The sequence below is a fragment of the Oryctolagus cuniculus genome, chromosome 14 (assembly GCF_964237555.1).
Source record: "Oryctolagus cuniculus chromosome 14, mOryCun1.1, whole genome shotgun sequence".
In the NCBI taxonomy this organism is placed as follows: domain Eukaryota; kingdom Metazoa; phylum Chordata; class Mammalia; order Lagomorpha; family Leporidae; genus Oryctolagus; species Oryctolagus cuniculus.
The window spans coordinates 90078830-90362175 of NC_091445.1; the positions used below are offsets into that span (position 1 = coordinate 90078830).

The following is a 283346-nucleotide window of genomic DNA, read 5'->3' on the forward strand; positions in this document are numbered from 1 at the left end:
TTCTACGCCACAGTGCCAGCCCCAACTCTGCCTTTCAACTAAAAAATTAAATAAATAAATATTTTTTAAAAAATACTGCTGCGTGTCTGCTACTTCCATCATGGGCTGCATGGTGGAGGAGACAGAAGAGGAGTGTGAAAGACTCTTCATCCCTCCCCTGCTACTAATCTATCAGACAAATAAAGAAGATCATCTGTGTTAAGGAAGAGCATAGTACCGGGAGAACATGCAGCAGGCATAGCTGATCCACACAGAGGACTTCAGGAAGACGTCCTGAGAAGAATCAAAAGGCTGGTGAATGCTTTAACATGGGACCAGCAATGCGTGGAGCCAGATCATCCTGCCTCGTGAGGGCAGTTCAAGGAATTTTCATACAGATTTTTTAAACTAATTAATCAATTTGAAAGGCAGACAGACACAAATGTCCCACCCACTAGTTCACTCCCCAGATGACTTGTTCAACAACCACAGATGGGCCAGGCCAAAGCCAGCAGCCAGGAACTCTATCTGGGTCTCCCATATGGGTGGCAGGGACAAGTACCTGAGCCATCACCGGCTACCTCCCAGGATGTGCACTACCAGAAAACTGAAATCAAGAGTGGTGGGGGATGTGGGCATCCTAAGTGGTATTTCAGCTGCTATGCCCAATGCCCACCCCTTGAGACAGGGGTTACTGTTTTATTATTTATTTTAATATTTATCTGAAAAGCAGAGACTCAAGGCTTGCAATTGTCAGAGCTGGATCAGGCCAAAGCCAGGAGCCCAGAACTCAATCTGAGTCTCCCAAGTGGGTGGCGAGGACACAAGAACCTGAGCTCTTATCTGCTGCCTCCAAGGGTCTGCATGTACACGAATCTGCATCAGGAGCAGAGCACCAGGGACCTGACCTCTGATAAGGAATGTGACCATCCCAGGAAGCATTTTTTTTTTTTTTGACAGGCAGAGTGGACAGTGAGAGAGAGAGACAGAGAGAAAGGTCCTCCCTTGCCATTGGTTCACCCTCCAATGGCCGCCGCGGCCGGAGCACTGTGGCACCGCGCTGATCCGATGGCAGGAGCCAGGAGCCAGGTGCTTCTCCTGGTCTCCCATGGGGTGCAGGGCCCAAGTACTTGGGCCATCCTCCACTGCACTCCCTGGCCACAGCAGAGAGCTGGCCTGGAAGAGGGGCAACCGGGACAGAATCCGGTGCCCCGAGCGGGACTAGAACCCTGTGTGCTGGCGCCACAAGGCGGAGGATTAGTCTAGTGAGCCGCGGCGCCGGCCGCCAGGAAGCATCTTAACCACTGCACCAAATGCCTGCCCCCTGAGATAGTTAAAAAAAAAAAAAAAAGTATCCATTTATTTGAGAGGCAGAGTTACAGAGAGAGGGAGAAATAGACAAAGACCTTCCATCCATTGGTTCACTCCCCAAATGGCTGCAAAGGCCAGAGCTGGGCCAATCCGAAGCCAGGAGCTGGGAGCTTCTTCCAGGTCTCCCACATGGGTACAGGGGCCCAAGCACTTGGGCCATCTTCTACTGCTTTCCCAGGCTATAGCAGGGAGCTGGATCAGAAGAGGAACAGCCTGGACATGAAGTGGCACCTATGTGGGATGCCAGTGCCTCAGGTAGGGGCTTAATATATTACACCACAGCACCGGCCTCAAGATAGGTTTTCTTACTTTATTTATTCATTTTTTCCTAAGATTTATTTGAAGGGCAGGGTTACAGAGAGAGAGAAAGAAACAAGGAAAGAGAGAGATCTTCCATCTGTGGGTTCACTCCCCAAATGACCACAATAGCTGGTGCTGGTCCAGACCAAATCCAGGAGCCTAGAACTCCATACAAGAGCTGCAGGGGCCCATGTACTACTTAAGCCATCCTCCATCGCTTTCCAGGTGCATGAGCAAGGAGCTGGATTGGAAGTGGAGCAGCCAGGACTCAAATCGGTGTTCACAGGGGATGCCAGCATCACAGGCAGCAGCTTACTGCACTGCAGCACAATGCTGGCCCTGAGGCAGGTCTTAAGCAGCCATTATTAGCTGTTAAATTACAGAAGCTTGTGCTGGTCCCAGCCTGAAGCGCCAGCATCTCACATGGAGGCCTATTCCAGTGCTAAGGAGCCTGGGACAGCAGGGGAGGATGGCCCAAGTCCTTAGGCCCCTGTACCCACGTGGTGGGCCAGTGTTGCAGTTGATTTCTCAACAATGTTGCAGTGGATTCCTTTCTGAGAGGAGGAGCGTGGTGGGGGCAACAGGCGGGGAGTCACCACACAGACCCCAGGAGTCGGGTGAAAGCAGGCCTGAGGCGAGCAGCCCGCAGACTCGTTTATTTCAGTTAGTACAACAGCTTATATAGCCAAGACCAGCCAATCCGGTCAAGGGGCGGTCTATGTCCCAACCAATCATAGGCTGTTGCCAGGCACTTTCTAAAGCCATCCAATCACAGCCTGTTGCCAGGCAGGCTCCATTGCCAGGTGGGATTCAAAGCCATCCAATCACAGCCTGTTGCCAGGAAGGCTCTTGTTGCCAGGCAGTTTCTGAAACCATCCAATCATGGCCTGCTGTCAGTCAGGCTCTGTTGTCATGTGGTTTCCGAAGCCATCCAATCACGACCTCTTGCCAGGCAGTTTCTGTTGTCAGCAGCCATCTTGGCATGACCTTGTCACCTCAGTGGCCATCTTGGCATGACCTTTTCACCTCATTCCACCACAGGCCAGGAAGGAGCTCCTGGCTGCAGATTGGTGCAGCTCCGGCCTTTGCAGCCATTTAGGGAATGAACCAGCAGATGGAGGACCTCTCTCTCTCTTCACCTCTCTGTAATTCTGTCTTTCAAATAAAAGATTTATTTTATTTTTAAAAAAATTATCAGGCTGGCGCCGCAGCTCACTAGGCTAATCCTCTGCCTTGCGGCGCCGGCACACAGGGTTCTAGTCCCGCTCGGGGCACCGGATTCTGTCCGGTTGCCCCTCTTCCAGGCCAGCTCTCTGCTGTGGCCAGGGAGTGCAGTGGAGGATGGCCCAGGTGCTTGGGCCCTGCACCCCATGGGAGACCAGGAGGAAGCACCTGGCTCCTGGCTTTGGATCAGCGTGGTGCGCCGGCCGCAGCGGCCATTGGAGGGTGAATCAACGGCAAAAAGGAAGACCTTTCTCTCTGTCTCTCTCTCTCTCACTATCCACTCTGCCTGTCAAAAAAAAAAAATTATCAATGTGGCCAGCGCCGCGACTCACTAGGCTAATCCTCTGCCTTGCGGCGCCGGCACACCGGTCCTAGTCCCTGTCGGGGTGCTGGATTCTGTCCCGGTTGCCCCTCTTCCAGGCCAGCTCTCTGCTGTGGCCCAGGAAGGCAGTGGAGGATGGCCCAAGTGCTTGGGCCCTGCACCCGCATGGGAGACCAGGAGAAGCACCTGGCTCCTGCCTTCGGATCAGCGCGGTGCCGCAGTGCTCCAGCCACAGTGGCCATTGGAGGGTGAACCAATGGAAAAGGAAGACCTTTCTCTCTGTCTCTCTCTCTCACTGTCTACTCTGCCTGTCCAAAAAAAAAAAAAATATATATATATATATATATATCAAAGCTTGTGATTGAATTATTTTAAAACCAAAGGTGCTGGATAGTCAAAAATCATGTCCTGATTGTTTTGTGCTGCACTTTATTATGATCTATGCCCTTGAGGTTTTCTACTGCACATTTTTTCCCAACTCCATATTCAAAGATGTCACATTGGCAGCTAGAAAAGGCCATGGTGGGCGTATTTACACCCTAGAAACTGCCAAAGACTATTAACCCAGGCTTCCTCTCCCAAGAGCTGGATAGTAAACATTTACCAGCCTGCTACTGTGCACAGCCCAGCTTCTCTGCCAAGGAGACTCATTGTGCTGCTGGGAGAGCTGTCACTGGACTATCATCAGAGTCAGTCCCCTTAGGGATTACAGAATCATTCTTCTAAGGGTGAGGCACACCCCATGACTGATTGAGATAGGAGTATAAAAGCCTGGCCATTGGGGGCGCTGTGGCACAACTGGTTAAAGCCCTGGCCATTTGGGTGCCGGTTCTAGTCCCAGCTGCTCCTCTTCCGATCCAGCTCTCTGCTATGGCTTGGGAAGGCAGTAGAGGATGGCCCATGTCCTTAGTCCCCTGCACCCATGTGGAAATCATGGAAGAAGCTCCTGGCTTCGAATCGGTGCAGCTCTGGCTGTTGCAGCCATCTGGGGAGTGAACCAGCGATGGAAGACCTCTCTGTCTCTATCTCTGCCTCTCTCTGTAACTCTGTCTTTCAAATAAATAAAATAAATCTTAAAAAAAAAAAAAAAAAAGCCTGGCTATTTGAACCAGCTGTAAGGCATCAATCGAGGATCATTTTAGCACCAAAGGTCTCCACGGGGGGGAGGGGAGGTGGCGGGGGGGGGGCAGTAGAAGCAGGTAAAGCCGCCACCTATGCCATATGGGAACTGATTTGAGTCCTGGCTGCTCTATTTCTTTCTTTCTCTCTCTCTCTCTCTCTCTCTCTCTCTCTCTCTCTCTCTTTCTTTCTTTCTTTCTTTCATTCTTTCTTTCCAGGCAGAGTGGACAGTGAGAGAGAGAGAGACAGAGAGAAAGGTCTTCCTTTGCCGTTGGTTCACCCTCCAATGGCCGCTGCAGCCCACACACCGCGCTGATCTGATGGCAGGAGCCAGGTACTTATCCTGATCTCCCATGGGGTGCAGGGCCCAAGCACTTGAGCCATCCTCCACTGCACTCCCTGGCCACAGCAGAGAGCTGGCCTGGAAGAGGGGCAACCAGGACAGAATCCGGTGTCCCGACCGGGACTAGAACCCGGTGTGCCGGCGCCGCAAGGCGGAGGATTAACATCGGATCAGCGCGGTGCGCCGGCCGTGGCGGCCATTGGAGGGTGAACCAATGGCAAAAGGAGGACCTTTCTCTCTGTCTCTCTCTCTCACTGTCCACTCTGCCTGTCAAAAAAAAAAAAATGAAAGGAAACTCACATCTCATGCCTAGGTTCAAGTCTCAGCTCGACTTCCAATTCCACCTTCCTATTAGTGTGCACCCTGGGAGGCAGCGGGTGATGGCTCAAATACTTGGGTCCTGCTATTCTCATGGGAGACCTGGATCGAATTCCTGGCTCCTGGCTTTGACCTGATCCAGTCCTGGCTGTTGCAGGCATTTGGGGAGTGAACCAGTGGCTGGAAAAAAAAAAAAAAATTCTTCCTACCTATCTCCCTGTCTCTTACTCTCTCTTGCTCTCTACTTAAAAAAATAATAATAAAATAAAAAAATTTATTCTAAAAAAACAAATAAATTTTAAAAAGTTCATCATCTTCAAATCCTCAACCCCAAATTTCCCTATGAATAGTAACAGTTCACAGTGGTTAAGATGCTATTTGGGACACCCACATGTACAGTTAACATGTATTAATTATATATAGCATTCATTGTTGAAGATACTTTTCACAAATTAACACATACAATCCCCCTAAAAATCCTATATTACTATTACTATTTTACAGATATGAAAACCGAGGTACAGAAAGGCCAAGCGACTGACCCAAAGTCTCGCAATTACTGAGTGGGAGAGTTGGGGGATTCAAACCAAGACAATCCCAGGAGCCCACAATCCTGATTTTTTAGCAACAGAAAAACAACACAAAGGTCTGTTGCTATGTGGCTTTGTCAGGGGGTGGCTGTGCCCAGGTTCTTGTCTGCAATACAAGAAAAAGATTCAAGAATGAAACACAGCAGGGTCATTGATGTGACACAAGTGTTAAGCCTCTGCCTGTGATGCTGTCATCCCATTTGAGCTGCTCCACTTCCAATCCACCTCCCTGCTAATGCACCTGGGAAAGCAGCAGATGATAACCAAAGTGCTTGGGCCCCTGCCACCCAAGTGGGAGACCCAGATGGTGTTCCAGGTTCCTGGCTTTGGCTGTGTCCCCGCCCCAGTCATTTTAGCCATTTGGGGAGTGAACCAACAGAAGGAATTTCTTTCTCTCTCTCTCTCTCTCTCTCTCCCCTCCCACTCCATGTAACTCTGCCTTTTGAATAAATAAATAAACCTTTTTAAAAAATATTTTATTTATGTATTTATTTGAGAGGTAGAGTTACAGACAGTAAAGAAGACCTTCCTTCCGTTGGTTCACTCCCCAAATGGCCGCAATAGCCGGAGCTGCGCTGATCCGAAGCCAGGAGCCAGGAGCTTCTTCCTGGTCTCTCCGGTGGGTGCAGAGGCCCAACTACTTGGGCCTCTGCTGCTTTCCCAGACCATAGCCGAGAGCTGGATCAGAAGTGGAGCAGCCAGGGCCAGAACCGGCATCCATATGGGATGCCGGCGCCTCAGGTGGAGGATGAACCCAGTGCGCCACTGCACCGGCCCCATAAACCTTTTTTTTTTTAAATAAAAGAACCAAGCAGGCAGAGATCAACAGCTAAGCCAGATTTATTCCCATGCAAAGTGAAAATTCGTTCTCAGGAAGCAATCTGGGCATGCTCAAGGGCGAGGTGAACTCAAGTGATTCTGGGCCACTCCTGGAGGCAGAGGGGGTGGTGGTGAGGTCTGGGAGAACTGAATATTCATAAGGAGTGGAGTTTGGGGCAGGGCTTGGGTACCACCCATTTCCGGGCCCTAAGGTATATGATGGAGCAGGAGTGTCAGTCATGGTTATTACCTTATGATGACCTTTTAACGAGCTAAAGGCCATAGCAGGAATGCAGTCAACAGCCATGGTGGTTGCATTTACAGACGGGGAGAAAAGGAGAGGGGGCTTGGACCTGCACCTCCCTGCCTACGGCAGCTGGATTTCACAGATGTGCCTGCATTAAGCAGCACAGTGTTACAGTCAAATGTAAAGAAACTCCGTTCTGTACTTTCCAAAATAGGGGGAAAACATAGTGTACAGCAGCACTTTGAAAAAATCCCTTTCTTCTCCCATGTCCTGTCCTCACACACGTCCGCAATCCCAAGGCCTCCGTCTGGCTGTCACTCCTGCCCCAAATAAAAAACAAAACCAAAGCACCACGAAAGCACCCCCCCACACACACACTTCCCCGAGATACAGACGGGCCGGCCTCCCCGCCCGCAGACGCCGTCCTTGAGGAAGCTGCACGTCGAGGTGCAGGGGTGGAAGAAAGGCCGCGAGGCTCACGCTGGGTCTCTCCTAGCGACTCGCGCTACGGGAAGAACCACTTACACAGAGGCTGAGACGACTGCGCTCCGGTTTTCCGGGTTTTGGTTCATAACCATTTATTTCTATTTAACTGAAAGGCAGAGTTGGTTCACTCCCAAATCCCAGGACACCCTCCAGGTCTCCCACACCTGGGGATGACAGCCCCGTCCAAACAGGATTGGGAGCGGAGGCGGGACTCAATCCCAGCAACTCCCACACGGAATGTGGACCTACCGAGCGGCGGCCTGGCCCCTGGTCCACAGCGCCCACCCCTACTACCCCCTGCAGCTCTATGCTCAATTCCTCCGCGCTACAGGAACCCGCCGAACCCCGAGGGGCCCTCCGAAGGCGCCCCAGCCACGTGGAGCGGAGAGGCGGGCGGGGGCGGGGCCTCGAGCCGTCACGCCGCAGTGGGAGGAGCCAAAACGGGCGAGGACCAGCAAGCGCTTCGTTGTGCGCAGGCGCAGAGTTAGACACGCCCCCGGGAGTGAGGGCTGCTGGGCCGGATGACGTGGCCCGGTCGCGTCCCCGCCGGTGCGGCCTCCCGGGAACCCGGCGCTCCCGGAACTGCCCGGGGCCTAGTCCCGTCGCGCGTGTGCCTGTGAGCGGGAGCAGGGGACTCGGCGGCCCGGCGTGCGGGGCCCGGGCGGGGCCGCCGCCATGGGGGAGTGACGCGCCTGCGCCCGCCGTTCCGCGGCAGCAGCGAGACATGAGGAGACCCCGCGGCCGGGGCAGCGGCGGCGGCTCGTGAGCCCGGGATGGAGGACAGATACGGCGGGGACGTGCTGGCCGGCCCGGGCGGCGGCGGCGGCGGCGGCCTCGGGCCGGTGGACGTGCCCAGCGCTCGGTAAGGACCGGTCGGGACTCGCTCGCTGCGGGCGCGGGCAGCTTTCCGCGGGCCCCTGTCGGACCGGGGGAGGCCGCTGCAGAGTCCACGCAGCCCCCGCCGAGCCCGCGGGGCTGCGGGCGGACGGTCCGGCGAGCTGCCCGGTGAGCGCCTGCTTCACCTGATGACATCTGCCTGGGGGCGGCGGCGGCGCCCAGGGCAGCCCAGCGCACCGAGGAGCCAGCCTCGTCACCCGGCGTTCTTTCCTTCCCGTGTCCGTTACTCAGTGAGAAATGTGCACTTGTCAGAAGATGCAGACATTCCTAGAGTAAAAAGTGACCGTTCCCCGTGACCCCAAGATGAGGGACCGAGAGGTCCAGGACCGACCTCTCCCTGCCCTGCCCTGGCTGCCGAGGTGGCCTGGCGGGGCCGGAGAGGCCGGCAGGTTGCTTGGCTGATACCTGTTGCCTCTGCTTGTCGTGAGGCTTCGTTCCTGTTGAGGTGTAAAGATTGTTGTGATCAGTTCCTTAGGACCATAGTAGCCGCGTTATCCGCACGACTCGTTTTTGTGCAAAGAACACTGCTTAATGCTGGAACAGAGCTTAAACCACCTGCGTCTTTGTAGCATTGATTTCCCAGTCTGTTTTGAGGAACCTGTTTTGTGAATAGCAGCAGATCCGATACTAATTATTGAGTCGTGGCAACCCAATGCAGTAAGCGATTCTGGGCTGGATATGGTTGGCAGTAGAATGGGAAAATGCTGTAGAAGACATCACTAGGTCAACTGACAGGATTGGACTACGGACCATCGATTAAAGTGTCATCACGGATAGGTTTCCTGAAGTTGATAATCACTCCAGGCTTTATAGGAAGACATCCGTGTCCTTAGAAAATACAAGTATTTAAAGGTAAAAGAGTGTATATGCAACTTACTGGCAAAAAGTCCGGGGGAAAACATGTTTTGTGTATATTGAGAGAGAGCAAGAAAGCCAATGGGACAGCATTGTGCTAAATTCCCAGCACAGGGGATTCAATGACCAGCTTTGTGGTATTAGCAGGTTGTCCCCACCTGTGACTCCAACATCCCATATGGACCCTGATTCTTGTCCCAGCTGCTCCACTTATGATCCAGCTCCCTGTTAATGTGCCTGGGAAAGCAGAAGATGGCCCAAGTGCTTGGGCCCCTGCCACCCATGTGGGAGACCCAGATGTTGAGTTCCAGGCTCTTGGCTTTGGCCTGGCCCAGTCCCAGACATTTTGACCATCTGAAGAAAGAACCAATAAATGGAAGATCTCTTTCTCCTTCTCTTCTGTAGTGTGGCCTTTCAAATAAGTAAGTCTTTAAAAAAACAGAAGTAGGGAATTTAGATAAAATGTACTATTCTTGCAACTTCTGTGCAAACTTCAAATAACTTTTTGAGTAGTTGAAAAGGATTGTTTTTAAGTACTGTGCTCATTGTTTTAGGTAACTATGGTAAATAACCCTTTGCCATCTAATTTGCATTATTTGCTTTGCAGATTTACTCTTTTAATGTAGTTGTTTACAGACTCAAATTCAACTCAGGACTGGTTGAATTTTGATGGATTGCAGATTATAAGAGTTTTGCTTTTCATAAACTAATTGACAGATCGTTCAGTTGTGGGTATTTTTATACCAGAATCCACAGCTATGGATTGTCTTAGTTATATGACCTTAGGCAACTTACTTAACTTTCATACACTCTCTGTCTCTGGATGTGTAAAGCAAGGATATAACTCCGTCTGTGGGATTGTTCTAACGAGTAAGTGACATACCCCAAGCATTTGGAACACACGAGGTGCTCAACAACTGTGGGCTGGCACTCTCTAATCTTCAGGGCAGATTAATTAACAGATGAGCTGCGGGGTCTAGATTCTTTCAGTCCCTGCTAGTAGTGCCTACTACATAGCAGACACTTGAGTATTCATTGAATGAATTGGATCTGAATTACATCCTGATTTGTGTGTGTGTGTGCCAGTGAACTGTGAGCTACTGCAGTGAGCAGAGCCCAGGAGGCAGGTGTGAACCCGAATCCAGATTTCAGTATTTCCAGGTTTAGACAACCAAAGAGTTTTCTAACCTTTCACAGAAAAGAGCTCTGCAGAGATAGTGGCAAATAATGGTTGATAGCTTGGGGAGGTGAATTGGATCCTTCTGTGTTGCTAGGAGGGTGGATGGCTCAGGGCCACTTTCCTCTCCCTCCCCAAATCTTAATAAATGAAGCTGTTTTTTCCCTGATTAATATAAACTTAGACTATCTGCTGATATGATGGCTTGTGGTTTCTTTGCCATAGCTAGTGTTTTTCATCCTCAGCCCAACAGGAAGACTTTGCTAATTGGAACTTTAAAAATCAAAGAGCACAAGTTTTAACTAAAATGTTAAAATAGTTCTCCTAATTTAACAATGTTAGCAAAAGATCTTCAATATATATTATGTGAAAAGTGATACAGCAGTATCACAGTATGTGTACAGTTATGAATGAATGTAAAGTGATATGTGTGTGCACACATGGAAATGCAAAGGAAAAGGTTTGGGGGTATACCAACTTGGTTACCTTGGAGGAGGAAATTGGGAATGATTTTATTTAAAATTTTACAACCCACTACTTATAAATTTTATAATTAGAATTTTTATTTGTTTTCATTTCTTACTTGGAAGGCAGATAGAGAAGGAGCTTCCATCCACGTGTTCACTCTCCAAATGTCTGCAACAGCCAGGGCTGGGCCAAGCCAAAGCCAGGAACTCTGTCTAGGTCTCTACATGGATGGCAGAGGCCCAAGCATCTCAGCTACCATCTGCTGCCTCCAGGGCACATTAGCAGGGAGCTGAAATTGGAAGTGGAGCCAGAACTTGAACCCAGGGACTCCTATATGGATGCAGGCATCCCAAGTAGTATCTTAACTGCTGGGCCAAACACCCACTTCTACTCCTGTAATTTAAAATGGGAATAAAGAAAGCTAGTATCAGATCATGATAGTATTACATTATCAAGAAATGTTTTGTTGGGAAGCCAGTGTTGTGGCACAACAGGCTAAGCTGTCACCTGTGATGCCTCCATCCCATATGGGAGCCGGTTTGAGTCCCAGCTGCTCCACTTCCTGCTAATGCACCTGGGAAAGTAGAAGATGGCCCAAATACTTGGACTCCTGCAGCCCACTTGGGAGACCTGGATGGAGTTCCATACTGGCTTCAGCTTGGCCCAGTCCTGCCATTGTGGCTGTTTGGGAAGTGAACTAGTAGTTGGAAGACTGATCAATCTCTCTCCTCCTTTGTCTGTCCCCCTCTCTCTGTAACTCTGCCTTTCATATAGATAAGTAAATCTTATTACTGTTCCATAAGACTATCTTGGCACTGAAGTATCAGACCTTTTAAATTTTGTTCATACTTCAGAAAAGTGTTACCCCCACCTTAGAACAAGAATATTAAATATAACTTAGTTTTCTTTGATGATTTTTGGTGACCCTAAGCATCATCTAGTGAACTAAGCCTGCGTACAGTAACATCCTCAGGGTTTTGTCCCAGTGCTAGTATTTTGTATAGCTGTTCTCTGTATTTTCAAAGATGCTGTCCCTTATTTGGTAACTCCCACTTAGTTTTCAGTACAGACTTAAACATCTCAAACTCTTTAAAGATGTCCTTTACTTTCCCATTTAGCAAGTGTCTTCCACATCAGTTCTTTTAGACGTCTCTGTTAAGCTGCTTGGGCTACATAAATTCTCTGTTAGCCTACCTGTCTCTCCTAGTAAACTCCCAGGTCCTTCAGGGTGGGGTGTGTGGTACACATTGATTGCCTTGGTTAGCACCTAGAATGTGTTTACTTATAAGTAACCAGAGCTACCACCTGTGATGCCAGTATCCTGTCTCAGAGCACACACTCAAGTCCCAGCTTCTCTGCTTCCAATCCAGCGCCCTGCTGACATTCCAGGAAAGCAACAGAAGATGATCCAAGTGTATGGGCTCCCACCACCCAGATAGGAAATCTGTCATGATAGAGTTCCAGCCTCCTGGTTTTGCCCTGGCCCAGCCCAGATATTACAGCCATTTGAGAGTGAACCAGCAGATGGAAGACCTGTCTCTCTGCCTTTTAAATGAATGAATTTTTTTTTTTAAAGGGAAGAAGAAGGTTGTAATTCTGAGGCCGGCACTGTGGCACAGTGGGTTAAGGTGCCACTTGTGACTTCAGCATCCCATATCAGAAAGCTCAGGATAGTCCTGTCTGCTCTGCTTCTAGTCCAACTTTCTGCTAAAGCTCCTGTGAAGAAGTGGATGATGGCCCCTGCCCCTGCCCCCCACTTGGGAGACTACGATGGAGTTCCTGACTCCTGGCTTCAGCCTGGCCCACCCCTGGCTGTTGCAGCCATTTGGGCAATGAACCAGCAAATGGAAGATCTCTGTCTGTCTCTTTCTGTCATTCTGTCTTTCAAATAAACAAATCATTTTTTTTTATTTGACAGAAGGAGTTAGACAGTGAGAGAGAGCGACAAAGAGAAAGATCTTCCTTCCGTTGGTTTACCCCCGCAAATGGCTACTCCAGCCAGAGCTATGTTGATCCAAAGCCAAGAGCCAGGTGCTTCCTCCTGGTCTCCCATGCGGGTGCAGGCGCCCAAGTGCTTGGGCCATTCTCCACTGCCTTCCCGGGCCACAGCAGAGAGCTGGACTGGAAGAGGAGCAACCGGGACTAGACACAACGCCCATATGGGATGCCAGCGCTGCAGGCAGAGGATTAGCCAAGTGAACCACGGGTGCAGGGGCCCAAGGACTTGGGCACCATCTTCCACTGCTTTCCCAGGCCATAGCAGAAAAGTGGATCGGAAGAGGAGCAGCTGGGACATGAATGGGCGCCCATATGGGATGACAGCACCGCAAGGGGTGGCTTAGCCTACTCTGCCACAGCGCCCACCCCTGTTTCTGTCTTTCTGCTCTGCCATCATTAGTGTGTGAGCTTCCCATATTCAGGCTTATTATAAAATGGATGTGGCAGCTTTAGATAAAAAATATTTTAGATTAAAATCCTCCTTTAGGGGCCGGTGCACATGGGCGAATCACAAGAAGCCCCTGGCTCCTAGCTTCAATCTGGCCCAGCCCCGTCTGTTGCTGCCATTTGGGGAGTAAACCAGCAGATGGAAACTCACTCTTTCTCCCCCACCAACACCTTCTTTCTCTGTATTTCTGCCTTCAAATAAATCTTTAAAATCCTCCTTTAAAGCAAGAAGAAAGTGGAAGGAGGAGTTGCAGGTACATCTTGCCCCTATTATCAGTAAGAGGGAAAGATTAAGCCCCCGCCTGTCAAACTTCCCTAAGACTCCTTGGCTGTATATGGCATCTGGCACATAGAAAGTGGGCAAGGAGTGTTTGAAGGACGGCTAAATAGCCCTATGAGGAATGTACAAGAGTCCCGGCAGACATCGAGAATTCCTGGGCTGCTATGATTTTTAATGTAACTCCATCTGTTTTTACTGGTCTTTGTTTTTTCCCCATCCTGTCTTGCTGATCATATTGTTCTTTGTGAGCTTGCTGCTTTTCTGCTGCCTTATTTCCACACCTAGTTAAGCCTTTAAGGAGCAAAGCGTGGGTGGTTTTAAGCTTCCCTCTCCACTTTCTTTCTTTTCTTATTTTGAATTTTGGCTGGGTTGCTAATAGTTTAAATTGCCAGAGTTTAACTACCACCTATGTAGTATATTACTGTATGTGGGTGTTACTTTTCTAGGTATCACTGTCACACTAGTGTGTTGTTGAAGCAGCTTTCTTTCCTACCATGTATTACACAAGCTCAGCTATTAGTTTTGTGAGCTAAGTATGAACTGCTGCCACAAGCCAGATAATTAGGATTAATATAGTTAATGTACTTAAATCTATGAATTTTTCTCTAGTTTAAGCAAGTCAAAGTCCAAATTAATCTTAGGCTTTAATATGCATTGTGTTTTTTATTTTAAAGATGATTTTAGGGAGCAGGTATTTGGCTTAACGGGTTGTCTGATCCCACATCAGAGTGTATCGGCTCAATCCTCCTGCTGATGCAGACTCTGAGAGGCCGTGGTGATGGCTCAGATGACTGGGTTCCTGCCACCATGTGGAAGACCTGGACTGAGTTCCCCGCTCCTGGTTCCCGCTCGGCCCAACCACAGCAGCTCTCTGCACTGGGGAGTGAGCCTGCAGATAGGGCATTCGCAGGGGACAGCTGAGAAGATGAGAACCGTTAAGAGACACAGCTTCACCCTCCCTGGCTCTCTGGGCTCTAACTTCCCAGTCTTCAGTTTGGGAGAAATTGAGCTAGAGAATTTCCATGGTGTTTTCCACCTGCTATGTGCTAGTGTCCTATTCTTTTTTTCCTAGTACATATACATTTACTTTCATACCTAGATAACTGCTAGGGATTTGATGGGCTTTCCAGAAGGGTTCTCCTGCTGGAAGGTTAAAACCCAGCTGTTGTTAGCATTTTGGAGTTCAGTGAGACAAGAGGAGGACAGGCTAAGACGATAAGCTCCTTTTTCATCTCCGGGTTTCCTGTCCCATGCCTTATGCTTTCTTTGCCCTGTGTCTAGAACTCAGCAGAGGCTAAGCCTTGAGCTCCCGCAGTGGCTGAGGGGAGAGAGGTGGTTGCCTGCCTGTGCTGGGCGGGAACCTGGGGACCTGATTACTTAGGAGCCTTCTGAAGGATCCTTCTGAGGTGCTTCCAGTTCCTGGGCCTTTTCAGAACTCTGCAGTTCCCTCCGCTGCTTTCCCCACAGCCCTTGCTGCAGTCACTCACCAAGGCAGACAAGGGGCAGTCCTGTTTCCATTCCTCTGTTCCGCGTTGTCAGCTTCTGGTTTCATCACAGATAGAATTAAGTTTCGACAGCGCCACCGCTCACTAGGCTAATCCTCTGCCTTGCGGCGCCGGCACCCGGGTTCTAGTCCCGGTCGGGGAGCCGGATTCTGTCCCGGTTGCCCCTCTTCCAGGCCAGCTCTCTGCTGTAGCCAGGGAGTGCAGTGGAGGATGGCCCAAGTGCTTGGGCCCTGCACCCCATGAGAGACCAGGAGAAGCACCTGGCTCCTGCCATCGGATCAGCGCCGTGCGCCGGCCGCAGCGCGCCAGCCACGGCGGCCATTGGAGGGTGAACCAATGGCAAAGGAAGACCTTTCTCTCTGTCTCTCTCTCTCACTGTCCACTCTGCCTGTCAAAAAATAAAAAATAAAAAAAATAAATTGCCGAATAGTTCAGACAATTCAGTTAACCAAGAATTTTTTTTTAAGATTTATTTATTTATTTGAGAGGTAATATATCAGACAGAGAGAAAGGTCTTTCATCCACTGGTTTAGTCTTCCCAATGGCCACATGGCCAGAGCTGGGCAAATCCAAAGCCAGAGGCCAGGAGCTTTTTCCATTCTCCCATGTGGGTGCAGGGGCACAAGCACTTGGGCCATCTTCTACTAGTTTCCCAGGCACATTATCTGAGAGCTGGATTGGAAGTAACGCAGCCAGGACTCAAACCAGTGCCCATATGGGATGCCGGCACCCCAGGTTACCGGCTATACCATGGCTCCAGTCCCAACCAAGAATATTTTTATCTTTAGTTTGGCACTTTAAGATATACAGCTACAAAGACAGATACTCCCACCATCCTCTGGTTCACTCCTTAAATGGCCTGCGGTAGCCAATCTGTACCTGGGCAACATGAGGAACCAGGAACTCAACTTGGTTTCCCACATGAGTGGCAGGGGCCCAAGGACATGTGCTGTTTTGTGTTGTTTTAAGATTTATCTATTGTGGGGCAGCACTGTGGCATGATAGGCTAAGCCTCCGCCTGCAGCACTGGCATCCCATATGGGCGTCGGTTTGTGTTCCGGCTGCTCCTCCTCTGATGCACCTCTCTGCTATGGCCTGGGAAATCTCACGCCCCTAAACCTGCATGGGAGACCCAGAAGAAACTCCTGGCTCCCGATCAGCCCAGCTCCAGCCATTGTGGCCATCTGGGGAGTGAACCAGCGGATGGAAGACCTTTCTCTCGGTAATTCCACCTCTCAAATAAATAGATTTATCTTTAAATCTTTTTTTTTAAAGGTGTATCTATTTATTTGAAAGAGCAAAGGAGGAGAGAAAGTGTTAATATCCATTGGGAAAAAAAACACAAAATATATACTACAAGGTTGTTGGTAGTGAGCACATGGTGGTAAGTTGTTTGGGGGTGTGTGTGTGTGTGTGTATGTTGGTTTTCCTTTATAGTATTTCTGTGGTTTCTAAAATGACCTCTGCTGTATAAAAATAAAAAACCAATGCTCACAGAATACCTTATGATTTCAAAGATAAAAAATTTGTTTCTGCTTTTGTTTTTCAGATTAACGAAATACATTGTGTTACTGTGTTTCACTAAATGTTTGAAGGCTGTCGGACTTTTTGAATCATATGATCTCCTGAAAGTAGTTCACATTGTTCAGTTCATTTTTATATTAAAACTTGGGTGAGTGTTTGCAGGTTTCTTCTTAATGTTTTCTATTTCTTTGAAAATCTTGCTTTAACTGAGTGTCTTTAGGAAACTTTATATAGAATGTTTTGTGCAATTTATGGCTCCTTAAAAGTACTTGATTTTTTTTAAATGGAAGAATACCTAAGGTTAAAGGTAAAGGAGAAAGATAAGAAAAGGAGAATGTTGTGCTCTGATCACTTACCTAACAGGTTTTTGCTGTAGTTTGTGTTCGTGAGATTTTTGCCAGGTTCTTTTAATATTTGTGCTGATAACTGTTTAAGCTTTCATTCTGTCGCACTACCTCCGTCATGTAATTTCTGACAGACTCCAGTGGACTTGCTGAGAGAACAAGAGTGAAAAGAGCAAATAATGTCTCGGTATTTTTATAAAGATAGTTTTGGGCCTGCAGACTCCCTGGAAGGGTCTTGGAGACCCTGGCAGCTCCCAGAACAATCCCACTTAGGTAGCCCGGTCTTCAAGCAGGCTTATCTTAGCCCAGATCTTCCTTATTTTCTGAGTTAAACTCTACTGGCCTGAGTTTCCTATTCCTTTAGTATAAACTTTGTATTATTTATTATTCTACGTATAGTAAGGAATCCTTTTAAAGATTGCTAGACCTTGAGATTGATAGTGACCACTCTCCATGTTAATAAGAATTACTAGAATTGAGAGTGTAATTTTGGTAATTTGGGGGATTATGGGCTAGGAACTTTAAGGCTCCAGTTGTGTGCATTTTTATATAGCTATTTTAGTTAGTAATGTGGAAGATATATAATTAGTACTTTCTTCATTTCTATTGGTTCAAGTTTTGTTATCACTGAATTTTAGAGAGGACAGGAATTATTTTCTATGGTATTTTATGTCACGAATAAATACTGAGACTCCTTTACTTTTGTGACTTGTGAACTAGTATTGAAAACAGTTCTAAAAAAAGGAGTTGTTAAAGTGTTGCAGTGGGTGCCTTAAAATAAGTACGGTTCTCCACTATGATTTCTGTAGAGAATAGAATACCTTTCAAGTTCTAATGTAGTTAAAACTAATATATTAAAACTGTACCTTATATTTTATATTGATTTGTACAAATATGTGTTTCTATTTTTACAGGACTGCATTTTTTATGGTTTTGTTTCAAAAGCCATTTTCTTCTGGGAAAACTATTACCAAACACCAGGTAAGGTTTTTTTCAAGAATTGCTTATTCCTAGAAACTTCCCTTTCAGTGGTACAGGGTACAGTGCTTGTATTTTTAAAAAAAACTTTTTTTAATTTTCTTGCACTTAAAAGGCAAAATGACAGAGACAGGGAAAAAGAGAGAGAGCGAGATCTGTTTACTAGTTCACTCTCCAAATGCCCACAGTAGCCAAGGCTGGGTCAGGCTGAAGCCAAGTGCCCAGAACTCCATCTGGGTCTCCCACGTGGGTGGCAGGGGCTCAAGCACTTGCACCATCATCTACTGCCTCCCGGGATGCATTAATAGGAAGCCGGATCAGATGCAGAGCAGCCAGGACTCAAGCCAGTGCTCCAGGACAGGATGCGGGCATCCCAGATAGCAGCTTAACCTGCTGTGCCACAGCGGCCTTGCCACGGTGCTTATATTTGGTCAGCGAGAATTATTTAAATTCACAGCAGAACATTCCCGAGCCAACTTGTTCTTCACTCTTGATTTGCCTTTTCCAAATGGAGGCTTCAAGAGTAAACTATAAAGGACCAAGGTAATGAAATGTGTAAAAATGTGGAAGAGGGTAGAATTATAAAAGCATTTATGTGATTGTGTTCTTTAACACTGGCTCCTTATTCTGAAAGATTTGCAGATCAGACATGGAGGCATGCCCAGGCACCTGGTAGAAATGTCACTGGCAGGCTGCCGAAGCATAGAGGTTAAGAATTAGACATTCATAGTCTGTCTGTCTTGCTTATTAGCTCTTAACTTTGGGCAAGTTATTTAATTTCTCTCTCATTTGCTCACCTGTAAAATGGAATTAGTAATAACTTCCTAATGGAGCTGTGGGGATCAATTAATTTATGTAAAATTCTTAGCATGCTGTGCCTGGCATGTACATATGCCATATTTATTAGGGTGCATTATATCACTCTCATCTTCGTTGTCCTTATTCCCTTTATGCAGCTGAGGTTCAAGCTTCACGCCAGAAATGTCCTACGTCCTGCATAGTCATCCATACGATCGCCTCTTTAGAGAGAAGTTACAGCATACTGCATGCCTGCTGTATGCTGCAGCTTACAAGACCAGTGCCAGAACTGGGATGACAAATTCAAGTACTTCTGGTTTAGATACCTAGAACATTTTTAAAATAGGATAAATATTTGAAACTGCATATTAACATTTTTCTCTCTTTTCAAATAATTGGGGCACTAAAAATTCCTGAAGGAAAAGAATATAAAGACTAAAATTAAAATTAGAGAGGTGTTAATCCCCTGCTTGAGACACCTGCATCCCATACCAGAGTGCCTGGTTCAGTCCCATTCTTCCAATCTAGCTTTCTGCTAACATACTTGGGAGGCAAATGATGAAGACCAAAATATTTGAGTTCCTACCACCCACATAGGAGGGGTGTTTATGGCTGCTGGCTTTGGCTTAGCCTAACCCTGGCTGTTGAGGGCATTTAGAAAGAGAACCAGTGGATAGAAAATGTCTCTCTGTCTCCCCTACTCTCCATCTCTCTGCCTTTCAAATAAATCTTTAAAGAGAGTCTGAAACAGTAGATGTTCCTAGGAAACCAGTGAGAAACGGAGAAAACAGAAAATTGCACTCTGTAAAAGATTTCAGGATCTAAACAGACAGAATGTAGCTAATGGGAAACAATATTATCTTGTAAATCTAGCTATTCAAGGGGTCTTAACATTTTCTGGTCTCAAAATATGTAGCTATTTCATCTTTAAAATATTTGTGTTATTATCTTTCCCTGTGTGTTTGATTTAAGATTGAGATTTTTAGCAAAACATATATAACTGATATTTTGGATTTTTGGTTTCTATTTATAGTGGATCACAATATTTAAACATGCAGTTGCCGGGTGTATCATTTCACTCTTGTGGTTTTTTGGCCTTACCCTTTGTGGACCACTAAGGTAAATAAAAATGCTCTTTTTTAATAATCTATGTTTCTTCATTTTGAATAGTAGTTTTGTTACCCTATTATTTATGTCAAATATTTATTTGTAAAAAATCCTTCTATCACTTTGATAGCATTGGGTAAAATTCAACAAAATAAGTAAGAGAGAGCAAGAAAGCCTACTTAGTTGTAGACTGGCTCTTTATCAAATACCATTAGTGTATGTGTTCATGATCTGTTGCAGGTATTTTACTAATTGAAATCCAAAGAAGAGTTTCAGAAAGTTCTGGCATGAGTGGCTTTTTTATTGTTCATTAGTGATCCCTTTTAGCAGCTAATTTAGAAGTAACAAGATTTGAAATAGTAAAATCAACCAATAAGGAGAGCGAAATCTTTTTTATTTATCTGAAAGGTGGAGTAACAGAGACAAAGAGAGATGGAGGGAGAAAGATCTTCCATCTGCCATTTAATTCTTCAGATGGCTGCAATGTCCAGTGCTGAGCCAGGCTGAAAACCAGGAACCGAGAGGTTCTTCCAGGTCTCCCGTGTTGTTGGCGGTGACCCAAGCACTTGGGCCATCTTCTGCTGCTTTCCCAGGTACATTAGCAGGGAGCTGGATCAGAAGCTGAGCAGCTAGGACTTGAACTGCTGCTCCAGTATAGGATGCTGGTGTCCAAAGCAGTGGGTAAACCCACTGTGTCAAAGCATTGGCCCTAGGAGAGCAAAATGTTTAAAAACACTCATTTTTTTATTTTTTCTTTTTGGACAAGTCTGCAAATACCCTTGTAAGCAAGCATTTGGGGAATAATAGTGTGACTGTCATCAAACTAAAAGAATAGTGGGTTAAGACTGCTCTCATTTCATATTCCCCTAGAGGTATAGAGTGATCTTTTTATTTGTGCAAATAAGCCAGTTTCAGAAAGAAGTGTTTAAGGGCCACTTACTAGGAATCATATGGGCAGATCAGTGGAACATCCATTAAGCTGCCACTTGGGACACCCCTATCCTGTATCAGAGTGCCTGGGATTGAGTCCCAGCTGCACTTGATTCAGCCTCTGCTAATGTGTATTCTGGGGGGCAGCAGTGATGGCTTAAGTTCTTGGGCCCCTGCCACCCACATGGGAAACCCAGTTGAGTTACTGACTTCTAGCTTCAGCCTGGCCCAGTCCCAGCTGTTGTAGGCATTTGGGGAGTGAACCAGTGGATGGAAGATCTCTCTTTCTCTGTTGCTCTGCCTTCAAATAAGTAAAAAGAAATTAAAAAAAAAAATTTTTTTAATAGGAACCCTAACATGTAAACTGTGCATAAGGATTTTTTAGTATTTCTCTATCTCTGAAGGGTTTTACCTAGTAAGTATAAGAAAAAGTACCTTGTCATTGATGAGGGAATAAGAGCATGAGAGGAAAGGACTAAAATAAAAGATGTTCTGGGGCTGTCCCTGTGGCATCGTAGGCTAGGCTCCCGCCTGAGCTCAGCGCCGCCATCCCATGGGTACCAGTTCATGTCCCGGCTGCTCCTCTTCTGATCCTGCTCCCTGCTTGTGGCCTGGTAAAGCAGTAGAAGATGGCCCAAGTCCTTGGACCCCTTCACCATCGTGGGAGACCCAAAGAAGCTCCAGGCTCCTGGCTTTGAATCTGCCCAGCTCCAGCCATTGTGGACATTTGGGGAGTAAACCAGCATATGGAGGAGCTTTCTCTGTCTCTCCCTCTCTCTGTCTGTAACTCTGCCTCTGAAATAAATAAAATCTTTAAAGAAAAAAAATTTTAAAAGATGTTCTGAAGGATCTCAGGTAGAACAGTGGGGTAGACAGAACAGAAAGTGATGACTAGAGATGCTTTGCAAAAAGTTCATTCCTCTCTCGTGGCTAATAAAACAGCGTCTAGGTTGGAGTCTCCGGGGCTTGTGTGCCCCGTACTTTGTCAGATGCAAAGTGCACATAATTCCAAATACCACAGCCCCGTGTACTAGGGAGCAGCAGCATCCTGGAGGGGTGGGAGAGCTAGCTGAACTTCTCATCAGGGGAACAGAGTTTTCTGTTTATGTTGAGTGTGGCTGAGTGGTGCTGTTGTATATCATCTACAGTATTTTTAATTATTTATAAAATTACCTTTTGGTGGGGCTGGCGCCGTGGCTCACTGGGTTGATCCTCTGCCTGCGACGCCAGCATCCTGTGTGGGCACTGGGTTCTGGTCCCGGTTGCTCCTCTTCCAGTCCGGCTCTCTGCTGTGGCCTGGGAGGGTGGTGGAGGATGGCCCAGGTGCTTGGGCGCCTGTGCCCACATGGGAGACTGGGGGGAGGCGCCTGGCTCCTGGCTTTGGATCAGTGTAGCACTGGCCATGGCGGCGGTTTGGGGAGTGGGCCAGCGGAGGGAGGACCTTTCTCTCTGTCTCTCTCTTTCTCACTGTCTGACTCTATCTGTCAAATAAATAAAAATTATCTGTTGGTTCATATGTTAAGTCACTGTCCCTATCAATGTATTAGGATAGGATAGGAGGGGAAAATACATTCTTCCTTGGCTCCGTACATGGCCATGTGCTTCCCGCCTTTACAACCCATTACCACCAGCAGCACTGCCTCTCTCCATTACTAAAACCATTATGGCAATTTCTCAATCAGGAAACTACTTTGATCAATTTGCTAGTCTCATTTTGGGTTAGTGTTATTTTTTTTGGTACATTTACTTTTTTTTTAATTACTATCTTCCAAATGGTAATAGCAGTAAAGTTTCCACTGATGTATTCATTACAAATTTTTGAATAAAGAAAAGAAAAAAAATTTCATTTAACAAGCAGCTAAAAACCTGGTACCATTTAGATCCTATAAGCCTCCTTTTGGCTCGTGATGTTTTTAACGTTTTTTAAAGATGTGCATATGAAAGTAAATGTAAATATGCTTAAAGAATAATGAAATGAATATCTATCATATGTTGTCTGCTACTATATCCAGAACTCAACCCCCAGATAAAACCCTGTCAGTGGCCGGCACCGCGCCTCACTAAGCTAATCCTCCGCCTTGCGGCGCCGGCACACCAGGTTCCAGCCCCAGTCGGGGTGCCGGATTCTGTCCCAGTTGCCCTTCTTCCAGGCCAGCTCTCTGCTGTGGCCCGGGAATGCAGTGGAAGATGGCCCAAGTGCTTGGGCCCTGCACCCCATGGGAGACCAGGAGAAGCACCTGGCTCCTGCCATCGGATCAGCGCGGTGCACCGGCTGCAGCAGCCATTGGAGGATGAACCAACGGCAAAGGAAGACCTTTCTCTCTGTCTCTCTCTCTCACTGTCCACTCTGCCTGACAAAAAAAAAAAAAACCTGTCAGTAACTTGGAGGCCTTTGTGCATCTCCTCATTACATCCCCCTCTCCCCCTGCCTAAGCTTTTTGTTGTTGTCATTGTTTTTCTTTTTTTTTTTTTTTTTTTTTTTTTTTTTTTTTTTTTTGACAGGCAGAGTGGACAGTGAGAGAGAGACAGAGAGAAAGGTCTTCCTTTTGCCGTTGGTTCACCCTCCAATGGCCGCAGTGGCCGGCGCACCACACTGATCCGATGGCAGGAGCCAGGTACTTATCCTGGTCTGCCATGGGGTGCAGGGCCCAAGCAGTTGGGCCATCCTCCACTGCACTCCCGGGCCACAGCAGAGAGCTGGCCTGGAAGAGGGGCAACCGGGACAGAATCCGGCGCCCTGACCAGGACTAGAACCCGGTGTGCCGGTGCCGCTAGGTGGAGGATTAGCCTATTGAGCCGCGGCGCAGGCTTGTTGTCATTGTTTTTCATTCCTTTGGTTTCTCTAAGTTTTGTCACCTATTTCTCTTTTTTTATGTTTAACTTTGCAAACTTTTTGCTTTATATAAATGCAGATATATTGCATGGATTTTTTTCTGCAACATGCTATATCCATTCAGTGTTACATTTGAGGTTTGCCTATTTGATACATATATAATTCATTTTTATAGTAGTTTTTAAATATAATTCATGCATCTTAAGATTTACCTTTTAAATCATATATTTCAGTATTTTTTGGTATATTCATAACATTTCATTTATTCTTATTTGCTGTATGATAGTTCACTGAATGGAAAGACTTTTTTATCCAGTCTGTTATTAGTGTGTATATAAGTTGTTTCCAGTTTGGTCTACTGCACATAATGCTGATATGAGCAACCTTGTGTTTCCTGGAACATATTTTCTTTTTTTCTTTTTTTTTTTTTTTTTTTTTTTAACAGGCAGAGTGGATAGTGAGAGAGAGAGATGCAGAGAGAAAGGTCTTCCTTTGCCGTTGGTTCACCCTCCAATGGCCGCCGCTGCAGCCGGCGCACCGCGCTGATCCTGGCAGGAGCCAGGAGCCAGGTGCTTTTCCTGGTCTCCCATGGGGTGCAGGGCCCAAGCACCTGGGCCATCCTCCACTGCACTCCCTGGCCATAGCAGAGAGCTGGCCTGGAAGAGGGGCAACCGGGACAGAATCCGGCGCCCCAACCGGGACTAGAACCCGGTGTGCCGGCGCCGCAAGGTGGAGGATTAGCCTATTGAGCCACGGCGCCGGCCTCCTGGAACATATTTTCAAGAAGCCCTTATAATAATATAATCTTAGGAATGCTAATGTTGGGTATTTGTAGCTTCTACCTTTCTTAGATAGACAATGTCAAAATATTTCCACACAGTTGTACCTATATCTCATGTTGCCTTCTGAAGTCAGGGGGATTATTTCTTTTCTTCTCTTACCTTTGGTTGAATTTGTGCTTCCTGATAAAGATCAGATAAAGTTCATGAATGACAGTGTTTTATTTTTGTAGGACTTTGCTGCTGTTTGAACACAGTGAAATTGTTGTCATCTCGCTCCTCAGTGTTTTGTTCACCAGTTCTGGAGGAGGACCAGCAAAGGTAGAATGCTTCCTTATCAGTTATTTGGAAAGTGAAAGTATAGTGTAAAACATTATCCAAAGCATTAAAATCGTGTCTTTTACCATTTATAAGAATGCAGGGAGGTTTTTTCTTTTTTACTTTATATTTTGAAATGATTATAGAGCCGTAGGAAGTTGTAAAAATAGTACAGAGAGGTCCATATAACCTTCACTCAATTTCCCACAAAAGTAACTTCTTACCCAACTTAAGTACACTGTCTGAATCAAGGAGCTGACATTGGTACAACCCATATACTTTATTCAGATTTTACCAATTTTATTTAACTTGTGTTTATGTGTGTGTGTAGGTCTATGAAATCTTATACGCTAAGATTTCTATAATCACCACCAAACCAAAACACAGAACTGGCACATCACCTCAAAGGTCTCCATGTTATACTCCTCCACTGACTTTATTCTTTGCCTTTGTCAACAATTTTGGGAAATAGCTAGGAACTTGTTACATATAATATGAAAATAAATAATTATACGCACACACGTATAAAATATCTGATGAAAATTTGTCCAACATTTTCTTAAGTGATTCTGGTATTATAGTCTTATAGTAAATGAGTTTCCAATCTGTAGTACCAAGCTGTTAGAGCTATAATGTTTCTGTTTTACCAAATTAAATGATTCCTGAAGTAGGGTGGGTCGCCAGTAGCCCTACTGAAGCAACCTGGAAAAATGTAGGCAGGGTTCTCGCTGTGGCCGTGTCTACTTGGAACCGCACTGTCTGAGTCAGAAATCTGACCCAGCCTGTGCTGCCAGTGCTTTTGTCAGCATGAGAAGGATACAGGCTTCATTTAAGTCAGGCGCACTGGTCTTCTGGAATGGATTATCCAAAGTGTCCACCTGATGAAAAAACATAAAATTTTATAATACTCTATAAAAAAAAACACACCCAAAAGGACTCCTGTGCGTGGCGCAGTGTCCTAGACAGAAGGGAAAGGAGAAACAAAGATACGTAAGGTATAACAGTCCCTGTTCTGAAAGGGGATTTCAGGGCAAGCATAGAGGGACACGAATAAAATAATAGGATGAAGAAAGTAACCCGCCTGGTGGAGTAGAGTGAGAGAATACATACTGTGGATTTCAAATTGAGTCACCGTTATGCCTTAAACTTATGAGTAAGGAAAATTGAGTCGTTGTTACTTAAGCAGTAAGCTACTATTTAATGCTTCCCTCTGATGTATAGAATATTCCAAAATAAATTTCAAGTGGATTAAAGACTTTTGTGGGCTTAAAGAAAGGTATCTTAACATAGATTAATACAAAGGCAAAAACGAATTTTGTAAAAGCAGTGGAAAAAACTCAAAGGGAAAATTCACCACATTTGACTTTGTAATGGTTAGAAACTTCTGTATAATGGAAAACATCATGTAAACAAGAAATTAACAACAGCAGGCCGGCGCCTCAGCTCACTTGGCTAATACTCCAACTGTGGCGCCGGCACCCCGAGTTCTAGTCCCGGTTGGGGCGCTAGTTCTGTCCTGGTTGCCCCTCTTCCAGGCCAGCTCTCTGCTATGGCCCGGGAGTGCAGTGGAGGATGGCCCAAGTGCTTGGGCTCTGCACCTGCATGGGAGACCAGAAAGAAGCACCTGGCTCCTGGCTTCGGATTGGCGCAGCGCGCCAGCTGTAGCGGCCAATTTGGGAGTGAACCAATGAAAGGAAGACCTTTCTCTCTGTCTGTCTCTCTCTCACTGTCTAACTCTGCCTGTCAAAAAAAAAATTTTAACAACAGCAAAAATTATGAGTTAAAGTTTCTCATTTCTTCTAAGATATAAAATGTACATGTCACTAAATAAAACACTTACAGATCTTCAACAGAAATGAGCAAAGGATAAGAAAAGACAATTCACAAAAGAAATACAAATAACTATAAAACATTTTTTAAAATAAAGGTTTGGCCCGCGCTGCCATAGCTCAATAGGCTAATCCTCTGCCTGCGGCGCTGGCACCCCGGGTTCTAGTCCCGGTCGGGGCACCGGATTCTGTCCAGGTTGCTCCTCTTCCAGTCCAGCTCTCTGCTGTGGCCAGGGAGTGCAGTGGAGGATGGCCCAGGTCCTTGGGCCCTGCACCCGCATGGGAGACCAGGAGAAGCACCTGGCTCCTGCCTTCGGATCAGTGTGGTGCGCCGGCCGCTGCGGCCATTGGAGGGTGAACCAACGGCAAAAGGAAGACCTTTCTCTCTGTCTCTCTCTCTCACTGTCCACTCTGTCAAAAAAAAAAAAAAAAAAAAAAAAGATAAAATAAAGGTTTCGCTGCATCAATAATCAGAAATGAGAGTACTTGTTTAGTTCGTACATATCCTCTCATTAGTTTCAGCAAGAATCAGAACACCTGTGCAGAACTTAGTGTTTGTTTTTTTTTTCTGTTAATTCTCTGAAGCACAGCAAAATTTTTGGTGTTCCACTTTGTTAGTAAAAGTTGAAATTATATACTCTGTATTTGAATGTTGCTAATATTAGCATATCCTAACTCAATGAAAATTTTAAAAATTTAAAATTGTATGATGTTTTAGTGTATGCTGACTTTTGTCATAATACCTACCATGCAGAGTTTTTCAAGGGTGGCTATAATCATATAACACATGGAATAGTATCCTTACTTTTCATTTTAACCTTTTATTTAATATGCTTATTATATGTATATGGAATATAACTAAATATTCATATAATATTACCTATGTCATAAAAATCCATACTATGCAGGAAGTATTATACCTTTAAGTTTGTAAATACTGAATATATACTGTTATTTAGATTGTTTTTATAGTTAAAATTCTGAAACATTTGTACAAATGAGGCTGAAGGGTTCGTTCTGTAATTTTCTTTTAGAGTCCTTTCCTTAGAATGAGAACATAAATTTTAAAAGTTTATTTAGCTTTTTAATTACTTTACACTTTTATTAGCTCTTGGAAATGACTGTGGTAATTTTATTAACATGCCTTAGTTGTGTTTCCTACAGGAGTAACTAGAATGTTATCTATCCCTTTCATGTTGTAGAGTAAAGTAAGTCCCTATTAATTATTCTTTAGCTACTTGGGCTTTTCTGCCAAAACTAAAGTAACATTTAGGGAAGTTAATTCTGTAAGTAATAACAAATCTTTAACTGTTTATTTGAAAAAAATGTTTTTCTTTAGCATTTATACAGTTACTTTAAAGTCCACCCTTGAAAACTCCATCCTTTATAATATTTTCTTCATTTTTCAGACAAGAGGGGCTGCTTTTTTCATCATTGCTGTGATCTGTTTATTGCTTTTTGACAATGATGATCTCATGGCTAAAATGGCAGAACACCGTATCCTTTCGCAATACATTGAAATCATTTAAAGTCTTGCAGAAAGGTAGAAGATTGGCCTAATGGGAAAAGGAGTGAATAAATTAAACTGATCAATCAATAACACTTTCATAGCTTAATGTAGATATCCTAAATCAATATTCAAGTAATGAATATTTTATGGCTTCTCAGTATCTTTTGTAATATCAGAAGTTTTCAGAAAGTTGGGACATTGAAGGAAGATTTAGACTGTCCTGGTGCCTTTTAAAAAATGGATGAGGGGCCAGCATTGTGGCACAGTGGAGTGTTAGTTCTGTTCAAGAACCAGCTGTTCCACTTCCCATCCAGCTTCCTGCCAATGGGCTTAAGAAGGCAGCACATGATGGCCCAAGTGCTTGGGCCCCTGGCAGCCATGTGGGAGACCCAGGTAGAATTTGGCTTTGGCTTGGCCCAGCTGTGGCAGTTAGGGACATTTGAAAAGTGCATCAGCAGATAAAAGATCCCCCCTGCCTCTCTCCTTCTCCTTCTCCCTCTTTCCTTCCCTTCCTACCCCATCTCTGTCACTCTGCCTTTCAAATATTTTTTTGAAAAATGTATGATTTTCCACTTGGCATAATCAGTCTAATTGCTCCCTTATAATTTAACAATTTAAATGATCATTTTATTAGTGGCAGTTATTAAATATAAACCTTTTTTGAGATTAAGTGAAAAATCTCCAGCATCCTCTTGTGTGGAAGAAAAACTTCAAATTCCCTTGCTTGGTATCTACTCTCTTTCTTTAAATTCTAATTTCCACCTCAGCCCCCGCTCTTCTCTTACACAAATCCAAGTTTTCAGTCAAATGGCCACTCATTTTACTCTACAGACATGCCTTAGTCTTTCCTACCCATAGGCCTTTGCCCACTTCATTCAGGAGAACTTAAAGTACCAGTTTTGGTTCTTCTGGCTACTGATGCTCATAACCCTAAAACTCACTAGTAAACTGATAATTACTTGTTGTAATGAGTGAGGGGCCATTACCTTGAAAAGCCTCTGGGTTGCAATGCTCTTCCCACCCACCCTCTCCTGCTTGCTGCTGACTACTCTTCTGGGGCTTATGTGGTCAGTGACTTAGAAAGATTCAGGACTGGTGGCCCTTAAAAAGGCAACTTTTAATTCTGAAGTGGTCCAAGGAGAGTCCTTGTTCTTGTCCCTTTATTGACGTATAGTATGTAAGTGAATGTATTTTGGAGATTAAGTATTAAAATTACCAACTATATCTTGAGTACTCTTAAAATTGTCTTGCAGACAACAAAAGAAATACAGTCCAATCCAATTTATAAGTTGTTTCCCAGAATTAGATTTTGAATTGTTTTGTTTTTAAGAGAAGCACGTTATTGAGGGTGGTCAGGTTCAGAGCCCTCAGACTAGTCTATCTTCAACCCAAAAGGTTTTAAAGATTTAACATTTGGAATGTTTTCCTTTACTCCACCCCACTCAGCTGAAGGACATCATGACAGTGCTCTAACTCACATGCTTTACACAGCCATTGCCTTCTTAGGTGTGGCAGATCACAAGGTATGTTCTTTTCTTTTTGCTAATGTGACCAAACGATTTTAAAAGGTTACAGCAGCTCTAACTTTAATATGCATTTTTTAACTTTTATTTAATAAATATAAATTTCCAAAGTACAACTTTTGGATTATAGCGGCTTTTTCCCCCCATAACCTCCCTCCCACCCACAACCATCCCCATCTCCCACTCCCTCTCCTATCCCATTCTCCATCAAGATTCATTTTCAATTATCTTTATATACAGAAGATCTACTTAGTATTTACCAAGTAAAGATTTCAACAGTTTGCACTCACACAGACACACAAAGTATAGAGTACTGTTCTTGTAGTAGTTTACCGTTAATTCACATAGTACAACACATTAAGGACAGAGATCTTACATGGGGAGTAAGTGCACAGTGACTCCTGTTGTTGATTTAACAATTGACACCCTTATTTCTGATGTCAGTAATCACCTGAGGCTCTTGTCATGAGCTACCAAGTCTATGGAAGCCTCTTGAGTTCACCAACTCCGATCTTAGTTAGACAAGGCCATAGTCAAAGTGGGAGTTCTCTCCTCCCTTGGGAGAAAGGTATGTCCTTCTTTGATGGCCCGTTCTTTCCCCTGGGATCTCACAGAGATCTTTCATTTAGGTTTTCTTTTTTTGTTTTTTGTTTGTTTGTTTGTTTGTTTTTGCCACAGTGTCTTGGTTTTCCATGCCTGAAATACTCTCATGGGCTTTTAGCCAGATTCAAATGTCTTAAGGGCTGATTCTGAGGCCAGAGTGCTGTTTAGGACATCTGCCATTCTATGAGTCTGCTATGTATCCCACTTCCCATGTTGGATCGTTCTCTCCTTTTTAATTCTATCAGTTAGTATTAGCAGACACTAGTCTGTTTATGTGATCCCTTTGACATTTAATCCTATCATTATGATCAGTTATGAACTGAAACTGATCACTTTGACTAGTGAGATGGCATTGGTACATGACATCTTGATGGGATTGAATTGGAATCCCCTGGCACGTTTCTAACTCTACCATTAGGGGTAAGTCCGAGTGAGCATGTGTCAAACTGTACATCTCCTCCCTCTCTTATTCCCACTTTATATTTAACAGAGATCACTTTTCAGTTAAATATAAATATGCATTTAAATTCTCAGAGGTGGGCTTTTTGGCGTAGCAGTTAAGACACTTCTTGGGCTGCTTTCATCACCATCAGAGTGCCTGGGTTCAAGTTCCAGAGTCCTGCCTCCACTCTAGATTCCACCTTCCTGCTAATGCTTACCCTAAAGGAAGGCAGCAGGTGATAGCACAAGTGGTTGGATCACTTGCCACCCACACAGGATACCGTGACTAAGCTCCCCAGCTCCTGACTTCCCATACAGGCATTTGTGGAGTAAAGCAGCAGATGGGAGCTCTGTCTCATCCTCTATTTCTCTACCTCTCAAATAAATAAAAATTAGTAAACAAATAAATGTTAAGTAATTAAGGACATGGAAAAACATGCTAGTTCCATTCCTTCAAATATCATGTATTTAAGGATTAAGTATTGAACTGTGTATGTTTCTAATGAAATTTTGCAATTTTATTCATAGGGTGGAGTATTGTTGCTAGTACTGGCTTTGTGTTGTAAAGTTGGTTTTCACACAGCTTCCAGAAAACTCTCTATAGATGTTGGGGGAGCCAAACGTCTTCAAGCTTTATCCCATCTTGTTTCTGTGCTTCTCTTGTGCCCATGGGTCATTGTTCTTTCTATGACAACTGAGGTAAGAGCAAGCATTTATTGGTAATAAGTAAAATGAATTGATATCACTTATAAATTTCAGTTCAGTACTTTGTATTTTATTTTGATTTTAGTTTAAAAATTGCCTACATTATTCTTTTTCTTAATAGTTTTAAAATGTTGGGGAGGGGATTCATTTAATTTTTATAGAAAATGCAAACAAAATACTGTTCCGTTTACGTAGCACTTAGATTCATGTGACCCACAGAAGTCAGTGGGAGAAACAACCATTAAACACCATGTGTTAGACTCAAGGATTGTGAGTTGCCTAATATTTATAAAACTGTCGAACAATGATGGGTTTTTTTCCTGTTACTTGGGAGAATACTGCAAATATGCTGGTATCATGCAGCTCTTATATGTTGGCATTTTAGGAATTATATTGAATCATGAAAATATTTGTTTATATATAAAAGGATTAACAAAAATGTCTAAGTGAACATTTTATCCATGTGGTATTGACAATTTGTTTTGTTTTTTAATTTCTAGAGTAAAGTTGAGTCTTGGTTTTCTCTCATTATGCCTTTCACGATGGTTATTTTTTTTGTCATGATCCTGGATTTCTACGTGGATTCCATTTGTTCAGTCAAAATGGAAGTTTCCAAATGTGCCCGCTATGGATCCTTGCCCATTTTTATTAGTGCTCTCCTTTTTGGAAATTTCTGGACCCACCCCATAACTGACCAGCTTCGGGCAATGAGCAGAGCAGCACACCAGGGGAGCACGGAACACGTTCTGTCTGGAGGAGTGGTCGTGAGCGCAGTGTTCTTCATCTTGTGTAAGCATGTCCCGCTTGTCCGTGTTTGGCCACATCTCTTCTCAGGGGTCTGATGACCCAGTCATTAATTTGGGAAATCGGCCAGTGCTTGCACTTAGTGCCGACAGCTTCTGTGTTGGTTTTTGGTCGCGTACAGTTTTAAAACGTTTGTGATATTCCTTGTTTTTTCCTCTTTGTAGCTGCCAACATCCTGTCATCTCCTTCGAAGAGGGGGCAGAAGGGCACCCTGATTGGATACTCTCCTGAAGGAGCACCTCTTTACAACTTCATGGGGGATGCTTTTCAGCACAGCTCACAGTCCGTGCCTCGGTTTATTAAGGAATCGCTGAAACAGATTCTTGAGGAGAGTGACTCTAGGCAGATCTTTTACTTCTTGTGCTTGAATCTGGTAAGATTTTAAATTTAAATACCTAAGTTTAAATGTTTTAAAAATTTATTTTGGGAGAGTTACAGAGAGAGGAGGAAAGACAGAAATTTTTCCAACCACTGGTTTGCTCCTCAGTTGGCCACAATGGCTAGTGCTGGGCCAGGCTGAAGCCAGGAGATTCATCCAGGTCTCCCACATGGGTGGCAGTGGCCCATTCACTTGGGTCATTCCTGTGCCTTCCCAGGCACATTAGCAGGGAACTCGATCAGAAGGGGAATGGCTGGGACACGAATCATTGTCCATATAGATGCTGGCGTTACAGACATCAGCTAGCTTTACCTGCTACACCACAATGCCAACCCAAAATATGTAAATATATTTTTAAGCTCTGCCATGGTGTTTTTATTGTTTCCATTAAAAAAAAAAAAAAAAAAGCTCCCAGCCCTCACACCTGGCAGGTAGGATTCACCTTTCCCCACCAAAAGGTCAGTATTGCACTCCTAGCAAGTGATGCATTCCCTCTAAATATTTGTAAGTATTAGTGCCTTAAAAAGGTCAGTAATTGGGGCCGGTGTTGTGGCACAGCAGGTTAACGCCCTGGCCTGAAGCGCCGGCATCCCATATGGGCGCTAGTTTGAGACCCAGCTCCTTCACTTCTGATCTACTTCTTTGCTATGGCCTGGAAAAGCAGTAGAAGATGGCCCAAGTCCTTGGGACCCTGCACCCGCGTGGTAGACCCAGAAGAAGCTCCTGGCTCCTGGCTTCGGATTGGCGCAGTTGCAACCATTGCTGCCATCTTGGGAGTGAACCATCGGATGGAAGACCTTTCTTTCTCTCTGCCTCTCCTCTCTGTAACTCTTACTTTCAAATAAATAAATAAATATTAAAAAAAAAAAGGTCAGTAATTTAATATGGACAGTTATGGTATAATTGTAGTGCTTCTCAAAGTTTGGTAATAGAGATGAGCCAAAATTCTTATTTTCTGTTAATAGTAATAACGCAGGATCTTGTTGACTTACTTAAGCAAACATTTTTGGTTTCGGTATTTTAAGATTTATTTGAAAAGCAGGGAGATCTTCCACCTACTGGTTCACTCCCCAAATGGCCATGATGGGTGGGTCTAGGTAGATCAAACCAGGTCTCCCGTGGGGCGCCAGTTCAAGTGCTTGGGCTTTTTCTCACTGCTTTCCCAGGCACGTTAGCAAAGGGCTCGATTGGAAGCAGGACAGGACTCAAACCAGCCCTCTGAAATGGGATCCAGCATCACAGGCAGCAGCTTAACTCACTGTGCCACATCGCCAGCCCAAGCAAATAATTTTTGAGACATTGGTAGAACCACTGATTCAAAGGCTGTTTCAAATTGGTAACAGAATAGCTTTTAAAGAGTTTATTTCTTTATAGAATCTCACTACAGACCACTGATTTCTAACATGATCATTTTGTAATCATTTATTGCTTCTTAGAGATCTATAAATAAAACTTTTAAATCTTTTGTGAGATACATGTATCTGATATAGCTTCATTTCTTAGAATTTTATGAAGTAAGTTTTCTAGTCTAAATAAGTGGTGGTTAAATAGCTAAAGGAGCAGAGTTATACCAAATCTTCAAATAAGTAATTAATAATTTGAGTTTTTAAAGTGTAAAATCCTTATGATGAAATTCTAACAAATCTTTACTGAAGCATATTTCCCAACATACTACTCCCATATTTTTTTGAAAATATTTTTTAGCTTTTTACCTTTGTGGAATTATTCTATGGAGTGCTGACGAATAGTCTGGGTCTGATCTCAGATGGCTTTCACATGCTCTTTGACTGCTCTGCCTTGGTCATGGGACTTTTTGCTGCCCTGATGAGTAGATGGAAAGCAACTCGGATTTTCTCCTACGGGTAGGTGCACCATCAAGGTAATGCAGTACAAGGAAAACATCTTGAGCATAAACCATCTCAGGAAATAAATTTTTTTTAAAGATGTATTTTATTTATTTGAAAGACAGAGTTAAAGAGAGAGGTAGAGACAGAGAGGTCTTCCATCCACTGGTTCACTCCCCAGATGGCCGCAACGGCCAGAGCTGCGCTGATCCAAAGCCAGGAGCCAGGAGCTTCTTCCGGGTCTCCCACATGGGTGCAGGGGCCCAAGGACTTGGGCCATCTTCTACTGCTTTCCCAGGCCAGAGCAGAGAGCTGGATCGGAAGAGGAGCAGCCGGGACTAGAACCAGCACCCATTTGAGATGCTGGCACTTCAGGCCAGGGCTTTAACCCGCTGCGCCACAGTGCCGACCCCAGGAAATAAAATTTTATTACTTTTAATTTCCATTATTTTCAATTTTTCATTTTTCTTTATTTTGAAGTAGATGAGAGGATACATACTGAGTGACAGTAAGCTCAGGGTTATATTCCTTGACATCATTTTCATGTAGTGAGGGAGCAAAACTCAGTTAAAATATGGAGACCTTTGCCCAGTGTATTTCTTAGAAGCAATGGGATATGCATGGTCATTCACGTTTTTGCTGTTAAAAGGGATATTCAAAATCTGAAGTTTCTATATATGAAAATATCCTTTAACTGAATAATTCAACAAGTATTTGAATCCCTTTTTGTACAAGGTATTTTGTAAGACCTGCTGTAAAGTAATAAATTCAGCTTTTATTTTCAACTATCTATATTTTGAAAATGGATGAGCAGCCAAAAATACTAATAGTTTTGGTACAAAGGAGAGTGCAATGTGCCATGACAGCGAGCACATCAAGTGTTTCCAAGAGAGAAAATAACTTCTAGCCTAAGAAATAAGAAGGGGTATTTTGTAAGGACACTAAATGCGTATGGAAATGTTCAGCAGATTGCTATATGTACAGAAAGGCTTTCCACCACTAATATGTTATGAATTATATCAAAATTTGAAAACCTGGCTTGTTTCCTCATTTACAAAGTAATAATGTTTATACTTTAAAGTATTTTTGTCATTTTTCTTTTCTAAAAACTATTCTGTGTTTTTAGGTATGGCCGAATAGAAATTCTTTCTGGATTTATTAATGGACTTTTTCTAATAGTAATAGCTTTTTTTGTGTTTATGGAGTCAGTTGCCAGATTGATTGATCCTCCGGAATTAGACACAAACATGCTAACAGTAAGTCTTCCTATTTAACCATTTGTAGTTATAGATTTATGGAGGCTTTGTGAAACTTAAATCAACATAACTTCTTTGCGTGCTGTAGTAGTCCCCCTTACCTGTGATTTCACATTGCACAGTTTCAGTTAACCAGTAACTGTGGTCTGGACATTGCATGGAAAAATTCCAGAAATAAGTACTTGAAAAGTTTAAAATAACTTTTATTGCATTATATTGTTATAATTGTTCTATTTTATTAATATGAGTTATTGTTAATCTCCTACAGTGTGTATAAACTAATCATGGGTATGAATAGGGAAAAACAATACACTGGGTCAGTACTGTGTGCAGTTTCAGGCAGTCAGTGGAAGGCCTAAAATGTATCCCCCTTATAAGAAGGGACTACTATATTTACAATGCTGACTCTTAGCAATTAAGTAGTTCTTTTCTCTAACATTTTGGTAGTCAAAATATTAGATGACATTATAAAACACTGATTTTTTAAGATATACTTTTAAACATCTAAGGAAAAATAAAATAATTACATATATAAATATCTAAGGAAATTTGCAGTGTTAATGGTAAAATCAGAAAAATTATATAATTTTAAAGCCTTACTCTGAATAATGTGTGTGTATGTGTGTGTGTCAGTGTAACCAGTGGAATTTATTGAACATGTCCAGGTAATGTTTAGAATAGGAAAAGTATGCATTATGTTGTGAGAACCGGTGTATAACTGTTAGTGAAAGCCACATTTGCTTGTAAACACACCTGCCACCCCCTCCATTCACCTTCCTGTTCCGTGGCATCACTCCTGAGTCAGAATATTTTAGGCACTTTTAGTTCAAGTTAATTGTCCCCTCTCCTGTTCCTTCCAACTTCTCGCCTCATTATCTTTTTTTTTTTTTTTTTAAATAATCTTAATAGTGATTCCTGGACCAATGAATCTGTTTATTTGCTATCAGAAAGTGTCTACATTGTATTAAGTAAATTAGCCTTTGATATACTAAGTGAAAAAAATTGCAAAATAAAAATACAATATTATTCTGTTAATTGGTTTTAGGCTATATAGGCATGTGTGTTAGTGTATTCAAAGAAAATACACTATTCTCTTAGCCACAGAATTTTAGGGGCTTCTGCTTTCCACATTTCTTCCTGATGGACTGTTTCTCAGTAAAGGAGGTGGAGTATTTATGAGTGATGGAGTTTCTGTAGGTAATGTTTGGTCAGACTCAGTAACCATCTACAAGCTTACAAGGCTAACTGAAATTTTTAAATCTGGCAAAGAATCTAAATCACCAAAAGTAGTAACGAAGCACTACACGTTTACTAGAGAAAACCTCTCAAGTAGTTAGGGGCCAGCATTATGGCATGGCAGGTTGAGCTATCACCTAAGACTCCGGCATCCCATACAAATGCTGGTCAAGTCCTGGCTGCTCTGCTTTCAAACACTGCTAATACACCTGGGAAAGCAGCGGAGGACAGATTTCTGTCTCCCTTTGCCCTCTTCCTCTTTCTATGTACCTGCCTCTCCAACAAAGTAAATGAATCTTTAAAACAATAATTAAAATTATTTATTGCCCAGGTAATATTTTCCTTTATAAAACAAATGAATTTCTTTTAAAGATTTTTTTTTTTTTTTTTTTTGAGAGGTAGAGTTACAGAAAGTAAGGGAGAGACAGAACCGTTTTGGTTCACTCCCCAAATGGCCACAACAGCTGGAGCTATGCTGATCCGAAACCAGGAGCCAGGTGCTTCTTCCCGGTCTCCCATGCAGGTGCAGGGGCCCAAGGACCTGAGCCATCCTCTGCTGCTTTCCCAGGCCATAGCAGAGAGCTGGATTGGAAGAGGAGCAGCCAGGACTAGAACCGGTGCCCACATGGGATGCCGGCTCTGCAGGTGGCGGATTAACCTACTATGCCACGGCACCGGCCCCAACCAGGATAAATTAAGTAACACTTTGAGCTGCTATTCAAAATCACTTTGTAAGAGAGAATAATCAAAGTTTTTTTTTAATCCATTGAGAGTTATTTCGGCACACTTAAATGAAGATAACTTCAATACTTTGTTTTTAAAAAATGACAGTTACTATGTTTGCTTTCTCAGCCTCCCCTCCCCACCCCCCCCCCGGAAGATTTTACTGTTTAAGATATAATAAGACTACTTATTTGGAATCCACTAGTTAATGTGTTATAATCATTGCTAAACTGTTGAAATTTACCTTGAGAGAGAGATTGTAATGCAACAACCTTAGAATGCAAATTTTGATTGCAGATACATACTTGCTGTAGTAAGCAGCATTTTTAGTTTATTTAAATAAACAAAACACAACTTTGTACTATTTATCTATAAGCCATGAAACAAGCACATATCATTGTTAGTCATTTACTTAAGTTCAGATACCTCAATCTTGTTTGATATTTGAAAGTTAAAATGTTTCTTCTAAAATATTCTAGTTTTTTTTTTAATTTTTGACTTCTGAACTTAGGTTTTACTGTGAATATTTTCAAAAATATAAACAGTAAACTATATAAAGCAATATAATTTTTGAATAATAAGCTTTTTTTTGTTGTTTAATTATAAATTTAAAGATTTTCTCTTCTCCCCTTTGCTAGCCAGTGTCAGTTGGAGGGCTGATAGTAAACCTTATTGGTATCTGTGCCTTTAGCCACGCCCATAATCACACCCATGGATCTTCCCAAGGAAGCTGTCACTCATCCGATCACAGCCATTCACACCACATGCATGGACACAGTGACCATGGACATGGTCACAGCCATGGATCCCCAGGCGGCGGCATGAATGCTAACATGAGGGGTGAGTCCTTGCCAAACACTCCGACCTTGTCAAGCTTTCAAGTTGTATTGATGCTCTGTCCGTTCAAATGCTGGGCTTCCAGTACACTTTCATTTTTAAAAAGTAATCTGTGGCTAAAAAGGGGCTCTGAAGTCATCTGCTGTAGAAAATGCATTTGTAAATGCATAAAATGTAGTAGTATTCAGCCTCATAAAATGAAGGAAATTTTGTGGTGTGCAGCAACATGAATGAACCTTGAGGACATATGCCATATGAAATAAGCCAGTGACAAAAAGACAAATACTGCATGATTCCACTTACTGGTAGGGTGAGTCACAGAATCAAAGACTACAGTCACAGTGACAAGGGGAGGAGGAAATGCAGATTAACCAGTAGACATGAAGTTTCAGTTAAGACAGAAAGTTCTAGAGATCTGCTTACACATTGCACTTACAATTGACAACATCTGTATACTTAAAATTTTGTTAAGAGAATAGATCTCAGGTTGTGTTCTTACACAATGAAATAAAAAAATTTTAATGAAAATGTTTATAAATGTCAAATTTTTTAAAGATTTATTATTTATTTGAGAGTTATAGACAGAGGGGGAGAGACAGAGAGAGAGATCTTCCATCCAGTGGTTCACTCCCCAAATGGCTGCAATGGCCAGAACCAGGCCAATCCAAAGCCAGAAGCCAGGAGCTTCTTCCGAGTCTCCCCCGTGGGTGCAGGGGCCCAAGGACCTGGGCCATCCTCCACTGCACTCCTGGGCCACAGCAGAGAGCTGGATCAGAAGAGGAGCATCTGGGATACAAACCAGCAGCCGTATGGGATGCCAGTGCCACAGGTGGAGGCTTAGCCTACTATGCCACAGCACTAGCCCCACGTGTCCGTTTTAAAATACTACCATTACACAGTGATAATTGAATAAATATTAGTTGCAAGATAAACACTGAATGTATCATTATAAACTTTGACTATAGAAGAACCAAATTTTTTTTTACTGTAGTAAAAACGAGGGAAGTAGGCCATTTTATAGAACCAGCCACTACCAAAGTACATGGTGCAAATAGTAGGTACACAGTAATGCTGGTAGGATAGATAAAAGAGCTAAATTAGGTGTGTCTTAATTTATAATGATCTTATATTTTATTTGTAGGTGTGTTTCTCCATGTTTTGGCAGACACGCTTGGCAGTATTGGTGTGATTGTATCTACAGTTCTTATAGAGCAGTTTGGGTGGTTCATTGCGGATCCCCTCTGTTCTCTCTTTATTGCTGTATTAATATTTCTCAGTGTTGTCCCACTGATCAAAGATGCCTGTCAGGTTCTACTTTTGAGACTGCCACCAGAGTATGAAAAAGAACTACATATTGCTTTAGAAAAGGTACTGTATATAATTTCCTCACTGCTTTTTTTCCTTTTAAAGTAGCATTTAAAATTAAATAGGTTGGTCTAACAAAGTGTGACTGTAGAAAACACATTTTTTTAAAAGTGTGTAAAAAAAGAACTGAATCAATGGAGAGACTTTTTCTTATGGGAAGACTCTGTATTACAAAGATGATTTTCTTTTCTTTAAATCTAATCTTGGTTGCCTCATTGGGATTTTGTTTTGTTTTGGAGGGGGACAGATAATTCAGTATCATTTGAAACTTACTTGGAAGAGTTATTGCTGGAGAGTAAACAAACACCCATACATAAATTTATAGAATTAACTTATTAACTAATTAATAAGATCCCATCTTAGAATTGTAAAGTTATAAAATTAACTCACAAAACAGGTTGATCCTTATACAAGAATAAACACATAAAACAAATTTTTAAAAATATAATAGTTTGTCCAGAAACAGATGCAGAAATGTGAGGAATTCATTAGACCATACAGATGGCATTTCAGATCAGTGAAGAGAAAAGGGTTGATCTCAGTGGCCAGCTTTGGATTCATTGCATTCCCACTTGCTGGAAAGCTGTATCTATAAGCCATACCAATAAAAATGTATGTCCAGTAAAATTGTAAATGACAAAAAACCATAAAACCACTAAAATAAAATATTTTTATAGTCAGAAGTAGAGAAAGATTTATTATAGAAGGCAGAGAGACAGAATGAGAGAAAGAGATCTTACATCCATGGATTTATTCTCCCAGGGCCTATGACAGCTCGGGCTGGGCCAGGCTGAAGCCAGGAACCAGAAAGTCAATCCAGGTCTCCCACATGGAGGCAGGGACCAAACTACTTGAACCATCACGTGCCACCACCCAGGGTCCACATTAGTAAGAAGCTGGAATGGAAGCAGAGCCAGAAATCAAACCCAGGCTTTCCAGTATGGGAAGTGGACATCCCAGGCTGTCTTTAACCACTGCACCTGACACCGCTCACTACCTTCCCCAAAGCCTTTCAAATAAGCTTAAAGTAGGAGTGGACATTTGGTGCAGCAGTTAGGATGCACGTTGAGATATGCACATCCCATGTTGGAGTTCCTGGCTTCAAGACCCAGCTCTGCTTCAATTACAGCTTCCTGCTAATGCACACCCTGGGATGTGATGGCTGAAGTACCTGGGTTCTTGCTCCCACATGGGAGACCCAGATTGAGTTCCCAACAGCTAGCCTGTACCTGGTCCAGTGCCAGCTGTTCCAAGAATTTAGGGACCCAGTTGGGGTGCCGGATTCTGTTCCGGTTGCTGCTCTTCCAGTCCAGCTCTCTGCTGTGGCCCGGGAGGGCAGTGGAGGATGGCCCAAGTGCTTGGGCCCTGCACCCGCATGGAAGACCAGGAGGAAGCTCCTGGCTTTGGATCGGCGCAGCGCGCTGGCCATAGCAGCCATTTCGGGGGTGAACCAACGGAAAAGAAAGACCTTTCTCTCTGTCTCTCTCTCACTGTTTAACTCTGCCTGTCAAAAAAAAAAAAGTAGGGACCAAACCAGTGGATGCGAGATCTCCCCCACCCCCCTTCTTCTCCCTTTCCCTCTCCACCTTTCAAATAAATACAATAAATAAATTTCTTTACAAGATTTTTTTTAGGGGCCTGCACTGTGGCATAGTAGGTGCACTGGCATCCCATAGAAGCACTGGTTTGAGTCCTAGATGCTCTACTTCCAATACAGCTCCCTAGTGATGGCTTGGGAAAGCAGTGGAAGATGGTCCAAGTGCTTGGGCCCCTGCTTCCATGTGGGAGACCCAGAAGAAGCTTTTGGCTCTTAGCTTCAGATCGGCCCAGCTCCAGCCATTGTGGCCATTTGGGGAGTGAACCAATGGAAGGAAAATCTGTCTCTCCCTCTCAAATAAATAAATCTTAAAAAAAAAAAAAAAAAAAGTGAAACCAGAAGTCACATAGGAAGGGGGAAAATAATCTACAAATTTGATCAATTGAAAATTGTCAATTGGTGAGAGTCCATGAACAAATGTGGAATACAGACAGCAGACCAAGAAAAAATACTGTACATGCAAACAGGTAAAAGTTTACCCTCCATAATCCTTAAAATCAAGAAAAAACAATCGTGGAGGAAAATGGACCGAGACTATAAATAAGCAATTTCTAGAAAAACAAATACAAACAGAATTTCTTTCACCTTGGGTTTTGCTATATCATATTAAAATAAATTGGGATCTGCTGATGAAAAGTTGGCATTTTCAATATTTAAAGCATCTAAACCCACTTTTCATTAATAAAATGTTCTCATTTTCTTAAAATTAGTATTACATCCTGCTCTTTAAAAAGTGTAATGTACATATCCATTACAGGAAACTTCAAAATACAGAAAAGTACCCAAAAAAATCACTATAGTTTTACCACCTGGAAAGAAACTTTTACAAGTTTTTCTAAAATAGAATATTTTGAAAATAAAAATAGCAAAATACTTTTTATACTGATCTGTAAATCTTTCCCCACTTACATCATGTTGGTAGATATTCTAATACATTTTTAATGACCGTACAGTATTGCATTGTATGGGTGATTAATAACTACTGAACCATTCTCATATTGAACATTGAGGATATCTATGGAATGTGTTATCTCTGAAACAAATAATATGTGCGTGTGTGTATCAGTGGAATCAATGGAATTCATTGAACATGTCCAGGTAATGTTTAGAATAGGAAAAGTATGCATATGTTGTGAGAACGGGTGTATAACTATTAGTGAAAGCCACATTTGCTTGTAAACACACCTGCCACCCCTCCATTCACCTTCCTGTTCCGTGGCATCACTCCTGAGTCAGAATATTTTAGGCACTTTTAGTTCAAGTTAATTGTCCCCTCTCCTGTTCCTTCAACTTCTCGCCTCATTATCTTCTTTTTTTATAAGCTTAATAGTGATTCCTGGACCAATGAATCTGTTTATTTGCTATCAGAAAGTGTCTACAAAATTGTATTAAGTAAATTAGCTTTTGAAAAGGCCTTTTACATCACATATTCTTTTATTTGACAGATACAAAAAATTGAAGGATTAATATCATACCGAGATCCTCATTTCTGGCGCCATTCTGCCAGTATTGTGGCAGGAACAATTCATATACAAGTGACATCTGATGTGCTAGAACAAAGAATAGTACAGCAGGTAAAGTCTTTTGTTTTTGTAATTTCAGTTGAGGGAATTCATACCATAAAATTAAACACATCAGAGTTTCTACAGCTCAGAAGTCATTTTCTTAAATATTGGGCTGGTGCTGTGTGGTGTAGCGTGTAAAGCCGCCACCCACAGTGCCGGCATCCCATATGGGCGCCGGTTCCAGTCCTGGCTGCTCCACTTCCGATCCAGCTCTCTGCTATGGCCTGGGAAAGCAATAGAAGATGGCCCAAGTCCTTGGGCCCTGCACCTGCATAGGAGACCCAGAAGCGGCTCCTGGCTCCTGGCTTCAGATCGGCACAGCTTTCGCCATTGTGGCCAACTGAGGAGTGAACCAGCGGATGAAAGACCTCTCTCTGCCTCTGCCTCTCCTTTTCTCTCTGTATAACTCTGACTTCCAAATAAGCAAATAAATCTTAAAAAAAAAAAAAAAAAAAAAAAAAAAGTAAAAGAGCAAAAGTATTTCCCACTAAGAATTTTTTTTTTTTTTTTGATAGGCAGAGTTAGATAGAGAGACAGAGAGAGAAAGGTCTTCTTTTTCCATTGGTTCACCCTCCAATGGCCGCTACGGCTGGCGTGCTGCGTTGATCCGAAGCCAGGAGCCAGTTGCTTCATCCTGGTCTCCCATGGGGTGCAGGGCCCAAGCACTTGGGCCATCCTCCACTGCACTCCCTGGCCACAGCAGAGAGCTAGAATGGAAGAGGATCAACCGGGACGGAACCAGCGCCCCAACTGGGACTAGAACCCAGAGTGCCGGCGCCGCAGGTGGAGGATTAGCCTAGTGAGCCGTGGCACCGGCCTCCCACTAAGAATTTTTAAAAAATAATAAAATAAAAATATCTTTCACCAGAGTAATATAACATTTGTACATCTAGATTTGTTTTATATAAGTTTGTTAAAGTCAAGTTTTAGCATTTAGATGACAAGCTTAAGTTAATTAAAAAAAAAAACTTATGATTGCTCTTGATTTCTAGTAGATTATCAAGAAATAAATTATTATAAATTTAGCACTAAATTAATAACAATAACCAATTTGAGAGGATATGTGCTATGTTTGGAGTTAGAGATCAAAGCAGTTGCTATAGCTGTGTCCTATGTGTATCAAATGGGAAACAAAAGCTGTTTTCCTTCTCTACTTTAAATTCCATGTTGGTAATTTACTGACCTTTTAAAAGATCATATCTTACATTTTGACTGAATAGGAAACATTACATTGAGGATGTATCTTAGGTTATCTGTGACTATAAAAAATGTGCTAGGAATTTTGTAAGATACTGAATGTGTTACTCTCAATGCTTTAAAATGTCTATTTTTATAACAGGTTACAGGAATACTTAAAGATGCAGGAGTAAACAATTTAACAATTCAAGTAGAAAAAGAAGCATACTTTCAACATATGTCTGGCCTAAGTACTGGATTTCATGATGTTCTGGCTATGACAAAACAAATGGAGTCCATGAAATACTGCAAGGATGGCACTTACATTATGTGAGAGAACTCACAGATTACCCCCGATGTGAGCAGTGAAGATTCAGTGACTCAGTGTTTGTAACATTGCCAGCAGGACAGAAACTGCGTGTAATTGTACAGAGATTTTAAAGCTCCCTATTCTTGGATCAAGGACTCTTTCCTAAAGGAAATTTAAATATTGATTGAAACATTGATCACACAGTAAAATAGTGATTTGAATTATGTATTTTAAATGACTCTTACAATTTGAACATAATGTGTCTCATCATCTTCAGAAATGGACACAATGATGGATTCTAATGAAGACCAAAAGTACTTCTGTGTTTCCTTTCTGTCAGAAAGCATCTCCATTGTAAATATGTATTTACATGTTTATTACAAAGATCCAAATGAAAAATTTTTAGTCCATTTTTTGCATAGCCTAAAGATAAAATAGGAATAAAAGTTCTATATTTATGAATTTTCTGTACATAAAACTGGTTTCTAATTATAACTGAAGTCCACTGGGTAAAATCTGTATTGCCACCTTAAATGTAAACTAAATTATTTGAGAGAAACTTCAACCACTGATATGACATAAGCAGTGAGAACAGGGAGTCTATAACATTACAGTTTTGGATGTTACCAAAACCAACCACTCTGTAAAATAAATTTTTTACTTTTGTTAATATTTGCCAATGAATAATTAATTTATTAGGGTACAGAACTTATACCAGCCTGTGTCCATGTTGCTCACTTGTCACCTTCCTCCCAAGCAGAACACTCGTTTCTTGCTGGTGTCTGCCATTCCATGCTGCTTTCCAAGCTGGCACGCAAGCAGTGCTAGGCCTCTCATCTTCTCACTTGTCCCTGGTGTAGAACAGCCATGAGACAGTCATTGGTTCAATTCAGAGCTGAATTCTCTGCTTCTGGTTTTGAGTTTTATCTACTTTCTGGAACACGTTGATACATAAGAAATATCAAAGAATAGGTAGTTATTTCAAGGTTTAATAAGGAAAGCTTGTCCATAAAGATTTGGGTATCATAAAACCAAACTTCTTTATGAGTGATAACCAGTTTTTATTTTTTTCATTTCCAATTTTAGCTGGATAGGTAGTGTGATAGATACTGTATATGCAGTTTTATGAACACCAAATAATGTTGCCCAAAAGAAACTAGAATACTTTTCTATTTATAAGCATCTAAACATTTTCATTCTTCTTACACTAGGAGTTTTGATAAGTAGGATGAATTTAGTACGGGTACTATTTTCTTATCTAACCATACGGCTAACATGTATTGTAAATCATATTTTTGTCTTTCCAATTTTAATATGTGAGGGATTTTAGAAATTTACTGTAAGTTATTTGATATTCTTTGTCTTTGCACATTTTTTGGTCCAGAATCTTTAGTACATATTAAAATTTTTCAGTGGTGGGAAAATAATTGTATATTGATATGTCAATACAATTTTTATACATGAAAATATATTTCAAGTAGATAGGTACAATAAACTATTATACTAATGTTAAAATTGTCATTTCCCACCGGCGCCGCGGCTCACTAGGCTAATCCTCCGCCTTGCGGCGCTGGCACACCGGGTTCTAGTCCCGGTCAGGGCGCCGGATTCTGTCCCGGTTGCCCCTCTTCCAGGCCAGCTCTCTGCTGTGGCCAGGGAGTGCAGTGGAGGATGGCCCAGGTGCTTGGGCCCTGCACCCCATGGGAGATCAGGATAAGTACCTGGCTCCTGCCATTGGATCAGCGTGGTGCGCCGGCCACAGCGCGCCAGCCGCGGCGGCCATTGGAGGGTGAACCAACGGCAAAGGAAGACCTTTCTCTCTGTCTGTCTCTCTCACTGTCCACTCTGCTTGTTAAAAAATTGTCATTTCCCTTAGAAGGCAAAGAAACAACAAAAATACTAAATTAATGTGATTGTGAGGGATCAGGGTGAGAGGGCAGGGGCAGAGGATGAAAGGGGTACAAGTATAAATAGGGAAACTCCAGTACCAAAGGCTCAGAGAAACCATGCAATCTCAGGCAAATCAGCTTCTCCGTGTATCTTTTTTCCCTTGTACCTTAAGTAAATAAAATCTGGTCAAATCTACTTTACAAGGTTTGGGAACAAAAGATACAATGTATATTAAAATGAATAAGAATACATAAATTTTGAGGAATCACCTTTCTAAGCCTTGACTTCAAAGATAGCTTTCATTGTCTAATTTAGCATTCCAAGGGGCGGGCATTGTGGCATAGTAGGCTAAGCCTCTGCCTGTGGTGCCAGCATCCCATATAGGCACAGTTTGAGTCCCAGCTGCTCCACTTCCCGATCTAGTTCTCTCCTATGGCCATGGAAAAGCAGTAGATGACCAAGTGCTCGGGGGTCCCTGCACCCACATGGGAGACCTGGAAGAAGCTCCTGGCTCCTGGCTTCAGATTGGCTCAGCTCCAGCCAGTGCAGCTATGTGGGGAGTAAACCAGCAGATAAAAGACCCTTCTCCCTCCCTCTCTGACTCTACCTCTCAAATAAATAAATAAATAATCAAATTAGCATCCCAAGTGATTACATGTTAAGTGCACAAATAAGTTTCTTAAAAAAACCAATCTCTGCCTCTGCCTCTCTGTAACTCTACCTTTCAAATAAATAAAATCTTAAAAAACCAAAACAAAAGCCTGCTTAGTAATTCATTTGCCCCAAGAAAGGTGGTAATTGTTTACCATTTCCTCTGATCATTATTTATTCCACCTAAAATAAACTTAGATTATAAACTTAACTGTTCCTTTAATGTGATAACTGATGAAGCTATTGTAATTTCAGCAGAAAAACAGGCTATATAGTTAGATGGCTCACCAAAAGATTCTGGTTTAACTTTAGATTCTGATCCTCTACTGAAATAACTATGCTATTAATACAGAGAGATGTATTTTTAGTGGTTAACACTCATGTGGGCCAATTCTCAAGAATATCTCCTTTGGGCTGGCGCTGTGTTGTAATGAGTAAAGCCGCTGCCTGCAGTGCTGACATCCCACATGGGCACAGGTAAAGCTGCCACCTGCTGGTTCAAGTCCCGGCTGCTCACTTGTGATCCAGCTCTGCTATGGCCTGGGAAGGCAGTGGAAGATGGCCCAACACCTTCGGCCCCTGCACCCTCGGGGGATACCTGGAAGAAGCTAGCTCCAGGCTCCTGGCTTCGGATCAGCACCGCTTTGCTGTTGCAGCCAACTGGGGAGTGAACCAGTGGATGGAAGACTTTCATTCTTTCTCTGCCTCTGCCTCTGCCTCACTGTAACTCTGCCTTTTGAATAAATAAGTAAATCTTTAAAAAAAAAAAAAAAAAACTCCATCACTCAGATGTTCAGCTCTTGTCAATTTCCTTCCCAATACTGAATGCATACACAAGCAAAAACATGTACATAGTATTTTTCACTTAGAAATTATTGCACAATCGAAGCATTAGAAAGTATTCTTAGTCTCTTTATAGCTGCACAGTAACCCAACTGTAACCCAACTGACAGATATTTAGTTTGGTTCTAAAATTCAGCTGTTCTACATCAATTGCCTTGTACAGAAATTTGGGGAGCCAACATTGCAGTGCAGTGTGACTCGCATCCTGTATCAGAGGGCCAGCTGAATCCCAGCTGCTCCTCTTCCAATCCAGTCCCTGCTAATATCCCTGGGAAGTCAACAGTTAATGGCCCAGGTGCTTGGACCCATGCCACTCATATGGGAGACCCAGAGGGAGTTCTGGCTCCTGGTCTCAGCCTGAGTCAGCCCAGGCTGATGCAGCTATTTGCAGAGTGAACCAGCAAATGAAAGATCTACCACTCTTCCAAATAAATCATTTTTAGAAGTCATTTTTGCATATGTGCAAATATGTAGGATAAACTACAAGTGGAATTTCATAGGCAAAGGGTTAGAACATTGATAAATTTGAAAAATATTGCTAAATTTTACTTGAAAATTTTTTATTTTATTTTATTTATTTGAAAGAGTGACAAAAGTAGAGACAGAGAGGTCTTCCATCTACTGGTTCACTCCCCAAATGGCCAAAATGGCCAGAGCTGAGCTGATCAGGAGCCAGGAGATTCTTCGGGTCTCCTACGTGGGTGTAGGGGCCCAAGGACATGGGCCATCCTCTGCTGCTTTCCCAAGCACATTAGTAGGGAACTGGATCGGAAGTGGAGCAGCCGGGACTCAAACCGGCATCCATATGGGATGCTAGCGCTGCAGTCAGGGCCTTAGCTCACTGCATCACAGCGCCAGCCCCACTCCACACGTTTTAACAATTTATATCTCCACCAGCATGCCAGATGTCTTAACAATGGGAATAGCGAAACGTTTCTCATGGCCTTACCCACTATGCTAACAATGGGAATAGGGAAACATTTCTCATGGCCTTACCCACTATGCCGCTAAATATGCAGCAAGATTGTGTACAGAGGCAAGCTGAGTTCAATTACATCATTAAAATTCATTATTTAGAGTGATCGTAATTTAGTTAAAATGGTGAAATTTGGAGTTTTTCAATCAAGCTGTCTTGCTTTTGTATGCACAGCACGGTTTCTTTTTTCTTTTTTTCTTTCTTTTTTTTTTTTTTTTTTGACAGGCAGAGTGGACAGTGAGAGAGAGAGACAGAGAGAAAGGTCTTCCTTTGCCGTTGGTTCACCCTCCAATGGCCGCTGCGGCCGGTGCACCGTGCTGATCCGAAGCCAGGAGCCAGGTACTTCTCCTGGTCTCCCATGGGGTGCAGGGCCCAAGGACTTGGGCCATCCTCCACTGCACTCCCGGGCCACAGCAGAGAGCTGGCCTGGAAGAGGGGCAACCGGAACAGAATTGGCGCCCTGACCGGGACTAGAACCCGGTGTGCCGGCGCCGCAAGGCAGAGGATTAGCCTATTGAGCCGCGGCACCGGCCAGCATAGTTTCTGACACAGATATTCAAATTGATTATTATATTCAGTGCATATGAAAACACTGTTCAGTTACTTTCTTTGCTGATACTTTCACTGAGATGTAGTTAACATAAAATACACAGATCTTAAATGCCCATTTCAGTGAAGTGGTGAGGATTTGGAGCAACTGGAATTCACACACTGCTAAGATTAAACATACCCCCACCTGTGACCCAGCAATTCTGCTGCTGGGTATTTACCCAAGATAAATGGAAACAGATCCATAAAAAGACTTGTATAAAGGCCACCGCAGTGGCTCACCCTGCGGCGCCAGCACACCGGGTTCTAGTCCCAGTCGGGGCGCCAGATTCGGTCCCGGTTGATCCTCTTCCAGTCCAGCTCTCTGCTGTGGCCCGGGAGTGCAGTGGAGGATGGCCCAAGTGGTTGGGCCCTGCACCCGCATGGGAGACCAGGAGAAGCACCTGGCTCCTGGCTTCAGATCAGCGCAGTGTGCCAGCCACGGCAGCCACTGGAGGGTGAACCAACACAAAGAGGAAGACCTTTCTCTGTCTCTCTCTCTCTCACTGTCCATTCTGCCTGTCCAAAAAAAAAAAAAGACTTGTATAAAAAAAAGATAGGTACCATTTTGGGGCCGGCGCTGTGGCATAGCAGGTAAGCTGCCACCTGCAGTGGCAGCATCCCATATGGGTACTGGTTTGAGTCCTGGCTGCTCCTCTTCCAATCCAGCTTTCCTGGGCCTCTGTACCCGCATGGGAGACCCTGAAGAAGCTCCTGGCTGGCGCAGATCCAGCCATTGCTGCCAACTGGGGAGTGAACCAGCAGAGGGAAGTCCTCTCTTTCTCTCTCTCCCTCTGCCTTTCTTTGTAACTGACTTTCAAATAAACAAATCTTTAAAAAGAAAAAAAACTTGGCCGGCGCCGCGGCTCACTAGGCTAATCTTCCGCCTTGCAGCGCCGGCACACCGGGTTCTAGTCCCGGTCGGGGCACCGGATTCTGTCCCGGTTGCCCCTCTTCCAGGCCAGCTCTCTGCTGTGGCCAGGGAGTGCAGTGGAGGATGGCCCAGGTCCTTGGGCCCTGCACCCCATGGGAGACCAGGAGAAGCACCTGGCTCCTGGCTTCAGATCAGCGCGGTGCGCCGGCCGCAGAACACCGGCCGCAGCAGCCATTGGAGGGTGAACCAACAGCAAAGGAAGACCTTTCTCTCTCTCCCTCTCTCTCTCACTATCCACTCTGCCTGTCAAAAAAAATAAATAAATAAAAAAAAAAAAAGAAGGCAAGTCAATAGTTTACGTCTTCCAGAACATTTAATAATTGATTCACTCTCAACAAATATTTACTGGAGGTCTTTATACCAAAGACACTGCTCTAGGAGGTAGAGATAAAACGAAGGCCTGCCCCCATGGAACTTACTTTCTAGTGGAGAAGACAGACTAATGGATATAGAATGAAATGTCAGGTGTGACAAGTCCGTGAAGAAAAGCAGCAACTTGATGGACCCTTAAAATGTACCATCGGGCCGGCGCTGCAGCTCACTAGGCTAATCCTCTGCCTTGCAGCGCCAGCACACCGGGTTCTAGTCCCAGTTGGGGTACCAGATTCTGTCCCGGTTGCCCCTCTTCCAGGCCAGCTCTCTGCTGTGGCCAGGGAGTGCAGTGGAGGATGGCCCAAGTGCTTGGGCCCTGCACCCCATGGGAGACCAGGATAAGTACCTGGCTCCTGCTATCGGATCAGCGCGGTGCGCCGGCCGCAGCGGCCATTGGAGGGTGAACCAACGGCAAAAGGAAGACCTTTCTCTCTGTCTCTCTCTCTTACTGTCCACTCTGCCTGCCAAAAATAAAAAATAAAAAATAATAAAAAAATGTACCATCGACACTTTTATAAGCAATAAGCACGGGTACTGGCTATTCCCATTTTACTAATGAGGAAACTGAGATAGAAAAGGTTAATTAACTAGCCCAAAACCATCCACCTGGTAACTAGGAACACCAACTCTCCAAACCAGGCTCTCTGGACTCAGAGTTGACGTTCTTCACTAAAGCAGAGTTCAAAGCCAGGGAGTGCCACAGATACTAGCGAAAGGTTTAGGAGGATCTCTATGGAAGGTTTTGGAGTCTGATTAAGGCAAGGCCACAAGCAGTGCTGTCTAGACTGAGAGCACACTGGAGGCAAGGGCGTTAGAGGCACAAAGTGCTTAGGATGATTGTAAAATACAAAAAAGAAAGAAAAAGAAAGAAAAAGAAAAGCAAGCCAGCCAGCCAGCCACTGACAGTGATGAGGGCTAGGGTGTATACATTTTGACTCCAAGTTCTGGTCTTACACAAAGACGGGCATTCTAAGTGCAGACACATATAAGGTGCCAAAGTGATCAGAATTTATTCAGAAGGTGAGAAAGTGAACACACACGCACATGTGAGCATGGGTTTCCCCACATGCAGAAACACCTGTCACGAGTGGACAGCGGGCTGCAGGACAGCCCGAAGAGAGAGGTGTGGGAGAAGGGAGCGAGGGCAGCTGGCAGCACCTCCAGCCACGCTCTGTGGAGCAGCAGTGTCCCTCCCAGTTGCTGCCCTCTTATGAGGTTGGCAGTGGTGCCTCTGCAGGCACGAAGCCACCTGGGCATTATTTTTTTTTTAAGATGTATTTATTTATTTATTTGAAAGGCAGAGTTACAGAGAGAGCAAGAGCGAGAGCGAGAAAGGAAGATCCATCTGCTGGTTCACTCCCCAGATGGCTGCCACAGCCAGAGCTGGGCTGATCCAAAGCCAGGAGCTTCTTCTAGGTCTCCCATGTGGGTGCAGGGCCCCCTGCACTTGGGCCATCTTCCACTGCTTTTCCAGGTGCATTTGCAGGAAGCTGGGTCAGAGGTGGAGCAGCCAGGACTCCAACAGGTACCCGTCTGGGATGCTGGCACTGTAAGCAGGGGCTTTACCCACTACACCACAGGGCCAGTCCCCAGCCACCTGCGTGTTCTATGGCACATCCACAAGTCCCACATGGAGCTTAACAGCTCTATATTTTCATCATGTCCCCCATTAGGTTCCTGATGAAACAGATGCCTCCTGGGACAGGGGTGTTTTGACTGACAAGTAGGATGATATAATTACATTGGTGGAAGGTGGTACCTTGCAGGTACTTTCTGCTCACTGCAGACCTATCTAGCTGCCTGTCTGTGTATCCCACTTCAGTAGCAGAAAAATTAGGCAGATGGCATGTCAAGGACACGGAAAGCCTGTGGCTGGCTCTGAGTAAGGACTGGCTTGAGCCCAGTGTGTTTCTAAAGCATAGGGATGGGATAGTGAGCATAGACTCTTGGGGACAGTTGGGAGGCTTTTGCTGAAGCCCAAGTGAGAGAGAACAATGACTTGAACTAGGTAACTCCTTGCCTTTTAATTTAAGCTTGCTGTTGAAGATAAAAAGATGACACAGGGGTGGCACAGGGGGTTAAGCCCACTGGTTGTGAAGCCTGCATCCCTGATCAGAGCTCCAGTTCAAGTACTGGCTGCTCCCCTTCTGATCCATCTCCCTGCAAATGCACCTGGGAAAGCAGCAGAAGGTGGCCCAAGTGCCTGGGTCTTGTTAGCCATGTAGTAGACAGATGGAGCTCCTGGCTCCTGACTTTAGTCTGCCCAGCCCTGGCCATGGCAGCCATTTGGGGATTGAACCAGCAGAAGGAAGATCTCTTTTTCTGTCCCTCTCCCTCTGACACTCTTTCAAATAAATAAATAATTAGAAGAAGCAGGAAAGACCACTGAGACACAAACCCTGCCCTTGGTATTACAGTAGGGAAGACGACGTGTGAATAAGTATAATTAACTATTTAGAGGGATTTGGTGCCACAAAAGAGTGTCCAAGTTCAGAAAGCGAAGCTCACTTTTGGACAGACGTAAGCATGGGTGTGGTTTGAAAGTGTGCTGGCGAGGAGATTCCTCTCACAGCGGGCACCCTGTGAGCTCATTAGTTCAGTTTCACACAATCAGGGCTTTCAGGGAGACAGTTAGGAGCAGGGCTTTTGAAAGCATTTGAAGAGCCGGCTTAGATCTGTGTTACTGCGCCTCTCTACAATGGATAGTTACAAGTTAACCAAGCACCTGTTGTTAATCAGTTACAAAGCAAAGCCTGCCAGGTAACCACACTGGGGGCGAACTGCCCAGCCCTGCAAAGCATCAGGTAGTTACACCAACACACTGCACAGAACCTCACTGCCAGTAGGGTTTCCATCAGAAGTTGCCTTGGATTTCCAGAGGAGCAGAAGAGGAATTCCTAACATCAAAGTGGCAATCTTTTCATGGGGGCTGTGCGCTGAGCTGGCCTAGGTGGCTGACTCCAGCAGAGCTATGACCTGAGGATGAGGACAGGTGACCAGTCTGATTTTTTTTTTTTTTTTTTTTTGACAGGCAGAGTTAGACAGTGAGAGAGAGAGACAGAGAGAAAGGTCTTCCTTCCGTTGGTTCACCCTCCAAATGACTGCTATGGCCGGCAGCACTCTGATCCGAAGCCAGGAGCCAGGAGCTTCCTCCTGGTCTCCCATGCAGGTGCAGGGCCCAAGCACTTGGGCCATCCTCCACTGCACTCCCGGGCCACAGCAGAGAGCTGGACTGGAAGAGGAGCAACCGGGACAGAATCCAGCACACTGACCAGGACTAGAACCCAGGGTGCTGGCGCCGCAAGCGGAGGATTAGCCTAGTGAGCCGCAGCGCCGGCCCAGTCTGATTTTAAATGATGGGGCTGGACCCCATGAGGGTAGGGGAGAGCCTTGCAGTCTTCTGGAATCTAGGCAGTTCCTAAATTAATTGACGGGAATAGTTTTATTAAAGGTTCCTATGTATTCGAGATGCATTAAGTGCCTACTATGTGTAAAGCTGGAAGATGATAGAAAAAATGCATAATACTGTTTCTGCCTTCACGAGAAATCATTAGTCCCTGAATTATGAAAATACGTAAAACACAGAGCATGAAGAGATGCGTGCATTATGTGTTCAGAAGCAGACGAGAACACTTTCTCTTCATAGCTGAGCAAAACTTTTATGGGAGAGAGCCCACACAGGCCGGTGTTGTGGCATAGAGGGTTAGGCCGTTGCCTGTGACTTCAATACCCCACGTGGGTGCTGGTTCGAGCCCTGGCTGCTCCACTTCCAATCCAGCTCTCTGCTGATGCGCCTGGGAAGGTAGCAGAAGACGGCCCCTGCACCCACATGAGAGTCCCAGATGGTGTTCCAGGCTCCTGGCTTCAACCTGGCCCAGTCCCAGCCATTACAGCCATTTAGGGAGGAAGCAGTGGATGGAAGACTCCTCCCTCTTTCTCTGTAACTCTGCCTTTCAAATAAATAAATAAATCTTAAAATAAATAAATAAAGATGGAGAGAGAGAGAGAGAGGGTATACAATGTCACCAATCTGGAAACCTCAGCGGATCTGAATGTGATTCTGAAGCCAGGCTCACCCACCCCCTGGCTGCTTAAACTCTGAGCTCCATGGTCCGCAGCTATGGGCACCACAGTCTTGGCTGATCAATGGGGCCTTTTTTTTTTTTATTAATTCTTTCAGAGTGTGTTCTCTTTTTTAAAAATTTATTTATTTTGAAAGTCAGAATTACTGAGAGAGAGGGAGAGAGAGGGAGAGAGAGAGAGAGAGAGAGAGATATATACTTTCCATCCACTGGTTCACTCCCCAAATGGCCACAATGCCCAGTACTGGGCAGGCCAAAGCCAGGAGCTTCTTCCAGGTCTCCCATGTGGGTGGCAGAAGGCCAAGGAGTTGGGCCGTCTTCTGCTACTTTTCCAGGTGCATTAGCAGAGAGCTGGATTGGAAGTGGAGCAACTAGGACTCAAACTAGTGCCCATATGGGATGCCAGCACTGCAGGGCAGGCAGTGGCTTTACCCGCTATGCCACCGCACTGGCCCCTCAAAGGTGCCTTTCATGTGTTCCCAGCCTGACCCCACCCAACAGCTGACAGTAAAGCATAGCTGGGCACCCTTCTCCTCTATGACTGCATCCCACATGCCCCAGCCCCAAGCTCCTCAGCCTTGTAGAAACACAACAGAGTAGGGTTGAATCCACCCAGAGCACTGTGGAAGTGAACCCTCTCCTCCATTTCCAGGGCTGGTGCAGGCTCTCTTTCAGTTCCCTTCACTCTTCTGTGAAGTTCTTCCCCCGTTAGGTTCTTCCTTGATGACTCGTGCTTTCTGGTCGTGTTTCCTGCACCTGCCTCCCTCTTCTTGCCAATCATGCAACTCAGAGAGCTGAAGGGCCCAGGAGGACTCAGTCAAGCCTTGTAACATAAGGTTTCTCAAATGTGCTGTATTCTGTTGGTTTTTTCCCTCTGAAAATCTGAAGGCTCTCTTAAAGCCTAGTTATGCTTTTATGTATACAGAATTTTTTTAAAGGATACCTAAGATTTTAAAACATCTCCCTTTGAGGAGGAGGACTTACTCTTTATTGTCTAACCTCCTTGTCTGCTACATAAAGCATCTAAACCTACAAATAAGAATTTGAAGAAGTCCCCCAGTGCTATCAGCAATCGAAGGCCAGTGGTAAGAGACTGAAGGGTACAGCAGCTGTACAAATGGCACAGCCGATCTATAAGAAGAAAGTCATTTCACGATGCTTGTGTATGCTAAACCTCCATTTCAGTGTGAATTCCGGCTAATCAACAACTCCCTGTCTTTACTTTTTTTCAGCTACACAACTATAGTTTTTAAAGTCAAACAGTTCTATGGTGGCCACTGTTGTGTCACAGAGAGTGAAGCCACAGCTTGGGACACCTGCATCCCACATCAGAGCAGTTCAAGTCCTGACTGTTCTGCTTCTGATCCAGCCCCTGGCTAATGCACCTGCAAAGGCAATGAAGATGGCCCCAGTACTCGGATCCCTGCCACCCAGGGGTTCTTGGCTCTTGGTTTTAGACTGACCCAGCCCTGGCCCTTGTGGCCATTTGGGGAGATGAAAGATCTCTCTCTATATATATATATTTCTCTCTCTCTCTCTTTCTCTCTCTCTCCCTCTGTTTTTGTCTTTCCTTTATTGTCACTCTGCTATTCAAATGAATAAACACATCTGAAAAAAAAAAAAAAGTGAATAGTTCTTTCAAACTTATAATGAAATCAGCAGGTCCTATTCCCCATTCCTTCTCTCTTACTCCTACCATCTTCCATCTTATCATGCTGTGGGTTGTTGTCCCGGCGTAGCTGACTGCCATAATCCTCATTGGTGCACTTCTACTGCTATTTCTTTATTATATGGTTTTTAAAATTACCCCGGGATAGGTGTTGTGGCAAAATGGGTTAAGCCACCACATGGAATGCTCACATCTCATATCAGAGTGCCTGAAATTGAGTCCCACTTCCTGTTCAGATCAAGTTTGCTGCTACTGTGCACCCTGGGAGGCAGCCAAGCACTCCCTGCCACCCACGTGGAAGACTTGACTAGAGTTCCTGGCTCTTGGCTTCAGCCCGGCCCGGCCCTGGCTGTTGCAGGCATTTGTGGAGTCAATCAGTGGTGGGAAGACTTCTCTCTCCCTCTATCTCTTTCTCTCTAATCTGCCTTTTCAAATAAATAAACTTAAAAAAGAAAAACAAAAAGACTTTGAATAGTCCATTAAATCCAGAGCTTAAAGCTTAAATTAAAAACAAAAGACTCCCTAATGTCATACAATGGATGACGAAAGTTAAGCTCTTGGAGGCCTATGCTGTGGCTTAGCGGGTAAAGCCGCCGCCCGCAGTGCCGGCATCCCATATGCACGCCGGATGAGTCCCGGCTGCTCCACTTCCGAGCTGTGGCCTGGAAAAGCAGTACAAGGTGGCCCAAGTTCTTGGACCCCTGCACCCGTGTGGGAGACCCGAAGAATCAAAAGGGGCTGGTTCAAGACCCGGCTGCTCCACTTCTGACCCAGCTCTCTGCTATGGCCTGGGAAAGCAGTACAAGATGGCCCAAGGCCTTGGGCCCCTGCACCCATGTGGGAGACCCAGAAGAAGCTCCTGGCTCCTGATCGGCTCAGCTCTGGCTGTTGCAGCCAATTGGGGAGTGAACCAGCGGATGCAAGACCTCTCTCTCTCTCTCTCCTTTTCCTTCTCTCTCTGTGTAGCTCTGACTTGCAAATAAATAAATAAATAAATCTTTTTTTTTTTTTTTTTTTGACAGGCAGAGTGGACAGTGAGAGAGAGAGAGACAGAGAGAAAGGTCTTCCTTTGCCGTTGGTTCACCCTCCAATGGCCACCACGGCCAGCGCGCTGTGGCCGGCGCACCACGCTGATCCGAAGGCAGGAGCCAGGTACTTATCCTGGTCTCCCATCGGGTGCAGAGCCCAAATACTTGGGCCATCCTCCACTGCACTCCCTGGCCACAGAAGAAAGCTGGCCTGGAAGAGGGGCAACCGGGACAGAATCCGGCGCCCCGACCGGGACTAGAACCCAGTGTGCCGGCGCTGCTAGGCGGAGGATTAGCCTAGTGAGCCGCGGCGCCGGCCTAAAGCTAAGCTTTTTTAACACTGCCAACACGCCTGCACACTCACATGTCTCTCCTACTTCCCATACACCAATATAAATAATTTTTTGTTAAATACTCCATTTCCATTATTATGACTGTAGAATTTACCATAATACCCTACATGCCACATTATACTTACAATGCAGTTTCTCTTCTGACAATCTCTAGTTTGTTCCAGATCTAATAGTGCCTTGCTTATTTTCCTTTGCCTGGTTTCCTCCATATCTAACATTGATTTATACCCAATCCTGCCAGAAGCGTAAATTTCTTCTTAGTGTACTCAAATATCTCAGGTATCAGTTTCATTTTTTTCTTGGAGATGTGCCTCTCAGAGCCCACCCCAATCTTTCTGTTTTAGTCCACAGTGACTGCTCTGAGGGCCCCTGAGCCATGCCAGCCAGTCTGCTAAGTCTTGAGAAATCCCCTTGCCTTTCAGCTGTGCTAGAACTATGGTTTTCAGATCCCTGATCTTCCTGTTTTTTAAAATTTCCATTGTTATTTTGGTAGAATACACAATCACTTCAGTACCCTCCTAAGGAAGAATATGCAAGAAATATTTTAAGACTTGAAAAATCTAAAAAACACCTCTATTCTATCTCATAGTTGATTGATGGCTGCATACAATTATAGGTCGAGGGTCATTTTTCCCTCAGCACCTCCTAGCTCTCAACACTGCTACTGGAAGTCAGTACGTGGGGGCCGGCCCTGTGGTGTAATGGGCCAAAGCTCTGCCTGTGGTGCCAGCAGGCATTTCCTATGGGCACTGGTTTGTGTCCCTACCACTCCTCTTCCAATCCAGCTCCCTTGCTGATGTGCCTGGGAAAGCAGAGGACGATGGGTCCTGCACCCACGTAGGAGATCTGGAGGAAGCTCCTGGTTCCTGGCTTCAGATTGGCACAGTTCTAGCCGTTGTGGACTGTGTGCTGGGGGGCGCGTCCTGCTCCTTCATTGTGCAGGGTACTGAGACTTGGACTCACAGCACTCACGTCCTTCAGTTCTGGGAAGTTATCTTGCAGTGTTTCTTTAAAACTTCCTCCCTGCATTTGCTCTAATCCTTTCTCCTGGAACTTCCATTAGTCTTGTGTCAGACCATGGGAAATGACCGCCTGATTTTCTCATCTTTTCTGTAATTCGTCTTGTTTTCCCTTCATTCTCAGAGAAGTTCTCAACTTGATCTTCCAGACCTGCTACTGCGTGTTCCATTTCTGCTATCATGTTTTTAACTTCTCAGAGCTCTTCATAAACTTTGCTTTGCACACATCATTATCTTTTACTTCTCTGATGAGATAAACAACCTTTGTCTTACTTTCTTCTTTGTCTTACTTTCTTAGCTTTCTTCTTGCATTTTCCTTTCACCTGGATTTTTTTTTCCACGTTGGTTCATTTTGATCTCTCTTTTTCAAGCTGGACGTGTTCCTCAAATATTGGGTGCTCCTCGTCTGGCTATTAGTAGTCAAAAGCAAGACACTGAGTATACACAGAAGCTCTGGGTCGGCGTGGGAGTAGGTCAAAGGGTGAGCTTCACTCTAAGGGCGAGTGAGTGGTGGTCCAGCCACTTCACTGGGGACCTTCCTACCATCACGATTCTCGGAGCTCTCTCTTGGACTGGTCCATTCACCAAAGAGGCATTCCATTCTCTTACTTAGGAGGCTGCCAGCATGTGGAGGACTAGATGGGAGATGAGGACTGCAGATCTCCTCATCTGGTGTACAGAATTTGGTTTAATGCCCCCTCCACCTGTCTGGTCTCCCGAAATTCAGAGTTTCCAGTTCAGTCCCTCCAGGGCACAAGCTTCAGTCACCTTCCAGGACCAGGGAGAGGAGGCACTCTCACTGCACTCCCTCCGTGGAAGGGAACCAATCCGCTCTGTCTACACCACCAAGGTCGCTGGCAAATCCTGACCCTTGCAGGGGTGCGGCAGCATGACTCAACTCACTCTCCACCTCCAGCTTAGATTTCAGCTTTGTCTGCTCTTTCCATTGCCTCTCTTCAAGTGCTCTCCTGCTTCCAAAACATTACCATTGTTGTCTCTCACCCATCCCTGAGGCTGCATGCATTTTACCCAAATCCCTTTGCTGACATTCTAGCAGGCTTCTGGAAGTAACCCAGATAAGCGTATATCCAGTCTCCCAAGCTGAGCCATCAGCCGCCTGTGAAATCCAGCCTTCTCTTTTCTGAGCCACCTGTCTGGCCTCCTACTTTCTGCTCTTCTTGCCCAGGATCCTTAGCTGGCGTGTCCTCCTCTGATCAACCTTCCGGTAGGAGGGGCCCAGGGCTTGCTTCCGGACATCTGCTATGCTATGTGTTCCCTCCCTGGAAGATCTCATCTACTTCAGGCCTTAAACACTATCTACAGCAGAGCCCTGACCCTGCCTAATAAACCAAGTCTTTTGACACTGCAAATGTAGCAGGATTTTTTTTTAAAGATTTATTTTACTTTTTGAAAGTCAGAGTTACAGACAGAGAGAGAGAGAGAGAGAGGTCTTCCATCTGCTGGCTCACTCCCCAGGTGGTGCAAACAGCCAGGGCCAGGCCAGACTGAAGCCAGGAGCCAGGAGCTTCTTCCAGGTCCCCCACGTGGATGCAGGGACCCACGGACTTGGGCCATCTTTTGCTGCTTTTCCCAGGCCATTAGCAGGGAGCTGTATAGAAAGTGTAGCAGCCAGAACTTGAACCAGTGACCAAACGGGATGCCAGCTCTCTAGGCAGCAGGTTTACCTGCTACACCACAGTGGGGCCCAAAGTGGCCTAGACTTCTGCAAGAGTCTCTTAAGGGTTCCTCTTTCTTCTCTTCTCCCCTCCCCAACATGCCACTCTTCCCACAGTGACTAATTTATAAGAAGATAAATTAAATCATATCATACCACACCTTGACCTAAACCCTACAAAGGCCTCCACTGCACGTATTATAGTCTCTACTCTTTTCCTTGGCTTACAAGGACCTGGAAACTTTTATTACTACTCCCCCTCCATACTCTAGCCACAGTGGCTTTCGGAACGTGACATGCTCATTCCTATCTTTGGATTTCCACAGGATATTATTCTCTTTACCTGTAATGTTCCCTTTCTTGTCATTTAAGCTGAAGCTTAAATATCATTTCCTCAGTCATGCTACTCCTGGTCACCAAGTCTAAAGGAACTACCAAGTCGTTCAACCTGTATCATTTTCTTTTAATTCTCTGCCCCTTGGCCGGCGCCGCGGCTCACTAGGCTAATCCTCCGCCTAGCGGCGCCGGCACACCAGGTTCTAGTCCCGGTCGGGGCGCCGGATTCTGTCCCGGTTGCCCCTCTTCCAGGCCAGCCCTCTGCTGTGGCCAGGGAGTGCAGTGGAGGATGGCCCAGGTGCTTGGGCCCTGCACCCCATGGGAGACCAGGAAAAGCACCTGGCTCCTGGCTCCTGCCATCGGATCAGCGCGGTGCGCCGGCCGCAGCGCGCCGGCCGCGGCAGCCATTGGAGGGTGAACCAACGGCAAAGGAAGACCTTTCTCTCTGTCTCTCTCTCTCACTGTCCACTCTGCCTGTCAAAAAAAAAAAAAAAAAAAAATTCTCTGCCCCTTAATACTGTTGTCAGAGTTGTGGAGGGGGAACAGGTTCTTTTGAACCTCAGACAAAGAAATGAAGGAGGCTCACGTGAACAGTACAGTACAGGCAGCAAAGATTCATCCTAGCAAAGGAAAGCACCTTCCTTCAGGCAGCAAGGCAAGCCAGCAAGTCAGGGCTCAGAGTGAGGCTCAGCCCTAAGGACCCAGTGGTGACAGGGCTGTATTTTACAGGAGCAGCTAGGGGTGAGGGGTCCTTAGGAGAGTGATATGGTTATTTTGAGGACAATTCAGGGAACTGAGTCAACAGTTTCTCTGTCCTTAAGTTGGTGGGCTTTCCTGTTTTGATCTTTTGCAACATACATTGATCTACGTGAAACCTGCAATCTATATAGTTCATTCTTTAATTTTTAAAAGAGATTTATTTATTTATTTGAAAGGCAGAGTTACAGAGAGGGAGGGAGAGGCACACACAGAGACAGAGACAGAGACAGACAGAGATTTTCCATCTGCTAGTTCACTCCCCAGCTGCCACAATGGCTAGGGCTGGGCCAGGCCAAAACCAGGATCCAGGTCTCTCACATGAGTGCAGGGGCCTAAGCACTTGGTCCATCTTCTGCTGCTTTCCCAGGCACATTAGCAGAAATGGGGTTCCAAACTGGAGCATCCTGGACTCGAACCAACGCTTATATGGGATGCAGATGGTTTAATCCACTGTGCCACACACCAGGCCCTGTAGGCAATTTTTTTTGTTTATTTATTTATTTTATTTTTTAAAAGATTTATTTATTTGAAAGGCAGAGTTACAGAGAGTTGTTTTATTTTCTTTTTAATATTTATCTATCTACGGGGCTGGCACTATGGCATAGCAGGTAAAGTCGCCACCCACAGTACTGGTATCCCATAGGGGTGCTGGTTTGAGTCCCGACTGCTCCCCTTCTGATCCAGCTCTCTGCTATGGCCTGGGAAAGCAGTACAAGATGGCCCAAGTCCTTGGGTCCCTGCACCCGTGTGGGAAACCCAGAAGAAGCTCCGGGCTCCTGGCTTCATATTGGCACAGCTCTGGCCATTGCAGCCATCTGGGGAGTGAACCAGCAGATGGAAGACCTCTCTTTCTCTCTTTGCCTCTGCCTCTCTGTAACTCTGCCTTTCAAATAAACAAATACATCTTTAAAAAAAAAAAGATTTATCTATTTATTTGAAAGTCAGAGTTACAGAATGAGAGGGAGAGACAGAGATAGAAAGAGAAATTTTCTATTCACTGGTTCACTCTCTAAATGGTCGTAATGGCCAGGGATGAGCCAGGCCAAAGCCAGGAGCCAGGAGCTTCATCTGGGTCTCCCACGTGTGTGGCAGGAGCCCAAACACTTGGGTTATCTTCTGTTGCTTTCCCAGATGCAGTAGCAGAGATATGGATTGGAAGTAGAGCAGCTGGGACACAAACCAGCACCCATATGAGACACCTGAGTGGTAAGCGATGGCTTTACTCACTATTCCACAATGCCGGCCCCTATAGGCAATTCTTTAAGTAATTCTTATCTTGCAAAGCAGCCATCTTATAAGTGGAAAAACAAGTTACTTTCAACTTTTGTAACTCTTGGAATTTTCCAGTCTTTGCTTCCCCAGCCCTAACTGCCTCCTGCTGACTACCTGTTACTTTCCTCTTTACTTGTTCATGTACTTGTTCAGCCTCTCTCCTACTGACGTGTAAGCTCTATGAGAGCAGGGGTCGTTCAGAGCTGCAGCCTTAGCATCTGCAACAGATCACCTGGAAACGTAGTTGGCGCCATTCACTCACTCAGCGAGGAACAGGGAGTAGCTGCTTGAGGAGAAAACTTAGGAGTTTTTGAGTATTACAAAGAAAGGAGATAATTCTCTCTTTCTCTCTTTCTTTCGCTAATTAAGCATTGGACACTAACATACCAAAGAGAAGTGAGCACAGATATGGACGTAGTTGGCAGGATTTCTCAAGCTTGGCACTGGAAATACTGCTGACATTCTGGGCTGAAGGATTGCGTGTGTGCGTGTGTGTGCGTGTGTGTGCGTGTGCGTGTGTATGCGTGTGCGTGTGCGTGTGTGTTTGGCAGGGGGGGACTGGGGCTGCCCCGTGTACTGCAGGATGTTTATCAGCATCTCCTGTCTTCACCCACTAAAGGCCAGTAGCCCTGTACCAGTTGTGATGACCCAAAATATCTCCAGAAACTGTCAAATGTCCCTTGTAGGACAAAATGCTCCTACCTGAGAAATACTTGATTAACAGAAGTCCCATCATGCAATGGCCAGGAAGAAGTCCTCAAGTGTGTCTGGTAAAAGCCTGGCATCCTGAGGTGGGTGTTTGGCACCGTGGCTTGAGTCACTACTTGGGATGTGCACATCCCACATCAGAGTACCCAGTTCAAATCTCAGCGACTCCATCTGTGATTCAGTTCCTGATCGTGGGCCTCCTGGGAGGCAGCGGACTTCGATTCAAGTACTAGGGTTCCTGAAACTCACGTGAGAGATCTAGGTGGTGTTGCAGGTTCCTGCCTTCAGCCTGGCCCAGCCCTGACTGTTGCAGCCATCTGGGGAATGAAGATCCCTATCTGTGTGTGTATGTGTGTATTACTCTGCATTTCAAATTTATAAATAAATCTTAAAAAAAAAAAAAAAAAGGATAGGAGCAGGAGCAGGCGTTTAGCCTAACAGTTAAGAAAGCCATGTCCACATCTGAGTGCCTGAGTTTGATTCCCGGCTCCTGCGCTTACCTCCAGCTTCCCACCAATGCTGACCCTGATGGCTAAAAAAACCAGGTTCCTATACCCACAGGGAAGACTTGAATTGCATTTCCAGCTCCTAGCTTTGGCCCAAACCCTGTCCAGTTGCAGGCATCTGGAGACTGAATAAGTAGATAGGAGCTTGCTCTCTCTGTTTCTCTCAAATAAATTTTAAAAATTGACAACAACAAAACACAATAGGATGGTGGCTCCACAACAACTGGCATTTAAAATTCTGTTAAGAATAATGTGACCAGGGGCTGGCGCTGTGGTGCAGTGGGTTAACACCCTGGCCTGAAGCACCGGCATCCCATATAGGCGCCGGTTTGAGTCCTGGCTGCTCCACTTCCTATCCAGCTCTGCTATGGCCTGGGAAAGTAGTACAAGATGGCCCAAGTCCTTGGGCCCTACACCCATGTGGGAGACCTGCAAGAAGCTCCTGGCTCCTGGTTGCGGCCACTTGGAGAGTGAACCATCAGGTGGAAGATCTCTCTCTCTCTCTCTCTCTCTCTGTAACTCTTTCAAATAAATAAATATATCTTAAAAAAAAAAAAAAAGGATAACGTGACCAAAAACATAATTAATGCTGTAGGGTGTCCCAGATCAGCGTCCTGCAAAAAGATTCCACAGGTGGGTTTTCCCACATCGTGACTTGGGTGTTATTGCCTTGGGATTATTCCTGGATTTGGGATTTTATGATGGCATCTCCAGGGATGTCTTCATTCCTTTCTCCCGAGGCACCTGTCCAGATGCAGCAGCTGGTAGCGGCTGGAACCCAGCACTGCCTGTCCGGTCAGCACCTAGCCTGAGGGCATTCTGTTGTCCAGCCCCACTGCGGCACAGGAGTCAGAGCGTTTTGTTGAGTAAGTCTGGTCTCTGCTGCTTCCTCTGCTGTGACGGCCATGGAAAAGGGCCGTTTCTAATGCAGTGTAAATCAGGGGCGCAAGTAGCAGGTGTCCTGCCACCCACGTGGGACACCTGAATTGGCTTCCTGGCTCCCCAGCTCTGACTGCCTACCATTGAAGGCATTTCAAGAGTGAACCAGTTAGGGCTACTGTAGAGCAGTGGCTTAAGCTGCTCTGTAATGCCAGCATCCCATAATAAATCTTTAAAAGTGTAAGATCAATTTACAAGATCGGCTTTGGGTCAGCTCAGCTCTGGCCATGGCAGCCTTCTGGGAAGGAACCAGCAGATGGAAGACCTCTCTCTCACTTTCTGTCTCTCCCTCTCTCTGTAACTCTGCCTCTCAAATAAATAAATACATCTTTAAAAAAAAAATCTTAGAAACACCAAGAAATCCTTCAGTAGGTGACTGGGTAAATAAACTGTGGTGCATCCAGGCCCCAGAACATTACTCAGTGCCAGCAAGAAATGAGTGAGCTCTCAAGCCATGAAAAGACCTGGAAGAAACTTAAAGGAAGATCTAGTTGAAAGAAGTCATTCTGGCCAGCGCCGCGGCTCACTAGGCTAATACTCCACCTGCAGCACCGGCACACTGGGTTCTAGTCCTGATCGGAGCGCCGAATTCTGTCCCGGTTGCTCCTCTTCCAGGCCACCTCTCTGCTGTGGCCAGGGAGTGCAGTGGAGGATGGCCCAAGTGCTTGGGCCCTGCACCCCATGGGAGACCAGGAGAAGTACCTGGCTCCTGGCTTCGGATCAGCGCAGTGCGCTGGCCGCAGCGGCCATTGGGGGGTGAACCAACGGCAAAGGAAAGGAAAACCTTTCTCTCTGTCTCTCTCTCTCACTATCCACTCTGCTCCACTCTGCCTGTCGGAAGGAAGGAAGAAGGAAGTCATTCTGAAAAGACTACATGTTGCATGATTCCAACCATGTGGCATTCTGGAAAAGGCAAAACCATGAAGACAGCAGAAAGATCAGTGGTTCCAGGGGTTTGGAGGGCAGGCAGAATGAACAGGTGGAGCACAGCGGGTGTTTAGTGGTGAATCTATTGTGTATACTACAATCACAGAAGATATATGTCATTAGTATATTTGTCAAAGGCCATAGGCCCATACCAAGACTGACTCTTAATGTGAACTATGGAGTTTGGGTCCAGAGTCATGGTGCAGGAAATGCCTCCATCCCACCTGAGCACCAGTCCATTTCCAATCCAGCTCCCTGCTACTGCACCTGGGAAAGCAGCAGAACATGGCCCAAGTGCGTGGGCCCCTGCTACCACATGGAGTTCTAGGCTCCTGGCTTCAGCCCGACCCAGGCCCAGCCATTGCAGACATTTGGGGAGTAAACCAGCTCTCTCTGTCTCTCTCTCTAACTCTGCTTTTAAATAAATAAATAAATAATTCTTAATAAAAAAACCTGGCGTTTTGGTGATAATGGGGTGTCAGTATAGATTCTCCTATTGTAACAAAGCTACCAGTCTGGTGTTCTATATTGAAAGTAAGAGAAGCTGTACTTGCATAGGTAAACCTCTACTTTCTGTTCAGTTCTGCTGTGAGCCCAAAACTGCCCTAAAAATATACTAAAGTTAATGCAATTTTATTAAGGATTTTTGTTAAATTAGTAGATTTTAGCAGCCCTGTCACTCAAAATAAGTTAATTCTGTTGCCAGGATAATAGATATGTTAATCTGGCTCACTACAGCAACCATTTTGGCATCTATTTGTATCCCCTAACATCATGTGTGAAACTCAAATATATACAATATAACTTACTTTAAACTAGATTGTAAAAATGTTCCAAAATAAAATAATTTTTAGAAATGGAAGCAGAGGGTAGGTTGCCCAGGCTTCCCCAACCATGAAGAGGTGGGACAGGGACTCATCAAACCCCAAAGACTTACTGTCGATGGACATCTGGGCAGAGCTGCAGGATGCCTGGGAGTTAGCTGGACAGAATCCAGGGTTCTGAGGGCAAGAAGGCGGACAAAGACCCCATGGCAGGCACCCTGTGGGGGCAGAGAAGAATGACGATGACCTAACATTGAATGATGATCCAACCGCACTGAATGGGTGCTTTCTGCTACGCCAGGGGTCTTACTGGCTAGTACAGAGCTGTCTTGTGTGATCCCAGTGGTTTTGTCTACCTGCCTTCCAAGTGCTGAGGTCCTGTGTGGTTGGGGAGGTAGAAAGCAAAAAGGACCTGTTTGTTTTCTTTGGCACCACAGAGAAGCCGATCACATGACAAAGCATATGGGATAAGGTCTAACAAAGGGGCCAGCACTTGCTACCTGCAGTTCCAGCATCCCATCTGGGTGCCAGTTCGCGTCCTGGCTGCTCTACTTCTGATCCAGTTCCCTGCTAATGTGCCTGGAAAAGCAGTGGAAGATGGCCCAAGTCCCTGGCTCCTGGTTCAGATCAGTGCAGCTCCGGCCATTGCAGTCATCTGGGGAGTGAACCAGCGGATGGAAGACCTCTCTCTCTCTCTCTGCTTCTGCCTCTGTCTGTAATTCTGCCTTTCAAATAAAATAAATAAATCTTAAAAAAATGTTAATGACAGTTAAATCTGGGTAAAGGGTGCAGGGATGTTCCTTATAATTGGGTGTTTACAGCTGTTGGATAGGATATTTTTTCCAAATAAAAAGCAAAGCGACTGGCTTTGGGAAACCACGCAAGCTTTCAAAAACCAACTAATCAGAAGCAATATGGCAAGTTGACATTCTTCACATTTTTTTACTTATTTGAAAGGCAGAGTGACACACACAGAGAGGGAGAGGCAGCAGTTATCTTCCACCTGCTGGTCATTCCACAAATGTCTGAAGGAAAACCGTATGGGAACTCCATCCTGGTGTCCCGCATGGGTGGCAGGGCCCAGGCCCGGGGCTGGCCCAGCCTGGGCAGCAGGCGAGATGGGCGGTGGCCTCTCCAGCTGGACCCATCAGCCCCGAGGCGGGCATTCTTGAGAGACAAAGTCGTGGGAAGAAAAAAAATCACAGCTCCACAAAGAAAGGCAAAAGCAAACCACGGTCACCCAAACACCCCTGAGTTCCGGCCCCGCGCGGCGAAAGTCGCCGGGTCCCCGGGCTTCAGCGCCGTCCACCCCCGAGGGCCGCTGCAATGGTCACCTCAGGGCACGCACGGCCATGAAAGCCTGTGGTTAGCCCGAAGGAATCCCCGCTGCCACCGTGGAGGCAGACCGCGTGCACCGCCACGCTGGACTGCAGCCGGAGCTGCTTCACCCGCTGCGGGCACCGCGCACCGCCCTCCCCCGACCCCCGTCGCAGCTCAAGGCCAAGGCTCCGCGGCTCCGCTCCGGCAGCCCAGCCGCGCCCTCCCGCCCCGCTGCCCCGCTGCCCCGCTGCCCCGGGCGCCCGCGGGCCGCAGCCCGGTCACGTGGGAGCCGGGAGGGGCCCGCCGCGGCCGCGCTCTGCGCCCGCCCCCTCTCGAACGTCCTCGCGCGGTCGCCCTGGAAACGCATTCTCCCGGCCCCGGCGCCCGCCAATGCGGAGGGAGCGAGTGCCGCGAACCGGCCAATGAGGAGGAGCGGAGCGGGGTTTAAACCTGAGCAGGGGCCGGCGCCTCCCGGCGTGCTGCGCAGGAACGGCCGGCTGTTGGCTTGTGGAGGCTTCTGGTCCGCGACGGGTCGGGGCCTCCGGTGTGCTGCGTGTGCCCGCCGCCCGCCGCCTGTCGAGGAGGAAGCCATGGCGCTCCGCGTCACCAGGGTGAGTGGCGGCTTGCCTGCTCGGCGTCAGGGGGCCCTGGCGCGGGCCGGGCCGGCGCCCCGGGAGTGGTGGGGAGCCCGGGGCCGGCCCAGAGGGAGGCAGGGGGCCGCGGAGGTCCGGGAGGTTTGGGGCTGGAGAGAGGGCCCTGGGGAGCCCGGAGCGGGGCCTTTCGGTTTCCTTTCAGATGTAAATTCGGATGTCTTGGGGCTGGCCGGCACTTCATTGGAAGCCCCTGGGTTGGCGAACGAGGGGGTTCTGGGAGGAAGCGGACTTGCTGGGGCCGTGGGCCGGACCCTGGAGCCCTTGTTCCCCGCTCGAACCCGTGCCCAGTGCCCCGCCCTGCGAAGAGCCGCCTCTCTTGTGGCCCACCTTCATTATCCCGCGGTTGACTTGCCTCTTTCAGAACACGAAAATTAACGTGGAAAACAAGGGGAAGATGACCATGGCAGGCGCCAAGCGTGTGCCTGTGGCCACCGCTGCAGCCTGCAAGCCCGGGCTGAGGCCCAGAACGGCCCTGGGAGACATTGGTAACAAAGTCAGCGAGCAGCTCCAGGCCAAAGTGCCTCTGAAGAAGGTAGCCGCCCCTCCGCCTCCCGCCCCCACCCCCCACCCCTCACCCCCAGCCCTGGCCTGCGCAGGGGCATCCGTTCTCTCTCTCGTCTGCAGGAAGCCAAAACTCTACCTACTGGGAAAATCCCTGCTAAAAAACTCCCTAAACCTTTGGAAACGGTGACTGTACCGGCATCTGAGCCGGAGCCGGAGCCCGAGCCCGAAGCTGAGCCTGTTAAAGAAGAAAAACTCTCGCCTGAGCCGATTCTGGTAAATGCATTCTACCCGTTTAGAGGCTGTTGATTGCTTGGGATAGCATTTGAATAAACAGTGACAGTAGCAAGTAGTGAGTGCGTCCCAGGAAGCAGGCTGTGCGGAGCACCAGGCAGGCACGGACTCACACGGCCTTTACATGCACACAGTCTTCACAGGAAACGCCCGCCGTCTACATGTCCAGTCTCGGTCCAGGCGTCCTTTGCCTTCATCCCTCGAAACAGCTCAAGCATCAGCTCCTGAAGTTTTTCCTGTCCTCCCCCACCCCCACTCCTGTTCCTGGACTCGGTCACCTTATTTGTCTATACTAAACTCAAAGCCCTTTGGGGATGCCATTAAGTCAACGCTTAGTACAGAGTCTGACTTGAAAAATGCGCTTGGAAAGTGTTTGAACAATGGGGTAAAGATGGCTAGAAGGAAATGGTAACTAGTAATGAAAATCAGTTAATTTCTGGTAGTCAGGACAGAACTTGTATTCTGAGTAGTGAGAAGCAGTCCATGTTTTTTAGCAATACAAAACCAATGTCTTTTATTTGGATTGATTTCATATGATGGTGGTAGGTTCACATACATAGGTGTCGTATAATGGTGATATAACGGTTAGGTTCATTACCTAACCGTTTCCTTTGGAGGAAAGTCTAGGACGCGATTTATTTGCTTCTCTTTCACCTGTTAGTGTTTATGTTCTGCTGACTTTAACTTGGCTAAGTCTAAGTTGATGTTTCACTTTTGATATCACTTCCTAAAAAATATAATACATCTGGAAAGATACTTTTCCATTAAGGAACTGAATTATACGTCAGTTGTCTGATCTCCATTCCCAGTCGTGGCATGTGCTCCTCTTTGCTGTTGCTTAAGACATGTCTCTGTTCCAGGTTGATACTCCCTCCCCAAGCCCGATGGAGACGTCCGCATGTGCGCCTGCAGAGGAGTATCTGTGTCAGGCGTTCTCGGACGTGATTCTTGCAGTGAGTGATGTGGACGCAGAGGATGGGGCTGATCCAAACCTTTGTAGCGAGTATGTGAAGGATATCTATGCATACCTGCGACAGCTTGAGGTCAGTATTGCTGGACTGTTTTTTCCCAAACAACAGCTAGCTTTATTAAAGATGTTTTTCTATCAACAGTCCATAGTAATTCAAGCAGGATATAGGCAGTATTTCTTTGTTTCTATTTTTTTTAAGATTTATTTATTTGAAAGCTTACAAATAAGAAAGATTTTATTTATTTGAAAGTTACAGAGAGAGGTAGAGACAGGGAGAGATCTTCCGTCCGCTGGTTCACCCCAGATGGCCGCAACGGCTGGAGCTGTGCTGATCTGAAGCCAGGAGCCAGGAGCTTCCTCCGGGTCTCCCACGTGGGTGCAGGGGCCCAAGGGCTTGGGCCGTCTGCTGCTTTCCCAGGCCATAGCAGAGAGCTGGATTGGAAGAGGAGCAGCCGGAACTAGAACCGGTGCCCATATGGGATGCCGGCACTTAAGGCCAGGGCGTTAACCCAATGCGCCACAGCACCGGCCCCATCTTTGTTTCTATATTTATTTTCATTTCATCTGAAAGATAGGGACAGATCTGCTGGTTCACTCGCTGATGCCCACAACAGCCAGGGATGGACCAAGCTAACTACAGGAGCCAAGAACTCAATCTGTGTCACCCACATGGGCGACAGGGACCCAAGTACTTGAGCCATCATCTACTGCCTCACAGGGTAGACACTATCAGGTAGCTGGATTGGAAGCAGAGGAGCTATAGGCCGGAGCCTAGAGGAAGAGAACAGGGCTTAACAGGAGCATCCTGGGACCCCCTGCCCTAGTTTCAGCCCATGCTAGGTGTCAGCTCTCCCTTGAAGATGTCTGAGGCTCCTCTCCTATCAAATAAAAGACCACAGCTCAAATCCGGATGCACTTGTGCCTTTTATCGTCCCCAACATCTAATTCCATTCTGTAAGTCACCTCATCATCTGCTTTCCTTCTATTTCTAGTCACTCCTGATAAAAATAATACTTATATTTCCAGATAGCCCACAAAGCCTACTTAACACATAACATTTCTGCTTATGCCTTAGATTGACAGGCAAAAAAATAGAAAATGGTGCTACTCTAAGACTGGCTATCACTTTAAGACAAAAAATGAACAGAAAATTAAATTTCTTCTATTTTGAATATTTGTGCTTAAGAAAAGTCAGATAAGTTAGTAGAAGATAAAGAGGCAGATGGAAATTTTTGTGAAAATCATGAAGAAAATTGGAGTGCATCCAAATGCCTAGAAATTAAATTCCTGGGACTTTATTATATCTAATGTAAGTACAAATCTCTGCCTCTTTCTACTTGACACAAGGAATCAGGCTACAAGGATATACATTTAGATGTGTTTGTTTATGCATGTGCACAAGGGCATACACTCACACAGCAATGAATATACTTGTACAAGAAACACAGGAAAGCAAAGAGGATAATGCGGCAAAACAGCTTCTCTGCGATGACTAGAAGATGAGGGACAGAGGGGGAAGCTTTAAAAACAATACATGTGTACTGAGAACTTCCACGTTGATTATGACCTTGTCTAAATAAGGTCGGAGGTTGTGAACTCAAGAGGCTTCCATAGCCTTGGCAGCTCATGACAAGAACCTTGGGTGATTATTGACGTCATGAAAGTGTCAGTTGTTATATCAACAATGGGAGTCACTGTATACTTGCTCCTCATATAAGACCTCTGTCCTTAATGTGTTGTACTATCAGAATTAATGGTAAAACTAATCTTCAGGCCGGCGCTGTGGCTCACTTGGCTAATCCTCCACCTGCGGCACCAGCACCCCGGGTTCTAGTCCCGGTTGGGACACTGGATTCTGTCCCGGTTGCTCCTCTTCCAGGCCAGCTCTCTGCTGTGGCCCCGGGAATGCAGTGGAGGATGGCCCAAGTGCTTGGGCCCTGTACCTGCATGGGAGACCAGGAGGAAGCACCTGGCTCCTGGCTTCGGAACGGCACAGCGCGCTGGCCGTAGCGGCCATTTGGAGGGTGAACCAACGGAAGGAAGACCTTTCTCTCTCTCTCTCTCTCTCTCACTGTCTAACTCCCTGTAAAAATTAAAAACAAAACAAAAACTACAGATAGTACTTTTTACTTTGTGTGTCTGTGGGTGCAAACTGTTGAAATCTTTACTCATTATAGAGTTGATCTTCTGTATATAAAGATAATTAAAATGAATCTTAATGAAGAATGGGATGTGAGAGGGAGTAGGACATTGGACAGTTTGGGAGTGATATGAGGGGAAGAGCCACTATAATCCAAAAGTTGTACTTTTGAAATTTATGTTTATTAAACAAAAGCTTTCTATTAAAAAATAAAAGTGGGGGGCCAGCATTGTGTATAGCAGGTTAAGCTACTGCCTGCAATGTTGGCATCCCCCTTGAGCCCCAGTTCCAGTCCCTGCTGCTCTACTTCTGATCCAGCTCCTTGTTAGTGCACCTGGGAAAGGAGCAGAAGGTGGCCTAAGTGTTGGGCTCCTGCCACCCATTTGGGAGACCTGGATGGAAGTTCCTGGCTTGGGTCCTCAAGCTGTTGTGGCTATTTTAGGAATGACCAATGGATGGAAAATCTGTCTCTCCCTCTCTCTCTAACTCTTTCAAATACATCTTTAGAAAAAGAAGAAAACTTGGGTTCTAAATGCCCCCAGAGCAATTTTGTGTGGTAACTAACGGTTCTTTCTGAAATATAAGTATCACAGAGAGTCTTGCTTTTGAGGGTAAATCTGCATTTTCTTTTGCAGGAAGAGCAATCAGTCAGACCGAAATACCTCCTGGGTCGGGAAGTCACTGGAAACATGAGGGCCATCCTAATCGACTGGCTAGTCCAGGTTCAGATGAAGTTCAGGCTGCTGCAGGAGACCATGTACATGACTGTTTCCATAATTGATCGGTTCATGCAGGTGCGCATAAGTCATTAATTGAGGGTTCTCCCTTCAGGGTCTTAGCAGAGTCATAAGAAACTGACTTTTTCAGCTAAAATTTGTCATGGGGCATAGGGTGTCATAATTGAGACACCCTATGAGTGTATGTCTTTGCCCACCTCTGCTTCACAGCTCTTGTGTCTGCTTTTCAAACACATTACCTACTCAGCAGTTGCAATTCCCATTGCAGGACAATTGTGTGCCCAAGAAGATGCTGCAGCTGGTTGGTGTCACTGCCATGTTTATTGCAAGCAAATATGAAGAAATGTACCCTCCAGAAATTGGTGACTTTGCTTTTGTGACTAACAACACCTACACTAAGCACCAAATCAGACAGATGGAAATGAAGATTCTCAGAGTTTTAAACTTTGGCCTGGGTCGCCCTCTCCCCTTACACTTCCTTCGGAGAGCATCTAAGATCGGAGAGGTACAGATAACGAGAGAACACTGCTACACCTGTATTTAAGTAACAAGCCGCACAAGGAAAGAATAATTGTTTCAGTCAGGTTGTATGTTAATTAATAGTAAGACCTTCATGGGCAATTGCATTTTGTAGTTACAGATATGGGCATGCAGGTTTTTGTCAACATTAAAGTCTCTGGGCTGGCGCTGTGGCTCACTTGGCTAATCCTCCACCTTGCGGCGCGGGCATCCCGGGTTCTAGTCCTGGTTGGGGCATCGGATTCTGTCCCGGTTGCTCCTCTTCCAGGCCAGCTCTCTGCTGTGGCCAGGGAGTGCAGTGGAGGATGGCCCAAGTGCTTGGGCCCTGCACCCGCATGGGAGACCAGGAGAAGCACCTGGCTCCTGGCTTGGGATCAGTGCAGTGCGCACTGTAGCTGCCACTTGAGGGGTAAACCAATGGCAAAGGAAGACCTTTCTCTTTGTCTCTCTCACTGTCTTAACTCTGCCTGTCAAAAAAAAAGTCTCAGGCCGGCGCCGCGGCTCACTAGGCTAATCCTCTGCCTAGCGGCGCCGGTACACCGGGTTCTAGTCCCGGTTGGGGCACCGGATTCTGTCCCGGTTGCCCCTCTTCCAGTCCAGCTCTCTGCTGTGGCCGGGAGTGCAGTGGAGGATGGCCCAAGTGCTTGGGCCCTGCACCCCATGGGAGACCAGGAGAAGCACCTGGCTCCTGGCTCCTGCCTTTGGATCAGCGCGGTGCGCTGGCCGCAGCGCGCCGGCCGCGGCGGCCATTGGAGGGTGAACCAACGGCAAAGGAAGACCTTTCTCTCTGTCTCTCTCTCTCTGTCCACTCTGCCTGTCAAAAAAAAAAAAAAGTCTCTGAGAGAAGCTAAGTGATGTATGGACTTTGTTCCAGGTTGATGTTGAGCAGCATACTTTGGCCAAATACCTGATGGAACTGACTATGCTGGACTATGACATGGTGCACTTTCCTCCTTCTCAGATTGCAGCAGGAGCCTTTTGCTTAGCACTGAAAATTCTTGATAATGGTGAATGGGTAAGCATTAGCTCAGAACTACTAAGCTTTAAATTGCAAATGGTGTTTGACTGAATACAGAGTCTTTGTCATAAAGAAACAATTCTATTAGTTCTTACATATGGAACTGACTGAAGGACTAAGACCATCTTGTGATGTCTTTTTCATAGCATGCTTTTATTTTGAATTTATATACCCCTCTAAGAAAGGTAGAACAGCTGTCACTGCTTACAGATGGAGAAAAAAGTCGGCAGTTACAATAATGTAATTAGGTTTGAGCCAGGAACAGAAAAAAGCACCTGGGGTAGAGGTGTTAACGCTTATTCTAAAGTTTCGATTATAAGTATTCATTTAGTATCTTGAGATTTTATGCACATCTTCTTGTTGAGCACTTTTTGACACATATTTGTCGTTGTCGCAGACGCCAACCCTACAGCATTACCTGTCATACACCGAGGAAGCTCTCCTTCCTGTCATGCAGCACCTGGCTAAGAATATAGTGATGGTGAATCGTGGGCTTACAAAGCACATGGTGAGTCAGTCGGTGGCGTTGCAAGATGCCAGGGAAAACGATGTAAATGCATAACTTATTTTTACAGAGTTTGTATTTTTAATGCCTTGTGGTTTGCTTTTCCAGACCATCAAGAACAAGTATGCCACATCTAAGCATGCTAAGATCAGCACTCTAGCCCAGCTGAATTCTGCACTGGTTCAAGACTTAGCCAAGGCTGTGGCCAAGGTGTAACTTATAAACTTGAGTTGGAATACTGTATCTGCAAATAAAATTGGCACCATGTGCCCCTGTACATATTATACTACATTTACTTTTAATAAAGGTTGTAACCCTTTTTACTTTTTATGGCTGAACTCATTTGAATGTGGTTACTTCCTACTTCAGGGTAACCTAAAAGGTGTGATGGGAAGTAATTTTTAAATTTGTTTTGATTTACCTGGGGATCTAAATAATGTATATAATAGTCATCTGTATGTTTTATTTTTATTTTTTTAAAGATTTATTTATTTATTTGAAAGAGTTACACGGAGATAGAAGGAGAGGCAGCAGAGAGGTCTTCATCTGCTGGTTCACTCCCCAGAGGGCCACAACGGCCAGAGCTGCACCAATCCACAGCCAGGAGCCTATTCCAAATCTCCCACGTGGGTGCAGGGGCCCAAAGACTTGGGCCATCTTCCACTGCTCTCCCAGGCCACAGCAGAGAGCTGGATTGGAAGAGGAGCAGCCAGGACTTGAACTGGTGCCCATGTGGGAGGTGGTGCTTAAGGCCAGGGCTTTAACCTGCTGCACCACAGCGCAAGCCCCCATCTGAATGTTTATATACTTGGTTCTTGTTTTATGTGCCTGGCTTTTACTTTATTAACATGAGTTCCTGAGGCAGTAAAGGTTTCTAAAACTTGCATGGGGTATCATTCTGGAGAATTTTCTGCCCTGTTTTAAAGTGAAAGTCTACTACCCCGTGCCTGGTGCCTTCTTGCCTGTTTCTTTGCTGCTGCTGCTGCTTCTGCCATAATTCTAAATGATTCATGACCATTTCTTGAATTACAGCCCTAGCATGTTAAATTTTCTCACATTGACAAGCAAAAACTTTTTTTTTTTTTTTTTGACAGGCAGAGTGGACAGTGAGAGAGAGAGACAGAGAAAGGTCTTCCTTTGCCATTGGTTCACCCTCCAATGGCCGCCACGGCCAGCGCACCGCGCTGATCCAAAGGCAGGAGCCAGGTGCTTTTCCTGGTCTCCCATGGGGTGCAGGGCCCAAGTACTTGGACCATCCTCCACTGCACTCCCTGGCCACAGCAGAGGGCTGGCCTGGAAGAGGGGCAACCGGGACAGAATCCGGTGCCCTGACCGGGACTAGAATCCGGTGTGCCGGCACCACAAGGCGGAGGATTAGGCTAGTGAGCTGCAGCGCCAGCCAAGCAAAAGCTTTTATTTACATTCTAAACTCAGCCCTCATTTTGTGTCTGTTTATTGGTTAAGAAAAAGGGATGCTCTGCGGCGCTGGCCCACCGGGTTCTAGTCCCGGTCAGGGCGCCGGATTCTGTCCCGGTTGCCCCTCTTCCAGGCCAGCCCTCTGCTGTGGCCCGGGAGTGCAGTGGAGGATGGCCCAAGTGCTTGGGCCCTGCACCCCATGGGAGACCAGGAAAAGCACCTGGCTCCTGGCTTCAGATCAGCACGGTGGCCATTGGAGGGTGAACCAACGGCAAAAGGAAGACCTTTCTCTCTGTCTCTCTCTCTCACTATCCACTCTGCCTGTCAAAAAACAAAAAAGAAAAAAAAAGGATGCTCAAAACATGCACAGGTACTTTTTTAGAACATTTATTTGCCCCTCCTTTATTCTCCCTCCTCAGTCCCACCCACATGAAGGACATCAGCACTTCTGGATGAATCCTTCTGTGCCTTAAGTAAACAAACATGCATGCAAATGGTTATAGGGACTTTAAAAATTCAGCTCATTCCATATACCTAGCAATTCCTCTCAACATTACAGGCCTACCTGTATTTGTGCATAACATTATATGGTGTGTGTATATAGTGTAAGATACTCAGCCATTCACCTGTGACATTCAGAAGCTTTCCCTTTTACTCCTACAGTTATTATTTTTTTTTTTTAAGATTTATTTCATTTATTTGAAAGAGTTACACAGAGAAAGAAGGAGAGGCAGGGAGAAAGGTCCTTCATCCGCCAGTTCACTCCCCAGCTGGCCGCAACGGCCAGAGCTGGGCTGATCAGGAGCCAGGAGCTTCTTCCACGTCTTCCACGTGGGTGCAGGGGCCCAAAGATGGGCCATCTTCTACTGCCTTCCCAGGCCATTAGCAGAGAGCTGGATCAGAAGTGCAGCAGCCAGGACTCGAACCACATGGGATGCTGGCACTGCAGGTGGTGACTTCACCTGCCATGCCACAGCTCCAGCTCCCAATAACACTTTTTAATACAATCTTAAACCATGCTTTTGTTTATGCTAGGTTCCCAAAATAATGTCAATTTTAAGTTGTGACAGGTAGAGCCAGGAGGTTTTCCATGTCATCACATGCTGGTTTTGCACTCCTGTTAGAACAAATGTTAATCAGTCTTCAATCTCTGATTCAGACTAGCAAAAGAGGCCCTATGTCATTTCATGTTTGAATAATTCTGATGGAAAATTATGTAATTGTCTACTTCTCAATATGAAAGCTTTCCCAGTTTGTCATTTGCCCTTTGTTTATGCTGTCTTTTGCAGAAAAAATTTCAAGTTTTCACCTCAACCCTGTTTTTCCAGTAAATTACTTTTGGATTTTCGGACTTCAGGTCAACTCCATCCCAAAGCCATGGACAGTTTCTAAAATTATATCCTAGTTTTTCCTGTGTAGATCTATAATCCTTCAAGTAGGCTACTTTTGCATGCAGTGTGAGGGGATTCTTACAGGATACCTGTTGATACCAGTATCATGTGGGTCAAACCCTCCTTGTCAGAATTGAACTATCTAATGCCCATCTGTTACTCTGATCTACTTATTTTCTCCTGTAATACAATAAATTTACACAAAATAGTTTTACCAGTTTATCAGGTAAGATAAGACCACCACTTCAGGGCGTTGACAATTTAGTGTATAAACTTTCAAATTATGTTGGTAGCCAGAAGATAGGAGTTTGACTATACATTAAGTACTAGCTTGGGATGGGCTGACATTGTATCCCCAATTAGAAATATATTAATCTTTAAAAAGTGATCTTAATGCTTTCCTGTGTTGAATTTTTTTTTTTTTTTTTTGACAGGCAGAGTGGACAGTGAGAGAGAGAGACAGAGAGAAAGGTCTTCCTTTGCCGTTGGATCACCCTCCAATGGCCGCCGCTGCAGCCGGCGCACCGCGCTGATCCGATGGCAGGAGCCAGGATCCAGGTGCTTTTTCCTGGTCTCCCATGGGGTGCAGGGCCCAAGCACCTGGGCCATCCTCCACTGCACTCCCTGGCCATAGCAGAGAGCTGGCCTGGAAGAGGGGCAACCGGGACAGAATCCGGTGCCCCAACCGGGACTAGAACCCGGTGTGCCGGCGCCGCAAGGTGGAGGATTAGCCTATTGAGCCACGGCGCCGGCTTCCTGTGTTGAATTTTTAACATGTGGACTATGGAATTCCATCGACAATTTTAGCACATGATATTTGGGTGTTTTTAGATTGACAGAACACACTCGGAAATCTGTTAATCCCTATAATTTGGTGCATGCACAGGTTGGAGAACTCTGCCTTACTTTTGTCCAAGTTGGCCAGTGGACATCTGATGGGCAGCCAGCTGCTTCAAAGGGTGGGTTTCCTGACGTCTTAGTTCCCATGCTCCTGTGCCTTCTGAACTTAGCCGTTGTGTTACTTTGGTAATGGAGCGGGGGAGAGGAAAGCCCCGTGTAACTGCGGGGGGGTGCGGGTAGAGTGGTGCAGGATTCCGAGGGCCGGGTTGTCGGTAGCCGGTTAAGCCACGTCCTGCAGCACTGCATCCCGGAAGGGTGCTGGTCGAGTCCCGGCCGCCCCGCTTCCAACCAGCTCCCTGCTAACGCGCTGGGAAAGAAGCGAGGACGGCCAAGCGCTTGGGCGCTTGCACCCACGTGGAGGCCCGGATGAGGCCATTCGGGGAGTGAACCAGTGCATGGAAGACCTCTCCCCTTTCTCCCCCACTCCCTCTCTCTCTAACTCTGCCTTTCAAAAAAAAAAAGCCCAGCCCCTCTTACTCAAAGAGGTTTGAGCTGCAGCGCGGGTGCGGCAAGAACCGCGTCCCTCGCGTGACGGCCACAGCACAAACCCGCCGGGCCCAGCGCTTACTGCGTCCGCCCCCGCCCCCGGCACGGCCCGCTGAGGCAGCAGTCACCCCGGCCAGCCGCGGAGCCGGCACGGGGGGCGCCAGGACCCGGCAGGGCTCGACTCGGCCGCAGACGGCCCTCACGCGGAGCCACCCGCCTCTCCGCAGGCGTGGGCTGCGACTCTCACACCGCACACCACAGCCGCCACAACCTCCCAAGGTTCACCTTCCGCGTTTTCCAAGTCCCCGCGCTCGCCGCGGCTCCCAGCTCCGCGCGGCAGTCCGTGGAACGCTCCCTCAGCGCTCCGTTAGCGATTTCTGTCAGCGGAACCAGGAGACGCACGGAGCGAGCGGTAACCAGGGCAACCGGAGACCGGGGCGGAAGGGGCGTGGCCTGGGGCGGAAGGGGCGGGGACGCGGCGTCCATTTCGTGGCGGGAAAAGCGGCTTTCGAAGGCCGTGAGGGCTGTCTGCGCCTTGGCTGCCTCTGGCCATGGAGTCGCAGCCCGAGAAGCGGGCGGCCGCCGAGCCCGCCGACTCGGGAGGGGAAGGCGGCGCGGGCGGGCTGCCGCAGGTCGCCGGTGGCCGCAGCGAGGACCGCGTGACCCTGCTGCTCAGGTGGATCCCCGGCGGCGGCGGCGGCCTGAGGGTCCGGCGGGCGCTCGCGCCTCGGCCCTAACGGCCAGGGTCCGGCGGGCGCTCGCGCCTCGGGCCTAACGGCCAGGGTCCGGCGGGCGCTCGCGCGCTTGGCGGCTGCGTGGCTGCATCGCTCACTTTGTAGCTTGGTTTTTACTTTGAAAGGCCTTGGCTAATAAATCTCGCAGGCTTACTTTAAAAATCCCTTCCTACTGTAAAATATTTGAATTTTTAGGATGTAAGATCTTGTGCAGCGGTTATTCTTGTAGCGTGCAGCTTAGAGAATTGCTATTCTCCTTGGAAAGTTTAAAACATAAGTAACTTAGCATAGACTTTTAGGGATTTGTCTACTGCTTCCTAAATAGGTGTTGAGTCACCAAGCAGTTTCGGACTTAACAAAATTCTATGCAAATGTTTGGTAAATGTAAGTTATCTACCACCCTACCCACAGTTTTTCAACTTTGAAGTATGATTTTTGATCAAGTGGAATAGAACTAAGAAACCTTTGCAAATGAGTCCTCTATCCAAGATTAATTTTTTTTGTTAATTTTCGGCCTTGCCTGAGAAGGTCGCCATCTGTGTTTATAACTAGTTGTGTTCTTCTCAGGTTTCATCACTTTGGTTAACATTTTTTCTCTCGGTAGCCGTTTTCCTGAAGCCTCGCTGGATTCTGGCCAAATCTTAACTTTTCTTCACAGATGCTGTTTTCCCAATGTATTGCATTTTGTGTCTTACAGTTCTTTGTGCCCATTTGAAATAAAATGAGGCCAGAGTGGAAGACTTTAATGCTATTTTATTTATATTCATTTTGTTCTATCAGCTTCTGAACAACATATTAGTTTATCAGATGACAGTGAGTAAAACCCCAGTCAATAAATGAATGACTTCCTATTTTTTATCTGTCTTCAGACTGCGAGCACAGATAAAACAACAACTCGTGGAATATAAATCGATGGTTGATGCAAGTATGTATTTTCATTTTCAAATACGGTTTTGGGAGCTTTGGTGATGAATGATACTGTAGGGAAAAGAAAATCAGCTTTTCAAAAAAAATGTTTAGTACAGCAAAATCGATAAACTACAGGATACGCTGAGTGTGATCAAAGAAATGATGCTGTGGCAAGAGGGAGGGGCTGCTTGAGTTAGGATGAGGGAGAGGCTTCTCTGACAAGATGCTTTAGAACTGAGATCTAATGATAAAGAATGGCCTTCTTGTACGGTTCTCAGTTTTGGTATACAGATAATTCCATTTGTAAGGGATTATGACATCTGAAAATGCAGGTAGATTTAATAGATCACACTATAGAATTTATTAGTTAGTTACTTGAAAGGTAGGGTTACAGAGAGGGAAAGAGAGAGGAAGAGATCTTCCATCTGCAGGTTTATTTTCCAAATGGCCCAATGGCCAGGGCTGGGCCAGGCCGAAGCCAGGAGCTTCTGGGTCTTCAATGTGGGTGCAGGGCCCCAAGCACTTCGGCCATCCTCTGATGCTTTCCTAGGCACGTTAGCAGCTGGGACTTGAACAAGCACCTATATGGGATGCTGGCTTCACAGGCAGCATTTTAACCCACTATGCCACATGGCTGACCCCTGCACTAGAATTTCAAAGGCAGAATTACAGAGAAAGAAGGGGAGAGAGAGAAAGACTTAGACCATCTTCAACTGCTTTCCCAGGCACATTATCAGGGAGCTGGTTTGGAAGTGGAGCAGCCAGTACATGAAACAGCACCCATATGGGATACAGGCGTCTTCACTACAGTGCCAGCCCTCTAAAGGAGATTTAAAGCCACAGAAAGTTTAGTTGTAATTTTTGAAAGAAGACATTTATCCAAAATGAGTTCTTTTACCATTTAAAAAAATTACTGAGATTTCATTGTCTAAAGATTGTTTCTTTTAACAATAATGGCATCCATTTTAAGGATACAATTTGATGAATTTTGACAAACAAATACAAATATGTTACCACCACCACAATCAAAATGTAAAACACTTTTGTCTTACCCAAAAGTTCCCTGACCCACCATTAACCCCAGCAGTCACCAATTTGATCTTTTACTATAGATTTGTCTTCTAGAATTGTGAAGTCCGACAGGGTAGCAATTAGCCACATGTGGCTTTTTTTTTTTTTTTTTAATTTGACAGGTAGGGTCAGAGAGAGATGTTGCTTTTTTAAGTTAAATAAAATTTAAAAATTCAGTTATATAGTTAGAGTTAATCACATATTAAATGTTCAATAGCCACGTGTAGCTAGTGGCTACCCTGTAGGACAGTGCAGATATCAAGTATTTCTATCATCAGAGAAAGCTCCGGGCTGTTTTGTTGGCTCTGTAGAGTTATTCATCCCTACAGCAGCATTATACTGTCTTCATTGCTGCAGTTTTATGGTAAGTCTTGGTATCAGCTCCTATCAGTCTTCCAACTTTGTTCTCTTGTCAAAATTATTTAGACTTTTCTAGCTCCTTTGCCTTTCTAATTAGCTCAACAGTTTCTGCAGAAATAAAGGCCTGATAGAATTTTGACTGGGATTTAGTTGAGATCTATAGGTCAATATGGGTCATATTGCTTAGCACATGTACATAGTATACCCATTTCAGTATTTAGCAGTGTTTAGTATAGAGGTCTTCACAAATGTTGTTAAATTTTTCCTTAAGTATTACATGTTATTGAATGCCACTATCAATGACAATTCTAAAGTTTTAATCTCCAATTACCTGTTGCTAATATGTGGACATTGTACATTTGGTTTTTGATATTATTTATCTTGTTAGTTTTTTTACTTTTTTTTTTTTTTTTTAACATTCTAAAACTGTTCTCCCCAGTAAGATAACCACTGATTCCGTGTGGCTGTTGAACACTTGAAATGTAGTTATTCTTCTTTCAGATGGGCTATAAATGTAAAATACAGGAAAAAAGAATAAAAAATATTTTGTTAGTAATTTTAAATCCATTGCATGTTGAAATAACACATTTTTCTTTTGTAGCTTGTTAACCCTTTTGGACAGCACTGTTCTAAAATGTTACTGACTTCAAAAAATTATTTATTTGTAGATGAAGAAAAAACTCCAGAACAAATCATGCAAGAAAACCAAATTGAGGAGTATGTCATATTTTTATATTTCATTTATGGTTTTAAAACTAAGATTTAATCATGGTATCTCTATATAACATTGTTTTTCTTTTTCCTCTTATTTTTCCAAATAATTTGTCATGTATGTACTGAGAAGTGTTTGATTTGAGATAGAGACATACATGTTTGTGAGCAATCTTTTTTTTTTGTTGTTAAAGATTTATTTACTTATTTGAAAGTCGGAGTTACACAGAGAGAGAAGGAGAGGCAGAAGCAGAGAGAGAGCGAAGTCTTCCATTCACTGGTTCACTCCCTGCACCAATGGCCAGCCTGCACCAATACAAAGCCAGGAGCCAGGAACTTCTTCTGGGTCTCCCATGTGGGTGCAGGGGCCCAAGGGCTTGGGCCATCTTCTACTGCTTTCCCAGGCCACAGCAGAGAGCTGGATTGGAAGTTGAGCAGCCGGGACTTGAACTGGCACCCATATGGGATGCCAGCACTGGTGGCTGCAGCTTTACCTGCTACACCACAGTGCTGGCTCCAAGCAATCACATTAACACTCTCTGGCCTCCGCACTTACAAATATTGATCAAAGTAGCTCAGGAGACATCATTTTAACAAATCTGTAAATATGCTTTCGTGTGGTAAGTCTACAGAATGCTTTATTCCCAATTATTTGAGAGGCAGAGGGAGAGAAAGCTCCCATCTGCTGGTTCACTCTGCAAATGCCCACAATGGGTTCCCCAGCTGGGACTGACACTGGAAGCCAGGAACTCATTCTAGGTCTCCCATGTGGATGGTAGGAACTCAGTTCTTGGAACTATCACCACAGCCTTTCAGGATCTGCATTAGCAGGAAGCCAGAGTCGGCAGCCAGGGCCAGGAATTGAACACAGGTGCTGTGATGGGGACCCAGGTGTCTTAACTAGTGTCTTAACCAGAAGGCTAATTGGCCACCCCTAAGAATACTTTTACTGACATATTTTACTTTTTTCAAAGGCTTATATTATACATTTATTTCAATAATGACTTTTTCCAATATTGCTGACTTTTTTTTTCATGTTTCTTTAATAGTAAAATTGAAGAACTGGAGAATGAAATTGAAGAGGTAAAAATTGCTTATGAAATGAAAAGTATTGCATTAAACAGGTAATTATTGTCTTAAATAGAAGCATGTGAAATTAATATAAAATGCCTATGGGGACAAGGCAGAGGGATTTTTTTTTTCACTATGCTAAATGAATTAGTTACTAAAATGATTATTACATATTGGGCACACAAATTTTGAACTCCGAGAGAAAAGTTAAATTTTTCATTAATATCCCCATTTGAAGAAATTGTGTAGGATGAGGTTAATAAGGAAACTTCAGTCAAGGCATTGCAAGTGTGAGGTTAAATCCCTTTGGTGTTTGAAAGGATTATATGTATTCATTTATCCTAGTAACTGGAATAACCCAGTAAAAGAATGACATTGAGTTCAGTGCATATATATAGTTTTAAAGATTTATTTATTTATTTATTTGAAAGGCAGAGTTTACAGAGAGAGTCAGGTAGAGAAAGAGACAGAGGGTTTCCATCCACTGATTCCCTCCCTAAATGGCTACAACGGCCAGAGCTGGGCCAGTCCAAAGGCAGGAGCCAGGAGCTTCTTCAGGTCTCCCACATGGGTGCAGGGGTCCAAGCACTTGGGCCGTCCTCCGTTGCTTTTCCCAGGTGCATTAACAGGGAGCTGGAATGGAAGTGGAGCAGCCGGTTCCTCCCTATGGGATGCTGGCATCACAGGTGGCAGCTTCACCTGCTATTCCACAACGCCAGCCCCAGGTTCAAGTATATTTGTGGCTATAGGTTTTATACCTGTATTTTTAAATGCATAAACAAATATTTGGTTGCATACTTTATGCTAATCTTTGTGCTAGGTTGGTGATTGAGTGAGCGATGGGCCACCTGCACGGTGGTGGTGTCATTAGATTCTTCCAGTGATGTTGTGCCCGTCTTAGTGTTTGTCAGTGTTTTCTGTAATGTTCACGCCTAATGACACATTTCTCAGAATGTATCCTTGTCATTGACCTGTGACCATAAGTAAGACAAATATGGTCTCCTATGGACTTTACAAATGGCTTTAAGAGTCATTTTTTGTGTTACGGGCCTTCCCAGATGAATAGCTGCATGTGCTTAATCAAAAAGTAGTTAAAGCTTTTCAAACTGCTTATGAACAGCAGGAAGGAAGAAATTACAAAATCTGACTTGACTGCCTATTTATTTTTGCTTATTTATTAGCTATTGGAGTTTAAAAGTAATCACAGCAGCGTGTTTTAAAGTTCATGGTCAGGCTGGCGCCGGGGCTCACTAGGCTAATCCTCCGCCTTGCGGCACCGGCACACCGGGTTCTAGTCCCGGTTGGGGTGCCGGATTCTGTCCCGGTTGCCCCTCTTCCAGGACAGCTCTCTGCTGTGGCCAGGGAGTGCAGTGGAGGATGGCCCAAGTGCTTGGGCCCTGCACCCCATGGGAGACCAGGAGAAGCACCTGGCTCCTGCCATGGGATCAGCGCGGTGCGCCGGCCGCAGCGCGCTGGCCGCGGCAGCCATTGGAGGGTGAACCAACGACAAAGGAAGACCTTTCTCTCTGTGTCTCTCTCACTGTCCACTCTGCCTGTCAAAAAAATAAATAAAGTTCGTGGTCGAGTATGACTTCATACTACCTCAGTCCTCCCTGGTTTTTCATGCGTGTGGTGGTCTCTGTAATGCCTTCTTGCTTCCCCTGTGTGAAGGGAATGGCTGACAGAGCTTACCCAGCCCAGGATGGATTGCAGGTCCGGTTAGCCCCAGCCTGGCTGTGTACAACCATGTGAAACAGCCCCAATTAACGTGCGATTGTTTCATATTGTTTATGATCTTTTTTTTTTAAGATTTATTTTATTTATTTGAAAGGCAGAGTTACAAAGTAGAGAGGAGACAGAGAGAGAGTGTGATCTTCCATCTGCTGATTCACTCCCCAAATGGCTGCAATGGCCAGGGCTGGGCCCAAACATAGCCAGGAGCTAGGAGCTTCATCTGGGTCTTGCATGTGTGTACAGGGGCCCAAGCATTTGGGCCATCTTCTGCTGTTTTCCCAGACACATTATCAGGGAGCTGGATTGGAAGCATAGCAGCCACTTCTTGAACCAGCCCCTCTATGAGATGCTGGCATTGCAGGTGGTGGCTTAACCACTACACCACAGTGCTGGCCCTGTATTAATCCATTTCTCAAAGTGTTCCCCATACAATACTCTTTGAAAACCTACTTTTATACTTTATCTTTTGTTAATGGGAAAATCAATTTTGAGGTTGTCTTAAAATTGTTTTAATGTACCATAAGTTTTATTCATATTTTATAATGAAAAAATTTTTATCTCTTGTAGGATACAACGTTCAACTGCACTTCAAAATAACCTGGAAAAAATTGATGCCAAGAATAGGTATGACTATTTGTTTGGATTTAATAAGAATAGGAATAATAAGAGAGATCTGCACAGTAACTTTATTTTGTGTTTTGTGAAAATTTCTTTAATTTATTTATTTATTTTTATTTATTTGAAAGGCAAAAACCATAGATAGAGATAGACAGAGATGTCTTCCATCTACTGGTTCACTTCCCAAATGCCCATAACATCCAGGGATGGGCCAGGCTGAATCCAGAGATCAAGAACTGCATCCAGGTCTCCATGTGGGTGGTAGTGACTCGGGTGCTTGAACCATCATCACTGTCTCCCAGAATGTGCACTAGCAGAATCAGAAGCTGGCTCAGAGGCAGAGGTGTGAATCAAACTTAGACGTTCCATTATGGTCTGCAGGCATCCCAAGTAGATGCCTAACCCACTGGGCCACAGTACCCATCCCTGAGCGTTTCTTTTTAATTTTCTGTCACTGCCAACCACCTTTATCTGGGGAATAAGAAAAATGATGGAAGTTTTGTAGGCCTTCCTCAGAATTATAACAGATTTCAGAGTCTTGTTGACATCTTATTCCGTATGGATCACAGCCATAAGAAGCCCTAAGTTTTATCCAGATAGTCTTAAAAATTTGAGAAATGCTTTAAAGGGCTGGCGCTGTTGCGTGGCAGGTAAAAGCCACCAACCTGCAGTGCAGGCATCCCATATGGGCACTGGTTTGAGACCTGGCTGCTCCACTTCTGATCCAGCTCTCTGCTATGGCCTGAGAAAGCAGTAGAAGATGGCCCAAGTCTTTGGGCCACTGCACCCACATGGGAGACCCAGAAGAAGCTCCTGGTTCCTGGCTTTGTATTGGTGCAGGCTGGCCATTGTGGCCATTTGGGGAGTGAATCAGTGGATGGAAGCTCGCTCTCTCTTTCTTTCTCTCTCTCTCTGGCACTCTGCCTCTGCCTCTGCCTCTCTGTAACTCTGCCTTTCAAATAAGTAAATCTTAAAAGAAAACTTTAAAAGTTAACATTTGTTCGGTATTAATTATAAGCCAGGAACAATACTACTATCTTTATTTCATCCAACCACAATTCGATGAAATAGAAAATATACTTCCCATTTTTCATTGCTAGAAATTAATTTGTTCAGATTAAACAATTTTCCAGGGAATATAAAATAAAGCTTCTGGCAGCCAAGGTCATCCAAAACCCAGTCCTGAGAATCTGGCCCCAGGATGCTTACTTGAGATCTTACTCCTAAGTGTCTAAAACCCTTGTGATAGGGTGAGGCTTGGTAGAGGAGCTTGGGATGCTCACATCCCATATCAGAGGGTCTGGTTCAGGCCCAGCTCTGCTTTCTGTTCAGCTTCCTGCTAACTTTTGCACAATCCTAATTATTGCAGCAGGTGATGGCTCAGGTACTTGAGTCTTCTGCCATCCATGTGGAAGACACAGGTGGAGTTCCTGGCTCCTACCTTCAGCCTGGCCCAGTCCTGGCTGTTTCAGGCATTTGGGGAAAAAAAAAAACAGAGGATTGACACTCTGTTTCTCTCGCTCGCTCGCTCTCTCTTCCCCTCCCCTCCCCCAGTGCCATCATTCTGCCTTTCAAATAAGTAAAAATAAATAAATACAAATCTTATGATACAGGACTGCTTTCCATCAGCAATAGAAAAGTTCCAAGATGGATGTGGACACTTCTCATTTCTGGGGCTTAGCCCACACTGATATGCTTTCTCCCTGTACCCCAGCAAAGGCCCAGAATACATAGGTTTGGCCTCTCTGAACTATTGCTCCCCCATAAAAGGAAAACTTAAAACATTCTTGAGTTGAAGGGGTAGGGTACAGGACAGAGTCATCATTATCGACATCCAAAGACAGTAGAAAGCTAAAACCGACTGAGGCAGTGCTTTTACCAGGTTTTGTAGTTTACAACTGCTAAAAAGTAAATAAATAAATAAAATTGGGGGCTGGTATTGTGCTGTAGCAGGTTAAGCTGCCGCCTGCAATGCCAGCATCCCATATGGGTGCTGGTTCAAGTCCTGGGTGCTCCATTTCTGATCCAGCTCACTGATAATGGCCTGGGAAAAGCAGCCCAAGATGGCCCAAGTGCTTGGGCCTCTGCTACCTGCACAGGAAACCTAGATGAAGCTCCTGGCTCCTGGCTTCAGCCTGGCTTAGCCATGGCCGTGTGGCTACTTGGGGAGTCTGGTGCCTTGCCCAGTTCTTGCATGTAGTAAACTCTCGGAAATATTTATTGAAGACATGAGGATTATTCCTTCAAACTAAATGTTCTATTCTGTTTTCTGTTGGTATTAGTGATTGCCACAGACTAAGTAATTTATAAAGAATACAAGTTTACAAAGCTCATGGTTCCAAAGGCTAGAAGGTCCCAAGGATGTAGTGTCAGCCTCTGGGGAGGGCCTTCTTGCTGCTTCGTAACACAGCAGAGGGCATCACAGAGCGAGACCGAGCAAGAGTGCTAGCCCAGGTCCTAGTCCTGTTTTCACCACGCCACCAGCGCCATCTCAGGAGCTCTACCCTCATGACTGCCTCTAATTACAAATTACCTCCCAAAGGCCCCTCTCTAAATACCCTTACCATATGAATTTGGGGATTAAGTTCCTAACACATGATCTTTGGGGGGAAACATTCAAACACAGCACTATTCTATATGATAGTATAATGGTGGATACTGATCCTTGATGTAAACTGTGGGCTTTGTCGTGGTGCAAGTTCATCAGTTGTGACAGATGCACCTCCCTGGTGGGGCATGCTGATAATGAAGGAGGCTGTGGGGGTGGGGGACTAGAGTGCATGTGGGGAGTCTCTGTATCTTCTCACCTTTGCTGTGCACTTAAAATGCTCTAAAAATTAAATAATTTTTACAAAAATTATTTTCTTGAGAGGCAGAGTTACAGGGAGAGGAAAAGACAGAGATCTTCCATCCACTGGCTCACTCTCCAGATGGCAGCAATGGCCGGAACTGTGCTGATCTGAAGCCTGGAGCCAGGAGCTTTTTCTGGGTCCTCCAGGTGGGTGCAGGGACCCAAGCATGTGAGCCATTTTCTGCTTTCTCAGGCCATCAGCAGGGAGCTAGATTAGAAGTGGAGCAGCCAGGACTTGAACTGGCACTCATGTGGGATGTGGGTGCCATAGGCAATGCATAATCTACTATGCCACAGCACTGGCCCCCTAAATTATGTTTTTAAAAATCAGCTTATAGTAAGTTAGTAGGGCTTTTTTTCCTCTACACATGAAATTTTTATAAATGTTTCTACATTCTTTAACTCAATATTATTCTTTGTGATCAGAAATTTTTCTAGGAAAACATCTCTAATAGAAAATTAGTTTACATTAAACTTGCAGATTTTTGTAAAACAATGACTTTCTAATGAAGTATACAATGGATTTAGTGAAGGTAAGTATATTCTAATTTATAACTTAGTGAAGTTATGAGAGATTTTTTATTTTTAACTAAGTTAACATATTTTTGTTTCCTTTTTAGTGAATTCATGGATAATATGAAACAAATATTAAAGCTAAATAAACTAATAATAAGATCACAGAAGGTAAATTTGTTCTTTGGCTTCATATGCATTTTCATGATTTCAGTAACAACTCACTAAATGATTAAAGAGGGTTGCCCATAGGAACTGGTATGACTAGAATTCATGCTCCTTAGGTTTGGTTTTTTTTTTTTTTTTTTTTTTGGCCAGGCAGAGTTACACAGTGAGAGAGACAGTGAGAGAGAGACAGAGAGAAAGATCTTCCTTCCGTTGGTTTACTCCCCTAACGGCCGCTACAGCCGGTGCTGCGCTGATCCGAAGCCAGGAGCTGGGTGCTTCCTCCTGGTCTCCCATGCAGGTGCAGGGACCCAAGTACTTGGGCCATCCTCCGCTGCCCTCCCGGGCCACAGCAGAGCTGGACTGGAAGAGGAGCAAGCGGGACTGGTACCCAGTGCCCTAACCGGGACTAGAACCCGGGGTGCCAGCGCCGCAGGTGGAGGATTAGCCTAGTGAGCCATGGCACCGGCCAGGTTCTTTTTTTTAAAAAAGCTGTATTATATTTATTTGAGAGGCAGAGTTACAGAAAGGAAGAGACAGAGACAGAGGGTTTTCATCCACTGGCTCACTCCCCAGATAGCCAGGGCTGGGCCAGGTCTCCCTCATGGGTGCACAGGCCCAAGCATTTGGGGCATCTTCTGCTGCTTTCCCAGGGACATTAGCAAAACATGAACTGATTTAAAGGACTCAGGAATTTAATTATTATGCATTCATTCTTAAGTAATGTGCTTTAATTTCTATTTTTAATAACAGGAATCTCGAAGTTTAGAGAGAAAACGGCTTGAGATCAAAAAGAAGAGATTGGGTATGTAGAATGCTTTTTTTTTTTTTTTTTTTTTTTTTTGGCGACTAACACGGCCAGCTCTCTCAACCACTGAGAAATTTCTTAATTTTCAAAGGTTCTTAAAATTTTGTACATACAAATTTAACAAGTAGGCTATGAAATGCATTCTGCTTTTTTATTTTTGTTGCTTTATAACTTTAACCCACAAAATTATTAGTTTCTGAGGACTTTGTCTTCAGCATTGTGGTGCAGTGGGTTAAGCTGCTGCATCCCATATCAGAGCACCGGTTCTAGTCCTGCTTTTCCGCTTCCGGTAATGCTCTCTGCTAATGTACCAGAAAAAGCAGCAGACAATGGCTCACACACTTCAGCCTCTGCTACCCACGGGAGAGACCTGGATGTAGTCCTGGCTCCTGGCTTCGGCCTGGCCCAGAAGTGGCTGTTATAGCCGTTTGGGGAGTGAACCAAAGATGAAAGATCTCTCTTCCTCTTTCTGTCGCTCTTTCTCAGCTTAATGCTGCTCTGCTCTTCAAATAAATGACTCTTTATAAATGATATTTTTTTTAGATTTTATTTATTTGAGAGGTAGAGTTACAGATAAAGAGAGGGAAAGACATAGAGAGAGGTCTTCCATCTGCTGGTTCACTCCCCAAATGGCCACAACGGCCATCCGAAGCTAGGAGCCTGGAGCTTCTTCCGGATCTCCCACACGGGTGCAGGACCCAAGCACCTAGGCCATCTTCCGCTGCTTTCTCATACCATAGCAGAGAGCTGGATTGGAAGAGGAGCAGCCAGAACTAGAACCGATGCCCATACGGAATGACAGCACCACAGGCAGAGGTTTAGCTCACTTCATCAGAGCACTAGCCCCAAAAGATTTTTTTCTCTTGAATAAAATAACCAGGAAATGTTCTGTTTCATAATTTTTCATGATCCTTATTTATGGAGTCATCATATGTATTATTTTATTTTAACCTATTAGATTTAAAAAAAGCTTCAGAAAGTAAGCTTTTAGAAATACAGACTGAAAAGAACAAACAGAAAGACGATTTGGACAGTATGGAAAATTCAGACAAGATAAAGACCATACGACAAAACCTACAGATGGAGATAAACATAACTACAGTCATTCAACACGTGTTCCAGGTAACATTTACATAAATTAGGGAGGGTGGTAATTGATGCTATTACAATATTGACTTACTTTCAATAAGTTAGTCTCTCTCTTTTTTTTTTTTTTTTTTTGTGTATGGGGGGCCAGCGCTGTGGTGTAGAATGTTTTTTTGTTTGTTTGTTTTAAGATGGATTTATTTATTTGAGTGGCAGAGTTACAGAGAGGGAGAGATGGAGGGAGAGGTCTTCCATCCGCTGGTTTACTCCCCAAATGGTCGCAACAGCTGGAGTTGAGCCAACCCAAAGCCAGGAGTCAGGAGCTTCTTCTGGGTCTCCCACTTGGGTGCAGGGTCCCAAGGACTTGGGCCATCTTCTACTGCTCTCCCAGGCCATCAGCAGAAAGCTGGATCCAAAGTAGAGCAGCCAGGATTCGAAATGGTGTCCATATGGGATGCCAGCACTGAGGTGGAGTATATCCTTCTGTGGCACAGGGGCCAGTTTGAAAAATGTTTTTAAAAATTAAAAAATATTTAATTATTTATTTGAAAGTCAAATTTACAAAGAGAGGGAGAGACAGAGAAAGAGAAGTCTTCCTTCTGCTGGTTCACCCCCATGATGGCCCCAATGGCCAGAGCTGGACTAAGCCAAAGCCAGGAGCCAGGAGCTTCTTCTGGGTCTCCCACGTGAGTAGCAAGGGCCCAAGCCCTAGGGCGATCATCTGCTGCTTTTCCTAGGCCATTAGCAGGGAGCTGGATTGGAAGTGAAGCAGCTGGAACTTGAGCCAGTGCCCATTTGGGATGCTGGTGTCTCATACAGGGTCTTTACCCACTATGCTACAATGCCAAGCCCAGTAAGTTAGTCTTTGATCCTGATAAAATAATTCAGGACTGAATATTGGTCTGTTTATATATACATGAATTCATGGTTGAGGCTTTGGTTTTTCATTATGGTTTAGACCATAGCCTTTTTTTGGAAAAAGATTTATTTATTTTATTTGAAAGAGATACAGAGAGAAGGAGAGAGAAAGAGAAAGATCCTGCATCTTGCTGATTTGCTCCCCAGATGGTTGCAATGGCCAGGGCTGGGCCAGGCTGATTCCAGGAGCCAGGAGCTTCATCCAGGTCTCGCATGTGGTGGCAGGGACCCATACACTTGGGCCATCTTCTGCTGGTTTTTAGGTCATTAGCAGGGAACTGGATTGGAAGTAGAGCAGCCGGGACACAAACTGGCACCCATATGTGATGCCGGTGTTGGAGACAGTGCTTAACCTGCTGTACCACAACACTGGCCCCCAATAGACATTTTATTTTTAAAGATTTATTTATTTATTTGAAAGGCAGAGTTAGAGTGTATAGAGGGGCCAGAGATAGAGATCTTCCATTCACTGATAAAGTCTCCAATGACTGCAAAAGCCAGGGCTGGCCAGGCTAAAGCCAGGGCTGGCAACTCCATCCAGATCTTCCAGATAGCTGGCAGGGGCCCAAATACCTGGGCCATCTTCCGTTGCTTTCCCAGGTGCATAAGCAGAGAACTGGATCTGACGCAGAGCAGCCAGAGCTGGAATCGGTGCCCATATGGAACGCTGGCTTCTCAGACAGTGGCTTAACCTGTGCACCACAACACTGGTCCCGACATTAGACATTAGTCAATGGAACAATTTTTTGTAGCTCTGGGGGCAAAATTTTACTTTTCCTTGGCATGTGTCCTTCATGCTGACTTGAGACTTCTGTGGTTTTTTTATTACTTGATTTTATTCATAGCCTATAAATTTTTAAGCCCATAGTACTGCTATCCTAGTATTAAATTTGACTTAATGAACACATTGGCTAACTTTAGGAGCTCTGTTTATTCCTAAACTGAGGCCGTAGGAGTTCAGTCATGTTTGAATACTTACTTCCATCCACTCCTATAAATTTGACTGGCTTATTATACACCAGCCTTTTCACTTATTGCAGCAGAAATATGCCTAAAACCACAGTTTTTAGTATGTTTATTTATTTTTAATATATTTCCTAGTTGACACATAGTAATTACCCATATTTATGGGATACAAAGTGGCATTTCAATATATGAATACAGTGTACAGTAGTCAGATCAGGATAATTAGCATATCTATCACCCAGCTATCACATTTGTCATCTCTTTGTGTTGCAAACTTTTAAAATCCTACTAGCTATTTTGAAATACTCAATTGTTATCAACCATTGTTATCCTACTGGGCTATAGAATATTAGATTATTAGAATATTCCTCCGGGGTGGGTGTTTCTGGTACAGTGGGTTCAGCTGCTGCTTGGGGCACCATCATCCTTTATCAGCGTGCCTGGGCTAGCTCGAGGTATTGCAGGCATTTGAGAAGTGGACACTGGACAGAAGATCTGTCTCTCTGTCTCACTCCGCCTTTCAAATAAAAATAAATAAATAAATAAGACTTTTAGTAGTATGGATATTTTAACAATATTATTTCTTCCAATCTGTGGACATGAATGCTTTTCCATTTTTATGTGTGCCCTCTTAAATTTCTGTCATGGGTGCTTTGTAATTATAGCTATCACTTATTTCCCACGTTAAATTTATTTCTAGGATGGCTTTTTTATTGTTAATGGGATTTCTCTCAACGTTGTTGTATAAAAAATCTTTTGTGTGTATTGATTTTTTTAAAAAGATTTTTTCTATTTATTTGAAAGGCAGAGAGATTATTGATCCCCTTGGTTCACTTGATTCACATCCACTTGGTTCTCTCCCCAAATTCCTGCATTTTTGCAGGACTGGGGAGCCAGCACTGTGGCACAGCAGGTTAAGCCACCCGATCAGTTCAAGTCCCAGCTCCCTGGCTAATGCACCCGGAAAAGTAGTAGAATATAACCCAAGTGGTTGAGCTCCAGCCATGCACGCACGTGGGAGACCCTGAGGGAGTTCATGCCTCCTGGCTCCTGGTTTCAGCCTCGCTGAGTGTCAGTGTTACAGCCATTTGGGAAGAGCCAGCAGATAGATCTCTCCCTCCCATTCCTCTCTTTCTGTCACTCTGCCTTTCAAATAAATAAATAAATCTTTTTTAAAAATAAAGAAGGATGGCCAGCGCCGCGGCTCACTAGGCTAATCCTCTGCCTGTGGCGCCGGCACACCGGGTTCTAGTCCCGGTCAGGGCGCCAGATTCTGTCCCGGTTGCTCCTCTTCCAGTCTAGCTCTCTGCTATGGCCCGGGAGTGCAGTGGAGGATGGCCCAAGTGCTTGGGCCCTGCACCCCATGGGAGACTAGGAGAAGCACCTGGCTCCTGGCTTCAGATCAGCGCAACGTGCCGGCCGCGCCAGCCATTGGAGGGTGAAACAATGGAAAAGGAAGACCTTTCTCTTTGTCTCTCTCTCTCTCACTGTCCACTCTGCCTGTCAATAAATAAATAAATAAATAAAGAGGGAGGGAGGGAGGGAGGGAGGGAGGGAGGGAGGGAGGGAGGGAAAAAAAAAAAACAGGACCGAACCAGGCCACAGCCAGAATCCAAAAATTCAGTCCAGGTCTTTCACATAGATTGTAAGGATCCAAACACCTGAACTGTCCACCTGCTGCTTCTCACAATGCACATTAACGAGAAGCTAGATCAGAAGTGGGAGGAGGCAGTGTCCCAAGCATTGGGTTAACCACTGTACCAAATGCCTGCCCTTTGTGTTGATTTTCTTTTCTGCAACCTTAATACATTATTAGCCAGTTATAATAGTCTTTAGTGAAGTCTCTAGATTTCTCTATTTAAAATGATTTGGCTACAAAAAGGGATAATTTGACCACCTCCTTTTATATTTAGATGTCCTTTATTTCTTTCTCTTGTCTAGTTGCTATGGTTAAAAGACTTACAGTACTCTACAGAGTAAGAGTGGTAAAAGTGAACACTTTTAATATTTTATGCCTAACAATAATACACTTGTACTCAAATCTGTTTTAACATTATTCCAGTCAGTAACTCAGTATCATTGAGTCGTAATTTTTCAAAGAGAAAAATCATAATTAAGTATAACCCTAGTCATTTCTCCATTATCTAACACAAAAATATTCTTCATTGTTTTTAGGGACTTTAAACTTAGCCATAGCTAAAAACCAAGTACTTTTACCTCTTCTGAAAATGGGACATATTACTTCTGCTTAAATTGTTTTTACTATAAATGCAAAATGAACTGTGTACCTCACACAGCTTCTGTCTTTTTCCTCTAATCTAGGATAGCACTGCCAAGTACCTGTAATAGGTAAAATGTATCCATGAAAACTGATGATGCATTTTTTATTTAATTTAAATTTTAATTAGTTTTTTAACATTCGTTGTAACTTGTATATACAATTCTAAGAACATAAAAATATTTCCCTCCTCCATCTCTCCACTGTCCTCCTCTATCACTTCTACCCTCCTTCTTTCTCCTTTGCTTTCTGCCTTTTGTCTTCTTTTTGTTTTTTTTTGTTTTTTTTTTTTTTTTATTTATTTATTTATTTGAAAGAGTTAACAGAGAGATGTAGAGCCAGAGAGAGACAGAGAGAGAGAGGTCTTCCATTCGCTGGTTCACTCCCCAAATGGCCACAACCGCTGGAGCTGAGCTGATCCTAAGCCAGGAGCCTGGAGCTTCTTCTGGGTCTCCCATGCAGGTGCAGGGGCCCAAGGATTTTGGCCATCTTCTGCTGCTTTCCCAGGCCATAGCAGAGAGCTGGATCAGAAGTGGAGCAGCCAGGACTTGAACTGGTGCCCATATGGGATTCTGGTGCTGCCAGCCAGGGCTTTAACCTCCTGTCCCACAGCGCCGCCCCCCCCCTTTTTTTTTTTTTTTTTTTTTTTAGTTTTTGAGATAACATTTTAAATTCACATTACAAGTGGAAAATGCAATGTGAAATGTAGGACAATAAAATGCCAGATAATTTTTAAAAAATTTTATATCACAGTAAAAATTAGGCTTAATACTTCAATGAATAAGAAGTTTAACAGGTGAAAAGCAAAAGGATCTTACTTTACTGGAAATACAGACAGTGGCTATAAACAATAACTGAATGGAAAAATGACCTGGGGTCCTTGTTGTGGTACAGAAAGTTAATCCTCCGCCTACAGTGCTAGCATCTCATATGGGCGCCAGTTCTAGTCCCTGCTACTCCACTTCCAATCCAGCTTCTTGCTAATGCTACAGGAAAAGCAGTGGAGGATGGCCCAAGTGCTTCGGCCCCTGCACTCATTGGGGACCTGGATGAAGCTCCTGGCTGCTGGCTTCAGCCTGGTCCTGCTGTTGCTGCCATCTGGGGAGTGAACCAGCAAGCATTGGAATCTCTCTCTGTCTCTTCTGTCTCTCTGCAACTCTGCTTTTCAAGTAAATAAAGTAAATCTTAATAAAAATATCTATAGCAAGGCTATTTTTGTTATATAGGCTTTCTTTTTTCTTTGTTTTGCTTGTTTTTCAAATGTTAGCTCCCACATATAAGGGAGAACATGTAGTATTTGCCTTCCTGGGTCCTGATGATCCTTTTAGCAACTGCTGTGAACATTCTTAATATTCTCTAGCATCGTGGAGATCAAAGCTAAAAGCAGGGATGAAGATCTCAAGAATGTACAACAAATTTTTCTCATTATCACAGAGGTACACATCTCATAAGTGAAAATTTTTAAAAGTACTTATTTTTATTTTTTTGCAGAACCTCATTTTGGGGAGTAAAACTAATTGGGCAGAGGATTCTGCTTTGAAGGAAATTGTTCTTCAACTTGAGAAGAATCTCACCAGGATCTAATGAGAAATCTCATGTGGCATTTTTGTTTTTGTCTTTGATGCATCATTTAAATACCAGATTTCAAGAAAACTCTGTTTTTGGAACTATTCTAATACTCAAGTTTTTTTTTAGCTTGAGTCAGTAATATGAAATCTATTGTTTTAAATATTATAATTCAAGTGACTGATATACTACTAAAGAACCCTGAAACCCTATCCTTGAAAGGAAGATGTTTGGTCCAGCTTTGCAATGAACATGTACATTTTCCTATAACATTCCTGGCCAGTCCTAATTCTTATGAATATATGTGTGCATTTGACACACCAAAATATTAGAAAAGTATATCCAATGTGTTAGCAGTTTGTCATAATTTTTTATAGTAGGATAGTAAGTAAGACTCTGTTTCTTTCTATATTTAGTATGTATTACTTTTGTAAGTTAAGAAATAAAAGGAATAAATTTTACTCTTATTAATTTAAAAATAAAACTTGCTTCTTTTTATAGCATCCCATTATGTTTTTGGAAAATTCTAATTTTGACCTCAGTTATGAACCATTGTTCACTATTACAGGTAATGTAGTTTTTCAACATTCTTTTTGGAGGAAATTTAAACTTGAAAAGATGCACTGCAATACATAATAGCATTTTAAATCTGATTTAATAACAAATACAGAGATTTGCCTATATTCAAATTATAAACACACTTTTCTTTGGAATATTTATAGTTTTATTTCATTTGTTTTGATAAATCATAATTTATGTCTAGTTTTACTCTTTGTCCCATAGGCTATTTTCAACATAAATTGTAAAGATTATTTATTTATTTTTAAAGATTTGTTTGTTTATTTGAAAGTCAGAGTTTTAGAGAGAGAAGGAGATGAAGAGAGAGAGAGGAGACAGAGAGAGGTCTTCCATCCACTGGTTCACTCCCCAGATGGCCACAGTGATGCAAAGGCAGGAGCCGGGAGCTTCTTCCAGGTCTCCCACATGGGTACAGGGGCCCAACCACTTGGACCATCTTTCTCTGCTCTTCCAGGCCATTAGCAGGGAACTAGATCAGAAGTGGAGCAGCTGGGACTCATACCGGTGCCCATATGGGATGCCAGCACTGCAGATGGTGGCTTTACCCCCTATGCCTCTGTGCCAGCCCCAGCCCAATTTTTCTTATACAAAAGCAATATTCTGGAAAATCTTCCTTACCCAAAAACACAGCATTACATGAGTCATAGCTGCACGCTCTATTAATAAATCCCATTCCAAAGATTTGTTCAACAGCAAACCAGAATGACACCATCTGAGTCTGGCCACTCCATCTTGCCCTCTCTCTGTGAGGACTCTGAGTACCTGTCCGCCTAACTGGTGCCACTCTCCAGCCATGCACTTTAACTTAACAGCCTTGCTGATAAGGTGGGAGAGCACCACAAGGTGCCTGAGCAGGTGACTGAAGAGTGGTCAAGGAATGCCGTACCACATGTTCCAACTAGCTCCGTATGGTTTGTAAAGGATAACAGCATGCCTCTTCATCCTGCAGGGAATAGGGGTATTTATTTATTTGAAACAGTTACAGAGAGGCAGAGAGAGAGGTCTTCCATCCACTGGTTCACTCCAGATGGCTGCCAACAGCTGAAGCTGCGCCAATCCAAAGGTAGGAGCCAGGAGCTTCTTCTGGGTCTCCCACGAGTGTACAGGGGCCCAGAAACTTGGGCCATCTTCTACTGCTTTCCCAGGCCAGAGCAGAGAGCTGGATCAGAAGTAGAGCAGCTGGAACTTGAACCGGTGCCCATATGGGATGCCGGCACTGCAGGCAGCAGCTTTACCCGCTTTGTCACAGCACCGGCCCCTCTACTGCTCTTTTAAATGAATAAATATATGTGGTGGAATGAGAAGGCCATGCCAAGGTGGCCGCTGGCAAGCGAGCATCAGTTACTCAGGAATGGCTTTGAAACCCACCTGGCAATGGAGCCTGCCTGGCAACAGGCTGCGATTGGATGGCTTTGGAAACTGCCTGGCAACAGGCTGGGATTGGTTGGGGCATAGACCGCCCATTGACCAGATTGGCTGGTCTTGACTATATAAGATGTACCAACTGAAGTAAAGGAGTCTGCGGGCTGCTCCCCTCAGGCCTGCTTTCACCTGACTCCCGGGGTCTGTGTGGTGACTCCGCACCTCTTGCCCCCACCACACTCCTCCTCTCAGAACCGAATTCCACTGCAACATTGTTGAGAAATCAATAGCAACAAATATATACATCTTTAACAAAATTTCTGTTTGGAAGATGGAGACACTGACCAGGTCCAAAACCACTGAGGCAGGAGAGCAGTCTCCTACAGCGAGAGTGTTGGAAAGAAAATGGCTGTTTGCTGGGGAAGGCTCCCAGACACACAACAATCTACCGTATCCAGCTGCCTTGGCCATAACGTTAACTTCCCTTCTGCCTGTCAGAGACACTCACCTAGTCCCCAGGAAGATAGTCACAGCACTGTCCAAATATGACATTATTTCAGAGTTCAGGATCTCAAGGTGGACTTTTGTATCAGGCCTCAAGAGAGACGTAGGAACTACACAGATGAGTTACGTCACCTCACACATCCACCCAGCACTGGAACTGGCAGGGCGATTCTCCAGTATTGCCTAATAAATGATAGGGGAGTTTACTCTCCCTTTATCTCTCTCTCTCTCTCTCTCTCTCTCTCTCTCTTTTTTTTTTTTTTTTTGACAGAGTTAGAGAGAGAAAGAGAGAAAAGTCTTCCTTCCGTTGGTTCACCCCCCAAATGGCCGCTACAGCCAGTGTGCTGCGCCAATCTGAAGCCAGGAGCCAGGTGCTTCCTCCTGGTCTCCCATGCGTGTGCAGGGCCCAAGCACTTGGGCCATCCTCCACTGCACTCCTGGGCCACAGCAGAGAGCTGGACTGGAAGAGGGGCAGCCGGGCCTAGAACTCGGGGTGCCGGTGCCACAGGCAGATTAGCCTAGTGAGCCGTGGCGCCGGCCTACTCTCCCTTTATGTAATCAACCCTGGCCATTTCTGAAGTGGGCACTGGAGAGTGTGCCCTTGTGAGCAGCCTTCTCGGTGTGGGGACCCCAGATCTTGCGTAGTCTTGTTTATTTATTTATTTGAAAGAGAGGAGAAGCAGAGAATGAGAATCTTCCATCTGCTGGTTCACTCCCCCAAATGTCTGCAACAACTGGGGCTGAGCCCAGCTGAAACCAGGGGCCTGAAACTCCAATGGGTCTTCCACATAGATATCAGGGTCCCAAGTACTTGGGCCATCTTCTACTGCTTTCCCAGGTGCATTAACAGGGAGCTGGATCAGAAGTGGAGCAGTGGGGACTGGTAAGATAGACACATAGAGAGGACACAATACAAGAAGTAGAATCAGGAGCCAGCGCTGTGGCATAGCGCATAGCATAGCATAGCCTGCAGCACTGGCATCCTATATGGGTACCAGTTTGATACCCAGCTGTTCCACTTCTGATCCAGCTCTGCTATGGCCTGATGTTGCAGTTGATTTCTCAACAATGTTGCAGTGAATTCATTTCTGAGAGGAGTGGTGGGGGCAAGAGGCTCGGAGTCACCACACAGACCCCTGGAGTCGGGTGAAAGCAGGTCTGAGGCAAGCAGCCTGCAGACTCATTTATTTCAGTTGGTACCACATCTTATATAGCCAAAACCAGCCAATCTGGTCAATGGGCGGTCTGTGCTCTAACCAATCACAGCCTGTTGCCAGGCAGTTTCCAAAGCCATCCAATCACAGCCTGTTGCCAGGCAGGCTCTGTTGCCAGGTGGGATTCAAAGCCATCCAATCACAGCCTGTTGCCAGGCAGGCTCTGTTGCCAGGTGGGTTTCAAAGCAATTCCTGAGTAACTGACGCTCACTTGCCAGCGGCCACCTTGGCATGGCCTTCTCATTCCACCACATTTCCCCCTTTTTGTTTATTTTTGAGCAACGGGAGGCATGATTCTTGGCCATACCATTGTTGACCCCATTTCCATGTGGTCTCCGTACATAGCTGTGCCTGTCTTAGGTTGTCCCCCAGGGGATCTTACCCGTCATTGACTAACCAGCGCTCAAATCAAGAGAGCACAGGATTGCTTGCTCAAATAGGGGTAGGAATGAGGAATAATGATTATCAGGAATGGCATGACCGCACACAGGCAGTGGGCCGTTTGAGTGGCTGACCAGAGCTAGTGGGGTACAAAACAGTAACAGATGTGGCTATGGGCAGTTTCTCAGGGTAGGATGATAGGGCTAACAAGGTAGTCTCGGTCTTGTTCAGCTGGTTCTGGTTGGCTGTCAGTTGCAGGCTTGATGTTTCCGGCTGGTACCCAAATGGGCTGTCCTGCATTCTCTGGAACGACACAAGCATATCCTCGACCTTTGGTTAGCAGAAGCCTTTTTACAGGCGTTGGAATCCAGGGCCTGAATTTTGCAAACACTTTATGACATTTACAGCAAACATGTGGGTGGGATGGGGTCTAGCAGCTTCCCTGAGAGCTTGGGGTGTCCGAGTACTGCCACAAATGTGGGGATCCGCACTGGGTGCGGATGGGATGACCTCGCATGAGTTATTGTCTAGAGGTCCTCTTAGTTCATCCCACGGGTATGTGGGGGGTGGCTGACTAGGCATTGCTACCTTGTTTGCTACCTTGTTTGCTACATTGTTATTTTCACTGTCAGAGCTCTCTCTCCCTAAGTCATCAACTATTGTCTGTGAGACAGGGACCTGGGGTGTCAGGCTCTTATCACTCACAGATTCACTGTTTGGTAATCTGTTTGCGCTTCTGAGAGGGGGGTATCTTTCCCATGTCTGAGCGCTTAAGAGCGGCATGGCACGCCAACTCTAGCCAAAGGAAAGACACCCACAGCACTGCTGCCGTAACAAAGCAAATTCCTAGCACCTCAGCTGTTGATGGCATTTTGCAGGAGGTTTCCCTACGTTAGACAAACAGATAGTGGCGCATCAGATCCTAAGTATGTCCTGTGCTTAGTGGGGGACTAAGCACACAGTGTCTCCGGAGCGTCACCTCTCCCAACTGAGGGAAGATGACTTGGTTCCAAATTCTGGGATGATCAGTCCCTTATGTGAATTCGCCGGGCGAACCGAAAGTAAAAGGAGCTGAGAAGCGACGTACGCTTCTGGGCGGTGTGTGCTAACCTGGGGTCACTTAGACCGAGGACAAGGACAAGAAAAGGGGTGTAGGAGGGGGTTCTGTGCTCACCCTCACAGAACCGAACAGCACACAAAACACCGAGGGGCCTTCTTGCCAAAATCCAGGGGGGACCTTGCTGAGTCCGACCCACTGTCTCTCTCTGTCACATTGGCGCACCAGATGTTGCTGTGCATTTGTTTCTGAGAGGAGGAGTGTGGTGGGGGCAAGAGGCACGGAGTCACCACACACACCCCTGGAGTCGGGTGAAAGCAGGCCTGAGGCGAGCAGCCCACAGACTCATTTACTTCAGTTGGTACAACATCTTATATAGCCAAGACCAGCCAATCTGGTCAAGGGGCGGTCTGTGCCCCAACCAATCCCAGCCTGTTGCCAGGCAGTTTCCAAAGCCATCCAATCACAGCCTGTTGCCAGGCAGGCTCTGTTGCCAGGTGGGTTTCAAAGCCATTCCTGAGTAACTGATGGTTGCTTGCCAGTGGCCACCTAGGCATGGCCTTCTCATTCCACCACAGCCTGGGAAAGCAGCAGAAGATGGCCCAAGTCCTTGGACCCCTGCACCCACATGGGAGACCAGGAAGAAGCTCCTGGTTCCTGGCTTTGGATCAGCTCTGCTCCAGCGGTTGTGGCCATTTGGGGAATGAACCAGCAGATGGAAGATCTCTCTCTCTCTCTCTCTCTCTACTTCTGCCTCTCTGTAACTCTGCCTTTAAAATAAATAAATAAATAAATATTTTTTTAAAAAAAGTAGAATCAGATGGTGTCCATGAAAATAAAGAAAAAAACAACATTGAGTGAGGTGAGTCATGAAATGATCAGGAGCAGGAAATGAAGGAGGGATTGGGGGTTGGGGTGCTTGTTGCCCTGGCTTCAGCAACTCATCTTCATGCTGAAGAGAACTAATCTACATGAGGATTCAGTGGACAAGTATGAATGCTGATGTTTAGAAATAAACCTGGCCGGCGGTGCAGCTCACTAGGCTAATCCTCCGCCTTGTGGCACCGGCACACCAGGTTCTAGTCCCAGTCGGGGCGCCGGATTCTGTCCCAGTTGCCCCTCTTCCAGGCCAGCTCTCTGCTGTGGCCCAGGAGTGCAGTGGAGGATGGCCCAAGTGCTTGGGCCCTGCACCCCATGGGAGACCAGGAGAAGCACCTGGCTCCTGCCATCGAATCAGCGCAGCGCGCCAGCCACAGCGGCCATTGGAGGGTGAACCAACGGCAAAAAGGAAGGCCTTTCTCTGTCTCTCTCACTGTCCACTCTGCCTGTCAAAAAAAAAAAGGAAGGAAGGAAGGAAGGAAGGAAGGAAGGAAGGAAGGAAGGAAGGAAGGAAGGAAGGAAGCTTGAAACAAACCTAGAAAGAAACCTACAAGGGGGCCAGTGCTGTGGCGCAGCGGGTTAAATCCCTGGGCCTGAAGTGCTAGCATCCCATATGGGCGCCTGTTCAAAACCTGGCTGCTCCACTTCTGATCCAGCTCTCTGCTATGGCCTGGGAAAGCAGTAGAAGATGGCCTAAGCCCTTGGGCCCCTGCACCCACGTGGGAGTGTTGGGCACCAAAAAATATGTTGTGCCCAGATCATTAGATCCCCGCAGAGACCCCCAGAGAGTCGATCACACCGAACTGCAAAAGCAAGGTTTATTCGGGAGTACAAGCCGCGACAGGGACCCCATCCAACCAACCGGCACAGCGGAGGAAGGAGTGAGGCCCCGGTCTTTGTTAGGGAGAGTTTTTAAAGGACAAAAGGGCTACATCAGCAGGAAAAAAGAGTTACATACAGCACGGAAGCTTTGGGCGCAGGGAGTCACAGGGGGACTCACAGCCCGGAAGCTCTGGGCTCAGGGAGTTACTCTGTTCAGCAGTCTCTACTGTGCTGTCCTTGGTCTACCGAGCTAGCTGTCCCTGGTAAGCTTTGATACCTCTGGAATGCCTGATTGCCTGCTTTCACAAGGACTCGGGTCTGCTATGGGAAACGAGGCTGCTTTTTTTATTGTTTTAAAATGGAGTCACTTTGGTTCTTCATTCCCCCCTTGTTTTTGTACATGTTTGAAAAACCCAATCATGGGTTTTGGACTGACATTTTATAGGTTTTACAAACATTTAAGGGTTTATATTGGGACCATTGGACCATTAATTGAATGGTTCCCAATCTCTGTTTTATAAACTGTACAAGTTTATTAACAATGCAAGGGCCAAACGTTAAAATTAAAATCAGGAGAACAAGGGGCCCTATGAGTCCTGATAGTAGGGTGGCTTGCCATGGGGATGCATTGAACCAAGACTCAAACCACCCCTGAGAGACCTCCTGTTCTTTTTTTTTTTTTTTTTTTTGCCAGCCGCTTCCTGACCTTAGCCAGCCGTGTTATCTTTTATTAGGCCCGAGTGATGGGCGTAAAAGCAGCATTCTTTCCCAGAGTGGCTCACAGCCCACCACATCAGTCCCAGAAGTCCAAGAGGTGCAGAGGGATGACGATCCGTCTTCAGAGCCACCCCTGCTGACGTGGAGCAACGAGGCACTCTGCGCTGCCACGGGGCGATGTCTTAAGCCGCTGTCTCCTGGGTGGGGAGCCGAGCACATTCCTGTAGTAGCATTTGGTTGACCGCCTGGTTGCCAAAGGCCTTGGTTTGCTCCATTACCAGCTGTAAACACTTAAACAGACACTGTAGTATAGAGACAGGGTGAGAATAAAGCAGCTTCCAGCAAAACTGGGAGAAAAGCCACTCATTAGTGTGGGAGAGGATTACCAGTACACACATGTTGGGAGTATAAACGGCGATCTACTACCGAGAACAAAGAATTTACAGAAATCCTCAGCGTTTAATTTCTGCTCTACTTTTATACACAGAATAATGACTAGCTATCTGCAGCAGGTCTTTTAACTTTTTAACTTTGTGCATTTACTTTTCCCGAACAAGGCGGAGCTGCTGCTGCTACGTGTAACTGAGACAGTAGTTGATATTTAATAGGAAACACTGCTCACAGAACTGTACTCCCTACTAGCCAAATTTACCTAATAATGAATTATCCTGATAATGGAGAGTAGATACCATATGCACTAATTATACAGATGTTAAAGTCACGGTTTTAAACAAGGTAATTACATTTTGAAGTACACTATTTACAGTAATACTGTTTAAGAGATACTACTGCTGCCCCCACAGGATATGTACAGAATGTCTGTGTACCACTGATTTCAATAAGCAACAAAATTACTAAAGAATGAGACCCAGGAGTGGGCCAGACAGGGTCCAGAACAATGGGCAGAGTCGCTATTAGAGGAGTCAAGAAAGGTGTTGTCCAAGTTACAAATAAGTTTTCTGATTGAGAGGCAAAGAGAACCTGATAGAAGGGGCTTGATAATAAGCTGGTGGGCTTTAGGCCTTGTAAGTTAAGGGACCTAGACCTATTTATCTTTTTACATAGGGTACATTTTAAGGGAGGTGTGAACCTCCTTGGGGAAGGCACCCTGTTGACTTCCATTACCTAGCTGGCCTGGGAGGAGAGCTGGCCAGGTAAAGGCAGGTGGCATCTCCAACAGGAAATTTACAGCTCTGCCTGCAATGTTACTGACCCCACTTGGCCATTCTTTCAACAGTGGCGGTCACTTTGGAGGCTGGGCGAAGTGAAGGGCTTTTCAGCTTAGAGCCAATAAGATCTGTGGCTCTGACCTGAAGTCCTTCAACTCCAGGGCAGGTCCATTTCCAGTGATCTAACTCTTGGCTGGCAGAGCTCCCAGGGCTCTTCGTAAGCTGACTTCTGCTGAAGCCCAGGCTTACCACATGAAAGCCACTGCAGTGGACTGGCCTGTTGGGTCTCCCTGAGGGCAGATCACTGTACAGAGCTGTCTGTAATAGGCCCGCCACCCATCTTTACATTGTTTCTGATGCCCAGCTCTCTTTTCCTCCTGGTTTTTGTTAAGTCAGACCAGAGAATGAAAGTCAAGGGAGTGCTCAGTCCCACCTCTAATTTTCGTTGCCTAGACTAGAAGTCTATAGTCATAGGCATGTTTCTTATGAATATTTAGCTGGGCTGAGTTACTCTGATATCTGAACATGGTTGACCTTTAACAGAACTGACTTATGTCCTTACCCAAATAGCTATGCAAGGATACTGCCAGATTGTCACTACAAAATTTTACCAGTTACCAGCCATGCCTAAAAACCTTGCACCACCAGAAGCAAAACAGATACGTTACTCTGTGTGGTGTTGCCTGGCAGCAGATTTAATTTTTTACACTAGTCCTTAATTTAAGTAATTAAGTAATCTCACAGGAATAATCATATATGACAATAGGGTTAAAAAGGTAGGGCAACTCTTCCATGCACAAACATTTTAAGAGTAATATCAAATGAAAACTTAGCAAGTAGATTTAATTGTTAGACAACAACTTAGGAAAACACTTACCAGAAGGTCCAATGTCCTTCACAAATTTTAAGAATACATGTACTCGGAAACATCTCTTAAATACCCAACATGGTGTAGCTTGTTTAACCAGCAAATTTAAACACAAGTATATAAAATGTTTTCAGGTTTTTTTTTTTTTAACAAGTTTACAGAGATTTAGGTTACCCGAATTTTTGATTAACTTTAGCTGTTTAAACTTATGGGAAACATTTTGTTACAGATTACAATATAATCAAGCTCTACAGCAATATGGACACTTGAGATAACTTTCTTGTATAAAGAACATTTGGTCCAGCAGAGACATTAGAAAAACATACATAAATGATACAGAGGAGTTGATTTAAAGGCTAACTACATTTAGATAGATGCATTTAGTTTCACAGCAAACTACAGGGTCACATACATCAGAACAATAAAGCAGTTTCAGTAATAGCTGTTAAAATCGTTAACCTTTTTTATAAATCACCAATTGATTTGAATTACTTTCTGATCTTAGTAACCTCAGTTATCTATACTTTTTTTCCAGTTGGTACCTGTAATACATTATTGGCTTTATCAGTTTACAGAGTCATCCCAAAGTACTGAATACAATAGATGTAGCTGGGGCCGGCGCCACGGCTCACTAGGCTAATCCTCCACCTTGCAGCACTGGCACACAGGGTTCTAGTACCAGTCAGGGCACTGGATTCTTTCCCGGTTGCCCCTCTTCCAGGCCAGCTCTCTGCTGTGGCCAGGGAGTACAGTGGAGGATGGCCCAAGTGCTTGGGCCCTGCACCCCATGGGAGACCAGGAGAAGCACCTGGCTCCTGCCTTCGGATCAGTGCGGTGCGCCGGCCGCAGCACGCCAGCCGCGGCGGCCATTGGACAGTGAACCAACGGCAAAAGGAAGACCTTTCTCTCTGTGTCTCTCACTGTCCACTCTGCCTGTCAAAACAAAAACAAAAACAAAACAAAAATAGATGTAGCTGGAAAATGTCCATTGCAACCTATAGGAGGACAGTTAAACACAGAAACAACAATGCTTTAGTTTTATAAGCAGTAACCAAGAAGAGACACTTGTTTACTTTACATAGCATTTTTGAAAGCCCCTGTAGGATTTTACAAGGCACACTTAACTTTTTTAGACCTCTGGGGCCCCTCCACTAAGATGACCATTATGTTTAGTAACACTAGATTATCAGACTTTATAATTTTCAGACATCTGTATCAATAACATTTTATATCATGACATAATACAGACCAAATGTGATCATTTTACAGGGTGATTATTTAAAGGTTTGAAAATAAGCACATATTTAAATAACCCATAGCTGTTAATAAAAACTCAGTTTTTTTTTCTAAATGAATATCCATTTTATTGGATTTTTTTCCAATTACAAATGAAATTTCATTTTACATCTATAATTAGAAGCAACACTTACAATGGAACTGTACAAATTTAGATCAAAATAAAAATATATGTATTTGTGGCTTCATAAAACATCATTACTGTATCTTTAAAGAAAGCAGAAGTAACAGCAATATATGTAAAAGTAATGATTTAATGACTATAAGCAAGACAAAGCAATAAATTGTGCTTCTTTTGCAGACTGGGGACAATGAAATGTTTAGCTACAATTTTCCCATACAAACATGAAACAATATTCATATAGAATAAACACCCTCACAAATAACTGATGAGTGGAACACACACCAAGTTCGACCAAAGCAAAACACAAACTGAAATTTGTTGGGGTTATCCATATTTTAAATTCGATATGCTTGCTCTATTTAAAAATACCTGGTAGAAGCTAATAAACTGCTTCTATTTCCAGACATTACAGAGAAGATATATTCCACTGTTAACTGCTAAAGCAACTCTTAAATTTGAAATTACTGCTGTATCACTTATTAAAATAATTTTAGATAAAATGTCTTCTTTTGGTAATTTGCTGGTTTATTTAAAAATTTGTTCCGGAAATTAGTGGTAAGTATGCATTTTAAAAACATTAATCCCATCATAACCAATGGAAAATGAGGACACTATTTCCGTATGCCTTCAAAGTTTTTTCTGTACTGCAACAATTTTAAAAGTAAGCATGTATTATTGGAGAAGTCATCATTATGATTTGCAGCTGCTTGCAATGCAGAATTTAGACTCTGATATCCACATTAAAAACATTCTATGTTGGTAAAGAAGACTCAACATAGGGTATGGGTATCTGCAAAGGTCGAACCAGTTGGGAGAATTTTAACAATCACTTCTGAATGCATGAAACACAATATTTTCTTTATAGTATTTATAAATATATTATACAATACTGTCTCCTGTTATGTCATATACCAATATGGCATTGTACAACAAGCATAATGCCATTTGATTCTTACAAAAGTGAATTATTTAAACAAGTCAGTAAAATAAATGGTAGTACTCACTTTTAGGCATACAGAGTGTAAAACTGAAGTTTACTTTTCTTTGATCGGTTTTGTGTAGCAACAGAGAAGTAAAAATCAAACAGGAATCAAAATGGCTAAATATGCAAGAAATCGTTATTCACAGTGACATGGCTACATAGAATGCATTATTCTATGCGTATTCTTTCCATTTGTTGAATTTCAAGGTAAAAAGCACTTGTTTTCTACAGATTCACAAAACAGCATAATAACAAGAACAATCAAGGAGAATGTAATGTAGGCATTAGTTGAGATTAACAAACTATGGCCCAATGCTTACATCCACTGCAGGGTATTCCCAAGTCCAAACAATGGTTACAGAAACCATTTCACATTTTTCCTAACGCATAGAAAAAAACTTGCCTGCCTTCCCAGAAACCAATTTTTTTTATAATAACAATCTTTCTTTTCAATTGACGTCCATATGAATAGCACATCTAGTCCATCTTTTATAGCCAAATTTAATGTTACTACAAAAGAAAGCAACTTGGACGATATAGTCACATGTATTAGCATCTATAAAGCTGTAATGGCATGAAGAGATCTATATAAATCAGGGCTTAAATTTTTTTTTCCTTAACAGTCTCAGGTATCAACCAGATGAAGTTGCTGACGACCCATTTACTGATGATTTTCGAGGTCTATTGGCAAAGGAAGATTGGTGGTTACCGCTGGGGCTGTTGCTGGTTCCAGTCATTGTACTACAAATGTGAGGAAACTGGATGAGGAGACTGCACTGGAGTAGTGGGGCTAGGCAAACAAGAAGAGGTGGAGGGAATACCTCCTGCTGGGCTGTTGGCCTTGTCACTCCCAGAGTCACTTTCCAGTTCTCCAGCATTTGTCAGTCCATCTCTCTGATGACTGATCTTCATCCTCTTGCAAGTAGGTCGAACTCTGTATTTCAAAGGAAGTGGACCATTCCTTCTCCAGGTGTAAATGTAGGCGATATCCATTAGTGTACAGTAATCCTTCATACATGCCATCAGTCTGGAGAGTGTTAGGTATGTCCATTCTACTTCTGAGAAACTTTCTTAAGTGCGTCATAGTCATTGCTGCTGGGCATCGTAAATACCTTTTATCATTCACCTGCTCCTTAGATTTCTCTTTATCTTTGCTTACTTTCCGATCCAATCTGTTCTGGTCAAAGAAGTCAATGGATAAACTTATTATTTCATCATCAGTTATAATTCTCTTATCTTCATCTGCAACTTCTCCTCTATCTTCATTAGAGCCATTGGCAGCATCAGCTGAAGGATGAGCTGCATAAAAATCCCTTCTTCTCTTCATTTCATTTTTGAAAAGCCCTGGAACTAATTTGTATACGATATCTTGAAGAGTTTTATCTGACCTTATATTCAGTAGTGGTCTGGTTTTGTGAGCTTGAACATCACAGATAGGACAATACTTGCTGGTCTCCGGGTAACGCACAATACATGTTTTACAGAAGGAATGTAGACATTCTATTAGGGTGGTGGCATCAATGAAGTATCCTCCACAAAGCACACACATTAGGTGGGGATGTAGCTCAGTGATCTTGATTCTGGTTGTTCAATGCATTTCTGCTCGATGCAAGATCACTTGGCATCCGGCCATGGCTGCAACTCTGCGTGGAGCCCAGCCCGAGCCCGGAGCCTCTGCAGGTGTGCGGGGCGGTCTGCCGGCGGCAGCGGCAACAGCCAAAACTCAGTTGTTTTTAAACAATTAGAATTTAACAGAGACATCAAGAGAACATAATAGATTAACTTATTGCTCTAACAGAGAATCAGTAATACCTTTCGTGTCCAAAAATTTTTTTCTTATAACTTTTTGTGACTGTTACACACACTCTTTAACTTACTTTAAACATTTTATTTTTATACTTGTGATGTTTTTTATCTGTCAAGACAACATTTTTAAACAAGGTAACACATTAAATTTCAGCATTAATTACTTTTAAGTGATGTTGAACTATTTTTATATATATAATCTATGAAAACACGTTAGCAAATTTAAGTAGTTTTTCTATAGAACATAAGGTGTTGAAAGTACCAAAGTTTACATTTAGACACTTATCTCATTTGTCTTTACCCAATTTAAATTAGCAGTTATACCTAAATGACTTAAGATGCTGATATTATATATTTCTATCTGAATTTAATTAAAATTAAAATTGTATTTATTTAAAACAAGTGCTAATTACCTATTACTGTTTTATTGAGTACTGACCACCCAGAAATTTTTTAAAACAAATTGCAAAATAAGTTCGGCAAGTTACAAAGCAGTATCTTCTGGCTTGCACGAGATAAAAGAGAAGAACCATCAGAAGGGTGGGATACCCTTAGAACCAAACCTGGTTCTAAGATAAAGTTCAGATTCTGAGATAAGGCAAGGGGGAGAGTTACCCAGTCCACGCCAGTCTCCAAGGCCAAATTTGAATTTTGTGCCAATCTTGCGAGCAGCGCTGCTGCTTTGAGACCTGCCAACAGAGCCTGGCGATAGACACGGAGTCTCTCCTTTAGGGAAATTAACCCAACTGTAATTGTTCTTTTTAACATTTACATTGTTCCAACATGCCAAAGGCTGTTCACCTTGGAGACCTATTGCAGATATGGGTACGGCCCGGCACGAGATTTACACCCTCTTCCCCAGATTTTTAAGGGCCAGAGAGAGCTAACTGGATGCCGCCGCTGGCCCCCCAGGGCTCCCGCTGGCTTCTCAGTACTTCACTGAATTTCTTTAACATTTAGAGCACTGGGCAGAAATCATATCACATCAACACACGCCATGGGCCCTCACGATGCTTTAACAGTTGGATTCCCCTGATCCGCACCAGTTCTAAGTTGGCTGCTAGGCGCCGGGCAAGGCCAGCCGCTGTAGGGAACCGCAGCTGCAGGGGCGGGCCTGGCGGGGGCGGGGGGAAGGAGAGGGATCTTTGCGTCCAGAGTTGCAGCTGCCCCCGGCTCCCCAGGTGCCCCCCCCAGGGGGGGGCAGTGCCTCATCCAGCCACAGCGCATGCCCAGCCCTGCTTCACACCCCAGTCCGACCAACCCAGCCCTTAACCTACATTATTATGAGTCACATTTTTTACTTTTTTTTTTTTTACTGTGCAAGAGTTAGATTCAGTGGAGAGGATGGAGTCGCCCCCATGTTCTTCTGTCCAGTTAAGTCAGTTGTCAACAGAAATAACACAAACACCACTTAACAAAGACGAACAAACACGGGGCCCGTACAGAATTTCCACGGACAGATTCAGGTGGTCATATTACAGAAGGTCTCCACTGCTCCGAGGGCGAACCTCCAGGAGTATGAAGGAGACCAAAGACGAGAACTCTGCAGCAGTCCCTCTTTTCTTCGTCCCCAGATACAGATTGGACCTACCCATCTCCCCAGATACAGATTGGACCTCCCCAGGTCCCAGATACAGATTGGACCTCCCCAGGTCCCAGACGAGGAATCAGGACGTCTCCCGTTTCCTCTGGGGTGTGCCCTGCGAGCGCGTCTGCTCAGGCAGTGACCCTCCACAGATTCAGATACAGATGCAACGGCCGATGCTACAGATTCAGATTTAGACACAGTTAAACAACGAACAAATAGACTAACGAACTCACCCAGCCGACTGGAGCAAACCTTGGGGGTCGAGGTCGCTGGGGGGCTTTTTGAGGATCACAATCCCGGACGAGCCCCCACATATGTTGGGCACCAAAAAAGTATGTTGTGCCCAGATGGTTAGATCCCCGCAGAGACCCCCAGAGAGTCGATCACACCGAACTGCAAAAGCAAGGTTTATTCGGGAGTACAAGCCGCGACAGGGACCCCATCCAACCAACCGGCACAGCGGAGGAAGGAGTGAGGCCCCGGTCTTTGTAGGGAGAGTTTTTAAAGGAAAAAAGGGCTACATCAGCAGGAAAAAGGAGTTACATACAGCATGGAAGCTTTGGGTACAGGGAGTTACTTTGTTCAGCAGTCTCTACTGTGCTGTCCTTGGTCTGCCGAGCTAGCTGTCCCTGGTAAGCTTTGATACCTCTGGAATGCCTGAATGCCTGCTTTTACAAGGACTCGGGTCTGCTATGGGAAACGGAGGCTGCTTTTTTTATTGTTTAAAAATGGAGTCACTTTGGTTCTTCAGGAGACCCAGAAGAAGCTCCTGGCTCCTGGCTTTGGATCGGCACAGTTCCAGCCATTGCGGCCAATTCAGGAGTGAACCAGTGGATGGAAGACCACTCTCTCTCTGCCTCTCCTCTTTCTGTGTAACTCTGCCTTTCAAATAAATAAATAAATTTTGAAAAAAAAAAAAAAAACACAAGGAGACAGAAGTCAGCATGCTCCTGGTAGCCTGCCCCCAAAAAATCTATACCTGTGTTACCAGGAATCAGCCCTGCATTGGATACTTTCTGACATTATCTTTGTGTATTCCTGGGAGATTTCTTAGTATTCATGGACTTCGAATGAGTTTTATTTTTTTAAGATTAATTTATTTGAAAGTCAGAATCACAGAGAGAGAGAGAAAGATCTTCCATCTACTTGTTCATACCCCAGATGGCTGCAATGGCCAGCGCTGGCCCAGACTGAAGCCAGGAGCTGGGAGCTTCATCCAGGTCTCCCACATGGGTGTCAGAGGCCCAGTTACTTGGGCCGTCTTCCGCTGTCTTTCCCAGGTGCATTAGTAGGGAGCTGGATGGGAAATGGAGCAGCCAGGACACAAACGAGCACACATATGGGATGTCCACATTGCAAACAGTAGCTTTACCCACTATGCCCACCCCTAAAAGGTTTAGGTTCTTGTTGTTGTTTGTTTCTTAAGATTTATTTATTTATTTATTTGAAAGGCAGAGAGGCAGAGGCAGAAAGAGAGTGTATGGGGGAGGTCTTGCATCTACAGGTTCACTTCTTAGATGGCCGCAGTGATCGGAGCTGCATCAATCCGAAGCCAGGAGCCTGGAGATTGCTCCAAATCCCCCATGTGGGTGCAGAGGCTCAAGGACTTGGGCCATCTTCTACTGCTTTCCCAGGCCACAGCAGAGAACTGGATGGGAAGTGGAGCAGCCGAGTCTTGAACCAGCGCCCGTATGGATGCTGGCACAACAGGCAGCAGCTTTATGCACTATGCCACAACCTGAATTATCTTAAATTAAGCTCTAAGTCATGGGACTTATCCCACTTTCTTCATCTCTTTCTCTAGATACAGTCGTTAGTAAAATGTTTTATTAAGAAAGTTAGCCAATCAAATCTTTCAAATAACTTCAAAATGAGCATCTGGAATTCTAGAGTTTCACACAGGAAATGTGCCTTTACTCTATAGATAAGGAAAACCAGTGTGCTGGGAATCTAAGCTGCTGCTTTTGAGCTTTAAAAACACACCGGCCTGCTCAGCTTCAGATCCCATCTCAGGTAACACGTGTGAACAGGGCACACACCGGTCTGTTCAGCTTCAGATCCCATCTCAGGTAACACACGTGAACAGGGTACACACCGGTCTGCTCAGCTTCAGATCCCATCTCAGGTAACACACGTGAACAGGGCACACACCGGTCTGCTCAGCTTCAGACCCATCTCAGGTAACACACGTGAACAGGGTACACACCGGTCTGCTCAGCTTCAGATCCCATCTCAGGTAACACGTGAACAGGGCACACACCGGTCTGCTCAGCTTCAGATCCCATCTCAGGTAACACACGTGAACAGGGCACACACCGGTCTGCTCAGCTTCAGATCCCATCTCAGGTAACACACGTGAACAGGGCACACACCGGTCTGCTCAGCTTCAGATCCCATCTCAGGTAACACACGTGAACAGGGCACACACCGGTCTGCTCAGCTTCAGATCCCATCTCAGGTAACACACGTGAACAGGGCACACACCGGTCTGCTCAGCTTCAGATCCCATCTCAGGTAACACACGTGAACAGGGCACACACCGGTCTGCTCAGCTTCATGTCCCTTCTCAGGTAACACACGTGATCAGGGCACACACCGGTCTGCTCAGCTTCAGATCCCATCTCAGGTAACACACGTGAACAGGGCACACACCGGTCTGCTCAGCTTCATGTCCCTTCTCAGGTAACACACGTGATCAGGGCACACACCGGTCTGCTCAGCTTCAGATCCCATCTCAGGTAACACACGTGAACAGGGCACACACCGGTCTGCTCAGCTTCAGATCCCATCTCAGGTAACACGTGTGAACAGGGCACACACCGGTCTGCTCAGCTTCAGATCCCATGTCAGGTAACACACGTGAACAGGGCACACACCGGTCTGCTCAGCTTCAGATCCCATCTCAGGTAACACACGTGAACAGGGCACACACCGGTCTGCTCAGCTTCAGATCCCATCTCAGGTAACACACGTGATCAGGGCACACACCGGTCTGCTCAGCTTCAGATCCCATCTCAGGTAACACACGTGATCAGGGCACACACCGGTCTGCTCAGCTTCAGATCCCATCTCAGGTAACACGTGTGAACAGGGTACACACCGGTCTGCTCAGCTTCAGATCCCATCTCAGGTAACACACGTGAACAGGGCACACACCGGTCTGCTCAGCTTCAGATCCCATCTCAGGTAACACACGTGAACAGGGCACACACCGGTCTGCTCAGCTTCAGATCCCATCTCAGGTAACACACGTGAACAGGGCACACACCGGTCTGCTCAGCTTCAGATCCCTTCTCAGGTAACACGTGTGAACAGGGTACACACCGGTCTGCTCAGCTTCAGACCCATCTCAGGTAACACGTGTGAACAGGGCACACACCGGTCTGCTCAGCTTCAGATCCCATCTCAGGTAACACACGTGAACAGGGTACACACCGGTCTGCTCAGCTTCAGATCCCATCTCAGGTAACACACGTGAACAGGGCACACACCGGTCTGCTCAGCTTCAGATCCCATCTCAGGTAACACACATGAACAGGGCACACACCGGTCTGCTCAGCTTCAGATCCCATCTCAGGTAACACACGTGATCAGGGCACACACCGGTCTGCTCAGCTTCAGATCCCATCTCAGGTGACACACGTGAACAGGGCACACACCGGTCTGCTCAGCTTCAGATCCCATCTCAGGTGACACACGTGATCAGGGCGCACACCGGTCTGCTCAGCTTCAGATCCCATCTCAGGTGACACACGTGATCAGGGCACACACCGGTCTGCTCAGCTTCAGATCCCATCTCAGGTAACACACGTGAACAGGGCACACACCGGTCTGCTCAGCTTCAGATCCCATCTCAGGTAACACACGTGAACAGGGCGCACACCGGTCTGCTCAGCTTCAGATCCCATCTCAGGTAACACACGTGATCAGGGCGCACACCGGTCTGCTCAGCTTCAGATCCCATCTCAGGTAACACACGTGAACAGGGTACACACCGGTCTGCTCAGCTTCAGACCCATCTCAGGTAACACACGTGATCAGGGCACACACCGGTCTGCTCAGCTTCAGATCCCATCTCAGGTAACACGTGAACAGGGCACACACCGGTCTGCTCAGCTTCAGATCCCATCTCAGGTAACACGTGTGAACAGGGTACACACCGGTCTGCTCAGCTTCAGATCCCATTTCAGGTAACACACGTGATCAGGGCACACAACTGTCTGTTCAGCTTCAGATCCCATCTCAGGTAACACGTGTGAACAGGGCACACACCGGTCTGTTCAGCTTCAGATCCCATCTCAGGTAACACCTGTGATCAGGGCACAGTCACTGGCACAATCTCACATGCCAATCGCTAAAATGTCACTCAAGTGACTACTGTAGGGGCTGGCACTGTGGCATCGCGGGTAAAACCCCCATCTGCAGTGCCAGCATCCCAAATGGGCCGCTGGTTCGCATCCTGGCTGCCCTACTTCCGATCCATCTCTCTGCTATGGCCTGGGAAAGCAGTGGAGGATAGCCCAAGTACGTGGGCCCCTGCACCCACACGGGAGACCTGGAAGAGGCACCAGGCTCTTGGCTTCAGATGAGCCCAGCTCCAGCTGTTACAGCCATTTGGGGAGTGAACCAGTGGATGGAAGACCTCTCTCTCTCTCTCTCTCTCTCTGCCTCTGCGTCTGTAACTCTACCTTTCAAATAAATGTTTAAAAAAATCTTAAAAAAGAGACTTTTGTAGTGGAGGGTGACGTCTTGGCCAGTGAGAGTCAGGCACATATAAAAGAAGGGGTGAGTGGCCGGTTCATACAAGGACAATGGAATTGGTTGACTGTTACTAAGTTGCACCAATGCCCAACAGAGGGAGAATAAAAAGCTATGGCCACTGAACAGCAACTAAAAACTGAGTGAAGGCCAGAGGGCCCTTTTGGCAGTTTACAAAGAGGCCTTTATCCCCTGGGGCAGCACAGCAGAAAGGCTGACAATGTGTCAGTCGAGTTGCTGACCCTCAAAGATATTGAACATGTACTGAGATGTGTTGCCAAAGTCAAGGCCCTGGGTGGGAGACCCCTAGACCCTGCTACATGGGGTGGGGACATCCGGGTTGGAAGTATCCAAAGATTCCCACCTTCCAGAGAAAGTTGGCTGAGCCAGAGCCTCAGAAGTGGTTCACCACCTCCCCGCACTTTTTTTTTTTTTTTAAGGTTTATTTATTTGAAAGACAGCGTTACAGAGAAGGAAAAAGAGAGATCTTCCAACTGCTGGTTCACTCCCCCAAAAGGCTGCAGTGACAGGGGCTGGGCCAGGCGGAAGCCAGGAGCCCAGAGCTTCTCACCGGTCTCCCACATGGGTGACAGGGCCCAGGAACTCGGGCCATCTTCTGCTGTTTCCCAAGTGCATTAGCAAGGAGCTGGATCAGAAGTGGAGCAGCAGGACTTGAACCAGTGCCCAAATGGGATGCTGGTGCTGCAAGCAGAAGCCCAACCAGCTGTGACACAGGGCTGGCCCCTCCTCCCCCTCCTTTTTTTTTTTTTTTTAAGTCAGCACCCTTTCCCCCACCTCTTCCCCTCAGCATACACAACTAGAAGACAACTCTATGGAGACAACACTCAGTAAGGCAACAGGAACTCCCTCCAGGATCTGGCTCCACTTTCCTTCCTGGCTGCCAGGTTCATAACTGTGGTTTAGTTGCATCTTACTTCAGCCAGGAAAGGGAGGAAGCACAGAAGAATTTGCATAATTAGTAGCATCAGGTGTTTGGTGCAACAGTTAAGATACATGCTGGGAACACCTGCATCCCATATCAGAGTACCGAGTTGAGTTCCAGCCCCTCCATTTCCAATTCCAGATTCCTGCTAATGCACTCGGGAGGCAGCTGATGCACTTGGGAGGCAGCTCCTATACTTGAGTTCCTGCCATCCTTGTGGAAGACCCAAATGGAGTTCCAGCTCCTGGGTTTGGTTCAGCCTAGCCCTGGCTGTTATGGGTATTTGAGAAGTAAGCCAGAAGATGCAAGATATCTTTGTCTTCCGTCTCTATTGCTTTGCCTTTTTTTTTTTTTTTTTTTTGACAGGCAGAGTGGACAGTGAGAGAGAGAGACAGAGAGAAAGGTCTTCCTTTGCCGTTGGTTCACCCTCCAATGGCCACTGTGGCTGGCGCGCTGCGGCCGGCGCACCGCGCTGATCTGATGGCAGGAGCCAGGTGCTTCTCCTGGTCTCCCATGTGAGTGCAGGGCCCAAGCACTTGGGCCATCCTCCACTGCACTCCCTGGCCACAGCAGAGAGCTGGCCTGGAAGAGGGGCAACCGGGACAGAATCCGGCGCCCCGACCAGGACTAGAACCCTGTGTGCTGGCGCCGCAAGGTGGAGGATTAGCCTAGTGAGCCGCGGCGCCGGCCTGCCTGCTTTGCCTTTCAAAAAGATAAATCTAGAAGTGTATGTGGATATATGTATAGATATGTATGCTAGATGTATGTGTGCATATATCTGTATGTATATATTATATATAGGCTGGCACTGTGATGCCATGGGCTAAACTGCTGCTAAGGAAATCCACATCCCGTATCAGAGTGCCAATTTGAGTCCCCTGCCTCTGCCTCCAATCCAGCACCCTGGAAATCCTCCACATCGTGGAGCATATCGTGGAAGGCAGCAGACGATAGATTCCGTGCCTGGGTCCCCGCCGTCCACGTGGGAGACCCAGATGGAGTTCTGGGCTCCCGGCTGCAGCTTGAACCAGACGTGGCTGTTGCAGGCGTCCAGAGATCTCTGTCTCTTCCTGTCTGCTTTTCAAATAGATAAAAAGTTTTTTTTCTAAATCTTAAAAAGATACAATGAAAAATAAGAGAGAAAATTAGCATGTGTTAGCTAGCCGGAGCCAGGAGATACTTGTGGAGCTAGATTTTGAGAATTCTTTTTCAAAGAAGCCCTAAACTAAGATTGGGTAAGGAGGAGGTTATTTGGGAGTGCGAGAGTCTGCCTTGAGATCCAAGATTTAACATTCTGCCAAAGACCCAGGGGGTGGCAAACTCACTGCTAGGGAGGCTTCTAGTGACCCAGAGAAGGCATCCCATGATGAGCTATACCGAAATGCCTGAATGGCGGAGAAAGAGGAACAGGCTCAAAGAGACTGGCAAGCTGGAGTGGATAGATTTTGTGAGGCTGGAAGGTCTACAAGAAGGCAGGGAGGACTGCACTGATAACACCAAATCACTGCAGAGCTCAGCAGTGACTCCTGTGCTGTCGAGGCCTAACTCTAAGAGGCTGTGGCACAGCCATGAGTCAGGACCCCCCGCAGCAGCCAGACCTGTGCAACACCAGCCCGAGAGTGTTGCAGGCACCCGGCTCCAACCCCTGACACCTGCCTGGGGGTGGGCATGGGCACCACCCCCACCTGGGAGCCTTGGGGTCCAACCCTGCCCCAGTGTGTCCACAGCACAGAGCTGAAGATTATTCTGAAGATAAGACTTAATGTTGCTGGCTTTGTCCGGTTTTGGCTTTTGTTGATTTTTGTCATGGTTGTTCATTTTTTAAAGATCAGAGAAGAGCATTTTTCCCATTTTTTTTCTTTTTATTTATTTGAAAGGTGGAGAGAGGTATAGATAGAGAGATCTGCTGGTTTGTTCTCTAAATGCCTGCAAAAGCCAGGGCTGAAATCAGGAGCCTTGAATTCAATCCAGTCTCCTACATGGGTAGCAGGGACCCAAGTACTTGAGCCATTACCTGCTGCCTCCCAGGGTGCACCTTAGCAGGAAGCTGGAAGGGGAAGCAGAGCCAAGACTCAAACCCGAGCGCTCTGATACAGGATGTGACATTTCCAAGCAGCAACTTAATCACTGCACCAAATGTCTTGGGCTTGGACTCACTTGGGACCTGTTTCCCTTTCTTCTGGCCTGTTTTCTCCCTTTTGGAATGGGACTGTCTATGCTATGCCTGTCTGTTGTATTTTGGAAGAAGAATCAGATAATGTGTGAGATTGCACAGGCCCACACCTGGAGGGGAATTTGCCTTGGGATGGTATCTTGCATCTCCTCCACATCTGATTTAGATGACTCTGGACTTTAGATTTTTTTAAAAAAATTTTTTTTTATTTATTTGAAAGGCAGAGCAACAGAGAGGAGAGGAGAGATTAGCAATATTCCATTCTCTGGTTCACTCTCCAATAACCGCAACAGCCAGGGCTGGGGAGGCTGAAGGCAGGAACCAAGAACTCCATCTGGGTCTCCCATGTGGGTGGCAGGGACCCATATACATGAACCATTGTCTGCTGCCTCCCAGGCTGCGCATCAGCAGGAAGCTGGCTTGAAAGCAGAGGAGCAGGGATTGGATGCAGGCATCCCAGACAGTTGTGGAAACCACTGTGCCACAATGCCTATCCCATGTACTTTAGATTCGAGTTGGTACTCAAGTTAAGACTTTTGGGGCTACTAAGGATGGAATGAATGTAGTCTGCATGTGGCAATGACATATATTTGGGAACCAGGGGTAGAATTTGTCTCCCTTTGCCTTCCCAAGCGCATCAGCAGGGATCTGGGTCAGAATCCGAACAGCCGGGACTCGAACCAGTGCAAGCATCACAGGCGGCTTAACCTGCACCACAAAGCTGGCTCCTTTTATGTTCTTTTCTGTTTGTTTTTTTTCTTTCTTTTTTTTTCCTTTTTTTGTTTTCTTTCTTCTTTTTTGTTTTTTCTTTTTTCTCTCTCTCTCTTTTTTAATGTTCTTTTCCTTTGTGTATCTGCACACTAACACCCATGTACCGCGGTCCAGCTTTGGCAGGTCCAGGACGTCCTGAAGAAGGGGCGGTGTCACAAAGAAAGGAGACGAGGTTTAGGTAGCGAGGGAAGGCATCATTCTGCTGTTCCTTCTCATAGCTTTATTTTTATTCTTTTTACACAGACTTTCCATCAAGCCTTCTTCCTCCTAAGCCTCCGTTCTTCCTGAGCAAGAACACATCACAAGTGATCGGCGATGTGTAACCGTTCTCTAATAATCTTGTTTTGTTTCATTTTCCTTTCATGGCCTCATCGTAACCTCCCCATTAATCATTTCTCCATTCATAGTGGATGCGTCAACTATATGAAACTTGCTTAACTTATCTAAAGGTGCTAGACAAAAAGTCTAAGGTTTTAAAGGTTAATCGATTTATTTTAAAAGGTTAAAACTGTATAGATAAAGTTCTAGTGATTATATCTTATTTTTCTAAAGGTAAATCACACGCCCAACAGCCGTGTTTTTTATAGGATCTATTCCATTGCCTAATGTAAGAGTTCCATGTTCCTGTGTTCTACATTTCCAAGCAGGAGCATAATGCCCTAACCTTAGTAAGAATGGCAGTGCTTGTTCATCAATCCACTTGCTGTAGCATTAACTACGCACCTACCATTCTCATCATACACTCCTGTATAAGGTAAGGGGGGAGGGTCTGTGGAAACAAGCACCTGCATGCTCTTTCTGTCCTGTTTTCTCATAAAACTCCTCGGATTCTGTCCCGGTTGCCCCTCTTCCAGGCCAGCTCTCTGCTGTGGCCCGGGAGGGCAGTGGAGGATGGCCCAAGTCCTTGGGCCCTGCACCCGCATGGGAGACCAGGAGAAGCACCTGGCTCCTGGCTTCAGATCAGCACAGCACGCTGGCCATAGCAGCCACTTGGCGGGTGAACCAACGGCAAAAGGAAGACCTTTCTCTCTCTCTCTCACTGTCTAACTCTGCCTGTCAAAAAAAAAAAAAAAAAAAAAAACCAAAAACACAAAACAACAACAACAACAAAAAAAAACAAAACCTCCTTATTACTCATGTTCCTAATAATATTTTGCTCTAGACAAATTTTAGGAGATTCCCCTCTGATTTCTCCTGTCACCTCCTATAACTCATTTTTTAACAAGGAACAATTTTGCTTACATTGATATCCATGATTCCCACACCCAAACCCAAAGACTACATCACTATTAAGCCTAATAAAAACAACAGAGAAGACGGCTTCAGTTCAGTCAGGGGCTTCCTGCTTTGTGGAGTTCCCCTCCCCCAGCTCTGACTTTGTCATGCAGCATGGATGGCATCGCCCCTGCCAGCCATGTTTCCCTAGAACTGTTTTCCAGCTCTGAGTCTTTGGCCCTTTCCTCATCCTTTTGCCCCAGGTAGAATCCATCCGTTCTCCCCCCTCTCCTCCCCAACAGGACTGTGCACCTCCAGCTGCTTAGGACTTGGAGGCAGGGGTGGGGAGGGGTGGGGTGGGGAGGTGTGGGGTGGGGTGGGGAGGGGTGGGGAGGTGTGGGGAGGTGTGGGGAGGGGTGGGGAGGTGTGGGGTGGGGTGGGGAGGGGTGGAGTGGGGTGGGGTGGGGAGGTGTGGGGAGGGGTGGGGTGGGGTGGGGTGGGAGGTGTGGGGTGGGGAGGGGTGGGGTGGGGTGGGGAGGGGTGGGGTGGTGGTAGTGAGGGTCATAGAGCTTCCAGAAATGTTCCCCAGTGCTTCTGAGACCAGTAACGTGGGAGAGCTTCATTTTTAGGCCTATCTGCAAGTCATCTCCACTTCCATGGCTCTTCCAGGTTACTTGCACTCACCACTGCTTTGCACTGCTGGACAAGTAACTGGAGTGGAAGTGCTGGGCTAACGTGTGAAGATCTCTTGTAGCAACCCTGCCCTGGCTAGGGTGATGGAGTCCCACCTTTTGATCTGACCCCCAGCCACCCTTAGACCATCTACTGTTTAGACCGAAGGGAAATTATCCAACTAAGCTTGAAATAGTCTCTGCAACTGTGATTTAACAGTGTTGCAGTTAATTAATACACAGTTATTCTTAAGTGTTGAAATTTAACTGAAATGTGATCCCTGTTAAACATAAGAGTAGGAATAAGAGAGGGAAGAGATATATAATTTGGGACATGCTCAAGCTGACTTGCCCCAAATGGTAGAGTTAGAAACATACCAGGGGACTCCAATTTAATCCCATCAAGGTGGCATGTACCAATGCCATCTCACTAGTCCAAGTGATCAATCTCAGTTCGCAATTGATCATAATGAAAGGACTAAGAGTCAAAGGGAGCACATAAGCAAGTCTAGTACCTGCTAACACTAACCGATAGAATAAATAAAGGGGAGAGTGATCCAACATGGGAAGTGAGATACTCAGCAGACTCATAGAATGGCAGATGCCCTAAATAGCACTCTGGCCTCAGAATCAGCCCTAAAGGCATTCAGATCTGGCTGAAAAGCCCATGAGAGTATTTCAGGCATGGAAAGCCAAGACACTCTGGCAAAAGATCTCTGTGAGTGAGATCCCAGTGGAAAGAACAGGTCTTCAAAGAGGGAGGTGCCTTTCTCTGAAGGGAGGAGAGAACCTTCACTTTGACTATGACCTTGTCTAAACAAGATAAGAGTCGGAGAACTCAAGGGGCTTCCATAGCCTTGGAAACTCATGACTGGAGCATAGGGAGATTACTGATGCCATAGACAGGAGTGTCAATTGGTAAAGTCAACAACAGGAGTCACTGTGCACTTACTCCTCATGTAGGATCTCTGTCATTAATGTGCTGTGCATTGAGATTTAATGCTATAACGAGTACTCAAATAATATATTTCACTTTGTGTTTCTATGGGGGTGCAAACTGTTGAAATCTTTACTTAATGCATACTAAACTGATCCTCTGTAAAAAAAAAAAAAAAAAAAAAAAAAAAAAAAAAAAGAAAAGAATAGAAACTATCAACTCCCAACTTGACTCTCACTGGGATTAAACATGACAATAGGTCTGATCTGATTTCATCATCATTAAAAAAAATCATCTATTATTTTTCACTTTATGTTTCTGTGTGGGAGCAAACTGTTGAAATCCTTACTTAATGTATACTAAGCTGATCTTCTGTATATTAAGATAATCGAAAATGAATCTTGATGTGAATGGAAGGGGAGAGGGAGTGGGAAAGGGGAGGGTTGTGGGTGGGAGGGACGGTATGGGGGGGAAGCCATAGTAATCCATTATTCGTACTTTGGAAACGTATATTCATTAAATAAAAGTTAAAAAAAAAAAATAACATGTGATTTAACAGTGTCAACAACAGGAGTCACTGTGCACTTACTCCTCATGTAGGATCTCTGTCATTAATGTGCTGTGCATTGAGATTTAATGCTATAACGAGTACTCAAATAATATATTTCACTTTGTGTTTCTATGGGGGTGCAAACTGTTGAAATCTTTACTTAATGCATACTAAACTGATCCTCTGTAAAAAAAAAAAAAAAAAAAGAAAAGAATAGAAACTATCATCTCCCAACTTGACTCTCACTGGGATTAAACATGACAATAGGTCTGATCTGATTTCATCATCATTAAAAAAAATCATCTATTATTTTTCACTTTATGTTTCTGTGTGGGAGCAAACTGTTGAAATCCTTACTTAATGTATACTAAGCTGATCTTCTGTATATTAGATAATCGAAAATGAATCTTGATGTGAATGGAAGGGGAGAGGGAGTGGGAAAGGGGAGGGTTGTGGGTGGGAGGGACGGTATGGGGGGGAAGCCATAGTAATCCATTATTTGTACTTTGGAAACGTATATTCATTAAATAAAAGTTAAAAAAAAAAAAAAAAAAGAAATAGTCTCTGCAACTGTGATTTAACAGTGTTGAACATGCACACAAAGGCAAAGTCAACGTGTGCTGGAACTGCCTGTTTTGAAGCCTAATTGCAAAATAATAATAATAATAATATAATAATAACAATAATAATAATCCTGGGGCTGGCGCTGTGACGTAGGAGGCTAAGCCTCACCCTGCAGTACCAGTATCCCATATGGGTGCCAGTTTGAGTCCTGGCTGCTCCACTTCCAATCCAGCTCCCTACTGATGGCCTGGGAAAGCAGTGGAAGATGGCCCAAGTGCTTGGTCCCGTGCACCCACGAGAGAGACCGGGAAGAAGCTCCTGCCTCCTGGCTTTGGACTGGCTCAGCTCCGGCTGTTGCAGCCATTTGGGGAATGAACCAGTGGATGGAAGACCTTTCTCTCCCTTGCTCCCTCTCTATAACTCTGCCTCTCAAGTAAATAAATACATCTTTAAAAAAAAAAAAATCCTGAGTGATGCCCAGTAAGACTGAAGTGAGCTTATTCCCCTCCTCTGCTCCATGTTTCCCCTTTCCTAAGAAGCCCAAGACTACGTACCCAGGTCCTGGAGTGGAGATGTCCAGGAACAATGCTGCTCTCAGCTATGGAACACTTTTTCCACACAGGGTCAAAGTCTGAGGTTCACAAGACATCCTGTGCACTGAAGTTCCCAGGCACCTCACTGTGGTGGAGAGAGACGGCCATGACAAGGTGGCCGCTGGCAAGCGTCAGTTACTCAGGAATGGCTTTGAATCCCACCTGGCAACAGAGCCTGCCTGGCAACAGGCTGTGATTGGATGGCTTTGAATCCCACCTGGCAACGGAGCCTGCCTGGCAACAGGCTGTGATTGGATGGCTTTGGAAACTGCCTGGCAACAGGCTGTGATTGGTTGGGGCATAGACCGCCCCTTGACCAGATTGGCTGGTCTTGGCTATATGAGCTGTTGTACTAACTCAAATAAACGAGTCTGTGGGCTGCTCACCTCAGGCCTGCTTTCACCGACTCCCGGGGTCTGTGTGGTGACTCCGTGCCTCTTGCCCCCACCCCGTTCCTCCTCTCAGAAAGGAATCCACTGCAACATTGGTAAGAAATCAACTGCAACCCCTTACTTTTCCAGCAAATCAGCCCAATGTCAATGGCTTGACATGGGGGCTGCAGTGAGCCTGGGCTTTCTCTGGCTCAGTCCTTCCATCTCAGCGGATTTTCTCCAGGACCCCTGAGGGCCTGCTGGTCTGTGCTCCACACCCTGCAGCTCTCCCCCCTCAGAAGTGGGCCCAGGCAGCCACTTCAGCCAGGCTGTGAACACACGGCGAGTGCCAGCTTTGCAGTGCCAGGGCAGTGCCGGGACAGCGGGGAACGTGGCTATGTCAGAGGGGCCTGGTTGTGAGTGCTCTGGGCCCAGCTCTGCGTTCAAGGAGAAAGCTTTTGCCCTCTTACACAATTGGCCTGGAAGTGCCTTTTGACTTACAAAGCCGACTTCCTTCCAAGCCTCCTGGGTCACAGAGGCCCTGCCACCCCCCAGCCCGCCTCCTGCAGGTCATAGGGCCAGGGCCAGGAGTTTGAGTCCTGCAGCTCTTCACTGGAGCTCGTGGCTTGGGACACTGGATTTCCCTGGAATTCTTTGACATCTTAGTCTGGAAATACATTTTGAGTGTATCTCCACACAGCTGGGAGACCACCTGTTTCCTGGTTTTATTAAAGAACTCAGAAAACCAGGAGGGGGACTGTGGGCAGCCTCCATTCCTGATATGTGAGATGAAAAGAGGTGAAAGGGAATATTTCATGTGTCTCTGTATTGTGCGTTTTTTTTTTTTTTCTTAAAGATTTGAAAAGCAGAACAAGCAGAAAAAGAAAACGAGAGAATATCTTCTATCCACTGGTTCACTTCCCAAATGCCTGCAACAGCAGGGCCGGGCCAGGCTGAGTTCCGGGTCTCCAGTGTGGGTGCAGGGCCCCAAGCACTTGGGCATTCATCCACTGCCTTCCCAGGTGCGTTAGCAGGAAGCTGGATTGGAAGACGTGCAGCCTGGACTCGAATGGGCACTCCTATCTGCGATGCCAGTGTTGGCTTAATCTGCTGTACCACCTGCCCGCACCTCTGGTGTCCTTTGTAGGTGTTTCCCATGTACTCCTCAGGCAGGAAACTCCCTGCTTTTAAACTTATTTTCATGAATCACTTTATCAAATCCCTGAAAAATATTTTCCACCCAAGAAAACATTCTAAGAAAATTCACGCCAGTGGATCTATATAAAGCACCAAGCCCTGTACTGAAAGGAGAGGTGAGAGGTGCTCTTCAGAGCAGGCCCCTTGGAGGTGGCGCTGCCACTCCTCCAGGTTTGCCTGAAACACCTCTGGGAGGAGGCCCCCATCACACCGAGCAGATGCGGTCTAGTTCACTCGCCAGACCCGCCTCCGGGCATCCTTCCCCTGTTACACACATCAGAGCTCCGTCATCAAGGACAGAGCCGCAGGGTGTTGCCCGTGGCCCCAGGAGGACGGGCCTTGGTTGTGTGGTGCAGAGGCAAAGGCGTGGGAATAGGTGAACTTTCCAGAAGGCTGCTCAGCACGGTCACTCGTTTTGACACAATCTTGGTTGTCTTTTGTAAAAGTCGGTTAGCCTGACAGGCTTACTTCACACCCATTCACTGTGGGGTGTTCTTCACTCACGGGGTTAAGCCTGACGTTGCAGACTCTGTTTCCTGAGCCACGGTGGGCGCTGTCTCTGAGAGAAGGAAGCTGTGTTTGCAGGACCTCTGGCTGTGACGGAGTAAATGTGAAAGCTGGAACCGGAACGCGTTGGTGAGCATGGATGTCTTTGAAGACCGTAACACAAGAAGGGAAAAGAAGAATACAGAACTCGCTGTACCGAGTGAGCCTGAGCCTCTGCAGTCTGGTCCAGTGTGGACACCAACAGCGGGACAGTCCATCTCCACAGTCTACTCTGAGGTCCACTGCCAACTGGCGGTAGCCCACAGCGGGAGAGGGAGCCCCCGGGGTGGTGACTAACCAACCAGCTGTGCATATAGCAGGCTGCACAAACGCCAGGACAGTGGATCCCCACTCACGCACAAATAAAGAGTAGTAAGGGCAGACAACTCCTACTGCTGAGCCTTCTGCTGGAGACTCTTCATGGATCACTGACAATCATTTGGAACATTAAAAAAAAAACTTATGAATTTAATTTTATTTCTTGAAAGGCAAACAAACAACACAGATCTTCCATCAGCTGGTCTACTCCCCCAAATGCCCCCAACAGCCGGGGCTGGGTCAGGCAGAAGCCAGCAGGCCAGAACTCAATCTGGGTCTCCCATGTAGTTTGGCACAGATGCAAGTTCTTGAGCTATCATCTCCCCCTTCCCAGAGTGCACATCGGCAAGAAGCTGGGTCAGAAGTGGAGGAGCCAGGATTTTTAACCCCGCCCTCCAGTATGAGTGCAGGGGCCCCAAGTGATGAATCAGCTCCTGTGCCAAGCACTTGCCCCTATCTGAAACATTTTAAGCTCCAAACTTACTCAGGAGCTGGAGTGATGACAGAGGTGAATAATCTTTCACATAATTGGCTCCCCTGTCTTTTCAGAGCCAACAGAATGGGTAACCTGCTGCACTAGTTATACTGTTGTGTTAAAAATGTATAAACAGGAGTGTAGCGCTGTGGCGGCGTGGCGGGTAAAGCTGCCACCTGCTGCTCCACTTCAGGCTATTACAAATAGAGCTGCCATCAGCATTCATGTAGAGGTTTAAACACAAGCATTTGTTTACCTATGGTAAATACAGTATTTGAAAAGTTCCTTCTGGGATTTTCAAATGATTGCACACTTCATTTTATCAATCACAGGGCAAATACATCGGAAATGAGAAAACAAATCATATGGCTGTTTATTCTTTTTTTTTTTTTTTTTAAATATTTATTAGGGTTGCCACTGTGGTGCAGCAGGTAAAGCCTTTGCCTGCAGTGCGGGCATCCCAGATGGCGCTGGATCCAGTTCTGGCTGCTCCACTTCTAATCCAGCTTTCTGCTATGGCCTGGGAAAGCAATACAAGATGGCCCAAGTCCTTGGGCCCCTGCACCCGCATAGGAGACCTGGAAGAAGCTCCTGGCTCCTGGCTTCAGACTGGCACAGTTCTGACCATTGCAACCATGTAGGGAGTGAACCAGTGGATGGGAGATCTCAACTGATCTCTCTCTCTCCCCTTCTGCTTCTCTGTAACTCTGCCTTTCAAATAAGATTTGAAAGCGGCCCACAGCCGTTTGCCCCGCCCTGTGACAAGAAAGGCCCCGCCCCACAGAAGCCCAGGACTCCAGATCGCTGTGGCTTGCTTGTGCCCCGGAAGCTGCCCCTTCCCGGGGTCATGATGGGCAGTAAGATGGTGTCTGCTAGAATTTTTTAAAAATTTTAAAAGATTTATTTATTTGAAAGATTTATAGAGACGGGAAGGAGGGAGGGAGGAGAAAGGAGAGAGAGAGCCACACACACACACACACAGATTGCTTTTTCCATCTACTGGTTCACTTCCCAGATAGCTGCAAGGCTAGGCCAGGCCAAAGCCAGGAGCCAGGAGCTTTTTCTAGGTCTCCCACGTGGGTGACAGGAGCCCAACCACTTGGGCCATTAGCAGAGAGCTGGATCAGAAGTGGAGCAGCCGAGATTTGAACCGGTGCCCATATGGGATACTGGTATCACAGGCGGTGCCTTACCTGATACTCCACAGTGCTGCCCCAATTTTTATATTTTCAGATGACCTGTTGCCTACCATTAAAGTTGCATCATCTTTTATACCCACCAAAAATGTATGAGTGTCTCTTCTCCTTCAGTCTTTGTAGACTGTGTTGCCCAAGTTGCACATTTGCCAATTTGACAGATTAAAACAGTGTTTCATGTGGCACTGCAGGTTAGGAAGCCACATAGGATGCCAGCATCCTACATGAGGACTGGTTGGAGCCCCAGCTGCTCTACTTCTGATCCAGCTTCCTGCTAATGCACCTGGGAAAGAAGCAGAAGATGAGCACCTGCCACCCACATGGGAGACCTGGATGGAGATCCTGGCTCCAGCCTGGTCAGTCCCAGCCATTGGGGCCATCTGGGGAATTAACAGAAGGAAGATCTTTGTCTCTCTCTTTCTCTGTCACTTTGTTTTTCAAATAAATAGATAAATTTTAGAAAACAAAATAGCATTTCAGGAATTTAGATTTTCTTTAGGGGCAGGCATGTGGTCTAGAGGTTAAGGCATCCTTGTCCCACATTCAAGCACTTTGGTTAGATAGCGGGGTCAGCTCCTGGCTCCAGCTTCCTGCTAATGCAAACCCTGGGAGATAGCAGTTACTGCTCACTACCACTCATCTGGAGGACCTGGATTGAGTTCTTGCCTCCTGGCAATGGGCCCCCCGAGTGCCTGTTGAATTTGACGAGTGAACCAGAGAATGTAAGTTCTGTCTTTCCTTCCCTGTCTCTGCTTCTCAGAAAATAAAATTTTTAAAAATAAATTTTTCTTAGGTGAGTAAGGTTGAGTAGTTTTTTGTTTGTTTTAATTTAAGAGGTAGAAAAAAAGGTCCTCCGTCCGCTGGTTCACTCCCTAAACAGCTGCAACGGCCAGAGCTGCCCCGATCTGAAGCCAGGAGCCAGGAGCTTCTTCCAGTTCTCCCACACAGGTGCAGGGGCCCAAGGACTTGGACCATCTTCTTCTGCTTTCCCAGGCCATAGCAGAGTGCTGGTTCGGAGGAGGAGCAGCCGGGTCTTGAACCAGCGCCCATATGGGATGCCGGCGTTTCAGGCCAGGGCTTTATTTAACTTGTTGCGCCACAGCACCGGCCCCGAATAGTTTTAAATACATTTGCTAACTTCTATTTTTTTAAAATTTTGTATTTTTAAAAATGTTTAAAGTTTGCATTTCTTTTTCTGCAAACTGCCTAAAACTTCCCATTCAATCATTTTTTTCAGTCTAGTTTTTACAATACATGAGGTGAAGACAAGTTTTTAAAGTTTTTTTTAAAAAGGATTATGTGCTTCTCTATGTACAATCATAATACCTCATATACGGGTTAGTAATTTATGTTTTTACAAATCTCCCCATTTTTAGAAGTCACTGGTCCATATCATTAAAACAAGTTGGTGGCTCTAAATATTTACAACAGCATAAGGTTATATCACCCACAAAGTTATGTTAAATGGCCACAACCTAATGTGCATTTTAAAAGTTGTAAAAAAGAAAAAGCATGAATATTTACCATGAAACTTAATATAACTGGGGGAATGATGCGACCGGCTTGTGTCTCAGAAATTAAGTCCTCAGCTTTGGAGTTCTGTCAGCTTTGGCGCAGAGGTGGCAGTTCGGTAGCAGGTGTAAAGACTGCCAGAAGAAAACAAACTTAAATCAGGCAGTGCCAATCAGCAAAGGAGTACGGCGCGACCCCTGTCAACCCAGAGCTTTTCTTCTGAGCTCGCCAGCTCCCAAGTTTTAACAAGACCGCTCAACTTGGGACGCCACAACTTAACTGGTTTCAGACAGAGTTGAATCATACCGAAGTCAGAGGCTGGCTGTGTAGAGAGGCAATGGCCCTCCCTAGACAGCTTCCCACCCCACGAGCGCGGGCAGCGCCCCGCCGGGGAGAGGGGCGGGGCGGGGGCGGGGCTTACCGCGAGCCGGACGGGCCCCGCCCACGGCCGTCGCCCCGCCCCGTGACGTCACAAGAAAGGCCCCGCCCCACAGAAGCCCACGACTCCAGAGATCGCCGCGGCTCGCTCGCGCCCCGGAAGCTGCCCCTGCCCGGGGTCATGATGGGCAGTAAGATGGCGTCTGCCAGCCGGGTCGTCCAGGTAAAGGGATTCAGCCGCCTTTCGTCACCTTAGGCGGCGGGGACGGCGCTGGGGAGCAACAGCGGTGGCGAAGACTGGCGGGGCCCGCGGCCCTGAGTGGGGCCAGCGGCAGCGGCCGGGATGTGTGGGTGAGGAGGGGACCTGCGCCTGGGCTGTCGGGTCGAGCGGCGAGCCGGGGTCTGGAGCCAGGGCTCCAGCCCGGAGGCGAGAGCGCGGCGCCCGGACGCCTCCGCGGGACCTCGTTATCAGCCCGAGGAGAGTGCGGGCTAGCTGCGCGGCGCTGAGCCGCCGGGCCAATCAGCGTCCAGGGCTGTCTGCGGTGGGCTCGCGTCAGCCAATCGGAAGCGAGGCGGTGGCGCGGCGTGGAAGGGAACGAACCTTGGCTCTGACCCGCTGTCCCTTCAAGGTCTTGGGAATGGCTGGCCAAGTGGCCCCGCGGGTTGAGGCCTGCCTAGGGCCGGTTCGACCCGACGTCTCCCAGCGCTCGACTACTGGAGGGAGGGGTGTAGAAAACACTGCACTGTTTATCACCGTAGGTATTTCATCGCCGGTTTCCCACGCCTGTTTTCCGTGAGTTTAGATAGGCAGCTAGGTAAATTTATTGTTGATCCATGCACTAGCAACCGACTCCTGATAGCTGTTGTACTTGCTTCTGCAGCTGTGGTCTTTAGCTTAAACAGGAGAGGTAAAATCGGCGTAAAAATGACACAGTCCCCACTTGTGTAGTTGACATACAGTCTTCAGCCCTTCAGATGTATTATTTTTGTGCTTAACTGTCAGCTTTGCTAGGAGATTCCCTGTTGCACAGATACGTCTGTGAAAAGACCTTTTCCGGAAGGTCCTGAGGTTGTTTTCTGAATGATAATCCTCACTTACTCGTGTAGCGTGTATTTCTGTAAGGACTGAGGGAACATCTGACAAAGGTCTAGTATCCATGATAGGTAACCATGTATGTCAATGATAAATACGCAACTCAACTTAAAAATGGGTAAAATTCTTGATACTGTACTAAGATATACCCAAATGAGCAAAAAATGTGAAAAGCGTAAATTAAAATAAGGAGAGAAAAAATTTTTTTTTTGACAGGCAGAGTGGAAAGTGAGAGAGAGACAGAGAGAAAGGTCTTCCTTTTGCTGTTGGTTCACCCTCCAATGGCCGGCGCACCGCACTGAGCCGAAGGCAGGAGCCAGGTGCTTCTCCTGGTCTCCCATGGGGTGCAGGGCCCAAGCACTTGGGCCATCCTCCACTGCACTCCCGGGCCACAGCAGAGAGCTGGACTGGAAAAGGGGCAACTGGGACAGAATCCGGCGCCCCGACCGGGACTAGAACCCGGTGTGCCGGCGCCACAAGGTGGAGGATTAGCCTATTGAGCCGCAGCGCCGGCCAGGAGAGAAATTTAAAAGGCTGACAGTACTGAGTGCTGATGAGAATGTAAAACACCTGAAACCCTCATCCACTGCTGATGGGAGTTTAAAGTGGTACAGCCACTTGGGAAAACGTATACCTCCCCATGACCCAGCAATTACAGGCTTATTCCAAGAGAAATGAATGCCTGTACCTTATACTATAAGAAGCCTTGTAGAAAAATGTTCACAGAAAACAAAGTAAGCAGAAGCTTCACTTGTAATAACCTCCAAACAAGAAACAATTCATATGTCCATTATTAGGGTAAATTGTGGTAGTTAAGATGGGATAGTACACAGTGGTAATAACTCACTGCTGATATGTACAAGGATTCTGTGAGATAGATGTTGAATGGCCTTCCTATCCAGAGTAAAGATCTGTATGGTATTCCCATATTCATAATACAGGCATTAGGCATAATAATTACATACCACATATATTGAGTACCTCTGTGCCCGGCCTATACTTGTTGAGACCTCACTGCCAACAAAACAGACATAGAACTTTGAATTTGGTAGTTGATCCATTTCTAAAGAATTACATTACAGAAAACTGGCACAATCTGATGGGAAATCACAATGGAGGGTCTTTGAACAGTAAGTGAAGAGAAAATACATCTTGAAACATTTTAATAGAATTTTCCTGATATAAAAGAAGAGTTAACCCAATACCTTGTATGGGGAGAAGTGAGCCAATATGGTTGATTAATGAATTTAATGATAAAGTCATTAAATTTTAAACAGAACTTCTTTGCTGACCCAGGCAATAAGACTAGGCACTTAAAAGGGAACAAAAGTCATAAATTTAAAAAAATAATTTCTTCATCCAGGAGGACATATTCAAGGTAGTAAAGGAAAGTAAAAGTGATTTTGTAACTGTACTGACCTTAAAGTGTAAAGGTCACAAAAAAAAATATATATATATATATTTTTTTTTTTTGACAGGCAGAGTGAACAGTGAGAGAGAGAGAAACAGGGAGAAAGGTCTTCCTTTTTGCCGTTGGTTCACCCTCCAATGGCCACCGCGGCTGGCGCGCTGCGGCCGGCACACTGCTGATCCGATGGCAGGAGCCAGGTGCTTCTCCTAGTCTCCCATGTGGGTGCAGGGCCCAAGTACTTGGGCCATCCTCCACTGAACTCCTGGGTCATAGCAGAGAGCTGCCCTGGAAGAGGGGCAACTGGGACAATCCAGCGCCCCGACCAGGACTAGAACCCGGTGTGCCAGCGCCCCAAGGCGGAGGATTAGCCTATTGAGCCACGGCGCTGGCCCACAAAATGTATTTTCTTAAAATATTTTATTTATTTGAAAGGCAGAGTTATATAGAGAGAGGTCTTCCATCCACTGGTTCATTCCCCAAGTGGCTGTATTGGCCAGAGCTGAGCCTATCCAAAGCCAGGAGCCAGGAGCTTCTTCCAGGTCTCCCAAGTGAGTGCAGGGGCCCCAGGACTTCCTGCTTTCCCAGGTGCATTAACAAGGAGCTGAATCAGAAGTGGAGCAGCTGGGACTTGAACTGGCACCCATATGGGATGCTGGTGCTGCAGGTTGGGGCTTTTAACCCATTGTACCACATTGTCGATCCCACACAAACTCTCCTGAACATTTCATAACTCAGTGTTCTCAAGAGCTCCTCCTACTAGATCTACTTTGACATTAGAAAATCACTGGAGATGTTTCAATACAACTACTGGGGATGAGTATAAGGTATGTTTAACTGTAGAACCAAGAGTAAAGAGTGGAGATAGTAACTGTTTGTTTGTTCTGACAGACCAAATATAACCTTTTTTTTTTTTTTTTTTGACAGGCAGAGTGGACAGTGAGAGAGAGAGAGAGAGAGAAAGGTCTTCCTTTGCCGTTGGTTCACCCCCCAATGGCTGCTGTGGCCGGCGCACCACGCTGATCTGAAGCCAGGAGCCAGGTGCTTCTCCTGGTCTCCCATGGGGTGCAGGGCCCAAGCACTTGGGCCATCCTCCACTGCACTCCCGGGCCACAGCAGAGAGCTGGCCTGGAAGAGGGGCAACCGGGACAGAATCCGTCGCCCCGACCGGGACTAGAACCCGGTGTGCTGGTGCTGCAGGCAGAGGATTAGCCTATTGAGCCACGGCGCCGGCCCAAATATAACCTTAAAAATATATAACTTTAAAAAATTGAAGAATAAGGGGAAGAGTTTATAGAAGGTAAATTAATTTGCTATTGCCTCTACTTACTAACTGGCAATAGGAGGTGCTGAAGGAATACAGAATAATACAGAATAGATTGCTGTAATATCTCATCATTTCTCATAATAATGAACCAACAGTATTGCAAAAAAGAGTGACTAAAGGTATTATCTAGAAATATTAATGTAAACACATACAAAAATATAGTTTTTTTCTAAATATCAAAAGTCAAGTGAAAGAAAAAAGGCACATAACCAAAGAATTTATCATAAGACAGATTTATACCAAACTTTGAAGTTATATCTGTAAATGTAGATGGGCAATAACATTTTCAGGTTAGCTAACATGAAAATCCAGCACTGTGCTATGTAGGAAGCACAGCTAAATCTAAGAGATCTGAAAGGTAAAAATAGAAGGATAGTTGACTTATACTTGACAAAGGTCAAAGGCAGCCGGCACCGCGGCTCACTAGGCTAATCCTCCACCTAGCGGCACCGGCACCCCGGGTTCTAGTCCCGGTTGCCCCTCTTCCAGGCCAGCTCTCTGCTGTAGCCAGGGAGTGCAGTGGAGGATGGCCCAAGTGCTTGGGCCCTGCATCCCATGGGAGACCAGGATAAGTACCTGGCTCCTGCCATTGGATCAGCGCGGTGCGCCAGCCACAGCACACCAGCCACAGCCGCCATTGGAGGGTGAACCAATGGCAAAAAGGAAGACCTTTCTCTCTCTCTCTCTCTCTCACTGTCCACTCTGCCTTTCAAAATAATAATAATAATTTTAAAAAGGTCAAAGGCAACATAATGGAGAAAAATTCATCTTCAACAAGTGGTGCTGAAAATGCTGGATACCTTCATGAAAAGGAAAACAATTTAAAATTGAATCTAGACGAAGACTTTACACCCTTCACTCAAAAGGGGGCTGGCACTGTGGCATAGCAGATAAAGCTGCAGCCTGCAGTGCTCTCATCCCAAATGGGTGCCGGTTCAAGTCCCAGCTGCTCCACTTCCAATCCAGCTCTCTGCTGTGGCCTGGGAAAGCAGTGGAGGATGGCCCAAGTCCTTGGGCCCCTGCACCCACGTGGGAGGCTGTGAAAAGCTCCTACACATTTTAACTCAGACTGTGGAATCGGGGGAAGTTGCTTAGAGAGGAGTGACACTTGAGCTGTTTTATAGGTTTAGCAGTCAGGGTAGGCTCCAGATGCAGTGGGGATGGCAAGAGCGTGATGAGTTAGGGAAGTGAAAAGTACTTAGGATACCTGGGTGGCAGACGCATCAGTGGTGGGGACTACGACTGCAGACAGGAGAGGCCACATGGTGACAAGCCTCTGAATGCCAAGTAAGAGTTTGAACTTTATCCTGAGAACTGTGGAACATTTTTCATATTTTTAAATAGGGCAGTAGCAGTAGGATGAGACGGGAAATTCTTTCACAAAGCTCAGTTATGAAAGGGAAGAAACAGTAGAAAGAAAAGTGGGTTTTGTTTTTTGTGTGGGTTTTTTTTTGTTTGTTTTTTTAGATTTATTTTATTTGAAAGACAGTTACATACAGAGAGAGGTAGAGACAGAGAAGTCTTCCATCCACTGGTTCACTCCCCATATGGCCGCAAGGGCCAGAGCTGCACCAGTCAGGAGCCAGGAGCTTCTTTCGGGTCTCCCACGCGGGTGCAAGGGCCCAAGCACTTGGGCCATCTTCTGCTGCTTTCCCAGGCCACAGCAGAGAGCGGGATTGGAAGAGGAGCAGCCGGGACTCGAACCAGAGCCCATATGGAATGCTGGCACCTCAGGCCAGGGTTTTAAGCCACAGTGCCAGCCCCTTGTTTTTAACTCTGCAAACTTGGGCATACTTCTATGTGGAGGACAAGAACCTATCCCAGCCTTTTCTCTCAGCAGCAGAATTGTGGTGCTGGAACTTCAGGCTGCTCCCAACAAGCCTGCTTACTTCTGTACTCACATAAAATGCCTGATAGTCCATATATACGGATATATTTACAGATAAACATACCTCAGTCTCATTAGTTACATAGCAATTTATAGATTACTTTGGTTAAAAAGTGTACTCTGTTCGTTAGATTATTCATTGAAGTGGTTTCATACTAATAGGTTTAAAGTTTTCTGTAGCACTCTAGAATCTTAGGGATGAAAATGTTCATAGTCTTTCAATGTCTATCATAATAACATTATTCTAAAAAGCTGTATTTCCTTGAATTTAGGAAAAAGACTAAAAATCTACCAGATATTTTTATCTGCTTTATGTGGGCTTGGAGATTATAGTGATTTCTTCTTTGTGCTTTTCTGCATTTTTTGCAAATTTCTTACTGTCGCTCCCCCTCTTCGCGGAGGAACGACACAGGACCCTGCGCTGTTCTTTTGTCTGCTCGGCCCTCCCCGGGTTTGCTGCTGGTTCTTCCCGGGTTGGCTACCGTCCTTCCACCTCCGTGGAAGGGCGGTTCCCCCTGCCACATTCCCCACTTCTGCGGGGGAGCGGCACACCGCTGGCCGGCTCTCTCGGGGGCTGCTCAGGTGTTCCTTCAGATGTTCCCCTTAGATGTTCCTGGTGCATGTTGTCTCTCTCCTCCTTTATAGTCCTCTTCCACCAATCCCAACTCTGCTACCCACACGCCGAGCACGCTGCTATCCTCCAATCAAGAGCAGGATCAGCTCCTGCAGGTTACTGCTTGAACTGGAGGCAGCTGTGTAAAAGTTGTTTTTACTCCTCTCCCAGCGCCATATTGTGGGAGAGCAGATGCATAGAATAAATCTTAATTCCAGTAACTTAGCCTAGTCTCAGTTGCTCCCCACACTTACAGTGAGCCAGTGTTACTTTTGTAGTCAGAAAAGGTGTTATTTACCTAATTCTCTATGTGATTGTTTGCTTTGTATCCTATCCTGAACTGTTCGATATTGACATAGTAGGGAAACCACAATCAGTACAAATTGAGAAACTTCCAGTCTCTTTCTTACCAATAAATAAATCATGCAAGATAAAATCCATGTCATCTTTTTATAAGGTTATTTTGAGGTCAGTTAATAATATACTGAAAAGTCTTGTGATACATAAAGCACAAAATGATGACTAGAAAATAAGCAAGTTAATAATTCATAAACCAGCTTTTCTGATTAGAGAAAAATACGATTGTTGCTGTCAAATAGTTGTTTTAACAAGGTTATCCATTTATGAGCTTTAGTAGATGACTGCTTCTATAGTCAATGAGATTTTTTTTTATGCATTTTATTGTTCTTTTAGGTAGTCAAGCCACATACCCCGTTAATAAGGTTCCCTGACAGAAGAGACAATCCTAAACCCAATGGTAAGTTGTACTTTATTTAGATTTTCTAAGTAGTGATTTTTAGTTAAATATTTTTCATTTTTATTTATTTGTAAGAGTGACAGAGAGCAAGAAGGAGAGAGAGAGAGATGTTCCATCCACTGGTTCAATCCCCAGATGGGCATAATAGCTGGGGCTGAGCTACGCTAGAGCAAGGAACCGGAAACTCCACCCAGGTCTCCACGTGGGCCCAAGCACTTGGGCAGTCCTCCACTGCTTTCCCAGTCACATTAGCAAGGAAATGGATCAGAAGTGGAGCAGGCGAGACTCAAACTGGGGATGCCAGCATTGCAGGCAGCAGTTTAATCTGCTGTGCCAGGGTGCCAGCTCCCAGAGTATTTTTTTTTAAGATTTATTTATTTTATTTTGAAATGCAGAGCAACAGAGAGAGAGACAGGGAGGGAGACCTTCCATCTGCTTATTCACTCCTCAAAATGGCTGTAGTAGCCCAGTCTGGGCCAGGCTGAGGCTAGGAACGAGGAACTCCATACTGGCCTCCCACTTGGGTGGGAGGGACCTAAGTACTTGGGTCATTTTCTGTTGCCTTCTCAAGCACATTAGCAGGCAGCTGGATTAGAAGTGGAGTAGTCAGGACTTGACTGCTTGACAGTGGATGGCACTGCAGTTATGAGTTGTTAGCATTGCGAGCAGTGACAACCAGTTTTGCCACAGTGCTGGCCCCTTATATTGAAAAATTGTTATTTAGGTTTATCGACTTATTCCCCATTGTAATATATTAGCTATAAACTTCAACATGTGTTGGCCTCTGAGGGCTTTTATGACAAAATTTAAGTAGTGTAGGTTATACATAATGGGTTGAACTCCAGGCACTAACTAGAAGTCTTTTTCAAACTTATTCATTTTTGGAATTCACTTACTTAAAACTCATTATTTCACACTTGAGTAATTGCTCTAATTAGGTGTGTTTTTGTTTTTTAAATGTCAGTGTCTGAAGCTTTGAGATCAGCTGGATTACCATCTCACACTTCTACAGTCGCACAGCATGCGAAGGGAAGTAAATCACCAGATCTGCTGATGTATCAGGGGCCACCGGACACTGCCGAAATCATTAAATCGTTACCTCAGAAATACAGACGGAAACCCGTACCTCCAGAAGAAATGGAATTTATCCAAGTATGTTGTTGTTCTTTATCACAAGACTTTGCAAAACATTTTGGCTTTTGGAGTTTTGTGCGCTGACTTATCTGCTGCTCCCATCGTCTTGTCAGTTATGGTGGTAGTTAAGGCAGATTTGGGCAGGTAGACCAGGACTGAGAGTCAAACCATACTTTGTGCATTAAATAGCAATAGGCGTAGCCACATGAAGAAAATTTATTGGAGTCTTCAGTAATTTTTGGAGTGAAGAGAGCTCCTGAGGCAAGATTGTTTCAATTTTTATTTATTTATTTAAGAGGCAGACAGCGCTCCCATCCACGGGTCTGTCCACTAAATTCCCACAATAGCCAAGGCTGGGTGGGCTGGGCGGTAGGAACTGCGCCTGCCAAAGTCTGCAGCAGCAGGAAACTGGTCAAAAGCTGGAACTTGGGGCCAGTGCTGTGGTGTAGCGGGTGAAGCCACCACCTGCAGAGCTGGCATCCCAAATGGGTGCTGGTTCAAATCCTGGCTGCCCTACTTCCAAGCCAGCTCTGCTGTGGCCGGGAAAGCAGTAGAAGATGGCCCAAATTCTTGGGCCCTTGTCTTTGGATTGGTGCAGCTGCAGCCGTTGGGGCCATCTAGGGGGTGAACCAGTGGATGGAAGACCCCCTCTCTCCCTTTCTCTCTCTTTCTCTGCCTCTGCCTCTCTGTAACTCTGCCTTTCAAATAAATAAATACATCTTAAAAAAAAGAGCTGGAGCTGGGCGTTGAACCCCGGTGCTCCAACATGGGAACGTGTACCTCCTAACCACTAGGCCAGATACCTATCCTGAGACAAGACATCAGGGACAAGCGATCTAGGTCATTGCTGAGCCCCTTCCAGATCTGAAATCATGTTTATGACAGTGGTTACGAATGCCCAAAAGCTATGGAAAACCGAAATTGTTTTTTTAAAAACTAGGGATAATCTGCTTAGAATTGTGTAAATTTTTCTAGTGGTCATGAAAGCATTTATCTCAATTTAACATCTCATCTTACTGCTTTTCCTTTTCCTGTGCAGCGTGGAGGTCCCGAGTAACCGCTGTGGCTGCTGCTTGTCATCAGACAAAAGGATTGTCTTTATAATAAAGGACTCCCAAAATGACAAATGAAAAATTGTATATGAAATAACTTTAATAAATATTCTGTAAAAAAATAATGAAATATAGAAAATTCAGACGAACACCTGCATCTCCTAATTTATGTATCTTGGTCAGCTTCTCCACGAGCTTACCTAATTGTTTATATACTTTATACTTATTAAAGCATACATTTCTAAATGTTAGCCTATTAATTTACTCGTGATGATCAAGTATTACCAGTGTTGAACTACTGCAAGCACACAACGTCTAGTAAACAAACGATCATAGATCTCCCGTAATTTCACTCTTCTGTTTAGACAGGACAAGAATTTATCAGATGGAATGGCTGCTGTAGAAGTGCTTTTCCTGAAATTAGATGAAGAATAGTGAAATAATGGCTCCATTATTTGTTCTAAATTTGCTAACATTTTTTCAGTCATAAGGTTACTAAAGTATAACTGGCTTATTAATAAGTATATCCTACTCCAAATGATAAAAATATACCCAAGATAAAAACAGATGTCCATGGTATTAGAATGGGTAAATAAGACAAAAGATTATTTGTAACCTATATTCAGAAAAAATTTCAGAGTATGAAATAAGGATACGAATATAGGAATAATTTTCACTACAGATTGTAGTTTATTATATTCTGGGAGATAAAGTCATTGTTTGGTTTACCACTTTGTGATCATGTGTGCAAATCCTGGTAATCATTAACTTCCTCAAATTTATGTCTTAAAACCTCATATATTCACCTTAAATAATTTACTTTATTAAGGCAATTTATCAAACTTTAACAGGATCATCCTATGCCAACGGTATGTATATTATGAAAATAAAACCTCACAAAGCTAAATAAATTCTCTTCCATATCTTAATGATTTCCAGAACGTGCTTAAAGAAGTCATCCTGATAGTGAGGGTGGTAGCTCATGAGCGATAGACAGTAGAAGTGTTGAGTTCATGTTTCCTTTTTTTTTGGTAAGATTTATTTATTTTACTTGAAAGTCAGAACTAGAGGGAGACACACAGAGAGAGATCCTCCATCCGATGGTCCACTCCCCAAATGGCTGCAGTGGCTGTAGCTGAGCTGATCTGAAGTCAGGACCCAGGAGCTTCATCCAGGTCTCCCACGTGAGTGCAGGGGCCCAAGCATTGGGCCATCGTCTGCTGCTTTCCCAGGCGCACTAGCAAGGAGCTGAATGGGAAGTGGAGCAGCCAGGACTTGAACCAGCATTCCTTTGGGATGCCAACACTACAGATGTCACCCTAATCCGCTGCACCAGCCGGCCCCAGAATTCTTCACCCAGCTACCTGTGGGTTACTCTTACATCTGCTGCTCCAGTTCATCTGCTTCTCTTGTAAATTCTGTGTTGTAGTCCCATGTAAATGTTCCCCAACACAAACGAGAGATAGGAATTTGGGTTGGATGCTAGCAGTCTACTCATACTAGTCTTTTGCTCTTTCTTACTTTTCTCCCAAGAAGCCCAGGGCCATTTTTTGCTTCCAGAAAAGGGATTTCAGGTAATGGAGAGCGGTTAGAGTAATACTGTGGGTGCCATTAGAAACCCTAATTCTGGAATTAAGAATCTGAGGGCTGGCAGGCGCCGCGGCTCACTAGGCTACTCCTCCGCCTAGCGGCGCCGGCACACGAGGTTCTAGTCCCGGTTGGGGCGCCGGTTCTGTCCCGGTTGCCCCTCTTCCAGGCCAGCTCTCTGCTGTGGCCAGGGAGTGCAGTGGAGGATGGCCCAAGTGCTTGGGCCCTGCACCCGTGGCGGCCATTGGAGGCAAAGGAAGACCTTTCTCTCTGCCTCTCTCTCACTGTCCACTCTGCCTGTCAAAAAAAAAAAAAAAAAAAAGAATCTGAGGGCAGTCCTTACTACAGTTCTTGCCACGAAGATCAAAATGAAAAAAATCACTTGTATAATCTGGGGGGTGAACCAGCACATGGGAGACCTCTCTCTCTACCTCTCTTTCAAATAAATCTTTAGACAAAAATGTTTATTTTGATGAAAGAATTTTTTTTTATAATTCACAAGTATAGCTAGGCAAAAGCATGTCAGTGGGAATGGCTGTCACAGGATGAGCTCCAAGGACAGTGTTGTAGACAGAATTCTGGCAAGGCTGAGTCAGGACGTCTGTTTCCATTAGGGGTTAAGCACTCACACAAGGGTATTCCAGAAAGTTCAAAGAAAAATAGTTAAAAGATGTTTATTTTGGTGCCAGCGCTGTGGCATAGCAGGTTAAAGCTGCTGCCTGCAGTGCCGGCATCCCATATGGACACTAGTTCAAGTCCTAGCTGCTCCACTTTGATCCAGCTCCCTGCTAATGTGCCTGGGAGGGCGGCAGAGGATGGCCCAAGCGCTTGGGCCCCTGCACCCATGTGGAAGACCCTAGAAGAAGCTCCTGGCTCCTGGATTTGGATCTGCTCAGCTCTGGCCCACTGGTGGCTATTTGGGGGGTGAACCAGCACATGGAAGACCTCTCTCTCTACCTCTCTAACTCTTTCAAATAAATCTTTAGACAAAAATGTTTATTTTGATGAAAAGATTTTTTTTTTAATTCTGCATAGTTTTTTTTAATGATATCCATGAAATTTTTGAAGAATCTTTGTATAATTAACCATCAGCAAATTGGTTAATTTGTGTTTCAGTTTTCCTCTCTAGTATTCTACAGTATAGGATCAAATTAGAATATTATCTGTAACCTGAGAATTTAGTGGCTGGAAACAGTAAGCCCTTATGGCTCAGTTACTGGGGCTGCAGTCATCTGAAGGCTTGGCTGCAGCTGACAGTCCCATCTCCAGGGTAGACCACTCACGTGGCAAGTGATGCTGGCTGTTGTTGGCAGGAGTTCCTCTCCGTGTAGGAAGGCTGTGCGTGTGGACTGACACGACTGACTTTCCCTGTAGTAATGATGCAGGCGTGCAGGCAGCAATGGCTGCTCCCACTTCCACCGCTGTGCCGTGTTCCACTGGTACAGAACAGCTTGTCTCATTGTGGGAGGACGACACAAGGGCATCCATAGCAGAAGGCAAGGTCGTCATGGCCATCTTTGACTAATAACAGATCTATAAACTCCGTGAGGTGCAGCAAAAGCTCAATATTTACAGACCTCATTGCCAGGGTATCAGCTAACCCATCGTCAGCAGCACGGTACAAGGTATGGAGTATCAACTTGTAGGACATGGCACACTTGAGAACCTCAAGCCTCAAAGGTAAAACTATCGTATTTAGCTCATTAGCTCTACAAGGAGGTAAAATTACCAAAGTATGTCTTTCGGAAGGAACGCTGGCAGAAGTCACACGACAGCACGCCTCTCTAGGTAGGACTTGCCCCAAGAAAAGTGGTAAATCCGGTGCACTTCCTGCAATGTACAAATCTTGCCTAGAGCCAGGTAGTGACAAAGCACCGAAAAAGAACAGTAATGGCTATCGTCAACCAAGACCTAGCTGCCGGAAATAAACTAGGTACGCGTAGTAGGTGGTTTGGCCCGGTCCTCCATCTCGTGATTGCATACTGGCGGGCAGGTATTCCGCTACAGGCGGTCTGATGCCGGAGCTAATGCTGACTTGCTGTATTACACGAACTGCACTGTTTTTGGCCTTGGCATCCTGCCATCTTCAACACGTCTCTGAAATCGGGATTTCGGCTCTCAGAAGCGTCAGATGCAATGGAGGAAACATTTCCGTGGTGCAGGCTGCTCCACTCAGATCTTGGAATCATTCTTTCCCCCTCCAACCCGTATCCAGCCTGTCCGTAAATGCTATTGGGTAGAAAGCAAGCAGAGTCATCTGGATTGTTGCACTAATTTTCTAACAGGGTCCTCTTTCTAAAAAATACTTAAAATCACTCTTCATCTGTGAAGCAGAACGGGCAAGCCCGTCTGCTGGTTCACTCCCCAGATCTCAATGGCAGCGGCCAGGCCAGAGCCACCAGCTGGAATGCAACCTCGCTGGTAGGAACTCAAGTACCCGAGCCATCTCCGCTCAGGCGAGTGGGATTCTGCCTCCCTAGGCCTGCTCCTCCCTAAGGGGAGTGCACCTGCTCCCGACTCGGCCTCAGAACGCGGCAGAGGTCGCGGGTTCTGGCGTCCACAGCAACCGTGACGCCGGAAAGCCTAGAGCAGCAACCAGCACGCGGTCACAAACTATCCGCACACGCACAGCCCTAGAAAATTCCGAACGCGGAACACATCAGGACGCCCACTCGTCCCCGACTGCGAGGACAACACCCAAATTGAAGCGATAAAACAGCAACACAGCGGCTGCCCAAAGGGCCGCACTTCCGGCATCCGCGGCGGTCACGTGACGGGCGCGACCCCGGCCCTGAGCGGCTTTGGTCCGGACGGGCTTTGCCCGGACTCTTTTAACAGCTGCTCCGCCCACCCCGGAAGTAGGGGCGGAGCCTCAAGCGTCGGAGCCCAGTGAGCGGAAGGGGCTGTTGGAGGCTTTAAGGCAGCTTTAAATTCCAGCTGTCTGGGGCGCCTGCCTCTTTTGGCTGGAGTCGGACTTCGGTTCCCGGATGGCTGTGGACGTGAAGTCTCGAGCTAAGCGTTATGAGAAACTGGACTTCCTCGGGGAGGGCCAGGTGAGGCTCTCGGGCGGGATGGAGAGCAGCGCGCGCACAGCCTTGCAGGGTTTTCCATGGACGCCCGAGGGCCTTGGCCGCTCGCTCTCCGTGGGGAGGCCGCCCGGACACAGCTGCCGCCCCGTTTTGTGCCCTGGAGGTTGGACCCCCACCCGGGAGCCCCCCGCTGCTTCCCGGCGGAGCGCGCTGGAGAGGGACGGGGCTGCCGAGCGCGGTGCAGGCCGCGGGGCCCGCGGGCTCCCCGCTGGCGCGAGCAGCAAGCGCCCGGGACTCAGTTCTCCCTGTTTCTCTTTCCAGTTTGCCACAGTTTACAAGGCCAGAGATAAGACCACCAACCAAATTGTCGCCATTAAGAAAGTGAGTCGCCGGCCGGGGGTGTCGTCTGCTCGCTCGGGGCGCTCCCCGAGTGCCTGTGCAGCGCCGGCGCGCACGCCCGGCGGGTTTCAGGCGCGCCGACGAGGAAGCCTGCGCCGCGTTGCTGGATGCGCTCGGGTTTGGGCCGCGGGGGCAGGCACTGCCCGCCTGCTGGGTCCGAGCAGGGTCTGCCGCCGGCGGGCTGTGGTTTCTGGGCACGGGTTGGCCAGGAGGGGCTTCAGCCGCGCCAGCGACGCTGACGGGGTGCGGAAGCCTGCGTCACAGCCAGCCGGCCTCTGCAGTGCCCGGTGCACGCTTGGGGTACCCGAGGCTGAGAGGAGTCCGGAGGCTTGTCGGGCTCACACAGCCGGCAAGGCTGAAGCTGGGGCGCGACCCCGCGTGTCGCTTCCCCGCTGCTGAATTCTGCAACCGCCAGGGCGGGGCTGTCTGTCTCACCTCTCTAAGGGCCTGTTAGTGGGGCAGGGGACCTCCGTGTTAACTTGTTCCAGCTGCTACTTTGTTTCTCCTTCAAAAGCCTTTAGGAGCGTCCATCATCAGGCTCTCTCTCTCCTGTTTCTCTCATGGCCGTGTTTCCAGCTTAGTGTTTTAGGACCCAGCCCTGCAGTCACTCCCTCGGAACGCCCTCAGCGCTGGTCCTTTCTACCCCTGACTGCATTCTGGCACTGATGATCCCCTGTGTCGTGGACGCAGATGTTCATTCCTTCATATATATAGTTTTTTTTTTTTTTTTTTTTTTTTTTTTTGACAGGCAGAGTGGGACAGTGAGAGAGAGACAGAGAAAGGTCTTCCTTTGCCGGTGGTTCACCCTCCAATGGCCGGTGCACCGCGCTGATCCGATGGCAGGAGCCAGGTGCTTCTCCTGGTCTCCCATGGGGTGCAGGGCCCAAGCACCTGGGCCATCCTCCACTGCACTCCCTGGCCACAGCAGAGAGCTGGCCTGGAAGAGGGGCAACCGGGACAGAATCTGGTGCCCCGACCGGGACTAGAACCCAGTGTGCCGGCGCCGCAAGGCGGAGGATTAGCCTAGTGAGCCTCAGCGCCGGCCTTGAAATCCTCTTAATCTGAGTTTGTCAGTTTAATTGTATTTACATACCTAGGACTATGTCTAGTACATTTGTAGTCACCAGTTAAAAATGTATTGGCTTAGCCGGCGCCATGGCTCACTAGGCTAATCCTCCACCTTGCGGCGCCGGCACACCGAGTTCTAGTCCTGGTCGGGGCGCCGGATTCTGTCCCGGTTGCCCCTCTTCCAGGCCAGCTCTCTGCTGTGGCCCGGGAGTGCAGTGGAGGATGGCCCAAGTGCTTGGGCCCTGCACCCCATGGGAGACCAGGATAAGTACCTGGCTCCTGGCTTTGGATCAGCGCGGTGCGCCGGCCGCGGCGGCCATTGGAGGGTGAACCAACGGAAAAGGAAGACCTTTCTCTCTGTCTCTCTCTCACTGTCCACTCTGCCTGTCAAAAAATAAAAATAAAAAAATAAAAAAAAATGTATTGGCTTAAGGTGAGCATTTGGCTCAGCAGTTACACGTCACCAGTTGGGATACCAGCATCCCAAATCGAAGTGCCTGGGTTCAGATCCCACCACTGTTTCCTATTTGAAAGGCAGAGTTACAGAGAAGCAGAGGCAGAGTGGGAGAGGTCTTCCATCCACTGGTTCACTACCCAAATGGCTGCAATGGCTGGAGCTGGGCTGGTCCAAAGCCAGGAGGCAGGAGCTTTTTCCGGGTCTCCCAGGTGGGTGCAGGGGCCCAACCACTTGGGCTGTCTTCTTCCACTGCTTTCCCAGGCCACAGCAGAGCGCTGGATCGTAACTGGAGCAGCCTGGTCTCAAACCAGCGCCCATATGGGATGCTGGCACTGCAGGCCACTCCTCCCCACCCCTACTGCTTCTAATCCAGCCTCCTGCTAGTGCTTATCTTGGGAGGCAGCAGATGATGGCTCAACTACTTGGGTCCCTGTCATCCATTGTAGGCATTGGGGAGTAAACCAGCAGATGGAAGATATGTCTCTCTATCTCTGTCTTTCAAATGAAATTTAAAAATGTGCTTGTCATTTATTGTTCTGTAGTCTGAAAGTTCATGTGTTTTCTTTTAAGATTTATTTATAAAAGGCTGTTGGGCATTTGAACAGTGAACCAACAAATAGAAGATCTCTCTCTGTCTCTCTTGCTCTGCCTTTCACATTAATAATAATATTTTAAAGGGTATATGGTGATTGTTACAGTTAACATCTTTCTGAATGCTTGTAAGATCATCTTTTCTTAGACTTGGTTTCTTAGATTGTCTCTGACCTGTGTTTTTCAGTTTGCTTGCTTTTTTTTTCTGCCTGATTTGTTGAAATTCTTTGTATTTTCTGGATATTGCTCTTTGTCAGAAGTATACATTGCAAATACCAGTCCAGTGTGTAGCCAGGCTTTTAGTTTATTTATGGTATCTTTTGAGACACTGATGTTAAAATTTAATTTGGTTGAATTTGTCATTTTTTTTTTCCTTTATAGGTTTCCTTTCTGTGTGCTTTCCTGCCCTCAGTTATTTGGTCCACATTTAAGCTTGAACAGATAAAGGAGACACTTATTTTCTTAATTCCATTATTTGAATGTGTAGTTCAGAAACATAAGGGACAAGAGTAGGTATTTGATTCTTCTATTGTTAATTTTGCCTTTTCAATTCATGACTCCTACTCCCTTTGTGTCTGCTAATACTAGCTACATATGAGTTGCTACATGTTTTTGCTGTGGCTAAATTTTTGAAATTTTATGGATTATGCATTGAGTATGAATAATTTAACACATTTTTAATGTGTTTGTTTTCCTCTACTAGATCAAACTGGGTCATAGATCAGAAGCCAAAGATGGTGAGTGTTTCATGTAATCTGACAGAACTAGAATGGTTTTATTCTCACTGAGGAAATGAGCACAGTATTACTAAGAGTGGTTTTGGTCAGAGCTTTTGCAGAAAATAAAGATAGACTCAGGGTGGGGAAAGGATATTTAATGATTTTCATCACTTGTTTGTTCATAGGAGCGTTCAGATCAAAAGCAGACTGCCTTGTCTGGTCTTCATTACTGTTTTAACTATTACACACACACACACACACACCCTTTTTTTTTTTTTTTTTTTTTTTTAAGATTTATTTATTTATTTGAAAGGCAGAGGAAGAGAGGTTTTCCATCCACTGGTTTACTCCCCAAACGGCCGCAATAGCCAGAGTTGTGCTGATCCGAAGCCAGCAGGGGCCCAAGGACAGCCATCTTCCACTGCTTCCCCAGACCGTAACAGAGAGCCGGATTGGGAGTGGAGCAGCTGGACTTGAACTGGCACCCATATGGGATGGCGGCACCACAGGCAGTGGCCTTACCCACTACACCACAGTGCCATCCCCAACCCATTGTTTTTTGATCTTAGAGCTTCTGATTACTTGAAAATTCAAGATATATCTTTGTTGAAGTACACAGGACTCACTGTGGAATGAACGTATAAGATTTCTTTATTTTTTCTTCCCAAGCCTTTTTAGTGCTAAGTCCTGTTTAATCTTCAGAATAATCCTTATAAAAAGACCTGTCATCGGCCAGCACTAGATCTTATTTTTAATTTTAAAGTTCTATGCTTATTTTGGAAGTGATTTTTTTAAATATTTTATTTGAACAGTAGAGCAAGAGAGAACAAGGATCTTCCATCCACTGTTTCTCTCCCTCAAAAGTCCCCAACGTCATAGCTGAAGCCAGGACCTGGAATTTCATCCGGGACTCCAACATGGGTGCCAGAGGCCCAAGTACTTAGGCCATTGTCCACTGCCTTCCCAGGTGCCTTGCTTAGCAGGGAGCTGGATTGGCAGCAGAGCAGCTAGGAGGACTCAGCTGGCAATCTGACATGGGATGCTAGAGTTGCAGGTGGTAAGCAGCCTGCTGTGCCACATCACCAGCCCCTGGAAGTGATACTGTATTACCACTCGTTTGCTTTTAGCACAAAGAATCAGCCTCTAATATCTGTAGGGCAAGAGATAGGAAGCTATTTACTTGCTACCTTTGTGGTACATGTATTTATGTTTTTAGACCAGTGACCTTTGGATCTGATATGCTATAGATAGAGTGGAAATTTACTCCACCATTTATGATAGTCTGTTAAGCTGTTTGAGAAATAAGGCAATATAAGAGAAAAATAGATTTGTTTAAAAATTTGCTGCTATAACTTTTTGGGGCCAGCGTTTGACCTAGCAGTTAAGATGCTGGTTGAGATGTCCACGTCTCACATTGGAGTTCCTGAGTTTGATTCTCAGCTCTGGCTCCTGATTTCAGCTTTCTGCTAATGCAAACCCTGGGAGGTAGTCGTGATGGGTTTCGTAATTAATTTCTACTACCCATATGGAAAACCTCAGTTGTGTTCCCAACCCAGGCTGTTGTGGGTATTTGGGGAATGAACCAGCAAATAGGAGCTCTTTCTTTCAAATTAAAAGAAATAAATAGCCTATGAGAGCCCCCCCTTTTTTTTTTATAAAATGTTCATTGCTATTTCCTGAGATGACTAACCTTTCCTAAAAAATATATTTGTGAGTGGGCTTGAGATACCAGAATTATTCTTTACCTTTTGCTTTGCTTTTTTGCATAGGTATAAACAGAACAGCCTTAAGAGAGATCAAATTATTACAGGAGCTAAGTCATCCAAATATAATTGGCGTGAGTATGATCTAACTAGTTTCTAGGGCTTAGGACCCTGCCTTTTCCAATCATGGAAATTGATTAAATTTGAAAAGTTGATTAACAGTCCAGCAAGATGAGTTGTTTGAGGTAAGCCTTGGAGAAGAAGCTTAAACGCAAGCAGTCTGAAAGTATTTTCTGTCCTAATTGTTCCTGCAGGCAGTAGCTTTAAAATTATACAGCTGATGAAATGCTGACATAGGTTGCTGTCAGGAATTCTGAAACCTGCATAACTGCAGCATAGTGATTAAGAGTGTCAGTCTGCATCCAGAACCTGCTTTCTGCCTGAGACCTGGCTTGTGACTCCGTGCTGTAGTCCCTATTTCATAGGGTTCTCGTAAGACCAGCTAATTGAATGCTGGTATCACCCGTCGTAGTGCCTGCCTTAGAGGATATGCTCGTTCGCTCCGTGACAGCTGCTGCTGTTTGGAGAGTTCTCTTGAGCACTGTGCTTGAATCCGGGACTGAGGTCAAGTTTGCTGTAATTCGTTTCTTAATTGAAACTCTCAAAAGCCAGAGGGAGAGCTTAATTATTTAGTGATTTTTTTTTAAGTTTAATATTTTTATGCTTGAATACACTAATTCCTCTTGTATTGTCCAAAAAAGAACAGTGTCATATTTAATAAAATATTATAAGGTCCACAGGGCAATACAGTATCTGAATTTCTAAACATTATCTCAATTGGCATGGTAGTTTCAAGTATTTAAGAACAATTTTAACTTTTTAAAAATATTTGTTTTGCAGCTCCTTGATGCTTTTGGACATAAATCTAATATTAGCCTTGTCTTTGATTTTATGGAAACTGATCTAGAGGTAAGATTAAGATTCTGAGAGAAATATTTTTCTTCCAGTTTATCAAAGGAAGAGAGCCTGAATTTTTTTTTTTTTTTTAAGAAATATGGACAGTGTGTGTTTATATATTTTAAAGATTTATTTATTTGAAAGGCAGAGTTACAGAGAGATAAGGAAAAAAGAGATTGATCTTCTATTCTCTGGTTAACTCTCCAAATGGCTACAACCACCAGGACTGGGCCAGGCTGAAGCCAGGATTCAGGAGCTTCCTCCAGGTCTCCCACTTGGGTACAGGGGCCCAAGGACTTATGCCATCTTCTGCTTTACCAGGCGCATTAGCAGGGAGCTAGATCAGAAGTGGAGCAGCTGGGACTTGAATTGGTGCCCATATGGGATGCCAGTGCTGCAGGCCATGCCTTTAACCCACTGTGCCACAGCGCCAGCCTGATAAAACACTGGTAGTCAAAATGCTTTATTTTGCTGGAATCTGGGTGTTCTGAAGTCAGAGGACACTGGGTTCTTTTTTTTTTTAAGACTTATTTGAAAGAGCAGCAGAGGGGCCAGCGCTGTGGCATAGCCGGTAAAGCCACCCCCACAGAGAGGGTGAGAGACAAAAGGTGGGAGAAAGACCTTCCATGTGCTGGTTCATTCCCCAGATAGCCAGGCCGCAGCTAGGAGCCAGATCTCCCACGTGAATAGCAGGCTGGATCGGAAGCACAGCAGTTGGGACTCTAGTTGTCACTCCAATACGAAGTGCTGATGTTGCAAGCAGTGGCTTAAACTGCTGTGCAAGCACCAACCCTTGAGTACTTTATTTATTCATTAAAAAAAATTTTTTTTTATTTATTTGAAAGAGAGGGAAGAGACAGAGATCTCTCTGCTGGTTCACTCCTCAGATGGCGACAGTGGCTGGCACTGTGCCAGGTAGAAGCCAGATGCCTAGAGCTGCTTCCAGTGTGGGGTCCACGTGTCTCCATGTGGCTGCAGTGACCCAAGCACTTATGCCATCTTCTGCCCTCCCAGGCACATTAGCAGGGAGCTGGATCAGAAGTAGAGCAGCCAGTGTTCATATGGGATCCCAGGTGGCAGCTTTTAACCTGCTACACCACACCACCAGCCCTGAGTACTTTACTTTTAATTGTTTAGTTATATTCTCTGTGTTAAACGCAAAGATCCAGATTTCACTGGCATTTCTGTCTGCCAAGTTCCCTATAGCTTATTGGTGTTATTTTTAGAGAAATGAGCATTAGGCTGTGGCATTTAGAGCTTTTTTACATGTTATCATAGATATTTTAAAAATGAGAAATATTTTTAAAATTCTCATTTTCATTTTTATTTGAAAGGCAGGCAGGGAGACAGACAGATGGACATAGAGATCCTTCATCTGCTGGTCCATTTCCTAAATGCCTTAATGTCAGGGCTGGGGCAGATCAAAATCAGGAGCCAGGAACTCAGTCTGTGGGAACTACGTACCGGAGGGAACACCTGTTGCCTCCCAGGGTGCACATTAGGCAGGAAGCTGGACTTGGAAGTTGGATTGGTACTCTAGCTAGGCACTTCAAAATGAAATACTCAAGTGTTTGGGTCCCTGCCACCCATATGGGAGGACCCGGATTGAGATCGGGGCTTCTGGCTTTGACCTGGCCCAGCTGTTAACAGTTATTTGGGGCATGAACTAGCACGTGGAAGATTGATTTCTCTCCTCTCTACCTCCCCACCCCAAATAAAAATGAAAACAAACAGATGTAACTTAAAAAGCAATAGCCATACCTGGGTCAGGTACCTATCTTTGGAGGACTCCAATGGGAGTCAGTTCTTTCTTAACCATGTGGACTGAGCTGGGAAGAGGTGGTTTTCCAGAGGAATGCTGCATGTTATGGGGGCAAGCAGAAACAGCAGGTGGTCACTACTTTCATGCCAGAGGGATTGAGATGAAGTGCTGCCTTTTTTCTTAAGCCAGAACGATTCTGACGGTGCTGCCTAAGAGGTGGGGGACCTCTCTTGAGATGCCTGTGTGGATACACTTACTCTACATCTATAAACTGTCTAATGTGGAATAAGGTACACCATTATATTGTATGCTTGCTTTACAGGTTATAATAAAGGATAGCAGTCTTGTGCTGACACCATCACATATAAAAGCCTACATGTTAATGACTCTTCAAGGGTTGGAATATTTACATCAGCACTGGATTCTACACAGGGTAAAGTTTTAATATTTCTTCTATATCTTAGTCAATTTTTATTTAGCCAGCTTAGTACTTACTGGTCTGAGTATGTGATTGGTTGAACACAATAGGTGTAGCTGGGCCACTTCATCCCACCCTCTTTCTCTGGACTCCCTTCAGCTATTGTAGTAGGTAGTGCTGGGGGCATCCCAACTACTGTATGAAATTTAGAACTACAAGAGATCTAACCCTTCATGTTTTTATAGACAGAGAACTAATTTGCTGAGTGACATAAGGTGTTCCCCACAAGGTCAGCAGATAACTGAGAACCTAGATCTTTTAGCTTTAAGTTCATAATTCTTTGTGCTATACTGTTATGGGGGAAAAACAGAGTATCTAGATTAACTTGTACAGTGCTAAAATCTAAAATGCCTTTTAAAAAGTAACATTTCTAATTCTAGAATTGTCTGAATTTTGAAATAAAATTTATTACATGAGTTGTTTTCAGGAATATTCAGTTATGGAACAAGATTGATAATTTAGCTAAGTAGATATTCTTAGGCATCATTTAGATAACTAACCAATAATATATATTTTTGAACTACTAATTCTCAAATTTGAATCCCTTTTATTTGCTGATATCATTAGTGTAGATTTTGAAGAATATTTTTCAATGTTTATAAATGTATAACTTTTTTTTTATTATTAGATAGGCAGAGTTAGACAGTGAGAGAGAGAGAGAGAGACAGGTCTTCCTTCCGTTAGTTTACCCCCTAAATGGCCACTATGGCCAGTGTGCTGCGCCAATCCAAAGCCAGGAGCCGGGTGCCTCTTCCTGGTCTCCCATGTGGGCGCAGGCGCCCAAGCACGTGGGTCATCCTCCACTGCCCTCCTGGGCCACAGCAGAGAGCTGGACTGGAAGAGGAGCAACTGGGACTAGAACCCGGCGCCCATATGGGATGCCAGCGCAGCAGGCAGAGGATTAACCAAGTGAGCCATGGCGCCAGCCCCATAAATGTATAACATTTTTAAGTACTAAAGTTTGTATTAATAGGAGCAAGCATTAAGGGATGGTTAGTATGAGTTAGTCGTTGCACTAGCCTCTTACAGAAAGTATTACATTAAGTCCTCACAGCAATCCCATGGAGTAGGTTAGTTAATGCTTGGTGAAACTTAGTTCCTTACCAGGGTCTCACTATGTAATATAACCAGTCTTACTTTGTTTTGATATTATTTTACATTTGTAAAAAAAAAAAGTATGATTGCTTAATTGGGGGTGTTGGGGGTGTTATCTTGTTTTTACTAAATTTAAAGTCAACTAAAACATATCACTGTGATATTCTCCCCAACCTTGTTTGTTTGCTTAAAACTTCTGTGATACAGGATCTGAAACCAAACAACTTGTTGCTAGATGAAAATGGCGTTCTAAAACTGGCAGATTTTGGCCTGGCCAAATCATTTGGGAGCCCCAACAGAGCTTACACACATCAGGTTGTAACCAGGTAAGACAACCTGAAGTAACCGAAAGCTTAGGTTGTGCAGGAGGAGGATGATAAACGAGCATCAGCTGGCCTCTCTGAGACGCCTGGGCAGAGCTCGGGAATCAGCGTGTCTGAAAAATACAGCCCGTTTTTTTGTTATGTGTAAAAAGCGAAAAAACAGCCCTTCTTTCAAACAGTTGGATTAGTCAGTCCTCTGATATCTACCTGGTAATGAGAATAATTCTCAGTTTAGATAAGTGGTGCTTCAGTGGTTAATTACCTAATCGCACTGATTTATTGGCCCTATATTTATCATATTGGTCAGTCTAGAGTCCATATCCTTATGTATGAAGGGCATTTAAAGCACTACATTGATATTTGAATTGTTCATTTTGTTAGTAATTATGTTTTCTGTTTATACTTCTAAGGTACAAATAAAAACATGATCTTATACAGATTAGGATAAGAGGTTTTATAATTCTTGTCAGAATGACATTTATTAATTTCAAAGATTATTTTTAAGGCTCTGAGGTCTTCACATGCTCTGTTCTTTTAAACTAGTCCATCACCTTCCGACTATATCTCATTTAGTGTCGGTCAGCTGAGCCATGAGTAGGGAGTAGGAGATGAGTTGTTGATACAGTTGTAGGAAAGATTAAGTCCATCATTAGGGAGCTTTTACAGATACCCACATGCAACAGAATAACACATTGGTGCTTTCTAATTTACCAATTTTCTCATATTTTTCTCTTGAAAATTAAATGCTAAAAACAGGTCAAGTTAAAATGAGTTTGCTATGAGGGGCTGGTGTTGTGGCTGCCTCTTGTGAGGCCAGTTAGGCTGCCACTTGCGAGGCCAGTATTTCCCACCAGAGTACTGGTTTGAGCTCAGCTGTTCTGCTTTTGATTCAGCTCTGTGCTTGTACCTGGGAAAGCAGTGAAAACTTGCCCAAGGGTTTGGGCCCCTGGCATCCATGTGGGAGACTAGGGTGAGTTCCTGGCTCCTGGCTTCAGCCCGGCCCCAACTTGGCTGTCAGAGCCAGTTGAGGAGTGAACCAGAGGATCGAAGATCTCCCTATTTCTCTGTCTCTCCTCTGTTGCTTTGCCTTTAAATGAATAAAAAGTAGTTTTTTTTAAAAATGAATTCTCTGAGAATAGACAGTTGGATTCAGCTGCAAGAACATGATTGACAACCTTGACAAGAGCAGTTTGGGTGGAGTGGTGAAGATGAAATCCTGGTAAAAAGTGTTCAAGAGGGGCAGGCTTTGGCATAGTACGTAGGCCGTCACTTGGAACAGCTGCATCCCACTTCAGAGTGGCTGGTTCAAGTCCCGACTTTCCTGCTTCCAGTCCAGCTTCCTGCTAATGCGCATCCTGGGAGCAGCAGATATGGCCAAAGTGCTTGGTCTCTGCTGCCCACTTCGGAGACCTGGATTGTGGTTGCATTTTGGGCTCCTGGCTTTGGCCAGGACCAACCCTGTCACAGGCATTTCAGGGGTGAACCAGGGGAAAGAAAGTATCTCCCCGCCCCTTCCTTTCAATTAAAGTAAAGATAAGTTAAAAAATCTTTTTGAGTGTTTAAGAGAGGAGGAATTGAAGATAATAACAACTCTTTGAATAACCAGAAAATGAGGAGGTAGCCATTAGGGGAAGGATAGTGCAGATAAGTTTACAGCTGTGTAAGTAATGATATGCGTATGTATTAATGGGAGAGGGCCAGTAGAAAACTGATGGAGGAGTTGGAGGAGACAGCAGAGCAATAGCCTTGACAGGAGAATGTGGTCTCTAGTGCTCAAGGTAAAAGATCGGCTTTTTTTCTTTTGAGATTTATTCATATATTTGAGAGTTACAGAGAAGGAGAGGCAGAGAGAAAGGTCAGTTTTCCATCCACTGGTTCACTCCCCAATTGGCCGCAGTGGCCCAGAGCTGTGCCTATCTGAAGCCGGGAGCCAGGAGCTTCTCCCAGGTCTTCCATGTGGGTGCAGGGGTCCAAGGACTTGGGCCATCTTGTACTGCTTTCCCAGGCCATAGCAGAGAGCTGGATCAGAAGTGGAGCAGCCGAGACTCGAACCAGCGTCCGTATGGGATGCCAGCACTGCAGGTGGCAGCTTTACCCATTACGCCTCAGCACCAGCCCCAAAGATTGGCTTTTATTTATTTATTATTTTATTTTTTGACAGGCAGAGTGGACAGTGAGAGAGAGAGACAGAGAGAAAGGTCTTCCTTTGCCGTTGGTTCACCCTCCAATGGCCGCCGCGGCTGGCGCACCGCGCTGATCCGATGGCAGGAGCCAGGTACTTCTCCTGGTCTCCCATGGGGTGCAGGGCCCAAGTACTTGGACCATCCTCCACTGCACTCCTGGGCCACAGCAGAGAGCTGGCCTGGAAGAGGGGCAACCGGGACAGAATCCGGCACCCTGAGTGCCGGTGCCGCAAGGTGGAGGATTAGCCTATTGAGCCGTGGCGCCGGGCTAAAGATTGGCTTTTAAAAAGGTGAAGTTAGTTCATCCCTAAGAAATGCGCTACTTGTTCCTTCCTTCTAAAGTGACTGTATTTCCTTTTGTTCTTTAGGTGGTATCGGGCTCCCGAGTTACTGTTTGGAGCTAGGATGTATGGTGTGGGTGTGGACATGTGGGCTGTAGGCTGTATATTAGCTGAGCTGCTTCTGAGGGTAAGTCTTATACTAATGTACGTAATTTAGTAGCATTAAAGTTATTCTCATAATTTTTGTCACAGTTATCTTCTGCCCACTATCCTTACAATAAAAAGCCTACAAACAGGCCAATTTTTCTAAAAGCCTCCCCCAAAATACAACCTTTTTTATTAAAATGTTAAAGTGAGATGGGAAGACTTCCCTTTAGGAAGTAGGGTTTTATGGTAGGTAATTATACTTCAGAACATAGGCAGTAGCTTGTCACGGCATCTCTGTAGTCACTGCATGTGTGAGGAGGGACTTGTGTCCTGCTGGGAGACTTTGTGGTTACTTCTGAGATAGGTGGTACCAGCCATTGCAGCAGCCAGTCTGTGTGACTTTTTCTTTTTTTTTTTTTTTTTTTTTTTTTTGACAGGCAGAGTGGACAGTGAGAGAGAGAGACAGAGAAAGGTCTTCCTTTGCCGTTGGTTCACCCTCCAATGGCCGCCGCTGCAGCCGGCGCACCGCGCTGATCCGATGGCAGGAGCCAGGATCCAGGTGCTTTTCCTGGTCTCTCATGGGGTGCAGGGCCCAAGCACCTGGGCCATCCTCCACTGCACTCCCTGGCCATAGCAGAGAGCTGGCCTGGAAGAGGGGCAACCGGGACAGAATCCGGCGCCCCGACCGGGACTAGAACCCGGTGTGCCGGCGCCGCAAGGTGGAGGATTAGCCTATTGAGCCACGGCGCCGGCCCAGTCTGTGTGACTTTAAACATCGTGTGAGACCACCAGGTGTGTTCAGACAGCAGACATACTGGGACCGCAGCATTTCTCTGACTGAGACCGTGAATAATAACATTCCCCTTTCCTGCCCTCATTGGAGAAAAAGATAATGACTTGGCACCTTCTCTTTAGTTACAAAGCTTAGATCTCCAGGAAGACTGGGCCTCCTGGGAAATCAAAGCAAAGGGATTTGGGGGGATCCTTCTGAAGTTAGGAGTGTTTCCTCATTGCATTCCAACCCCACTCTCCCTCTCCTTAGCCGTATGTACTGAAAGACTGGATACCAAAGAGAAAAGTTACACTGTTACTGTTAAAAAGTCTAAAGATGTGAATTCTCTTCATCATTTTGAGAAGCTTGCCCCAGTGGACAAAATTCTACATTTAGAACTGAAGATGGGGGCTGGCGCTGTGGCATAGAAGGTTAAGCCTCCACCTGCAGTGCTGGCATCCCATATGGATGCCAGTTCTAGTCCCAGCTGCTTCACTTCTGATCCAGCTCTCTGCTAATGGCCTGGGAAAACGACAGAAAATGGCCCAAATGCTTGGACCCCTGCACCCATGTGGAGGACCCGGAAGAGGCTCCTGGCTTCTGCCTGGCTCAGCCCTGGTTATTGTGGCCATTTTGGGAGTGAGTCAGTGGAAGGAAGATCTCTCTCTCTTTTTTCCCTTCTTTCTGTCTGTATTTCTGCCTTTCAAATAAATTTTAAAAAGAGAGAACTGAAGATGACATGGTAATCCCACTGCTAAAAGTTGGCCCTATGAATCAGCTAGCATCACAGCTTTGCTACTAGCAAGAACACAGAGCAGTGCAGAAGTTCACATTGAGAATCTGCCAGGCCCTAAATACACTCACGGAGAAGACAAAAACAATCCCACAGCCCTTAACGTTATAACTAATCACACTGTTTAGAAAGTAAGAGGAGCAGGGGCGCTGGTGTTGTGTAGCAGGTAAAGCTGCTGCCTGCAATGCCAGCATCCCATATGAGTGCCAGTTGAGTCCTGGCTGCTCCACTTCCAATCCAGCTCCCTGCTAATGTACTTGGGAAGGCAGTGGAAAATGGCCCAAGATCTTAGGCCCCTGCACCCACACGGGAGACCCAGAAGAATCTCCTGCCTCAGTACTGGCTGCTGTGAGATACTCTGTCTGTCTGTCTCTCTGTGACTTCCTCTCTCTGAAACTCCAACTTACAAATAAATGAATCTTAAAAAAAAATATTTTGTTTATTTGAAAGAGTTACAGAGAGAAGTAGAGACAGAGGTCCTCTATCCACTGGTTCAGCAACAGCTGGAGCTGAGTCGTTCCGAAGCCAGGAGCCAGAAGCCTCTGTGTCTCCCACGTGGGTGCAGGGGCCTAAGCGCTCTGAGGGCACTCTGCTAGGAAGTTGTACGGGAGGTGGACAGTTCCACCACTGCTGGAACTCAGCTGGATGAACTGTGCTTTCTGCCCATGCTGTGGGAGCCTGCGCTGGAGAAGCTGGGGGTGCTTTAGGAGGCACCTGCGCAGGGCCAGCGCCGGAGCAGGTTAATTCCCTCTTCCCTGCTGGCCCAGCTCCCTGCTAATGCGCCTGGGAAGAAGGCCCCTGCCGCCCATGTGGAATTACTGGCTCCTGGTTTCAGCCTGGCCCAGACCTAGCTGTTGCGACCATTTAGGGGGTGAACCACTGGTTGGAGAATCTCTGTCTGTCTGTCTCTCCCTCTCTGTCACTGTGCCTGTCAAGTAAATAAATCTTAAAAGCCCAGGGCTGGTGTTGTGGCATAGTAGGCAAGCTTTGCTTGCACCAGCATCCCATATGGGTGCCGGTTTGAGTGCCAGCTGCTTCTCTTCCAATCCAGCTCTCTGCTATGGCCTGCGAAAGCAGCAGAGGATGGCCCAAATGCTTGGGCCCCTGCACCCATGTGGCAGACCCAGAGGAAGCTCCTGGCTTCTGATTGGCCCCGCTCTGGCTGTTGCAGCCTTGACTTAATAATGCTGGAGTGCATTATTATTCACAAAGTAGAGAAAATGCTTTTTTTCTTACATATTTAACCTAGCTGTCTTAAGAATGAATTGGAAAATAATATTTTCGTCATTTCTTACCAGTTCACTAATTTTTAACCTGCAATTATTTATTCTCTTTTAAAGTTTGCCTGTATATAATTTCAAAGAGGATTTTTCAATTTTTTTTTAAGATTTATTTATTTTTACTTGAAAGAGTTACACAAAGAGAGAAGGAGAGGCAGAGAGAGAGAGAGAGGTCTTCTATCTGCTGGTTCACTCCCAAATTGGCCACAACAATCAGAGCTGAGCTGATCTGAAGCCAGGAGCCCAGGAGCTTCCTCCCGGTCTCCCATGTGGGTGCAGGGGCCCAAGCTGGATAGAAAGTGGAGCAGCTGGGACTCAAACTGGCACCCATATGGGATGCCAGCACTGCAGGCGGCGGCTTTACCCGCTACGCCACAGCGCCGACCCCCCAATTTTTTTTTTTTTTAATCTGACTGGTAGAGTTACAGACAGTGAGAGAGAGAGAGAAAGAGAGAGAGAGAGAGAGAGAGAGAGAGAGAGAAGGTCTTCCCTCTGTTGATTCACTCCCCAAATGGCTGCCACGGCTGGCCCTGCGGCGATCCGAAGCCAGGAGCCAGGTGCTTCTTCCTGGTCTCCCATGCGGGTGCAGAGCCCAAGCACCCAGGCCATCCTCCACGGCCTTCCCGGGCCACAGCAGAGAGCTGGACTGGAAAAGGAGCAGCCGAGACTCGAACTGGTGCCCATATGGGATGCCAGTGCCGCAGGCGGAGGATTAACCGAGTTAGCCATGGCACCGGCCCCCCAAAATTTTTTTTTAAGAAGATTCTCTTCTTTCCAGCCCTTGTGTCTACCCTTTGCTGGAAGAAAATTCTCTTCTCCCTTCTTACTCTTTCTCTGCCTGACTTCTGTTCATTCCCTTTCACTGCTCCTGCCTCTAGGAAGCCTTCCCTAGCCCATCTAGAGAGGGTGAGGTGCTATTGCTGTGTGGGCTGAGACCTTGGACTCTCAACACACCATATCATACATGCCCGTTTACATCCATCAGCAGTGTCCACTATCTGCAGAGCAGGCAAGGGCTGGAACTGTCTTCCCTTGTAATGCCTTGGGTTGAGCGCAGTGGCCGTTACGTGATAAGTGTTCATTAAAGATTTATAGATGAATAAAATGGGCAATGAAGATTTTATTTACTTCAGCGGCAATAGCAGGATCTAATAACACATCCAGTACATCATACTAAATTTTTATTGTTTAGGGTTTTTTGTTTTTTATTACTAACTTATGGTATTATTTCTGTAACAGCTATCACAAACTACCTTGAAATGTCTGTATCTTGCTTTCAGGTTCCTTTTTTGCCAGGAGACTCAGACCTCGATCAGCTAACAAGAATATTTGAAACTCTGGGCACACCAACTGAGGAACAATGGCCTGTAAGCCTTTAAGCACTTTCTTTGAAATTTAATTAGGATTACAGTTATTTGTCATATCTTTTATGTACTAATCACATGAAATTAAATTTCCTTGCTAGTTATCTTAATTTACTAGCAATACGTATACTTATAACATTTCAGATGATAAAGAAGTAGAAAAAGTAAGAAGTTAAAATTGTAACATACTATCCAACCTCTCATACACACAGTAATCCCCAGCCCAGAAAGTACCCAGTGTTAACAGTTTGGTGCAAGGCCATGCTACGGGTGTACACACATACATCCAGGGTTGCATTTTCTTTCTTTGTTTTTTTTTTTTGTTTGTTTGTTTGTTTTGTTTGGTTTTTTTTGGACAGAGTAGACAGTGAGAGAGAGAGAGAGAGAAAGGTCTTCCTTTGCCATTGGTTCACCCTCCAATGGCCGCCGCAGCCAGCGCAGCGCGCCGATCCAAAGCCAGGAGCCAGGTGCCTCTCCTGGTCTCCCATGGGGTGCAGGGCCCAAGCACTTGGGCCATCCTCCGCTGCACTCCCGGGCCACAGCAGAGAGCTGGCCTGGAAGAGGGGCAACCGGGACAGAATCTGGGGCCCCAACCGGGACTAGAACCTGGTGTGCCGGTGCCGCAGGTGGAGGATTAGCCTATTGCTGCGGTGCTGGCCAGCATTTTCTTTCATTCATTAACAAAAATGAGTTCATAGCATAGTTGGGGTTTTGTTTTTTGTTTTTTGCAACCAACTTGTACTTTTTTAACATTAATATGTCATTTAACTTTTTCTTTGTGATAGCCGTATATTTTATTTGTATTTCTTGTTAACCACTCTGTGGTAAACTTACAACAGTTTAAGCTTGCTGAATTTTACTGTGATTGTAATCTTACTGCTCTGATGGCTATTGGTGTTAAATACCTTCTCATATGTTCGCCATCCATGTATAGACAGAGAGAGAGACCTTCCATCTGTTGCTTCATTCCCCAAATGGCCACAATAGCCAGAGTGGGCCAGGCCAAAGCCAGGAGCTAGGAGCTTCTTCCAGGTCTCCCACATGGGTGCAGGGTTGTAAGCACTTGGGCCAAGCTCTGCTGCTTTCCCAGGCACATTAGCAGGGAGCTGGATTGGAGACAGAACAGCAAGGATTCAAACTGGTGCCATGTGGGATGCTGGTGCTGCAGGTGGTGGCTTAAACCACTGCACCACAGTGGTGGCCCCTGTTTTAATTATTTTTTTCTACTCCACGAGAGTTTTAATACATTTTCTACTAACATGCATATGTTGTGCATATTACAGGGTACAGTGATATTTGAAGACATTTTTACAACATGGCTTGATTAATTCACAATAATTAACATTTAATCTCCTTTTAATTTCTTTGGAGTCTCCAAGCCCCTCCCTTTGCTTTCTTTATAAAATACATAATGTTACTTTTTAATTTTTAATTCATGTTTTTTATGAGTTTTATTTATTTGAAAGGCAGAGTTAGAGAGGGAGAGGCAGATAGAGAGATCTTCTCTCCGTTGGTTCACTCTCCAGATGGCTGCAGTAGCCGGGGTGAGGCCACGTCCGAAGCCAGGAGCTTCATCCAGCTCTCCCACGTGGGTACAGGTGCCCAAGCTCTTGTGCTGTCCTCTGGTTCTTTCCCTGCGCATGAGCAGGGGGCATCCACTGGTTTATTCCCCAGATGTCCACAGTAGCTGGGGCCCAGTCTAGGTTCTCCCACTTGGGAGTTCAGGGATCCAAGCACTTGAGCCATCACATGCTGCCCTCCTGTGGTGTGCATCAGCAGGAAGCTAGAAACAGAAGTGGAGCCAGAACTCTCACCCCGGCACTCTTGTGCTCCTGTTTGTTTATTTATTTATTTTGACTGCAGAGTATTGAGTTGTATAGTCTAGATAGTAGTTATTTGTTGTATGTGAGTTTTGCAAAAATTTTTTCTCACAGTGCCTTTTTATCATAGTAAGTTTTTATCAGAGTAAGTTTTAATTTTGATCAGGCTTATCAGTTTTTCCTTTAATGAATCATGCTTTTGGTGTCAAGTTGAAGAACTCTGGCCTAGTCCAAAAATTTTTCTGAAAAAAAAATTTTTTTAAGTTTTTTTTACTTTCCTTGAAAGAGTTACACAGAGAGAAGGAGAGGCAGGGAGAGAGTGAGTCTTCCATCCAGATGGCCGCAATGGCTGGAGCTGCGCCGATCCAAAGCCAGGAGCCAGGAGCTTCTTCCGGGTCTCCCACACACATGCAGGGGCCCAAGGATTTGGGCCATCTTCTACTGCTTTCTCAGGCTATAGCAGAGAGCTGGATTGAAAGAGGAGCAGCTGGGACTTGAACTGGTGCCCATATGGGATGCTGGCGCTTCAGGCCAGGGCGTTAACCAAATGTGCCATAGTGCTGGTCCCCTGAAAAAATTTTTTAAAGATTTATTTATTTATTTGAAAGGCAGAGTTACAGAGAGGCAGAGAAAAAGAGGTCTTCCATCAGCTGGTTCACTCCCTAAATAGCTGCAACCACCAGAGCCCGGCTGATCCGAAGCCAGGAACTTCTTCCGGGTCTCCCACGTGGGTGCAGGGTCCCAAGCACTTGGGCATCTTCTGCTTTCCCAGGTCATAGCAGAGAGCTGGATTGGAAGTAGAGCAGCCGGGACTCGAACCAGAACCCATATGGGATGCTGGTGCTGCAGGCAGCAGCTTTACCTGCTATGCCACTGAGTCAGGCCCTTTCTGAAATTCTTTTTGTATGTTTTTTTCTAAAAGTTCCATAGGACTGTGTTTAAGTCCACAGTCCATTTAGAATTCAGTTTTTCATGATGTTTTAGACTTATGTCAGGGTTCATTTTTGGGTCTGTGGATGTAGCACCATTTATTGAAAAGACTTTCTGTCCATTTCTTTTGCATCTTTTCCAAAAATCTCTTAGATAGATTTGTGTGGCTGTCTGGGTCAGTATTGTGTTCCATTGATCTGTGTGTCTGTCCCTCTTCCAGTACTGCACAGTTTTTTTTTTCTTTTTCTTTTTCCAGCTGGAATCATTCTTAATATTTAAATACAAAAAGTGCACACTACTTTTACACATACAGATCTAACAGTAAAATATGCAGAGGAAATGAGCTCCCACTCTGTCCTCCACCGTCCCCGACGTCTCTCTTGTGGCTGCAGCTGGCCTCCCTCTTCTCCCACATACACGGGTTCACAGTGGCCGCTTTGTAGCTGGAATGCTTTTTGTCAGCTGCACGCTGCCACACAGTCTTAATTAAAGCTGGTATAAATTGTTCTAAAATAAGGGAGGATGATTATTGTTATTTCTCTAAATTGTTTTAGCCATGCTAGTCCTTTGCCTTTCCTTTTCCTAAACATTTTATTGAAGTACAGTATACGTACCAAGAAAAGCGCATAAATATACAGAAATGAGTATTTTTTGAAGATTTTTATTTTATTTATTTGAAAGGCAGAGTTACAGAGGCAAAGAGGGAGGTCTTCATCTGCTGGTTCACTCCTCAAATGGCTGCAGTGGCTGGAACTGGGCCAATCTGAAGCCAGGAGCCTGATGCTTCTTTCAGGTCTCCCATGTGGGTGCAGGGGCCCACGGACTTGGGGCATCTTCCACTGCTTTCCCAGGTCATAGAAAGCTGGGTTGGAAGTGGAGCAGCTGGGACTTGAACCAGCACCCATATGGGATGCCGCCACTGCAGATAGTGGCGCTACATCACAGCACCGGCCCCTGCATTTTTTGTAATCTAATCATACTGATAACTGACACCCAAATTTAGAACAAAGTATTGCTAATACCCCAAGAGTCCTCGCTACTTCCTCCCTCTCCATTTTTTTATGCGTGAAATAAGCATATTATCATTTACATGGTATAATTCAGTAAAGCACAGTTATTAAGTATATACCAAATGATATGACATCCACACAATGTTTATACTCCATATAAACTACCACAAATAAGAGAAACCATATTTTTTTTTTTTTTTAGGTCTAGCTTATTTCACTTAGCATAACAATCTCCAGTTGTGTCTTTTTATTGCCAATGTCAATCCATTCATCAGCTGATGGGTATTTTAGGTTGAGTCTATATCTTAGCTATTGTGAGTTGAACTGCTATACTTGTGGGAGTGTAACTTTCATATGCTGATTTCATTTCCTTTGGCTATATTCTTAGCTATGTGATAGGTGGGTCATAAGGTGGATCTATTTTTAGTTTTCTGAGGAATCTCCATACTGTCTTCCATAATGGTTGTACCAGTTTGTATTGCTACGAACCGTATATGAAAGTACCTTTTTCTGCATCCTCACCAGCATTTGTTATTTTTTGATTTTTCTATGCTAGCCATTCTAACTGCGGTGAGGTGATGCCTCACTGTGGCTTTTCTTTGCATTTCCCTGATAACTAGTAATCCTCAGATCATCTTTTCATGTGCCTGTTGACCATCTGTATTTCGCCTTTGAAAAATACCTGTTCATATCATTTGCCCATTACTTAACTGGGTTGTTTGTTTTGTTGTTGTTTCCTGAGCTGCTTATATATTCTGGATATGAATTCTTTATGAGATGCATAGTTTACAAAAATTTTCTCCCATTCTGTCAGTTGCCTCTCTACTTTGTTAATTATTTGCTTTGCTGTGCAGGAGCCTCTTAGCTTAATGGAATCCCATTGGTCTGTTTTTGCCTTTATTGCCTGTGCTTTTGGGGTGTTATCCAAGAAGTTTCTGCCGAGGCCAATGTGATGCAGCATTTCCTCTATGTTTTCCTCTCGTAACTTGATGGTGTCCGGTCTTTAGATCTTTAATCCATAGTGAGTTGGTTGTTGTATAGTATGTAAGGTCTTGTTTTAAATTTCTACATGTGGACGTCCAACTTTTCCAACATTTATTGAAGAAACCGTCCTTTCGCCAGAGAATGATTTTAGCTCACTTGTCAAAGATTAGTTGGTTGTATATGTGTGGTTTCTTTCTGAGGTTTCTATTCAGTTCCGTTAGTCTGCATGTCTATTTTTGTGCCAGTACCAGGTGTTTTGCTTATAACTGTCCTGTAGTAAGTCTTGAGTTCTGGTATTATGATAGCTCTGTTGTTGTTATTGTTTGTTTAATTTGACTGTTCAGAGTCTTTTGTATTTCCACATGAATTTTAGGTTTGTTTTTTCTAAATCTGTGAAGAATGTACTTGGTATTTTGATTGAGATCACATTGAATCCGTGAATTGTTTTGGATACTATGGACACTTTGATGCTATTAATTTTCCCAATCCATCAACATGGAAGATTTTTCCATTTCTTTGTGTCTTCTATTTCTTTCATTAATACTTTGTAATTCTCATTGCAGAAATCTTTCGCATCCTTGGTTAAATTCATCTCAAGGTATTTAAATTTTTTTGTAGCTACTGCGAATGGGACTGGTCTGATAAATTCTTTCTAAGCCAAAGCGTTGTCAGTGTATAAGAATGCTGTTGATTTTTGTGTGTTGATCTTAAATTCTGCAACTTTGCTGAATTCTCTTATGAATCCTAATAGTCTCTTATTATACTCTTTTGATTCCTCTCTGTAAAAGATCTTGTCTCTAAATAGGATCAATTTGACTTCCTCCTTTCCAATTATAATACACGCTTTGATTTGATTTTCTTGCCTAATAGCTATGGCTAAAACCTCCAGAACCATATTGAATAATACAGGGGAAAGTAGGCATCCTTGTTTGGTTTCAGATCTTAGTGGAAATGCATCCAGCTTTCAGCTTTTCCCCTCAGCATGATGCTGGCTATGGGTTTGTCATATTTTGCCTTGATTGTGTTAAGGTATGTTCCTTCTATGCCCGATTTTTAAAAGGTTTCTATCATGACAGGATGTTGTATTTTATCCGATGCCTTTTCTTTAATTGTTGAGTTAATCATATGGTTTTCGTCCTTCACTTTGTTGATGTGATGTGTCACGTTTATTGACTTGCTTCTGTTGAGGCATCCGTACGTTCCTGGATAAATCCCACCTGACCCAGGGTGGATGACCTTTCTTGTGTGTTGTTGGATTCTGTTTGCTAGTATTTTGTTGAGGATTTTTGCCTCTTTGTTCATCAGGGGTAAGTCCCATAGGAGTTTTAGGGTAATCTGCTTCTATCTATGATAACTTTTCCAGGGTTTTGATAAAAATGTTAAACCTGTGTGTCACCTTGAGGAAAGTTGACATCCTTAGTGTGTTGAATCTTCCAGTGCATGAACATGGTATGTTTCACCATTTATTTACATCTTTGGTTTATTCCATCAGTGTTGTGTAGCTTTCAGGACATGAACTTGTACATGTTTTGCTTAGGCTTTTTTTTTTTTTCTTTTTTTTACCTATTTCATTTTCCTTTTTTATGTGATCATAAATGGTACTTTTAATTTTGCCATTCATATGTTCATTGCTAATTTGTAGAGCTATAGCCCTGCTGTACTTTTTAGTTTTAGGAGTTCTTAATAGATTTATTGGGATATTATACATAGAATATTGTATCATCTGCAAGTGGGTGCAAGGGCCTAAGTACTTGGGCTATCTTTCACTGCTTTTTATTTCTTTATTTGATATTTGTATCTTTCAGTCCACTTAAATTTGAATGTTCAAACTATTTTTTCCAGGATATGTGTAGTCTTCCAGATTATGTGACATTTAAGAGTTTCCCTGGAATCCCATTACAACACATCTTCATTGCAGCAGGAGACGATCTGCTCGAGCTCATACAAGGCTTATTCTTATTTAATCCGTGTACTCGAATTACAGCCACACAGGTATTACAGCATATTTGAAATTACAGGATTATCTAAATTTTAGCATTGATAAAGCAAAAACAGAATGTCTTAAAACTTTTTAATATTTTTAAATGCTGCCAAAAATGTGTTTTTGTCTTAAGGAATAATAACAAATCCTTGTGTCTTTTCCATAAGCTATTATTCAGACTGTTAGTAAATTTCATCATGCACGTACAACTATGAGAGAGTGTATACTTGCTTAGGAAAATATAAATACATAACTGGGTACAGGTGTTTGGATCAGCAGTTAAGAGGCCTCTTGGGACACCCACATTCCGGACTGGAGTGCCTGGTTCAAGTCCCAGCTTTGCTCGCACGTGCAGCTTCCTGCTGGTGCAGACGCTGGGAGGCAGCAGATGCCCCAACGGTTGGATCCCTGCCACCCATATGGGAGACCCGGATTGAGTTCCTGGCTGTTGGCATTTGGGGAGTAAGCCAATGGGTAGGAGATCGCTCTCTCACTCACCAGATGTCTGCAGTAGCTGAGGCTGGGGCAGGGCAGAGCCGGGAATCAGGAACTCCATCGAGGTCTCTCATGTGGGTAGAAGAGACTCAAGGACTTGAGCCATCGTCTGCTGCTTCCCAGGTGCATTAACAGGGACCTGGATCAGAGGCAGAGTAGCAGGGACTCATTCGGCTATGGGATGTGAGTGTCCTGAGTGGCAGCTTAACCTGCTGGGCTACATGACAATGCCCTATGCAGTCACATAATAGTCTTTTACGTACCTTACCTGCAGAGGGGAATAAACCAAGGCTTTTGTATTTGTTAAAAAAAATGGCATATTTCAGTTGAATTCATGTATCTTTAAACTCTGATGCAAACTTAATGATTAAAGTGGTTTAGTTTTTATTCTCCCATAAAATGCAATCCAGAGATGTATACTTGGCATTGCCAGTCAGAAAATGACAATGGGGAGCAAATGGTATAGTTAGATACAGTTGTATACTTACAAGAGATTAAAAGCCATCAAACAGAAAAAGGGAGAGATGTTCTCCAACATAAAAATATAAAAACCTATAAATTTGATTACTTTGTTTTAAAAGCAAACACACAAAAAGGATAGGTTCACACTTGATGAAGCAGGGCAGTGCACAAATGCGATATGGTGTACTGATTTGATCTCATAAAAGATAAGACTAACTGAAGATTCCAAGCATTTATATATCCAACAGAAACATCCATGAACAATATGCCAAGGATACAGAATGGATGTTTTCCCCTTAAGTTTGTGGCAGACTACCAAACCTTAGTTTAATGCATTTACTTTTTTTAAAAAAAGATTTATTTACTTATTTGAAAGGCAGAGTTAGAGAGGCAGAGGCAGAGGGGGAGAGAGAGATCTTCCATCCACTGGTTCACTCCCCCTCCAAGTGGCCACAATGGCCGGAGCTAGGCTGATCTGAAGCCAGGAGCTTCTTCTGGGTCTCCCACGCGGGTACAGGGTCCCAAGCACTTGGGCCATCTTCTTCCCCTGCTTTCCCAGGCACATTAGCAGGGAGCTGGGTTGGAAGTGCAGCAGCCAGGACTGGAACTGGTGCCAATACAGGATGCCGGCACTGCAGTTAAGCCACAACGCTGGCTGAGGACTATTCTTTTTTTCTTTTTTGACAGGCAGAGTTAGTGAGAGAGAGAGACAGAGAGAAAAGTCTTCCTTCCCATTAGTTCACCCCCCAAATGGCTGCTACGGCCGGCGCACTGCGCTCCTGGCTCCTGGCTCCTGCCTTCGGATCAGCGCGGTGCGCTGGCTGCGGTGGCCATTGGAGGGTGAACCAACGGCAAAGGAAGACCTTTCTGTCTGTCTCTCTCTCTCACTGTCCACTCTGCCTGTAAAAAAAAAAAAAAAAAAATCTTTAAACAAAAAAAGGCTTTATCTCAGGAATGTATTATAGTTGGAATGAGACAGTCTTCCTTTCTTAGCTTTCCGTGTAGCCCCAGATTAGCTTAATTTACCTGTGGAACTGCTATAGAAATGTAAGTCTTGAAGTAAAGAATCTCTAAAGTATGAGTGCAAATGTTAGAAGAGGGATGTGCTTGGAAAGTTTATTTGGACTTTTTTTTTAAGAGATTTATTTATTTTATTTGAAAGTTAGAGTTACACAAAGAGAGAAGGAGAGGCAGAGAGAGAGGTCTTATAGGACCGATGGTTCACTCCCCAGATGGCCACAATGGCAGAAGCTGTGCCGATCCAAAGCCAGGAGCCAAGAGCCCCTCTGGGTCTCCCACGCAGGGGCAGAGGCCCAAGGACTTGGACCATCTTCTTCTGCTTTCCCAGGCCATAGCAGAGTGCTGGGTTGGAAGTGGAGCAGCTGGGACTCGAACTAGTCCCCATATGCACCTGCAGTGCCAGCACTGCAGGTGGTGGCTTTACCTGCTACAGTGCCGGCCCTGGAATTCTTAAAGGATTTTCCTAAAGGAATTAAGTTATTGTGGCTTTTGGGCAATAGTATTGTTGTACTGCTGTAAGCAAACAGATATGAACTTGACAAGCCTGTTACTTAGGATGGAACTACTATTGGAATTTTGGCCCCAAGTAAAGGAAATATCATAGAAAATTGGACTGGTAGTTAATAGAGGTAACCTTGAGCAAGCTTTATTTAAAAGATGTATTCATTTATTTGAAAGGCAGAGTTACAGAGAGAAGGAAAGAAGGAGGGAGAGATCAATCTTCCCTTTCCTGGTTCACTCCCCAAGTGGCCACAACAGTCATGACTGGGCCAGGCCAAAGCCAGGAACCTGGAACTCTATCCGGGTCTCCCACATGGATGACAGGGGCTCAAGCACTGAGCCTTACTTTAATGAATTTTAATATACATTTAGGGCTTGAATAAATATGGGTATGGTTACAAATAAAATTCTAAGTTCTTTTTAGCAGGTTTCTCTCTACCTTTTAACTATAAGGCCCACACTGTATAGAGAGCTAAAATGTACAACACCTAACTATGGATAGTTCATAACTAATATAGGCTCTTTATTTTTATTAATTTTTTGACAGGCAGAGTGGACAGTGAGAGAGAGAGACAGACAGAAAGGTCTTCCTTTGCCGTTGGTTCACCCTCCAATGGCCGCCGCGGCCGGCGCACCGCGCTGATCCGAAGCCAGGAGCCAGGTGCTTTTCCTGGTCTCCCATGGGGTGCAGGGCCCAAGCACTTGGGCCATCTTCCACTGCACTCCCGGGCCACAGCAGAGAGCTGGCCTGGAAGAGAGGCAACCGGGACAGAATCTGACGCCCCAACTAGGACTAGAACCCGGTGTGCCGGCGCCGTAAGGCGGAGGATTAGCCTATTGAGCCACGGTGCCGGCTAATATAGGCTCTTGTAAAAGTTAGAAGGTAGTCTTTTTCCTGAAGTAATACTTACTAGCTCATCTAGGGTACTAGGTGTATATTTGTAGTAATTTGCATATGCAAATACTCGACATTGGTTTCTTTGTGTTTGGGGGATGGACGTGCTCACGTAATATTTCTAATGCTCCCATCAACTTTGGAGATTAGATTTTCTTACAGGTTACTAACTTAAAACCTTTCTTTTAAAAGGCATTGAAAACTAAGTATTTCAGTAATCGTCCAGGGCCTACACCTGGTTGTCAGCTGCCAAGGCCAAATTGTCCAGTGGAAACCTTGAAGGAGCAATCTAACCCAGCCATGGCAACAAAACGGAAAAGAACAGAGGCCCTGGAACAAGGTTAAATTCCTATTTTCATAAGAAATGAGATAAATTTGTAAAACTCCAAATAGATCCTGTACAGTTAGTGACTGAAGGCAGCTAAGGAATGTAACTTGTGAGCTATTTATTTTAAAAGTTTGAAGTTGTATAAAATAGAATGTGCAATCTTAGAAGTTTGCCTCCACTTCACTTCAGCCACTGAGGGTGCCCCTGAGCGACGTGGCGGCTCGCAGTGGGTGGGGCTTTCTCCCCTTCAGCGGTTCTGCCAGGCGCTGTGTGCTTAAGGAGCAGTAGCACGTGATTAATAATGTGGTTGATGGTGGAAATCACGTAAGGTGAATGTGAACAACCTGTCTTTGTTCTGTTCTGCTTTCTAGGAGTATTGCCCAAGAAGCTGATTTTTTAATTGCAAAGAACACTGGAATTCTACTACTGAAGGAAAGAGTCAAGAAAGAGAATAATGACAAAATAGTAAAAATGAAGTAAATGCTGTAGAAGTGAACTTGTAAATATGCTACATGTATAAAATATATAAAACGGAGTTATTTTTATTAAATGTATTTTAAAATAATTCTGGTTTTTCTGATTAGAGTACAAAAGTAAGATAAGTTCTTTTCTCTGAAATGTACAATTAAAAATGTGTTAAGAAAACCCAGAGAAGAACTGGTACTTTGAAACTCTCACTGTATAGCTCTACAAATTTGTAATAGCTGGGGTGGTATTTAAAGAATAATAAAAAGAAAATGGAAAAATTAGGAATAATTTAGCAAATACATACGTACTACTCAGAATTAACAAATACTAACAAAATAAATATGCTTTTAAAAGAAATAAAACCTAGGGCACTGGTGTTGCAACGCAGCGGTCTGCAACACTGGTATCCCATATAGATGCCTGTTGGAGTCCCAGTTGCTCCATTTCCAATTCAGTGCCCTGCCAAAGCACCTGGGAAAGCAGCAAAAGATGGCCCAGATGTTTGGGCCTCTGCCACCCATGTGGGAGACCTGGATGGAGTTCCAGGCAGAGTTACTGAGAGAAAGAGGGAAAGAGAGAGGTCTTCCATTGTTGGTTTACTCCCCAAATGGCTGCTGCAGCCCAGGATGGGCCAGACCAAAGCCAGGAGCTTTATCTATCTCCCACATGGGTGCAGGGGTCCAAACACTTAGGCCATCCTCTGCTGCTTGCTCCCCAGGCACATTAGCAGGGAGCTAGACTGGAAATGGAGCAACCTGGACTCAAACCAGCGCCCATATGGAATGCCGGCATTGCAGGCGGCAGCTTAACCTGCTATGCCACAACCCCAGCCCCCCCCAAAAAAATTTTTTTTAAAGTGACAGATAAAATTGAGGTTCCCCGTAATATTTTATTGTACTCCTGTTTTTCATTTCCCCCGTTCTGAAAGGGAAATCACTCATGGAATGAGTGTGTATCCTTCCATGATTTTATGTCGCTGTTTTGTAAGAATGCATATTCATACTAACATGAATAACAATATATACAGGATTGTGTGGGGCCTGGAAATTATAATGTGAGTGATAGATGATATCTCACTGCATTTTTTTCACTCAAAACTTAATTCCTTCCATGTTAATCCATATAAATCTAGTTAATCTGTTTTAAGTTCCACATAGTATCTCACATACACAACATTCCTATGCCGTATTTGTGACCTGTGATTTTCTATTACTGTATGAAAATTATAACCATAGCAGCTGAAAGTAGCACAGTGTGTTAGCTCTCAGTTCTGCAAGTCAGTTGTCTGGCTTGGCCCAACTTGGAATCCTCATCACGGTGAACTGCTGGGCCTTGCTCACGGAAACATTTTGACTCGCACTAACGCCTTACGTCTGCGCATTTATATCAAGAATCCACACACAAATGAGAATGGGAAATCTAGGTGCCTTCTGCCCCCTGGGAGGAGAAATACCATGTTTAGAACTCCCAGTAACAGGAAGGAGAGCAGGACGTTTTGGGAACGAAGTGTTTCCCATCCTGGTGGATTAAGAACGTCCTCTGTACGCAGCCTGCCAGCTGGCTGGGCGCGGGCAGCACACGGTGGTGTCCTCAAAGGCCAACCAGAGGGGCCTCGCGTGCCTCCTGCCGAGCGCCAGCAGCAGATCTGTTATGACATCCTGAGCAGGAGTTTGCGCAGCTCAGTGGGCCTGTGATGACGTCCAGTTTGACGTCACGAGCTCCGCAGTTCTGGTCCAGTAGAGGGCGCACTCTCGCGAGCCGGCCCCCGGGCGCTGCACCGCCTTCCCTGCCCTGCTCCTGCGAGCGCTGCGGCGCCCTCTGCCTTGCGTTTGACTAAGGTCTCACAGGGCCAGATCAAGGCGTCAGTTTGATCCCGCTGGGTCTGGAATTAATTGACATAAGGTAGATCGGTGGGAGAAAAGCCTGCAGACTTGTTTTTCACATGGCACTGGAGCTCTCATTAAAAAATGAAAATCTAGGCCGGCGCCGCGGCTCACCAGGCTAATCCTCCACCTGCGGCGCCGGCACACCGGGTTCTAGTCCCGGTCGGGGCGCCGGATTCTGTCCTGGTTGCTCCTTTTCCGGTCCAGCTGTCTGCTGTGGCCCAGGAGTGCAATGGAGGATGGCCCAAGTGCTTGGACCCTGCACCAGCATGGGAGATCAGGAGAAGCACCTGGCTCCTGCCTTCGGATCCGCGCAGCACCGGCCGTAGCGGCCATTTAGGGGGTGAACCAACGGAAGGAAGACCTTTCTGTCTCTCTCTCTAACTCTGCCTGTCAAAAAACAATCTAAAGTAACTTATACAGTTGTACAAAGAATTAGTTAAAAAAAAAAAAATGAGGCTAAAAGGGCTCAGGACAGGGTAGTTCACTGGGTGGAAAAGTAGCTAGGAAGATGCTGGCTAGCTCAACAAGGCTCATCTGTACAGAATTCCTTTAGCCCCAACTTTCAGCTTTCTCTTTGATGCTAAGAAAGTTCATCTTTCACATAGGAATTCCATCTCTTACTTTGAAAAAACAGCAAGAAGGTCAGCATGAACTTCTTGTGCCCACTGTTTTCAAGTGCCTTTATCTTAGTCTGCCCAGTGGTACATTTTAACTCCTGCAAGGCTCTAGGGAACAATCCGCTGGTGCACATACTGCTCTGCTCCCCGCCCGAGGCCTCTAGCTGCACTCGCGGTCTAGTCTCCAAGCCAGCCGGTGTTCCGTCTCCTGTTTTGCTTCAGATTTGTCTGCTTCCCTCATCTGCTACCAAGGGAGAAATTTTGTTTAAAGCATAGGTAAGCGGTGTCCCTGATTGGGTTATCCAGATACTAAGATAAGTACTCTTAAAGATTTGAGAGGTAGAGTTACAAACAGGGAGAGACAGAGTTCTTCATCTGCTGATTCACTCCCACATGGCCACAACGGCCAGGGCTGGGCCAGGCAGGAGCCAGGAGTTTCTACCAGGACTCCCATGTCGATGCAAGCACTTGGGCCATCTGCTGCTGCTTTCCCAGACCATCAGCAGGGAGTTGGGTCAGAAGTAGAGCAGCTGGGACTTGAACTGGCACTCATGGGATAACTGTCATTGTAGACGGCGGCTTAACCTGCTGTGCCACAAAGCTGGCCCTGCATGTAGTTTAATTGTACCTCAAGTCCCTGCATAGCAGTACCTATGTTAGTGTTTGAATAATCAGGACAGGCATTGTGGGACGGCCAACCTTTGAATTCTGCCTTCCGGACATAGCTTGTTAAAATGTTTACAGTGGCTGGCGCCACAGCTCACTAGGCTAATCCTCCGCCTGCGGCGCCGGCACACTGGGTTCTAGTCCTGGTCGGGGCGCCGGATTCTGTCCCGGTTGCTCCTCTTCCAGGCCAGCTCTCTGCTGTGGCCAGGGAGTGCAGTGGAGGATGGCCCAAGTGCTTGGGCCCTGCACCCCATGGGAGACCAGGAGAAGCACCTGGCTCCTGGCTTCGGATCAGTGCGGTGCGCCGGCTGCAGCGGCCACTGGGGGGTGAACCAGTGGAAAAGGAAGACCTTTCTCTCTGTCTCTCTCTCTCACTGTCCACTCTGCCTGTCCAAAAAAATGTTTACAGCTACTAAAAAATGTAATGTTAGTATATGCACATATTTCACAAATGCACATATTTAGAACTATAATTGTGAGGTCATTAAGTATGTGCGTTTTCAGTTGGTGTTGCTATTTTCATATTTCTCCAAAGTAGTTGTACTGACTTGTTGCATGTATACCATGGAAAAACCAGGCCTCGGGACAGTCTGGAAGGGAGAAAGGAGAGGGGGGTTCGTTTTCCACTCCTGTCCCCATTGTCAGATGTCACAGAATGTTAGCTGTCCTGCATTTCCTGCCGCCTGGCGTCATCTGCCCCTGCGGAGCTGAGGTTCCATACCCTTGGTCAGCTTCATCTGTGACGGAAAGTAGCTGCAAAAGTCAAACTCAGGACTAGCGATTAGCTGTCTCCAAAGTCACACTGACCTCAACTGGACATGTGCGAGAAAACTGGACGGCAACCCTTGGGAGAGCAGGACATGGCAATCCGTGTCCAGGAAACGTTAGCACCACAGGACCCTGGGGATGCTTAGAAACGCCCATGGCACATGCTTTACTTACTTCCTGTATCTTGGAGATTACACTATTTATCTGTAAAGGAAGTTCCTACATATGTATATGATAAAAGTCCAAGTTGGATCAAATATGAGCTTTTTTTTTTTTTTTTTTTTTTTTTTTTTGACAGGCAGAGTTAGTGAGAGAGACAGAGAGAAAGGTCTTCCTTCTGTTGGTTCACCCCCAAATGGCCATTACAGCCAGCGCACTGCATCAATCTGAAGCCAGGAGCCAGGTGCTTCTCCTGGTCTCCCATATGGGTGTAGGGCCCAAGGACCTGGGCCATCCTCCACTACACTCCCGGGCCGCAGCAGAGAGCTGGCCTGGAAGAGGGGCAACTGGGACAGAATCTGGCGCCTGGACAGGGACTAGAACCCAGGGTGCCGGCGCCGCAGGCAGAGGATTATCCAAGTGAGCTGCGGTGCTGGCCCAAATATGAGCTTTATACAATTCTTAAAACTTTATTGTAGAGGAGGGAAAAATAAACTTTATTATAAAATGGACAACATAAATATCTTTATAATTGTTTTTGCTTTAATTAGAGTAACACATGCTCTTAAGTTTTTCAAATAGAGGAATATAGGGAGTAACAGTTTCTGTTCCCACTCACGCCCTCCCTCTCCCCTCTCACAGTTTGTGCCTTGAAGGGTTTCCTGGGTATTCTCACTTTCCTCTGTGTGTGCCTATACAGAACTCAACACAGGAGTTTCTCCTTGGAGGAGCAGTTCAGATGTAGCCTGCTCACGGAGGGGCCCGGAGCTGGACCTCACTGCTTCCGGGAGCCGCGCAGGTTTCATAGCGGGGGTGATAGCGGGGTGCACATACCGGCCTCAGCGTTTCCCTGTGGACAGACATGCGGGGTCCTCTCATTGACTCACACAATGCTTCATGCAGTGGTCTGGTGACACTTGTAGGGGCTTTAAAGGGTGAGACTAATAAATACACACAAGTATGACTTCACAGCATTATTTTCCAATGCCAGGTAACCATGATATTGCTAGATGGTTCTGGAAAAAACACCATGATCCAGAAGTTTGGGAGACACTATATGGTTTTCCAGTTACTGTTTTCTTAGTTCTTGTGAAGTAAGCAAGACTGACTATATAACGCAGAAAAGGAAAGTCACTGAAATACAAATACTTACTCTGAATTCAGGAGAAATTGAGGTCATCTCGTTGTTGTTTTTTTTTATTTCCCCTAAATAGTTCCTTCTCCTACTTGTGCATCTACATATCTCAAAGTTAATTTACATAAATGGATTCACATTGTAGCAGGATTTGTGAACAGAGAGGAGACACCAAGGCCAGAAAGCACTCATGATGATGTTGGCAGCCTGAGCCCTGAACAGAGGGGTGTTTCCTTATATATGGTTTTCGCTTCTCTGTCTCCCTTTTATGGCTCCGTGCATACATTTGATTAGATATTCTGATGTTACATGGTGGCCACAGGAATTGATACAGTACTGTACGTGAGTACATACTTGTAATAATATTTTGTTTTTTTTTTTAATGCACCTAATATTTCTTCCACACACATACTGGGCTGTATATTGTCTGGCAGGGGCTAACACCCTCACTCCATGCTAACAAGCAGAAGCTGGAATGGTCACAAATGAAACACGCACAGGCCAGAACATAATGACCACATTCCTGCCTGGGCGGCAGGAGCCCAAGTATGCGTGTACACCAGGACCTCCCAGAGTCTGTGTCAGCAGGAAACGCGTCAGGAGCTGGAAGTCAAACCCAGGCACTCCCGAGTGGGACACTAGCATCTTAACTAGACCAAATGCCCGCCTCAGCTTTGTGAGTCTTTTTTAAAAATCATCTCATGGGGCCGGTGCTGTGGCATAGCAGGTAAAGCCACTGCCTGCAGTGCTGGCATCCCATATGGGCGCCAGTTCGAGTCCCGGCTGCTCCACTTCCGATCCAGCTCTCCGCTGTGGCCTGGGAAGGCAGTAGAAGATGGCCCAAGTCCTTGGGCCCCTGCACCCGCATTGTTAATCCTCCATGAGTCATAACAAGCAAGGAAGTAGTCAGCGTGTTAGCGGCAGGAATCCATCCCTACTGAAGAAATGCCTCGTTAGGTGAACATCTTCAAACGTACTTCCCTGAAGATGGATACCAAGTCACTAGGTGATATGATCTTCGGGGACCCCAGTCAGTATGTGGTCTGTTCTTAAAACATTATGCAGTGCATGCACATTAGGACTGTAACAGCCGGCGCCGCGGCTCAACAGGCTAATCCTCCTCCTAGCGGCGCCGGCACACCAGGTTCTAGTCCTGGTCGGGGCGCCGGATTCTGTCTCGGTTGCTCCTCTTCCAGGCCAACTCTCTGCTGTGGCCAGGGAGTGCAGTGGAGGATGGCCCAAGTGCTTGGGCCCTGCACCCCATGGGAGACCAGGAAAAGCACCTGGCTCCTGGCTTCGGATCAGCGCAGTGCGCCGGCCACAGCGTGCCGGCCATGGCGGCCATTGGAGGGTGAACCAACGGCAAAGGAAGACCTTTCTCTCTGTCTCTCTCACTGTCCACTCTGCCTGTCAAAAAAAAAAAAAAAAAGACTGTAGCACTGAAGTGTTTGCCTTTCCTCAGGAGAATCCAATCAACCGAACTTCCATCCAGACTTAATTTACATACAATCACGTGGCTACAGCGCACCTGGTGCGGGCCGTGTCTGGACGTGTTGCCATCTGCTTCTTCAGATCCCTGAGACCATCACATCCACCTCACCAGACGCAGTCACAGAAGCTGTTTAGCGCCTGCAGACACAACGTTGCCTCCCGACCAAAACCAAAGCTATGAAAATAGCCAGAAGAAGCCCCTGGCTCCTGGCTTTGGATTGGCTCAGCTCCGGCTGCTGTAGCCAGTTGCGGAGTGAACCAGCGATGGAAGACCTCTGTCTCTCTCTCTCTCTGCCTCTCCTTCTCTCTCTGTGTAACTCTTTCAAATAAATAAATAAAAAAAAAAAAAAAAAGAAATTGGAGCCAATAATTACATGGAAATCATCAAGCTATAAACACAACAGAAAATGGTAACGAATGCTTTAAAGCACACAGATTTAACAGTAACATAAAACGCCCAGTATAAAGGAGTAATTTTGCTTTTCCGAAGAATCATTTTTTGTTAAGATGTTGACAACTACTGAAAACTTCATAAAACATAGCAATGTAATTTATAAATATCTCAACACACAATACTAATAAATTTTTTTAAAAAAATTTATTTTTATTTTGAAAATCAGAGAGAGGAAGAGACACAGAGAGAGGAAGAGACACAGAGAGAGGTCTTCTATCTTGTGGTTCACTCTCCAGATGGCCGCAACGGCCAGAGCTGGGCAATCCGAAGCCAGGAGCCTGGAGCTTCTTCCGGGTCTCCCACGTGGGTACAGGGGCCCAAGCACTTGGGCCATCCTGCACTGCTTTCCCAGGCTATTAACAGAGAGCTGGATCAGAAGTGGAGCAGCCAGGTGCCCATGTGGGATGCCTGCATTGCAGGCAGAGGCTTCACCAGGTACACCACAGCGCTGGCCCCTAATAAATGTCTCGTAGGAAAAGCTTCATTTAAGCTGTCTCCTAATATGTAGACATCCAGAAGGCACACAGCCTTGCAATACGTCCTTTGTCAAAGTCTCTTGCATTAAGCAGCTCCCGGTTCTCCTTTCAACTGCTTTGTCTTCCAAGTGTGATAGTTGACGGCAAAGAACAGGACCTTTTAAGAGTTCTTGGGCAGGCCGGATCTGGTAGAGGGTGCTGGCCTGAACAGCTGCAGCCCGCAGATTTAAACACCGGGACGCTTGGATGTACAGGATCACGCAGAACAGGGAACTGTGAAGTTTTACGCCCGGAGTTTTTGAATGGAAAATTCTCTTTCACAGGATCTTTTTCTTTCTTCTCTTTTGAGATAGTATCTTTGTCTTCCAATGCACGGGCAAGCATGTAACTAACTTTCCTCTGATGAGCCAAAGCTTCTTCTTTATCATTCAACTGAGGGCGCAGAAGTTAAAAATGTACCAGTTAGCGAACCACAGAGTATATTCAGAGAATGGAGTACTATATAGTATTTCACCAGAACGCTCTACATCTGTCAGGGCAACTGAATAGATGAATTAAGTGTCACCTGATTCCCAAGCATTGTGCTATAGGCTGAGGACTGTTTTTACTTTATTGTTTAAAATATTTATTTATTTGAAAGGCAGAGTTAAAGAGAGGCAGAAGGAGAGAGGGAGAGAGAGGTCTTCCATCCACTGGTTCACTCTCAAAATGCTGACAACGACCAGAGCTGGGCCGATCTGAAGCCAGGAACCAGGAGCTTCTTCAGGGTCTCCCACATGGGTGCGGGGGCCCAAGCACTTGGGCCATCATCTACTGCTTTCCCAGGCCACAGCAGAGAGCTGGACTGGAAGTGGCGCAGCCGGGACTAGAACTAACACGTATGTGGGATGCCGGCACTGCAGCAGTGGCTTTACCTGCTGTACCACAGCACCAGCACCTACCTTTTCTTTTCTTTTTTTTTTTTTTTAATTTTATTTTTATTTATTTGAAAGGAAGAGTTACAGAAAGAAGGGGGGAGAGAGAGAGATCTTAGAACTGCTGGTTCACTCTCCAAATAGCTGCAATGACTAGCATTGGGCCAGGCTGAAGCCAGGAGCCTGGAGCTTCTTCCAGGTCTCCCACACGGGTGCAGGGGCCCAAGCACTTGGGCGATCATGCACTGCTTTCCCAGGCACATTGGCAGGGAGCTGGGCTGGAAGTGGAGCAGCCAGGACCACACGGGATGCCAGAGTCCCAGGAAGTGTCTACACACAACGTCACAATGCCACTGGCCCCATAAGTAAGTCTTCAGAGACAAGCAGGAGAATGTCCATCAAGCCTTGCTTTCTCGTTGTCTAACTTCAGTCACGTTGTCTGTGGAATGCGGCTGCCAGGCCTGATTTCAGGGTTGTAATGATTTCACATATTAAATATGTATACTGGGTGAGAAATGACCTTATGTAGTTTAAAGATGCCTGGATAGGGGCTGGTGCGGTGGCATAGCAGGTTAAACCACCACCTGCAGCACCGGCATCCCATGTGGGTGCCAGCTGTAGTCCCATCAGCTCCACTTCGGATCCAGCTCCCAGCTAATGTGCCTGGGAAAGCAGCGGAAGACGCCCCAAGTATTGGAGCCACTGTCACCCACGTGGGAGACCCAAAGGAAGCTCCTGGTTCCTGGCTTTGGACTGGCCCAGCTCTGGCCACTGCAGCCATTCGGGGAGTGAACCAGCAGATGGAGGATCTGTGTGTGTGTACGTGTGTGCACATGTGCCCATGTGTCTCCTCTATCTCCAACTCTGCCTTTCAAATAAATGCCTGGATAAACCGATGGTCTTGAAACAAACTCTAACTATAAACTCGGATGACAGAGCTAGCTGGAGTTAGCTAAGGGAGGCTCCTCTTCTGAGGCAGAGCTTTAGCCCTGCACAGACGGAGCTGGTTAGACGTGGACCATGCATTCCGGAAACTCTAGGAGAAGGAGATCACAAATTTGGAGTACAGTATCCCATTAGAAAAAGGGCATGAAAGGCAAGAATAAAGAGCTGAACTCAAAGGAAGAAAGTAGATTAGTTTAACCCAGCAAAAAGGAAGCAAAGATACTGACCAAATCTATTAGCATCTTGAAGACTTCCTGTGGCTGATCCCGGTCTTCAGTCCTCCTGGAAATGTTTTCCGAAGGGAGCATGCCCAGTAGTTTCTGTGCTAAGGTTTTCTTGCTCCTCTGTGATACGAGCCCTGCAATTGAACACGGACGTCCCGCTGAGACATGAAAACACAGCTGTGCTTCCACCAGTGAAAGAGGCCTCAGAGTCCCGGCTAATCCATCCCTGAATGTGTCCCTCGGCTCCGGGTGGTGGCAAGAGCATGGGCCTCATAGCCAGGACACCTGCAGGTAGGCGAGGGGCTGCCAAGGGGGGAGACGCACAGCGGTCCCTGAGCACCAGCTGGTGCTGCCCAAGAGCGCAGTCCCGGTCACAGATGTCATAGTCAAGAGCAGCCAGAAATCCAGATGTGCACGTGAAACCTCCCAATTTTAAATGTCAGCTGCCTGCCGGTTCAAGTCCCGGCTGCTCCACTTGCTCGTGGCCTGCAAAAAGCAGAAGATGGCCCAAGCACCAGGGCCCCTGCCACCCACATAGGAGGCCTGGATGATGGTCCTGGCTTCAGCCTGGCCCAGTCCTGGCTGTTGCAGCCATCTGGGGAGTGAACTGCTGGAAGGAAAACCTCCCTCTGTAACTCTGCCTTTCAGATAAATAAATAAAAATCTTTTAAAAATATATTAAAGAAAATATGGGGCCGGGGCTGTGGCACAGCAGGATAAAGCCCTGGCCTGAAGCGCCAGCATCCCATATGGGTGCCGGTTCTAGTCCCAGTTGCTCCACTTCTGATCCAGCTCTCTGCTATGGCCTGGGAAAGCGGTAAGAAATGGCCCAAGTGCTTGGGCCCCTGCACCCACATGGGAGACCTGGAAGAAGCTCCTGTCACTTGACAGCTGACTGGCGCAGCTCCGGCCGTTGCAGCCATTTGGGGAGTGAACCAGTGGATGGAAGACCTCTCTCTCTCTGTCTCTACCTCTCTCTGTAACTCTTTCAAATAAATAAAATAAATCTTAAAAGAAAAAAAAAAACTGTTAGCACCAATCCACATGATTTGAAAACACTATAAACTTGGCCGGCACTGTGGCTCACTTGACTAATCCTCCGCCTGAGGCGCCAGCACCCTGGGTTCTAGTCCCAGTTGGGGCGCCAGAAGGCAGTGAAGGATGGCCCAAGTGCTTGGGGCCTGCACCCGCATGGGAGACCAGGAAGAAGCACCTGGCTCCTGGCTTCGGATCAGCGCAGCGCACCGGCTGTAGCGGCCACTTGGGGGGTGAACCCACAGAAAAAGGAAGACCTCTCTCTCTCTCTCTCTCACTGTCTAACTCTGCCTGTCCAAAAAATAAATAAAACACTACTTAAATAATTTAAAAAGTTTAAAAAGGGGGCTGGTGCTGTGGCATAGCAGGTAAAGCCTCCGCCTGCAGTGCCTGAATCCCACATGGGTGCCGGTTCAAGTCCCTGCTGCTCCACTTCTAATCCAGCTCCTTCTAATGTGCCTGATGAAAGCAGCTGAGGATGGCCCAAGTGCTTGGGCCATTGTACGCTTATAGGAGACCTGGAAGAGGCTCCTGACTCCTGGCTCCGGCCTGGTCCAGCCCAGGTCATTGCGACCATTTGGGGAGTGAACCAGCGGATGGAAGATTCCCTCTCCCTCTCTCCTCTTCCTGTATGTGTCTCTGCCTTCCAAATAAATAAGTAAATCTAAAAAAAGAGGCATTTTGATCTCTTTCCCTGGTTCCTGACCTACAGCTCCTAAAAGCCTTATTCAGAGAGAAAGCAGGAGAATCTTTTCTTCTGATTGAGTTGGTCTTGGAACCCAGTTCCTGAAAGAATCCCTAAGACATCTGTCATCTCCTGAGTGACAGCAGTATCTATGCGGAGCCCCTAAGTCCCCGGCCCTTCCCAGGTAACTGGAGCATCTTTCATTCCCAAGAGGCTTGGTGGCCTCTGGAAAGCCTCAGGATGGGGCCGGTTGCCAGGGGAACCAACTCTGATTACAGGGCAGGGGCTTCCAACCCCACCCCCAACATCCAGGGCAGGGAGAGGGACGGAGAGCTGACTCCCAGTGCCGGCGATGTCCTTAACCATGCCGCAGAACGAAGGAAGGCTCCATGAACACTCAGAACGGGGCGGGTGCTCGGCCTGGCGACGTTGACGCTGCTTTGGAAGCCTGCATCCCTGTCGCACTGCCTGGGAACCAGTTCTGCTTCCAGTTCCGGCTCCCAGCTAGTGCACACCCTGGGAGGCAGCAGTGAGGGCTCGAGTCCTTGGGCCCCTGCCACCAGAGACCTGGGTCGAGTTCCTGGCTTCTGGCTTTGGCCTGGCCCAGTCCCAGCTGTTACGCACCTCTAGGGTGTGAATCGGTGGGTCTGAGAGATCTCTGTCTTTCAAATAAAATAATTTTTAAAGAACCCAAAAGGACCAGGTTTGGGGAGTTCCCAGAGAACCGAACAATAGTTTCCTGAGAGTGGGCGTGGAAACCCACACCCCTTCGTACATACCTTGTCCTGTGTATCTCTTCCTGTGATGTGCATCTGCATCCTTCCGTAGCGTCCTTTATGATAACCCAGGAAACCTAAACGCTCCCTTGAGATCTGCGAGCTGTCACAGCAAATGCTTCAGACAGAGCCAGAACTATGGGTAATACCTGCTGTGCCCACCCATGACCCGCAGGGGGCAGTCCTGCGGGACTGAGTCTTTTTTTTTTTTTAATTAAAGATTTATTTTATTTATTTGAGAGGCAGAATTAGAGAGAGACAGAGAGACAGAGACAGAGAGAGAAGTCTTCCATCTGCTGGTTCACTCCCCAAATGGCTGCAGTGTTTGGAGCTGAGTTGATCTGAAGCCAGAGCCAGGAGCTTCCTCTGGGTCTCCCACATGGGTGCAGGGGCCCAAGGACCTTGGCCATTCTCTGCTGCTTTCCCAGTCCATAGCAGAGAGCTAGATCTGAAGTGGAGCGGCCAGGACTTAAACCGGTGCCCACATGAGACACTGGTGCTGCAGGCTGGGGCCTTAACTCACTGTGCCACAGCGCCAGCCCCAGGGCCTGAGCCTTTACACTGTAGGATGACCCTAACGCCAGGCAGAGAGTGTCAGAGGTGACTTAACTTGTAGGACAGCCAGAGCGTGTCTGGGAGAGGGGAGGGAGGGAGTGGGAGAAGTGGGAGAGAAGTGGTGACACGTGTGACAGAGGAAACACTGGCTTTCCTAGCTCTTACACTGAGAATGGCAGGACACCTGAGATACAACACGCGCACAGTCCCCAGTGCTGACACGGGCAGGAGCAAGCTCTTAGGGAGAGCTAGGGCGGTCCTGACGGCCAACCCCCAGGCAGGTTCACAGCATGCCTTTCGCCCTGCCCCGCCCCCCCCATCTTCTTTCTCTCATCCTTCTTCTCTCCTCCTCCATCAAAGCAATTAGTTAAAGCCTGACTTCACAGCACAGAAGCCCGGGCTGCTCCTTGAATGTTCTGCAGTGCAGCTCCTGCCATGGGCCTGAGAGCAGAGGTCACCCACACCTCTGCCGGCCACACGAGAGCCCTTCTTAGTGTCTGCCACCACGCGTCTTAGCTTTGGTCCTGGGCAAAACCGCCTACCCTGAGTTGGACAAGGAAGGTTGTGCCGTCAGCTTTTACCAAAGGATGTTATAGAAAATGGCCATGTAAGTATTGATTGTTTTATTAAAAATGGTTGCTGAGAGGCTGGCGCCGCGGCTCACTAGGCTAATCCTCCGCCTAGCGGCGCCGGCACACCGGGTTCTAGTCCCGGTCGGGGCGCCGGATTCTGTCCCGGTTGCCCCTCTTCCAGGCCAGCTCTCTGCTGTGGCCAGGGAGTGCAGTGGAGGATGGCCCAAGTGCTTGGGCCCTGCACCCCATGGGAGACCAGGAGAAGCACCTGGCTCCTGGCTCCTGCCATCGGATCAGCGCAGTGCGCCGGCCGCGGCGGCCATTGGAGGGTGAACCAACTGCAAAGGAAGACCTTCCTCTCTGTCTCTCTCTCTCACTGTCCACTCTGCCTGTCAAAAAAAAAAAAAAAAAAAAAAAAAAGATTGCTGAGGACTTGGCCAGCATGTTTGCTCCATGGATTCTGAAAGTCTTATGTCAGAAAACACTTGCAGAATGTCGTTTCAGGACAAAATGAACGTCTTCTTGGGAATAAGAAGTGTGTGCCCTATGTCCCCTTGGCCCAAACGTCCACTGATGAGGACTCCTCACTTTCCCGACTTTTTACTGCTTCCTTAGTTCCGGTCACCACTCTTCTTCTTACTGCCCTGTAAGCCACTTCCTTACACTGTCAGCAAAGTGAAGGAGTGACATTTGGTCATTGACGCTAAAATTCACCACATTGGCTTCTATATAAACTATTATTAATGTAAACTATTTGAAAAGTATTTTTTAAAAATAGGTATTGATTATTAAAAGTTTAATTTTCTATATTATAAGATGCTTATTTATGAAGTTCATCTGACTGTAAGAAATCTTGGAATTAAGAATTTGAAGGGCCAGTGCTGTGGCACAGCGGGTAAAGCCACCATCTGCAGTGCTGGCATCCCATATGGGCGCAGGTCTCCATCCTGGCAGTTCTACTTCCAATCCAGCACTCTGCTGTGGCTTGGGAAACCAGTAGAAGATGGCCCAGTCCTTGGGTCCCTGCACCCACGTGGGAGACCTGTAAGAAGCTCTGGCTCCTGATCAGTGCAGTTCCAGCCATTGCGGGCAGTTGGGGACTGGACCAGCAGATGGAAGACCTCTCCCTCCCTCTCTCTTTCTCTCTCTCCCTCTCTCTCTCTTTCCCTCTCTGCCTCTCCTTCTCTCTGTGTGTAACTCTGACTTTCAAATAAATAATAAATCTTTAAAAAATGGATTCAACATATTAGAAAATACTTACAAGTATAGTTATCTCAGAATTTTCACACTAAAATATTCAAACTTCTTACAAATTTCATTTTGTTCTTTCTTGACTGATATAAATGGTTTCAAAATAGAATTGGCATTTTTGAATGAAATAACATGAATTCTACTGAAGAATATTGATAAATGATGAAAATTGATACTGACTTCAGAAAATGTGATTTCTATAAACTAACAGTTACTTGTTTACACTGGAATAGTTGCTTCAACTACAATTGTATTCTGTGTCTTTTTCAGATATTTTATATTTTGTTTAAACTCACAATAATACTTAAAAATGGTTATGGACTCTTGATAGGCTCTTGAACCTGAACCTAAGCTTGTTCCATTTTTTTCTTTAAATATTTATTAATTTATTTAAAAGAGTTCCACGGGGAGAGAAGGAGAGGCAGAGAGAGAGGTCTTTCATCTGCTGGTTCACTCCCCAATTGGCCACAATGGTTGTAGCTGCCACGAGCCAAAACCAGGAGCCAACAGCCTCTTCTGGGTCTCCCACGTGGGTGCAGGGGCCCAAGGACATCTTCTACTGCCTTCCCAAGCCAAAGCAGAGAGCTGGATGGGAAGTGGAGCAGCCAGGACTCGAACCGCTGCCCATGTGGGATGCCAGCACTGCAGGCGGTGGCTTTACCCACTATACTACAACGTCAGCCCCTGTGGTGTGGCTGCAAAAACCGGGGCTTTGCTAGGATGAAGCCAGGAGCCAGGAACCAGGAGATTCTTCCAGGTCTCCCACATGGGTAGCAGCAGCTCAAACACTTGAGCCATCTTCCACTGCTTTCCTAGGTGCATTAGCAGGGAGCTGGTTTGGAAGTGGAGCAGCCGAGACTTGAACCAGTGTCCATATGGGACGCCAGAGTCACAGGCAGTGGCTTTACCTGCTATGCCATAACGCTTTCCCCTTGGCCATTTCCTTTGAATCATAAAACCTCTATTGTAAATTTTTCTATTAAACATGCTCTTTTTCTTTTTTTTTTTGACAGGCAGAGTTAGAGAGAGAGAGAGAAACAGAGAGAGTTATAGACAGTGAGAGAGAGACAGAGAGAAAGGTCTTCCTTCCGTTGGTTCACCCTCCAAATGGCTGCTACGGCTGGCGCTGCGCTGATCTGAAGCCAGGAGCCAGGTGCCTCCTCCTGGTCTCCCACGCGGGTGCAGGGCCCAAGCACTTGGGCCATCCTCCACTGCACTCCCTGGCCACAGCAGAGAGCTGGACTGGAAGAGGAGCAACTGGGACAGAATCCGGTGTCCCGACAGGGACTAGAACCCGGTGTGCCAATGCCGCAGGTGGAGGATTAGCCTAGTGAGCCGTGGTGCCAGCCAAACATGATCTTTTTAAAATCAAATAGAAGAGTACAAGAAGAGATTTTCCTGTTATCTTATGGTATTGTTGATTCCAGGAGCTCATCTGTGGATATAATATTCGATGACTTTTTTTCCAAAGTTGCTAAATTTTTAAGTAAATCACAAGAATATGCAAAATGAAATTATATCCTCCTACGTTGGACTACATGTGCTTCATCAACTTTGTAACCAAACACAACTAAAGTGGACACCTGATTATTGCCATTATAGCCATAGTTACCATTCTCTTTAAGGTGCTTCCAATTTATCCGTTTTGCTGCTTTTTGCCACATTGTATCCATTTGTGTCAATCTTAGTGCCTGGTCACTTTTCCTCATTAATTGCTGCTCAAACGCAATTCTGAATGCATCTGCCATTACGTAAGCCTCTTCTTTACTCTTCTGCAAAAGTTCCAGCTGGTTTTGAAAGACAGATGGGAGACGTCAGAGGCAAACCAGAACGGCTCTTGCCTGAAAGCTGCATTGAATTGGCATGCTCCTTCTCCCGGCCTAGCTGGGTCTACTGCCTGGCTTTGATGGGTTTTGTCTACATGAGTGGCCCACACTGACCTATGTAGTCAGTAGTTTCCCTTGGAGTGCCAGTCAATGCCATGCTAAGCCAACTCTTGGACCTCACTACCCTAGGCAGGCCCTGGGTGCATCCTGCCCAAATCCGGGGAAGAAGGACCCAGCGAGAAACAAGGGGGGATGCTCTGTTGGGACCCAGGAACCTTGCCCGGAAGCAGAATCCCAATAAAAGCTTGTGAATTAATGGATTCGTCTGCCTGGGAAGATTTGTTACGCGCTGGACACCTTGCACTGCCCAAGAGCTACATTTCAGTTTGGCACTGAAAATAACGATGAGCACACCTCTCAATCCCTCCCAATGCTGACCTTGACATTGAACCATGTCCTCGAATGCCCTTCTTACTCAACTGCTAATGTTTAGCTGTGGTTTCCTACATCATCAAAAGACTTTACAATTCCGTGCCTCCAGTAGAGGGTAAAATATTTTAGAATTATGGTCCACAGACAGTACAAGGAGTCTTCAAAAAGTTCTTGGTTAATGTGTATTATGAGAAACTTCACGGATTTCAAAAGCACTTTGCTTCCAAATGATCTTAAGTTATTAAAAATTTATTTATTTAGGGGGCAGAAAGCATGAGAGAGACAGCCAACAGAGCTCCCATCCACAGGTTCACTCCTCAAATACAGTCAATGGCCAAGGCTGGGCCAGGTCCACTAGGAACTCAATCCAGATCTCCCACATGCATGGTAGGAACCCAGTTTACTTGAGCCATCACTTGCTGTGTCCCAGGGTTTGTGTTGGCAAGAAGCGGAGTCAGGAGCTGCACCTGGGAGTCAAACCCACGTACTCCAATTTGGGCCACAGGTCTATTAATCCTAGGCTAAACGCCTGCTCCCTGAACTTCCCCTTCAGTCCCCTTTCCATGAACTTTCTGAATCCCCTTGTATTTGCAACGAAAGCCCTATTCTGATGGCAGCTGTCGTCTGATTAAACGCCTGCAGGTGCACGACACCACGCTAAACCGTGCATGTCTATTTCCTCTATTCTCACAACAACCCTCCAAGGTAGTTATCTCACCCCCATTAAACACATGAGAAAACCGAAACTCAGCCCAAAGCCACAGCTGGTGAAGATGGAGCCTGGCTGGTGCAAGGGCCCTCTTCCTCTCCAAAAGCCACAGCTGGCGAATGATGGAGTCTGGCTGGTGCAAGGGCCCTCTTCCTCTCCAACTCACTCCTTTTCAAATCAGCTCCACATTTATCACCCCATGAGTCAGTGTTGCAGATCCTAGGGACTTTCAGCATCAAAGCATGTTTCCTCTATTTTAGGTCCCTGTATAGACAAGTAAAATTTTAAGAAACATCGGGGCCGACGCCGTGGCTCACTTGGTTAATCCTCCGCCTGTGGCGCCAGCATCCCATATGGGCGCTGGGTTCTAGTCCCGGTTGATCCTCTTCCAGTCCAGCTCTCTGCTGTGGCCGGGGAAGGCAATGGAGGATGGCCCAAGTGCTTGGGCCCTGCACCCACATGGGAGACCAGGAGGAAGCGCCTGGCTCCTGGCTTCAGATTGGCGCAGCACCGGCTGTAGCAGCCATTTGAGGGTGAACCAATGGAAGGAAGACCTTTCTCTCTGTCTCTCTCTTTCACTGTCTATAACTCTACCTGTCAAATAAATTTAAAAAGTTAAAAAATAAAAAAAGAAACATAACCACAGGGGCTGGTGTTGTGGTGCATCGGGTTAGGGTAAGCCACCACCTACAAGGCTGGCATCCCGTATCTGAGCACCAGTTCGAGTCCTGGCTGCTCCACTTCTGATCCAGCTCCCTCCTAATGCACTTGGGAAAGCAGCAGAAGATGGCCTGAGTACCTAGGTCCCTGCCACCCACGGGGGAGACCCAGATGGAATTCCAGGTTCCTGCGTACATTTTGGGGAGTGAACCAGTGGATGGAAGATGTGTTTCTGTTTCTGTCTCTTTCTCTGTTGCTCTGACTTTCAAATAAATAAAGTACATCTTTTAAAAATATATTAACTACAAGCGTAGGCAAATGACCTTACATAGATTCATATATGCCAAGTATTTGCATTCTGGAACCAGGTACACAAAAACCAGTACATAAGTTACTGGCATGGGATAAACCTAAGTTCCACAGCCAATATCTACTCATATGAAGTTCTTTATTACTCATGCTTCTACTGAGCCTGCTGGTAACAGACAAACAAAACCAAAGCTGTGGTGATGGAACGGTACCTCGTGTTTCAGCTGCAGAAGCAACTTCCGGGCGGATGCTGCCATGCGGGCACAGGAACAGGGCCTCTCCCCAGGATCGTGACAACGGCAGGCTCCGAGGACGGCGAGCTTTAAATCCAAAAGCACAACTCCCACCGTAAGTGCCACAGTGCTTTCGCCACTTGCCACAAAGGGGCACCTGCACACACACCCACTTTTCGCTACTCAAGTATCTGATCCACAGAAACTGGAAAGAAAAAAGAAACAGGAGAGAGAGAGAGAGCACGGGAGAGAGAGAGAGAGAGAGAGCAAGAGAGAGAGCAAGCGAGCTAAGACCAGGATTTCAGGACACAAGTAGAAATTAACCACCAATGAGAAAGAAAATCACTACTTGGAAGGAAGACTTAGAGGGATCCTGCCTGCCTTCGTTTTGCTCTTAAATCCTTTAAGCCTGGCATCAGCCTCCTAGAGTTGGTGCGCCCTCTGCAGGAACGCAGCCTAGCAGAGGGTTTAGCACTAACAGCCACACCGTGGATTTCCTGCAGTGGGGCTTGGCGCTCTGTGCCAGCTCTCTCCAGGGAGACGGGCGTGCTCGGAAGTGGAGGGCCAAGCTGAATTCTCAGTGGGACAGCAAGCATTCCTCCACTCCTACACAAGATACTCTGTAGTCATGCAATGTATTCTTTAAGACTTCTTGGAAGCCGGCGCTGCGGCTCACTAGGCTAATCCTCTGCCTTGCGGCGCCGGCACACCGGGTTCTAGTCCCAATCGGGGCACCGGATTCTGTCCCGGTTGCCCCTCTTCCAGGCCAGCTCTCTGCTGTGGCCCGGGAAGGCAGTGGAGGATGACCCAAGTCCTTGGGCCCTGCACCCCATGGGAGACCAGAAGCACCTGGCTCCTGCCTTTGGATCAGCGCGGTGTGCCGGCAGCAGCGTGCTGGCGGTGGCGGCCATTGGGGGATGAACCAATGGTAAAGGAAGACCTTTCTCTCTGTCTCTCTCACTGTCCACTCTGCCTGTCAAAAAAAAAAAAAAAAAAAAGACTTCTTGGCTGATCTGCTGTTTTACCTGGAGCCCTGGTCCCTCAAACCCTGACCATGAATCACGATGAAGAAAACAGGGTCACTCTGGTTACTCTGGTTGACCACTGTAGATGGCAGGAAGGTAAGAAGGTGAGGGGACGGGGGACAGAGGGAGCTTGGATAAGAGGCACCAAAACAGAGAGAAGGAGCAGGCTGGGGAGGTCCACAGCACGGCAGGGCAGCCCTGGCTCACGGGACACGCTATGTGCAGGAGCAGGAGCTGCGGGAGAGGAGCTGGAGGCTCCATGCGGCAGGGAGGAGGGGTGGGGATACTGATGCCTTATCTGTATATCTGCTTATCCTCTATGCATGTGCTGAAATACTGCTTTGGGCCCCATAAAGGTGTACAAGCATTACATGTTCTTCAAAAGCTTTAAAAATTAAAAGAACTTGTGCTGTGGTGTAGCGGGCAAAGCCCTAGCCTGCAGCGCCAGCATCCCATTTGGGCACTGGTTCAAGACCTGGCTGCTCCACTTCTAATCCAACTCTATGCTGTGGCCTGGGAAAGCAGTAGAAGATGGCCAAAGTTCTTGGGCCCCTGCACCTGAATGGGAGACCTGGAAGAAGCTCCTGGCAACCTGGCTATGGATGCGGGCAGCTCCAGGCATTGTAGCTATTTGGGAAGTGAACCAGTGATGGAAGACCTTTCTCTCTCTGTGCCTCTGCCTCTCTGTAACTGACTTTCAAATAAATAAATAATCTTAAAAGTTAAGTTAAAAATTAAAAAGAAAGAAATAAGAAAAGAAAAAATAAGAAGCTTACAAAAAAAATCACCTTTTTTAAAGGGAGCAGGTGCTGTGGCACAGCGAGTTAAGCCACTGCTTGAGATGATGCCATCCATATTGGAGCACGAGTTCGAGTCCCAGCTGCTCTGCTTCCAATCCAGCTTCCTGCTAATGCACCTGGGAACGCAGAAGGTGGCCCACGTGCTTGGACCTCTGCCACTCACATGGGAGATCCAGGTGGAGTTCTAAGCTCCTGGTTTGGGCTTGCCCCAGCCCTGGATATTGTGAGCATTTGGGAAATGAATCCGTGGATGGAAGATCTCTCTTTGTCTCTCCCTCCCTCTCTGTCACTCTATCTTTCAAATAAATTAATTAAAATTAAAATAAAAAAAAAAAACTTGGCACTTGCAAAGGTCTATGTAAGTGTTTACAGTTGCTTTTTTTTTTTTTTTTTTTTGAAGTTCTGCAACGAGTGAGGGTTGCCCTCTGTCACTCCACTGTCACATTAAAAATACATTCTAAGGCTGGTGCCGCGGCTCACTAGGCTAATCCTCTGCCTTGTGGCGCTGGCACACGGGGTTCTAGTCCTGGTTGGGGCGCTGGATTCTGTCCCGGTTGCCCCTCTTCCAGGCCAGCTCTCTGCTGTGGCCCGGGAGTGCAGTGGAGGATGGCCCAAGTGCTTGGGCCCTGCACCCCATGGGAGACCAGGAGAAGTACCTGGCTCCTGGCTTCGGATCAGCACGATGCGCTGGCTGCAGTGTGCCAGCCGCGGCGGCCATTGGAGGGTGAACCAACGGCAAAGGAAGACCTTTCTCTCTCTCTCTCTCTCACTGTCCACTCTGCCTGTCAAAAAAATAAATAAATAAAAATACATTCTAAATTTTGAAAGGCAGACAAGGAATGTCTTCCACCTGCTAGTTCACTCTCCAAATAGCTGCACCAACCAGGGCTGGGCTAGGTCTAAGCCAGGAGCCCAAAATTCCATTCATGTCTCCCCCATGGGGGGCATCGTCCCAAGTACTTGAGCCGTAACTGCTGCCTCCCAGGGTGCACATTAGCAGGAGGCTGGATTGGAAGCAGATGTGGGACTCAAACCCAGGAACTCCCATCAGGGGTGTGGGCATTTTAACCATCACGGCAGACGCCTGCCCCTAAACTTCTTTCTTGTGAGGGCAGGCCTTTCTGTATCTTACTATCCAAAGTCCCCATCCCGAGGCATTAGAGGACAGCATGGCGTTAGCAGAGCCCCAGCAGGTCTCTGTTGTGAACCTGGCTCACGCATGGATGACCTTGTCACCGGGAAGCGAACTGAACTCATCCGCGCCTTCCCTCCATCTCTCACCATGAGGACCACACCTGAGACTCCCGTGAGCACCTTGAAGCTGTAAGCCCCAAGACAAGGGCAGGGCACCGCCGATGTTGCTTCCACCAGAACCGGGAACACAGGAAACAAAAGGGACAGGAAGTGGCCAGCCAAGAACGTCAGGCACGATGGGCACGGCACAGGCGAGGTGGAAGAACCGACATGGACAACCCCGTGGGCCGCCTCACCCTGTCTCACACTGTTAACCAAGCACATCCCAACACGTGCACCAGAGGGCCATGGGGAAGAAAAGGAAAGCAGAAAATCCCCTCATTCCACCTGCACACACGCTTCCTACCTCGAGACTGGAAACCTCTGTGGAGCCCCCTGGGTGGGCGCACGGGTTTTCCTGAGCCATCTTCTGCTGCGTGACATCAAGCATGGCGAGGGCCTCCAGATACCGCTGGTTCAAAGCTGGCGTGGGCCACACAGGGAAGTGTGAGTTCCCAGCCCAGCTCCGGCCTCCCCTAATGTAGCCACGCCAACACCGTGCACTGGCTTCCCACAAGCAAGGCACACACAGCAGTCACCAGGACAACGTCAGAAAGCCCGCCTCTAGAGTGTGGGTAGCACCGCAGACAATCCACACGTAGTATCAGGTGAGGTGACATGATCTGCAGTGGGGAAGCATCTTTGCTTTGCAAGCAAAGTCTGTCCTTCGTTTGCTCTTGGAGAATTTGCTGGATTTCCACGAGTGGAAGATGGGAAGGCACATGCTTTCCGAGACTGTGGGCAGCAAGAGGCTTGGGTGGCACGCTGTCACCTACTGCACGGATGCCAAACGTGCCAGCCATCCAAACCCTATCGGACTCTTCTATGCTTTGGGAGCTTCTGCTGGAGGCTCTGAAGCCGAGAGAGCACGAGGGGACCTGCTGTCCCCTGGGGAGCAGGAAACAGCACCTTCCCTCGCTGGAGGGAAGAGTGGCAGCGAGGGTGGGAAGGGCTCTGGTTCTGAGCAGTTTCCACCTCGATCTAATCTAGTACCGCAGACAGCTCCCCGGGCTCCAGGGCCCGGTGCTGGGACCGCCATCCGCACCCGCAGCTCTCCTGCGTGCGGCCCAGACACACGGACACAAAGTGCCGGCGCTCAACCGCGCCACGATTCGCTCTGACTCCTTCCAGTTACCACTCAGCTTCCACTAAGAGGAGCAGGGAGAATTAGCATCGCCTCCTAAACTTGTTTTAAAACGTTAGTGCCCAACACCATCAGGCCTTCCACTGACTTTCAGTTAAGGTGATTCATCCTACAAGGGTACAAGGAGAATGCCTGGAAAGATGGAAGGAACAGATAAGTTGATTTTGGTGCAAAAACTTTTGTGGGTGGTTAGCACAGCAGTTAGGACGCCATTTGGGACGCCTACATTGCATGTCAGGTTCAAGTGCCTGGATTCAAGTCCCAGCTCTGCTGCTAATTCCAGCTTCCTGCTACGGCAAACCCCGAGAAGCAGCAGGTGATGGGGTCCATGTCATCCACGTGGGAGGCTCAAATTGATCCTGGCTTTGGCTTTTGGCTTTTTTGTGTCTAGGGAGTCAAACAGCAGATGGAAGATCTTTCTCTCTGCCTGTCTCTCCTTTTCTCTTTTGAATACATAAATAAAACCCTAGATTTTAAAAAATTTATACAATTTTTTTTTCTTAATGTGCATTTCCATGAACTTTTTGAAGAGCCATGTATAAGAGATGTACTGCTGGGGCCGGCGCGGTGGCGCACCAGGTTAATCCTCCGCCTGTAGCACCAGCATCCCCTATGGGCACGGGGTTCTAGTCCCGGTTGCTCCTCTTCCAGTCCAGCTCTCTGCTGTGGCCCGGAAAGGCAGTGGAGGATGGCCCAAGTGCTTGGGCCCCTGTGCCCGCATGGGAGACCAGGAGGAGGCACCTGGCTCCTGGCTTCGGATCGGCGTAGTTCTGGCTAAAGCGGCCATTTGAGGGTGAGCCAACGGAAGGAAGACCTTTCTCTCTGTCTCTCTCTCTCTCTCTCACTGTCTAACTCTATCTGTCAAATAAATAAAATTAAAAAAAAAAGCACTTGAGAGTTGTGGACACAACTGACCTAAGTTTCAATCCTAGTTGTTTAACTTAGCAGCTGTGAAAACTTGGGCAAGTCAATTAGTCTCTCTCAGACTCAGTACCCAACTATAACATGAGAAGATACCAACTCTGTATTAGGGATTATAGGTACCTGGCACAGAATGAGATGTGAAATGGTAAACTGGGGTCTAGCGCTGTGGCCACAGCAGATTAAAGCCCTGGCCTGAAGCACTGGCATCCCATATGGGTGCCGGTTCTAGTCCCGACAGCTCCTCTTCCAATCCAGCTCTCTGCTGTAGCCCGGGGAAGGCAGTGGAGGATGGCCCAAGTGCTTGGACCCCTGCACTCACATGGGAGACCAGGAGGAAGCACCTGGCTCCTGGCTTTGGATCAGTGCAGCTCCAGCCATAGCGGCCATTTGGGGAGTGACCTTTCTCTCTGTCTCTCTCTCTCTCTCACTGCCTAACTCTGTCATGTAAATTAAAAAAAAGAGAGAGATGTACTGTTGACTTAGTTTCTCAAACATCAGATGCTGTGCCATTTTGCTTTCCACTGAAACTAAATGAAAAAGAGAGAAAGGAAAGAAATGGCTTAATGGGTATCACGTTTGATTTTGGGGCACTGGAAACAGAAGTGGTGCTTGTATAACTTTGTGAATGCTACTGAATTGTTCATTTTTAAATGCTTAATTTCATGTTGTGTGAATTTCACTGTGATTAATTTTTAACTAAAAAATCTTTTTAAAAAAGATTTATTTATTCATTTTTTCAAAAGGCAGAGTTAGAGAGAGAGATCTTCCATCTGTAGGCTCACCCCTCAAATGGCTGCATTAGTCAGGGCTGGGCCAGGCCAAAGCCTGGAGCTTCTTCCGGGTCTCCATGTGGGTGCAGGGGCCCAGGCACTTGGGCCATCTTCTGCTGCTTTCTCAGGCCACAGCAGAGAGCTGGATGGGAAGTGGAGCAGGCGGGACTTAAACCAGTGCCCATATGGGATGCCGGCACTGCAGGTGGAAGCTTAACCTACTATGCCACAGCAGCAGGCCCTTAATTTAAACAACTTGAAGGATGAATTTCTTCCTTAAATTATTCTTAAAAATATTATTTTAAAATACTAGCACTTAATCTCTGTCAAAATATCTGTCCTTTTAATGTTTTTATTTATTTATTTATTTATTTTTATTTGACAGAGTTAGACAGTGAGAGAGAGACAGAGAGAAAGGTCTTCCTTCCATCCGTTCACCCCCAAATGGCCACTACGGCTGGCGCTGCGCTGATCCAAAGCCAGGAGCCAGGTGTGCTTCTTCCTGGTCTCCCATGCGGGTGCAAGGGCATAAACACTTGGGCCATCCTTCACTGCCTTCCCAGGCCACAGCAGAGAGCTGGACTGGAAGAGAAGCAACCGGGATTAGAACCTGGCATCCATATGGGATGCCAGCGCCACAGGTGGAGGATTAACCAAGTGAGCCATGGCACTGACCCCGTTTTATTTATTTATTTATTTATTTATTTATTTATTTTAAAAGGAGAGAGAGAGAGAGAGACAGAATGATGAAGGAGAGAGAAATATGCTATCTAGTGGTTTACTCCCCAAATGCCTGCAACAGTCAGAATTGGGCCAGGCCGAAGGCAGAAGGTTTGGACTCCACCCAGGTCTCCCATGTGTGTAGCAGGGACCCAAGTACCTGAGCTATCACTGCTGCCACCCAGGGTGCACAGAAGCAGAAAACTGGCTCAGAAGTGGAGCAGCTGGGACTCAAACCTAGTCCTCCAATACGGGATGCGAGTGACCCAAGCAGGCATCTTAACTACTGTGCCACAATCCTTGCACCAATATGTGTGTTCCAAATACAGGCCGCTCTGTATAAAACCAATCTTTTAAAATACCTTTAAAGAATCATAAAAATACCACTTTTTACTTACCTGCATTTTCAGACTTTAGCATTTTAATTTCTTCTGTTTTCAGCTTCAAATTTTCCTTAAGGACTGCATTTTCACAATTTAGTCTGAAAAAAAAAAGTACCTTCAAGTAACCAAAACATTAATGCTTCTTCGTTGAGTAATATTTTTATTTTATAAACTGAACATGTAAATGTAACTTCACCTATTTCTTTTTAAAGATTTATTTATTTATGTATTTGAAAGACAGAGCAACAAAGAGAGGGAAAGAGAGAGATCCTTCACCCACTGGTTTACTCCCCAGATGGCTGCACCAGACAGGTCTGAGCCAGGCTGCAGCCAGGAGCCTGGGACTCCATCCATGTTTCCCACGTTGGTGGCAGGAGCCCCAGCACTTGGGTACCTTCTGCTGCCTTCTCAGTTGCATTAGCAGGGAGCTGGATCAAAAGTGGAGTAGGGTTTGAACTGGCGCTTGGATATGGGATGCCGGTGTCACAAGCAGTGGCTTAACCTGCTACACCACAATATAGGTCCTCCCCACTTCAAAATACTCTAGATTTATATGTACCACACACACACACAGACACACACAGAAAAAAACACCAAATTTAAATGTACTCTTAACCCTTTTGGTTACTTAGTTATCATCAGAACCAGAAATATTTCTAAGGCATCCATTCTTCACACTCATTCTCTTTCCTGAAGTTCTGATTCAACTTAATAACCACATGAACACTAACCACGCGCTTAGGCCACCTTCCCTTGCACAGAATGTCAATGCTGGACTTTGGTTAACAGGGTGGATCAGTGCAGGTTCGTGGATTGTAACAAGTGGGCTCCCCTGGAGGGAGATGCCGACAGTGTGACAGACTGTGTGGTGTGGAGGGAGGGGTGACAGGGGCGATCTCTGTACCTTTCACTGTGAGCGTATAACGACTCTAAAACAATACAGTTAAGATCTTCAATAGGAGAAAGGAGACACACACAGTGTACAGCCATGCTCCTAGCAACACTGTTCAAATAGCCCAGGGGTAGAACTAACCCAAGGGTCCTCCAAGCGATGAACGGATAAACCAAATACAGTACACCCACACGACAGAAGGTAGTCTAAAAAGGCAAAGAGGTCTGAAAAATGCCACAACACGGATGCACTCTGAAGACATGAAGTGAGTTAAGCCAATAGACAAGGACAAATGCAGGGGCTGGTGATGTGGTGCAGCAGGTTAAGCCACTGCTGGCCATGCTGACATCCTGTATCAGAGCGCTGGTTCCTGTCTTGGCTGCTCTGCTTCCGATCCAGCTTCTTGCTAATGAGCCTGGAAAAGCAGCAGCAGATCTCGGGTCTCTGCCACCCATATAGGAGACCAGGATGGGTCCCTGGCTCCTGGCTTCAACTGGGCCCAGACCCAGCTGTTGTGGCCATTTGGGGAGTGAACCAGCAAGTAGAAGATCTCTTTCTCTCTCTGTCCCTCTGCCTTTCAAATAATTAAGATAAATCAAAAATTGGCTTAAGACTTACAGAGAGGAGTTTGGCAGCATCTAATAAATCTATTTATGTGTGTGCCCTTTGACCCGGCAATTCCACTTGTAAGAATTTTTCCCGAAAATACATCTCTAATAACAGTATAAAAACGTATATGTCAAGGTTATTTATTCCAGCACTGTTTATCACTGCAAAACACTGGAAACTATATATAGGACAGTGGTAGAATAAACTGTGGCACATCTATCCATAGAGTAATTTCCAGAAAACACTGTAAAGTGGAAAAAAATGCAGGCGTCTCTACTGGGTTGGGTGTTTTATACAGCATTGAAGCTGCCACTTGAGACACCTGGAACCCGTATCAGCGTGCATGATTCAAGTCTGGCCACTCCATTGCCCCTCCAGCCTCCTGATAACGCCAATCCTGGGAAGCGGCAGGTGACGGCCCCAGTGCGTGGGTGCCTGCCACTCACCAGGGAGACCCAAACCGAGGTCCAGGCTCCTGGCTTCAGCCTGGCCCAGCCCTGACTGCTGCAGGGATTTGTAGAGCGAATTATTGGATGGAAGATCTCTCTCTGTCCCTCTGTCTTTCCCTGCTTTTCAAATAAAATGAAAATAAACAAGTAAAGTATTTATAATAGGTTTTTGTGTAAGAAAGAAAGGTAAATAAGAGCATATATATATATATATACACACACACCCATTTATGCAAATAGAAACACAAGAGGGCTAAATCAAAAACGAGACTGGTTCCTAACAGTGAGTGAGGGGAAGACAAGAGGGGAAAGAGGTTGGGAGGGGGTGAAGGGGGAGGGGGAGAACGACCCCCCTCTAAGTGCAGCTTTCAGAACAGCTCTGACTTTTGGAAGCATGTTACCATGTCATAAATAAATACACAATTACATAAGGAAGAGGAAAACAACCTAAAATAGAACACAAACAAGTGAACCTAACAAATACATAACAGAACCACACTGGAAAGGAAAATGAAGAAATTAACCAACTACCTTTTGACAGCATTTTGACTCTATACCCTCATGCTAAAGACAAAACTGTAAACAAATATTGGACACTGATGATTTGCTTTGATTTTACAGTGGAATACATTTGCAATTCTTTTTAAGATTTATTTACATACATAAAGGCAGAGTTACAGAGAGAGAGAGAGAGAGGGAGTGTGTGTGTGAAAGATAGAGAGAGGTCTTCCATCCACTGGTTCACTTCCCAGATGGTTGCAACAGCCAGAGCTGAGCCAGCCCCATGCGAGTGCAGGGCCCAGCATTTGCACCATCCTCCACTGCTTTCCCAGGCCATTAGCAGGGAGCTGGATGGGAAGTGGAGCAGCCGGGACTCAAACCAAACTGGCACTCACATGGGATGCCAGTATCCCCGGCAGCACCTTCACCTGCTACGCCACAATGTATACACCTTCTGCATATTCTGCTATGAAACAAATAAGGAAACATTAGGTAATCAGAGTCAGATTTCCCATTACAAATGTGTTGGAATTGCAAACATGAAACAGAGTACAGCTACAGTGAACCCCGGGCGGCGGCCTGGAATTGGAGGCATGAATCCAGACACCAGCCTCTGACAGAAGGTGTGTAGGTAGATGGAAGATGGGGGTGGAGAGAGAGGTGGGTTTGTCCCATGTGTGTCAGTGGGTGTTTTCTGTGTGTGTGTGTGTGTGTGTGTTTTCCAGCTCTGTTCTCTGAGAAGACATCTCAGCCCTCAGATCTTGGTTTCTGAAAACCATTCTCCACTTCAAGGAAGCAGGACTCCTCGAAGAAATGCCTGGTATTGTAGAGACTGGTCGAGAATCCCTTCTTGTATCAGAAAGCAAGAAAAGCGTTCCAAGAGGGGCCAGTGCTGTGGCATAGAAGGTTACGCCGCTGTCTGCGGTGCCGGCATCCCATACAGGCGCTGGTTGGAATATGGGCTGCTCCACTTCTGACCCAGCTCTCTGCTAATGCATCTGGGAAAGCAGCAGAGGACAGTCCAAGTGCTTGGGCCTCTGTGTCCACGTGGGAGACCTGGATGAAGCTCCTGGTTCCTGCCTTCAGCCTGGCCCAGCCCTGACCGTTGCAGCCATCTGGGGAGTGAACCAGTGGATTGAAGACCTGTCTCTATCGCTCTCTCTCTTTCTCTCTGTAACTCTGCCTTTCAAATAAACAAATCTTTAAAAAAAAGTGCTCAAAGAATAATAGGCATTAAAATTCCGTAAGAGTCAGCCTGAGAGGGTGCCCACTGACCACAAAGGGGAAATCTTGGGCAGCAAAGAGACAATGATATCCATAGCTTTTCACCCACTGAATAAACTGAGAATCACTGATCCATATCGGTATAAACATGCCAACAGGGGAGAGGTAGAAGTTCTTTCTGAGGATAGAATGTCAGAATGCGTGCAGAGGGAACAGAGAGTCACCATTTGGAAACCCAGCTAGTACTGCTTGTTTCAGGTTGAGTAATCAGAGGTAGAAGTAGGTTTTCATGGTGTACTGACACAATCTCTAAGTAGCTATCCCGAGATCCAAAGGGGGAAATGGTGACTTTACAGTGAAGATGCCTGCTCAAAAAAAGTGATCAAGAGGGGCTGGCACTGTGGCGCAGTGGTTAACACCCTGGCCTGAAGTGCCGGCATCCCATATGGGTGCTGGTTCTAGTCCCGGCTGCTTCTCTTCCAATCCAGCTCTCTGCTGTGGCCTGGGAAAGCAGTAGAAGATGACCCAAGTCCTTGGGCCCCTGCACCCATGTGGGAGACCCGGAAGAAGCTCCTGGCTCCTGGCTTCAGATCGGCCCAGCTCCAGCCGTTGCGGCCATCTGGGGAGTGAACCAGTGGATGGAAGACCTCTCTCTCTGCACCTCTCCTCTCTGTGTAACTCTGACTTTCAAATAAATAAATAAATCTTTAAAACAAAAAGTGATCAAGATTCACATCCCAGGCAGGGGACAAATTAGCATCTCTTGCTTCCCGCTAGGATGCACATGTGCAGAAATGCAGGACTTGGATTTAATCAAGAGACACCGAACACAGCCTTTGTCGGGTTGTGGGGTATCAGACCTTCAACATAACTAGCCTGCATTCCTCAACAATGTCATTGTCAGGAAGGACTTCGGATTACAGGAGAATGAAATGCAGGCATGACAACCAAGTGGAATCTGCGATTCTGGATTGCATCCTGGAACTAGGAATTTTTTTTTCCTCTTGTGCTATAAAGGCAAATTTATATGCTATTAGGACAATGTATAAAATACACATATGGTATGTGGGTTAAATAATAGTATACAGATTAAATAATAGTACTGCATTGTGGTAGAGGCCTTTGTCCTTTAATTAGATCTGTTTCTAACAGACATGATTAAAGTTGTGGTGGAGGCCTTCCCAAGGTCAGAAGAGGACAAAGGGAAGCCCCTGTCCTGGGAATGAAATGCAGCTGTTATCTGCCTGCCTATGAATGCTCCCACTGTAGCCCCTACCTGCTTCTATGTAACCACTTCAGGTTCTGCTTGTTAGTACAGAGCGATGATGTTAACCCTTGCCTGACAGTATGGCTCAGTGTGTGGGTGGAAAAAACCATCAGCAGCAACTACCAACGCGCACATGCAGAATTGTATCAATTCCTGTGGCTGTCAAGTAACATTAGGATATCCAATCAAATGTATACATGTAGGAAAACCTTTCTTGGTTAGGGACTCAGGATTTTGGATAAGAACTTCCCCTAGGGCCTTATGCTGGCATAAATTAAAAAAAAAAAAAGACTACTTCCTGTTAAAAGGCCTTGGCATCTTGTCTCTCTACATAAATCCAGCCACAGTATTAATGTAAACCTTGGTCTTTATAATTACACTATGTATGAAAGACATATCCTTTTAAAAAATACAAATAGTATTTAGAGTAAGGGGCATCACATATGAAACTTATTTTAAAATGGTTCTACATATGTCTGAAAATTACATATATCTATATCTACTTATCTAAAAGAAAGAAAAAAGGAAAATAATGATAAAACAAAATGTGATAAAGAATTAAAATTTAGGGAATCTCAGTGAAAAATAGAAATTCTTTGCATTGTTCTTGTAACTTCTGAAAGCCTTCAATTACTTTAACATGAAAAGTTAAGAAAAATAAATTTGAAATTAGGTAAAAAAGTATTTATAACTCCAGAAAAGAAATCAATTTCTAAATGATTTTATAGTAAGTACATAATTTAAAGTTATTAAATAAGCTCACACTAATAAAGTAAATGCTCAAAAGGTTTTGTTTGAAAAACCTAGCAATTCCAATGCTACAATAATTTGGAAAACATGGCTCTTTATACTGTACTTAAAAATACAATTTACATACATTTTTAAAAATTGTTATTTATTTGAAAGGCAGAGAAAAAAGAAAGAGAGGGGGACAGAGGGAGAGAGACAGAGAATCTTCCCTTCACTGGTTCAATCCTCAAATACCAGCAATAACTGTAGTTGCTCTAGGTCAAAGCCAGGAGCCAGGAACCGGTCTGTGTCTCCCATGGGGGTGGCAGGGACTCGAGCACTTGAGCCATTACCCACTGCCTTCTGTTAAGGCAGGTAGAATCAGCCTGTGTGTGTAGGAACAGCTGAAGAAAATGAGAAGTTTTAAAGAAACTAACTTCATGTGCAATGAAATGAGGAACCAGTCCTGGAAGCTGGGCCCCAGCCCCTTGTCTGCCCCCCTCAGCCCACGGTGTCCCGGCCTGCCCTGCATCAAAAGGAATTCACTGAATTGAGGGACCAGCACAGCTGGCCCTGCTGGACTGCAGGAGTCTTTGGTTCTCCATGGCCCGTATTATCCAGAGGGGTTTGTTTAGGGAACTCTACATCCCAAAATTCCCCACCCTGACTTTCCCAGAACAGGGAGGAGAGGAGAAGAAACGGCGACCTACACTCCTGTCCATAAAAACCCCAGTCCGACTGCAGACCTGGCTGTCAGTCCTGCACTGAGACGCTCGCCCGGTTATCAGGGGTAGCGATTCCTGACTCTTCAGGCTGAAATCAGGGCTGCTCGTTCATCAGCCACATTTCTTGTCATCCATAGAACCAGTTCCTGGGGTTCGAGTCAGTGGTAACACTGCCAGCATACAAATGTAGTGGGAAGCTGGCAATGGAAGCAGGGCTGGGACTTGAACCCAGGCCTCCAGGTGCCCTAAGTGGCACCTTGACTGCTGTGCCAAACGCAGTCCCAGAAGGAAGAGAAGAGAAGGGAAGGGGAGGGGAGGGGAGGGGAGGGAGGGGAAGGGAAGGGAAGAGAAGGGAAGGGGAGGGGAGGGGAGGGAGGGGAAGGGAAGGGAAGGGAAGGGAAGGGGAGGGAAGGGAAGGGAAGGGAAGAGAAGGGAAGGGGAGGGGAGGGAGAGGAAGGGAAGGGAAGGGAAGAGAAGGGGAGGGGAGGGGAGGGGAAGGGAGGGGAGGGGAGGGAAGGGAAGGGAAGGGAAGGGAAGAGAAGGGAAGGGGAGGGGAGGGAGAGGAAGGGAAGGGAAGAGAAGGGAAGGGGAAGGGAGGGGAGGGGAGGGAAGGGAGGGGAAGGGGAGGAGGGAGGGAGGGAAGGGCAGGAGGGGGGGGAGGAACAGGGAAAAAGAGGAAGGAAGGAAGAAAATCAACACTAACAGAAAACGATGGATCTGGCAAAAGGGTAAGAAATAAGGAGTTTTATAACATGTACAGTTGGCTCAAAGAAGAAGCTTAAGCTAACTTTAAATTACACACATTTAAAGATTTTTCCAAAAAAAGTTATGGAAGAAAAATATACAAACCTGTCATATTTTTGGGTCCAAGACTCCTCTATATTTTTAAATCTATTCTGATCAAATTCTATTTCCCACCGCAAGGCATTTATTTCCTATAGAAAGAAAACAGTACTTTCATGGAAAAGCTTTACAAAAATACCATCGCAGGACATGGTGAATGTTGAGATCCATCAATCATCTGAGATTTCACAGAAATAGCTTAAAAAGAAAAATTACTTTCAAAAAGAATATGACATTTATAAACAGATAAAAACATATCTCTTTGGCACTCAAACTTTGCCCACTCTCACTAAATATGGAAAAATTTCCAATTGTTTAGCTTCAAAACTCGCTGGACTGGATGTAGATGCTTCAGTGCCACCCCTGTGCCATGCAGACATTGCCAAGGGAGTTCAGTCCCGGGAGTCCGTGCCCCACCCAGGGAGGCACCGCAGGCACAGCCAAGTGACCGTCTAGAACGGTGCATAACTGGCTTCATAGTGCGGACAAGAGGGTCGGGCAGGCAGAAGAACAAACAGGAAAAAGTGAGAGTGACCACTGCAGGGGCTCCTGCTACCAAGAAATGAGGAAATTAAAGAAACCCGGGTTTCACTCTGCCTGGGTGAGAATCCATTGTAGCTCCCAAAGAGAAGAGCATGAGACAGGCACGGGCAGCACGTGGTGTGCACACAACTCGTGTCCATCCCTACGGGGGGGTTAAGGAAATTCTGTTTAAAGCTTATTGCACTGAACAAGAGTCCACTTTAAAACTGACAAATACCTTCTCTAAGGATCGCTTTTGTTCCATAGTTTTTTGAAGCACTGTCTGGGTGTGACTTGTGGCTTTGTCAAGTATTGCCTAAAGAAAATAAAAATTAATATCAGTTACAAATTAAATGTCTAGTGCACAGCAAAGTTCACATTTCTTATTTACCTTCAAAAATACATATACCAAAAAAAAAAAAAAAAAAAAAACCCACCCTGTAACTATATTAAGCACTGCTGCTCCTATTTGCTTGTTTTGTTTAGTTTGGTTGGTTGGATTTTTTTGAGAAAGAGATCTTTCTTGTTGGTTCACTCCCCAAATGGTCCCAACATCCAGAGCTCAGCTAGGTTGAAGCCTGGAGCCTGGAACCCATCCACACGGGTGCAGGTGTCCAAGCACTTGGGTCATCTTCCACTGCTTTTCAGGCTCATTAGCAGGGAGCTGGGTCGGAAGTGGAGTGGTGGGGACCTAAACCAGTGCTCCGATATGGGATGCTGGCTTTGGGCTTTGCAAGCAGAGGTGTGACACGCTGTGTCGCAAAGCCAGCCCCCTACTCCTCCTGTAGGAATAAAAAAAACCTAAAAAGCTAAAACCACACCACTTATTACTGGAACGTGTACATAATGAAACATAACTTCTTACCATGCTTTGAAGAATTTTCAATGCTTCCTCTTTACCTTCAAGTTGTCTTTGGGATGCCTCAAGTTCAGTTTTTAAAATTTCTACCTCCTAAGGACAGAAATAAAATTAGTCTTCTTTCAGTGAGACAGGCAACCCCATAATGATTGCTCCAGCTGGTCTACATTTACTATTAAGTGCAGCTGGGAATTCCTTTACAATTGGTAAGTGAAGCAGGCAGGCTATAACACAGAGCCTCACCACCAGGTGCCAATTATAACTAAAAGCCCAAACCTTTTTTTAAAAAAGGATATACTCTTTGAGGGGCTGGTGCGGTGGCCTGGTGGGTAAAGCCACCACCTGCAGTACCAAAATGCCAATATGGACACTGGTTCAAGGTTCAGCTGCTCCACTTCCAATCCAGCTCTCTGCTATGGCCTGAGAAAGCAGTGGACTATGGCCGAAGTCCTTGGGCCCCTGCACCCATGTGGGAGACCGGGAAGAAGCTCCTGGCTTCAGATCAGTCCAGCTCCAAGTGTTGCGCTCATTTGGGGAGTGAACTGTGGATGGAAGACCTTTTCCCCTCTGTCTCTCCCTCTCTCTCTCTCTGTAACTCTGCCTCTCAAATAAATAAATCTTTTTTTTTAATATTTATTTATTTATTTATTTATTTGAAAGGCAGAGTTACAGGAGAGAGAGAGGCAGAGGCAGAGAGAGAAGTCTTCCATCCATTGGTCCACTCCCCAAATGATCACAATGACTGGGGCTGGGCCTGGCTTAAGCCAGGAACCAGGAGCTTCCAGATCTCCACGTAGGTGCAGGGGCCCAAGGACCTGGGCCATTTCCACTGCTTTCCCAGGCACATTAGCAGGAAGCAGGATCAGAAGTGGAGCAGCTGGGACTTGAACCAGCACTGATATGGGATGCCAGCACTGCAGGTGATGACTTAACCCCCACCGCGCCATGCCCTGGCCCCCAAGCCCAAACCTTTTGCTTTTAGCCTAGGCCAGTTAGCTACTAATATGGAGAAAAACCTTAGGCCACATAAAATAAACACATGGCCACCTATGCAACTACATTAGCTATTGTGTGTGTTGAATGACGGCGCCCCCAAAAGAGATGTTCAAGCCCTAACCCCTAATACTATGAATATGACCTTTGCAGATGTGTGTGTTTAAAAACAAACAACTACAAATGAAACTGAACAGAGTTAAACGGAGCCAAGAACAATCCACAAGCCCGCAGAACCGCAAGCGTCCAGGAGCTCTGCACCCGCAGGCAGCACGTAGTCGGGGATCAGAAGCCAGGTGTCAGCTCAGTGTTTGTCTCACTGGGGCCTAGCCTGACTTGGGCAGCCCGGGATTGGTTCAAATTCTCTTGCTATGACTGGCTGAGGCTCAGCTATTGTTGCCCAAACCAGACTCAATGAGATCTTCAGTTTGTTTAGGTACTTAGTTTGTAGCTTCTTCTATAGGGGCTCCGGGACGGAGGCTGCCTTGGGTCAAATTTAGTTGAACTTAACAGGTGTCACCAAGTTCAGCTGAGGTCACCCTGGTTTCGGGTGGGCGCCCCTCCAATGACTCATGTTCCTATAAAGGAAGGGAAACGGGGACACAGACACTCAGGGGAGAAGGCCATGTGCTGGCCACAGAGGCAGAGCTGGACTTGCAGCCCCCAACCTGGGAATGCCAAGTCCCACAGCAAGTGCCAGAGAGGCACAGGAGGAGTCTGTCCCCCTCCGCCGTCAGGGGAGCACGGCCGCTCGCTGACCCGTGGATTTTGAGAAGAGGCTGCCCCCAGAAAGGCTGACACAACTTTCACACCAAAAGTCCTAAAACTCGGACATGGGCTTCCTGTCACCCCTCACCGGAACTCCTGCTCCCCTCATTCCACAAACCATCTGAGAGCCGCCCAGTCTGCTGACCTCAAGGAGGCTGCCGGAGGCAGGTGACTTCAAAGCTAGGGACGGCAGATTACAGGCCTAGGGGCAGGAGACCCAGTGAGCGACATAAGTAGCCTTCTAAAGAAATGAAGGGGCCACACAGGCCTAGTGGGTCATGCCATTGCCTGCGATGCCTGCATCCCGTACAGGCGCGCAGTCCTGGCTACTTCCCATCCAGCTCCTTGCTGATGCGCCCGGGAAAGCAGAGGAAGACGGCCCAAGTGCTTGGGTCCCTGCACCCACACGGGAGCCCTGGGTGAGGCTCCTGGCTTTGGCCTGGCCGAGTGTTGGCGGTTGCAGCCATTTGGGGAGTGAACCAGCAGATGGAAGATCTCTGTCTCTCCTTATCAGTGTAATTCTGCCTTATAACTCAATCAAATGAAGACAATAAGAAGCAGAAGTGGCCAATTAAAAACCATGACTGTGCTTCCCCAGTAACATATAGAAAGCCAGTATTTGCCTTCTGTACGATTTTATTATTTAAACAGCACATTTTATTACATACGAGTTTTTATAGTAGCCAGAGCACTTACCTCTAAAGTTTCAAGAAGACGCTGCCTTAACTCTTGGTTCGACCACTCTGAATTAGTATCTAAAAAGAAAGCACCTTGAATAGTTTCTTTAGTTAAGTATAGGACACATATTTACAAAATATCAAACATACCTTTCCCTTACATTGCAAAAAAGAAAATAATTGTAGGGGTGGGCGTTTGGCACAGTGGTAAAATCAACAGTGGGGACACCTGAATCCCATATCTGGGGAGTGCCAAGGTTGATTCCATTCATGTTAGCGCAGACCCTGAGAGACAGCAGGCGATGGGTCAAGGGGTTGGGTCACTGCCACCCATGTGGGAGACCTGGATTGAGTTCCTATCTCCCAGCTTCTGCCAGACTCAGCCCCAGCCGTTGCGAGTATGTGGGGAGAGAACAAACAGCCAGGAATTGTGTCTCTCCATCTCTGACTCTCAAAGTTGAAAAAGGAGGGAGGGAGTGGAAACTGTGGTGCAGTGGATTGAGCCACTACCTGGGACACCGGCAGCCCACGTGGAAGTGCAGGTTCAAGTCCCAGCCGTTCTGCTTCCTGCTAATGTACCTGGTAAGACAATGGGAAACGGCTCAAGGGCTTGGGCCCCTGCACTCATGTGGGAGACCCAGACGGAGTTCCTGGCTCCTGGCTGGAGCCTGGCCCAGGTTTGGCTGTTTCAGCCATTTGGAGATTGAGCCAGCTGGTGGAAGATCTCTGTCTCTGTCTCTCCAATTCTGTAACTCTGCCTTTTAAATAAATATTTTTTAAAAATTGTGCTAAATAATAATTAAAAATATGTACCTTAAAACATTTCACAAATAAGACACATATTTTTGAATAAAAAGTCTTGACAAAAGACTCTAAAGTAAAACTGATGTTAATGAATTGACTAACTGCCACACTCATACACAACTTAGAAAATTATGAATGTTCGTGAGTGAAATAAGTAGATTTTGGTGTTTGGCTTAAGCTTAATCAATATAGTAATAGAAATACCTAAGAAAAACACGTGAATTCCATTTCCCTCCAAAGAGAATAACTCCTATAACTTCAATAATTCTCTCCTTTAAGAATCAACTGAGACGGGTCGGCGCTGTAGTATAGCAGGCAAAGCCACTGCCTGCCGTGCCAGCATCCCATATGGGCGCCAGTTCGAGTCCCGGCTGCTCCACTTCCAAACCAGCTCTCTGCTATGGCCTGGGAAAGCAATAGAAGATGGCCCAAGTCCTTGGGTCCCTGCACCCATGTGGGAGACCCAGAAGAAACTCCTGGTTCCTGGCTTCGGATTGGCACAGTTCTGACCATTGGGACCATCTAGGGCATGAACCAACAAATGGAAGACCTCTCCCTGCCTCTCCTTCTCTCTGTGTAACTCTGACTTTCCAATAAATCTTTGGAAAAAAAAAAAAAAGAATCAACTGAGAAACAGAACTGAGCTTCCTAAGAGCTTCATCTTCATTCCCACCTCACTGGCAGTTTTTAAAAAAATGAAGGCGATCAGTTACAGGCAAGAGTGTAAGTAAGAAGAGCATTTAAAAAGATTATTTAGGGGCTGGTGTTGTGCTGTAACAGGTCAAGCTACCACCTTCAATGCTGGTTGTGTCATAGCTGTTCTACTTCCCATTCAGCTCTCTGCTCATGCCTCAGAAAAGCAGTGGAAGATGACCCAAGTGTTTGGGCCCCTGCACCCATGTAGGAGACCCGGATGAGGCTCCTGGCTCCTGGCTTTGGCCTGGCTCAGCCCCCGCCATTGTGGTCATCTAGAGAGTGAACCAGCAGATTAAAGACCTCTCTCTGTTTCTCTCTCTCTCTCTCTGTAACTCTGCCTTTCAAATAAATAAGTCTTAATAATAATAATAAATAATTTTTAATTTAAAATCACTTATTTATTTTCATTTTATCTGAAAGGCACAGACACACAGATTATCCATCCTCTGGTTCACTCCCCAAATGCTTACAACAGCCAGGACTCGGCCTGGCCAAAGCCAGGAGCTGGAACTCAGTCTGGGTCTCTCATGTAGCTGGCAGGGACTAAGTACTCGAGCCATCACCTGCTCCCTGCATCTGAAGCAGAGCAGGGACTCAAACCCAGACATCAAACACCACATCCCAAGCGGTGTCCCACTGCCTTGCCAAACCCCTGCCCCCACTGGAAGGACATTTTGAGGGACGTTAAACATGTCTTAGAACAATTTTTCTTTGCTATTGTAAACTTCAAACATCAATATGACAGTATCCAAGGTAAAACCTAAATCATGTTTCTACCATGATGACCCTACGGTCCCAAAGAGGGAGAGAGGTGACACTGGATTGGCAATGACAGGGTCTGTTCTATTAATCCTTGTGGAAGGCAGAATAATGACCTTGAAGACACCCACATCCGCCTCCCCAGAATACATGGATGGCAAAGGGGACTCTGCAGACGTGACCAAGTTGAGCACTTTCAGACAGGAAGCTAGCGAGGATTATCCAGATGGGTCTGATGTTCCCAGAGGAGCCCCCACCCATGGCACAGAGAGAAGGGAGCAGGGCCAGAGCACCAGGATGGCTTGGAAGATGGGAGAAGGGGGCTGGGAGCCAAGGAATGCAGGCAGCCTCTGGGAGCTGGAAAGAGCCAGGGACAGGATTCCCCCTGTGGGCCTCCGGGAGGGATATGGCCCTGCTCACTCCTGGATTTTAGTCCAGTGAAACTTCTGGGTTTTTTTTTGTTTGTTTGTTTGTTTGTTTGTTTTGACAGGCAGAGTGGACAGTGAGAGAGAGAGACAGAGAGAAAGGTCTTCCTTTGCCGTTGGTTCACCCTCCAATGGCCGCCGTGGCTGGCGCGCTGTGGCCGGCACACCGCGCTGATCCGATGGCAGGAGCCAGGTGCTTCTCCTGGTCTCCCTTGCAGGTGCAGGGCCCAAGCACTTGGGCCATCCTCCACTGCACTCCCTGGCCACAGCAGAGAGCTGGCCTGGAAGAGGGGCAACTGGGACAGAATCCGGCGCCCCGACCGGGACTAGAACCCGGTGTGCCGGCGCCGCAAGGCGGAGGATTAGCCTATTGGAAACTCCTTTTGCACTGTTGCCCTATAGAACTGTAAGATAATAGACTTGTTGCTTTGTAAAGAGAGAGAAAGAGAGAGAGAGAGAGAATGTAAAATCCACAGCATTAGGGCCTCTGCCTACTTTTACGATTATTTCCAGAACCTGGGTCTGTGCTGAATAAGGAGAAAAAATATAAGAAAATAAGAAATCAACAGTATAGAACAAAGCAAAGCAGGGCACGGCTACTGACATTCATCACAGACGCAAGGTCACCACTGCACTTCACGATTTGTACAATACTTGGGTACGATAATCATCAACCACCTTTGTACCACCGCCACTCCCGCGAGGTATGGAACACAGATTTCTACAGCCCGCTGGGGCTACCCTATTTTCAGGTGCGGGAAGGGTTACAGCAAGGACAGCGTTCCCAGGGGATGGAGGAGGGGAGCCAGCGCTCTCACCAGTGCTGCTCCGCCGTCTGCAGCTGGGGCGTCCGGGCCCGGGCGGGAAGGTATCAGACAAGCTCTTTCGCTGGGGAAAGTGAAAAACGGCTCCCCATCGCTCTTCCCCCTTTCTCGGGGGAGGGCTAGAGTTCTTTTCGTTGGATCTTTTTCTGGACGCGAATAACCGTGGACCTGCCACCTCATAAATGCCACCAGGTCTTCTACCGAGGCCATACCCTAAATCGCCTTCTGTCATGTCATCCTCTTCTGCTTCCCGGGCTTGCACCTGCGACTCACTCAGGGACCTCCCCAGCTTGCTCATGGGCCAAAGGCGTCCTTCGCAGAAGGAAAAACAGGTTTCTGTAGGTAAGAAAAACAGCTGTTAAAAAGCCATCAATGCAAGGTGGGCATTTGGCACAGCACCTGCTGTGTAGGCTGAGACTCTCACATCCCGTTTTAGAGTGCCGGCTCCATTTCCGATTCCAGCATCCTGCTGGTGCACACCCTGGGAGGCAGCAAGTGCTGGCTCCAGCACTCGGGCCCCTGCCGCCCATGTGAAAGACCTAGACTGAGACTCCTGGCTCCCAGCTCCAGCCAGGTACGCCCTTGGCTGTTGCAGGCACTGCGGAGTGAACCAGCGGCTGCAAGATCTCTCTCTCTCTCTTTCTCCCTTTGTCACTCTGCTTTTCAAATGAATAAAATAAATAAATCCTAAAAAAAGACTATGAAGTCTCAATGAGATAAGAGGAATAAGGGTTTTTATTTTCTTTTGAGATCTACCAAACAATGTGGAGATTATAGTAGTATAAAGAAATAATAGGGGCTCGTGCTATGGCATGGTGGGTAAAGCCACCGCAGTGCGGGCACCGGTTCGAGACCTGGCTGCTCCACTTCTGATCCAGCTCTCTGCTATGGCCTGGGAAAGCAGTAGAAGATGGCCCAAGTCCTTGGGCCCCTGCACCCGCGTGGGAGACCCAGAAGAAGCTCCTGGCTCCTGGCTCCTGGCTTCAGATTGGTACAGCTCTGGCCGTGGCCGCCAACTGGGGAGTGAACCAGCGGATGGAAGACCTCTCTCTCTCTCTCTCTCTCTCTCTGCCTCTCTTTCTCTCTCTGTGTAACTCTGGCTTTCCAATAAATAAATAAATAAATAAATATTTTTTAAAAAATAATAATATATTGTCTATTCTGAAGTTGTTTAGAGTAAATTTCAAAAGTTCTAAGCACAGGCCGGCGCCGCGGCACACTAGGCTAATCCTCCGCCTAGCGGCGCCGGCACACCGGGTTCTAGTCCCGGTCGGGGCGCCGGATTCTGTCCCGGTTGCCCCTCTTCCACGCCAGCCCTCTGCTGTGGCCCGGGAGTGCAGTGGAGGATGGCCCAGGTGCTTGGGCCCTGCACCCCATGGGAGACCAGGAAAAGCACCTGGCTCCTGGCTCCTGCCATCGGATCAGCACGGTGCGCTGGCCGCGGCGGCCATTGGAGGGTGAACCAACGGCAAAGGAAGAACTTTCTCTCTGTCTCTCTCACTGTCCACTCTGCCTGTCAAAAATTAAAAAAAAAAAAAAAGTTCTAAGCACAGAAAATAATTATTTGAAGTGACATATATGTCAATTAGCTTTACTTAAATTCTGTACATTATATGAGTCACAATATCACTTTGTACTCCAAAAATACATACAACTATAACTTACAACTTGAAAGTTTTTAAAACAAAGACAAACAATGGGCAGTATAATGAAGTTGGATTTTTTGGGGCCAGCACTGTGGTATAGCAGGTAAATCCACCATGTGCAGTGCCAGCATCCCCTGTGGGTGCCGGTTCCAGTCCCGGCTGCTCCACTTCCGATCCAGCTCTCTGCTATGGCCTGGGAAAGCAGTAGAAGATGGCCCAAGTCCTTGGGCCCCTGCACCCACGTGGGAGACCCAGAAGAAGCTCCTGGCTTCTGGCTTCGGAGCCATCTGGGGAGAGAACGGATGGAAGACCTCTCTCTCGGCCTCTGGCTCTCTGTAACTCTGACTTTCAAATACACCTTTTTTTTTTTTTTTTTTCAAAGGGTTGGGTTTTTCAGGGGGTAAAAGTTCCTTCCTATATCAGGCAGGCATGAGTATGTCAGCAACACACTAACACACAGTGCTCCTGGCGGGGCAGTGGTAAAGCAGCACCCCCTTATTCTAGGGGATACCCCACGAATGCTCCAAAGCACAAGCAGTACCAAGCCCTACGATTTTATGCCTCTTCCACCTTGGGCACTTTTCACCCCGTGGCAGTGCGTTTTGCAGGTTGAGGTGCTGCAGCAAAAACAGCAGGGAATTCCTTGTCCCTCTTCACGACTCAGAGGCGGGTCTCAGCGACCTCAGCATACCCTACCTCCTTCCTGATTCGGTCAAGCATGCTCACGTTTTCACCTGAAGGAGGCGCTACAGCTTCTCTTCAGCATATCCGAGTTACCATCCTCGTTACGCATGCCCTGTGGGGCAATTATTAAGTAAAATGAGTCACTTGAACGCAAGCCCTGAGAAACCGTGACTGAGGTGTGGGGAGCGTATACAATGTGGATACGCTGGACCTAGAGCTGATTCCAGCCCGGGCATAAGACTTCATCACAAGAATAGCGTACAGCTGGAAAACTTGTGAACTGCTTATTTCTAGAACCTTCCATTTAGCATTTCCGGACCACAGTTGACCTTAAGTGGCCAAAACCTTGACAAGCAGGGGGAGTGAGACCACGGAACGTTCTGTGACTTTTTTAGATAAGAAAAGATCAAACCTCGTATTTCAAAGGCTGCAATGAATTGCAGGAAAGCCGGAAAGGCTTTTCCGGGCTCCAGTCATCAGGCTAGTGAGCAGGAGGCCTTGCCAAGGAAAAAGAACACTCTTCATAAACACGCTTACCAAGGAAATGCTTCCAGTCCCACAGGCGTAAGGGCGACACAAAAGTGAGCAAAGTCTGAAAAACGAGAGTGCCGGCGCGCAGGACTGCCCTGTGCCGGAGGAGTTTCCCACCCTCTGCCCCTGGCCCTTTACCCACTTGCGGCATCGTCGAGGGCACCTGCAGTATCGCCCAGAGCTCCGCCTGGCTCATGTTCTATCTGTGCACACACGGAATTAGCAGAGGTAGAGACAGCGAGTGGAAGACATTGGTGCCCTGCGCCCCTGCCTCTCCCTCTCTTGCCTTCTCAAAGCGTGCCACAGCTGTGTTTTGCAACCCAACCCCAGTGGAAACCAAAGCCCCTCCAGAGGCCAAAGCCCTGCCCCCTTTCCCACGTCACGCTGTAGAGTCAGAATCAAAATGGAGTGATTGTGGCTAAAAGCTAATTGCAGACCTCTGCTTCTGCACATATTCGCTTTGCTTGCTAACGGCCAAGGGTGTATCTTGTGGAACTTCCCAGGAACCAGGCTGACCGAAATGTGTCCTTCACTGTTACCCTACAACCATATCTTGGATCTGTTACTGGGTTTGTAACTCTGAACTCTTATCTTACAGCCACATTCTGGTTTTCCTTTTATTGTTCACTGCGTACCAGCGGTCCGGTTTGAAATTGTGAGCCCTAGTGGACAGAATACTATAAAAAGCTATGCAACCCGCTGTTGGGGGCCACACGCTGGTCAGGAGTGTCGGTCCCGATCAGTGGCTGGTCCGGATCGATTACCTTGCCTCTCGTTTTCAATAAAATTCATGTGTGACTGTCACTGGTTTTTGTAATACTCTATTTTAGCTGCCGAGTGGATGCAACAATGCCCTGAGGTTCTGGGGTGTGCTGGGCTTTCATGTGACACAGCCCATTCCTCACAGTCATAGTGGTCTTTAACTCCGTGTCACCTTCCCCAAGGGCCGCTCCTAAAACCACCCAACGGCAAGCCCCCCTCTCCCTGACCCCCTAGCCTACTCCTCCCTGTCTATTTTTCAAATTACACCGTGCAGATCGGGGCCAGTAAGAAGGGGGAAACAGTTCTTAGAAATGTTGATCTGCACCTGGGAGCCAGGTGAGGCAGGAGGGTCAGCCAGCCTGGCACGCATCTGCATAGAAAAGACGCCCCCAGTTTCCTTCCAGCAGAGCCCAAACCCCTCCAGACCCCCCCAGCAGAATGGAAGCCCCCGAGTGTGGCAGCTTTTGTCTGTTTAGCTCACTGCTGTATTCCCAGTGTCTAAAAGAGAGGATATGAGGGGCCCACACTGTGGCGTAGAGGGTTAAGCCACTGCCTGCGCTCATATGGGCGCCGGTTCAAGTCCCGGCTGCTCCACTTCTGATTCAGTTCTCTGCTATGGCCTGGGAAAGCAGCAGAAGATGGCCCAAGTCCTTGGGCCCCTGCGCCCACGTGGGAGACCCAGAAGAAGCTCCTGGCTTCTGGCCTTGGATCAGTGCAGCTCTGACCATTGCAGCCCACTGGGGAGTGAACCAGTGGATGGAAGACCTCTCTCTCTCTCTCTGCCTCTCCTTCTCTCTCTGTGGAACTCTGACTTTCAAATAAATAAATAAATAAATAAATCTTTTAAAAAAGAGAGAGGATCTGAGACATCATCAGCCCTCCACAAAGACTTGTTTAACAGGAGCCGGTGTTGAGGCGTAGTGGGTTAAGCCACTGCCTGCAATGCCAGCATCCCGTAGTGGAGCACAAGTTCAAGTCCTAGTTGCTCTGCTTTCAATCCAGCTCCCACTAATGTGCCCAAGAAGGCAGTGGAAGATGACCTAAGTACTTGGACCTCTGCTACCCACTTGGGAGACCTGGATAAAGCTCCTGGCTCCTGGCTTTGGCTTGACCCAGCCCTGGCTGTTGTGGCCAATTTGGGAGTGAACCTGTGGACAGAAGATCTCTCTCTTTGCCTCTCCTCTTTGTCACTGCCTGTCAAATAAATAAATAAACCTTAAAAAAAAAAAGACTTGTTTAATAAATGAATAAAGGAAGGAAGGGCAAACAGTTTTGCCTGTAGGACAGAAAAACAAAACAGTCACCCCAGCAAGGCTGCCTGGGACTGCCACCTGCCATTCTTCCCAGAAGAAAGGTCTCCTGGCACACAAGTCCCAGAGGGAGCCTTGGCCGTGTGCAGCCCACTGCAGCCCCCTACTGGTGACACGTGGCAGCTCCTGGAAGGCTCCCTGGGCCTTGTGCCCCCGGCACTGAGTGCAGTCAGAAAGGAGCTTTCGCCACCAGCCGTTTCAAAACAGCGGCTCTGCTGTAGCTGTTTGGAAATCTTTCACCCTTTCCACAAGGCTGGCCTGGGGTGTGGTGGAAAATAAACACCCCTGGCATCTTTCTCTAAAAACCCTGCTGTGGACGTGTGCTTTCCAGGACTTCCAAAGAAATGAAACCAGTCTCGCATTTTGGGGGGCTCTCTGTTCCTCTCTCTTATTCTACCATTGAAATCGTGGATAATGAAGACTCCTTCCTCTCCCTGCTTAGCAGTGGGATTCCCCCAGCTGCCCAACATGCTTACATCCCATAATAGTCATTTTTCTGCCTGTTGTGTAGTAACATGCTATTCCATAAGGCTTGCCTTTGCTAAAAGAAAAAATCTACTGAGCTGTCTCTTTAGGGTCCCTGATAAAACTGGACAGAACTGGCTACAGCCAACTTTGTGAGTGGAGCCTGCTTCGTGGCTCATTATAATGTGAATGTCACAGCACCGGTGACCGCGCAGCAGCCATCTCGGAACACGCAATGATGTAAAAGCGTGATTTGCTAATGCACAGGTTCAAAGGACTTGACACACCCCTTTCCTTTCTACCTGTCCTGCTCCATCACATGCTATTGCCCACTCCTACCCCACGTATCCTAACTCAACCCCCAAACCACTTTCTGAATGGGCAGATGAATCTGGGTTTTTGTTGGATTTTCCCTCCTGTATCCTTACATAAATCTTATCGTCAGAAAATGCGATGCAGGGCCGGCGCAGCGGCTCACTAGGCTAATCCTCCGCCTAGCGGCGCCGGCACACCGGGTTCTAGTCCCGGTCGGGGCGCCGGATTCTGTCCCGGTTGCCCCTCTTCCAGGCCAGCTCTCTGCTGTGGCCAGGGAGTGCAGTGGAGGATGGCCCAGGTGCTTGGGCCCTGCACCCCATGGGAGACCAGGAAAAGCACCTGGCTCCTGGCTCCTGCCATCGGATCAGCGCGGTGCGCCGGCCGCAGCGCGCCGGCCCCGGCGGCCATTGGAGGGTGAACCAACGGCAAAAGGAAGACCTTTCTCTCTGTCTCTCTCTCTCACTGTCCACTCTGCCTGTCAAAAAAATAAAAAAAAAAAATTAAAAAAAAAAAAGAAAATGCGATGCAGGCAGGGTGACAGCGAGGAGGGGCTGAGGACTGCACCTCCCAAACCCCACCCCCTTCCATGCTGGTGCAACGTGGCCGCAGGCCCGACACACCTACTCCCCACCATGCACCTGATGCCACGGACATTCTAGATTCCAACACGTGCTCTGCGGCCACGTGTGCATTGGACAGCGTGAAACTCCTGGAGACCGCCAGGTGCGCCCACCCCAACCTCTGTCTCCTTTGAATATATATATATATATATATATATTTTTTTTTTTTTTGGACAGGCAGAGTGGACAATGAGAGAGAGAGAGAGAGAAAGGTCTTCCTTTGCCGTTGGTTCACCCTCCAATGGCCGCCGCGACCGGCACACCGTGCTGATCCGAAGCCAGGAGCCAGGTGCTTCTCCTGGTCTCCCATGGGGTGCAGGGCCCAAGCACTTGGGCCATCCTCCACTGCACTCGCTGGCCACAGTAGAGAGCTGGCCTGGAAGAGGGGCAACCGGGACAGAATCCGGCGCCCCGACCGGGACTAGAACCCGGTGTGCCGGCGCCGCAAGGCGGAGAATTAGCCTAGTGAGCCGCGGCGCTGGCTTCCTTTGAATATTTAATTAGGCCCTAACCCAGGCACCATCCCTATTCCATAGCAGGATGACCCCCAAATCTTGCTCGTTGCAATGCTAACTTCCTCCTGAGGCTGCCTGTACCCCTGTCTGAATGTAAACTTCCCCTTTATTTTTAAATGCATCTCACATTCCTGCTCCACGTTATCTACATCTCCTTGAGTTCTTTCATGTGTGGAGACAAGAACCTAGGAATAACTCTCTCCGCCCACCAGCAAAGATGAATTGTTTTTCTAGTAGTGTGCATGAGTGGGTTGGGCCTATAACCTGACAACACTATCAAAACCACAAAGTGGCTGTTTGTCCTACCAGTTAAGACACCAGGTTAAGGCCGGCGCCGCGGCTTACTAGGCTAATCCTCCGCCTGCGGCACCGGCACACCGGGTTCTAGTCCCGGTCGGGGCGCCGGATTCTGTCCCGGTTGCCCCTCTTCCAGGCCAGCTCTCTGCTGTGGCCAGCGAGTGCAGTGGAGGATGGCCCAAGTGCTTGGGCCCTGCACCCCATGGGAGACCAGGAGAAGCACCTGGCTCCTGGCTTCGGATCAGCGCGGTGCGCTGGCCGCAGTGGCCATTGGAGGGTGAATGAACGGCAAAGGAAGACCTTTCTCCCTGTCTCTCTCTCTCTGTCCACTCTGCCTGTCAAAAAAAAAAAAAAAAAAAAAAAAGACACCCACACTGAAGAGCATAATTTGATGCCTGCCTCTGACTCCAGCTTCCTGTTAATGCAGACTGTGGGAGACAGCGGTGATGTCTCAAGTAACTAGGTTCCAGCAACCTACCTGGGAGACCAGGAGAGTGGTTCTCGCTCCTGGCTTAGGACTCAGCCCAGCTCAGGTTGTGGTGGGCATTTGAGAAGTGAACCAGGAGATGGAAGCACCCTCCCCGCACCCCCTCTGCTTTTCAAATAAATAGAAGTTAACTTTTATAGATATTTTATTTTTTTAAAATTTTTATTTATTTATTTGAAAGGCAGAGTTACACAGAGAGGAGAGCAGAGAGAGGTCTTCCATCCGATGATTCACTCCCAATTGGCCACAATGGCCAGAGCTGCGCCAATCCAAAGCCAGGAGCCAGGAGCTTTTTCTGGGTCTCCCACACAGGTGCAGGGGCCCAAGGACTTGGGTCATCTTCTGCTGCTTCCCCAGGCCATAGCAGAGAGCTGGTTTGGAAGTGGAGCAGCCAGGTCTCGAACCAGCACCCATATGGTATGCGGCACTTTAGGCCAGGGCATTAACCCACTGTGCCACAGCGCTGGCCCTGATTTTAAAAAACACATATTGAGGCCGGCCCTGTGGCACAGCAGGCTGCCATTACCTACAACACTGGCATCCCAAAGGGGCCCAAGTCCAAATCCCAGCTGTTCCACTCACGATCCAGCCCCTGCTCATGCACAGAGAAGGCAGCGGAAGGCAGTGGAAATGGTCCAAGTGCTTGGGCCCCGGCACTCACATGGGAGGCACAGATGGAGCTATAGCCTCCTGGCTTTAGCCTGGCCCACTCCTAGACATTGTGGCCATTTGGGGAGTGAACCAGCAGATGGAAAATCTGTGTGTGTGTGTGTGTGTGCGCACGGCCCTGTTTCTCTTCCTCTCTCTTTGTAACTCTGCATTTCAAATAAAAAAAATCCTAAAAAGAAACAAACATGTTGCTACCATGCAAATGTAGTCACGTATGAAGGAATTTCTGTTGTTTTTAAGTTCCAAGTGCCGTATATTTTCAATGTTAAAAACAATGTCCCTTAGATGTGAACAGATATGTCATAAAGAAGGCCCTTAGAAGATGTGAACAGATATGTCATAAAGACACTCAACATCACCAGTCACCAGACAACTGTAAATTTAAGACATAGGAGGGGCCAGCGCCGCAGCTCACTAGGCTAATCCTCTGCCTGTGGTGCCGGCACCCCGGGTTCTAGTTCCGGTCGGGGCGCCGGATTCTGTCCCAGTTGCTCCTCTTCCAGTCCAGCTCTCTGCTGTGGCCTGAGAAGGCAGTGGAGGATGGCCCAAGTGCTTGGGCGCTGCACCTGCATGGGAGACCAGGAGGAAGCACCTGGCTCCCAGCTTCAGATCAGCGCAGCGCGCCAGCTGTAGCAGCCATTTGGGGAATGAACCAAGGGAAAAAGGAAGATCTTTCTCTCTCTCTCTCTCTCTCTAACTCTGCCTGTCAAAAAAAAAAAAAAAAAAAAAAAAAAAAAAAAAAAAAAAAAGACACAGGAGGTCCCAGTACACACCCCTGACAATTCCAAGTGCTGCCAAAGGTGTGGAGCAAATGAAATGTCACACACTGTTGGCGGACAACAAAACGCCACAACCACTGTGGAAAACCATCCGTCCGTTTCTCATAAACATGTGACCCAGCCATCAGAGTCCTCATATTTATCCAAGAGAACAGAGCCTTATGTCCAAAAATGTCTGTATGAATGTTCAGACATTACTTCAATTAGTCAAAAACTGCAAACAACCCGAATGTCCATCAGCAGGCAAACACACAAGCTGCGGCAGAGCCATGCAACAGATACACGGTGTCTGAAATACACAACACAGCAGGTGAATTTCACAGACACATCCCAGCTGGTCCTGCGAAATCCTGGCAAAGCTAATGTACAATGACAGAAAACAGAGTATGGCCAGCTCCAGTGGGAGGCCATACTCCAGTGGGAGGGAAGTTTTTGGGGACAACAGAAAAGTTCTACATGTTGAACAAACTGTACACTTGCAGGGGGTACATTTCATTATATTAAATTACACCTAAACAATTTGATGCTAAACATTTGTTACAAAACTGGATGACACGACAAAACAGAAAGTTTATCAACCTGTTGTGCTCATTTAGATGAGAAAATGATTAACCGGTACCCATTAAATCAGCAACAGTTTTTGTTAACGATACAGTAGCTAGTACACGTGTTTGCTTTCCACACAGTAGGCACTGTTCTAAGTGCTTAACCTGGATTATTCTATTTACACTCCACAAGACAATGCCATTATTGTTTAAGTATAGACACTGAAGCTGAAGCACAGAGGGGCTGAGTTACAGCTAACAAGAGAGCTGGTGACAGATTTGGGATCCAGGCTCCTGACGTCAGAGCTCATACTCTTGCCGCTATGTCATACCACTTGGAGAATCCCAATGAGCTAACATCAGAGTCTGTTAAGTGTCTACTATTTATGACATCAAGTAGGGCTGAAAGCCTCAGACAGCTATTTTGAACAATACTCAACACAGCCCACTGGACTTATTTTTCTCCAGATTTCCATAAACCATCTTGGTTCTTTTATAAGGCTATTTCCTTAAAAAGCAGATCAGCTTGCTTTTAACTTGTCAATATAGATAGGAAATTATTTATTGAATCAAAGCTAATCCCTTGGGAAGTTGTGTTCTACCTCTTGTACATCAGATTCTTGCTTAGTAAGCGTAACCTCAGGCATGCGTTAAGAACGACCTGGTTGGGGCTGGTGCTGTGATGCAGCACACTACACTGTTGCTTGCGAAACCAGCCTCCCATATCAGAGTGCCAGTTCCAGTCCTGCCCCTCCACCTCTGATCCAGCTTCCTGCTAACGCACCTGGGAAGGCAGCAGATGGTGGCACAGGCACTTGGGCCCTACAACCCACGTGGGAGACCAGGATGGAGTTCCTGGTTCCTGGTTTCAGCTTTGCCCAGATCTGGCCGTTGCAGCCATTTGAGGAGTGAACCAGCAGATGGAAGACCTCTCAGACCTCTCTCTCTCTCTCTCTAATTCTGCCTTTTAAATAAAATAAATAAACAAATCTTAAAAAAAAAAAAAAAAGGAATTATGTGTTCAAGATGAGTCAGCCATCAGCAAAGAAAACCGAATTGGTCAACACAAAGGAAAAATCTGTAAGAGGAAAGAGAACTCAAGAGGGAGTACAAGAGTGAGAACGAGAGCAAGTGAGAGATTGATTTTCCATTGGCTCCCCAAACGCCCACAACAGCCAGGACTAGGTCAGGTGGAAGCCAGGAGCCAGGAACCCCATCAGGTCTCCCAGTCGGGTGGCAGAGGCCCACCCACGCACTTGAGCCATCACCGGCTGCTCTCCCAGCCTCATTCCTCAGCACCCCACCCCCACCCCCGCCTCCACCTTTGCAGAGGCTCAGCCTGCCCAGGCCCCTGGAACACCGGCTCTCAGCCCCACCAGAAACCACACCTCCTTTGTCCCCGACCGCCTCCCATCTACCTGCCCAGGCTGCTTCTCCTCTTCCTGTCCCTTCCGGGTACGTGTGGCTGCCACTCTTGGCCTGTGTCAGGACGTGTCTCCTGCTGGAGATCCTGCCAGCAAGTCAAAGGCTTGTTCAAACACCAATCGGTTATCCTCTCCACCCCCCGGCTGGGTTTCCTCCTCAGTCTTCTGTTTCCGCAAATGCGTGTCCTGGGGGCCAGGTGACCGGAGGGTGGAACCCACGCTCCAAACACCCAGGTGCAAAACTGGCATTTTTTTTTTTTCTTTTAGGGTCTTATATGCCTTCAGTTACCAAGTCCTCTAGATTCATAAAAATCTCCCCAAACGATTTGTACATTCCTTCACTGCCCTGGTGGAATGTCTCAAGTCTGGACTAAACCACTCGGTTGCTAATTAGCTACCCCACGCCATCCTACACGCTACAGCCCAGTCAAGCCCACCCACGCAGACGCTACAGGCCTCTCCTCTTGCCCTCAAACAGCCCACGGCTCCCAATTCGTGTATCATCACAGTGCCATCTTGTTTTCCAGTGAGGCTCGTTGTCGCATCCAGCCTCATGTGTTACTACTCTCGGGGTGCGCTCGGTGAGTCTACCCTGATCGGAGCGGCTGCACCTGCTCTCAGGCCCCGTTTCTCGCGCGCCGGCACTTCCGGACAGCGCTGCTTCCCTACTCCTCCGGCCTGTCGGGATTTCTCCTATCTACAGCTCCATGCATTGCTTACTTCCCACGTGAGCTGACGCGGGGTTCTATCCCCCATGCCAGCCTGTCACCCCAAGGGAAGGGAGCCAGGGAGCCCGTCTGCTTGCATAGGAAGTGTGGTCGCCTGCCTGGAGGCCCGTCCCCCCCACAGCCTGACAACTCTGCCTTAGCAAACAAGTTGGTCAAACAGACACCTATTTCCGGCCAGGCTTGGCCAAGAGCCTGGCAAACAACAGCCTGCTTTCCCTAGCCAAAGGATTTTGCCTTATAGATTTCTATTTTAGAATGATTTTAGATCTGTTGTAAGCTGCAAAGCTAGTACTAAGAATTCCTATAAACCCATTACCGAAGCTGTCCTAAGGGTAAGGTTAGAGTCCGTTTATCAAAATTAACAAACTCACATCGGGTCATGCCTTTGACTACCCCGCAGAGTTCGTTAGGATCTGCTCAAGCTTTCCTGCGGAAGCCCTTGGTTTGCTCCAGGATCCAAACCAGGATACCACACTGCGTCTGGCACGATGTCGTTTCCACTCAAAGATCAATAGGAAAACTCAATGAAAGAGAGTGCTAAAGACACAAAGTGTCTCTGGAATGCGTCGCTAAACGTTCGATGTCGGGGAGGCCGTGAGGCTGCCGGCGGCGAAGGCAGCGGGACCGCAGCGCGCCCACCGCCCGCGGAGAGCTCGTGAGCGGGCGCGCCCTGCCCGGATCCTCCCCGCCCCGGCCCCCGCTGCACCTGCCGAGCCCGGCCCCCGACGCCCTCCCAGCACCCGCCGCAGGGGTAGCCCCCTGGGCGCCGGCCTCTCCCCGAGCCGCTGCCCCGGCCCCGGCCCCGGCCCCGGCGCCCCCGTCTGCGCGCTCACCTGGCGCCGAACTGCCAGTCTCGCGCGCTCCGCCGCCGCCGCGCGTCCTCCGGGCCAGGTGACCGGCGGGTGGAGCCCAGGGCGGGAAAGGGGAATGCGTCGGCGGCTGCTCAGAGGCCAGAGGCTAGCAGGGCCCACCTCACTCCCACTTCAAAGCCCCCGGGAGTAATCTCCGCAGGCGCAGTGAACGGCGCCGCAGAGTGGGCGCCAGTGCGCGTAAACCGCAGGCGTCCTGAGGTTCAGAGGCCCCGACGGCCCTGGAAAGCGAGGCTTTCGGGACCAGGAAGACGAGGGCGGTGCAGGCCAGAGGAATTCCTGCCACGGGACGCCCTGGCGCTGCTCACTTCCTGCACCGGGCGCGCCGCCTGCGATGCGCCACGGTGGTGTCGCAAACCCCAGGAACCCACTAAACCGCAACCGCTGTGTTCTTTGTCAGAACTTCTCCAAAATGCAGGACTTTAAAGGTAAGCATATAAAATGTATTATTTAGGGGCAGGCACCCGTCCCGACCTCTGATGGCAGCTTGCGGGGAGGCAGTGGTGATGGCGCGAATGACTGGGTTCCTGCCACCCGCATGTGAGACCTGGATTGCGCTATTGGCCCCAGGCATTGTAGGCATTTGGGGTGATCCGGTGGATGGGAGCTTTGTCACCATCTCTTTCATTCAAATAAATATTTAAAATTTTAAATGTTTGAAGATTTATTTGGGTCCAACACTGTGGCACAGCAGATTAAGTCACCGTTTGCAGTGCCAGCACCCCATGTGGGTGCTGGTTTGAGTCCTGGCTGCTCCACTTCTAATCCAGCTCCCTGCTAATGTGCCTTGGAAAACAACAGAGGATGGGTCAAGTGCTTTGGCCCCTGCACCTGCGTAGGAGACCTGGAAGAAGCTCCAGGCCCCTGGCTTCAGATCTGTGCAGTTGCAGCCATTTGGGGAGTGAACCAGCAGGTGGAAGACTCAGTCTCTCTCTGTCTCTCTCTCTGCCTCTGTAATTCTGCCTTTCAAATAAATAATCTTTTAAAAAATGCAAAGAAAGCATTTGATGAAATACAACATCCTTTCGTGATAAAAACCTTAAGCAAATTGGATATAGAAGGGACACACCTCAACACAATGAAGACAATGTATTACAAACCCAAAGCCAGCATCATCCTGAATGGGGAGAAGCTGGAAGCATTTCCACTAAGATCTGGAACCAGACAAGGAAGCCCACTCTCCCCACTGCTATTCGATATACTTCTGGAAGTTTTAGTCAGAACCATTAAACAACAAAAAGAAATCAAAGGGATACAAATAGGAAAGGAAGAAGTTTAAATTATCCCTGTTTGCAGATGACATGATTCTATAAATAGGGGAACCAAAAGACTCCACTAAGAGGTTTTATAACTCATAGTAGAGTTTGGCAAAGTTGCAGGATATAAAATCAGCACACAAAATCAACTGCATTCGTATACACAGACAATACCATGGCTGAGAAAAGACTTGTAAGATCAGTCCCATTCACAATAGCTACAATGTGAGAAATCACTCAAATGAAAATTATGGAACATTTAGGAAAGAAACAGAAGACACCAAAAAATGGAAAATTTTCCACATTCATGGACTGGAAGAATTAGTGTTGTTAAAATGTCTATACCACCTAAAGCAATTTACAGATTCAATGTGATCCCAATCAAAATACTAAGGACATTCATCTCAGATCTAGAAAAAAATGATCCTAAAATTCATATAGAAAAGCAATATAGGCCAGCGCCACGGCTCAATAGGCTAATCCTCCGCCTGCGGCGCTGGCACACCGGGTTCTAGTCCCGGTCGGGGCGCCGGATTCTGTCCTGGTTGCCCCTCTTCCAGGCCAGCTCTCTGCTGTGGCCCGGGAGTACAGTGGAGGATGGCCCAGGTGCTTGGGCCCTGCACCCCATGGGAGACCAGGAGAAGCACCTGGCTCCTGCCTTTGGATAGGTGCGGTGCGCCAGCTGCAGCACACCAGCGGCGGCAGCCATTGGAGGGTGAACCAATGGCAAAGGAAGACCTTTCTCTCTCTCTCTCTCTCTCTCTCTGTCCACTCTGCCTGTCAAAAAAAAATAAATAAATAAAATAAAATAAAATAAAAAAGAAAAGCAATATAACTAAAACATATCACTAAAGCACTATTAAACAATCAAAATAAAATTGGAGGCATCACAATACCAGATTTAAAGACATATTACAGAGCAGTTATAATCAAAACAGCCTGGTACTGGCACAAGAATAAGCATGTGGAACAGATTAGGGACTCCAGAAATTAATCCACTTATTTACAACCAATTCTTGACAAACAAGCTAAAATCATTCCCTGGAGAAAGGACAGTCTCTTCAACAAATGGTGCTGGGCAGATTGGATCTCCACACACACAAGTATGAAACAAAACCTCTACCTTACACCCTACACAAATTAACTCACAAGGGATCACAGATCCAAACCTAAACCAGAAACCAGCACACTCCTAGAGGAAAACATAGGGGAAACACTGCATGACACCGACATAGGCAAGGACTTCTTGGCCAACAACCTAGAAACACAGCAACACAAGCAAAAACAGATAAATGGGATTACATCAAGCTATGAAGCGTCTACACAGCAAAGGAAACACAACACAGTGAAGAGGCAGCCTACAAAATGGAAGAAAATATTTGCCAACTATACATCTGACAAAGGATATCAATCCAGAATATATAAGGAGCTCAAGAAACTCAACAACAAAACAATCCAGTTAAGAAATGAGCTAAGGATATGAACAGGCACTTGTCAAAGGCTGAAATACAAATGGCCAACACACACATGAGGAGACACTCAGGATCACTAGTCATCAGGGAGACACAAATTAAAAACCACAATGAGGTTTTACCTTATCCCAGTTAGAATGGCTGTCGTCCAAAAATCAAAAAAATTACAAATGCTGGCGAAGATGTAGAGGGAAATGTACCCTAATACACTGTGTGAATGTAAACTAGTACTACCATGATGGAAGACAGTAAGGAGATTCCTCTGAAATCTGAAAATAGACCTACCTATGACCCAGCCATTCCAGTCCCAGGAATTTATTCAAAGGAAATGAAATCAGCATATGAAAGTGTTACCTGTACTCCCATGTCTATAGCAGTTCAATTCACAATAGCTAAAATATGTGATCAACTCAGATGTCCATCAACTGATGACTGGATAAAGAAATTGAGACAAATATCATGTTTTCCCTGACTTGTGCTAACTATATAAAGAGTAAAAAAATATGTGATTTATGTCGGTGAAATTGACATTCTGAAATTGTATTATTATTTTAGCCCTTGTCCATATTCCTGAGGAACAGTGGTTTTTCTACTGATTGCTGAATCCCTTATTTGTGGATTAAAGCTGTGGTTATAAAGTAAAATAAAGTATGTCATTGCAATAATCAAAAGAAAAGGAAGGAGGAGGGAGCGTGGAAGTGAGGGAAGTTGGGAAGTATCATTATGTTCCTAATACTGTATTTATGAAATACATGAAACTTGTTACATTTATATAAATAAAAAAGCAATACTCCAATGCTTTATCTTTAGTTTTAAGAGATTATCTGCATTTTTTCTGTTATAAACTTAAAAGTTATCCACCCATTTATTTAGATTTGCTTATTATTTGGCAATCAAAGCATTAAACAGTGACAATTTTCAACCTCAATCCTTAATATATATTCATGATATTTGCGAATGTTCAGTTTTCTCATGGAGAAAAGAAATCCAGGCATGAACCTTCACATCATCCACCTACTCGTCCTACAGCACAATTTTTACTGCTACACGGGCAGTTTCTACAAGTGAGCAGAGGGGGCAGCAACAGTGACTGAAAGGGCCAGTTCTGTGAGTTAAGAGTTATGGTCCTTGATCCACTGTTCAATCCATTTCAAGATCTGACTTATGTTCTCCTCTAGTTCTTCTGGTTTATTGCTGGGCAACTGATGCACAATCTCTTCCTTGTACGACTCCATTGCTTCTTCATAAAGAACTTGAAAAATTTCACACTGAATATTGTCATTTAGTTTCTTCTCACTATAACCCCTGCAAGGCAAAGAGAAATTAAACAAGAAAAGCAAATTGATTGTTAACTGGTATGAACTGGGGTTTTAGGAACATACCAGAAACTGGACATTTTGAATACAAGAAAAATCACATAAAAATACTTCTCACAGTCTCTTTACAGACTGGCATCTACAAAGAGACTTCCTTGACATAACAGCTAAACCGAGGATCATGAGACCAACATTCAGTTTCCCTCCTTTTGATCTGTCAGCCCCTCTCTTAATAACCAATCAGGGGGCCGGTGCTATGGCGTCACTGGTAAAGCTGCCACCTGCAGTGCCGGCATTCCATATGGGCACCAGTTCGAGTCCCAGCTGCTCTACTTCCAATCCAGCTCCCTGCTGTGGCCTGGGAAAGCAATGGAAGATGGCCCAGATCCTTGGGCCCCTGCACCTGTGTAGGAGACCCAGAAGAAGCTCCTGGCTCCTGGCTTCAGATCAGCCCAGCTCTGGCTGTTGCGGCTGATTGAGGAGTGAACCAGTGAATAAAGATCCCTCTCTCTCTGCCTCTGCCTCTCTATAACTCTGCCTTTGAAATAAATAAATTAAATTAAATCTTAAAAAAAATAACCAATCAGTAACCATGAGAACCTACATACCTCAAACCAGATGATCAGACATGAGATAAGGAAAATGAAATGCATATGATAAAGAATACCATATGTGGGGGCTGGCACTGTGGCTCAGCACTAAAGTCTCCAACTGCAGCACTAGCATCCCATAATGGGCACCAGTTTGAATCTAGGCTGCTCTACTTCCAATCCTGCTCCCTGCTAATGTGCCTGAGAAAGCAGCGGAGGATTGCCTAAGTGGGTGGGCCCCTGCACCCACATGGCAGACCCAGAAGAAGCTCCTGGCTCCTGGCTTTGGACTAGCTCAGCTTCGGCCATTGTGGCCATTTGGGGAGTGAACCAACAGATGGAAGATTCTCTCTCTCTTCCTCTGCCTTTCAAATAAATAATCTTAAAAAAAAATCATATACTAATTGGATATTTGATTGCATAAATGTATCTGTACTTTCCCAATTTCAAAGACACGGAAAAAAATAAATTATGCGATCTTTAAGGCAGATGCAAATTATCCAACTAGCTAGCTAGTTAAAAAGTTACAAATTCATACTCAAACTTGTATGAATCATAATTAAATTGAATTATTTAAAAGATGACTGCTTTTATGAAAAAGACAACCCATACAATGGGAGGAAATATTTGCAAATCATATATCTTAAAAGGGATTTGCATCTAAAATATACTAAAAACTCTTATAACTTAGTGATTAAAAGACATGTAACCCAGTTAAAACTGAGGAAAGATCTGGATATTTCTCCAAAGAAAATACACAAGTGGCTAATAAACATATGAAAAGATGCCCAACATTATTAGGTATCAAGAAAATACAAATCAAAAGCCACAATAAGGGGCCAGTGTTGTAGTGCAATGGGTAAGCCTCTACCTGTGATACCAGCATCCTGTATCAGAGTACTGGTTCCAATCCAGTTCCCTGCTAATACGCCTGGGAAAGCAGAGAACATGGCCTAAGTATGTGGCTCCTGCCACCCCCATGAGAGATCTGGAAGGAATTCCTGGCTCTTGGCTTCAGCCTTGTCCCAGCCCTGGATGTGGCGGCCATTTGGGGAGTGAATCAGCAGATGGAAGATCTCTGTCTCTCCCTCTCTGTCACTCTGCCTTTCAAATAAATAATTAAATCTTTAAAAAAAGTAAAAAATAAAAGGTGGTTAACTTTACAACTACTTCAATGGTTAAAAACATTTTTTTTAATATTTATTTTATTTATTTATTTGAAAGAGTTACAGAGAGAGGTAAAGACAGAGAGAGAGGTCTTCCATCTGCTGGTTCACTCCCTAGATGGCCACAATGGCCGGAGCTGCACTGATCCAAAGCCAGGAGCCAGGAGCTTCTTCCGGGTCTCCCATGTAGGTGCAGGGGCCCAAGGACTTGGGCCATCTTCTACTGCTTTCCCAGGCCATAGCAGAGAGCTGGACCAGAAGAGGAGCAGCTGGGACTAGAACTGGCACCCATATGGGATGCCAGCGCTTCAGGCCAGGGCATTAACCCACTGTGCCACAGCTTCGGCCCCAACAAAAATATTTCTTAGCTCTCTCAGTTGTTTGATACCTTAGTCCTTGACTATTTGTACAGATAGTAACAGGACATGTACACCATATGTTCTATATTGCTTCTATGCTCAAAAACTTTCAATGCTTTTCACTGCCTAAAGAAAGAAGGTGAAAGTTTTAGGTTCAGCGCCAATGTAATTTTCCCTGTACCTTTGCTAGTATGCCCCTTAGTGCAGTGTACAAGTGTCTCATTTAACAGTGGTTAGTCAGTGAGAACTACAAATTCCAAACCTGACTTCAGGCCAAGTCCTGGAGCTTCCTTGAGAATGCATTCCATATTCCTCTAGAATCTTCATCTGCTCACAGTGTGGCTCAAGACAGTGCAAAAAAAGTTTTTCCAAAAATTTCGTTTTTGGGGGCCGGCGCTGTGGCACAGTGGGTTAAAGCCCTGGCCTGAAGCGCCAGCATCCCATTTGGGCACGAGTTCGAGTCCCAGCTGTTCCTCTTCCAATCCAACTCTCTACTATGGCCTGGGAAAGCAGTGGAAGATGGCCCAAGTCCTTGGGCCCCTGCACCCACGTGGGAGACCCAGAAGAAACTCCCAGCTCCTGGCTTCGGATCGGTGCAGCTCCGGTCATTGTGGCCATCTGGGGAGTGAACCAGCAGATGAAGACCTCTCTCTCTGTCTCTGCCTCTCTCTGTAACTCTGTTTTTCAAATAAATAAAAATAAATCTTTGAAAAAATAATTTTTTCCTGGTTACATCAAATCTGTTCTATTGATGAGATTAACTGAAGTATTTTTTTTTTTAGAGGCAGAAAAAGAGAGAGAGGGAGAGAGAGAGAGGTCTTCTATCCACTTGTTCACTCCCCAGATCGGAAGCCAAGAGCCAGGAGCTTCCCTGGGGTCTCCCACACAGGTGCAGGGGTCCAAGGACTTGGGTCATCTTCTGCTGCTTTCCCAGGCCATAGTAGAGAGCAGGATGGAAAGTGGAGCAGCTGGGACTTGAACCAGCGGGATGCCGGCAGTGCAGGTGGCAGATTTCCCCGCTATGCCACAGTGCCGGCCCCGGAAGCATTTCTTAAAGGTTGTGAAATAGTTATCTTGTTATTTTTTTTTTTTTATCATCTCTATTTCTGGGGTAGGAACAATTTGAGTGAGTAATGTTCATCCAGTAAGCAAAGAGTAAGTTTTGGCTGGGCTGTTTGCCTAGGAAGGGTTTATTTTACATCAAGGAAAAAGCATGGCTAACTAGCATGCCTACACAGCATATTTTAGTGAATCAAACTGCCAGCTGGGATACCTGCTTACTGAGTTAGAAATGCTTGCTTGTGTATTGCAAGCATACCTGTTTGTCTTAGATTCAGAATGATGGTACAAGATTTGGCTTGTAACAAACCAGAGCGGTCACACTTCCAAATAAAATCATTTACCACAATAGTACTGGCCGATTTCAGGAACCTGAATGTAAGTTTATATTATGCTTTAACACTTCCACGTTTGTCCTTTCTTACCTTGTTTCCAGTCTTTTGTACAACACACTGGTCTCTGTTCTCAGCACAAAAACTATATGAAACCAACGTTCAGGGAAGAAATCACAGCCGTGGTAATCAACAATAACGCCACCATCTCTCATCTGGGTATCTAACTCATCTATTACCTATAAAAGGTGAAAAAGAAACCGGAGGTCAACTTTCCTATTAAATTCAACAAATGCACACTTTTCATAAAGTCATACTTACTCTATCTTCATCTAAAATGGGACAGTTATACTCTTCATCAAAGCCATCATATAATTCACCTACAAAAGAATTATTAGCTTGTTAAAAGTGTATTTTCTAAGTAACTTTCAGTAATAGGAAAAGAAATATATCATGAATTAGTCTTTCAGATATACTGAAAAGAGGCCACTAATACAACAGATGTCACATGAATATAAAGAGCAATACTGACAAATTAGAATTTTGTATGGAGGGTAATATGGGTAGCAAAACAAGTATATCTAAAACTGTTTTAAATACTAATTAAAGGGGCTGCCACCTGTGATACCGGCATACACTATGGATCCCAGTTTAAGTCCCAACTGCTCCACTTCCAATCCAGCTTCCTGCTGTGTCTGGGAAAGCAGTGGAAGATGGCCCAGGTACTTGGGCCCCTGCACCATGTGGGAGACCCAGAAGAAGCAGCTCCTGGCTTTGGTCTGCCCCAGCCCTGGCAATTGCAGCCATCGGGGGAGTGAACCAGTGGATGGAAGATCTGTCTGTCTCTCCCTATGTAACCATGCCTTTCAAATACATAAAAATAAATCTTAAAAAAAAAAAAAAAACTAAAAAGGATGAATAACCAACTTTATAATTTGTGGGGCTATAAGAAGAGGACTGTATTATTTTTGGCAAATTACGGATTGGTGGAAAGAGGGAACACATGGAATGATACAAACATACACATTAAGAACAGTTAAGGGGCTAGTGTCACAGTGCAGTAGGTTAAGTCACTGCCTGCAATGCCGACATTCCCAAATGAGTGTCAGTTCAAGTCCCGGTTGCTCCACTTCTGATCCAGCTCCCTGCTAATGCACCTGGGAAAGCAACAGTATCCTTGCCATCCATGTGGGAGATTTGGATGGAGTGAAGTGCCACTGGGTTCAGCCTGGCCCAGCCTCGGATGTTGTGGCCAACTTAAAAGTGAACCAGCAGATGACAGATCTTTCCCCTCTCCCTCTTAATCTCTCTCTGCAATTATGCCTTTAAAATAAATAAATCTTTTTTGTTTTTAAAAAAGAGAATAGATTAAGTTCCAAGTTTATTAGGCCAGTGATATGAAACTTAATAAACTTAACAACAATGATATGAAACTTAAGTTATGAAACTTATCAATTCCAGAAGCAAACCCCTGTCACTGAGCTCACATCTTCCTAGGAGCTGGGGAAGAAGTCAGTAGTGAGATCCCCTGGGGGGCTGGCACTGTGGCACAGTGGGTTAAAACCCCAGCCTGCAGTGCCAGCATCCCATATGGGCGCTGGTTCAAGTCCCGGCTGCTCCACTTCCAATCCAGCTCTCTGCTATGGCCTGGGAGAGCAGTAGAGGATGGCCCAAGTCATTGGGCCTCTGTGCCTATGTGGGAGACCCGGAAGAAGCTCCTGGCTCCTGGCTTTAGATCAGCTCAGCTCTGGCCATTGTGGTCACTTAGGAAGTAAACCAGCAGAATGGAAGTCCTCTTCCTCCACCCCCCCCCCACCCCCCGGCTCTACCTCTCTCTGTCTTTCAAATAAATAAAATAATTCCTAAAAAAAAAAAAAAAAAGATCCCCTGGCAGTATCTTTACTTCTTGGTTTCTAGTTTCCCAAAAAGCCATTCTTCCCAAGAATTCGACAGTCACATTAAAAAGTCTTGATTGATGGGCAAAGCTGTACAGAAGGCAAACTTAACATCAGAACTTTCCAACAATAACAGCTGGCTTTCAAAGAGAGGCTGATCCAGGAGAGCAGACTTAGCAATCTCATCTTCTCTCTCCCTTATATATACCTAGAGTATATCTGCTCAAATGCAGGTAGGCTTAGGCCATCCTTTAGCCATTTCTAAAAGCATGCTACTGTATGTACTAAGTCTTCTCAACCTTTTGCCCTTAATATTTTGGTACAGGTAAAATAAACATGAGTTCTGAGGTGATAAAGGGTAGTCTGAGGTTTTGTGGAGGGCACAGGGGCAGTTCTAACTCTGTCTTGCTCAGAGGACCTGTGGTCTGACCTGTATATATGAGCCATCTCTCTAGGCCTGCCATACTTGGCTATTGCTCAGAAACTCTGATTAGCCTAAAAACTTAAACTGCCTTTGTGTCAGGGAAACTGGCTAACAATTTAGGACAACAGCCTAATTCCTTACTTTATACCACAAACTCCAAACAGATTAAAGAGCTAACATCTTATTTCAAAGAAAACCAGTGGAAAATTCACCTAGAAAGAAACGATTCATTCAACTTAATCAAGCGACAACCCAAAAATGATTCAATCATCAAAATGCTGAATCTCTGTTCAATGAAAGATAGCCAAACTTTTAAAAAAGAAAAAAAAAAAACAGACTGTAGTATGACAAAGGACTGAAAGACAGATTGTGTAAAGACCTTAAAAATCAAAATAACAAAAGTAGTTCAATGAAGAAATACTAAGGAAAGAACTGCTGGGGCTGATACTGTGGCGTAGTGGGTAAAGCCACCACCTGCAATGCCAGCATCTCATTTGGGCGCCAGTTTGAGACCCGGCTGCTCCACTTCCAATCCAGCTTCCTGTTAACATTCCTGGGAAAGATGGTACAAGTGTTTGGGCCCCTGCACCAACATGGGAGACCCAAAAGCAGCTCCTGGCTCCTGGCTTCGGCCTCTTTGGCCTAGTGCAGCCCTAGCCTTTACGGCCATTTGGGGAGAATCAGCAGATGGAAGATATAACTCTTTCAAATAAATAAATCTTAAAAAAAAATTCACATAGGATAGAGAAGTGGAAAAGACAATTCATGAACACACATGAAAAAGGTTGAACTTCCCTAGCTACTGAAGAGATGTAAATTAAAATGACCCTTTTTGTTTGTTATATGTCATATTTGTTCGCAGATTTCCACTACCATTAATTCCTAATTAGAAAAATGATAAAATGATTAAAAAGCTCAATAAAGAAATAATCAGGAGCCAGCACTGTGGTGTGGCGGATAGAGCTGCTGCCTTCAGTGCTAATATTCCACATGGTTGCCAGTTCGGGCCCCGGCTGTTCCACTTCTAATCCAGCTCCCCATGATGTGTCTGGGAAAGTCCTTGGACCCCTGCACCTATGTGGGAGACCCAGATGAAGCTCCTGGCTTCAGATCAACCCAGGTCTGGCCATTATGGCCATTTAGGGAGTGAACTACAAGGTGGAAGCTCAACTGCTTACTCTCTCTCTCTCCCCCTTTCTCTCTGTAACTCTGCCTTTCAGATAAATAAATCCTAAGAAAAAAAGAAATATTTAAGTCTTGGTTTGCCAACTTAGTAAAACATACAATTAAAGTTAAAAGGGATATTCGAGTTCATGGAAAATGTGTATTATGAAAAAACCATGAGGCTTTCAAAATTTTTTTATGAAAATAAACATCTTTTAATTCTACCATAAACTCTTTGAAAAGTACCCTCATACTATTTAGTCTAGATTAGGCAGCAACATTAAGTGTTATGCATAAAAATAACTCAAAGTTGTCTGCAGAAAAGCAAGAGAAAAGTAAACTGGCAGAATTTGGAGAATTTTTCCATGGTTTTTTTTTTGGACAGGCAGAGTTAGACAGTGAGAGAGTGAGACAGGTCTTCCTTCTGTTGGTTCACCCCCCAAAATGGCCACCACGGCCGGTGCGCTGTGCCGATCCGAAGCCAGAAGCAAGGTGCCTCCTCCTGGTCTCCCATGTAGGTGCAGGGCCCAAGCACTTGGGCCATCCTCCACTACCTTCCAGGCCACACCAGAGAGTTGGACTGGAAGAGGAGCAACCGGAACAGAACCGGCACCCCAACCAGGACTAGAACCTGGGATGCCGGCGCCGCAGGCAGAGGATTAGCCTAGTGAGCTGCGGCGCCGGCCATGTTTTATGTTTATAATGCAGCTACACCTTAGTATGATTGGTGCACAGGTTCCAGCATGCTCCAATGATCAAGTTCCTCACATAAAATGACTTATTTGCATATAACCTTCTGGAATCCTCTCATATACCTTCAATTATTTCTAGATAACTTACAATACCTGGTACAACATAAATTATACGCACAATTATCATACTGTATTGTTTAGGAAACAATGACAAGGAAAATAGTCTGTACACATTAAGTACAGGGGCGATTTATTTTCAAACTTTTTTTTATTTAACATGCCAAGAGTCAGAGTTCCCATCTTCTAGTGCTACAGTTTTGGCTGGGCCAAGCAGGGCGCTAGAAACTCAATCCAAGCCTTTCACATGGGTGGCAGGGACTCAACCACCTGAGCTCATCACCTGCTGCTTCCCAGGGTACATGTTAGCAGGAGGCTGAAATTGGACGTGGCGAGGACTTGAACCCAGGCGTAGCTTAACTACTGGGCCAAAAGCCTGCCCTGATATGTTTTCAAATATTTTTTATCTGCAGTTGGTTGAATCTGTGTACACTGTTTGTTTTAAACAATGCCACAGAGACCCAAACAATATTTACAGCTGTTCTGCAATGTTGTGATCTCGAGTAGATAATCATAGGGTTCCTTCATATACTAATTCCTTGATTCTAAAAGACTACTGAAATCTTTAAAGGTATGTGCTGCCTAAAATAGACATTTATAGCGTTATTACCTTTTAGAACCAAATTCTTTATATTGCAATGCAAAATTTCTTATGTTCATGTATTTTAATACTTTAATCCAAATTTTTAAACATTCATTTCAAAAATATACATCTGGGGGCCAGCACTGTGGCGCAGAGGGTTAAAGGCCTTGCCTGAAGCACTGGCATCCCATATGAGCGCTGGTTCTACTCCCAGCTGCTCCTCTTCCAATCCAGCTCTCTGCTGTGGCCTGGGAAAGCAGTAGAAGATGGCCCAAGTCCTTGGGCCCCTGCACCCATGTGAGAGTCCCGGAAGAAGCTCCTGGCTTTGGATTGGCACAGCTCTGGCCGTTGCGGCCATCTGGGGAGTGAACTAGAAGATGGAAGACCTCTCTCTCTGTCTCTACCTCTCTGTATAACTCTTTCAAATAAATAAAATAAAAATCTTTAAAATAAAAAATATATATCTCTGAATGTATCAAATATCATATACCAGTGACCAAAAGGATAATGAGGATTTAATAGTGATCAAAACAAACAGGACAGGGCCGGCGCCGCGGCTCACTAGGCTAATCCTTCGCCTAGCGGTGCCGGCACACCGGGTTCTAGTCCCGGTCGGGGCGCCAGATTCTGTCCCGGTTGCCCCTCTTCCAGGCCAGCTCTCTGCTGTGGCCAGGGAGTGCAGTGGAGGATGGCCCAGGTGCTTGGGCCCTGCACCCCATGGGAGACCAGGAAAAGCACCTGGCTCCTGGCTCCTGCCATCGGATCAGCGTGGTGCGCCGGCTGCAGCGCGCCGGCCGCGGCGGCCATTGGAGGGTGAACCAACGGCAAAGGAAGACCTTTCTCTCTGTCTCTCTCTCTCTGTCCACTCTGCCTGTCAAAAAAAAAAAAAAAACAAAAAAACAAAAAAACAAAAAAAAAAAAACAAAAACAGGACAAATACAGCCCTTCCCTCAAAGAGTCTACATAAAATAAGAATAAGAGAACAGACAGATTACCTGGGAATTATACTGTAACACAATGTTATGATTCATGGTGTTATGCAACAATAGGACTGTGACTTCACACAGACCTGGTCTATTAGAGAAAGCTTCCTGGAGAAGTGACTTCTGAGCAGAGACGTGAGCAGTTAGCTAGGGGAAAAGAGGTAGAACAGAGTAGCCACCCGGCCCTCCAGGGAGGGAGTACAGGTGGTAAGGGGTCAAATAAGCTGTGGTCAGATCAAAAAGGAACTTTAAGGTTGTACTGATTTCAGACTTTATCCTAAAACAAGAGAAAATCACTAAAGCTTTACAAGCATGAAATGACATCATCGATTCCCAAGTTTTTAAAAAATCATTTTGTTTAGCGGGAGGAGAATGAGGTAGAAGAAACCAAATCCAAAAAAAGCAGGGATACCTGATGGAGGCTACAAAAGAATTCTAGGTGATTATTGTGGTCTGTTTGAGAATAGTTATCCATGGAGAATGGAGAGAAGTGGAGGGATTCTAAACTTCAAATGTCAAAGATGGTAAATTTATGCTACTTCAAAAAGGTTCCATTGCAAGTAAATCTAGTTATCTATGCAGATTTACTAGAGCAGAGATCAAAAGCTTGATTTGGCTAAATGATTGCAAGATCAGAAAGTTAAATCAATTTCCTAAACAAAGCTTTATGGGTTACAGAAAATCCAGGTTAAAGATATGTTAATTGCGGGGGTGAGCACCTGTGCTGTGGTTCAGTCACTCCTTATGATGACCATAGACCATACTGGAGGGCCTGGTTACAGTCCTGGCTTCTCCACTTCCAATCTAGTTTCTTGCTAATGCACACCCAGGGAGGAAGCAGATGATGTCTCAAGTACTTGGGTCCCTGCCATCCATGTGGAAGATACAGATTGAGTTCTAGGCTCTTGGCTTTGGCCTGACCCAATCTAGCTGTCCTAGCCATTTGGGAAGTGAACCAGTAGATAGTGAAGAACCAAAGTGACTCCATTTTTAAACAATAAAAAAAGCAGCCTCCGTTTCCCATAGCAGACCCGGGTCCTTGTGAAAGCAGGCATTCAGGCATTCCAGAGGTATCAAAGCTTACCAGGGACAGCTAGCTCGGCAGACCAAGGACAGCACAGTAGAGACTGCTGAACAGAGTAACTCCCTGCGCCCAAAGCTTCCGTGCTGTGAGCCCCCCTGTGACTCCCTGTACGCAAAGCTTCCGTGCTGTATGTAACTCTTTTTTCCTGCTGATGTAGCCCTTTTTTCCTTTAAAAACTCTCCCTAACAAAGACCGGGGCCTCACTCCTTCCTCCGCTGTGCCGGTTGGTTGGATGGGGTCCCTGTCGCGGCTTGTACTCCCGAATAAACCTTGCTTTTGCAGTTCGGTGTGATCGACTCTCTGGGGGTCTCTGTGGGGATCTAACGATCTGGGCACAACATATTTTTTGGTGCCCAACAATAGAAGATCTTTCCATCTTTACCTATATGCCCGTCTTTAAAATAAAAATAATACATACCAAAAAAGCTTTTAAAATGTTAATTGCAAAAAAAAAAAAATTGATTATGGGACCAGACTTAGGTGGTTTTTTAAAAAAGATTTATTTATTTGAAAGGCAGATTAGAGACAGGCAGAGAGAGAGAGAGAGGTCTTCCATCTGCTGATTCACTCCCCAAATGGCCACAAAGGCCAGAGCTGTGCCATTCTGAAGCCAGGAGCTTCTTCCCTGGGTCTGCCCCACAGGTGCAGGGGCTCAAGGACTTGAGCCATCTTCCACTCCTTTCCCAGGCCATGGCAGAGAGCTGGATTGGAAGTGGTGTAGCTGAAGTTGAACTGGCGCCCACTTGGGTTGCTGGCACTGCAGGCGGCAGCTTTATCTGCTACGTCACAGCGCTGGCCCCTAATTATTTTTTAAAGATTTATTTATTTTGAAAGAATTACAGAGAATCTTCCATCCACTGGTTCACTGCCAAATGGCCACAAGGAAGCAAGGTGCCAAGAGCTTCTTCCAGGTCTCCATGGGTTCAGGGGCCCAAGGACATGGGCCATCTCCCATTGTTCTCCCAGAAGCACTAGCAGGCAGCTGGATCAAAAACAGAGCAGCTAGGGCTGAAATGGGAGCTGACATGGAATGCCAGCACAAGCTGCAGCTTTACCTGCTATGCCACAGTGCCATGCCCAGGTAGTTAATTCTTACATTAAAATACCTTCTCAGTATTGTCAAACTGTAAAATCATGGCATTTTCCTTAGAGCTGTCCCTTATAGTGGGAAGCTATATATTTAATTTTATGGTGCTGCCAATAATTAAGACATTTTCAGATCTCTTCCTTTGGAAATGAATTTACATTTACCTCAACAAAACGCCTGTAACTGTAACGCAATTAGTACATGAAGTTACAGTTCAGGACTGTGTGTGGCATGGCAGGTAAAGCAGCCTCCTGCAGTTCCTGCATTCTACATGGGCGCTGGTTCATGCCCCGCTGCCCCACTTCCTATCCAGCTCCCTGCTATGGCCTGGGAAAAGCAGCAGAGGACGGCCCAAGTGCTTGGGTCCCTGCTTCCATGTAGGAGACCTGGAAGCTTCTGGCTCCTGGCTTCAGCCTGGCTCTGCCCTGGCCACTGCAGCTATCTGGGGAGTGAACCAGCTGATGGAAGATCTCTTTCTCTCCTCTGTAACTCCTTCAAATGAGTAAATAAATCTTAAAAAACAAACAAAAAGATGAGCGCTTTAAAAATATCATGCTCTTAGATAGAAACAACTATGTATGTTGCGTAGAAGACATGACATTTGAGTTGGGTCTTCCAGCTGTTTGTAACACGGACGACAGCACCTCCGGAGCACACCGTGCACAAACACATGGAGGTGGGAGATGCTGTTTAACAAGTGTACTGTGAATACGGAAGAGGACACCAGCAAGGTGATGGCTGCTGACAAGGCTAAACGTAAATTGTGACCAGTCTGCAAAGACTAGTAAGAAATTCCAATCATGTCATTGTCCCTCTCCTCTCCACCTTTTAAAGGAAATGAGAGTAGAAGAGGGATGAAGATACTACAGAGCTTGAGTCAAGAGACTCTGGGATTCTAGGCACAGCACTAAAAGACTAGGGGTAGAGGCCCTAGGCAGGTATTTTAAGTCATTAAGACTCAGGGGGCCGGCACCACGGCTCACTAGGCTAATCCTCCGCCTACAGCGCCGGCACACCGGGTTCTAGTCCCGGTTGCTCCTCTTCCAGTCCAGCTCTCTGCTGTGGCCCGGGAGTGCAGTGGAGGATGGCCCAGGTCCTTGGGCCCTGCACCCGCATGGGAGACCAGGAGGAAGCACCTGGCTCCTGGCTTCGGATCAGCGCAGCGCGTCAGCCATAGCAGCCACTTGGGGGGTGAACCAACGGAAAAAGGAAGACCTTTCTGTCTCTCTCTCTCTGACTCTGCCTGTCAAAAAATAAAAATAAATAATAATAATAAAAAAAAGACTCAGAGGTCAAGTGACTGTGTGGAGCCAGTGAAATGTGATTTGTTTTGTGGGAGACAGGAATCACTTGGGGACAAGTAAGATTGATAACTCAGAATGTTTGAAATAATTTGGAAAAACATGTCTGGGAACAGTCTAGTTACATCTAGGAGGGGTCTAGAAATTGGGAGTAACTACTCCTGAGTGAACAAGATTACTAGAAGGGCAGAATTAAAAGATGGATGCAGTGAAATCATGGGACAGAGGTGGGAAGGCGAGAATCAGCTGCGAAGATAAGGAGAGAGGACAATGGGGTTAGTTTCAGTCTTTCAGTGGTAGCTGCTGAGAGAATGGGGTTAAGAGGTTACAGCAGGCATTTGCAAAGGGCCAGACAATGCACTGCAGGCGTTTTAGGTTAGTCCTTTGGACTATCCGGAAACAGCAGCAGCTTGTGAACCCCTGGGTTACAGATGCATGATTTTCATGTTTGAGTACTTCAGCTATGCTTTCTATTTAAAATGGGTATAATGTCCAAGTATATAATTTTGCCTAGATCTCTGGGAATATGGAGTTAAGAGCAGACTCAAGACTAATAAAATGACGGCAAGAAAGTTAAGGATGCTACCAAGACTGTAAATGTTTACATGTGGAAAATGGTATCAAACAAAGAGCACTCCCAAGAATAGGGTAAGAAAAGCATTCTGATGGTCACTCCACCCTCAGGACTCCTAACAGTTTTATCAAGTTTAATTCTCAATATTTTTCCTGCCAAGGTTCCAACTGGATTAAGGATGACCTCTTGTAAGTAATATACAGAAATTCAACAGTCACAGTGGCAGTAAATTCCATTTAGAAATGTTTAAAACCAGGTTGTTGCTGTATGCCTCATTTCTCCAGTTTCTCCATCTCCATACTATTGACATCTGGAATATGGTAATTTGTTAGGAGGGTGGAGTTATCTGGAATCACAGAATAAAAAAATTTTTTTTTCTCTGAGGCTCAGACCTTTCTCATGAAATCAATTTATCAATAAAGCACAAAGAGGGCTGGAACTATATACACAACCAACTAAAATGGTTTGAGTACAGGAAGGAGAGGACACAGTGAATACAGACAACCGTGTCATAATGGACTGTCCTTGGTCAGGTGTTACTATTCCCTTCAATGATACTCACAGATTCCACAGATACTTCATTAAACTTAGTAATACTACTAAATTGAGTTGGTGAGAGTAAAACATGACTGAAATTGACCACAGCAACTCCAGGACCAGCAATGTGGTGCAGTGGTGCTTTGTCGTGCTGCCTCCTGCAATGTGAGCATCCCATATGGGTGCTAGTACGAGTTCAGCCCACTCCATTTCCAATCCAGCTTCCTGCTAACGTGCCTGGGATAGCAGCAGAGGATTGCCCAAGTGGTTGGGCCCCTGTACCCATGGGGGAGACCCAGATGAAGCTGCTGATTTCAGCCTAGCCCAGCCTCAGATGCTGCAGCCATTTGGGGAGTGAACCAGCAGATGGAAGATCTAACTGTGCCTTTCAAATAAATAAATCTTTTTTAAAAAAATCTATAACTTTGAAATCATCTGTCAAAAATGCTAAAACTTAACAGCAAGGAACTTCACATAGGTATAAAATGGAAAATAAGTAGCAATGAACCAACACAAATAAACATCTAAGCATTATAAACTGCAGTCTAAACATCAGACTTGGATTAAAAATCAGTATGGGGTGAACATCTGGCATAGTGGTTGAGACACTGCTTGGGATTCTCACATCCCATCCCAAGCTCCTGATTCCAGCTTCCTGCCAATGCACCTGGAGAACAGCAGGGAATGGCTCATATAGTTGTATTCCTCCCATCTAGGTGGGACACCTGCACTGAGGTCCTAGATCCTGGCCAGTCCAGATGATTGCACCAGCAATTGGGAGCTCTTTCAAACACAAACTAAAACTTACCTGCAAAACTAGAAAAAAACAACTTTAAAAGGAGGTGGGCATCATGGTTAAACTGCAGCTGGGAATGCCCATATCCCTTATCAGAGTGCCTGGAATTGAGTCCGTCTCTGCTTCAGATCCACGTCATTTCCTGCTAATGCACCCAGGAAGGAATACTTGGGTCTTTGCTACCCACGTGGGAGACCTGGATGGAGTTCCTGGCTCCTGGCTTCAGCCTGGCCCAGCTCAGGCTATTGCAGGCACTTGTGGAGTAAACCAGCAGATGGAAGAACTCTCTTTCCCTGTGCCTTTCAGATAAACAGAACTTTTTTAAAAAGCAAGGAGAAACCAAAAGATGCCCAGGGTCCTTAAATATAACCAATGGTACCTAGAAGTTAGGGGAATCAGGGCCACCGCCTGTGACCCCTGTATCCCATATACGGTTCAAGTTCCAGCTGCACCACTTCTGATTCAGCTTCCTTTTAACGCACCAGGGAAGGCAGTCAAAGATGACCCAAGTACTTAGGGGACCCGGCACCCACATGTGAGACCCAGATGGGGTTCTAGGCTCCTGGTTAGAACCCAGGCTGTTGAGGCCAGTTGGGGAGTAAACCAGCAGACTGAAGAGCTTAACTCCACTTTTCAAATTAATAAATAAATATTTTAAGAAAAAATAAGTTAGTTTATTAAAAGTTGAGGAATTAGTGGCTCAATAGGCTAATCCTCCACCTTGTGGCGCTGGCACACCGGGTTCTAGTCCCGGTCGGGGCGCCGGATTCTGTCCCGGTTGCCCCTCTTCCAGGCCAGCTCTCTGCTATGGCCAGGGAGTGCAGTGGAGGATGGCCCAGGTGCTTGGGCCCTGCACCCCATGGGAGACCAGGAAAAAGCACCTGGCTCCTGGCTCCTGCCATCGGATCAGCGCGCTGTGCCGGCTGCAGCGGCGGCCATTGGAGGGTGAACCAACGGCAAGGGAAGACCTGTCTCTCTCTCTCACTGTCCACTCTGCCTATCAAAAAATAAAAAAAAAAAAAAAAAAAAAAAAGCTCCTAAAAAAAAAAAAAAAAGTTGAGGAATTAAGATAAACCCAGAAAAGGGGATTCACTATAAATGAAAACCTTCAAGTGGTCTCTCCACAGGAGTCTGTTATACTTCAGCAATGTGGGAAAATACACCCTAAGAGTGTGTTCTCCAGGGGTCATATTGTGGGAAAATACACCCTAAGAGTGTGTTCTCCAGGGGTCATATTATGATCTAAGCATCTGAAGACATTAGAGGTTACATGTTAATGGTAATGGACTACAACAGCTTGAAGTTATTACAACTATTACTGCTGTTAACAATGCACAAAAACTGCGTTTTTAAAAACATAATCGCCACAGTACCAATAATCAAACAGATAAACAACTTTATTTTTTACACTTAAAGGCTGATGAAAAACCACTACTAATCTTATTAAAGAAAATCCAACATTTCAACTGAAAACTATACTTATATATACTTAAATACTATACAGGTTTTCTCAAACACAACTTGAAAACATCAAACATACTTGTTTAATTTCAGTACAATGGATTCAAGACCAAGTACACATGACATGCATCAAGGTTAGATTACAAATTATCATAGTCATCATCATCATCATCGTCATCGTCATCATCATCGTCACGTTTTCTTTTCAATGCATTTGTTTCACTGGCAGTATTCTGTGATGACACCATATTAGTGGTAATAAGAATGTTTTTGGACCCAATTAACGATGGATTAATGAGAACATTCTGAACTGCTGATGTTGCAGGAATTGATGCCTTCACAGCGGGTGACTGTGAAGCAGGCATCTGTACTGTGAACCTCTGTCCTGTGAGGGACATTGGAGTAGCTACTTTAGTAGAAACAGACATGGTCTGTGGAGTTGGGGTGCCTAGTGTGGGAGTACTTGGTCTGCTAGTAACTGACCCAACACTTAACCGCGGAACCGTTATTCTTCCTGCAGAAGTAGACGCCTTTTTCTGCAAAGACTTAAGCCTATAGTTCGGAGCGGTTAAACAGTACCTATCAGGTGGCAATCTAGGACCTGAATATGGTTTGATCAATGGCAAAGGGGTTTGATTTCTTTGCCTTGCAATATCTAATAAAAAATCTCTTGGGGGAGGAGAAGTAAAAGACTGGTCAGCACGACACTGGATTGCCAACCGCACATCGTCTGCATCAACAGTAGCTTTCTTAGCATGGCTCGAATAAATCTTTGCATCATCTAGAATTGTGGTCACATATCGGAATGCAAACTCCAACATCTGATTTATAACTCTTGGCTCATATTCTGTAATCCCCATATCCTTCAGGATTTGTGCCATCATCTGTGCATCTTTCGGCATGCTCTTGGGAGAAGCCATCTTGCCAGACTCCATGATATCCGGTGATCAAACTTTAGATCACTTGAAAAAAATATGTATATTAGATCAAACTGAAAAACTTCAGTAGCAACTTCTAGGAACTTAGTTTTTTAAAATATGCGTTATATCCTTTAAAAAATAAATTTAAATTTTAAAACATGTTAAATATTTTTAATTTCAACAAGACACACTTAAAAGTTTCCTTTACTTACACTTACTGAGTTCCTACCCTGTTAAAAATCATTCTAGAGTATAAAAAGATGAAGACAAAAATAAAGGACTAACTAAAAAACTAGGGGAAAATATGGTTAAATCTGTAAAAACATGCACCGCTTTGAAATAATCTAATACTATAGAACAATCATATTCTACTGCTTGAATTCAAAATTAATCTTTCTAATGTTGTCAATTTACTCACTGTCCTATATATGTGTGGCATCACCCAAACCTCTGTGTTTGTCCAACTCAAAACATTCTCCTTCTGCCTCATATTCAGATCCCAAGTCCCAATTTCTTCATGGAAGCCTTCCTAATTATTTCTACTCACAAGAATTGCTAGCCAATTTGGGGAGAAGGAGGTGGAAATAATCAAAATAAAAAGGACACAGTATTGGACACTTAGTATCTTCTTTTTCTGTAGGCTCCGGATAGAGCACAAATTCCATAATAGGAATCTGTCTCTGCTTTTGTACCCTCTCACAATACCTAACAGTACCAATAATTCCACTAGCCGACTGCAAGAAAAACAAAAACAAAAACAAAAACAAAAACCCAACACTAAAGCATCCCCTTACCTTCTCGAGCTAAATCACCCACATTAACGTATTTCAGTCCTGATCTTGATGCAAGTTCTTTGCCTAGTGTGGTTTTCCCAACCCCTGGAGTACCTGTAAGACAAATCACAGAAAAATGCCTATGAAATACTATTATAGACTTCAACTACTTCCACCCTTTGTAAGGTTCTTAACAACTTTCCTAGTAGGAAAGCAACCAGATGTGAATATACAAAAATAGTAGTAAGCAACCAGATGTGAATATACAAAACCAACTAAACAAAATCTCCCAGGGCAGGTGTCTGTAGAGGTTAGGATGCCCACCTCCCATGTTTGAGTTTAGACTAAGTTCGGTATTTGGCTCTGACTCCTGACTTCAGCTTCCTGCCAATGCAGATCCCAGGAGGCAGAGGACTGCTCAAGTATCCAGGTAGCAGGACTGAGCTGACTTCCTGGTTTCTGGCAGCACAGGCATTTGGGGAGTCCATCAGTGGATGAGAACATGCATGAGTGCTCTCCCGAATTAAAAAAATTTTTCTGCAAAAAAGCTCTGGATGTCAGAATCACGCAATGTTTCTCCATGGGTGGGAATACAAATTCTGACTGCTGCCACCAACGTCAGACTGCCCACAATAAAATCAGCCACCTCAAATCAATTACTGTCATTTATTTGCTTTTATTTTAAAAGATTAAGAAATTGTTCATTGGCCGGCACCGCAGCTCACTAGGTTAATCCTCCGCCTGCGGCACAGGCACTCCGGGGTCTAGTCCCGGTGGGGGCGCCGGATTCTGTCCCAGTTGCTCCTCTTCCAGTCCAGCTCTCTTCTGTGGCCTGGGAGTGCAGTGGAGGATGGCCCAAGTGCTTGGGCCCTGCACCCCATGGGAGACCAGGAGAAGCACCTGGCTCCTGGCTTCGGATCGGCGCAGCGCGCCAGCCGTAACAACCATTTGGGGGGTGAACCAACAGAAGGAAGACCTTTCTCTCTGTTTCTCTCTCTCACTGTCTAACTCTGCCTGTCCAAAAAGAAAAAAAAAAAAAAAAAAAAAAAATTGCTCATGGAACAAACCTTAGTCTGGGAACCACTGTAACTAGTCTTTTGCATACCTTTCCGAAGAAGTCCTATGCATGTGTGTCTATACACAGAAGTAGGTGTAGGTAGCATATCCTATGTGCAAAAACACATGCCACTTGTATTGCCTTTTACATAAATGGTAATACTATGCATTGTTCTATACCTTTCCCCTTTTACGTCTAAAAGAATTATATTCCAAGATAATCAAACGCATAATTTTCAGCTTCTCAATGTTTAATGACACTTTAATGATTACATCTGAGCATTATTAACATGTATAAATCCAATCTCCACATGCAGGACATTTAACCCCTGTCTACTATATTATACCAAGTCTGAACCCTGGACTCAACTTTCATTAAAATATTCACACCAGATTTTTTTTTTACAGCATTAATCAGGACACTAATCCATGCAAATCAGATGCTGCAAAATCTTCATCATAATGAATCTCACAGGCTAAAAACTCACTAGCTGAGGGGCTACTGCGCAGCACCTAGGAACAATCTTTGTGGGCTGCCAAAAATGTCAAGTTTCGTTAAATGTTGAAGGGAAAAAACCTTTTCAGGGTTCAGGGCTGTGGAGTAGGGGCAAAGCCGCTGCCTTCCACTCCAGCACCCTGTACGAGTGCCCGTGGTGTCTGGCTGCTCCACTTCAGTCCGGCTCCCTGCTCAGGGCCGGGGGAAAGCAGTGGCAGACGGCTCAACTGCTTGGGCCCCTGCCACCCGTGCAGGAGACCCGGGTGAAGCTCCTGGCTTTGCCTGGCTCAGCCCCCGCCACTGCGATCCTGCCGGGAGTGAACCAGCGCAGCAGATGCGAGATCTGCGTCTCCTCCCTCCCTCTCCCTGTAACTTTCAAACAAACAAATCTTCAAAAAAAAAAAAAAAAAACACAACTCTTCACAATCTCTTAATACTTCGATACGCTCCATAGATTCCCCCACGAACGGCGCAGGACGCTCTCAACGGACACGTCTCAGGCCTAGAGGCCCAGCGTTCTAGCCGCTTCGCTGGCCACAGCGGGTCAGTGTCCGAGACCCGCAGGGGCTCACGAGCAGCCGGGGGCTCCACAGCGTGCGCTCCCATCACAAAGGGAGGCAGGCGCCTGGACACTACCCCAGCACACGGCCGCAGTGACTGCACGCGCTCCGCCACGCCGCCAGCACCCGCGCCCACCCGCGAAGGCCCACGACGCGAGGCCTCCGCCATGGCCGACACGCTTCCGCACGTTACCTCCGGGAAACCCCAAAGCAACCCGACCAGAGACGCCAAAGCTGGCTTTCCGAGCAGAACACCAGGGTCTCTATTATAAAGATAACGGAGCCTGCCCACACCGGAGCGCCGGGTCCCGGCCGGCTTCCCCGCGCCCCGCGGCCGCCCCCGCCCCGCGCCGCGTCCGCAGGCCCCGGCCACCGTCGCGCCCCGCGGCCCCCGCCCGGCCGCCCGCTGCAGCCCGGCGCTCCCCGCCCGGCGCCCGGAGCCCCCCGCGCGTCCCGTCCCCGCCGCGCGCCCTGACCGGTGAGCAGAATGTTCGGCAGCCGCATAGTCGTCCCGGCGGACGCCCCGAGCGCCTCCTCTGCGCGCGCCCTACGCACCGCGAGGAGGAGCCGGAAGGGGCGGGCAGCGCCAGCGCCGGCGGCCGCGGGGTCCTCGAGGCCGTGCCGGGCGCCCGCTCCCGGCCCAGCTCCGCAGTCCCAGCCGCCGCCAGCGGTTCCCTGGGCTTCTGTGACACGCTTCCGTGGCGTGAATGGAGGCCGGGAGCCAGCTCGCTGCGCGCTCTGAGTCAGGCAGTGCGCTGGATGCCTATGTCGCTCGCGCGCCTGGGGCCCCCGCCCTTCGCGCCGCGTCGCCGAGGCGCCGACGGGTGTGGAAGGACCCCGGGAGGCGGGACCCCCGAGAGGCTCGGTGCCGAGCCCGGGGAGGGTCGGGTGGCCACCCCAACACCGGAGCCGGCCCCGCGCTCCTTGGCTCCTCTCCGCCCACGAGGGAGGGGAATGCGGCTCCCGGAAAGTAAGGCCGTCGCGGTTGTGGCGGTGTTTTCTGTGTGTGTCCTGGACGCGCGAGCCCATCTCTGCCTCCATGCCCTCCCGTCCCGCCTGGGACGAGAGAGACGGGGTTGCGGTGCCCCGGCCTGGAGCGGGGACCGACGAGCTCAGCCTGGCTGCCGGCTGGTTGCAGGATGGCGCTGAACGAATGTCTGAGCTCAGGACCGGCTGTGCAGCGCGTGGGGTGGTGGTGGGTGGGCTCGGGATGGTCCTGAACGTGTCTTCTGCCTCTGACATCTAATTTCAGGAAACGGGCATCGTCGCTGACAGTTACCTGCTTTTCCAAGGAGGTAATTGTCGGTCTCGCTTTCACTGAGCGGCTGCAGTGCTGACTGTCGGCTACATTGAATCGATTTTTTTTTTTTTTTTTTTTTTTTTTTTGCTACTGTGCATTGCTGATAGCGGTCTACTCTCAGAGGTGAATGACTGCCAGTGTGTGGAAGTGTGCCTCCTCAGATAGTCCAGTACACCTTCCCAGGGTACAGTTTGTTGGCCTTGAAAATCGTTCCTCCTGGCGGCCCTAAAATGGTTGAATTCACTGCTTTCCATCAGTATTGACGAATCACGCAAATCGGAAAACAGTGATGCCAAGACGTTTTCTGATGGCGTGCTCAAAGGAAGTTCTAGAAAAACTGACAGTGAGATTCAACTGTTTTATTCAAAGTAACTGATATGTCTGAATTCATTGTATCTTGCCTTTTTTTGAAACTTTAGAAATGAAGATGTAATAGCTTGCAACGGATTGGAGTAAAGGAATAGTTTAATTTTTGGTGTTAAAAACTTCTCAGAATTGCCTGATTTTTCTTTTTGAGAGAAGGTCAGCACCCAAATATGTTGCTGTGTTTTCTCATAAAAAACATCAGATAGATTCCTCTAACTTGTTGTAACGTTCTGATTTTTCTCCTGTTTACCATGCTTGCTTTCACTAGTTCTTGAGCCTTGATGTTGTTATGTTGTTGGTTATATCGACTTAACTGTGCTTACAGTTCTTGACTTGAAGTGAGTTTTTCCTATTTCCTCTAGGTGATTTATACTTTGTTGTGCTACAGATTGTGTACTACGCATGGGAACTATTAAGATTTATGATGTCAAACACTTTTCTTAGACCAAAGGTGTCTTCCACAAAGGTATGTCACACTAAAATGGCCATGTGATAGTTACCTAAATGAATTAGGTGTTTTTACACATGCTCTTAATGACTGACTGCTATCAGAATAATGGTGCCCATTTTTTTTTGAAATTAGTGATCTAAACAAGTCTGTTAATAAGTTCTGGAACAACTGAACCTAAAAGCACAATTTTAATTTTGAAAAAGTGTTTGCAAGCCCAGTCACAAAGAAAAGGCTAAAAACTCTCGAATGAAAGAGCATAGAAAGGCCGGCGCCGCGGCTCACTAGGCTAATCCTCTGCTGTGGCGCCGGCACACCGGGTTCTAGTCCCGGTCGGGGCGCCGGATTCTGTCCCGGTTGCTCCTCTTCCAGGCCAGCTCTCTGCTGTGGCCAGGGAGTGCAGTGGAGGATGGCCCAAGTGCTTGGGCCCTGCACCCCATGGGAGACCAGGAAAAGCACCTGGCTCCTGGCTCCTGCCATCGGATCAGCGCGGTGCGCCGGCCGCGGCGGCCATTGGAGGGTGAACCAACGGCAAAAGGAAGACCTTTCTCTCTCTCTCACTGTCCACTCTGCCTGTCTCAAAAAAAAAAAAAAAAAGAAGAAGAAGAAGAAAGAGACACACGAATGGTGGTTGGTGATTCAGCTTAACCCCAGGCTGTACTTCGTTGCCCAGTGCGTGTCAGTTCTCAGAAAGATAGGGTGTGGGAGGGCATGGGGTCAGACAGTATCAATGTACCTGCATGGTAGCTGTTTTTCCTTGGTAGTATCTCTCATTTTCACTGATCTTAAGTAAATTATCAATTTCGCTGATTCTTTTTTCCAGTAGATTGGAATTCACATTTATGTAAAAAATACAACTATAAAGTGGGTAAGTAATGGGCAAATCAGAGTTGCTACCAATGGGTCTACTAAGACATTCTCTTTGAGTACTCTTGAATACGGGAGAGGTGCCACGATTATAATACCAACGACCTTTTAATCAGAGGAAAATGAATCAGGTAGCCTTGACTGTGAAACTCTCCCAGTGACCCACTGCTGATGATATTCCATCCCTCTGTCTGAAGAGTGAAGTGTGACTTAGCATTTGTAAAATACTTAAAATAAACTACTTAAAAATCCCAAATTGCCTCCTCAGAGCCTACTTTGACCCTGACTTCTGGCTCTTTTTTTCCCAGAGAGGAGCATTGTCTAAAAAAATAGCTACCAACTGTGCCAAGTGTTTTTGAAGGAAAACATAATCTTTCTTTTCTGATTTAGAAAGGCAGAACTTCCGTCTGCTGATTTACAACCCAAAACGTGCAGCACTGGTGGTGGGGGTGGGGTGGGAGGGACAGTTGCAGCCTGGAGTGGAAACTAAATACTGGTCTCCCAGGTGGTGACAGAAACCAGCTACTTGAGCTGTCCTTGCTGACTCCCGGCATCCTCTTAGGAAGCCAGATCTCGAGCTGGTGCTTGGACTTGAACCAGGCTTTCTGATAAGGGATGTGGGCATCTTAACCACTAGGCTAAATGCCTGCCGCAGAAAATGCAATCTCGATTCTGCTTGTTAGCCAGGCAGGAAATCCAAAGTCAGTGTTAGTGTAGAGAAAATTCCTTTTAACACTTAATAACTAGAAAAACCTTTTTAGTAGTTAGATTAGAACTGCTTATTTCAATGTATTTCTATATATACTTACAAAGGATTTTGCAGAAAAAGAAATTATGCAAGGAAATGATGTAGAGAGGTCACTTCTGCAAACCAGAATAACTCTGATTTTTCTGCCCTGTTGTCCCAGTACTTTTATCTAAGCATTTCTGAATGGCAAATTTCATTTTCCCTGGAAAACCTGCCTCACATATTAAAATACTTGTTGCTTCATGCATTGAAGAAAAATATAACCCAGTCATAATTACAGATTAGAGCCTTCTTAGCTTAAATCTTCACAAAGTCTTTTTTCCCCTCCCAGCCATCCCTTCACAGAATCTTAAAGCTGATTGGAGTATTTAGATGTATGAAATGGTTCTGGGACTGGTGCTATGGCATAGCGGGTAAAGCCACCGCCTGCAGTGCCAGCATCCCAAATGGGTGCCTGTTCAAGTCTCGGCTGCTCCACTATAGATCCAGCTCTCTGCTGTTGCCTGGGAAAGCAGTAGAAGGTGGTCCAAGTGTTTAGGCCCCTGCACCCACATGGGAGACCCCAAAGAAGCTCCTGGCTTCAGTTGGCCCAGTCCCCCAGTCCCAGCCATTGCTGCCAATAGGGAGCGAACCAGTGGATAGAAGATGTAGAAGATCTCTCTCTCTCTCTCTCTCTCTCTCTTGCCTTGTCTCTCTGTATTTCTGCCTTTCAGATAAATAATTTTTTAAAAAAAAATTGTCAGTCTCAAGAGCTTTGATTTTGTTTTTAAGATTTATTTATTTGAAAGTCAGAGCTAGAGAGAGATCTTCCATCCACTGGTTCACTTCACAAATGGCAGTTAAAAGCCAGTGCTGGGCTAAGCCAAAGCCAGAAACCAGGAGCTTTATCTGGGCCTCTTGCGTGAGTGCAGGGGCCAAGCACTTGGTCATCTTCCATTGCTTTCCCAGGCACATTAACAGGGAACTGGATCGGAAGTGGATTAGCTGGTTCTTGAACCTGCCTCTGTATTGGATGCCATCACTGCAGACAGTGGCTTAACCTGCTGCATTAAAGCATTGGCCCCTAAAGAGTACTTTAAAAAAGTATGCTATTCTTTATTTGGGGAAGATTACAACTAATAAAAATAATTAAGTTTTCATTATTTATGTAGTATTCATCATTAGCTTGGTTAAGTAGACAAGTGAGTGTTTGCACTTACTGTAAAGTGGGAAATATCTAATACATATAGAGCCAATTTTATTTAAAGAACTAATTTCTGAGATTATGATTTTAAATATGATAAGGATATGAATATTTTGTTTCCAGACTAACCCAGTTATATAGGGAATAGATGCATAAAATATTATAATATTTGTGTGATTTCTTTTTTTCAGGTAACAGACTGGGTAGACCCATCATTTGATGATTGTTTGGAGAATTCAGGCATCTCCACTATTACTGCCACATCATTAGGTGTGAATAACTCAACTCATAGAAGAAAAAATGTGTCTTCCACATTAGAAAGTAGCAAATTTCCAACTAGAAAAAAAGGAAAGCTGTCTTCCTTAGAACCGATTTATGGTCTAGAAAATTCAAAGGAATATCTATCTGAAAATGAGTCATGGGTGGACAAATACAAACCAGAAACTCAGGTACGAAGTAACAGCAAACATGTCAATGTAGTTTCATTTCAAGGTGGATGAGAGTGGGTAGGAAGGAAAGAGATGTATGTTTTCAGATTTTTTTTTTTACTCATAAGATTCTTTATGTGTAATGAATTAGAAAAAAAATAATATTTCCTGGATTTTGTGTGTGTAACAGTCGTTCTGAAGTTGTATCATTTGTTCTTTGTTTTAAGGTTAACTTAACCCCGACCTAGAATTGATCTCTTTCATTTTGTAAAATGTCATACTCTTTCCCTATTTCCTTCCCAAAATGTATTTCTAGATTTTCTTTGAAAATTATAATTGTAAACTTGGCCCAAATTAGCATAATGGTATCTGCTTAAAATACAATTTTTCCATAATAATATGAAAAATTCAAGTGTAATCTAAAGGAGCTGTTTTATTACAATATATGTTAAACTTGAAATTTTATTTATGTTAACAATATATGTTAAACTTGAAATTTTTATCTTAGCATGAACTTGCTGTACATAAAAAGAAAATTGAAGAAGTTGAAACCTGGTTAAAAGCTCAAGTTTTAGAAAGGCAACCAAAACAGGTAATTAAGTAAGAAGTGTGTTTAAAAATATCAAGCATCGTATGTTTCTCTGCTTTATAGAGTGTCATGAGAAATTGATCTTTGGGGATGACTTTATTCAAGTAAGTCTACATAAGCTTTAGTAGAAAGCTGCCTGATCGTACTAGTTATGACCTCACCTGGACAGTTTGAGTTTCCCCCTTTAAATGTGCCTCTCTTTTGTGTTTAGTCCTGTTATCAGCAAAAGGTACAGTAAACCAGGTAAGGCACTCATATATTTAACACATCAGATTATTACATACCAAAGCAAGCAGGCAAAATACATATTAGTTTTTGTCCTAAATATAGACTAACACGGCCGTCATCAGTTTATTTTTGGCTGGTGTTTTTTGTTTCACTTCCCAATTTCACATTTACTCTCAAACCCCAAGGTAGAATATTTTTTTCTTCTTCCAATCTGTCTTTTTAAACTTCTTTGTCTTGAACCTTTTGAAACAACAAAAACAGAATAGTGAAAGTACTCATGTATTCGTAATATACTTACATGAAAGGCAGAGAAACAGAAAGAGATAAAGAGATCTTTTTTTTTTTTTATTTTTTTTTTTTGACAGGCAGAGTGGACAGTGAGAGAGAGACAGAGAGAAAGGTCTTCCTTTGCCGTTGGTTCACCCTCCAATGGCCGCCGTGGCTGGCCCGCTGCAGCTGGCGCACCGTGCCGATCCGATGGCAGGAGCCAGGTGCTTCTCCTGGTCTCCCATGGGGCGCAGGGCCCAAGGACCTGGGCCATTCTCCACTGCCTTCCCGGGCCACAGCAGAGAGCTGGCCTGGAAGAGGGGCAACTGGGACAGAATCCGGCGCCCCGACTGGGACTAGAACCTGGTGTGCCGGCGCCGCAAGGTGGAGGATCAGCCTAGTGAGCTGCGGCGCCGGCCTGAGATCTTCCATCTTCTGAAATGAGTGGGCTCATGCATCTCAGATGGCTGAGACTGTCAGGGCCAGGCCAGACCACAGCCAGGAGCCAGGAACTTCATCAAGGCCTCCCTCATGTATGGCAGAGATCCAAATACTTGAGACATCTTCTACTCTCTTCCCATACATATTAGCAAGAGCTGAATCGGATATTCAAGCCACAATGCCAATGTCCTCCATACCTCCTTAACTGTTTGAAATTTTAAAGTAAGTTATAAACTTGAAGGCATTTCAGTCATACTCTTTATTTTTAATTTTATTTATTTATTAGAACTCCAATTTGCTGATTCACTCCCAAATGTGCACAGTGGCTAGGGCTGGGCTGGAGCTGAGGCAGAGAACCTGGAATTCAGTCCAGGGTTCCCATGTCAGTGGGAGGCACCAAGTGCATGAGCCATCGCCACGGCCTTCCAGGGTCTGCATTTAGCAGGAGGCTGCAATCAGGAGCTGGGAGTCAAACCTGGACGCTCTAGTGTGAGTGTGAGTTCACTGCCAAGCCAGGCGTCTGTCCTACTTCCTTTCTTTAATGTAGAAAGGAACGAGTGTTTCCTAACACACTTACATACCATGATTCTGGCAAATTAACTGCCATGCTCTGATATTATCTGTTGATCAGTTCATGTGCATACTATTTCAGTTTTCCCCAAAATGCTTTATGCAGCTGGTTTGATTCAACCAGTATCTAATCAAGGAACACACATATTTTATTGCCATATCTCTTAGATCTTTTTTTTTTTTAAATCTAGTAATAGTCCCCTCTGCCGTGTTTTTACCCGACACGTGGACTTATTGAAGAGAGTATAGCAGTTGACTTGTAAAAGGTCTCACGTTCTGGGGCTGCTGCGGTGGAATAGCAGGTGAAGCTTCTGCCTGCGGCGCCAGCATCTTGTATGAGCAGCAGCTCCTTGTATGGGCGCCAGCTCGAGCACCAGCTGCTCCACTTCCCATCCGACTCCCTGCTAATGGCCTGGGAAAACAGTGGAGGAAGGCCCAAGTCCTTGGGCCCCTGCACCCACGTGGGAGACCTGGACGAAGCTCTGGGCTCCTGGCTTCAGATTGGCCCAGCTCTGGCCGTGTGGCTATCTGGGGAGTGAGCCAGCAGACGGAATACCTCTCTCAGTCTCTCTCTCTCTCTCTCTGACTCTACCTCTCAAATAAATCTTTAAAAAAAAAATCTCACATTCTGGATTTGTCAGATTGTTTTCTTGATTTTGCTATAATCCTGAATTTTGAATCAAGGGTTTGTAAAACTCAAATCGAGAGGCAGAAAGAAAGAACTCTCATCTGCTGGCTCACTCTCCAGTTACATGCAGCAGCCAGGGCTGGGCCAAGGCTGAGGTTAGGAGCAGGAACTCAATCCAGGTTCTCCATGTGGGTCCCAGGAATCCTGTCGTCTGAACCATCACTGCTCCCCTCCCAGCGTCCGCATGAGCAGGAAGCTTGGATTGGGAGCCAGTAGCAGGATTTGACCACCAGCAGTCTGATAGAGAATGAGTGTCTTACTTGCTAGACCAAATGCTCACCCCCGCAAGTTGAACATTTTTGTAAGAATACTTTATAAAGCATGGTGGGGGTCGGCGACGTGGCTCAATAGGCTAAACCTCCGCCTTGCGGCGCCAGCACACCGGGTTCTAGTCCTGGTCGGGGCGCCGGATTCTGTCCTGGTTGCCCCTCTTCCAGGCCAGCTCTCTGCTGTGGCCCGGGAAGGCAGTGGAGGATGGCCCAGGTCCTTGGGCCCTGCGCCCCATGGGAGACCAGGAGAAGCACCTGGCTCCTGCCATCAGATCGGCGCGGTGCGCCAGCTGGAGCAGCCATTGGAGGGTGAACCAATGGCAAAGGAAGACCTTTCTCTCTGTCTCTCTCTCTCACTGTCCACTCTGCCTGTCAAAAAAAAAAAAAAAAAAAAAAAAAGGCATGGTGGGTATTTTGTACTTTGTCCCATGAGAAAGTATAGATGCTTCTCCTGCCTAGTTTGAGTTTGGTCGTGAGACTGGGGAAGAGGTAGTCAGACTTCTTCGTAATAGGGTGACTTTCTCTTGCCAGCAGCATGTGGCCTATGGGGCAGTGCTGTGGTAGCTGAGGGTGCCCAGTTCCTCAGCAGCTTTTCCCTTAGCTTCCCTTTTCAGCCTTGGCCTGCATCATTTACTGTACTAGGTTATGAAATGATGCTTTCCTACAATCATTAAGTAGCAGCTTTTGATGAAAATTTGCCATCAATAGCTAGAGCTATTTAATTACCTTTAAATACAGCTTCAACTGCTAGGACAAGATAAGTTTTAAATAATTTCCTTTAGCGTTTTAATTATTTTTTTAGAGCAGTTTTAGGTTCATGACAAAATTGAGCAGAAATTATAGATTTCTCATATATGGTGTGTCCCTAAATGTGCATAGACTTCTCCATTATCAACATCCTCAATAGGCTAATCTTCCCCCTGCGGCTCTGGCACACCGGGTTCTAGTCCCGGTCGGGGCGCCGGATTCTGTCCCGGTTGCCCCTCTTCCAGTCCAGCTCTCTGCTGTGGCCAGGGAGTGCAGTGGAGGATGGCCCAGGTCCTTGGGCCCTGCATCCACATGGGAGACCAGGAGAAGCACCTGGCTCCTGGCTTCGGATCAGCACAGTGCGCTGGCCGCAGCAGCCATTGGAGGGTGAACCAAAGGCAAAGGAAGACCTTTCTCTCTGTCTCTCTCTCTCACTGTCCACTCTGCCTGTCACAAAAAAAAAAAAAAAAAAAAAAACCTACAAAATGCTACATGTATTGAAAGTGACATGTCACTGACACCCGAAGTCCATTGTTTGCATGAGGGCTTCCCTTTAATTTTCAACTGAGTTATAGGAGTTCTTTTGATTTGATGGGAACATATCCTTCTCTCTTGAATCAAGCTCCTTTCTTTCTGGCTCTGGCTCTAAACCCTTTGGTTTAGGGTCAAGATAGGATACTCATGATGGATTTTCAGTGTCAGTCTTGGCATTCCTCTGATGGTTTATAAATCCCTGTTACTTTTCTGAGTAATAAATTCTTGGGCAGTTTCTCTGACATACCTCTTTCATCCAAGCTTTTGATCATTGTTTTTGATTGGCTCAGCTAACATATTCTTTAGTGTTCACTGTGTTTTATCACTCAGTATCTCTTTATGAACACTATCGTGTTTTATTGATTCTTTTTAAGATTTTTATTTATTTATTTATTTGAAAGACAGAGTTACAGAGAGACAGAGGCAGAGAGAGAGATCGATCTTCCATCCTTTAGTTCACTCCCCAAATGGCCACGATGCCCAGAGCTGTGCCAATATGGAGCCAAGGAGCTTCCCAGGTCTCCCAAGCTGGTGCAGGGACCGAAGCACTTGGGCCATCTTCCATTGCCTTCCCGGGCCATAGCAGAGAGCTGGATTGGAAGTGGAGCAGCTGGGACTCGAACCAGTGCCCATATGGGATGCCAGCACTGCAGGCAGCAGCTTTACCTGCTAAGCCACAGTGCTGGTCTCCACTATCATGTTTTAAACCTACATAGCTTTATTATTTTACCAACTGAATAAATTCAGATGTTTGTATACATATATAGGTATTGGGGGAAGTATTTTCTGTATAGTTTTAAGAATCATTTCCCTCTGTAGATTTGGACTTTAACCAATCATACATTATTTTACCAAAGTTTCAATTATGTCAGTAATTATGACATTCTTCTAAAAATTTGGTGATACCTAGATTTATCAGTGGTCAGACTAAACTTCAAAAGGTCAAGTATTTGCTGAGTTTAAATTTTCAAGGCAACTTTTCTCCTTTAAAATAGTAAGTATAACTGTATTATACAGTGCAGACAATGGGGAGATTAACAAAAGTTTTCTTTTCTTAGTGTTCTGATAAGAGATTACCTTCTAGTTCTCTTAGGGGAAGCAAAACTTTTCTCTATGTGGCTGTACCCACTGTGTCAGAAAACACACTTAAATCTATTATGTGAGAAAAATACACTGTTCCCGTGAGTGAGCTTCCTCTTCTTTTTAAAAAATGATCTTTTTATAAAGTGTAAAGTTGCTGAATTAGCAAATACTGAACCATGTTTCTAAAAGAAATACATAATTAGGTTTCTGTAAGCAATGAGACACAATTTTTTGTCAACCAATCAATACATAACCTTTTTATTTGATTTGATTTTTAAAAATTTATTTGAAAGGCCAAGTTTAGAGAGAGGAGACAGGGAGGTAGACACATCTTCTGTCCACTGATTCCTTCCCCAATGGCTGCAAGGGCTGAAGCCAGGAGCTTCCTGAGGGTCTCCCACATGGGTGCAGGGGCCCAAGGACTTGGGCCACCTTCCACTACCTTCGCAAGCACATTAGCAGGGAGCTGGATCCAGAGTGGATGGAGCAGCCAGGACTCAAACTAGGGCCCATATGGAATTCCAGCTTCTCAGGAGGCAGCTTTACCTGCTCTGCCACAATGTCCGCCCCTTAAAGATTTAATTATTTGAGAAAGTTACAGGGAGAGACACAGAGGTCTTCCATCCACTGGTTCACTCTCCAAGTGGCTGCAACGGCCAGGACTATGCCAGGCTAAAGCTAGGAGCTTCATCCAGGGCTCCCACTTGGGTGGCAGTGGCCCAAGCACTTGAACCATCTTCCACAGCTTTTCCCAGACCATTAGCAGGGAGCTGGATCAGAATTGGAGCATCCAGGACACAAACTGTTACCTGTATGGGAATGCTACGGTTGTACATAGTGGCTTTACCAACTCAACTATACCACAATGCTGGCCCCTACTTCTTTTCTTTTAAAAAAAATATTTATTTATTTATTTATTTGAAATACAGAATAGGGGAGAGAGGGAGAGAAGCAGCCAGAAGTTTCTTTTGGGTCTTCTGCACCAGACTGTCTTCTACTGCTTTCCCAGGCCATAGCAGAGAGCTAGATCAGAAGTGGAGCAGCCAGGACTCAAACCAGTGCCCATATTGGATGCTGGCACTACAGGCGGCAGCTTTAATTGCTATGCCACAGTGCCAGCCCCAAGAATATTCTTGTAATAATAAATAGTACTCAGTGAGAGATCTCTATTAAGATTAAATTTTATGAGTTCAGGTAACCTGTAAAATCTTTGTTTCAGACATTACTTCCTTAATTTAGCCAAAGTTTAGTTGTTACAACTCATCTTAGTAGGAAAGGACATCAGACAAGAGTTGAGGAATTATCAGAAGCTGGGCTTAAAATTCAGAAACAAGATAACTCTCATTTTATCTAAAACTTTTATTCTAACTAGCATAAATGTGAAATTTAGCCTTCTTGTACCAGATTTTCATTAAATATTTTTGAAGTAATAACATCTAGATATTAAACTCAGAAATATTACAACATTCCAGTGATTTTAATTTTTAATTACTGTTTGTATTTGGTTTTAGGGTGGATCTATCTTATTAATAACAGGTCCTCCTGGATGTGGAAAGACGGCTACTATAAAAATACTGTCCAAGGAACATGGTATTCATGTACAAGAGTGGATTAATCCAGTTTTATCAGACTTCCAAAAAGATGATTTCAAAGAGATGTTTAATCCTGGTAAGGTTTCCATTGAAGGTAGTAGAAATAATGGGAATATTGGAAATAACTTGGGCTTAGTAGAGCTTGCAGATGAAGCCGTATAAATGCATTTGTCTCCTATACTTCAGGTTTCAGAGAGAGGTAATTTTAGGTGAAGGAAGGGAGGGGTGCTTGTGTAGAGGAGGATGGGATTCTTTGAGGATTAAGATAACAAGCTCTTCCATTTGCATTATTTCTACACTTATTTTCCAGGTTCAGACTGGGAGTTTAGCAGTGTAAATAAGAGCTTTTATTGATTTAACTGTAAATCAAGCCACTTAGGGGGTGAACCAACGGAAAAAGCAAGACTTTTCTCTCTCTCTCTCTCTCACTGTCTAACTCTGCCTGTCAAAAAAAAAAAAAGATACATTAAACTAACAGCTCCCAACAAAATATCTTAGATTAATAAATATCTGTTAGAATCAAATAAAATCAAAGTATAGGGCAAAGGCTGTCTTTGGAGTTTGGAAGGAGATTTTATTTTTATTCATAGAAAGAGAACATATTTTATGCATTCCATAAGTGGAAGGAGATTTTAGGATGAATATCAAAAAAATAATAATAGTACCAATTTAAGGGTATATTATAACTTCATGTGAAAATATACTTGTATTCTCTAGCACTATGAATTCATCTTTCTTATTTTTTTAAAGATTTATTTATTTGAAGTCAGAGTTGCACAGAGAGAGGACAGGCAGACAGAAGTCTTCCATCCACTGGTTCACTCCCTGATTGGCAGCAATGGCTGGAGCTGCACTGATCTGAAGCCAAGAGCCAGGAGCTTTTTCTGAGTTTCCCACGTGGGTGTAGGGGCCCAAGGATTTGGGCCATCTGATACTGCTTTCCCAGGCCATAGCAGGGAGCTGGATCAGAAGTGGAGCAGCCGGGACTCGAACCAGCACCAACATGGAATGCCAGCACTGCAGGTGGTGGCTTTACCTGCCATGCCACAGCGCCAGCCCCCTTTCTTAGTTTTTCTTACTGATCCAATGGCTGCCTAAACCGGGGATAGCCAGATCTAGGTCACTTGTAAGAGAAAAGGGATATACAAAAGTACAGTTTTATTTGAATGTGAAGTCTTCAAGATCCCTTCTCTGAGCTCTTTAATGTGCCCCATGCATACCATGTGTCTTTGCTATGTATACCCTCAGGTTATGCCTGGAATTTTCCCTGTTTCCTAAATCATAACATTAATTTTGACAATCTGATAATTCTGTATTCGCCTTACATCTGAAACATGTCTTTTTCCTTTATTCCCAAGATCACTAATCCTTCTGTTTTTGTTGTTAACCTTTGTGGCTGAAGACATTTCAGTTCTACGCTCACACTCATTCAGAGAATCTTCATTATATAGACCAAAGTCATAAATGCTTTTACCAATTATATGAACGTTATACTTAGAGTTACGTTCTGAAGTAGTTAATTCTGTGTTACTACATTCATTGGTATAGAAAAATTACTTCGGTCCATGTTAACTTTTGTCTTTTGAAATGAATATCCTATTTTATAATTTGAATAATTTTGTTGCATCATTAGAAATTGGTTGAGCATTGTGGTGCAGCAGGTTTAAGCTGCCACCTGTGATGCCAGCATCCCGTATGAGCACTGGTTCTAGTCCCTGATGCTCTACTTCAGATCCAGCTCCCTGTAATATGCCTGGGAAAGCAGCAGAGGATGGCCCACCTACTTGGGCCCCTGAACCCATGTGGGAAACCTGGATGGAGCTCCTGGCTTCTGGCTTCTGCCAAGCCCAACTGCAGTCTTTGCAGGCATTTGGGGAGTGAATCGGTAGATGGAAGTTTTCTCTGTCTCTCTCTCTCTGTAAGTCTGCCTTTCAAATAAATGAATATGTCTTTAAAAAAAGAGAGAAAATAGTCAACAGCATTTTGGTGCATCAGGCATATGTAATATATTTGTATATGTATATTTGTATATGAAAGTACATCAAAATGTTTGTGGAAAGTGGAATTAAAAGATAAGTTTATTGTGATTAAAAAAATTGAAGCTCACAGATGATATGAGGGGTTCTTCCAAAATGCATAGAAAATTTGTATTATGAAAAAAATAGGCATGGATTTCAAAAATGTTTTGCACCAAAATAAACTTATCTTTTAATTCTGTTTTCTATGAACTTTCTGTAGTAGCTTTGTCTACATATGTATAACATTGATGTTTATAAAATTTATTAAAAATGAAAGTGGTGTTTTCATTTTTAATATGTTTCATTTGCAGAATCAAGCTTCCCTCTGCTTCCATATCAATCTCAGTTGGCAGCTTTCAAAGAGTTTCTATTGAGAGCAACAAAGTATAACAAACTACAAATGCTTGGAGATGATTTAAGAACTAACAAGAAGATAATTCTGGTAGAAGTAAGAACAACTTTTAAAATCCTGCTATAGCTGTTGAATAAAGAACTATAAGATATATCTTATGTGATATATTCTCATAGCAGCCACAGTGGTAAAATACAGAGGCTTTGTCACAATAGAAATCTAAAATATTTTCAGTAACCATGAATAAAATAGCTAATGACTTATGTATAATAAAGCATAGGAAATATTTGGCAAAAGACTTTTCAGTAAAGATACTGTAAATGATAAAGTAACCCTAAGAAATCTGAAAATCAAGATTCTTCTTGATGTTTACTACTATTTAGGATATTAGCTATTTTATATTTCTCTTTACTTCTGTGAAAGGTCCAGTTGAAATATACTGGATAGATAAAATCTCTTCCTGTTTTGATAAAAATAAGTCTGAAAGTAAATTTGAATTTGAATAAAACAACTATTATTCATCCTGTATTTTTAATAGGATTTACCTAACCAGTTTTATCGAGATTCTCCTAGTTTACATGAAGTTCTAAGGTAAGTTTCAGTACAGTACAGTATTCTAAAACTTCAAATTAAATGGAAAGTGCCCTAAATTTCAACATTGCTATATTTTACTATTTTTAGAAAATATGTGCAGATTGGCCGATGTCCTCTTGTATTTATAATCTCTGACAGTGTCAGTGGTGATAATAATCATAGGTTACTGTTTCCCAAAGAAATTCAAGAGGAATGTTCTATCTCAAATATTAGGTAAGAAAGAATTTTCTGCTTGCAATGTTTATATCTTGAATTTTAAAAATTAATCATTTAACCACCATCTTTCTTTATAAAACTTTCAGTTTTAACCCTGTGGCACCAACAATTATGATGAAGTTTCTTAATCGAATAGTAACTATAGAAGCTAATAAGGTAAGCCTCTGATTAATTTGAGTCTTCCATCACAGTAATAGAAAGCCCATCTTGAATAGTGTTATATAAAATAGAGAAATTGGAGACATGTTATTTTGGTTATTATAGTTAGAAAATTTTATTATTCTCTTAAGACATGTCAAAAAATTTCTTTAACCTAGAGCAGGCATTGTGGCATAGTGGGTTAAACCACCATTCAGGATGCCTGCATCCTATACTGAAGTGCTTGGGAACAAGTCCCAGCTCCACTCTCCATTCCAACTTTCTGCTAATACATACGTTGGGAACTTACCACTTACATGGGAGACTCAAAAGGAGTTCCAGACTCCTACCTTTAGCCTGACCCAGCCCTGGCTGGTAGCCCAAAACTCAGTTGATTCTCTCAAGGACCTGAGTATTTGAGCCTTTACTTGTTGCCTCCCAGAGTGTGCATTAGCAGGAAGCTGGAATTGGGAGCAGTTCCAGGACTCAAACCCAGGCACTCTTGATAGGGGTTTTGGGAATCCCAGAATAAGCCAAATGCCTTCCCTAAAATGAAATCAATTTTAAAATACTAACATAGAAACCTTAACAATCAATGGTATCAAGTTTAAAAATTAAATAATAAAATAATACATATACTTAATCTTGTGTTTAAAAAGTGAACTGTATGCTTGGACTTAGCCCTAATGGTAGAGCTAGAAACGCACCATGGGACTCCAAATCTCAGTAGGTTGGCATGTACCAATGCCATCATACTAGTTAAAGTGATCAGTTTAAGTTCATAATTGATCATAAAGATAGGATTAAGTGTCAAAGGAATCACATAAACAAGACCAGTGTCTACTAATAATAACTGGTAGAATTAAAAAGGAGAGAATGATCCAATATGGGAAGTGGGATACACAGCAGACTCATAGAATGACAAATGCCCTAAATAGCACTCTGGCCTCAGAATCAGCCCTGAAGGCATTTGAATCTGGCTAAAAAGCCCTTGAGAGTATTTCAGGCATGGAAAGCCAAGACACTGTGGCAAAAAAAAAAAAAAAAAAAAAAAAGACCTAAATGAAAGATCTCTGTGAGTGAGATCCCAGTGGAAAGAACTGGCCATCAAAGAAGGAGGTACCTTTCTCTGAAGGGAGGAGAGAACTTCCACTTTGACTATGGCCTTGTCTAAATAAGGTCAGAGTTTGTGAACTCAAGAGGCTTCCGTAGCCTTGGCAGCTCATGACAAGAGCCTCGGGTGATTACTGATGTCATAAATAAGAGTGTCAATTGTTAAATCAACAACAGGAGTCACTGTGCACTTACTCCCCATGTAAGATCTCTGTCCTTAATGTGTTGTACCATGCGAATTAACGGTAAAACTAGTATTCAAACAGTACTTTATTTTTTGTGTGTCTGTGTGGGTGTAAACTGTTGAAATCTTTACTTAGTATGTACTAAGATGATCTTTTGTATAAAAAGATAATTAAAAATGAATATTAATGAAGAATGGGCTGGGAGAGGGATTAGGAGATGGGATGGTTTGCAGGTGGCAGGTGGCAGGGTGGTTCTGGGGGGAAAAACTGCTACAATCCAAAAGTTGTGCTTTAGAAATTTATATTTATTAAATAAAAGTTTTTTTAAAAAAAAGAAAGGTCGGCTGGTGCCGCGGCTCAATAGGCTAATCCTCCACCTGCGGTGCCGGTACACCGGGTTCTAGTCCTGGTCAAGGCGTCAAAGTCTATCCCGGTTGCTCCTCTTCCAGTCCAGCTCTCTGCTGTGAACCGGGAGTGTAGTGGAGGATGGCCCAGGTTCTTGGGCCCCTGCACCCGCATGGGAGACCAGGATAAGTACCTGGCTCCTGGCTTCCGATCGGCGCAGCACCAGTAGTGGCCACTTGGAGGGTGAACCAATGGAAAAGGAAGACCTTTCTCTCTGTCTCTCTCACTGTCCACTCTGCCTGTCAAAAAAAAAAAGAAAGGTCTTCAAAAAATTCATGGAAAATATGCATGGATCCCAAAATGTTTTTGTGACAAAATAAATGATAAAATAGTAAAAAAAAAATGAACTGTATGTATATGTATAGTACTGTGTGTAACTGTAGATATATGTGTAAAGAAAGTGGTCTGGAAAGGTACACACTAAAATGCTAATACTTGTGACAAAGTTGGGGACTTGAGGAGGCTAACAGGACATAAAGAGTTATAGTATAATATGTTTTTCTGTTACAATCAATTTTACAAGATCTGAAATGAGATAATCTATGAACAATAACCTGAATTAAACTTAAGTCGTTTGTCAGTAAGCCACTGGGAATTTCTGAAGGAGGGAATGGTAGATAAATTTGTTTTCCTTATATTTGTATTACCAAGGGTGTGATGTGTGACATATCTCATACACACACATGCATACACATACATTTGAATTAATAGTTTCTTTTTAAAATGTAGAAATATCTTAAGTATTTAACTTTTTTTTTTTTTGACTTTTAATTGCATTTCCTACAAACTTTTTTTTTTAAGATTTATTTATTTGGGGGCCGGTGCCGTGGCTCACTTGGTTAATCTTCTGCCTGTGGCGCCGGCATCCCATATGGGTGCCGGGTTCTAGTCCCAGCTGCTCCTCTTCCAGTCTAGCTCTCTGCTGTGGCCCGGGAAGGCAGTGGAGGATGGCCCAAGTGCTTGGGCCCCTACACCCACATGGGAGACCAAGAGGAAGCACCTGGCTCCTGGCTTTGGATCGGCGCAGCACGCCGGCCGTAGCAGCCATTTGGGGGTGAACCAACAGAAGGAAGACCTTTCTCTCTCTCTCTCTCTCTCTCACTGTCTGTGACTCTGTCAAAAAAAAAAAAAAAAAAAAAAAAGATTTATTTATTTGAAAGTCAGAGATACAGAGGGAGAAAGATCTTCCATCTGCTCATTTACTCCCTCAGTGGCTTCAAAAGCCAGGACTGAGCAAGGCCGAAGCCAGGATCCAGGAGCTTCATCTAGGTCTCCCATGGGGGTGCAGTTGCAGGGGCCCAAGCACTCGGGCCATGCTTCGCTGCTTTTCCCAGCCATTGTGGGGGGGTGGGGGGCGTGGATCAGAAGTGGAACACTAACTGGCGCCCATACAGGGTGCTGGTGTCGCAGGCAGTCTTTACCCACTGTGCCACAATGCCAGTCAGTACTTGGGCTTTCAGTATGAGTTGATACAATTGTGGCTTTTTCTTTTAAGGTTCATTTATTTATTTGAAGAACATAAAATCAGAGTTAGAGAGAGAGACAGAATGATAATGCTTCCGTCTCCTGGTTCTCTCCCCAAATGGCCAGAGCTGGGCCAGACTGAAACCAAGAGCCAAGAGCTTCATCCAGGTCTTCCACGTGACTGGCAGGAGCTCAGGCACTTTAAGCATCTGCTGCTGCTTTCCCAGGCACATGAGCAGGGAGCTAGAACAGAACTAGAGTAACCAGAATATGAACTAGTACTCATATGGGAGGCCAACATTGTAGGCAGTAGCTCAACCTGTTGTGCCACAATGTCTGCCCTCAACTGTGGCTTTTTAATAATCAATAGACAGTATTAATGTGTTAAACTTCGTTGTGGGGATTTTCATGTAAATGCCTTAGGTTTCTCAGATTTTTGCTTGCTAAATTGTTTTATTTTGTGTTTAAGATATGCTGGACTATGGTAAGTCATTGACACTTATGTACTTCACAGGCAGACTGGTGTTCAAAATGGAGGTCCTTAGCATTTGAGTTTGGAAGAATCTAATATCCTCCTGTTAAGTTTAGAAAATAAGTTTTTTTCCAAGAAAATAGTTTTTAATTTCGTTTTCTCATTTTAGAACGGAAGAAAAGTGGTTGTCCCTGATAGAAGTTCTTTAGAGTCACTCTGTCAAGGATGTTCCGGTGACATCAGAAGTGCAATAAACAGCCTCCAGTTTTCTTCTTCTAAAGGTAACTAGGTGATACGCTCACATAACATGATATAGGTGACTTTCTCTTATTTATGAAATGAAATCATACTCAACATTGTAACTTAAAATAGATATACAGTAGTCCCCACTTATCGATAGTTCAGTTACCTACAGTCAACTATGGTCCAAAAATTTTTAGTAGAAAATTTCAGAAATAAGTCATGAGGGTTTTGTTTTGATTTGTTTTAAAATTTATTTGAAAGGCAAAGTGACAGAGAGAGGGAGAGACAGAGAAAGAAAGGTCTTCCATATGCTGGTTCATTCCCCAAATGGTTACAACGGCCAGGGCTGGGCCAAGCTAAAGCCAGGAGTCTGGAATTCCATGTGTGTCTCCCATGTGGTTGGCAGGGCCCAAGCATTTAGACCATCTTCCAGGTGCTTTAGTAGGGAGTTGAATTGGAAGTGGAGCAGCTGGGACTTGAACTGGTGCCCGTCAAGAGGTTTTCAAAAATTATTTGAGAGACAGAAAGAGCTCTCCTCTGCAAATTCACTCTCCAGATGCCCACAGTGGCCAGAGCCAGGCAGGGCCGAAGCCAAAAGCCAGGAACTCAATTCACATCTCCCATATGGGTGGCAGGTAACCAGTTACTTGAACCATCAATGCTACTTCTAAGTATTTTATATATTTACAATATATAGTAATAGCAGGAAGCTAGAGTCAGGAACAGGAGTTGGGTATCAAACCCAAGTACTCCATTGTAGCACTCAGGCATTTTAACTGCTAAACTAAACTCCCACTTAAATGCACAAGTTTTAAATTGTGTGCTCTTAGTAGAATGATGAAATGTATTGGGTTCCCATTGTCCAGCATATCCATACTATAGATAATGTCCACTTCTTGCTCACTTAGTAGCCATCACACATCTGCTGCTTCCAGGGGATTAACAGGAAGTTGTCTAAGAAGCAGAGAAACCAGGACTTGAACTAGTACTCTGATAAGGGATGCTGACGTTGGCACGCAGTAGCCTAACTGGCTATACCACAATGCTGGCTCCTGCACACTTTTATTTTTTTAAGTGGTGGCTAAAAATTGTATATGTACACATGCACATATACTACCTGTGAATGTGTCACAGTATCCATCCTATTTTTGACACAAAACTTGATTAAGCTACACAGTTTGCTACTTTAGCTTTCAAAGATATTTGGAATGAGACTTCCTGAATGAAAAGTCCTGATTGTGCCACTTAGCAGTTGTGTCAGCCTGTGTGAGAAACTGCGTCTTTCTGTGCCTCCAGTTTTCCACTTTTTGTATGAGAATCTATCTCAGGGTTGTGTGAAGAAAAACTAAATACTTACAGAGTGCTTTTTTTTTTTTTTTTTTTTTTAAATTTGACTGGTAGAGTTACAGACAGTGAGAAAGAGAGAGACAGAGAGAAAGTTCTTCCTTCCATTGGTTCACTCCCCAAATAGCCGCCATGGCCGGCGCTGCACCAGTCTAAAGCCAGGAGCCAGGTGCTTCCTCCTGGTCTCCCATGTGGGTGCAGGCGCCCAAGCACTTGGGCCATCCTCCACTGCCTTCCCAGGCCACAGCAGAGAGCTGGACTGGAAGAGGAGCAACCGGGACTAGAACCTGGCACCCATATGGGATGCCGGTGCTACAGGCAGATTAACCAAGTGAGCCACGGTGCCGGCCCCCTGCAGAGTGCTTTTTACAATGGCTGGCTCAATAAATGGCCAGCCATTAATAGGTTTAGTAGTATTCTGCTGGGGTACGTTTACTTTTGAACTTTTCAAAGTAATTTTTTTTTAAGATTTATTTTATTTATTTGAAAGAGTTACACAGAGAGGAATACACAGAGAGCGAGGTTTTCCATTTGATGATGGTTCACTCCCCAATTGCCTCAACGACCAGAGCTGCGCCAGTCCAAAGCCAGAAGCCAGGAGCTTCCTCTGGGTCTCCCACGTAGATGCAGGGGCCCAAGGACCTGGGCCATCCTCTACTGCTATTCCAGGCTATAGCAGAGAGCTGGATCGGAAGAGGAAAAGCCAGGACTAGAAGCGGCACCCATATGGGATGCCAGCGCTTCAGGCCAGGGCGTTAACCTGCTGTGCCACCGTGCCGGCCCCATATGGTAATATGTATGTTTAATATTCATTTCCCCTGATTAATATGTAGCCATGATATAGTAACAAGATAGGTGTACTAATGACAGTCAGTGGCATTTTTACTCAGTGATCCTAGTTTACTATACAGTCCTCAGCACAGTATTTAGCAAGCAACCTACTTGATCTTAACACTGAGGAATTGACCTTTAAGAAACAAAGCCAGGGCCAGCCCAGTGGCATAGTGGGTAAAGCTACTACCTACAGCGCCAGCATCCCAGATGGGCGCTGGTTTGAATCCCAGCTGCTCCGATTCCAATCCAGCTCCCTGCTAATGGCCTGGGAAAGCAGCGAAGATGGCCCAAGTCCTGGGGCCCCTGCACTCACATGGGAGACCCCAGTGAAGCTCCTGAAACCTGGCTTCAGTGTGGCCCAACACTGGCTGTTGCAGCCATTTGGGGAGTGAACCAGCAGATGGAAGACTTCTTTCTCTTTGCCTCTGCCTCTCTGTAGCTCTACCTTTCAGATAAGTAAATCAATCTTCTAAAAATGAAAAAATAAATAAATAAATAGTTATCGTCAGAACTCTCAAAATCTACCTGAAATCCTAATGTCCCTGCTCACAGGTATAATGTGTTCATACGGTTTCTATCTTTGTTTTTCACGGTAACTGGAGATTGAGCTGCCTAACAACTGCAGCCAGAGTTCCTGTTGTTCCTTTGGAAGCATAAACATTAATGGTGCTTGGGTTCCACATTGGAATTAGGATTTGGGAAGGCTGGAGTGAGCCACTTTGGGATCCCAGCTACCATTTATAACATTATTTCTCTGGACTCAATTAAAGGGAAGACAAAAATTTTTGAATGAGCCAAGAATTGTATTAGCAGTTTATATGGGTTTTTTAATTTAATTTTCATATCAGCCTAATGGAATAGACAATACTGTGTTTCAACCCAGATCCTATGTTTTTGATTTATTGTTTTATTTATCTATTTGAAAGAGAGAGAGATCTTCCCTCCGCTGATTCATTCCCCAAATGCCCGTAACAGCTAGGGCTCAGTCAGGCTGAACTCAGGCACCCAGATCTCCGTCCGGATCTCCCGTGCGTGCAGCGTTGGCTCAAGCACTTGAGCCATCATCTGCTGCCTCTCAGCATGCATTAGCAGGGAACTGGATTGGAAACAGAGGAGATGGGATTCAAACTGGCCCTCAGATATGAGACGCAGCCATTGCAAGCTGAAGTTTAACCCACTGAGTCAACGCTGCTCCCAAGTCCTGTGTTATTCAACAGTTAACTTACAAATGAAATTTGAACACAAGCATTATTCATAATTTGAGGATGGCCAAAATCAGTAAAGAAGTGATAATATAGCATAGTTAATCTACCATAGTTATTAAATGTAGATTACAGGACCATTCTGTGTGCGTTCAAATCACTTACTCTCTAATGACCTTGAACCAGTTAAACTGTGGATCTCATTCACTATATAGTAATTATGCCCCCTCATAGATTTGTTAGGAAGATTCATGTATGTGCCAAGAACAAGTACCCTGTACATAACACCTTGAGAAACCAAGGTGATATGACTATATTTGAGAATGTGGTGTCGTATTTGTGCATGAAAAAGTTGAAATCTGCCTTATGGCACACATTTAAATCACTGTTTTTGCATTCTAATAGTGTTGGTAACCCAAAGAGGAATCTCGGTTCACAAGTATTATAATTATCAGAAAATATATTTGAATGTTTAATGTAACTCTACCTGAGATAGTTTTAATTTTTATATTTTGATTCTTTTTTATCACTTGGGTGTGTATTATTTAGGAGAGAACAATTTATGGCCAAGGAAAAAAGGAGTGTCGTTAAAATCAGATGCTGTGCTATCAAAATCAAGACGAAGGAGAAAACCTGATAGGGTTTTTGAAAATCAAGAGGCCCAAGCTATCGGTGGCAAAGACGTTTCTCTCTTTCTCTTCAGAGCTTTGGGGAAAATTCTATATTGTAAAAGTAAGAAAACATGCTTTTTTTTAATCTGTTGGATGTTAGTCTTACCATGAAAATTAAATATCACGTTTGTTTTAAATACCATGTTTTTGGCTTTGTTGTAAGAAAGTGCTAAGGTTAGTTCAGATACCATTTAGCAGGCCCTAATACATAGTAGAAAAATGTGTGTCTCCGTGTATTTTCCAAGCATGAGTAGGCTTAAATGTGAAAACAGACTGCTGTAGTCCATATCCATGTCTCTAAATGTTGAAAACCATAGTTTGCTGTATTTCATCTAGACTTTTAGTGGCAAATGTTGGTATCCCGAAGCTCACTGAGCACTGGGCTCTGACCACCAAGTCCCGAGGCAAATTGTCGGTAGCTCAGGGTTTCTTGTGCTCCTTACATTTCTGTACTCTGCATTAGCTTGCTGTCTTCTCACCCAGTGCTTCCTTTATTGCCTGCTCCCCCTCACCCTACCATTCTGTTGCCCATCTCTAATCTCCCAGATTTTCCCTTTGAATAAAATCTCAGTTTATAGTCTTGGTACCAAGGAGAAAGAAATTGGGATTTCCAAATGAAAATGTCATGCTGTGTCAAAAAAAATGAAGACACTCCTCTGTTCCTGGATCCCCTCACCTCTGAACCTAAGTGGCCATTCCCATGTGGTTCTCCTTCCATTCTTTCTTCCCTGCATTCATTCATAACCTCTTGCATTAGGAAATGGGGTTCCCATTCTCTCAAACATCTTATGCATAGTAAATAAAACAGTAAATACATCTGCATTGAGATGGGAATTGAAGAAAGCAAGCAACCCAGAGCTTGAAAAGTGAAACAAAAGTGCTTCGACAAATGGAGTATGTGAAGTCTAGAAAAGCTGTCACCAAGGCATCAGAATTCTAGTTATAATTTTGCTGCATGGTGATTAATCACAGGTGGGGAAATGTCTGCTCTTGGGTGTACGAGGCCCAACAAGTCATTTGTTCTGGCCATGCGAAGACAATTGCAGGTGGGACTTGAAATTCAATAAATCTATAGCAGGCTTATTTTTAAGTTGATAACTTTTTTAAAAGATTATTTATTTATTTATATGAAAGAGTTAACAGAGAGAGAGATCTTCCATCTGCTGGCTCACTCCCCAGATGGCGGCAATGAGCCAGGCCAAATCCAGGAGCTTTATCCTGGTCTCCCACCTGGGTGCACCTCGGGTGCTTTCCCCAGGCAATTAGCAGGGGGCTGATTTGGAAGTGGAGCAGCCAAGACCCAAACCCACATCCATATGGGATGTCAGAAACCCATGTGGCAGCTTTACCTGCTGTACCACAATGCTGGCCCCTAAGTTGACTTTTATGCTCTGCAAATGATCTGATAATATCCAAATGGCCCTTGGCAAAAAAAGGGGTTCCCACCCCTGAAGTAGGTAAATCACATAACCTTGCAGTTGTTTTTGGTAGTTTGTTTTTATGATTCATTAGAGAGAGCGAGCAAACTCTCATCTGCTGGCTCACTGCTCAGATGTCACTAAGTCTGGGCTAGGTTGAAGCTAGAATCAGTCAGGGTCTGCCTGAGGAGTAGCAAGGAACCAGCTACCTAAGCCGTCACCTGCAGCCTTCCAGGGTCTACAGTAGCAAGACTCTGGGATTGGGAACAGTCTAGAGACCTGAACCTGGCTACTCTGTTACAGGAAGCAAATCCAACAGGTGGTGCAGCCATTAGGCCAAAGGCGTGCCCCTTGTTTTTATTTTTAGCAGTCTGCTAAGTATTTTGGTATTAAATTGTCTTCAAAAATAGAGATACTGTGTAATTATAAAGATGGTATTATCTTTAATGATTCTCAAAATTGTTTGTAGGAGCACCTTCAACAGAGTTAGTCTCACCCCAGTTGCCGTCTCATTTATCAGAGCATGAACGGGATCCATTACTTGTTCACCCTGAGGTAATGTCTTTGATAGCTTTCAGTACTGTTTACAAAGTCTGATTTCCATGATTGCGTACATAGCTGACCCCTGTGTTTTCACCAAAATTACATGTGTATATAAATATGCTTCTTTTATAGGAAGTAGTGGAAATGTCACACATGCCAGGAGAGTTATTCAATTTGTATCTTCACCAAAACTATGTAGATTTCTTCCTGGAAGTAGATGATCTTGTGGGAGCCAGTGAATTTCTCAGTTTTGCAGATACCCTCAGTGGTGATTGGAATGTAAGTCCATCTGACTTAAATGTTTGTATATCCTCAGAATCGCGAAAAGAAAATTTGCTCTTAACCCTTATTTGACATTAGATTCTACTTAGTTACTATTCTATAATTTATTGATCCAATCCAGTGCTTGTAGTGAATCTTCAATACTGACTTTTCTGGTGATAACGTAGCACTGTATTTTTTTCTGTAGTTACTTTCTAATTTTCCTTCTTTTTTGAGATTTCTTAATTTATTTGAAAGACAGAGTGACAGAAAGGGAAGGAGAGACAGATCTTCCATCCACTGGTTTACTTCCCAAATGCCTGCAACAGCCCAGCAAAGCAAGGAGCCAGGAACTATATCTGGGTCTTCCATGTGTTTGGCAGGAACCCAAGTACTTGAACCATCATCCACTGCCTCCCAGGCACATTAACAGAAAGCTGGATCAGAAGCAGAGTGGCCAGGACTCGAACCAGGCACTCCATTGTGGGATGTAAGCATTGCAAGCAGCGGTTTAACCAGCAGCACCACAATACTAGCCCCTCTGTTTTTTACTTAACATCTTAACACATCTCTGTCCAGTATGGCGGCCACTAACCACATGTGGCTATGTAAAGTTAAATTAAATTAAAAATTTAGTTGCCCAGTCACATTAGCCACATCTCCTGTACTTGATAGTCACATGTACCTGGTAGCTACAGTATGAATAGCCCAGATACAAAACATTGCTCTTTTTGTTGGAAGTTCTGTTGGACAAAACTGTTTTTGATATATTAATATTTCTGTTATAAATATTCAGATAGCATTAATAAATAAAATTCGGATACAAAAATTATGATAGTTTTATTACTCAGCAGTTGTATTATTATATATATATTTTTTAAGATTTACTTTTGGGACCGACGCTGTGGCACAATGGGTTAAAGCCCTGGCCTGAAGCGCCGGCATCCCATGTGGACGCCAGTTCTAGTCCCAGCTGCTTCTCTTCCGATCCAGCTCTCTGCTATGGCTTGGGAAAGCAGTAAAAGATGGCCCAAGTCCTTGGGCCCCTGCACCCAAGTTTGAGACCCAGAAGAAGCTCCTAGCTCCTGGCTTCAGATCAGCACAGCTCCAGCCATTGCAGCCATCTGGGGAGTGAACCAGTGGATGGAAGATCTCTCTCTCTCTCTCTCTCTCTCTCTCTCTGTTTCTACCTCTCTCTGTAACTCTGTCTTTCAAATAAATAAAATAAATCTTTATATTATAGCTACTTACAGAGAGAGGCAGAGAGAGAGAGGTCTTCCATCCTCTGGTTCACACCCCAGATGGCCGCAAACCATTCAGGAAGCCAGGCGCTTCCTCCGGGTCTCCCATGTAGGTGCAGGGGCCCAAAGACTTGAGCCATCCTCTACTGCTTTCCCAGGCCATAGCAGAGAGCAGGATTGGAAGAGGAGCAGTCAGGACTCAAACTGGCACCCGTATGGCGCCCATATGCTGGCGCTTCAGGCCAGGGCTTTAACCCTCTGTACCACAACATCGGCCCTGTATTTATCTATTTTATCATTGTTTCTTTTTTGTTTTGAAAACTTCCAAACCTATAGATAGCTAAGTTGAAAGGTTAGTAAAAGGAATACCTCTAAACCCTTAACTTTGGCTCACCAGTTCACATTTGGCACAACTGATTAATCTCTGTTTAATTGCACATTTGTTTTTGGTTGAATAGTTGAAAAGTAATTATTGGGGCTGGCGCTGTGGCACAGTGGGTTAAAGTCCCAGCCTGCAGCTAGAGCATCCCTTGTGGCACCAGTTCACATCCCAGACGCTCCGCTTTTGATCTAGCTCCTTGCTAACGCACCTGAGAAGGCAGCAGAGAATGGCCCAAGTCTTTAGGCCCCTGCATGCATGTGGGAGACTCAGCAAAAGCTCCTGGCTCCTGGCTTCGGGTTGGCTAAGAAACTGGCCATTGCAGCCATCTGAGGAGTGAACCAGCAGGTGGAAAGTCCTCTCTCTCTGTCTCTACCTCTCTGTAACTCTGTCTTTCAAATAAATAAAATTTTTAAAAATTACAGACATCATGACACCTACTATTTAAGAACGAATAGGCTGGCGCCGCAGCTCAATAGGCTAATCCTCCGCCTTGTGGCGCCGGCACACCGGGTTCTAGTCCCAGTCAGGGCACTGGATTCTGTCCCGGTTGCCCCTCTTCCAGGCCAGCTCTCTGCTATGGCCAGGGAGTGCAGTGGAGGATGCCCCAAGTGCTTGGGCCCTGCACCCCATGGGAGACCAGGAGAAGCACCTGGCTCCTGCTTTCGGATCAGCGCGGCGCGCTGGCCGTGGCAGCCATTGGAGGGTGAACCAACAGCAAAGGAAGACCTTTCTCTCTCTCTCTCTCTCTCTCTCTGTCCACTCTGCCTGTCAAAAAAAAAAAAAAAAAAAAAAACGAATAGAGTGGCCAGCATTTTGGCATAGTCAGTAAAGCCACTGCCTGCGATGCCAGCATCCCATATGGGAGCCAGTTCGAGACCCAGCTGCCCCACTTCTGGTCCAGCTCCGTGCTAGTATGCGTGGGAAAGCAGCAGAGGATGACCCTGGTGTTTGGGCCCATGCAGCCAGGTGGGAGATCCAGTAGAAGCTCCAGGCTCCTGGCTTCCGCCTGGCCCAGATCCAGCAGTTGCAGCCATTGAGAGTGAACCACCTACTGAAAGATCGATCGATCTCTGTCTATCTCTCCCTCTCTACTCTGCCCTTTTTTTCTTTTTTTTTTTTTTAATTCCTTTTAATGAAATGTTTGTTTTAAAGATTTATTTATTTATTTCAGAGTTAGGGTGACAGAGATAGACAGGATGGTTCTCCATCCACAGTGAGGACACAAAGTGGTGCCTTTCCCACCCCTCTCCCAGGAGTGGTCAGGGTTCACCCATTGCATTTGATTGATAAGTCTCAGTTGAATTTGCTTTAATTCTGTAGCGCTGTTATTTTTAGGCCCTGGTAATAGTGAACAGAAGGAACACAGTAGTACCAGTGCTCCTATTTTATATAACTCTTCTTTCTTACATCCTCTCTCCTTTGTTAGACGCGCTCTTTACTCAGGGAATACAGTACATCCATAGCCACGAGAGGTGTGATACATTCCAACAGAGCCCGAGGATTTGCACATTGCCAAGGCGGAGCTTCAAGTTTTCGACCCTTGCACAAACCCCAGTGGTTTCTAATAAATAAAAAGGTAAAAAATAAAGAAATTATACATTTTGAATAAGTGAACTTCAGATACCTGAATTAGAACTCATTAAAACTGTTACTTTGTCTTTACAAGTTGAAGGAAAAATGATGTACTGTTATTAAGAAAATATTTGCTCAGATCCAAATATTCTTAAAATTACAAAGATCTGTTATACTACATGGTGACTATACTAATGTGTAGCAAGTACAGTTATGCTTTGTTCACGTGTCCTGAGAATTGGTACCTTTGGGCAGTTTTCTTGTGTGAACATGATAGAATGTTCTTAGACAAACATACATAGTATATAGATCAGTCACTTGACATGCCTTGATACAATCAAGAGACAAGGTAAGCACAATATGTAGGTGGCTGCAGCCAACAACATGGCATACTGTCTTACCATAAAGGTTTTCCTTTATAGAAGTAGGACTACACACTAAAATAATAATAAGGCTGGGTGGTGTGGCACAGCAGGCTAGGTTACTACTTGGGATGCCCATACCCGTGTTAGAGTACAGTTTGAGTCCAGGGTACTCTACTTGCCTATGGCTTCCTCCTAATGCATCTCTGGAAGCAGTGGATGGTGACCCAGTAATAGGGTTCCTGCCATCCACGTGGGAGACCTGGATGGAGTTGCAGGCTTTTAGCTTTGGCCTGGGCCAGCCCTGGCTGTTGTGGGCACTTGAGAAGTGAACAAGGATATGGAAGATCTCTGTTTCTGTGTATATCTCTCTCTCGCTCTGCCTTTTTGAAAAAATAAAAATATATTTTTAAATAAATAATTGTTGTTAATGTGAAATAGCTGTGTTGGTAAAATGCTTTATTGGATAATGCTAGGAAAATTATAAAACACTTATTTGACAGGCTCTTTTTTTCCCACTGATATTTATTTATTTGAAAGAGTGACAGAGGGGCCGTTGCTGTGGCGCAGTGGGTTAATGCCCTGGCCTGAAGCACTGGCATCCCATATGGGTGCCAGTTTGAGACCCGGCTGCCCCACTTCCAATCCAGCTCTCTGTTATGGCCTGGGAAAGCAGTAGAATATGGCCCAAGTCTTTGGGCCCCTGCACCCGCGTGGGAGACTCAGAAGAAGCTCCCGGCTCCTGGCTTAAGATCGGTGCAGCTCCAACCTGTGTGGCCATCTGGAGAGTGAACCATTGGATGAAGACTTCTCTCTCTCTCTGCCTCTCCTCTCTGTGACAATGACTTTCAAATAAATAAGTAAATCTAAAAAAAAAAAAAAAAAATGACAGAGGGAGTGACACAGAGAGATCTTCATTCCCAAATGACCATGATGAGGGTTGAGCCAGGCCAAAGTCAGAAGCCTGGAACTCAACTCTATTTAGATCTTCTAGATGTGGGTGACAGGGCCCCAAGTCCTGAGGCAGTCCTCACCTGCTTTCCCAGATGCCTTAGCAGGGATCTGGATCGGAAGTAGAGCAGGCAGGACTTGAACTGGCACTACAGTGTGAGATGCCAGCGTCACAGGTGGTGGTTTAACCCGCTGTACCACGATGCCAGCACCTAGAGAAGCTTAAAAATGTTTATGGTATGTAAAATCATATACTTTGGGATATAATAAACTTCATTTGTCTAGGACTATATTACCATATTTTTTGCTTATTTTTCTTTCATAATTCTTTATTTTTCCATGTAGTATCGGGAAAATTGCCTGGCAGCAAGAGCACTTTTTTCTGACTTCTGCGTGTCAGCTTTGTGCCTCCAAACCCAGCTGTTGCCGTACCTTGCTCTGTTAACCATTCCAATGAGAAATCAAGGTAATAACAGGGTTTCCTTTTCCTAAGAGGTTGTGTTTTATATCATTAGGTTTTTGCGGATCGGTTCATTGCTAAATGAGGGGACTTCAAAAAGTTTGTAAAGGGAGTGGTGCTGTGGCACATTGGGTTAAGCTGCCACATGTAGTGCCAACATCCCATATTGGCACTGGTTTGTGTTCTGGCTGCTCCACTTCCAATCCAGCTCTGTGCTAGTGGCCTGGGAGAGCTGTGGAAGATGGCCCAAGTGTTTGGGCCCCTGCCACCCATGTGGGAGACCCAGATGAAGCTCCTGACTTCAGCCTGGCCCAGTGTTGGCCATTGCAGCCATCTAGCGGATGAAAGATCTCTCTCTCTGTCTATCTCTCCCTCCATCTTTCTAACATTGACTTTCAAAATAAATAAATATATCTTTTAAGAAAAGGCTCATTTCAAGAGTAGCCGTAGACTTGAACTCTCCTGTCCTGTTTTCAAATAGAGTCAGTTCCTTTGGAGAAAGCGTCAGAGCTCTTTGTTCTGTGACTGCCCTCACTCTGGGCAGAGTCTCTGAGCCACTGCCCTGTGTGGGTGCGCGGCTGCAGAGGTGGAGCCGCATCATCCTGGCTGGCCGCTGCTGGTGTGGGCCTTCAGCTCTGTTACTGAGCGGAGGCAAAGGAGAGTACAGCTGGGGCACAGGGCAGTACCCCTGGGTGGAGCATCTGCCTGTGAGTGGGCTGCAAAGAGAAAAGCCCCAGACTCCTTACTGCACTTGCTAGGAAGGAGCTCTGGTATTGCCTGCACCCAACTGGAATGAAGTCCCCACCAGGCTGAGCTAGGGGTGAGGAGGAGAGGAGAGGAGATAGTGGCTCATATGCCGCAGACTCTGCTTGTTAGATTTTCTTGAATAGATGTTTCTTCATTTGCTCTATGCTCTTAGATCAATTCTCAGAGACTTTAAGACTCATTTTGTATAGTTTTTACATCTCACTGGAGAGTGGGTACAGAAGAGCTGATACAGTCATCTTGTGTCTTTTTTTTTTCCTTCTGAAATTTTTCATTACGATAAAACACAATAACATAAACTTCATCATCCTAACCATTGTTAAGTAGACAGTTTGGTAGCATTGAGTATATTTACCTTGTTGTGCAGCTATATTCAGAACTTTTCCCTCATAAAATTGAAACTTTGTGACCATTAAACATCAATTCCCCATTTCTCCCTCCCCATAGCCTTTTTTTTTTAAAGATTTATTTATTTATTTGAAAGTCAGAGTTACACACACACACACACAGAGATAGAGAGAGAGAGAGATCTTCTATCCAGTGGTTCACTCCCCAGTTGGCTGCAACGGCAGATGCCAGTGCTTCAGGCCAGGGCATTAACCCGCTGCCCCACAGCACCGGCCTCCCTTCCCCATAGCCTTGAACAACCACTCTTCTGTTTAATGTCTCTATGAATTTGACTATTATAGATATTTTATAAAGGAGAATCATAAAATATTTATCCTTTTGTGACTGGGTTATTTCACTTAATATATGTCATCAAAGTTTATACATGTGGTACCACACATCCAATTACCCTCATTTTTAAGCCTGAATAATATTCATATGACACATTCCATATATATTATCCACTCCTGGGCACTTGTGCTGTGTACACCCCTGACCGTTGAGCATAATGCTGCCGTACACATGGATGGTCAGTTGCCTTTTCATTTCTTCAAGATATATCCAAAAGTAGAAATGTCTGGATCTTATAATAATTCTGTCTTGGGAGGACCCACACCATATTCCATTTACCATCATGTTTTTCATAGCAGCTTCACCGTTTTACATTTCCACCTCCAATGCAAGAGGATTAGTTTCTCCACATCCTCACCAACAGACCTTATTTTATATTTTGATTGTAATAGGTACCGAGTAGTATCATTGTGGCTTTAATGTGCATTTCTCTAAAGTTGGTGATGCTCAGGAGTAGGCCTTGTGGCACAGCAGATCCAGGCAATGCTTGGGACATCGTGTCCCATATCAGAGAGCCAGTTCAAGTCTCAGCTGCTCTGCTTCAGATGCAGCTTCCTGCTAGGATGCAGTGGATGAAGGCTCAAGTGCTTTTGCCCCTCTACCCACGTAGGAGGCCCAGATGGAGGTCCTGGCTCCCCCAACCCTGGCTGTCGCAGGCTTTTG

The 283346-nt window shown here is 45.7% G+C and overlaps 9 protein-coding genes, 2 long non-coding RNA genes and 1 pseudogene across 29 annotated transcripts in view; 7 read left to right on the forward strand and 5 right to left on the reverse strand.

Annotated features, from left to right (window-relative positions):
* The first annotated feature begins 7679 nt into the window (after positions 1 to 7679).
* SLC30A5 (solute carrier family 30 member 5) lies at positions 7680 to 44729 on the forward strand. Of its 2 annotated transcripts, XM_002714071.5 has the most exons (16): positions 7680 to 7980; positions 16295 to 16417; positions 17528 to 17594; positions 19423 to 19508; positions 24272 to 24359; positions 27595 to 27682; positions 29142 to 29218; positions 30791 to 30961; positions 31468 to 31756; positions 31936 to 32144; positions 33855 to 34012; positions 35121 to 35250; positions 37848 to 38049; positions 39188 to 39414; positions 42454 to 42582; positions 43913 to 44729. In XM_002714071.5, exons 1-16 carry the CDS (start codon positions 7892 to 7894, stop codon positions 44081 to 44083), a joined length of 2304 nt encoding a protein of 767 aa, XP_002714117.2. In that variant the 5' UTR covers positions 7680 to 7891; the 3' UTR covers positions 44084 to 44729. The 2 variants fall into 2 exon arrangements, with proteins under 2 accessions (XP_002714117.2, XP_051709397.1); XM_051853437.2 differs by lacking the exon at positions 42454 to 42582 and having other exon boundaries at positions 7751 to 7980.
* Positions 44730 to 68176: 23447 nt separating this feature from the next.
* CCNB1 (cyclin B1) lies at positions 68177 to 75395 on the forward strand. The gene is made up of 9 exons (XM_051853432.2): positions 68177 to 68341; positions 68745 to 68915; positions 69008 to 69160; positions 70039 to 70221; positions 72924 to 73082; positions 73294 to 73530; positions 74419 to 74559; positions 74960 to 75070; positions 75176 to 75395. The coding sequence occupies exons 1-9, from the start codon at positions 68321 to 68323 to the stop codon at positions 75281 to 75283; spliced, it is 1284 nt and encodes a 427-aa protein (XP_051709392.2). The 5' UTR covers positions 68177 to 68320; the 3' UTR covers positions 75284 to 75395.
* A 1757-nt stretch (positions 75396 to 77152) lies between these two features.
* Positions 77153 to 79708, reverse strand: LOC108177296 (uncharacterized). The gene is made up of 2 exons (XR_001794143.3): positions 79546 to 79708; positions 77153 to 77600 (listed from the first exon to the last, which is right to left on the reverse strand). It is a non-coding gene; the product is annotated as an uncharacterized lncRNA (long non-coding RNA).
* Positions 79709 to 79715: 7 nt separating this feature from the next.
* CENPH (centromere protein H) lies at positions 79716 to 111781 on the forward strand. 5 transcript variants are annotated; one of them, XM_070056821.1, is made up of 9 exons: positions 79716 to 79936; positions 80864 to 80919; positions 83003 to 83051; positions 84095 to 84169; positions 86418 to 86474; positions 89940 to 90003; positions 90751 to 90802; positions 91764 to 91927; positions 110197 to 111781. In XM_070056821.1, the coding sequence occupies exons 1-9, from the start codon at positions 79812 to 79814 to the stop codon at positions 110215 to 110217; spliced, it is 663 nt and encodes a 220-aa protein (XP_069912922.1). In that variant the 5' UTR covers positions 79716 to 79811; the 3' UTR covers positions 110218 to 111781. The 5 variants fall into 5 exon arrangements, with proteins under 5 accessions (XP_069912922.1, XP_008260528.2, XP_069912921.1 ...); XM_008262306.4 differs by lacking the exon at positions 110197 to 111781 and adding an exon at positions 105112 to 108676; XM_070056820.1 differs by lacking the exon at positions 110197 to 111781 and adding an exon at positions 98121 to 104081.
* Positions 105084 to 132182, reverse strand: LOC100358360 (polycomb complex protein BMI-1 pseudogene; annotated as a pseudogene).
* KGD4 (alpha-ketoglutarate dehydrogenase subunit 4) lies at positions 132182 to 141653 on the forward strand. Its single transcript, XM_002714072.5, has 4 exons — positions 132182 to 132358; positions 139158 to 139221; positions 140186 to 140373; positions 141395 to 141653. The coding sequence occupies exons 1-4, from the start codon at positions 132317 to 132319 to the stop codon at positions 141410 to 141412; spliced, it is 312 nt and encodes a 103-aa protein (XP_002714118.1). The 5' UTR covers positions 132182 to 132316; the 3' UTR covers positions 141413 to 141653.
* Positions 141654 to 143305: 1652 nt separating this feature from the next.
* CDK7 (cyclin dependent kinase 7) lies at positions 143306 to 173466 on the forward strand. 4 transcript variants are annotated; one of them, XM_070056819.1, is made up of 13 exons: positions 145836 to 146047; positions 146345 to 146404; positions 148920 to 149047; positions 149242 to 149275; positions 151027 to 151094; positions 151861 to 151929; positions 154002 to 154112; positions 155460 to 155578; positions 158127 to 158226; positions 162312 to 162398; positions 168982 to 169131; positions 172686 to 172833; positions 173193 to 173466. In XM_070056819.1, the coding sequence occupies exons 6-13, from the start codon at positions 151912 to 151914 to the stop codon at positions 173219 to 173221; spliced, it is 762 nt and encodes a 253-aa protein (XP_069912920.1). In that variant the 5' UTR covers positions 145836 to 146047; positions 146345 to 146404; positions 148920 to 149047; positions 149242 to 149275; positions 151027 to 151094; positions 151861 to 151911; the 3' UTR covers positions 173222 to 173466. The 4 variants fall into 4 exon arrangements, with proteins under 4 accessions (XP_002714119.1, XP_017200256.1, XP_017200257.1 ...); XM_002714073.5 differs by lacking the exon at positions 148920 to 149047 and having other exon boundaries at positions 143306 to 146047; XM_017344767.3 differs by lacking the exons at positions 151027 to 151094; positions 151861 to 151929 and having other exon boundaries at positions 143306 to 146047.
* Positions 173467 to 178111: 4645 nt separating this feature from the next.
* CCDC125 (coiled-coil domain containing 125) lies at positions 178112 to 226633 on the reverse strand. Of its 7 annotated transcripts, XM_070056825.1 has the most exons (13): positions 226303 to 226624; positions 224736 to 224827; positions 213687 to 214028; positions 210204 to 210262; positions 207753 to 207839; positions 207126 to 207203; positions 206372 to 206457; positions 199142 to 199224; positions 195493 to 195608; positions 192047 to 192154; positions 189511 to 189685; positions 183028 to 183158; positions 180595 to 181373 (listed from the first exon to the last, which is right to left on the reverse strand). In XM_070056825.1, the coding sequence occupies exons 3-13, from the start codon at positions 213988 to 213990 to the stop codon at positions 181050 to 181052; spliced, it is 1551 nt and encodes a 516-aa protein (XP_069912926.1). In that variant the 5' UTR covers positions 213991 to 214028; positions 224736 to 224827; positions 226303 to 226624; the 3' UTR covers positions 180595 to 181049. The 7 variants fall into 7 exon arrangements, 6 of the variants coding, with proteins under 6 accessions (XP_069912929.1, XP_069912926.1, XP_069912925.1 ...); XM_070056824.1 differs by lacking the exon at positions 224736 to 224827 and having other exon boundaries at positions 226303 to 226633; XM_070056828.1 differs by lacking the exons at positions 180595 to 181373; positions 183028 to 183158; positions 224736 to 224827 and adding an exon at positions 178112 to 178235 and having other exon boundaries at positions 226303 to 226633.
* Position 226634: 1 nt separating this feature from the next.
* On the forward strand, positions 226635 to 234800 carry LOC138845210 (uncharacterized). Its single transcript, XR_011382079.1, has 2 exons — positions 226635 to 226766; positions 234498 to 234800. It is a non-coding gene; the product is annotated as an uncharacterized lncRNA (long non-coding RNA).
* Positions 229982 to 250576, reverse strand: AK6 (adenylate kinase 6). Its single transcript, XM_051853436.2, has 5 exons — positions 250269 to 250576; positions 248301 to 248393; positions 234210 to 234268; positions 233982 to 234127; positions 229982 to 230371 (listed from the first exon to the last, which is right to left on the reverse strand). The coding sequence occupies exons 1-5, from the start codon at positions 250558 to 250560 to the stop codon at positions 230179 to 230181; spliced, it is 783 nt and encodes a 260-aa protein (XP_051709396.2). The 5' UTR covers positions 250561 to 250576; the 3' UTR covers positions 229982 to 230178.
* On the reverse strand, positions 246505 to 250914 carry TAF9 (TATA-box binding protein associated factor 9). The gene is made up of 3 exons (XM_051853435.2): positions 250868 to 250914; positions 248301 to 248393; positions 246505 to 247548 (listed from the first exon to the last, which is right to left on the reverse strand). The coding sequence occupies exon 3, from the start codon at positions 247519 to 247521 to the stop codon at positions 246727 to 246729; it is 795 nt and encodes a 264-aa protein (XP_051709395.1). The 5' UTR covers positions 247522 to 247548; positions 248301 to 248393; positions 250868 to 250914; the 3' UTR covers positions 246505 to 246726.
* RAD17 (RAD17 checkpoint clamp loader component) overlaps positions 250795 to 283346 on the forward strand; it is a 38559-nt gene continuing 6007 nt past the window's right edge. The window contains exons 1-16 of one of the 5 annotated variants that reach the window (XM_051853420.2): positions 250966 to 251215; positions 251644 to 251686; positions 252420 to 252523; positions 255495 to 255752; positions 256240 to 256323; positions 262659 to 262815; positions 265069 to 265205; positions 265648 to 265700; positions 265791 to 265916; positions 266006 to 266075; positions 269866 to 269977; positions 273869 to 274051; positions 275878 to 275963; positions 276084 to 276230; positions 279262 to 279411; positions 281066 to 281186. In XM_051853420.2, coding sequence (XP_051709380.2) covers positions 251099 to 251215; positions 251644 to 251686; positions 252420 to 252523; positions 255495 to 255752; positions 256240 to 256323; positions 262659 to 262815; positions 265069 to 265205; positions 265648 to 265700; positions 265791 to 265916; positions 266006 to 266075; positions 269866 to 269977; positions 273869 to 274051; positions 275878 to 275963; positions 276084 to 276230; positions 279262 to 279411; positions 281066 to 281186 — 1948 coding nt within the window. In that variant the 5' untranslated portion in view covers positions 250966 to 251098. Of the gene's footprint in view, positions 250870 to 250965; positions 251362 to 251643; positions 251687 to 252419; positions 252524 to 255494; positions 255753 to 256239; positions 256324 to 262658; positions 262816 to 265068; positions 265206 to 265647; positions 265701 to 265790; positions 265917 to 266005; positions 266076 to 269865; positions 269978 to 273868; positions 274052 to 275877; positions 275964 to 276083; positions 276231 to 279261; positions 279412 to 281065; positions 281187 to 283346 lie in introns of those variants that run through there. The other 4 variants (XM_051853422.2, XM_070056822.1, XM_051853423.2 and 1 more) reach the window with 4 other exon arrangements.

What these genes read in the sequence shown, in the direction of transcription:
- KGD4 (XM_002714072.5), top strand. Translation starts at nt 132,317, where the DNA reads ATGATGGGCAGTAAGATGGCGTCTGCCAGCCGGGTCGTCCAG. An exon ending in CTGCCAGCCGGGTCGTCCAG is followed by an intron (nt 132,359 to 139,157) that starts GTAAAGGGATTC and finishes TTGTTCTTTTAG; the next exon opens with GTAGTCAAGCCACATACCCC. An exon ending in AGACAATCCTAAACCCAATG is followed by an intron (nt 139,222 to 140,185) that starts GTAAGTTGTACT and finishes TTTAAATGTCAG; the next exon opens with TGTCTGAAGCTTTGAGATCA.
- CCDC125 (XM_070056824.1), bottom strand. Translation starts at nt 213,990, where the DNA reads ATGAGCAAGCTGGGGAGGTCCCTGAGTGAGTCGCAGGTGCAAGCCCGG. An exon ending in TTCTGCAGCTGAAACACGAG is followed by an intron (nt 189,686 to 192,046) that starts GTACCGTTCCAT and finishes TTTCAAAACCAG; the next exon opens with CTGGAACTTTTGCAGAAGAG. An exon ending in GAAGCACCTTAAAGAGAATG is followed by an intron (nt 183,159 to 189,510) that starts GTAACTATGGCT and finishes GTTCAATTGCAG; the next exon opens with GGCTCGTATCACAGAGGAGC.
- SLC30A5 (XM_002714071.5), top strand. Translation starts at nt 7,892, where the DNA reads ATGGAGGACAGATACGGCGGGGACGTGCTGGCCGGCCCGGGCGGCGGC. An exon ending in GGCTAAAATGGCAGAACACC is followed by an intron (nt 27,683 to 29,141) that starts GTATCCTTTCGC and finishes CACCCCACTCAG; the next exon opens with CTGAAGGACATCATGACAGT. An exon ending in TAGGTGTGGCAGATCACAAG is followed by an intron (nt 29,219 to 30,790) that starts GTATGTTCTTTT and finishes TTTTATTCATAG; the next exon opens with GGTGGAGTATTGTTGCTAGT.
- CDK7 (XM_002714073.5), top strand. Translation starts at nt 145,982, where the DNA reads ATGGCTGTGGACGTGAAGTCTCGAGCTAAGCGTTATGAGAAACTGGAC. An exon ending in TTATGGAAACTGATCTAGAG is followed by an intron (nt 151,930 to 154,001) that starts GTAAGATTAAGA and finishes CTTGCTTTACAG; the next exon opens with GTTATAATAAAGGATAGCAG. An exon ending in CAACTGAGGAACAATGGCCT is followed by an intron (nt 162,399 to 168,981) that starts GTAAGCCTTTAA and finishes TATTTTTTCCAG; the next exon opens with GATATGTGTAGTCTTCCAGA.
- AK6 (XM_051853436.2), bottom strand. Translation starts at nt 250,560, where the DNA reads ATGGCGGAGGCCTCGCGTCGTGGGCCTTCGCGGGTGGGCGCGGGTGCT. An exon ending in CCATTTTAGATGAAGATAGA is followed by an intron (nt 234,128 to 234,209) that starts GTAAGTATGACT and finishes CACCTTTTATAG; the next exon opens with GTAATAGATGAGTTAGATAC. An exon ending in TACAAAAGACTGGAAACAAG is followed by an intron (nt 230,372 to 233,981) that starts GTAAGAAAGGAC and finishes TTTGCCTTGCAG; the next exon opens with GGGTTATAGTGAGAAGAAAC.
- CENPH (XM_008262306.4), top strand. Translation starts at nt 79,812, where the DNA reads ATGGAGTCGCAGCCCGAGAAGCGGGCGGCCGCCGAGCCCGCCGACTCG. An exon ending in AAAATTGATGCCAAGAATAG is followed by an intron (nt 86,475 to 89,939) that starts GTATGACTATTT and finishes TTTCCTTTTTAG; the next exon opens with TGAATTCATGGATAATATGA. An exon ending in GATCAAAAAGAAGAGATTGG is followed by an intron (nt 90,803 to 91,763) that starts GTATGTAGAATG and finishes TTAACCTATTAG; the next exon opens with ATTTAAAAAAAGCTTCAGAA.
- CCNB1 (XM_051853432.2), top strand. Translation starts at nt 68,321, where the DNA reads ATGGCGCTCCGCGTCACCAGG. An exon ending in TGGCGCTCCGCGTCACCAGG is followed by an intron (nt 68,342 to 68,744) that starts GTGAGTGGCGGC and finishes TGCCTCTTTCAG; the next exon opens with AACACGAAAATTAACGTGGA. An exon ending in TAATTGATCGGTTCATGCAG is followed by an intron (nt 73,083 to 73,293) that starts GTGCGCATAAGT and finishes TTCCCATTGCAG; the next exon opens with GACAATTGTGTGCCCAAGAA.
- TAF9 (XM_051853435.2), bottom strand. Translation starts at nt 247,521, where the DNA reads ATGGAGTCTGGCAAGATGGCTTCTCCCAAGAGCATGCCGAAAGATGCA.